The sequence below is a fragment of the Carcharhinus amblyrhynchos genome, chromosome 17 (genome assembly GCF_965287045.1).
Source record: "Carcharhinus amblyrhynchos chromosome 17, sCarAmb.v2.hapA, whole genome shotgun sequence".
NCBI lineage: Eukaryota > Metazoa > Chordata > Chondrichthyes > Carcharhiniformes > Carcharhinidae > Carcharhinus > Carcharhinus amblyrhynchos.
In genome coordinates this window covers 21,212,159-21,500,516 of record NC_137340.1, presented here as the reverse complement: position 1 = coordinate 21,500,516, position 288,358 = coordinate 21,212,159, and the positions used below count along the sequence as shown (strand labels likewise).

The 288,358-nt window shown below is 42.8% G+C and overlaps 1 protein-coding gene across 1 annotated transcript; it reads left to right on the top strand.

Annotated features, from left to right (window-relative positions):
- The first annotated feature begins 75,215 nt into the window (after nucleotides 1-75,215).
- jakmip3 (Janus kinase and microtubule interacting protein 3) lies at nucleotides 75,216-288,015 on the top strand. Its single transcript, XM_080205603.1, has 24 exons — nucleotides 75,216-75,392; nucleotides 88,619-89,116; nucleotides 144,814-145,041; nucleotides 146,590-146,709; nucleotides 151,001-151,147; nucleotides 161,235-161,366; nucleotides 165,099-165,134; nucleotides 173,977-174,036; nucleotides 177,248-177,376; nucleotides 179,481-179,609; nucleotides 184,425-184,508; nucleotides 188,132-188,194; nucleotides 188,353-188,451; nucleotides 191,781-191,879; nucleotides 192,008-192,061; nucleotides 198,039-198,104; nucleotides 201,024-201,092; nucleotides 201,183-201,260; nucleotides 204,964-205,167; nucleotides 208,549-208,614; nucleotides 209,098-209,142; nucleotides 212,605-214,208; nucleotides 253,548-253,608; nucleotides 286,075-288,015. The coding sequence occupies exons 1-22, from the start codon at nucleotides 75,258-75,260 to the stop codon at nucleotides 212,935-212,937; spliced, it is 2,874 nt and encodes a 957-aa protein (XP_080061729.1). The 5' UTR covers nucleotides 75,216-75,257; the 3' UTR covers nucleotides 212,938-214,208; nucleotides 253,548-253,608; nucleotides 286,075-288,015.
- The last annotated feature ends 343 nt before the right edge of the window (nucleotides 288,016-288,358 follow it).

Sequence of the window (288,358 nt, the reverse complement as noted above, 5' to 3'; positions counted from 1 at the left end):
AGTCATCCTTGCTTTTCAATCACATTACAATGACTTCAGATTTATTGAATACAGTGATGCTTTAATGTTACTAAATATTACTGACAATTTTGTTGATCTCGAATGGCACAGAACAGAAGTCTTAATATCTACCAAATAGATAGATCTGCAGGAATTGAAACCCTGACTTATGTGACTTATTAATGCCCCTGAAAACTGACTGAAAAATGACAGTTGCTCATGATAAATGGAGAAAAAGACACAAGCAAGAAGCTAGGTATCCTCACGTACAACTATAGAACAATTACTGCAAATGATGGCAATCTAGACTAAAAACTGAACGTACTAGAAATACACAACATCTGGGAAGAGAAAAGGCAACTTACATTGCTTTGGCATGCACCATTTATCAGAACTCCTAATTTATGAGGTCATGAGCCATAAAGAAATCCCTTTCTCCATAACTGTTTCACCTCACTTAGGGAAACTTCAGTGAAATTTAAGAGAACCTCTGACATGTTAATGCGGTTTCCTAATCATCAACTATTAATGACACAAAACACGCCACAGGTAGGGGAGTGGAGCACACAAGCCAACCTCCTTCCACTGATGCCGTCTACACATCCTGTTGCCTTGAGAAAGCAGCCAGCATAATCAAGTACCCCACGCAGCCCAGACATTCTCTTTTCCACCTTCTTCCATCAGGAAAGAGATACGTACCAACCGACTCAAGAACAGCTTCTTCTCTGTTGCTGTCAGACCTTTGAATGGACCTATCTTGTATTAAGTTGATCTTTCTCTACACCCTAGCTATGACTATAACACTACATTCTGCACTCTCTCCTTTCCTTCTCTATGAAATGTATGCTCTGTCTGTATAGTGCGCAAGAAATAATACTTTTCACTGTATGCTAACACATGTGACAATAATAAATCAAATCAAAAGAACAGCTTCTTCCCTGCTGTCATCAGACTTTCGAATGGTCCTATCATACTGTTAAACTGATCTTTTTCTTCACCCTATATGTAACTGCTGTATTACATTCTATACCCTCTCCTGTTCTTCTCCCCTAAGTTCTCTATGAATGGCATGTTTTGCCTGTATAGCCAAGAAGAATCAATAATTTGCACTGTATCCCAGTACGTGTGACAATAATAAATCAAGTCATATTATCATTCCAAAATGATCCCATGAGTCAAGAGATTTTGCACTTTCAAATAAGCATGGCTTAAAAGAATTCATGTTTAACTTGATGGATCACCTTTGTAATTCTGGTATGGCTCCATTTGCCAAAGGGGTGGGGAGGGGGCCTTAATTATTACAAGCAGTGTAAGCCTAAAAATATATTCAGTTGTTAAGTCTCTCCTCCAAGATTCCTATCAGTGAAAGCTGATTAATTTTATTTGACTGAAATGATAGCTGAAGGAATCCAATGAAAGGACTGTGCTGTAACATCTCACTGAACAGAATCAATCACCTGTGATATGTAATTTGCTTAGATGCAGCTGCTGTCCTTTAAATAGCTTGTTCCCCCCAGGATTTTCTTCCAAACAGTTAAGAATTCTGCCCTCAAAAAACACCTAACCTTAACCACTCTTTTCCGTTCAACTGTCATCCTATATACCAATTTTGCCATTTGCTCTAAGTCGCAAACTCACTGTTGTTTCACATCGTCAGTCTCACCTCTCCCATTACTCCCGACTGAAGGCTTCTCAGCTTCTCAGACTGTACAAAGAACTGAGACTTTTCCAGCCACATCTTCTACAACATTGGAGTTGGAATTAGGCACAGGAATCCTTGTTCTTTGGGTGCCGTCGTTACCCTTAGCATTGAAACTAGCACTGCCAGCACATGCACACACTCTCCATGCAAAGTGCCCTGGATGCCATACTCGTAATGATATTTTTGTGCCCATCTAATTATTGCCAGCAGTTTGCAGGGCAAGCAGATCATGATATCAATCAACACACACTGTACAAGGCATTGGTAAGGCCACGTTTGGAGTACAGTGTACAGTTCTCATTTGCATTGCTATAGGAAGGATGTTATTAAACTGGGAAGGGTGCAAAAAAGATTAATGAGCATGTTACAGAGACAGGAAAGTTTGAATTATAAGGAGAGGCTGGATATGTTGGGACTTCTTTCCCAGGAGCGTCGTGATGCAAACACTTCACTAGCTCTACTTATCAACTTTGTTTGAATCAGTAATATCCACATGGTCTGTGGCCATTTCATTTGTTTAGCCACTTTCTCAAATGAAATGAAAAAAGTTTCTACATCTTTTTCACCAAACATTGGCCATGCTTGGACATATTTAAATAAATCCCCATCAAGCCTTTGAATATGAAACTCTTGCTCCCTCTCACTATCCTCAAGCTGTACTTTTCTCTTTACCTCCAATTTTAACTGACATTCACTTTTTAACTACAAAAAAAATTCAAGCTGTCTCTCTTTTTTTCTTCCATTGGGTTATCCTTTCCTTTTCTTTTTTCCTTGCTTGCAATTCTAGCAGTTTCATTTCTTTATCTCATTGTAATACAAGCTGTTTCAGTTCTTCTGCTTTTTGTTCCTCCCTTTCTCTTGCTTTTTTGGCTGCAATTGGATACCTTTCTTTGGCTTTCGCTATTTTCTCTCTTTCCTTTATTTCGAATTCCAGCTGCTTTAATTCTTTTTCATGTTCAAGCTGTTTCATTTGAGCAGAATTAGGCCACTCGGCCCATCGAGTCTGCCACATCATTGAATCATGGCTGATATTTTTCTCATCCCCATTCTCCTGCCTTTTCCTGTAACCCCTGACCCCTTATTAATCAAGAACCTATCTATCTCTGGTTTAAAGACACTCAATGACCTGGTTGGCATGGTCATGTTAGGCCAAAGGGCCTGTTTCCATGTTGTGTATCTCTATGGGTGGAATTTTCCCATCCTGCCCACCACAACAATTGTAGCAGGCGAGAGGCAGACCATGCAAAGAGCTGTTGACCTTGGGTGGGATTTTCCAGCCTTGGGGCGGCTGGAAAATCCCACCCTATGACTCTGTGACAGTACTGGTAGATTGGAGCTCCACTCTTCACCCTATGCCCTTCCTTAACCTTGTATCGTCAAACATGACATTAAATGGCATAAAGGATCATTCACTAGGACTATTGAAAGGGATTATCAATTAGTTTTGGTTTAATTGTTTCTTTATTTTGTCTGGATCTTGCTGCAGTTCTAGGTATTTTTGGTGTTTTGTACAGTTAAGAAGGCAAATGGAATTTTGCTCTTCATTGATGGAGGGCTGGAATTTAAAAACAGCAAGGTTATGTTCCAGCTGTATAGGGTGCTGGTGAGGCCACATCTGGAGCACTGTTTGCAGTTTTGGTCTCCTTACTTGAGAAAGGATATACTGCCACTGGAGGGGGTGCAGAGGAGATTCACTGGGTTGATGCCGGAGTTGAGGGGGTTGGCTTATGAGGAGAGACTGACTAGACTTGGGCTATACTCATTGGAATTCAAAATGAGGGGAGATCTTATAGACACATAAGATTATGAAGGGAATAGATAAGATGAAAGCAGGGAGTCATAGAAACCCTCCAGTGCAGAGGAGGCCATTCAGCCCATTGTGTCTGCACCGACCATAATCCCCTCCAGGCTGTACCCCCATATCCCTACATATTTACCCGCTAATCCCTCTAACCTACACATCTCATGACTCTAAGGGACATTTTTTAGCATGGCCAATCAACCTAACCCACACATCTTTGGACTGTGGGAGGAAACCAGAGCACCCGGAGGAAACCCACATGGACATGAGGAGAATATGCAAACTCCACACAGACAGTGACCCAAGCCCGGAATCGAAACCACATCCCTGGAGCTGTGAAGCAGCAGTGCTAACCACTGTGCTACCGTGCTGAAGCAAGTGAGGGAAGTTGTTTCCACTGGCAGGTGAAACTAGACCTAGCAGGCATGGCCTCAAAATAAGGGGGAGAAGATTTAGGACTGAGTTGAGAAGGAAATTCTTCACAAAAAGGGTTGTGAATCTGTGGAATTCCCTGCCCAGTGAAACAATTGAGGCTACCTCATTGAATGTTTTTAAGGCAAGGGTAGATACATTTTTGAACAGTAAAGGAATTAAAGGTTATGGTGAGCGGGTGAGTAAATGGAGCTGAGTCCACAAAAAGGTCAGCCATGATCTTACTGAATAGCAGAGCAGGCTCGAGGAGCCAGATGGCCTACTCCTGCTCCTAGTTCTTATGTTCTTTTGTTCTTATGTTTCAGTGGATCCCCAGGCAGGCTCCCCAGGTTTGTTACGATCTGGCTGTGATATCCCCAAAATGGTGAGGAGGGATGAAATGGTTCCTCCTTTTTTATTCACTTGGTCGCAACAAGCTTAATATAAAATAAAATACCTCCTTTTGCAGATGCCTTTCCCCAGCCCAATATTTATATTTTAAAAGCAAGCAATTTAAGCAGGCTTTCTTGTGTTAAAGAAAGAATGAGTTAATTAACTATTACGCGCGGGAAAATTGTAAAACACACGCATATACGTTCAAACAGTTTAGAAATGAGAATTGAGTCGAAAGTATGTAAGTAAGAAGAAGTACACAGAACAGCCCTTGACATGTCTGTGTGGTGTAGATGGTGAAACATTGTGGCTGTTGTGATTTGTGATTCAGGCTGCATTGCCTTCAGCAGATGAATGGTCAGTTTTGAGATTTCAGTTTTCGGCAGCTTGGCAGAGAAGTGAGCCTATTTCCTTTTCAGCTGTGGCTTGGCTGACCTGCCTTGTTTCAACAGTCAGAAACAGAGAGATATCTGCACAATCTGAAATTGAATGAAAACATCATCAATATTTTCCATCTTTCTGGTGTTAGGATGTTCTGACTCTGCCAATGGCAATCTCATGTGACATGCTCCCTGGTGGTGGAGGCCACTGAATGTGCAAAGTCCCATACATAGCTGGTGTACCCAGTACCCTGTGCAAAAAAGATCTGGAGGTGTGGCCCATTCCATAAGGCCAGAAAAGGGCCAAAAAAAGAGCAGTGCCAGTGGAAAGTTCCAGGATGCCAATGGGCAATGTCAAGGTGCCAATGGGCAGTGCCAGGGTGCAGTGTCAGGGGACAGTGCGAGGTTACTGTCCAGGCATGTCCCTTTTCCCCCGGGGCTATACTTACCTTTATACATTCCCTTTGTGTGATTCGCATTTTTAAAAAGCAGTTGTAAACCACAGTGACATGATGTCACATGAGTGAGGGGAGAGTTCCAGATGTAGGGGTATGTTATGGGGAGGTACCCACTAATTGTATTTCAATTTATTGAAATGAGGATGGAAACCTTGTCATGTCAGTGGGGGTGGGGATGGGGGTGGGGAGTGGTGGTGCAGGGAGGATCGGAAAGTGAGATCTCACCAGCAAAATTCTCGTTTTCCGAGCCTTAGGGTTTTTTGTGCCCACGTTGCCATTTGTACTCTTGGGGAACACAGATGCAAAATCATAGCATTTGATTTTTCCGGAGTCTGGGCAGATGGGATGGATTTTCAACACACTAGCTTCTTTCCTCTGGAGTTCTCTCTTTCTCTCTCCCTCTCATTCTTTTTATTTCTCTCTGTGGGCTGGATTTTATGGCCTCGCTCATTCCGAAACCGTAAAATCCCACCCAAGATCAATGGACTTTTCCATTGTCTGCCCCCTGCCCGCTCCGATTCCTGTGGTGGGCAGGGATGGTAAAATTCTGGCCTATATTGCTCTGTCTCTCCTCACTTCAATTGGGCACAGGAATCAGCTGAGTTTGGTTAAAAACCTTTCTTCTGCCACTGGGCAGAAATCCCATTATTGGCCATTTGAAGGTCAGTAACTCTACAGTACTGGCAGCCCCACCAGGGGCTGTGGCCAGTGCCATTATTATACCCGTGCTAGATTGCCAGCTGGCGGTGAGTGTTTGTGGGATGTGAGTTGCAGGGAAGAGATCATAGACAAGTGTCTTAGAAAGGCCAGCTTTCTGTCACCAATCATTCTTTATTTATAGTGTGTTTGAAGTGTTGTTCAGCAGATACAGAATGCAGGTCTCCCTGTGTCTGCATGCATTTCCTCTGTGTGCTCCAGTATCCTCCCACAGTCCAAAGATGTGCAGGTTAGGTGGATTGGCCATGCTAAATTGCCTCTTAGTGTCCCAAGATGTGTAGTTTAGGGGATTAGCAGGGCAAATACATGAGATTACGGGATTAGAGCCTGGGTAGGATGCTCTGTTGGCGATTCGGTGCAGACTCGATGGGACGAATAGCCTCCTTCTGCACTGTAGGGATTCTGTGATTCTATGAGACCCTTAAGAGGCCACTATGTTATTATCAGGGTCCCTAGTCCACCCTGTCCTACCCAATCAAAAGGTCCACTCTTGCCTCCAAACTCACCTATGAAGGGGGCTGAGGAGTTGGGGAGGGGAGGGATGATCTACCCAAATTCTATGTCGAAAGCTATGCCGGATAGCCTACAGCCTTTCTGTCCCACTTGATCCAAAGTTGGCTACCACTTCCAGAAAATTCTCACTCTTTCCAGCACCAGCATCTTTGTTTGTGGCTCCTTCAGATTAAGTTTAGTCCTTTCAATCTTCACAAGAATCAGCACTTGCAAAATTCTTCAGTCTATTCTTATCGACCTACTTTAAAAATTCATAGCTTAATACATCTTAATGCATTTTTCCTTCTTGACCCTAGCCTACCTCTGTTCTCATGTCCTGTTTGCATCCCTCCATCTTCCCAGCTTTGGCTTTGCGTGTATCTCCTGCTCCCCTCTTCTACCCAGACTTGCCATTGTTTCATCATCGGGACCGGAGGTCATTGCTGTCTGTGCTTAATCATTGTAATTCTCTCTCTAACCCTGTCATTTTGCTTCCTCACTCCCTGCTTTTAAGTGTGTTTATAAAATGTACCACAGTTCCCTGAGGCTCCATAGTCTGTGCATGCAAACCCAGCATGAAGTTAAAAAGCTTTGGCATCCTTACTTTACAATATCATCAACCGAGTAGACAAAGTTTACATCCTGAAATTTGGAAAAATTCAAATATAATCTGGTTATATGACGATTTCTTCTGTGCATTTTAAGAGGTAAGATAACGATGGATGCTGGACACTTACAAAACACTTTTATTGAATGATATAATGTAATTAATGCTATGCAGTATTAATGCACGAATGTTTAACGCACTTGTATTAGACGTGTCTGTCCGATATTCTAACATGGCTATTAACTCATTTATTTTAAATGGGTTAATTGCCCTGTTTAAGTAGGGGTTTGATACAAAATATAGTAGTAAAGTGAGTCATTGAACCAAGATCTATTTTCTCTCTCAGCAAAAAAAACCCCACAGACTATTAGAAAAGGAGGAGTGGGGTATCATGGGCAAATTTTAATCCTCAACTACCAATATTCACCAAAGAGAAGGACTTGTGGATGATGAGTCTGGGAAAGGATGTGTAGATAGTTTGAGTCATGTTGGCAAAAAATGGTTCGGCACTGACAAGAAGGGCCAAAAGGCCTGTTTCTGAGCTGTAATTTCCTATGGTTCTAACTAACAACAGTAAAGCAATATTTTGGCCACATATCTCATTGATATTTGGAGTAGTTTGCTGTGCAATAATTGACAGTTGTGTTTCCTGCAATACAACGCTTCAAAGCTACTTTATGAGCCCCAAAGCACTTTGGTACATCCCGAGGTCGTAAAAGTTGCTGTAGGAATGCAAGTTCACCGCTCTTTCATTTTTCACAGCATCATTTTGAGGTGGATAGCTGGGCCTCGAAGATTAAATGGAGAGCGGATAGTGATGTTCACATTTATGAGGGATCTGGACAAGGGAGATAGGGAGAAATTGTTCCAATCGGCGAAAGAATCAAGAACCAGCAGATGCCTATTTAAGGTGATTGACAGAAGAAGCAATGGCAGCAAAAGAGGAAAAACGTATTTCTTTACACAACTAGTGGTTCAGATCTGGAATGCACTGCCTGAAACTGTGGAGGAGGCAACTTTTGTCAAGGCTTTCAAAAGTCAGTCGGATAATTATCTGGAGAGAAAAAAAATTGCAGGTCAATGGGAAAGAAGTGGTTGAGTTGGCCTAGGTGAGTTGTTCTTGCAAAGAACTGGCATGGAGGCAAGGGGCTGAATGGTCTCCTTCTAAACTGTAACCATTCTATGATTCCAAGTCAACCTTTCCTGTAATATCATATGGTATCTTGAGACAAAACCACTTGTGAAGTTTGCAGAACACAATGTTTGGCAATTGTTGAATTTCTGTAAATGGAGTTAAGTGTTGAGAGTACCATTTTCAAATGCAGTCTGAAAATGTAGTGCAACTAAATTTTATTGAACAGAAGGAGCCATTTTCTTTTTCCATATTTATTAGGAGGTTAAATATAGAATATTGGATTCCTCAGAGTAGGAACAAAGCTGTACTTTAATCATTTTGCTCAGATGAGATCATCTCACATTTGGCACTGACTACCATTTACATTTTATGTGGGTTTTTTTTATTGATCTTTGGTTAAGCTTGCATTGACAACAGCTAGCAATCCTTTCCTACTGTTCTTAGTGCAGGGTGATGCTGACAACAGACTATCAACAACGTGATATCCATTACCGCAGATTAATGAATATCTTACTGGCGATTACCAGGAATAACTGCGAGGCATTTATTGTATTTTCAATAATGGGAGGGAGCTTGCAAGCTTAATGATATTGGAGAAATGTGTTTTTGTACTGTGCTGGAAATGTTGTCCACTTAAGCAGTGTTGAAGCTATCTGTCCTCAGTTCATGGACTAACACTCTGCATTCAAGTAACAATACTGTGAAACACAATGAGGCAAGCAGAGGGTGGGGTTGCTGCATCTAGCCAATTATATTGGCAGAATGGCCAATCAGTTTTGGTGGTTGTGATTATTTAAGTACAGCATATGAAGAGGTGAATATTCTTAATTCATTCAGGGAACATGGGCGTTGCTGGTCGGCCAGCAATTACTGTACATATATTGCCCTAGATGTCCGAGGGCAGTTGAGAGTCAACAACATTGCTGTGGCTCTGGAGTCAAATGCAGGCCAGACCAGGTAAGGATGGCAAATTTCCTTCCCCAAAAGACATTAGTGAAGCAGATGGATTCAATTGATAATGGTTTCATGACCGTCAGTAGATTCTTAATTCCAGATATTTTTAATTGAATTCAAATTCCACCATCTGCTGTGGCTGGATTCGAACCTGAGTGTCCAGAATGTTAACTGAGTTTCTGGATTAATAATCTAGCAGTTATGCCACTAGGCCATCCCCATTTAACTAGGCCCCTGCCATTACCAGGGAGAGCACTGGCTGCTTATAATGAGGTCTGTTTGCAAATCAGAGTCGGAAGATCTCCAGCAGGAAATTTATGTTTCTTTTTTCCCTTTACTTTTGTCCTATTACTTTGTTCACAAGTGTACATACGTGGCAGTGAGGTAATGAACAGGCCCTCACACCATAATAACAAAGAACTTTGTACATAACCAAACGTAGTCAAAATGCTTCTTTTCTGTTGACAGGAAGCTGGGTGGGAGGATGAGCTGTGAAGGGGATGCAGAGATAGTTCAGTGTGATTTGGGCAAGTTAGGTGAGCAGTCAAATGAATGGCAGATGAAGCATAATTTGGATAAATGTGAGGTTATCCATTTCAGTAGCAAAAACGGGAAGACAGGTTACTGTTTGAATGGGCATAAAGTAGGAGATGGTACTGAGCAATGAAATATGAATGTCCTCATATACCATCTTTATCTAAGGAAAGATGTTGTTGCTCTAGACAGAGTGCATAGAAGGTTTACCAGACTGATTCCTGGGATGGCAGGACTGTTGTATGAGGAGAAATTGAGTCCGTTAGAATTATATCCACTGGAGTTCAGAAAAATAAGGGGAGATTTCATAGAAACCTATAAAATTTGAAGAGGACTAGATAGGATAGATGCACGAAGGATATTCCCGATGGTGAAAATGTCCAGAACCACGAGTCACAGTCTGAGGATACAGGGTAGATCATTTAGGCCTGAGATGAGGAGACATTTCTTCATCCAGAGAGTGGTCTGTCTGTGAAATTTGCTACCACAGAAAGTAGTCAAAGCCAAAACATTGTATGTTTTCAAGAAGCAGTTAGATATAGCTCTTGAGGCGAAGGAGATCAAAGGATATTGGGGGGAAAGTGGGATCAGGCTACTGAGTTGGGTGATCAGCCGTGATCATACTAAATGCAGAGCAGGCTCGAAGTCCAAATGGTCTCCTCCTGCTCCTATTTTCTATGTTTCAGTGATCATGCAAGACACCTGTTAGGGTCATCACCGTAACAAGACCCAGACAAGCTGGCGGACAATATAAACAACTTCAAATGGATATGATAAGGTCTGAGATACAGCGGGCACATTAATCAAGCTGTTACCTAATGACTAGAATCAGAGTAACAAGCAGAGCAATTTGTCGCTGTAACTTAGATGTCCAAATTGAATTAACATTAGTCAATTAGTCCTTTATATCGATTTGGAGTACATTTTCTATTTGTGTCAGCAATGAAAAGTCATAGTTGGGTAAATTTAAAAAGAAATGCAGATATTGTAAATCTGACACAAAATTTGAAAACATTAAAAAACTCAACAGGCCAGACATCATTTCTGGAGAGAACAGAGGATGGCCTTTAGAAGCCATGTTAGTCATGGCAGCGAATTGTGTGATGGCTGCTCAAGCTCATGGGGGACAAAAAATGGGATTTGCGCCAGCGAGAAGGATGAAATGCGTCCAGAGGCAGGGCACCTGGCTGGGCACAGGTAAGTCCTGGGATCTAGCAGACCTCCAACTGCCTGATCATGCAGCATTCCTGCCTCCACCTGATGTGCCTCAGAAGCTCTGTGGTGCTCCAGAAGCCTGCCTGCTACGACCGCTCACTGAGGCCTGCGTCTCTGTGATAATGGATGGTGCGGGCGATAGTCATGATGCTTCATCCATGTACTCCTCTGAGATCTCCTCCAAGGTGGTGTTCTTCCAAGTGCCTGAAAATTGGAATCTGGATCGCGCCACTGGGGCCAATGGGAATTAGGCTGATTTCCACACCAAAATGACACTTTGCCACTTTTTGGAAAATTCTGCCCAGTTAACATTTCATACACAGAACATTTCACCAAGAAAAAATTGTGAACAAAATATGCAAGAAGGATATAGGGTGTAATTTAAGTTCAGGTCAACACAGATATGAAGTTAATTATGGCGTGCAAAATATTGATGTATTTTTCAGTACCTCTGTATTTGAGTTTCTTTGGGCACAAAATTTGATTTGGTTTTAAATTCTAATTTCTATTAAAGTTAAGTGAATAAATGTTCCTGAATTTAAGCAAGTGGGATTTAAACCATTAAACCAGTGTCCTAATCTCACACGTCCAATGAGATATGTCGGATTTGTTCTCTCGTTTTGGGATTTAATTAAAGTTAGTGTAGTATAATTATCCCATTTGAATCCCGTTCCATTGAGAAACACTTTTTGGAAGATCCTTTATATTTGATTGCTTATTCTCAAAGTCCTTTATCAATCCACTTAGTGATTCAGTACTTGCTAATTTAGGTTGGCTCAATTCTGAAGTACACACAATTGAAAGCTCCGTAATAATGGACACGATGAATTAGTTACGTTTGATGGTAGGGAATTGGAAAATAGAAGCCAGCAGCTGGAAGTGATCCACTTGTAATTTGAAAATGTGAATAATAAAGAATTGAGGTGATTGAATCAATCAAGTGGGTAATGTCTAAAGTGGCCTACTCTTCATACAATCGCAAAACTTCTTCAGTCAAGATTCTGCTATATTATGCAGAGAACTAATAGTTCAAGGAAATGCAAATAGGTGCACAGGTAGCTATTCAGAGTGTTCCAGATTTCAGTGTTGCGAACAGATTTAAAGCAATGTAATTAATATATATCTTCAACAGATAGCAGAATTTTTGATACAAAATGAGTCTGCAAGCTGTTTGTTTTGAACGTAATCAATTTTTTAAATGGAGTTTTAAGCTGCTTTTAAGAGATGTTGATCATCTATTGGGAATTTCTTACTCCATGAACTTTGCTGAATTCATACAGCCACGCAGACAATAACATTTTCAAGCTACAAAATCGGGCAAAACTGGGAGTTGGTATCACTGTGATTGATATGTTGAACGTGATTAGTGTCTGTAGGGGCACAAAAGTGAATGGGAGTGTAGTAATCTGAATGGCTCACAATGCTGTTTGCTTTCTATTTGTATTGCTAGAATGTCGTACAGAGGAGACACTGGGGTCCAGCTGCCCCATGGTTCTTAGATCAGGACCTGCATGCTTTAATCATTTAGATCCTGAGGAGGAAAGTATTCCTGCACCCTGCAGGCCTGCATAATCTGTCAGACGTCACAAAGAAGGCCTGGATTAAATTTTGGCTGTGATGAGTACAAACAGGAGATCATAAAAGATCAAGGATCCAGTGCCGCATCCATTGCCTGCAACATAAGCAGCAGGCAAACATCATGCTGCCTGCTGAGTTGCAGGATGGATGCATGCAGACAGCACCCATGCACGGCCGAGTGGCTGCATCTTTCTGCAGGTGGCCACGGGGCCCAGCTAGGTTTGTGTGATGCCAGAACTACCTCAACTATTCTTCATTACTTAAAGTCAGCTTGCCCCTCTTAAAGTTGGCAGATATGCCAGCTCACCAGAGATATCAGATCATTCTGCTGCAGAAGACACAGGTGAGGATGTGGCTGGGACAAAATAAATAGCTGAAGAGTGTGCGTCACAAAAAGCTTGATGCATTGGCCAACCTTTTTTTTGTTCCTTTGTGAGACATGGTCATCATTGGCTGGCCAGCATTTATTGCCCATCCTCAGGTGCCTTGGGAGGGCGGTCAAGAATTAATCAAGTTGCTGTGGTTTTGGAGTCACATGTAGGCCAGACCAGGTAAGGACAGTAGATCTCCTTCCCTAAAGGACATTAGTGAACCAGATGGGTTTTTTTGACAATTGACAATGGTTATCATTAGAAATTAATTCCAGTTACTTCTAAACTCAAGTTCTACACCTGCCTTGGTGGGATTCGAACCCAGGTCCCCAAAACATTAGCTTGGTTTCTGTGTTAATAGTCCAGTGATAATGCCATTAGGCCATCACCTCGCTAGCAGTCTGCATGAACTGTCAAGGGGCATACAGCAGTCAGCACCAACTTGGCACATGGCATTATGCAAAGCTTAGAGCCCATCTTTGCCAGTGTGGAAGTAATGGCCAATTCCAGCAACACACTTGTGGACCCAACTGTAACGGGGCAGCTGATGGTCAATATCTGAGCCTCTATTGCAACACAAAGAGAAGCCCAGCATCCAGGTGCTGTTGTGGAAGCTCAGACTGTGTCACATAAGCTCAGGTTGCTATCATTACAGCTGTGGATTTGAACATTCAAAGAGGCTTGCAAGGTCTCACAGCAGGCCCTGCCCTCCAGCAGACCACCCGAGTGACTGAGGCACTGCCCTGGGAGAGTGTCAAGTGTCTTTGTGAAGCACAAAACCGGCTGTTCTTTCAGCATGACAGCATCCACCTTCCACCACTGGCACTCTGCCAGTGCCCTTAGGGTTGACTGTCAGCCAGCCAGGCCAGATTGCTGGCCCTGCGCTGACGAGATACAGTCCAAAGCCAGGCCTTCTCGGCCCAGGGCTCCCCGAGGTAATTCTTCGAGACCATCTGCTCTCTCCTCCACTGAGAGTCAGCAGCTTCGAGCAGACATACTGCAGCCACTGGGGTAGCTCTGTGTAGTAAAACGAGGATGGGCAAAGGCATGCAGGAGACAATCAACTTTCTGGTGAGAAACAGATTAAAGTTCAGATTTCCAGCTGGGTGAGCCCTTAATTGGTATGGAAATGAGTTTCCTGTCCAATTAGAGCCCGGGGCCAGGTAATTATCCAGAGGAAGTTAGCGCTTCTGGACAGTTGTTGGGTAAACCCTTACCTGGGCACCTCTGAGAGGGATTCCCCCTGGAATAACTCCCATACCTGATGCTGGAGAGCCAGGAAGTTCTGGGCCAGGACCCTCACCCTCCTCATTGTTCTCCACAGCCCTGGGTTGGCTTTCAGGTGGGGATGATGGGAGTGGATGACAGTTGTCCAATCTAGCAACAACTGTGCGAGCAAAGCCTTTATCCAGTTAAGGATACACAGGTCCTCATGGATGTCAGTGCTCATTCTCTGAGTGACTGATTCAGGCTACAGCAAGAGTCTTACAACTTTTCATGGCTGAGGTATTGCTCTGGCATCCACTCTGAGTCTTGCTGCATGTGTCTGTCCATAAGAATGGCCAGTCTTTCATTGTTGGAGCTCCTTTGGTTGATTCCCAGGATAATGTTGAGCTTGTGACAACAATGGACTCCTGCGTTTGCACTCCGAGAGTCCCCGCTACTTTAGGCAACTTTGCCAGATGTCTACAGGCATGCTGTGCATTGTTCAAACACAGTACCCCATATAATATCTATGTTTAGCTATGAGGTGAGATTGAGTAAACCAGGGTTGTTCTCCCTGGAAAGATGGAGGTTGAGGGGCGACCTAATAGAAGTTTATAAAATTACGAAGGGCATAGATAATGTGAACAGCTGGAAGCTTTTTCCCAGATCGGAAATGACAAACACAAGGGGGCACGAGTTCAAGGTAAGGAGGGCAAGGTTCAATACAGAAATGCGGGGGACATATTTTACACAGCGGGTGGTGGGGGCCTGGAATGCACTACCAACAAGGTGGATGAGGCAGACACGCTGGGATCATTTAAGACTTATCTAGATAGCCACATGAGCAGCCTGGGAATAGAGGGATACAAACGGATGGTCTAGTTAGGCACACATGATCGGTGCAGGCTTGGAGGGCTGAAGGGTCTGTTTGTTCTTGTGCTGTATTGTTTTTTGTTCTTTGTTTGTTCTTTGTAATAACTCCTGAGACTCCATGTTCTTGCCCATTGGAGCATCATTGTGACTTTCCTCCCTCCTCTGAGGGAAACTGTACAGATGTCTGACCCTTACACCTCTTACTGCACTGTGGTGTGGTGAATTCTACCCTCTTGTACCAACTCTCCACGCATACTACAGACTCCAATGAGCTTATATCTGAGTTTGTGGATTGTGAATAGTCAGGTGTGATGCTGCCTCCTCAAACACCTCTTCCTCCTCTTGATGCCCGAGGGGTGATCTGACCCAGGAGAGGTGAGTGAGCAGAGGCTATGAGTCACAGAAGGAGTTATTTAGGTACGGCCTTTCACATTGTGAAAGTATGCACACCACTTACTTTAAGCATGCTCACATGGCCCTTATGAAATACCCAATCCATACACTAAGATAAAGGCAATTTACTGTGGATGCTGGAATCTGAAACAAAAGCAGAAATGCTGGAAAATTTCAGCAGGTCTAACAAATAATGGTGACACAGAGATTAGCACTGCTGTCTCACAGTGCCAGGGTCCCTGGTTCGATTCCTAGCTTGGGTGTCTGTCTGTGCAGAGTCTGCATGCTCCCCCTGTGTCAACATGGGTTTCCTCTGGGTGCTCCGGTTTCCTCCCACAGTCTGAAAGACATGCTTGTTAGGTACATTGGCCATGCTAAATTCTCCCACAGTGTACCCCAAACAAGTGCCGAAGTGTGGCAACTAGGGGATTTTCACAGTAACTTCATTGCAGTGTTAATGTAAGCCTACTTGTGACACTAATAAATACACTTTAAAGAAAAAACATCTTTGGAGAGAAAATAGAGCTAGCATTTTGAGTGTGGTTCAAACAAAGGGTCATCCAGACTTGAAATGATAGCTCAATTCCCTCTCCACAGATGCTGTCAGACCTGCTGAGGTTTTCTAGCATTTTCTGTTTTATCCCAGCCTTACACTCTCTGACAGAATGACCTTTACCCTTACCACCATGTCCCAAAGTACATTTACCCCCACCTTTATCACCTGCTACTGGTGATTCATCATAACCAACAGACAGCTGCATGGGCACCCTGGCTATCTGCTCCACCGAGCCAATTGGTTTTAGCTTAGTTGATCGACCACAGTTCATGTCATCACCTTGGTACTTTCCATCCTCCTTGACTCCAACAACAAGGTGGTCTTGAGTTAGCCTGACATATAGTGAATGCAGAAGATATTTCTCTTTACTGCGCCTATGCATCAGAGTGCTCATTCACATCTATTCTGTGTACACCTAAAGAAGTGGCTTAAAATTACAAGCCTCAATAAGGTAGAAGACATATGTGCCAAGTCTCATAACTCAGCTTTGAGGTAAGCTACTCATCTTGCTGAATCTCAGAAGGTCATTGAATCTTTTGCAACTGTATCCTTGATCACTTGTGATTTCCTGCTGTACTCTCCGCAGCTAAAATTTGAACCTAGGCCAACTTTATGATGGCTGGTGGGTTACGCAGGCCAGCAGGATACAGGAATACTTACCTCCTCAGGATCTCTTTGTTTATAACTTGCAGCTCCTGATCTGAGAAGCATGGGACAGTTGGACCCATCCCTTCCCTAGTATCTCCTCAGTGTGACATTCCAACAATACAAATATAAGTCACAAAGGGTTGTGAGCTATTCAGATTACAATGCTCTCATCCTCTTGAGTGTCCTTACAGGCACTAACCATTTTCAACCAATCAACACTGTTAAGGTGTGGTGGAGAAAATGGCTCTGCACAAATGCATGGTGCCATGGATGTTGTGACTATCATTCCAAGGTAACACACCGTGCTGCGCAATCATTGTCATTTCTACTGGTTTCCTCCCACTTAATCACACTGTTATGCTACGACAGCTATGAGGAACCTGGTAGGCTGAACAGTGTGTGCACAGTTGGGTGGCAAGAGGGCAAGCGGCTATGATGATACGGATATGTTCACCATTCATCCACTGAGGCATGGCAGTTAACTGCACTATTGCAAGGCAGTGCTGGAGAGATGATGACATCCCCATGGCTGTGACTTGTGAATCCACTCCATGAGGGGAACTTTCCCGTCCTACCCACCACGGGAATCTTAGTGGGTGGGGTGGGGGTGGGAGTGGGTGGAGGTTGAGGAGGTGGACCATGCAAAGGTGCGTTGACTTCGGGTGGGATTTTCCGGTCTGGGGTACGTGCAGTCAGAAAACCCCACCTCATGGGTTCAGTCCTTTAGTTCAATACACTGCTAATAAACAGTAACAGTGACAATTTTTTCTTAGGGAAAGCCCGTAAGGAGCCATCTGTTCAAGGTCAGCTAACAGTTGGACAATGTTTACAGAGTTCCCACTCATTTAATACGTCAGTGACATCTCCTCTGAAATATAGAGCAGGGATCTCACCATGGACAACATTCTCAAAAGGGTCTTTTCTAGGCTCGTTTTTTCATATGTGCCTTGAGACATGCCTGGCTTCCGACCCCACACAGCTTCCAGTTTCACCCACTCTGACTCCAATTATAGCTTCCCTCCCGCAAGAATTCTCTCAGCCATCCGCACCCAATACAAGGGCAAAAATCCAGGCCTATTTTCTTGTTTGGCAGTCTGTATGCACAAAATGAGAATGCAGAAAAGCAAGGTGGCAAAAATCAATTATTCAAACTGTCTGCACAATATTACAGGTAAATTGAAGGACTTTATTCCAGCCACATACACTAAGATACGTTTGAGCTACTTAGTCAATTTAACCAGTTTCAAACAGTTTAACCTCATCAGATTTACTGCTCAAGCAGAGATGACAAAAAAATGACCCCAGCATCTCAAGCTTTGTTGTTAAAGACAGAAATATCTGAAGGTAAATTAAAAGGCACAGAGCTGGAAACACAAAGGATTACATCAACAACAACTTGCATTTGAATGCAATAAAGCACCACGAGGTGCTTTACAGGGACACTATGGAACTACATTTGACATTAAGCCATAAGGAGATATTAGGCCAGATGCCCAAATGTTTGATCAAAGGTTTTAATGAGCACCTTGAAGAAAAGAGTGAAGAAGAGAAACGGGCAGAGAATTCTAGAGCGTAGGGCCCAGGTAGTTGAAGACATGGTTGTGAATGGAGGAGTTACAGACATTGGGAATGCTTGAGAAGCCAGAATTGTGAGAGTGCCAGAGATGTTGGGGAGCTGTAGGCTTGAAGGAAAGTTTAGAAATTGGGTGGGGTGTAGCCATGGAGGGATTTGAAAAATAGAGGCAGATAAGCAAAGAAATCAAGACACAAATATTTATTTTCTACTTTCAATGATCAACATCATGGACAGTCAACCAGCTTAAACAAATTAATATTAATATTAAACCATTCATAAGATGTGGATGTCAATGGCTAGGTCAGTATTTATTGCCCATCCCTAATTCCCTTCAGAAGATGGTAGTGAGCTGCCTTTTTAAACTGCTGTGGTTCCTGAGGTGTAAGTACACCCACAGTGCTGTTAGAGAGGGAATTCCAGGATTTTGACCCAACAATAGTGAAGGATCAGAAGTGTATTTCTAAGTCAGGATGATGAGTGACTTGGCGGGGAACTTCCAGGTGGTGGTGTTTCCAGGTATCTGCTACCTTTGTCCTTCTGGATAGAAGTGCCAGAAATGGGTTTGGAAGGTGCTTGCATTAGGGATAGTGGTGAATTAAAAAAAAAATGATGGTTGAAAAATCCACTAAATTTGAACATTTAAAATAACTTATTTATAGAATTTGCATTGAATTGGCTTCCAAATTTGGAAGGACCCATTACAAGTATCTTCAGCAAGGACATACTTTGAAACTAACTGCATATTAGCGACTGCAACAAATTACTGTCACTATGGTCTCTGTGGATTTTCCTGCAGAAAACTTAAGGAATACCTACCTGAATGGCTACAACCCATGTTTGCAAGTGGGCGTTATTGTTTTTTGACTATGACAACGAACAGATTAATTTTTAAAGTTGATTTATCAGTGTCACAAGTCAGCTTACATTAACACTGCAATGAAGTTACTGTGAAAATCCCCTGGTCGCCACGTTCTGGTGCCTGTTCGGGTACACGGAAGGAGAATTTAGCATGGCCCGTGCACCTAACCAGCGTATCTTTTGGACTGTGGAAGGAAACCAGACACCCGGAGAGAACCCATGCAGATCAGGGAACCCATGCACACTCCACACAGACTGTGACCCAAATCAGGAATCAAATCTGGGTCCCTGGTGCTGTAGAGAGATGTCCAGTTATCAATGTTTCCCAATTTTGTATATTTATGTATATTATCCATTTTTAAGTGACACAAGATGGCATAGTGTCATGGATTTTTCAATGTCTTAGTGCCCTTCTTCATGGACAAGATAATTAGGGAAATGAAGGACCCAGCAGCTGCATAGCAACAATTGTTTTCCAGTGTATTTTTAATCGGTATTTTAACTCACACATGCTATTCAACACAAGCACTGTGAAGATCATTTCACAAGTGTTAAATCTGTCGCCCATTGTTAAAAATCACACTGAAAAGCAGATATCTTGGTTTCCAGACAGGAACTGTGAACTTCTCCAGATGTCTCATTGTTAGTTTTGTCATCTTTCGTCCACCACTGATACATTCGTGGGTTCTGAGGGCTAGAAAAGGAAGGACAATTTGTGATAACATAAATATTTTCAGCATTCGGGACCGAATCTCCATGAATTAAGAGTTTTTCAACCATGAAGGGAATCAGTGATTAATTTACTTGGTGGCACAGTGGTTAACACTGCTGCCTCACAGTGCCTGGGATCTGGCTTCAGTTCCTGGCTTTGGTCAGTGCCTGTGTGGAGTCTGCACATTCTCCCATGTCTGCGTGAGTTTCCTCCGGGTACTCTGGTTTCCTCTCACAGTCCGAAAGACGTGCTGGTTAGGTTCATTGACACGAACAGGCACCGGAGTGCGGCAACTAGGACAATTCCACAGTAACTTCATTGCGGTGTTAATGTAAGCCTTACTTGTAACTAATAAATAATCTTTAAAAGAAAATGATTATGGAAAAAAAATGCCCATTGATACTTAGAAGCTAATTATTGGCAGGTTAATTATACTTGATGTTATGGACAGTGGGTTAATATTACATCAAATTTATAGATGTATTTAAAAACAAGACAAATGTTTAATGTACTGGCTCTATAGTCCAGAAAATGAAACGCATTGGGAAACATATCTCTGTGCAAGGAGGGATGTAACAGAGATTTTCCAATGCTAATCACGTTTGTTCACTGCTTTCACAAGCTCCATTTCTTAAAGAAGTAATGAAATTTCTACAGTACACTAGATTTTGAAACAAGAAGCTTCAATGCTTCTTGTCAACTATTAACTACTGCCACTTCTGTAGACATTTTGTGTTGTCCCCGCCAAGAAATGCATCATTTAATTTTCTATAAAGCAGTCTTATAGTCTCATTTATTCCATTTTTTAATATTTATTGTCAGGGTTGCTGTAAGTCATTTTCACTTGTGCAGGACAACAATCTCATTGAATACCTACAGTGCCATTCGGAGGCCATCCAGCCCATCAAGTCTACATTAATTCTCCGACAGAATATTTTACACCGTTACTCCATGAATTTACCCTGCTAATTCCCCCTAACCTGTACATCTTGGGATACTGAGGGACAGTTTAGCATGGACAATTCATCTATCCTGCACATCTTTGGACTGTGGGGGGAAACTGGAATACCCGGAGGAAACCCACGCAGACATGAGGAGAACATGCAAATTCCACACAGACAGTCACCCAAGGCTGGAATTTAACCTGGGCCCCCGGTGCGGTGAGACAGCAGTGCTAAGCATTGAGCCATCATGCCACCCAACTTGTTCGTACAATAAATGTAAATTTTTAATAACATTACTTAGTTTGACTTGCTTCTGACCAACAACATGTTGGTCAATGGTTCAGCATATTTGATGTTAGTACTCTGCTAAGTATGTATCGTTGTCACAAATATTGGGTCTGCACTGTATATTCTCTTGGGTCAATATCACCAATCACTTTTGGAAGTGATTATGTCCCTTATGATTAGAATTTCACCTCTTGCCCCCAATATCTAGTCATTTACTATCATAGTCCATGGGGCCGGCTATCTCCCCATTGCACTAAGTCTGGGAGCCAATGTGAAAAACAGTGTTTTACCTGCTGGCTACCAAAGTGGGTTTTTGTGGCATAAGGTCCACCTCTCACCTTATTAATAATGCACACATCAGTATTGCTGGTGGGTAGCCATCTCATCCCCAATGTGAACTCACTACGCCTTTACTCTGGACACCATATTTAAAAAACACCCCTCCATAGTTTTGTTAATCAGTACAGTCCAGGACAGCTACAGAGGTAGCCCCAAAACCTAAGAAGACAGAATTCAGTGACACCTCAATGGTGTGCCAGTTGGGTGCAGTCGAGGCATGCCTTGATGTCTTTTATCCCCTGCCTGGCAACAGAGGATCCAGCAAGGTCACCAGTCTGGCTTGGAAATCAGTAATAGCAGAAGACAGTGCCAAGACCAGGCAGAAGAGGTCAGCCACCCCTGTGCAGGAAGAGGACAAATGCTGTCAGGATAAGTCCAGAGTCAACATGCTTACACATTCACTGGCATCTCCCTTACCATCAGCTCAAGGGACATCATGGTTGGATCTCTACCACCTCGCCTGCCATGGAATTGGAGCAGGGAAGGGTCCAACAACGAAAATCTCCGTTGACCTAGGGCAGAAATTTCCGCTCGACCGAGACCATAAAATCTCGCCCCACCACTCACTCGCACGCATCCCATTACATCGTCATCTGAACTTCTCTGGAACTCGCATCCTCATTCTGTTCATCCTCCTCTCATCGCCCACGCATGCCTCAGTAATCTTTAATTTCTTTCACAGACACCTCTGCAAAGCTCCTGAGGACATCCACAAACCCTCATCTCTCACCCCAAGGATACCTTGGATGAGGAACCAGAGGATACCATTGCAGTGCACCCATCACAGTACTCACCCTTCACAATAAAGAGGCACAGACCTTGGTGGAATCTAGTTCTTGGTGCATTAGTTCAAGAGCAGGCTCGGGATCAGGATCTGGTGAGCACAGTGCATAATCAGTTCCACAACAGGCGGGGGCACGATGACATCGGAGGTTGCCAGCACCAGAGGACAAGTCAAGTGATGAGGATCTGCACTTGGTCCTTAAAGATGGGGCTGCAGTGACAATGATGGAAACATCAGGAGTGGATGTCAGGTTCATTTCTTGGATTGCAATGGACAAAGGAGGAGCTGACCTTACTGGCATCCCAGTGCACCAAGTCAACACCAGCAGCCTTGCACTGTAGGGAATCTATGATTCTATGATCTGACAACACATCAGTGAAACCAAGCCATCAGTAGACTGACCTATTTTTCATACTATAAGTGAATGGACAGAGTAATATTTTTGTGAATCTCACTTTATTTCAATTCATTTCTTGCATTAGATTGTAAGGAAGTATGGTTTATAGTCCTTGTTAGCAAGTAAAATGCACTCTTTGAATCCAGACAATTATAGCAGGCTAACTGTAAACTTAAAGTAAGTATCTATATTCTGGAGACCTGGCTTCCCTGTATGTTCATAAGAACTGGGAGCAGGAGTAGGCCATCTAGCTCCTTGAGCCTGCTCCGCCATTCAGTAAGATCATGGCTGATCTTTTCATGGACTCATTTCCACTTACCCGCCTGCTTACCATAGCCTTAAAAACATTCAATGAGGTTACCTCAACTGCTTCACTGGGCGGGGAATTCCACAGATTCACAACCGTTTGTGTGAAGAAATTCCTCCTCAACTCAGTCCTGAATCTGCTTCCCCTTATTTTGAGGCCATGCCCCCTAGTTCTAGTTTCACTTGCCAGTGGAAACAACTTCCCTGCTTCTATCTCATCTATGCCCTCCATGATCCTACTTGTTTCTATAAGATCTCCCCTCATTCCTCTGAATTTCAGTGAGTATGGCCCCAGTCTACTCAATCTCTCCACATAAGCCAAACCTCTCAACTCCGGAATCAATCAAGCTGGCGACTCTCCTCTGCGCAACCACCACCCCCCCCACCCCCCGCCCCTCCCAGTATATCCTTTCTCAAGTAGGGAGAACAAACCTGTACACAGTACTCCAGGTTCAAACTGGATGAACTTAGACCAAATACTTTTTTGCTCTTTTGTTGAACATGATGACCAATGCTTGTTTTCCGACTCTCTCCGACTCTCTTTGCTGGAGGATTGGTGAACTGAGCTGTCAGTCAAACTCTGTAGCATTCACATCCAGACAGTTCCTTGCCAAGTTTACGTGACATATATCCAATATGAATGCTCACTGAAATTGTTGGGATGTAACACACATATTTTCCCAAAGTGATGTGATACAAACTGAATCCCACAACACGATCATTGTGTCCACGCAGATTTGTATCAAACTATTTACGATTATGCTAACACAGTTTCTTCAGGGCAGTGATTAGAATGCAGTGAGGATATTGTTCTCCTGTGTGGGAATGGAACTAGTCGCAGGTTGATTTGGCATGCGTTCAGATATCCTAGCCCTGTATAGTTTCAGCAGCTCTAACCTTTTTTTTCAAGTAAGTAAAAAATGCTGGATCGCTGCCCATTGAACCACACAAGCTGGAGGCTGTTAATGTTCTGTTTTAAACCGAAAGTCTCTTCTAGTCCTGAAACATGATGGTCATTAATAATGCATAACTGCCTCAAGGTTTACAAGCATTTTTAAGATTTGAGGTGGAACATTTCAGCGCAGAAATCTCCATTTGCAAAAGAAAAATTGACAAAAGTACAATTAATTGCTATCAATTTATTTTAATAAAGTGCCAGCAATGGGCCCTCCGTCTTTGCAAAATTATTCCCAGGGCAATAATCGGGATGATGGTAAAATTAAAACCTTAAAAGCCATTTTCCTCTTCATGGGTTTAAAGGTCGAGAGCGAACTGGCTTAATTGTGAACGATTTGTGCATGATTAATGTCATTATTAGTGAGAATGTACATGATAGGGAGAAATGAGAGGCTGCTCCAAGGCCTATCCCGTTGCCATTAGACACCCAAGCATACTGCGACCAATTCCATTCCACAAAAGAGTGAATGCTCTTCACTGCATTCTAATCCCTGCCCTGACAAAGCTGTGTTAACATAATTGTAAATCATTTCATGCAAATCTTGTGTGAAAACAATTATGCTGTGGGATTTGTTTTCTATATAGGCATCTCTTGAAGAAGGTTTGCTGCAGGGCCATTTGGTAACTGAAAACCTGTAATGCAATATATTTATGTGGGAATTTACTTCCTGTGATTATGCATGGACTTGAAGGAGGCGCCGAACTTTGCTTGCTTTGAATACAGAGGTAGCATGACTGATTAGTGGGAGGCTCCATTGTAGTCTAAATGAATGTGCTGAGTGTGTCATTACATTATAGCACAAGACTTGCCAAATAGAGCAATCACACTTCACATTCAGAAGGCTTAATTTGATCATAAAATGATTATTCACCAACAGGTTAAAATTGGCTATTTCCAGACAGGGAGGAGAGGATGCAGCTGCTGCATGCCTTCATTCTGTTTTCTTCACTTTTTTTTGTTAACACAATTTCCAGACTTAATGACATCAAATGTAACTGTGATTCCGCAGTCAGAATTTCCCCAGTTAAAAAAAATGACATCTAGAAAACATTGATGCATTGAGTCAGCAAAGACCCTCTGTTTTTCATGAATCTATAACATGGGGGGCGGGGGGGTGGTAGGTTCCACTCCTTTCTGCAGCGGACAGGAATGATGGCGGGGGGGGTGGAAAGTCGATGGGGGAGAAATAAAATGCCTTTCACGCTGGCGGGATTTCCCATCCCCTGCCCCTGCAAATGATGTTATGAGAGCCTTAACTTCAAAGGTCGTAACTTGTGTTGCAAAATTTTCATCTATTCATCAGGCCTTTATGCCTGACAGTCTCCTGGTGATGTGGGTATGCCGGCGTTGGACTGGCGTAAACACAGTAAAAAGTCTGACAACACCAGGTTTTAGTCCAACTAAAACCTGGCGTTGTCAGACTTTTTACTGAGTCGCCTGGTGAACAGAAGTGACTGGAGGCGCACAGGTAAGTACAGCTCCCAGTGGGCAGAGGGCAGTGCCAGAGGGAAGTATCAGGGTAGTTTCAAGGGGGAGTGTCTCATGGGGGTGGGGGCGGAATTCCTTAGAGGGGGGGTTGTGTTTTGATTTTGAATTTTTTAAACTTTTTAAACAATCTTTCAAAAGCCTACATTGCTGGTGTAGGATGATATGGTGGGAACCGCCCCTTCCATTTTCCTCACGAAGAGCGGTATTTTCAGGCGTAAAGTGTGGCGTGAAGTGCTTAGCGCGTTTGGTGCCAGAATTTGTGACCAGCGCCATTTTATGACAGTTGGATATCCTGCGCGGGCAACCTCTTGCTGGAAATGGCTGAGATGCAGATTAATTTATTGAAATAATCATTTCAATGTGATTGCTCAGTTCAGTGCTTAGTTGTCTGGGCTTGCCTGCCTTTGTGGCTTCGCCTGGAAAAGTTCTTGTCAGTGAGAAATAGACATGCTCCCCAGGAACAGGGAGCAGTCGACTTGGCCTCACTGGTGGAACCAGAGGTCATTGAGGCCCCCCAAGGCTGCCGAGGGCAAGAGGGGGTGTCCCCGGAGGAATGCCAGATTGGCACCTGGATAATGCCCACTGGGCAGTGCCCACCGGACAGTGTTGGGATGGGGCCAACAGGGGCAGGGACCACCAGGGTGGGGTCAGTGGGGGAGGAGCCAGTGGAGCGGGGCCAATGGAGGAAGCGGCCCAGTGCCACTCTGCAGCGACCGGTGGGGATAGGGCAGTGGGGTCGCGATCGCAGGGGGAGGGAGGGGGTCCCGCTGCCACTCTGCAGCAATCAGTGGGGGGAGGGGAGGGCACCAGGGCTGCGATTTGTAGGGGAGAGGGGGGTATGTGATTACTCTGGGTGGTGGTGGGGGGGGTGGGTGAATGTGGCAGGGGCTGCATTTTTGCCCACAGACCCCTGCGATTGCAGGGAAAAGAGTTGCTTCCAGCTGCCTGCGGTGGCAAGGGCTTGACAGCTCTCTCTCTGTGTCTGTCAGACCCCTGTTACTGCTAATGCTCATCTGCAGCACCAGAGGTCTGCACATGCGCACTACCTCTGTCTGCAGGCTTTTGGAGAATGTTAATCCCACCCACAGGCTTCTGCAGTGAGCAACAGGATCAGTAAAAATTTTGCAGCCAAAGTGCATATGGTGGGGGCCTAAAAACATGCCCAAAAAACGGATCCGGAAGTCTCCCATTTTCATGCCTGCTTGGCAGTTAGAAAAAAATCTTGTAAAATTCCACGCAGAGTGTTTGAAAATATGACGGGAAAACCCAGCATGGAAGAACATAAGAAATAGGAGCAGGAGTAGGCCATCTAGCCCTTTGAGCCTGCCCCACCATTCAATAAGATCATGGCTGATCTGAAGTGGATCAGTTCCACTTTTCCGCTTTCTCCCCATAACCATTAATTCCCTTGTCTATCAGGAATCTATCTACCCATGTCTTAAATATATTCAACGAGGTAGCCTCCACCACTTCAATGGGCAGAGAATTCCAGAGATTCACCGCCCTTTGAGTGAAGAAGTTCCTCCTCAACTCCGTTCTAAACTGCCCCCTCCACTTATTTTGAGGCTGTGCCCTCTAATTCTGGTTTCCTTTCTAAGTGGGAAGAATCTCTGTACCTCTACCCTATCTAGCCCCTTCATTATTTTGTAAGTCTCTATAAGATCCCCCCCTCAGCCTTCTAAACTCTAATGAGTACAGACCCAGTCTATTCAATCTCTCCTCATAAGCTAACCCCCTCACCTCTGGTATCAGCCTGGCGAACCTTCTTTGTACTCCCTCCAAGGCCAATATAGTTCCTAGTCAGAATGGTGTGTGACTCGGAGAGGGACCTGCAAGTGGTGGTGTGTCTGCTGCCTTTGCCCATGTTGCGAGCTTGGAAAGTACTATTTACCATTATTGGTTCAAAACCTGAACTCCCTTCTGGACAGCACTATGGGTGTACCTACACTAGATGGATTGCACCTGTTCAAGAAGTGGCTTCACACCAAATCTCAGAATTGTTACAGTGCAGAGGAGGTTATTTACCCTATTGCTCCTGCACTGGCTCTCTGAACCCATCCAGTGCCACTCCTTTGCCTTCTCCCTGTAACTTGCACATTCTTCCTTTTCAAATAATGCTTGAATGCTTTTGGATGCTGGAATTGAATTTTCTTCCACAACACTCTCAGGCAGTGCATTCTAAACCCTAATCACTCGCTGAGGAGAAAAGTTTCTCCTCATAACCCTTTCACTTCTTTTACTAATTACTTTAAATCTGAGTCTTCTTGTCCTCAAGCCTTTCACAAATGGGAACAGTCTATCCATAGCTAGGGGTACAGACCCCTCATAATCTTCAAAACCTCAATCAAATCTCCTCTCAACTTCTTTCCAAAAAAGGAAAATAGTCCTAAATTCTCCAAAATATCTTCATCACAGAAGTTCCTCATCGCTGAAATCGTTCTTGTGAATCCTTTCTGCCCCCTCTCTAATGTCTTCACATTTTTCCTGGAGTATGATGTCCAGAACTGAATGCAGTACTTCAGCTGAGGCCGAACTAGTAACTTATAAATATTCAACATTACTTCCTTGCTGTTGTACTCAATGCCCTTATTAGCCCAGGATACCGTAGACTTGGAGATACACTGTATACTAGGAGACTTAGCAAGTTGTTGCAGTGAATCTTGTACATAGTACACACTGATGCTTTAGTAGTGCATTGGTGGTGGAGGCACTGAATGCTTAAGATGGTGGAGGGATATTAAGTAAGTGAGCTGCTTTGCCCTGCGTAGTATGTAGCAAAACGTGGAAGAATAATTCTGGAATTTGGGACACAATTTGTCGAGCTTCTCCAGTGTTGTTGGTGCATGCATGTTCCATCGCACTCCTGAATTGTGCTTTGTGGATGGTGCACAGTTTTTGTGGAGTCGGGGGTGAGTTACTCGCTGCAGAATTTATAGTGTCTGACCTACTCGTGTAGCCGCAGTATTTATATAGCTAGTCCAGTTCAGTTTCTGGTCAATGGTGATCCCCATTTAAACCAAAATGTAGCTCCTAAAGTTTAAATCATCTCTGACTTTTATATTATTAATAGATTGCTACTATTATTTTGTAGAGTTGGCTAACTATTTATGTGACTAAGTGCTTTTGGGAATTTGAATGCATTTAGAAACAAATTGTAGCAGTTTCTCTATAGGCAGCATTCTCTAATTCTTCAGAGAATAAACATCTGTCCTTTTGAATGATTCTGCTTTTCAAATATTAAGCAGCGGAGCATTCATTTAGAAGCATTTCACTAGGGACTAAAATTCCGCACTGTAAATCTTGCCCTGCCGTTGTATCCCAAATTCCAGAATTATTCTTCCATATTTTGCTACTTACTTTGCAGCGCCTCAGACTTTTTGTTCTTATCAGAAAGGTGTCGGAAACTGCTTGCAATGTTCTGGATGTGCCCTCATTACTGATCTATTTAAGGGTGAGAAAGAACTGTGACACCTTAGACAAAAATGCAGGAGATTCATCCTGGTACAAGGTTAGTGCCAATGGTATCAGCCGTGCACTAACTGGATACAGCGCACGGATAACAATCATGCCCAAAAGTTTGGTTTTTGCCGATCATTATCCTTCTGCACTATTTTCCACAAAAATTTCCTGACCTTTTGATTAATTACATTTTGTTGTTGCTTAGATTATGCACTTAACTGGTTGCTATCCCCTTTGTATGCTGTCAGTGTCTTGTACTCCTCACCTAACTATATAGATTAATATCATCAGCAATCGATATAAGTCTCTCATATCTCATTCAACTTTAATGAGTTGTTATTTTCTAGTTCAGTAAGTGAAAGACTGAAGGCCATTGGTCCATGCTGCGAGTGTTTTCATGCAGATGATCAGTCTTGCTCCAATGTATTGGCCATTGAGGTAAATTTGTATTCCTGCCACACTGTGAGTTAGTACTGATGGGAGAAAGTCTCTTTGTTATTCGTAATAAAATCATACACGACAATAAAGAAAATGATTTCATTACCAATACCAAGCAAAGAAAAGTTTCCCCAAGGAGATTTTTTTGGATAGTTCATTTTATTTAATTTTTAAAAATGTTTTTACTGTAATTAACAGACAACTATCCTTCTCAAATTATTTTGAAGAAACTGCAATTCTTTATTTGTTATAAAAGCAAAAGAAAATGCAGAGAAACAGAAAATGTTAAATATAAAAACCAGATCTGTCAGCACCCGAAAGGCCAGAGACTGGTTAATGCTTCAGGCAGATATCTTTTATCGAAATTGCACAGTATGGTGTGCCTCGACTTCTAAATTGGCAAAGTTCCACACAAGAGGCTTTTATTTAAAGCTATGGAGGGAATAAATTAAAAAGTGACGCAGTGAGCACTAGTTAGAAAGTGCTATTTTGAGGTTAGTGGCTAATTGAGTGTGACAACCCAGGGTTCAGTCAGAACCACTACTGTGTCTAATTTCCACAACTAACCTGGATTCAGAAACTCAATGTAATTTTCAGGTGATAGCTGAAGAGGTTTAGCCACAAAAGTGCTCAATTTTGTCTATCTTATCTTTCTGAGGTAGTTTAGAAATAACAAGACGGGATAGACAAAATATGTCCATGAGCAGAACAAAGATAGATGGTATTTAATTGAAACAAATACAAAGTTTTGCACAAATAGATAACACAAGAACTCCCTGAATGTTGTTGAAGTAACTAATGAGGTTAAAAGTAACATAGGAATCTGATAGACTGGATGCTAACCATGTCCAAACACAGATGCAACCAATAAAGTCTCTATACAAAACAAGAGGCTGGCTGTAACTCAGAGGAGGTATTGAGGAGACTGTATTCTATTGCACAGTGTTCTAATCAGACCACATTTTGACAATTATCTGATTGGAACACTGGTCACAAAGAGACAAAGGTGATATTCAAACACTGGAGAAGAAAGTTGATTCTCCTGCTAGGAGTCTGAGCTATAAGGAAAAGTTGGAATGACTTGGCTTTGTAGCCTAGACAGGAGATGACCAAAGAGAATAGTCACGATTCACCCAAATTGGTACAAAGTGCCCACGCCAGCAGGAAAATCAGATGGTTCCCGTTGGCACTAGAAATGCCTGTCAGGTGAGATTCACCCACCTGAAAGATGCACATGAGACCATCTCACGATACCTGCTGATAAGCCCCGCTGATCAGAGATCAGGGCACACTTTTTAAAGGATGGTCTAATCTCCATGATCAGAGACAGGCTGCCCATTCCCCACAAAATGCAATGAGACCCACCCACTAACCACAAACCCCTCGCTACTCAAATAACCTCAGAGGCATGAAGGTGACCTGACACAATCCCTTCCCCTTTCCTTCAGGCCCCTTATTCCCTTTGAAGAAACCACAGTTCTCAATCAGGTTTAGAATCTATTTAAACGTTGCGGTTAGAAACAATGAAGGTATTTGAGATGCATTCAAGCATGAAAGGAAATATGAATAAACACAGCTGTCAGTGGCCTCTCTCAAAACACTGTAGTTTGAAATTGACAGGGGTCAAAGATGTTCAATTCAACAGAGAGGGTTTCAAAGGTTTTAGCTTAATAGGAAAACTTAGAGAATTCAAATCAATGCTTTGTGAATACATTGGGGTTGAGTGCACAGCTGAGGAGAATGCCACACCCCGTCCCCACATGAAATTCACATCTCCTTTCTGTCAGTGGGGTTTGCTCACATCTGCAGGTTCTGACAGAGAGAAAGGGAAATCCTTGCTGCAGAATGGAGTTCTGCAATGATTTAAAAGCCTGCCAGGTGACTGGCGGGGGGCAGGGGGACATGGAGATTAAAGTGACCTGGCCACTTCAGAATTTGCACAGCTGTCAGGCAGGGAAACAGATGTTACTCACAAGGTTGTCTGAAATCACCATGCCAGGGATGATCTTCAGGTCTGCTAGGGCTGAAGGGAGCAGTCCAGCCATGAGACTCCCATGTGAGTGTGGCAAGGTCAACCTTTTGCCCCTAGCCCGAGCCCAACCAACCACCAGAACCCTTGAGGGACCCTTCCTCTGCAGTCTGGCAGTGGAAGAGGGCCACTGGACTTAGGCTTTTGGCCCTCCCTTGGACCCGAGACACCAGGCCAGCATATCAATGCCAGAGCGCCAGAGGACAGTGCACTATTGGCACTGCCAAGGCATACTACCTGAAGAGGAGCCTGAGTGATGGTCTGAGGGGGAGAGCATCTATGTGGGGAGTCTGAGGAAGGAAGAGAATTGAGTGGAGGATCTGTGAGGAAGGGGGCCGAGTGAGGGGTTTGAGGGGGAGGGCCTGAGCGGGAGGGCCTGAGGATTGAAGTACAAGTGGAGGTCTGAGGGGGGAGTGTGCTGATGGGGATGTGAGAGAACACAAGAACATAAGAACTAGGAGCAGGAGTAGGCCATCTGGCCCCTCAAGCCTGCTCTGCCATTCAATAAGACCATGGCTGATCTTTTCATGGACTGAGCTCCACTTACCTACCCGCTCACCATAACCCTTAATTCCTTGACTGTTCAAAAAATCATCTAAACGTGCCTTAAAATTCAATGAGGGAGCCTCAACTACTTCACTGGACCGAGAATTCCACAGATCGACAACCCTTGTGTGTGAAGAAGTTCCTTCTCAACTCAGTCCTAAATCTGCGTCCCTTTATTTTGAGGCCATGCCCCTTAGTTCTATTTTCACCTGCCATTGAACAAACTTCCGTGCCTCTATCTTATTTATTCCCTTCATAATATGTTTCTATAAGATCTCCCATCCTTCTGAATTCCAGTGAGAATGCCCCCAGTCTACTCAGTCTCTCCTCTTAAGCCAACCCACTCAACTTTGGAATCAACGAGTGAATCTCCTCTGGCACCCTGTCTAGTGCCAGTGTATCCTTTCTCAAGTAAGGAGACCAAAATTGTACACAGTACTCCAGTTGTGGCCTCACCAGCACTTTATACAGCTGCAACATAACCTTGCTGTTTTTAAACTCCATCCTTCTAGCAATGAAAGACAGAATTCCATTTGTCTTCTTAATTATTTGCTGTACCTGCAAACCAACTCCTTGTGATTCTTGCACAAGGACACCCAGGTTCCTCTGTACAGCAGCACGCTGCAATTTTTTCCCATTTAAATAATAGTCCATTTTGCTGTTATTCCTACCAAAATGGATGATCTCACATTTACCAATATTGTACACCATCTGCCAGACCCATGCCCACTCACTTAGACTATCTATATTTATTTGCTCAATTTCAGCATCTTCTGCACATTTTGCTCTGCCCACCCATCTTAGTGTCATCTGCAAATTTTGACACCCTACACTTGGTCCCCAACTCCAAATCATCTATGTAAATCATAAACAATTACAGTCCCAACACTGATTCCTGAGGCACACCATTAGTCACTGATCACCAATCAGAAAAACACCCATTTACCCCCACTCTTTGCTTTCCGTTTGTTAACCAATCTTCTATCCATGCCAATATATTACCCGTAACACTGTGCACCTTTTTCTTATACAGCAGCCTTTGGTGTGGCACCTTGTCAAATGCCTTCTGGAAATTCAGATACACCACATCCACGGGTTCTTCATTGTCCACTGCGCGTGTAATGTTCTCAAAGAATTCCATCAAATTAGTCACATATGACCTTCCCTTTATGAACCCATGCAGCATTTTCCCAATGGGACAATTTATATTCAGATGTCTTGCTATTCAAGCATTTTCCCTACTACAGAAGTTAAGCTAACCGGCCTGTGGTTACCCGTCTTTTGTCTACCTCCTTTTTTAAACAGTAACGTCACATTTGCTGTTTTCCAGTCTGCAGGAATCACCCCAGAGTTCAACAAATTTTGGTAAATTACACTAGTGCATTTGCTATTTCCCCCGCCATTTCTCTTAGTGCCCTGGGATACATACCATTAGGGCCAGGAGACTTGTCTACCTTTAGCCCCCATTAACTTGCTCAACACTACCTCTTTCATGATAATGGTAGTTTCTAGGTCCTCACCCGCCATAGCCTTCTTGTCATCAATTTTTGGCATGTTATTTGTATCTTCCACTGTTGAAGACCGACACAAAATACCTGTTCAATGCCTCAGCCATTTCTTCATTTAAAGTTATTACATCCCCCCTGCTTCTCATCCTCTAAAGGACCAATGTTTACTTTAGCCACTCTTTTTAGTTTTATATATTTTGTAGAAACGTTTGCTATCTGTTCTTATTTTCTGAACTAATTAACTCTCATAATCCATCTTACCTTTCTTTATACCTTTCTTCATGGCTTTCTGTTGACCTTTAAAGATTTCCCAATCTTCTAGTTTCTCTGTAATTTTTGCCACTTTGTATGTATTTTCTTTCAATTTGATACCCTCCTCTGTTTTCTTAGATATTCAGTGTTGATTATCTTTTTTTCTACCGTTCTTCCTTATCAGGAGATGGAGAGGGGCTGAAGGATGGGAGTGGGGGTGCGAGGGGTCGCACCAGGTCACGTCATACATGCATGGTGTGGAGTGGTGGTGACCCTTTATTTGAGTGCTAGGCCCTTGGCTCTGGAACATCCTCCCCACCTCTTTACCTCACTTGTCTCCTTTAAGACACCTCTGTGACCAAGCTTTTGTTCATCTGTCCTAATATCTCCTTTCTTAAAATTCATTTATGGGATAAGGGCATTGCTGGCTGGCCAGCATTTATTGCCCATCTTTAGTTGCCCTTGAGAAGGTGGTGGTGAACTGCCTTCTTGAATCACTGCAGTCCATGTTCTGTGGGTTGACTCACAATGCCGTTAAGGAGAGAATTCCAGATTTTGACCCAGCAACTGCGAAGGAATGGCGATATATTTCCAAGTCAGGATGGTGAGTGGCTGAGGGAGAAATTTGCAGGTGGTGGTGTTCCGATGGATCTGCTGCACTTGTCCTTCTAGATGGAAGTGGTCATGGGTTTGAAAGATGCTGTCTAAGGATCTTTGGTGGATTGCTGCAGTCCATCTTGTAAATTGTACACATTACTGTTACTGTGCATTGGTGGTGGAAGGAGTGGATGTTTGTGGATGTGATGCCAATCAAGTGGCCTGCTTTGACCTGGATGGTGTAAAGCTTCTTGAGTGTTGTTGGAGTTGCACCAAGTGGAGAGTATTCCATCACACTCCTGACTTGTGTCTTGTAGATGGTGAATAGGCTTTGGGGATTCAGGAGGTGAGTTATTCGCCGCAGTATTCCTAGCCTCTGACCTGCTCTTGTAACCACTGTGTTTATGTGGTGAGTCCAGTTGAATTTCTGGTCAATGATAACCCAAAGGATGTTGACAGTGTGGCTCAATGTCATACTTGTTCCATAATGCTTCTGCAAAGTGCCATGGGACATTTTATTACATTAAAGACGTTATATATAAATTAAGTTAGTTTTTTTCATTCATTTGTTTTCATTTACGGGATAGACTGGCTAGGCTAGTATTCAAGTTGCCTTCTTGAACTGCTGCAATCCCTGTGGGTGTGGGTACACCCACAGTGCAGTTGGGGAGGGAGTTTCAGGATTATGACCCAGTGACAGTGAAGGAATGGTGATATGTTTCCAAGTCAGGGTGGTGAGTGACTTGGAGGGAACTTCCATGTGATGGTGTTCCCAGGTTTCTGCTGCCCTTGTCCTTCTGGATGATAGTGGCCAGGGGTTTGGAATGTGCTGCCTAAGGAGCCATGGTGAATTCCTGCACTGTTGTTGTATGACTGGATTATGTCACTCTTCTTTATAAAGTGACCCAATGCAGACTCTAACTCATTCGGCTAATATACGTTCAATTCAGAATCAAATCCCTTGAGAAATATAACGACATTGTTTTATCATTATAAGGCTGGTGAAAAGGCACAATACTATCATTTCATTACACCTGATGTAATTTTATATTCTATACCTTTCTTTGGGTCATCTTTGTTTCAGATGAGTAACTCAAGGCTTACAGTCTGCCAGATTGATAATCAATTTGAAATACAACAGTAACTGCATTTAAAATTAAACCTACTCCATACATCTTTTAAAGTTGTCATGTCAAAAGCAAGTAATATTGCTTCTTGCAATATATGAGTAAAATATTTCAGACACTGTAAATAGATTCAATGAGCTGTTAGTCTGGTTTCAATTTATAAAATGCTAACCTATACTTCAGACACTGATTGCATGGTTTTCGACTGAAAATTGATCTCCTTTCTCTCTATCAAATGACCATAGTATTTTAACACGGGAGTGGTAGTATCACTTTAAAAACTAATACTCCATAATATGGAGCATACCAAGCACAATAATGTATTGCAATATGCGTTAATCCATGAGATAGATACTTGAAATTCTTCCCAATGATGATAGTTATAAAGCTTGTATCATGAAAGGTCAGTGTGCTATCTGCGTGCACCAACCCAAAATCTGCTCCCAAATTCTGTGACCTTCCTCGTACCTTTCCATTAAGGTCTAGTATCCTGGCTGGAGATGCAATGGCTATGTTAAATTTATAAAATATATTTGCAAATATGCTGGGCAAATTCTACCACAAATGCACGATGGCACAGTGGTCAGTACTACTGCCTCATAGCACCAGGGACCCGGGTTCAATTCCCGGCGTAGGTCACTGTCTGTGTGGAGATTGGACTTTCTCCCTGTGTCTGCGTGGGTTTCTTCTGGGTGCTCCGGTTTCCTCCTGCGGTCCAAAGATGCATGGGTTAGCTGAATTGGCCATGCTAAATTGCCCCCTAATGTCAGGGAGACTAGCTAGGGTAAATACATGGGGATATGGGGATAGGGCCTGGGTGGGAATGTAGTCGGTGCAGACTCAATGGGCTAAATGGCCTCCTCCTGCACTGTATGATACTATGACTTCTTTTTGAAATACAACAAATGAACAAAGCAGTTAGAGACAAACATTTAAATTATCACCCACCATGAAAACACAACAAATTTAAACAACGTCTATAAAAAATCATTATAAAGATGCTAGTACTACTAGGATGAATTATACATTTATATATGGTTGTGTTTAGTTCAGTAACCATTTATCCAGATACAGTCCTTTGTGTGCATTAAAAAAAGCAAGTACATTTTCCATATTTGTGTTAATCACTGCATTACCAAAGGAAATAAAACAGCACAGCATAAAACGGAACGTGAACTTCAAAGTAAACAGTAATAAAGGGCAAGATTTTCCAACCCTTCCCACTGGCAGGATCCTCCAGTCACACAGTCATGGCGGGTTCCCTGATGGTGGAGTGGGTGAGTCATACAAAACACAATACATATCGGCAGGACTGAAAGATCTTACCGGCAGCCAATGGTGAGCCACCTCCACCACCAGGAAATACACTTTGAGGGGACTAGAAAAATCCTGGTCAAGTCCTTGACAGACTTTTCTGAAACGCTGTTGTTGGTAATGAGGAAACTGCAAGTCACTGTGAACAGTTTTGGAATGTCTGATATAACTTCTTAAGAGCTATTGCTCATTAAACCAACACGGAGGACAGAAACATCTTGATTCACCCCTCCCCCTTGTTCCCATTCTGTCAACCCAAAGATTAGACAACTAATAAAGAACAAGGGAAAATAGTATGGTGGAGTCGCTGCTAGATTTTGTATCGTGTGTGAGTTGTGCAACAGATTATGATGAGGGAGCAAGTTCTTCAGCCTCAAATTCACACAAGCCAACTGTCAGCTCTGGGGCATTTCTGAGGGCAATTTTGGATTGTGTGCAAGCACTGTGGCTTACCCAAATCCCCTGGTATTTCAGCAAATGGACATAAATCTACACAGATGGGAAAGATGTTCTTAGAATCATAGAAACTCTACAATGCTGAAGGAGGCCATTTGGCCCATCGAGTCAGCACCAACTCTTTGACAGAGGATCTCTCTCATGCTCTATCCCCGTAACCCCACACATTTCTCATGGTTAATCCATCTCACCTGCACACCTTTTGACATTAAGAGGCAATTTAACATGGCCAATGCACCTAACCGATACACTTTGGACTTTGGGAGGAAACTGGGGCATACGGAGGAAACCCACACAGTTACGGGGACAAGACAGTCACCTGAGGCCAGAATTGAACCCCACTCTCTGGCACTGTGAGAATGGTGGTAATGGTCACCGCTTCTGCCCATTAAATCCTGGTGCTTGGCTTTAGCAGTTCTACTGCTCAAATAGTTCAAGTGGGTGTCTCCTGTCTGCAGAAATGCAGCAGACTCCCTTGTCATTTGAGGCATGGTCAGTTCCCAGGAACATTAATGGCTTGATGACCCCTCCTGCAATGCTTTTGGCAGACCCCAAATTTTAAGACCTAACATAATTAAAAATACAATTTTTACAAACTTCGCCCTGCCATTGTGTCTCCAGGTGTACTACCTTAAGGGCAGTATACAAATAGTCAAACGTAAAAACTGAAGGTAGGCATATAAAAAGAAATGGGGTTGTTCACATATGAATCACATTTTTTTTTCAAAGACAGGTTTAGCCAAACTTTGGCCTTTAAATTAAATTGCCTGGTGAGCAAGTGTTTAATCCCTTTGGGTAAACTCCCTTTGTCTGCAGTGTAAATGGATGTCCAAAGATGTGCAGGTCAGGTTGTTTGGCCATGTTAAATTGCTCCTTCATGTCCCTAGTATGTATAGGTTAGGGGGATTATCAGGATATAGGGGGTTCCAGCGAGACTGGAAATTCCTGCCCAAGGTTAATGGACATTTCCGTTGTCTGTCCCTTGCTCCCTCTGATTTTGTGGTGGGCAGTGGTGTTCTGGGGATAGGGCTTGGATAAGAGTCAGTGCAGATCCGATGGACCAAATGGTCTTCTTCTGCACTGTCGGGTTTCTATGAAATGTTTGTAAGCCAGCATTCATAAAACACCATTTGGTTGAAGTAGTTCAAGGTAGACCAAAATAGAATCTTTACAAATAGGCTTTTAATGCTCAGTTCACATTCCTTTCAATGAAAGATTTGATTTTCATTCAGAGTTCACTCCAACAGTGTACCAGGATGGAAGTGAATTTCCAATCTTTCACATTAACTTGTAAAATATGTGTGTCTTTTAACTCCATTTGCTAAGTGGTTCACGCGCAATAATGGCTGAAAAACTGCAAGGTATCTCAGCTTAAAAATATTCTGGCAATAAACTAAACTAAATATTGTTCCATTTTGGTGACATATGGTACAGAAACTCCTCCAAGGACTTAGAGAAAATAAACAATAAAATGCCCTTTCTGATTGTCCATTGTTTTAATGTTTGCCGAGTAGTTCTCAAGGGCATCATTTGAAAAGATCTACGGGGTCTGATTGTAAATGTTAAATATTAATTATTGGCACAGTGAAACGTTACAATATCTGTATTAATAAAAACATCTTAAATTACATTACAGTTGCTTTCGGTTTAATCTGTCTTCGTAAAAGCGGCGAGAAACATCAGGTGGAATTTCAAACCTATTGTCTAATTGTCCTTTCATTCCCACTGAAACAGTCAGAGGGGGTTGTTCCCGGGTCTGTATCCAGATATGTCGTACATTACGTTAGCTGGCATGGCTAATATCGGATAACTGAGTAGTTCAGAGGGCCTGGCTGCAAAATAATCTGCCCAGTATCATGAAAAGAAAAATCAGGCAGATTCCTGTGCAGATGTGCTCTCTGACCCTGCCCATTTCTGTCTGCACCCAAGCACTTCCCCTCACCGAGCATCCTCAAAGCTCCTACTTAGTTGCACATCAAAACCATGTCGGCAGAGAGCAGTTGTCAGATTGTCAAGGTTGAACGAGGACACCCGAATAAGTATTGATTTCTTTCCGTTTGCCCACACAAACTAATCTCGATTCAAGCAATCAGAAATGCTCTGGGAGGTCAGAGGGCAGTCTGCACGGGCTGCGTCTCTCTGTTAGTTATATAAACTAGGTACCAAATGGCATTACCCCATTGGACAGCTATTTAAAGAAACTGCTCAGTTAAAGTGATGATGGACATCTGGTGGCGTTTTTAATCATGTTTTTAGGAGATGTAGAGGATATAAATGGGAATTGAGTCACAAGGGATACTAAACACCAGCAAAACTGGTAATTCTTTCATTAATTCAATAATATTACAGCCTTAGGTGTCAGCAACACACAAAAAAATAGCTTTGCATTGTAAATTTCTGGTGATTAGATATGTAAATAGAATGCATTTAAAGTTTTTCACTTATATTAAATATTGGAATTGATATTCTGGCATGAATTGTTCCCATTCAGTCCTGCCAGTATAGAGCTGCTTTTCCACAACTGCTGCGGAATACCAGTTTTTGAGACTAAGAGGGGGATGTTTTCCCCGGCAGCTGATTTGTCTGCTCACTATCAGCTGCTGGGTTCGAAGGTCCCGGCGCTATATTTAAACACCGGTCTAGCATACTCATAGCACTCTCTGTAGCCTACCTGTCTTCATCAGACCATGCACAATGTCAGCAGCCCAGAAGGCAAAAGGCTAACAGCCTCAGGGAAAAGGAGACCCCCCCCCCCCCCCCCCCCCAATACTCCATAACCCCAGTGCTGTACTGATCTGACCCATTGATACAGGTGGATCCAGGGCTCCAGCAGCGCAGTGTTGTCCATGAGGACCAGCTCAGCATGGAGGTGAAGAACAGGAACCAGTCTGCCCCAGCAGAGTGGTGTACAGCACATCAGGATCAGCACTCTGGCAGAAAGGTTTTGTCGCACTCACCCCAAGGTCACTGGAGAACTGAGGAACCCTTATGCATGTCACTCTTTAGCAATCGGGTTTTAGATTAATTCTGGTGTGACACAAGATTGGAAGGCCTGATAGGGTGCTGGTGGGCAGCTTTTTAATAAGCATTCATATGATGCAAATGAATACAATTTGCGCCACCTGCCAGCAGGAAGACATACCTGCCATTAACCCGCCGTTGAGAGAATTGCAATGTGATTTTACGTTGGCGGATTACCAACTTTTTGGCTCCTGCCAGATCCTCCAACTCTGGTCCACCACCAAAGCAACCATGGGCGGGCTGGGAGAATTCCATCCCTTCTGACTAATGGAAGGTTGCATATTACCCAATTCTAAACTGGAGGGCAGAATCTTCAGGCATTTCTTCAGTGTCAGTTACAGTGAGGAAACAGGTGAGTAGCTTACTATGCAGTCTGAGTACAGAGAATCTGGGAGCGTGCTTTCCACTATCACTCTGGTGGGGCACAGCCTGATAGAGCCAGCTTCACAGAAATCAAGGTACAATCCTTAAAGGATACCTCGATCAGAGTTTCTCCCCCAATCTCCCCATGGACATGGGGACTCCTCCACAGGCATTGAGCTAGTCCCAGCTCTCCCCCTTGCCAACATAGTCATTGGGGCAAAGCCCTTTCCCCTGCAAAGGTATTGGGGCAATTGTCCCTTTTCCCGCTCAAGCACCGGGGATCTCCCCTCACCTCAACATTACACAGGCATTGGGTCAACCCTCCCACCCCCACACACGAGAGCAACCCTCCCCAAGAAGGGCTCCCCAGTGGACCTGCCCAGGTACTATGTTATGTTGCAGAGGTTGGCCTCCTAAAAAAAAATGCCAAAGAGGAATATCTGGCCTCGAAATCTGTTAAGAGTGTGGGAAGGTGAACTTCCTTCAGTAGTTAACTAACAAATACCTGGCACTCACGTTCAGATGAAGACTTAACAATTTATTTATTTAATTAACAGGGAACTTTAACTAAACATGTACTGAATAAAGTAAAATTCTACTGGAATGCTGTTCAAATAAATACAATGCCCATTCATTAACAAAAGAAATTGAATTTAGATACTCTCAAAAAAAATTGCAACCAAGTTTTGTGTCTTTCAGAAGCTTGGAGAGTTTCTTAGTTGATTTCTCTCTGTAAGTTCTTTTTGATCTGGTACCTTTCACTGGTTACATGGTGCATTCTCTTAGATATATAAGGCTGGCAGGGTGGAGAGCCGCTCTTTTTTTGAGTCTAGAGAGCTAGCAGTTGCTAATTCCTGTTTTTCCCTCTTGCATTCTCTTTTATACCTATGATGACCTATCAATTTTGCTACAATAGGATTGGTCTGCATCAAATTCAAATCTTATAGGTTCTTGGTAGCTGAGTGCCTGCTTTAAATTGATAGGGCAAAATTCAATCATTCAAATACCTGAAGCCTGTTACCAAGGCAACCCTGTTGTTTGGTCTTGGATGCAAATGTTTTAGCTTGGACTCTGTGTGTATTTTGCACTTTAAACCTCCAAGCACTCAAACCAAAACCAGTCTTTAAAGGGATCACACCATGTTTTTTTACCTCTAGCATCTTTATATTCTTTACATCTTTACAAATTCAACTTTGCAACAACTGCTACCCTGGCACTGCCCAGGTTGGCACAAGGGCACTGTCTGGACATGTCTCTCTGCACCCCCCCACCCCAGGGGCCATATATTTGTGCCACTGGCTTGTTCTCCGTGATTGATTCAAATGTTTAAAAACCTGTTGTAAACCTTATATCAGCAAAGTATGAATATTCACTTGCGGGGGTGGGTGGGGCTGGAGTGGGAACATATTGCAGGGAAGGCTATTAATTATATTTAAAATATATGAAAATTTATTGTAAGGGTGGGAGCAACGTTACAGCAAAGGGTGTGTAAAATTAGAAAGGAAGACCTTGCTGGCATGTTTCTTGTTTTCCGACTCTGGTAAGGTTTTGGGGCCATGTCGCTGATGGCTAACATGGGTGTTTCAACAAACTAGCTGCAGCTTTCTGAGCAGGTTATCTTTAAACTGACGCTGCTCTGAACAGAGACAGGCAAATTTAAAAAGCTGAGAACCGGGGAATTCGAATCCAGAACAGGCAAAGCTAGAGTACAGGAGGAAGTTGCTGTTCCTGACACATTTCAATACATTATATGCTATTGTGTAACATGATTCTATTGATAGCCTATGATGGTGCGGTGGGGAAGATGAACTCCAGTTCCACACATAAAGGATTTTATAAAGCTGCAGAGTCCTCCAGCGTGGACCAATTCATCACTCATGCCACTGGTAAAACTACCACTATCTGTCACATGAAATTTCTTCTTGTGTGCAATGTAGAAAATTAAGTGCTTCAGAATAAGCTTTTTTCTGTTCAGCCAAACTGCCTGTGTTTATTTTTTGTGTGTGTGCATGTGTGCATATATGCGTGTGTATGTGCGTGTGCCCTTGTGTGTGTCTCTGTGAGTGCGTGTGTGCTTGAGTGTGTGCATGTGCACATGTAAGTTTATAATGGCTACTGATGCCAGAGCTTTGGGTACTACTGCAATTTCAGATATCTGAAACTATTTGACATGGCAGAGAAAACACCAGCTTTTGTTTACCTTATTTTGCCACAACGGTGCCACAATAGAGGGTGATTGTCAGTTGGCAAATTGGTACTACCACCATGCCAATCCTCTTCATTTAGCCCTGTTGATAGCTCTCTGCTACTAGTGCCAAATAGTTATTGATTATTATTTGCATGATTGTATTACTGATTTTCTGCAAAGTTTGACTTTCCTCTTAATCGGGTGGAATTTCCATCAGGGCTGTTGTCCACTCAGTAAAATGGGCTGAGGACTGAACAATTTATATAGCTATGCCTTATTACCATTGTGTTAGAAAGCACATTGAGAACAGCTCACAGATCAAAGGGGTGGGGAATTCCAGCAACAACACCATAAAAGCCAGCAAGTAGAATGGTAAATATGTGGGAGTGGGGTTTACGGAATGCTGGCCAGCATTTATTGCCCATCCCCAGTTGCCCTTGAATTGAATGGCTTGCTCGGCCATTTCAGAGAGGTGTTGAGAGTCAACCACTTTGCTGTGGCTCTGTAGGTCAGATCAGGTAAAGATGGCAGACTTACTTCCCTAAAGGACATTAATGAACCAGATGGGCTTTTTCCTGACAATCGACAGTGGTTTCATGATCATCAAAAGATTTTTAATTCCAGATTTTTGTTATTGAATTCAAACTCCACCGCCTGCCATGATGGGATTCAATCCCGGGTCCCCAGAACATTAGCTAAATTTCTGGATTAATAGTCCAGCAGTAATATCACTAGGCCATCGCCTGACCCCACAAAAACTCTTTACTAATTTGCATTTTCAAAACTTGTTTCTGAGTGGCCTGCGGAGTGTCTTTAAGGACCATCCAGGGCCTTCCATCACATAATCTTCCCAGCCACTATCTTGAAATTTCACTGTCTGCTATTTTTCATGAATCTGGTGATCAGGATAAAACCATTTTCCAAATCGCTGTCTGAAGAAAAGTATTTCCCAATGTTTGTTCCTGTGTTGCGGAGACTGATTGGAATTGAGTCAAATGTTGAATCATTTGTGAAATGAGGACTCCTTATAGGCGCCACAGGATGGAAAGAAGTTGTACACTATTACCGTAGATAAGGAAGGACACTAGATAACTGATTGTCTTCTGGTGGAAACCATATCTTGCAGGAAGGAGTATCAGAAAATTGTGGGCAAATGATTTTCAATTCCTTTTAGGCCAAAGATCATGGGAGCAGCAGTTTACTGATATGTCCTTCCAGTGAGCAAGGCTCCCAATTCACATCAGGGACCCTTCCATCTATAGTTACCTTGTGGAGATTTCCCTGGCCTTAATTAAAATGCTGGCTGGATAGAATTCTTACAGTGCAGAAGGCCATTCAGCCCATCGAGACTGCACCAACAACAAAATCACCTATGCCCTATTCTTATAACCACACATATTTACCCCACTAATCCAGCTGACACCATTGAGCATGGTAAATTAATTTAACCCACACATCTTTGGAGTGTGGGAGGAAACCGGAGCACCTGGAGGAAACCCACGCAAAATGGGGAGTACTTGCAAACTCCACACAGATAGTCACCTGAGGCCAGAATTGAACCTGGGTCCCTGCTGTGATGAGGCAGCAGTGCTAACCACAGTGCCACCGTGTTGTCCTAGAATGGAGACAATGGGGCAAATTTATCCTTCAGTGTTTGGCACTAATCCAAGGAAGCAGATTTTCTGCCTATTGCAAAATTCTCCTCATTGTTGTGCAGTGGGTTGAAAATGGAAAGGTTCCTGTGAATACATGAGTTTAATCAGATTGCCCCTAATAGATTAGCAAATAAAATGCAAGTCTTGTAGTGTTTTGACCAGTTCCAGTGAGGTTTATGTTGCATTACACAGGGTGTGAAGCACAATTATAGTTATTAGAATATATACTTTTGTGAATCAGGAGGAGACTCACCATTTAAAATATTAAAAAAACTTTTGCGCTTGTTCACAGTATCTACTGGTCCCAAAACAAAGGAATGCATCAGTTAGATTCAGGACGGTGCTTCTTTAAACATATGTTTTAAACCCAGCCTCGGGAGACCAGTCTGTGCGCTCCCAGTGTGACATTTCCATTTTTCACATCAAGCATATAATGTTTCCTCTTGAGTGGGACTGACAATTTAAGATTGAATTATGAGCAGTTTTGTGCTGTTGATCCATTCCCACTGGGCATATGAGAAGACATTATTCCCCTGAGTCTGCTCAATCTGAACCCAGGTTTTCAGTTTTCTTACCCATCCTGCCACTTAAACCGCATCTTTCCCATCCGTTCTACTCATGTTGTCAAGTGAAAACATGCATCCCACTAGAATAGACACTCGATATAAATCCTGTTTTAATTTAAATGGATAATCCTCAACGATACTTTGGTAAAATACCTCCTTGTTACCTCCTGACGCAGGAAGCAACCCAAGTATAAATTGCAGAGTATCATATCCATGTTGGAAGTGTAACAGAGTGTACGATTGCAGAAACTTGGTATGAGTAATTAGCTGTTGTGTTTGCCTCCATTACAATAAAAACAATTCACAAATAATTGACTTGCTCTCAGCACATCATAGATGCTGTAAATACAAGATCTTTCTATTATTGTATAGAAATTCAGTTCCAGTCTAAATCCCAACATCCCATTTACCGTCTTATCGACCCACTCTCTATAAGGAATAATGCACCAAGATTCCTTTGCACCTCATTGTATTGACAAATGTTTGTTTAGTATTCTTTATTCTTGTTCCAAAAAATTTTGACTGCATATTTTTCTATATTAATTCCAACTGCCATTTTTTTTCTTTAATTAAAGTTTCCATTTGTTTATCAGTGTCACAACTTGGCTTATGTTAACAGTGCAATGAAGTTACTGTGAAAATCCCCTAGTCACCACAATCCAACACCTGTTGGGGACAATTTAACCTGGCCAATGCACCTAACCAGCAAAGCTTTCACACTGTGGGAGGAAACCAGAGCACCCAGAGTAAACCCATGCGGACACAGAGAGAATGCTCAGACAGTGATCCAAGCCGGGAATCAAACCCAAGTCCCTGGTGCTGTGAGGTAGCAGTGCTAACCACTGTGCCATTGTGCCACCTCTCTGTAAATCACAAACAAGTTCCAAAAACACTGACACCTCAGGCAGCCTTTTGTCCCTGACTTCAGGGCAGAAATAGAGGTGCACCTTGATGATAGCTCCCAATGTTGGCAGCCGTGCCAGTTTCCTGTCTCAGGGTCATTCTTTTTCGAGATCTGATCAGGCACAGAACAATATCTTGCACACAAGTTGTTAACAGCTTGTTAAATCATTTAAGAGACCAATTAAGGACATTGATCAGAGGCTAACTGGAATTTTCTGATTGATCTGCGGAACCCCCACGGCAGAGGGTGAGCTGCTGGCAGACTGGAGGGAAGACTGGGAGGGAGTAATGGGATGGTCACTTTGATCTGTCCCCCCCACACCTGATCCCTTCCACCCACAGTGTGGCCACAGGAGGTGTTTCCCTTCCACAATGTCAGTCAGGCCAACCGGTCAGGGCAACTGGCTTTGCCTGAAACAGTAGGCTGCAGCACCTTTAGTATTGCAGGGCCTTTTGTTAGCCCACCTGTCACTCAATTAGACTGTGAGCGCATCCTCTGGCCATTAGTTGTCCAATTGGTTGACCTCTGCAGCTCTCTGGATGCGCGCACAGGCAAGCTTAGAGTCAGAACAGTTTCCCAAGCACCAAGGAGAGAGACTCTAGTCAAGCCAACCACCGACAGCAGATTTTTTACTCTAGGAAGGCCAGGAATCTTGCTTTCAGCTAACAGCAGAATTTCCAAAACCATGGAGAGAATAACCTAACAGAAAATGTTGGAAAATCTCGGCAGGCCTGACAGCATCTGTGGGGAGAGAATAAAGCTGACATTTTGAATCAAGATAACCATTTGTCAGAGCGGAGAGAGAAATGCTGCTTTTCAGTCTGATAGTCATCCCCTTGGAAACTAAACAGCAGCTCAAAACTGAAAACGAAAGAATTCCTGTCATCCGACCTGTCAATCATTCTTGCCGCTAATAATGCAAGGTCATAAAACTAATTCCAGAAAGCACCTGAGGCCCACAGCAAAAAATAAACAAAACCCCGTTTAAGCCATTGAAGCTGCAATAAAAGGACTTCTAGCAGCCAGCCAGCAACATTACGACAAAACTGAAGTTGGGATAGCTGCACAGAACATGATTTTTAAAAACAAATCTTAAAAGCACATTAACATAACTCAAAGGGCCTGTTATTACATTATTCAGTGACTCTAGCAGTGTTATATATTATGAGCAGATGACTCTCATTTTCAGCTATGTCAGTTTAACCATCTGGAATTCGCTCCTTAAACCTTTTGCCATTTCCCTGATTACTTTTCAAAGCCTGCAGATGAATTTTTCAGCCGTGTTTTAAACTTATTCATTAATGTCACAAGTAGGCTTACATTAACACTCCAGTGAAGTTACTGTGAAAATCCTGAGTCGCCACACTCCCGCGACTGTTTTGGTTACCCAGAGGCAGAATTTAACATGGCCAATGCACCTAACCAGCACATTTTTTGGACTGTGGGAAGAAACCGGAGCACTCGGGGAAACCCAAGAAGACAGGGGGAGAATGTGCAGATTCCGCACAGTGACCCAAGCTTGGTGCTGTGAGGCAGCAGTGCTAACCACTGTGCCACCATGCCACTCCTACTTGTAAGAAAATTTGAAGGCATCACTAAACATGGTTGTAACTAAACCATTTATTGTTTCAATAATGGCATAAAAGAAAATGAGTGAGATTTGTCTCAAAGTTTTTAACATTCTGCCTTGCAGCAAGCTAATCATGTATGCGCGAGTGAGTAGCCCACAGCTGCCTGTCTTTTATCTCCATTGTTCCAGACTATGGAATGTGTTGACCTTCTTTATCAATGTCCAGACTCTCTGAGCTTTGTTTCTCAACCTTGAAGCAGATTGTCTGAAACTAAAGTATTATTTGTCAGCTCCATCCACTGCCTCATCACGAGTTTGATTTGGCCATTCCTGTCTTTATAGCTGGGTGATTTCATGCTTAATCTAATTTCCAGAAAGGTGAGCTGATTATGCATTAAGATCCCTAACCTAAACATGTGTGATTTATACGTGTCGTATGTTAAAAACACAGAGGTCGGAATTCTCGGACCTCATCTGCGGCTGGGGTTCTCCAGTCCCGCTGCAGTGAATGGAGTTATGGCTGAGCACCAAATTCTGTGTTGTCACTGGCAGTGGTGGTGGGGCGAACAAGGTTGGGAAATCCTGGCTAGAATCTAATGGGATGCCGATATTGTTAGAGACTGGATGTCCAATCCACAACGTGTGTTGGAATGGTATTGGGTGGCACGATGACACAGTGGATAGCACTGTTGTCTCACAACACCAGGGACCTGGGTTCAATTCCAGCCTTGGGTCACTGTCTGTGTGAAGTTTCTCCTTATGTCTGTGTGGGTTTCCTTTGGGTGTTGCAGTTTCTTCCCACAGTCCAAGGATATATAGGTTAGGTTGATTGGCCAAGCTAAATTGCCCCCTAGTGTCAGGAGGATTAGCGAGGGTAAGTACATAGGGCTGGGTGAGATTGTGGTCAATGCAGACTCGATGGGCCAAATGGCCTCCTTCTGTACTATGGGATTTCGCGATTCTCGGATTCTGTGAGTCTTCCAGAAATCCCGATGTTCTGACTTCCGTGTGAATTGTCCTGGAAGTTTGAATTTCCAATGGGCAGTTCCCCTGCTCCATGGGTCACTGAAAAAGTCTCCAACTCTTGAGTTAGAACCTGAAGCTGGGATTTTCCAGCTGCGCTTGCTGCAAGGCTAGAAAATTCTGCCCGAAGCAGTTGGACCTTTGCATGGTCTGTGTCCTGTCGCTCCGATTCCCGTGTTGGGCGGGACAGGAAAATTCCGCCCAGTGATTTCGGACAGGTAGTTCAATGGTACTTACTGGGATAGTTATGCAGAATATGTCAGACACATTAAAACCTAGTCCTCCTAGTGCTCCTGGATAACCACAAAACTGACCCTCAGTCACTTACACTGAAATTCTCCAACTCCCCAGCTCCCCCTGACCTACCAAATTGTCCTTCAACCTCCCGACCTGACCTCATCCAACTATCTCATGACCCCCAACTATCCCACTTGAACCCCCCACTTTCCAATCACTTGACCAGCCTCCAACCTGGCTGCCTTTCCCAACTGAATCAAATGCTCCCTGATCTACCCTACCCATCTGCCGCCTGCGACCCTATCCCATACCCATTTATCTAATTACCTTACCCACTCTGCCTACTCACTCATTCATTCACCCTTCATTAACATTCATACTAGACTGCCTTCCCCTTCATTAAAGCTACCGTGCTGAAATGGAGTTCTTCAAGGGAGGCCGCACGCCACAATTTTGAAGAAACCAGGCTTTAAATACCAAGGAGTAGGCATAGGAATCATAGAATATCTACAGTGCAGAAGGAGGCCATTCAGCCCATTAAGTCCACACCGACAACAATCCTACCTAGTTCCTAAATTCTGCAAATCCCTCTAACCTACACATCCTGGGCAATTTAGCATGGCCAATGCACGTAACTCGTACATCTTTGGACTGTGGGAGGAAACCAGAGCACCCAGAGGAAACCCACGCACTCATGCGGAGAACGTGCAGACTCCACACAGACAGTGATGCAAGCCAGGAATCGAAGACAGGTCCCTGAAGCTGTGAGGCAGTATTGCCAACCATTGTGCCACTGTGCCACTGTGCCATAATGGAGTGACAATCTGACAATGATTGCTGCTCTGAGGAATATACATGCAGAAATAAAACAGGTAAAAGGCTTAAGATGTGATTTCCCCTGACACTTGAAGAATTAACATGTCTCCATGGTGGCTAGGATGGAATGTTACATGGCAACAGGGATTTAACTTTAGCTTAATGAAAGTAACCATCTTGAGAAAGGAATTGAAGGTCTCGTCAGGAATAACTGTTCAAAGGGTTGTCAGGGGACTAATTGACAATTACAACGCCTGTTAGTGCTCATTAAAGATGCTTCCTGGCATTTTGGTGGATAGCACCACAAGTAATGAGCACTGATGCACTGCAGAAGAAAAAACACGTTGAAGTAGGTAAAGGGTGAGTGCATTTTGTACCTGAAGAAGGGAAAGGGTTTTGTATCTAGAATAAGTCACAAATATAACCTTTCATCGTGATTAATCTTCTCAAGCTTATACTGCTCCTGGCAGTAATATAAGTTATTTGTTCATGCCTTACATGCTTTAACTTTCATTTTTATAAAGACAGTTAGTTTAATGTGGCCGTTATTTTGTAGACTTTACCTATTTGTGTTAGTTGGACATCGTTAGACAGACGGTAGTTTATGATACTGGCTTTTGACAGCTGCTGATGGCAGATCCCGATATTGGCTTTTAACAGGAAGAGCCCTGCTGGGACAGCTGAGATCGCACAAGTAACTTCAAAAACAGGGATGCCGGTACTGCTGCAGAAGGGTTTTGAATCATGACCGGATTGAAGACTGTGTCATGACTGTAGAACTGTGATTCCTGATTGAATCTGGGGCTGTATCACAACCAAGGAAGGAAGACCCAGAGGTCTGGCTGGAATTGGAACTTTGAATTGTGATTACTGCTGGAGCTCATAGTGTATAAATGCCCACTTGTGTTTGTATTTTGTAAGAAGTCTGGTAGTCCTAGTTGGAACCAGTTTCTCCCAAAGCTCTGGAATAAACGCCAGAGCTTTGAAATAAAAACTACTGTATTTTGACTCACTAACAGTCTTCGAGGTAGTATTTTACCTACAACAACATCATTCAAGATTTCAAAAACTACTTAAACCTATGCTCAACCTGCTCAACTGGTGTTACTGGAGATCACCAATACATTTGAACTGCATTTGAACAGGACATCAGGAGACTTTCTGGACTCCAAGATTCCATCAATACTCCACCAATATTTATTCTGCTTATTCTCTCTAGATTTCATCTAAGGAGTGAGTGTTTTGGTACTCTCCAAAGCGGGGCACTCCCTATGGACATTGGCAACTTTCAACAGCTCTAGAAACTAACAAACAATCACAGCAACAGCCAGTAGCAATCAATCAGCAGGACACCATTTGGTTCGAAAGTTGTTGGTAATACTAGTGGCAGGTGCTTCCTGCTACTGAATAGGCAGTCAACTGTGCAAGATGAAGGGAGAACATCAGCTGGAACATTGAGTTCCAAGATGGCAGCACCAGAACGAAATCAGCATTCTCCTCAATTCAATTCAATTCTATTCAATTTTATTGTCTTTGTATAGTGCACAAATACAAATACAGTAAAAAGTCAGCTTGCAGGCTCCCAGGATACAAAGAAAAAAGCAAATGCAAGTAGTCATTATAAAATAGTGCCAATAGTCATTAAGTGTATATCTGCATGTTACACAATACCCATCATCTGGGAATATGCTAAAGGAGGGAATTGAGCTGGGTAACAGCTCTGGGGAAGAAGCAGTTGCTGAGCCTGGTTTTATGGGCTCAAATGCATCTGTAGCGCCTCCCAGATGGCGGGCGAGGGTGCAAACAGTCTGTGGCTGGGGTGGGTGGGATCTCTAGTAATGCTGAGAGATTTCTGCAGACAGCATTTGTGATAATTGTCCTGGATGGCTGGTAGCTGGGTGCCAATGATGTATTGGGCAGTTTTGACTACCTGTTGCAGAGCTTTCCGGTCAGAAATGGAGCAACTGCCGTATCACACCATAATGCAGTTCAATGAGATATTCTGTATTGTGCACTAGTAGAAGTTTGAGAAAAGCTGGGGGGACAGGTTGACATCTGCAGCCTCCTCAGGAAGTATAGATGCTGCTGAACCTTCTTCACGAGAGAGGAGGAGTTAAGGGACCGTGATGCGATGCCCACGAATTTGAAGCTGCAGACCCTTTCCATCTCTGTCCCATTGATGTAAATGGGGGTGCTACCTCTGGACTTCCTGAAGTCCACAATGAGTTCTTTGGTCCTCTTATTGTTGAGGGCCAGCACGCCACATCACCAGATGTTGGACCTCTTCCCTATAGACTGACTCGTTGTTATTAGTGATCAGGCCAAGCACCATAGTGTCACCCGCAAACTTGATGATGATATTGGTGCCATGGACAGCCACATTGTCATAGGTGAAGAGGGAGCAAAGAACAGGCCTCAGCATACATCCTTACTGGCATCTCTGTGTATGAGCTAATGTACTTATCAGATGTACTCACTTGCGCATGCAACTCAGACATGGCAGTATTGGGCACTGAGGAACTGAATTTCGTGGGCTGGTACAAAACTAGTAATAAGTTGTAAAAATAGAACATGCTGGATGAATTCAGCAGATCTGGCAACATCTGTGGAGAGAAACAGAGTTAACATTCTGGATCTAAATGATTCTTACCATTTACCAATTGTTTCTTGTTTGGTAATGTCATTACTGCAACAACGTTATTGTTTTATAGGTTAGGTGTGCTGGAAAGTGGACTTTGTCAATTAAGTTATTCATAAGAATTATACATGTAAGAGGCATATTCAAAACATTTGATGTAAAGTATACTCTTTATTGATCAAGGAACTATTTCTACCAATACTTACAAATATGCTTCAATGTCCAAACCCCAAGATATGTGTTCTTAAGGAAGGAAGTGCTATTATTACCCATAAGATTTGTTACCTGTCCCAATATTTGAGATCTAAAAGTAATGGAAATTTTTACTACTGTGCTGCATAGTGTATATAGTGTAGGGTGGCATGGTGGTACAGTGGTTAGGGTGGCATTGTGGTTCACTGGTTCGCACTGCTGCCTTGCAGCACCAGGGACTGAGGTTCGATTCCCAGCTTGGGTCACTGTCTGTGTGGAGTTTACATGTTCTCCCCATGTCTGTGTGGGTTTCCTCCGGATGCTCCGGTTTCCTCCCACAGTCCAAAAGACGTGCTGGTTAGGTGTATTGGCCATGCTAAATTGCCCCTCAGTGTACCCGAACAGGCACCTGAGTGTGGCAACTAGGGGGTTTTCACAGTAATTTCATTGCATTATTAATGTAAGTCTACATGTGACTAATAAATAAAAATGTACTCGATGAATTGAATTTAATGATGCTTTGATAGAAAGCCAAGGCAACCCAGTTGTGATTATTTCTGGGGCCCCAAAGCAATTACACCTCATTTGATACAAAAAGATCCAATTAAGTGCTCCATGTGAAAGGGGTACCACAAACTCGCAGTAACAGAAACAGAAACTTTAAGGGAAGCTTATCAAATTAAAGTGTCATTCCCAGTGTCAATGATGCACTCCAGCACAACTGGTGCCCACCAATCACAGAAGCCCTCAAGTTTATGGTAGGATTATCACGTTACAATACTGGATACAAGGAACGCCAGCACATTTCTGCATCTGATATTGTTTTTTTAATTCATTCCTGGGACATGGATGTCACTGGCTGGCCAGCATTTATTGCCTATCCCAAGTTGCCCTTGGAGGGTACTTGAGAGTCAGCCACATTGCCATGGATCTGGAGTCACATGTGGGTCAGACTGAGTAAGTATGGCAGATTTTCTTCTGTAAAGGACATCAGTGTACCAGATGGGTTTTTCTGACAATGGACAATAATTTCATGGTCATCAGTAGATTCTTAATTCCAGATTTCTTTTAATTGAATCCAAATTCCACCAGCTGCCTTGTTTGATTTGCCTCGGAAGTCTGAAGTTACCTAACAACTGGTTCCTGTAGCTGTCTCTTTAATTCAGAGTATTTACTCTGCTTCTTACATGGTTCTCCCGTACAGGACCTTATTTAACTTCTTTTCTTTGCCCCTTTAATTTAACTGCCTTCCAGAAACATTATTTTTGTTCCCAATCTGTTTTTTGTTTGAGGAGGGGCTTTCTTTTGTTTTTTTGCTTCCTGCAGCTCTCTTGTCTTAACCAGTTTTTCCTGACTCTAGCTTACAACTTCATCACTGGCAAATGACGTCTGCAGCTACACCTGCCCTGTGCACTGATGGTCACCAGTAACCCTTTCCTCAAAGGGTTATTTTAATTCTGATTTTAATTCATTAGAGTTTGTCAGTCTGGGATACTATGAGCATAGAATGCACAAGAATCAGCTGCAATCTGCTTGAGGCCAGGTTTTCTGCTACAACCAGAACATCAATTGTTAATCCCTATTGGGATTTTGCTGTTCTCCTTGAATTGAATTCAAATTTCACAGAAAATCCATATACTAGAACGAGCTATAAAAAGTGCCTTTAAATCTCCCTTATGGTATACATATTTTTCAATGTTCTGCTAGAAATTCATGCATTCAAGATATGTTTATATATCCTGGGCTATAGATTTCAGATTGGGCAGAGAATGAACCATGTTCAGCCTCTGTTACCCAATGCACACTTTCACTCAGTACTGATTAGCTCCTGGAAACTTTATGAGTTCAATGCATTAGCTTTTGACTAAAAAGCAAAGTTGCACAATGGCCAATGATAGATAACTTAGAAGCACATCTTTTATATTAAAAATCTCATTCTGGCGGCATGGTTTAGTTAGCAGTGCTGCCTCATAGCTCCAGAGACATGGGTTCAATTCTGGCCTTGACTGTCTGTCTGTCTGTGTGTGGTTTGCACATTCTCCCCATGTCTTTGTGGGTTTCCTCCGGGTGCTCCAGTTTCCTCCCACTCTCCAAAGATGTGCAGGTTAGGTGGATTAGCCATGCTAAATTGTCCCTTAGTGTCCTAATATGTATAGGTTAGATGGATTAGCCATGGGAAATGTGTGGGGTTACGGGTGTAGGGTCGTAGAGAAGGTCTGGGTAAGATATCCTGTCAGAGAGTAAGTGCAGGCCCGCTGGACTGAATAGCCTCATCTGCACTGTAGGGATTCTATGATTCAATCATTATAAGAATCATGTTGTTTCAAACAAAAAGAGGTGTTAACAAAGATAATTTACATTTAAGTAATTTATATAAAAGATTTCACATTTTTCCTGTTACGTTTCCACAAACCCCCCAACAAGATTGATATTTACATATTCTCTCGTTGATCGGAAGAACTATGAATACAATTCTATTATTTATAATTCATTTAGCATTGATTTGATGCCAACAATGGCATTCTACTTAACACTGCACCACGGTTGTTCAATGCCATTGTTGTAATAATCCACTTCTTCAAAAGGTCCACTTTTAACCCAACTGTTTTCATCAGCCAATATCCCATCTCCAACAGCCTTTACCACTCTAAGATCCTCAAATGTGTTGTATTTTTCTAGTTAACTCCCAAAAATCCTGCCCAAATCCATCAGTCCAGCTTCCATAATAAGACCAGCCAAGCCAGTCATGCATGACATCCTGTAGGAATAGGACTGAGCCGCATTACCCCTCTAGCATGTGATAGATTAATTATACCATCTTACCCCATCACCTCTTACATTCAGCCCCATAATATCCATCATACCTGTCTGAAAACAGCCAGTGCACCTCAACAATGATTTTGCTTCCCATTACAACATAGTCACTTCTACAACTGATCAAGAACATATCCTTGCCCCTCCTTCTTCCTCATCATCATGCTGCTCCTCAAGTACTTCATCAACAGGCACTGGTCATCACTTCATAATTAGTCAAAGTATCATCTAATTGTGTGTCCAAAATCCAAAGCCATGATTTTTAGATCCTACAATAAAGTCCTTCCCTTTGTCACTGCAGGCCGCACTTAACTGACCACTCAATTCTGGTTGAACCTAACTGTGTGAAATTTTAGCTTCCTGTTCATCTTTGCACTGAATTAAGTGTATGGTGCATTAGTTTCATTGTCCGCCCTGTTGAGCATGTGCAAGTTTTTGCAGCAATGTCCTCTGGTACTGAAGTGAGAGGTTGCCACTTAATACCAGTACCATGTGGTACCCACAGGTTTCTGTTGGTACTCTGATCAGCCTGCTCTGAAGGGTTTGGTGAGTGGGCTGAGTGAATGAAGTTGTGCATTCTTCTTCTCTGGCTTGGTGATTTGTCCTGGGCACAGATGATGCTTGAATGATCATAATTTTGTACAACTGTGATTAGAAAAGATATTGTTAAGACTCGCAGTGGACTTCTTAGTGAAATGCAAGAACCAAGTCTTTGCTCCTCTCCTACCTGTTTGATGCCCCTGCTGAAAGGTGCAGACTGAAGTCTGGGGGTAAATTTCTAAATGTCCAGCCTAACACCAATGACCCAGTTTTGCAGAGTTTTCACCAATGCTACAGTAGGTGAGCAGGAGAATGACTATGGAAATTCACCCTTTTTGGCCTTACAGGCTAGACGGATCTTACAGTTAGTTCAGCTGCTTTTCCCCATTTTATATCAATGCTTGGACCAATGAAAATGGAAACGAGGAGATCTAGGAAATTCACCAATATCTACTCTTGGAGATCACTGGCAGACATAACACTTTCTGAATTCATGCTGAAGTGGCAATTCCATTCAAGGTGGCAATAAAGGTCATTGGCGTAAGGAATATGGAAAATAAATCACGCAATTACATTAGCTTAAAATATGGTGATTGTCAATTCCAGTTTAGATCATCATTCCTTAATAATCATTTATTGTTTATGCTGAGCAATACTTATAATTGGATGGTTCACTGATGTCTTAATATTTAGAAATGTAACCACTGCCTGTTCTTCATCAAAATTTATTTGGCTAACTCTGCCAGACGATAGATTTACAACAGGAAACCCCGGCCTTTAATTACATCTTCATCTTGCACACTATTTTGTTCCAATCATTAGCAAGTAGACACATTACAAACAGGTTCTGAAGGAACAAGAATGTGTAGCCCACACTTCCAATCAGCTTAAGGTTTCTTGTAATTCCAAAATGCTTTACAACCAATTTAAATAATGGGCCATAATGCTGGTCTCCCCAGTGTCAGATTTGGGAGGATTCCCCAAGTAGCACTGAGAAATCCCTCTCAGGATTTCCCAGGTATGTGCCAGGAAACAGAAGTAGTTTTTAATAATGTATATTTGTATTTGTGGGTTGTGAAAAAAAGGCCCAGTTTGAAGTAAGTTAATGTTGTGCTTGAAAGGATTAAAGATTTCAGCTTGGTTTACATGAATGCGTGGGGAGGGGAGCTTCTTCAACTATAATGGGCTACGGGCAGCACGTTGGCACAGTGGTTACCACTGCTGCCTGACAGTGGCAGCGACCTGGGTTTGACTCCCAGCTTGGGTGATCGTGTGGAGTTTGCATGTTCTCCCCTTGTCTGCTTGGGTTTTCTCTGGATGCACAGGTTTCCTCCCACAGTCCAAAGATGTGCAGGTTAGATGGGTCATGCTAATTTGTGCATTGGTATAGGTTAGGGGATAATTACATGGGTTTATGGGGATAGGGTCTGGTTGGGTGCTCTATCGGCGAGTCAGTGCAGATCCAATGGGCCGAGTGGCCTCCTTTTACACAGTAATGATTATGAATAATAATGTAGTCAATACAATAATGTGAAAATCTGTGATTTACAATGGCTTGTAAAATTGTTATCATTTTGAATTTCTTCTATTGATTTTGGTCAAACTCTCTATTATCTAACGACAGAAGATTCAATGAAATGCCTACCCTCTAGTTTTTTGGTCCAGGATGGCTGCATATGCTCCCTGCCGCGTATTATCCCCTATAAACGTGTCAGCCATGCATGCTCCCTGCTGCACATTGCCCCCAGTAATGGGTGGTCGCACATGCCCTTCCAGGGATTTCAGTTTAGCTCCACCTTCTGGCCGATGGCATGAGTGCAGCTGTGTCAATATCATTAGAAATACAGGACATAGTCCCAGGAAGAAACAGTAAGGGACGCGGGACAATGGGTAAAATTATAGGATGATCCTGCAAAAAAGAGGTTACCCTGTTTCAGAACTCAGATTGAATAAAGCAGAAACTGTGATTAAATCATTAGATATACGTCTCATATTTCAGAACCAATTTTCTGCCTCACTCTCATTCCACTTGAACCTAAAAATGGGGTAATAGTGAGAATTAAATCACTGAAGCAAAATGAGCCATTACTTACAATGTGACACCCTTTGATCAGGAAGCAGTAGAGTAAGAGAAGTTTGTAATTTCTTAAAAATGTGTAATTGTTTTAAGAAATGTTTGAAAGGGACATTTAAGAAAATATATCAATTGTGAAGGGATCAATTGCAATTCTTTTGGATAATAAAACAAAAATTGGACCATGTGACTTGATAATCATTGACTTTGAAGCAGTACCAGGAAGGAAGTTAGGATACAAAGGCAGACACAAAAGGAGAGCTGCGGGCACAAAGGAGAGCTACAAGCAACAGAGCTGCAGGCTTACAGCACAGATAGAGCTATAATGAGAAGCAGATAGAGACAGAAAGATGAACACAGAGAATGATTGTGAGGAGAACAAGCAAATCTCTCCCAGGAAGACAGCAGCTCTTCTGTTTGACAGTAAAGAAAACAGAGAGTGGAGGGAATGTTCAAGTTGTTCAAGAATGTTCAAGGCAGCACGGTAACACAACGGTTAGCACTGTTGCTTCACAGTGCCAGGGACCCAGGTTCGGTTCCCGGCTTGAGTCACTGTCTGTGTGGAGTTTGCATCTTCTCCCCATGTCTGCATGAGATTCCTCTGGGTGCCCCGGTTTCCTCTATTCTGAAAGACATGCTGGTTAGATGCGTTGACCTGAACAGGTGCCAGACTGCGGCAACCAGGGGAATTTCACAGTAACTTCATGACAGTAATAATGTAAACCTTACTTGTGACTAATAAATAAACTTTAAACTTCAAGTTGGCTTAAAAAGATCTAAAACCTGTAAAGTTGGATGAATAGCTCTGACACATTAGAGAATTGGGTGAGTTCCCAGAAGTGGCCAAAAAGCTAACCATATTGTTGGTAGTCAGTTGAGGAGCGATTCTGAAATGCTACACCATCTGGACAGCTGTGACCCAAGGGAGAGAAGATTCGTAAAAGTGCATCTTGCTGATAATAATCATACTTGTAAAACTCAAAGGCGAAAGCTGTTGTCAGATAGGACTCCTGACTAAAGAACAGCATATTGTGGAACAGAGCCAGTATGCAGTGCCACATTTGGAAGTGATGCAGGTGATTGTGGTCCTGCAAGACATAGCTGTATTATATTGAATATTTAAAGTGAATTTTACACACAGTCGCTTATAGTACAGAACTTGAATATTGTTGAAAAGTACAACATGTTTCCAAAGCTTTTCATCAATTGCACTCATCAAGACAAACATAAGAATGTCACAGCCCTCCTAATAATTGCTCAGAGCTTCCCCATTCCAATAGTTAGGCAGTCTACAAATTAAGCAGCCAGAGCTCCCAATAAAAATAAGTGTGGATATTACAACACACTTGATGCTGAAACACTCCTCCATGTTTTGTTTTAAATCTAGACTTGATTACTCCAATGCTGTCCTGGCTGGCCTCCCCGCTATCATTTTCCCTAAACATGAGCTCATCTGAAACTCTACTCCTCAAACTCTAACTTGTAGCAAGCTCTGCTCATCATTATCCCTGTCCTTGTATTTGTTCACTAATTTTGCCATTTCCATCCTTGTTTTCAGATTCCTTCATGGTTGCACCTCTCCTGTCCACCACGTTGCCATCTCTGTAACCTTGTCCAGCTTTACAGCTCACCCATCTCTCTCTGTTCTTCAAATCCTGGCCACATTTGTATCCCCGATTTTTATTGTCCATCTTTGTCAACCATTCCTTCAGGTGACTTAAGGTGAGGTTCTAGAATTCCCATCCATAAGCTCTCTGCCTCCATGAATCCTTTTACGCCACTCTACGAAACTTACCTCTTTGACTATTCTTTTGGTCACCTGTCCTAATATTATTTTCATTAACAAATCTTACCTAATAATGCTCCTGTTATTCACCTAGGGAAGATTTACTGTGTCAAAGATGCTCTACAAGTTTATTGTTGTTGCAAGTTGCTATTAAGATTCCACTCCTGTTTTTGTCTCTACCCATATTGCTAGATGGCAGTTCCGCACTGTCTGGAAACAGTAGATGGTATACATCAGAATTCTGTCCTTTTCTATGGTACTTAAAAGGTTTCTTGCTTCCTGTTAGTTGAAACACCAAAACGTCTCGAAGGCATTTTCTGTTAACCAGTGTATTTCTTTTCTGTTTAGATGATTTTAAAATGCTTAAAATAGAGTTTGTATATTTTCCTGAATGTTTACAAAGCTTTTGGCAATGCACCTTTCTTCATGGGAACCCTGGTGGTCATTTCAATCTCTCAGAAGAGAGAGAACAGCAAGGGGAGGAGGGAGAAAGCGGAGCTGGAGCTGCAGGCACAGAATTCAAATAGTGCCACAGTATAGAATTCCTACAGTGCCATTTGGCCCATTGAGTCTGCTCCAACTCTCTGACAGAGTATCTTACGCAAGCACACAGCCCACCCTGTTCCATAGCTAATCCATCATTCCTACACATCTTGGGAAACTACGGGCCAATTTACTATAGCCAATCAACTAAACCTGAACATCTTTGGACTGTGCAAGGAAACCGGGGCACCCAGAGGAAACCCACGCACACACGGGGAGAACGTGCAAACTCCACACAGGCAGTCATCCAAGCCCAGAAGTGAACTTGGATCCCTGGCACTGTGAGGCAGCAGTGCTAAACACTGTGCCACCGTGCCACCCTGTAGGAGATATGTTGGAAGGAATTCTTACTCTCCCAGCGGAAGCCAGGCCCAGGATAAGCTACCTGTTACTCTATGAAGAGCAGTGTATAACAAACACACAAACGTAGAAAATAGAAGCAGGAGTAGACCATTCGGCCCTTCGAGCTTGCTCCACCATTCATTTTGATCATGGCTGATCATCAAATTCAACATCCTGATCCTGCCTTCCCCCCACATATCCCTTGATTCCTTGAATCCCAAGAGCTAAGTCTAATTTCTTCTTGAAATCACACAATGTTTTGGCCTCAACTACTTTCTGTGGTAGTGAATTCCACACATGCACCACTCTCTGGGTGAAGAAATTTCTCCTCAACCTAAAAGCCCTAAAAGTTTTACAACTTATCCTCAAACTATGGCTGAAACAAGGTTTGTTGAGAGAGGCTGTCACAGGGCTCTGTCATCTTCTCAACAGGCATTGAGCTAACTGACACAGCGAGCACTGCACTGCCAATTGCAGTCAAGATCACTGCAGCTTGGAACTTCTTTGCCTTTGGCTACTTCCAGTTTGCTGGAGAGGAACCAGTAAAATATCAGTCTGCAGTTCACGTTTGTTGACTGATATTCTGTTTACTGGAACACTCAGTCTCGTCACGATTCCCTCAGCGATTGCAGCAACAGAAAATTGCTTTAGTGTTTGTACAGATTTCAGTATTTCCCCACATTCAGAACTTCACTGGTGATTGCTCTGTCACCCTAACTTCTTTGCAAGCCTTCATTGCCTCAGTGAATCACAAAGGCCCCTTTCCAATAAAGTGCCACTGCTGTGTGATCTCCGGCAGCGCAGCATGCAGCTCTCTGCCAGCTTTTTTGTCAGCTGCCATGACGATCCTGCACTGTGTCAATCCTCTGTTTCCCCGCTCTGAACCGCTTGACAAGTAGAAGACTGGATGCTCAGGGACAAAGAGTAAGCTCGGCACACTTAGCTCCTCAGGAAGCCACGCTCGGTAGTCAATCTCCAACACCATCAGAACCTCTGGAGCCCTCACTGAGAAGGTCATTGGAGTTCATAAGCAATTGAAGCCGCAATTGTCCAAGGATGAGATGATGGTCGAGCCCAGAACCTATATCCCCCTGTGTGAGCATCCCTCAACAATCTTTTTATGATGCTACAGTTTTCTGGAAGGGTGGCCCGTAGAAGTGTCCACATGCTCTATGGTCCTCAGCAGAGTGTATGCATGAACTTCACACCCACTGGTAGGAGGTCTCTCCACATTCTCCAATATGTTGCACTTGCACTCCGTTCAGCACTTGCTGGTGCACCAAAGTCAATTTCATTTGAAGGTTCAATGTGCATCCTGTTCTCTTCATTGGAGTTCAATTTGTGGACCTGTCTTCTGGTGAGCTATTTCCTGGACTGCCCTTTCCGCTTACATCTGCTGTGACTCACTTGCACACAGCGAATCACTCAATGGAGACTTCTGTAACTTATCTGTGGCACGTGGGGGCCAACATACATGTAGCTGCTTGGCAGGCATTATCTTCAGTAATGTTCTCCGCCTCTGCATGTGTTGCTCTAGGGCTGAAGTTGCCTAGGAAAGAAGAAGAGGGTTAGCACACAATGGCAAAAGTATACAGGAGTGGGTAACTGGCAGTGCATTGCAGCATGAGGTGGTCATGCAGAATATAAGCATGTGCCAGTTAAGTGAGAATAGAAAAGGTAGGGAAGATGCCCCAACAGCCTCCTGAGCCTGGCATCCAGTCTTGTATTCTAATGCAGCAAGTCCTCTCTTTGCCAACAATGGCCACCTTCTCCATTGGTGCAGTATAACAAACCTTCTCTTGCTCCTCAAACCTCCCTTTAGTTACATACCAGCTTCGCTTGCAGGAAGAGTAGTAAAAGGTTAGTTTCATGTCCTTCCTGAAGGGTTTTGAACATATGTGAAGCAGCTTAGCACGGTGCACATGATATGGAAGCATGTGAAGAAGGATAAGAATTTGCAAGGGCAGCAGTAGACAGTGAATGTGGGTGCAAACCAAAGGAAGAGCAGTGAAATGTCCCATTGTGAATGGAGTTACGGGCAGTGAGGGAGGGAACAATGATAGTCCTGGCGTTACTGTAGGATGATACAGGATGTTTCACAGAACAAGAGTGAAGCAGAACAGAATCTTGGCAATCTTCGTGAGGCTGTTTCTTGCATTATCATAGAATCACACAGTGCAGAAAGAGGCTCTTCGGCTCATCGAGTCTGCACCGAACACAATCCCACCCAGGCCCTACCCCCATATCCCTACATATTTTACCCTCTAATCCCTCTAACCTACCCATCTCAGGACACTAAGGGGCAATTTTAGCTTGGCCAATCAACCTAACCCGCACATCTTTGGACTGTGGGAGGAAACTGGAGCACCCGGAGAAAACCCACACAGACACGAGGAGAATGTGCAAACTCCACGCAGACAGTGACCCGAGCCGGGAATCGAAGCCAGGTCCCTGGAGCTGTGAAGCAGCAGTGCTAACCACTGTGCTACCATGCCGCCCAGGTTCATTGTAACCAGATTCATTTAGCAGCATTGTTGGCATTGCCCTCCACAATCTATTCTCGACATTGTTTTTTGGCTTTCCCAAAGGGAGAGGAAAAGGATCTCCTTCCTGTTCCATATATGCTGTATGAACATCTCCACGGCTGCAGCTAATGGGTTCTGGGGAAGGGATTTGGGGGTAAGGTGGATCTTGAAGTTCTACTGCCTGGTGTTTCAAATATTGGTTCTGCTGACCACCTTGGGTGAAACCCATTTTTAAGAAGCTAAAAGCTGCTTGGAAATAGTGCCCACCCAGTCAAATTTCCTTCTTTTCAGTTGATGAATTGCCTACAAGGAGCACGGCCAGTATTGACACTCAGCCGTTTTGTTTGGATGGGAGCTGACTGTGAAAGTTAATTGGACCATCCACCAACATCCTCAGGTGGGTAACGTGGGTGCTTCAGCCGCCAACCACCTCATACGTGCAAAAATCACTCTGGTTGTCAGTTTTCTAGTAATAATTGTACTTCAGATTTATTTTTAATGCATTAGGTATGACTTTACATTTTTCAATGTTTCGTTGATACCTCTGGGCCACATAACTTTCACCACCTTAGTTACCTTAATTATTGTCAGAAATTTGCTGATGAGGAAATACAATGAGACAGCTGTATATACTAGTTAACGGCACCGTGCAGGCAACCTGAAATGCACTACAGTGCCAGCAAACAATAATTACCTTGTCTAGCTTCTTCAATGGAAAATACTCAATCTTTATATCATAGCAACATGAGTCAGCCTTTTTATCATATATACTCTCACTTTTTCTTCCTGAAGCAGCATGGCTGCCTCACAGTGCCAGGGTCCCGGGTTTAATTCCTGGCTTGGGACACTGTCTGTGTGGAGTCTGCATGAGTTTCCTCCGGTTGCTCCGGTTTCCTCTCACAGTCCGAAAGGCGTGCTGTTAGGGGCATTGGCCATGCTGAATTCCCCCTCAGTCTACCCGAACAGGTGTCGGAGTGTGGCGTCTAGGGAATTTTCACAGTGGCTTCATTGCAGTGTAAGCCTACCTGTGACACAAATAAACAAATTCCAATGAATTACATCTTAATTCATCCCAATTTAGTTTTAATTACCTACAGGAAAACTTCAACTCGACGGAAAAAAGGTAAGCTCTTATTGAGTCTTGAGGAGGGATTTTATGAATATAAAAGTAGGGAGGTCTTGCTGCAGCTGTATAGGGCATTTGGTGAGGCCGCAGCTGGAGTACTGTGTGCAGTTTTGGGCGCCGCACCTGCGCAAAGATATTTTGGCCTTGGAGGGAGTGCAGAGGAGGTTTACTAGGCTGATGCCGGAGTTGAGGGGGTTGAGCTATGAGGAGAGGCTGAATAAACTAGGCTTGTACTCGTTAGAGTTTAGAAGAATGAGGGGAGATCTCATTGAGACGTACAAGATGATGAATGGGATGGATAGGATAGAGGTGGAGAGACTCTTCCGGCTCAAAAAAGACAGTAGGACTAGAGGGCACAGCCTCAAGATAAAGGGGGGGCGGTTTAGAACGGAGTTGAGGAGGAACTTCTTCACTCAAAGGGTGGTGAATCTCTGGAATTCTCTGCCCGTTGAAGTGGTGGAGGCTGCCTCGCTAAATATTTTTAAGACGCGGGTTGATGGGTTTTTGATAAGAGAGGGGATTAAGGGTTATGGGGAGAGGGCGGGAAAGTGGAACTGAGCCACGACAGATCAGCCATGATCTTATTGAATGGTGGGGCAGGCTCGAAGGGCTAGATGGCCTACTCCTGCTCCTATTTCTTATGTTCTTATGTTCTTATTCCACCTGTTTTGTGGCGGGAAAATGTCAGGAGCGATGCAACAAGGGCGCATGGTGCCCAATATCCCATCCATTCCCATTTTACTGAGAAAAACATTTCAGCACAATTGGAAGCTCGCTCAAAATGGGCGAGATGCCAATTTTTGCATTCATCACTTTGTAATTAGTGAGCTTCACTCCCAATCATCCCAGCTCACCTGCTCTAACAACCTTATTCGCTACAGCCACATCGGTCCGGGAGGGAAGGGCTGCGATTGTGTGGGAAGGGTGGGAGCTGTTGTTGTGCACGGGGTCCAACCTTGGATTCTTAGCACGTGCCCAGATCAGAGCACTGACCTTGGGCCTTAGAGCTGTCCCTGGGTCCTAGTGCAGGCAGCAACAAGCACTGTTGCAGGTGGGGGATAGTCTGGAAACTCTCTGAAATGGCTGTGCTGCAGCCTTAGGAGTTGTCAAGCAACATTGTCTGTGACCACTACTGCATGGGCTCTGGGTGTTGTTTTGTGAGTTGGGGGAGGGGGGTAGAAATGGGAGGGATTTGTTGCCATTCTGGGATCTGTGAGGTGGGGGGGGCGGGTTGTATGGGGAATGTGTGCTGCCGGGAAGCTATTGGGGGGTGTGGTTATGGAGAGTGTGTGTTGCTAGGCGAATGTGGGGGCTACGGGGAATGTGTGTTGCCGGGAAGCTATTGGAGGAGGGTGGTTATGGGGAGTGTGTGTTGCTGGCCAAACGTGGGGGGTATGGGGAATGTGTGTTACTGGGGGTCTATGGGGGGGGAGAGGGAATGTGTGTTGCTGGGGACCTGTGGGGGGCTGTATGGGGTGTGTGTGCTGCTGGGCTAGAGGTGAACAGAGTTCTTTAACCCTTCCATCTATCTCTCCCCTTCCCCAGATTCCTCCCTCCCATCCTTCAGATTGATGAGATGGCTTTTGCAATGCGACCCATTGATCTTGCTGTTCTTTGGTTGCTGCTGGAGCTGAGGAGGAGGAACTGGAGGATGAAATCTGGGCAGAGGAGGTCCGGGCCTTACCACTTACTGGAGTAGAGGGAGACGGCCCCCGGGGGCAGGAGGTGAGGGGGAGAGGGGGAGGCTGTGTCTGTCAGCAGGGTGAGGGGGGAGGGTGTGGGTTCTGCAGGAGAGCTGTTTTTTTTCTGCTTTCCTACACATGTGCAGTTTGTGGCTCCGACTTGAGCTGCTGGCTGTCTGGTGAATTAGGCCTCGTCCGCTGCCTCTACTGGCTAGAAACAGTCTAGCCCATATTTTCAAAGACTAAGTGCATATGATTGGACGTGAAAACTCACCCAAAAAACAGATCAGGAACCCCCCCCAACCCCCCCCAACCCCCCACCCCCGTTTTCACGCCAGCTGGACCCTTAGAAAAATTCTCGTAAAACTCCACTCATAGAATCAAAGTCATAATAGACCAATGCAGCATGAAAACAGACCCTTCGGCCTAACTTGTCCATGCCGACCATGGTGTCCTCCCAGCTAAGAATTGCTCACCTTTGGCCAATATCCTCTAATCCTTTCCTTTCCCATCCTATGCAGTAGGAAATGAAATGTTGCTTACAATGAGTTCATTGCACCTTCAACGTATAAGATGCATGGGGCGATGGAGGCTTCTTATACTAGTCCTGTATATAATTCAATACTGAGAAAATGGCTTTTATATTTTTAGGAAAAGATAATTATTATGACAGCTAGGATGAGGTTAGAGGAAATCTGTTCCCCTGATTAGTGTAATATTAATAGAACTGTTATTGGTGTATATCAACGCAGTTTTAGGCTTTTGGTGTCAAACTTTCTATTACCTGTTAAAAATGCACTGCCTTTTTTTGCTTGTCTAGCAATAGAACCTCCTTTAGTTAGACACTACCCTGCCTAATAAAGCCACAGAGTCTGTGTCGTAGGCTGCAGTTGCTATTTTATGTCCACTTTCATTATCAGGTAGGTTTCATCTTGTTTCACAGAAAGTTAACTTTTTGGAAGTTGTGAAAGCAGTCACTGCAAATATTAGTTCAAACATGGGCAAAGTAATCTCCTGTTGATTACCAATAGGGCCACTCAGCTCCTTACAGCCTTGATCCAAACTTGGAGAAAAGAGCTGAACTCCAGAGGTGAAGTGAGAGTGCCTTCCCTTGACATTAAGGCAGTTGTTGACCCAGTGTGGCATAAAGAGCAAAACTGGAGTCGATGGGAATTAGGGGGAAATCTCTCCACTGGTTGGAGTCATACCTGGCATGAAGGAAGAGGTTTGTGGTTATTGGAGGTCAGTCAACCCAGTCCCAGGACATTGCTGCAGGAGTGCCTCAGGGTCCTAGACCCAAATATTTTCAGCAGTTTCATGAATGACCTTCTCTTCATTATAAAACTAGAAAGATGGAAGTTTGTTGACAATTGCACAATGTTCACCAGAATTTGCAAATTCTCTGATACCGAAGCCATCCGTGTGTATTTGTAGCAAGACCTGGACAGCTTGGGCTGATAAGTAGCAACTAACATTAGGGATGAATAGGTGTCAGGCAGTGACCGTGGCTAAAGAGAGACAATCTAACCATTGCGCCTTAACATTCAATGGTATTACCATCGCTGATTTCCCCTCTATTTACATCCTAGAGATTACCATTGACCAGAAATTGTACTGGACCAGGTACATAAAAGGGCAAGTGGTAGTGTTGTGATATTATTACTGGACTAGTAACGCAGAGACCCATGGTAATGCTTTGGAGTCTGGCTTTGAATCCCACCATGGCAGATGGTGAAATTTGAATTCAGTAATTGAAACACGTTGGCAGGTGTCTCTGCTGCCCAGAATGGCAGGATGCTGTGCCAGATTCATCACTTGGATCCTAATTAATTACGCACAAGCAAGTTCACCTCCAAATCTCCTTGTAGGCCATTTGCTGGTTTGTCTGCCCACCCTCAGCTGACGAGTATGAAGGTCCCGCTGCTATATTTAAACACCAGTCCAGCACACTCAGATCATTCTGCTTCATATCCTCCAACATGTCCAGAACCCCGAGGGAAAAGACTAGCAGCCTCACAGAAAAGGCAGCACCAGTTTTCACCACTAGGGCTTTCGGGGACCTTATTCTGGGAATCAAAGCTCAACAGCATGTCTGCAAGCCCAGGTACGGCTCAAAGAAGCAGACTGACCTCCCCTCTCCAGCCCAGGAGGTCAGTATGACTGCTGCCTGCCCACAAAGTGCCATCCAGTGCAGGAAGAGAATGAATGATCTCACTCATTCTGATATGGTAAGCCCAGTCTCAGCATCCTCCACCATCAAATTCTCAGCATGGCATCATGTATTCAAACAGCTATGCTCTTCATGAATTTCACACATCCATTAGCAGGGACACATATCAACACTCATTCTTTTAACTAGGCTTGCACAACACCACCATCCCATCTGTCTTGTTGTTTGAGCTGCAACATTTGTCCATTTGAGTAAGGCACACCACACACAGGGACCATGCAATCTGTCTGCTCTGTGCTGTCTGATCAAGTACACAAAGTGAGATTGATCCCAGACACGGGGAAGGATGGCAGAAATCATCAGCCTCATTGAGTTCAAGGAGGCTGCTGCAGAGTTCACAGGAGAGGACCGGGATTACTGATGTGGTGACGTACAGCTTGACTTCTCTCAACAACCTGGTACAGATCACAACTTCACCACTTCACCCAATCCTGCAATTCAAAGTGAGCGCTGTGAGCCCTGAATCAGTCTCAGCACAGTCACTAAAACTCTCCTTTTATCGTCTTCAGGTACAAGCAGCCTGCAACCAGCTAGCCAGCCCAGCAGCCCCTCCGAGCCTCAAGAGCACCTTTGAGATTGAGAGGGTTCAGGAAGAACTGTCACAGTGTTCACCCATACCCCCCACCAGTGCGGAGACACACATCTCAATGGGGCATAGTCTCCAGTTAGACTCAAGGTCAATTTCTGGAGAACACCACACGGACACATCCCCTAGGCAGTCAGAGGCAGGGACAGCCCAGCTCTCTGCCTGCCGATGTTCTGCTGCCTGCTGAGTCCATATCAGATGATGGGCCTCTGGAAGAGGCTGTCAGCTCACTGTTAGAGATACAAAAGCAGGCAGCAGAACATCGGGGCAGAGAATTGACTGTCACTCATCAGAGTAGAATGCATGATGGAAGAGTCCCTCCACATTCTGCCTGATCTCATGGCTCCAACATGCGAGCACCTCAAAATCAACATGGGGAGGTTGGCTATCACCATGGAGACCTTGGTCCAGCGAGTCTTCCAGGCTTGCACTTGGCCAGTCACTCCGTGGCCACACACTCTAATAGGCACCATCACAATGTAGGCTACATGACCTCCCTCCAGGTGCCCCATCTCCACCAGGAGTCAAGCTGGCACCAACAGGGAGGATGAACACAGCCAAACACCTTGGAGGCACCCACTCAGGACATCCCAAGGGTGTGCAGCTGCTCAGAGTCCAGCAAGAACATGATGGATGCTCCTCAGGAGAAAGACAGAAATTAAAGACTTCAAAAGAAACCAGGAACCACTGAACATAAAGAGGAATCCGCAAAAAAGATGAAATGACTGACAACAAACTTGAACAAAAAGAATTGCAAAAACTTGATAAAATTAAGTTAAGAAGGAGATTTTAATGAAATAGTGGAGAATAAGCTGAACTCCGTGAAAAATAACTAGACAATAAGAGCAAGTCCAGTGAAGAATTGAATCAGGAGAATAAGAGCTTGATGAGGGGAGGCTTGGCAATAAGAAATTAACTGAAAAGATAAAAGCATTGAAATTGATAGCAGAACCAGCAAGTCAGACAGAAAGAAACTGCAATTATATGCCAGGGCAAGACTGTTGAAATTTTCACGCAAGTGGAAAAGCAGCAAGTTTGTATGGAAGAGTTCCACCCAAGATCATATTTGGAACAGTACATAGTTAAAATTCACCAGTAAAAGTGTTTATGTTTGGACACACTAGCCTTAAGATTTCATCAATGAGCATCAAGAAATGAGTCCAAAAATGTATGGGTTAGGTGGAATGGCCATGCTAAATTGCCTGTTAGTGTCAGAGGGACGAGGTAGGGTAAATACATGGGATTGTGGGGATAGGGCCTTGGTGGGATTGTGGTCAGTGCAGCATCGATGGGCTAAATGCCTCCTTCTGCATTTAGGATTCGATGATTCTAAGAAATGTTTTTAAACCAATAAGCACCAAAGTATCTGATTGACCTGTTGTAGACATAACTGATGTCTATGTGGAAGCAAGTAGTTATGAACTGCCTGTACCGAAAGAGATTCCTGTTACTGCAGTTCCTGTTAATGTCAATCTTATGGAAGTATTTCAGACTGCAGAATTTCACTTCTCTACAAGAAACAGAAAAAGCCCTCAAAGACTCGATTTATAATTGTGCAACTCATCTGGATAATATTTAGTTAGAATTTGGGCTTGAGTAACTTGACTTTGAAGATTGTATAAAAGAGATAAAGGGGAAGGATGTGGTGATTGTCCCTTTAAGGACAATTAAGGACCTGGCTTGACAGAGAAATTTGGGCTGAGAGAGGATAATCATCTCAGAGGGTGGAATCTTCTCTTCAACAGAAGATATCTAGAAGCTATGTAGAACACATATAGGGACTGAGTGCAGTCAATGGGCTGCTCTAGGGCAGCTGCAGGAAGCAGCAGGCCTTTGTACAGTTTTTCCTTGTTAATAAATACCTTTATTGTTCCTGACAAATTCTGAAGTGTGCAAAATCACATATCCTTAACTCCTTTGTTCAGTTGGGAAGATTTTACCAATTGGTACAGTTTGCAGCCTACAAGCACATCCAAAAATTTTGAAAACTCAAAAAAATTATTACAGTGTTCTGCAACTACGCAACAGGAAAATGACTCTTACTTACATGGACAGATAATGCCAACCCCTTTTGAATTTCAGCTGCAAGTGCAACGAATTTGTCACTAATTATTGTTGTTAACTTGTCTATGACAGGTTACAGGTAAAATCATTGCAATAATAACGTGAGCAATCTGTTATGAGTAATGCCAACAAGTTGCACTTTTCCTGTTATATGAATGTAGACAAAAAAAAGTTATTTGTTCAGTGCCAATAAAAGTGAAGCCCCTGGAATTGGGCACAGGATTTCAAGTAGATGATTATCCCAGTGGTCAGAGTGAAGCACACAATGCAAGTTGCCTCCTTTGTCATGCAGCCTGCACAATCCATGGTTACTGAGTGGCTGGGTCCCTCAGCAGAGGCCCAAAATCATGATAGAATGACATGATTTAAATCTAGCCTGCACTGATTGAAGCCAGTTTGCACCTTTTAAAGTGAGGTGCATTGCGGCAGAGACAGTTACCAGAAGTTCTTGTACTAGCCTCGGTGTCAAAAATGTGCAGAACATGGGAGAAAATGTTCTCCAAGGCTATCAGACATTGCACTGAAGGTTTTGGTGGAAGAGATGCAAAGAATTCTGTTTAAAGTTTATTTATTAGTGTCACAAGTAGGTTTACATTAACACTGCAATGAAGTTAGTGTGAAAATCCCTTAGTCGTCACAGTCCAGCACCTGTTCGGGTACATTGAGGGAGTATTTAGCATGGCCAATGCACCCAATCAGCATGTCTTTTGGACTGTGGGAGGAAACTGGAGCACCAGGAGGAAACACATACTGACACGGGGAGAATGTGCAGACTCCACAAAAACAATGACCCAAACCAGATATCGAACCTGGGTCCCTGGCACTTTGAGGCAGCAGTGTTAACTAACTTGTGCCACCATGCTGTCCATAAATGTTCTATATCTACAGGGGGGACAGGAGGCCCTCCAGATATCATGTGGAATGAAGCAGGAGCACATAACTGTGGAGGTCAGTGCTAAGTGTCAAACATTGACAACCTGGACACAGTGCTGAAAAAGTTCAATGACTGTGCATAAGTAGTCAAGATCTGTGAATTCATCTACTACCAATTGTCGCTCTAGCTTCACGCACTGCTCAATGACCCACACCTAATCATTCACCTATCAATCACAACTAACCCATAATATTCAAAGCTGTACTTTATCCATGTGCAAGCCTCACACTCACATCTCAAATTGCACACATTGCCAGCTATTTAATGACAGTCATGACACACAAATAATTGCATCACACTCATTGGCACACCTTTCCACAACATTTCACAGAGAAAGGACAGCTGTTGTTCGAGATGCCAGGAGCTAAAGAAGTTACTTATATGGTGAAGCAAGTGGACTGTTTTGTGCTCATGAGCAAGCATAGTGCTAATGAAAAGGAACAGAACAGATGCGCTCTTGAAGATTTAAGAAATGGAAGTGTGTAGCTTGATGGTGGTAAATGTGTCTGGGAAAATTCAAGTTGAGTGGAACGATTGTTAAAGGACAGTGTAAGTTATGACCTGACATACTGGGGAGAACTGAACCTACTGGGATGCTGGGAGTGACTATGGAACTGTTCCTGTAATTCTACGTATCAGCTAGAAACATGGTGCTAGGCAAAAGGGTTTCTTAAGACATGTTTTGGCTGTATTAGTTAAGGCAAAACATACCTCTTCTGTTAGTTTGATGTTTAGTTCCCTGTTAATTAATGTTATTATGTTGATTTTAACTTCTTTGTTATAGTAAATGTCTTAAAATGCGAAATCTTGTCCTTTGATTCTTCGTCCTTTGGTTGCTAAGAATTAATCTCTTTTTAAAAGTTATCAGTCAGGCGAAATAAATAGCTTGAGTCAGAGGCTGCCTGATTTTCTGCCACTGCCTGCAGCATAATTGAATGTCAGTGGATTTGAATCTGATATCACCTAATGAATGCATTGCTTTGGGAAAGCAGGTGCTCTGTAAACACTGAATGTGTCAAATTGAATATGCATCAATAGAGTAAAGTGTAACTTTTAATATTATTCACAGGACTCATTTGAAATGTTGCATAAGAGTCAGCAGTAAACCTGTCAACATTGTATATTTCTGTCGGCTGTGGAGGCCTTGTCCAGGAAAACACTGTTTTGAAGACAATATTAATAAAACCAAGCTCAATATGTGTTAAATTTGAAAATAATGTTGTCAAAAACTGGCAGAGAACTATTAAACCACAGTCTAATTGGTAGTATTAAAGCTTAATCTATGTGGCAGTTGAAAATGTTGTATCTAAAATTTGCTATCGCTCTAAACAGTATGGGATGAATTCCCTCAGGGATCATGGCTATCATGGTTAGAACCTTAATTTGGCAGCTTTAAAAGTGGATAAGTCTCCAGGACTGGATAAATTGTGCTCTTCCCCCTGGCATGTTTGGTGGCAGGGGACATTCAGTCGGGTGGGAGGATGGCAAGTAGGGACTCTGCCATCTTTCCACCTCCACTGACTGCAAGGCCCATAGACAGCCTTCCTGCCCAGCTCCATCCTACAGCACCACCAATTGAAGCCCTTAAGTGGGCAATTAATGCCACTGCTGATATGAATTCAGCAGCAGGCAGAGCCTCACCAAGTGAGCAGCACAAAATAAATCTATGCGAGGTTATTTTGTGGCCTCCCAGGGGGTCCCCTATTCAAAGGCACTCGGAGCCTGATCGAGGGTCCTGGCATTGGGAACGTGCACGGGGAAGGGGGTGATAGTGGGGAGGATGGGGGGAGATTGGAGGTGTTTCACTTACCCTGGTTGGGCGAAGAAGATCATTCATCTTCTTCCAACACTACTGCCCCATCCTCTTCAGCAGCGCTCTAGCACTGACCAGGGCTGCCGCTGCATCCCAGGCAGGAGTGGTTATCCTGCTGGAAGGCCATCTCCTTGACCGGGGAGAGAGGATGTTCCACCTCTGCTCCACTCTATCCAGCATCCTGGTGAGGGTCCCTCTGCAAAGCACGGTGCTGACCTCTTGGCTGCCATCCCCTGCAGTTGTTGTGGGATAAGTGTTGGGAAGGTGCTGGGAAGCTGTTTATAGCAGCTCCCCATTAAATGTGACTTTAATTTATTCACTTCCCTTTTGAAATGGTGTACCAGGGCAAAACCTGTCCTCATTTGGTTCAGTAGTTACATTGTTGCGGGTTGGGTGAATCAGAGAGACACCCATGGGCTTAAAAATCATTATCAATAAGGCATAAGATTTGGTCCATGCTGGTGTCATCGTTGGGAAACAATCCGGGCACGATCTTACCAGCCGTTCATGTCACGCCCCCGATGCAGTGAGGTTGAAGAATTTGGCACCCAGCCAAATTTCCGTTCACCGCAGTGGGATGGGAAAATTCCGTCGATGTGAACAGCTGTAACATTCCGGCCTCCGTTTTTTGCACCAACCCTCTGCCATTTTTTGATAAGATTTCATCTCTTGACTACATGCTTAAAAGGGGGTTTCCAAGAAATGTGGGTATGAATTTTAAAGTGCCTAATGAATATACCACTTTGGGAAAGGTGCTGCATAAACATTGAAGGGGCCAAATTCAATCGATCGTTTTAAATGTGACTTTAATTTATTCATTCCCCATTTGAAATGGTGTACCAGGGCAAAACCTGTCGTCATTTGGTTCAGACACTAGAATAAAAGCAGACCACAGGTTATTTATCTCCAGTATCATTATTAGATTAAAATTATACTTGCATGACTGAATCTGACATCCTTTCCATTTCAAATGGAGTAGACATCTTATCCAGGGAGATTCTCCGATTAAACTCACTGAAGAGCTGCAGAAACCCTAGAAACGGACAATTTATCCAGACTTTCTGTGGCTTCCCCACCAAAGTTGCAAGCGGTGAGCAGAGAGGAACCTCTGACAAAGTTCGCCCTCTGTGATTGTTACCATGTTGACAATGGTTCATTGTTTGTGCACAATACAAAGTTTCTATGCCATGTTTTAATGATACTGGCACCAAGCCTAAGGAGGCTAACTGCAAACTGAACATGATATATCATATGAAGTGAGAGCATTGTTGTTTCAAGTTGTATCCGCTGAGCTCTGGGAAGCTAAAGGTAGTAATCTCAAAGACACTTCTGATGTTTAGAGAATTTCCATTATTAGGAAAGATCTCACATTTGTTATTGTTATAACCTAACCAATGACAACATGCTGTGAGGGTCAGCTGACCTGATAGACAAGGTAACCAATGGCAAAGTAGTGTGGTGGTCAGCTGACTCGGTTATAAATAGAATGCAGATGGGTTTTGTGGGCAGCATCGTGGCCCAGGTTATGGCTTCAGTGCTGATGCAATCATTAAAGTCTTATTATTAAACCTTTCCTTTGATTAACTTTCGTGAAGTTAGTTCTTGCTATGGCACAGTGGCACATTGGTTGGCACTGCTGCCTCACAGTGCAAGGGACCTGTGTCCAATTCCGGCCTCGGGTCACTGTCTGTGTGGAGTTTGCGCATTCTCTTCATGTCTGCGTGGGTTTCCTCTGGGTGCTCCAGTTTTCTCCCACAGTCCAAAGATGTGCGGGTTAAGTTGATTGGCCTTGCTAAGTTAACCCAAGTGTCAGGGAGATTAGCAGGGTAAATATTAGGAGTTACGGGAATAGTGGCTGGGTGGGATTGTGGTTGGTGCAGACTCAATGGGCTGAATGGCCTCCTTCTGGACGGTTAGAATTCTATGATTCTACTAGAATATCCTTAGTGTTGGATGAGCAACATTATATCATGCCTCAGCATTGCTGTCTGGAATACTGATGTTGTGGTTACATTTGCCAGTAAGAATTGCTGATACATCCAAATTTTACTTTGCAGCTGAGGGCTACGTTGAATGCGGGAAAATATAATGTGCCGTGCTTTATCTTTCTTTTCAAAGGTGGAAGTGAAAATGTAGATGAAAGGCGAGGGGGAAGAGAAGTCTCCAGCTTTGGAACGGAGAGTTCTCTGTCAGGGTTTTTGCCCTCTGGAACACAGCAGCACACAATGTCAAAGAAGGGTGCGGGCGGTCGAGCGAAGGGAGACAAGCCTGATGCCTCAGCTGCTTTGCAAGCTGCCAATGAGGACCTCAGGGCCAAACTGACTGACATTCAAATCGAGCTTCAACAAGAAAAGAGTAAGGTGTGCATTGTCCTTTTCCTAATCATTGTTAATTCAAATAAATTATTGCCAAATCAGGGAGCAACATAGCCCGTTATAAGTGATCTGATATGGGAATTGCTGCAAATGTAGTAGATACTTGGTATGAATCAAATAAGTTCTGTACTTTACGCTGGAAATAACAATGTAAATGCTTGAAAATACATTGGAGATTTGCTCCGAGATGGTGTTACAATCTGCTTTTAACTCCAAATACCTGCAATCTATAGAAAATTCCATGGCTCTTAATTCATTGGATGATTGGTTGCTCATTGCAGTCCATTAAACTAAAATTCCAATACCATCAAGAACTGCAAAAGCATTTAAATAAAATATTAATAGGCTACAATTCTGGGAAATTTCAGGAGTCAAAGGTCTTGATGAAATTCATACACACATGCTGAGGCCATCAGTTTCATACTCAGATGGTCACCGAAGTGCACGTGTGTCTCTGGTGGAGGGGTGGGGGTAAAAGACCTGACAGATCTGCCTTGGGGGATAGGGCCTTGGTAGGATCGTTATTGGTGCAGGCTTGATGAGCTGAATGGCCTTCTTCTGCACTGTAGGAATTCTCTGCTTCTAATTGCCCTTGGGAAGATGGTAGTGAGATTCCTTCTCAAATTGCTACAGTCCATATGGTATAGGTACACCCACAGTGCTGTTAGGGAGGGATTTCCAGGATTTTGACCCAGAGACAGTGAAGGAACTACAATATATTTTCCAAGTCAGGATGGTGAGTGACTTGTAGGGGGAACATGCTGATTAACATTATGATGGGTGTATTCTAATTAATTTATTTGCTCTCCATACTACAACATAAAAATCTTCAGGGGAGTGAGGTGACACACAATATGTGCCCCAAGGCTGGCAAAAACAGGAAATCCCCCTGACCCAAGTCGTTGGTGTAGTAATTCAAAGGCCTAGATTAATGATCTGCAGGTATGAGTTGAAATACCCCTATGGCAGCTGGGGAATTTAAATTCAGTGAATTCATTTTTAACAGTGACTGTGAAACTTTTGTAAATCCCATCTGATTCAGTCGTGTCCTCTATGGAAGGAAATCTGCCCACCTGACCCGTTCTGGCTGACACATAAGACTATAAGATAGAGATGCAGAATGAGGCCATTCAATTCTTCGAGTCTGTTCCACGTTTCAATCATGATTGATAAGTTTCTCAACCCCATTCTCCTGCCGTTTCCCTGTAACCTTTGGTCCCCTTACCAATCAAGACCTTATCTATCTCAGTTTTAATGACTCAATGACATGTAATTCCAATTACCTTCTGAAATACCATGGCAAGCCATTCAGCTGAATCAGTCCACTTCAAAAAAGTTCCAAAATGAAACATAGACTGATGGACTGTTCGGAATTAACCAGACATAGACAGTTCAATCAGTCTGCAACCTCCTTCTGTCAAAACTGGGAGAGTCATCAGAGGCTACACAAGCAACAGCCCGTCATAGTGGTACTCACAGAATTCTATCTTTTAGCCAGTGTATCAGACTCCCCCATCACCATCCTTTGGTATATCCTGATCCATTGGCAGGATAGACCCATGAGAGGTGATAACACATGCTACACAGTCCTGGGAGCCCTCAATATTGACTCTGGATACCATGAAGTCTCACTGCATCAGATCAAACACACACAAGAAAACTTCCTGCTGATTACCACCGACCATCCTCCCTCAGCTGATGAATGACTATTCTTCCATTTTGCACATTCACACCGCTTGAAAGAAATAGTTTAGGCATAGAATGTATTCCAGATCAACTTGCTGCATGACAAAATTTCCATCTTCCCTCCAGTCCCTTTGCCAATTCTCTTAAATCTGTTTTTTTGTTGTTACCATCTTTCCTGCCAACCAGAGACTATTTTTTCTTATTTACTCTAACAATGTCCCTCCTGATTTTGCACAGCTCTATTTAATCTCCCCATAACCGAGAACAAACCGAGACTCACTGGGGGCAATTTTACTGTCTGTTCATGCCACAATTCCACTGCAGCGAAGATGAAGAATTTGGCAACAAGCCAAATCTCTGTTCATTGTAACGGGATAAGAAAACCCCACTGGTGTGAATAGTCAGAAAATTCCAGCCATTATCTCTCCATTTGATCCCCTTTGTGATTGGGATGTGACCACCTCATTTTGCAGCTCCAACTCACCTTGGCAATATCTCAGAGATGATCAAATTGAGGGTGATATTTTAAATCCGTGGCACTTAAGTAAATGCCAATCTTGCTTAGGCTGAATGTATAAACACAGTGTACCCAAATAAAATATGCATGCATGTGAAATATATGACAGTTTCTCAAAGATAAAACATTCAGGGTGGTGTTGATGTTGATATGTGTAAAATACTGTGAGTTATCCAATAACGATACTGTTTACTTAACCTGATTTGAACTAAAAATGTAATTGCGCCTGTTCTATTTACTTCTTTTCTTGAAAAAAAGACACATTGGTCGATTCTCAATTAGATATGTTTGCTTTTACAGATGACAAATTTAGTTCTCACCACTTACTGTTTGTATTGTACACACTTATATGAATGGGAGGATATACTGCATTGCCCACCAAACATGTGGCACGGTGGCACATTTGTTAGCACTGCTGCCTCACCAGGGATCCAGGTTTGATTGCCGGCTGGGTCGCTGTCTGTGCGGTGTTTGCACGTTCTCCAGTTTCAGCGTGGGTTTCCACTGGATACTCTGGTTTTCTCCCACAGTCCAAAAGACATGCTGATTACGTGCTTTGGCCATGCTAAATTCTCCCTCAGTGTGCCCAAACAGGTGCCGCAGTGTGGCAACTAGGGGATTTTCACAGTAACTTCATTGCAGTGTCAATGTAAGCCTACTTATGACACTAAATAAACTTAAACTTTTACATACATGTTCTGCACCATAAGTGTTAATTTTCTGAATGCAGCTCCTGGCATGCAGAAAATAAGTCCTGGAGTTTTCTTGCTTTCATTTTATCAGGTTACCGTGATCAATATTTTATTATGTTCCCTCTGAAAGAGGAAAATAAGGTTGGTATGTCAGTTTAGAGAGTGACCAATTACATAGGAACAGGGAGCAGCCATTTAGCCCATCGATCCTGTTCCTTTTTTCAGTTAGATCATGACTAATTTGTACTTTAATCTTAATTAACTGACATTGTTCCATATTCCTTTGCATCTTTACGTAACAACATTTATAACTCCTCGGGGAACTATTGACAGCTCAGTACAAATTAACAAGTTCCTTGGCAAATAGCAAGTAAATGATAAATTAGTTTCTTTCATGGTGCAACATAAAAGATGGCATGTCAAAAGTTGGAACCTAGCTCTCCTATTGACCAGAAATGTAACTGGACTCGGCATAGTTACATAGAAATGTAATGGACTGTGGCCAGAATTTACCACAGTTCTCGCTGCAGTGAACGGAGATTTGGCTCAACGCCAAATTCTCCAACTTCGGTGCAGCGGGAGCGTGACATGAGTGGCAGGTAAGATTGTGCCCTGTGATTACAAGAGCAGATCAGAGGATTGGAATTCTGTGGTGAGCAACTTACCTCCTGATTCCCAAATGCCTCTTCCAGATATCTGTAAGGCACAAGTCAAGCGTGTGATTGGATACTCTCCACTTACCTGGATGATTGCAGCTCCAACAGCACTCAAGATATTTTACACCTTCCAGGACAAAGCAACCTGCTTGCTTAGCACCCCTTCCACCATCTCCATGACCATCAGTTCCAGGGATCAGGGTTCAATTCCGGCCTGTTTTGGGTGCTCCGGCTTCCTCCCATAGTTCAAATATGGGCAGGTTAAGTGGATTGCCCAAGCTAAATTTCCCTTCAGTGTCCAAAAGTGTGTAGGTTGAATGGATAAGCAGTGGTGAATGTGTGGAGTAATAGAGATAGTGCAGCGCAGAGGGCCTGATTAAGATACTCAGAGAGTCAGTGCAGATGTGATGGTCTGAATGGACTCTTCTGCCTTGTAGGGATTTTATTCTATGACCAACACACAATAGCAGCCCTGTGTCCAATTATAAGATTTACAGCAGCAAATTGCAAAGACTCCTGACAATACCGTCAAACCTGCAATCTTTGCCGCCTAGAAGGACAAAGGCAGCAGACACATGGGAACATCACTACCTATATGTTTCCCTCCATGTCATTCACCATCCTGGCATAGAACTACATTATGTGGGTATGCCGGCGTTGGACTGGCGTAAACACAGTAAAAAGTCTGACAACACCAGGTTTTAGTCCAACCTATTTATTTGATAATATTCTCACAAGCTTTCGAGGGGTTACCCTCTTCGTCAGGTCTGTCTGAGTATGCTCTGTCTGAGGCCAGAACTCTCCATTCACCTGACGAAGAGGGTAACCCCTCGAAAGCTTGTGAGAATATTATCAAATAAATAGATAGAACTACATTGCCATCCCTTCTCTGTTGCTCAGTCAAAATCCTGGAACTCCCTTCCTAACAACACTGTGGTGTACTTACACTGCATGGACTGTGTCAGTTCAAGGAGATGGCACACCACCATCTTCTCAAGGGCAATTAGGAACGGGCAGCAAATGCTGGCCTAGCCAGCAACATTCGTGAAATGAAAAAAATAAAAATAATATTAATGAAATCAGAAGGTATTGGATGACATTGGGCTTTAATATACCTACCTGCCTAATTCTGGGTGACAATAATTTCTGTATTCCACAAGGAGTCAGTTATAGAAGTTAGTAAGGGAGCTAGCCTCTATCATAGACTTGACTCCACGAGGTCTTTATCTTTTTGTCTCCAGTTTATTCCAGGCTTGCTTTGCTGCATTAGTGAATGTACTGGCCACATGTATATTCAACAGTTAACCAAAGAGGTGCGAAATGTGGAGAGCTATGGTGTTTGGGGACTGTAAACCAGAACAGGGTAGCGGGAGTATTGCTTCTTGGAGTTAGCTTGGTGCTTCACGTGGCATTGTCCCTCTTATGCAAAGTATCCAAAAAACTCTTTTCCAAACTCATCTGTATTCCTTTTCTCAATGCGAATCGTTGTCCTTGAATTATGTGCCACCTTTTCAGAGGCAAAAAAATCTTGAAAAGTTGCAATTGAAGGGGCGTAAATGCAGGGACAGAATGTGCCCAATCTCAAGCTCATCTTGGGTATCAGTAAGTGTTCTTACATTTAAAGAGAAGTAAAATAATGCTGATACAAAAACAAGAAGCAAAAACTGAAATTGCGGCAGTAGCTAATTAGTGTTGTAATGATTTGATGTGTAAATCTGTGAAAGGTGTGGTGACAACAGCAAGACGGAGCTCAAACATGTGTCTTGCTTAAGTGTAGGTGTCTATGAAATGCTATGGAAAAACTAGATTGTGTGAATCCTTGGCATGGATAAGCTGTAAATGTTGGCTCATCTTACAGACGTTTTGTGGCAAGCAATCTTAAGCCATAAACATGGCACATGATATGATTGGATAGTCTTACTTCGCCAGATTCCTGAAACGGTTCGTGTTCCCAACCTCTGCCACCTCTGGGCAGAATGGTTCAATGCACATTCTGAATAAAGCCCACATTAATAGTACCCAGTGACTGCAGAAATTCCTTTGCCATTTCATGACTCCGTCTGCCATTAGCTACCACACGGTTTTATAAGCCATGTTTTACTCCTCTCTTTGTTGTAACTTCTAATGGAGTGGCAATTGAACTGGATTGTTGTCTGTTTGAAAGTTTTTACCCTGGAATCCTATCTTGCCCAACATTCTGACTTAGGGCCTTGTGGGGTGGGGGCAAGGAGGAAATGTTGGAGGTTCCAGATTGGGTCCAACCTTCTGGGGAGTTGAGCTGGGCCTGGTGACGGCAGGTATGAGGGGTTCGGGACATAGCATTCAGGCTTGGTAGTCTGGGGAGTTCCATGGGAGGGTAGCTGGGTGGGGTTGGGTGTCCCTTGGGGATGTGAGGAGGCTTGTAAGGGAGATGTGGGAGGGTGTTCCCGTGGGGACAGGGAATCCCCTGGAAGTTCAGGAGTATAAGGGGAGCCCTGTGGTGGGGGTAGTTAGCTGGGATGCAGGGACAGTCCCCTGGGAGTTCAGGGATGGGAGGGGAGTTCCTTGGGGGGGTGGGGTCAGTGTGGGACTGTGCAATAGTTAACCAGAAGTTAGAAGAGGTTTTAATCCTTCTAACTTCTGCTGGGTAACAATTTGTGTATCACAGTCAGAACCATCTGAAATTTGAAATTTAAATTGCATTTTCAGATGATTCTGAGTGCAGGGCAATTAACCTTGGGAAATGTGCACTTCCCAGGCCATTGCCATACAAACCTCACCTGGGAGTGTTTGGGAAGTGGGGTGTCCCTCCTGCATGTTTAGGGTACCCACAATACGATGCCTGAAACTCGGAGGTTACGATCCATTATTTTTAAAACAGTTATAGCCGATTGGAAGGCTAATGAAATATTTTCCCCTGTTCGTGATTGCTTTCTTTTTAGTGGATACCTCCCATTAATTTTCCGAGCAGCGTCAAATGGCTGCGGCATTGTATCTTGGCACTCCTTTGCCTGCATGAATTCGGCCGGAAGCTTGTGTCTTTTAGAAATGCTAATTGTGATGTACGATAGTTTGTCAATACACTTAATGCTTCTATGGATGGCTAGCAAGAAATATGCTGACGCACTACTACCAGAAGCCTGGGTATGCATTTTTATATGGTGAGACATAAACTGATGCATAGGAAATATTATGAGCAAAAGTAGCAGGAGAAATTATTCCTATCTATACATTGGAAAGGGACGGATCATATATTGATGGAAAATATATTTAAATTGAAACAATAATGAATAACACTTAGTTTACCAGGTCCATAAAAAAATCTGCGCCTGCACTGCACCAGACTGTAATTGAAGGAGCGTTCTTCATTCATAGACTATCTCAGCCTTAGAGAGGGCACTGCTTACAGTATTTAGTTAATTTTGAGGTGAATTGAACCAATGATAGCCGGAATTGTCCGACCTCACCCATGGCTGCAGTGAATGGAGCTTTTGCTGAGTGTCAAATTCCCCATTCTCACTGGCACTGGTGGTGGGTGAACGAGACCAGAAGATCCTGGCCAATGTGTCCACTCCAGAGTGGTGTGATGTTTATGCGCACCAGCACAATGAGTTACAAGCACAACCTTCCATTTACACTCTTAAGGAAAGAGGGATGTCTACATGCAGAAAAGAAGTCCTAAGACTGAAGTACCTCCTTGTGCCTATAAACACTACAAACCATCGCACAATGCCAGAATCCTTCTAAGAAACAAATTTAATTGAAGTTCTAGACTATAAACAGGAATAATGGATATAATTTGATTGTTATTTTAGGATTATAACATTACATCAAAAAATATTTATGTGGATGTTACTGGGACTGAATTGTAAGGAGAGGCTGGATAGGATGGGACTTTTTCCCTGGAGCGTAGGAGGCTGAGGGATGTCCATATAGAGGATTATAAAGTCATGAGAGGCATAGGTAAGGTGAATAGCCAATGTCTTTTCCCCAGGGTAGGGGAGTCCAAAACTAGAGGTCATAGATTTAACATGAGAGGGGAAAGATTTAAAAGGGACCTGAGGGGTAACTTTTTCACACAAAAGATGGTGCGTATGTGAAATGAGCTGCCAGAGGAGATGGTAGAGGCAGGTACAATTACAACATTTAAAGACATTTGGACAGGCACATGGATAGGAAAGATTTAGAGTGATATAGACCAAATGCAGGCACGTGGGACGAGTTAAGTTGAGGAAACCTAGACAGCATGGATGAGTTGGGCAGCAGGGCCTGTTTCCATGTTGTATATCTCTATGACTCTAGCAGATTTATGTATGTTCATTCAGTCTTCCCATTCTCTTACAATAATTTTTTAAATCCAAACTTGATCTAACCTAGTCGATAATTCACAATTTTATGCAGTAATGTTTTTCCTTGATGTTACACTGTACAGGAGAGGCTGGCCTTTCACCGGGATTATTCAATGATAAAAGTGACTGTGTGTTGCTGTGTGAGGATGGAACGTTCGGCTCCCACCAATAGCGGGAGTCGTGGTAGCAGTGGAGCAAGATGTAGTGGGAGGCTAAAAACAGCTTCCCAATGTCAAGAAATCAGCTCGGAATCATATTCTCACGACTTTCATGATGGCTTAAAGACGGATTGAGTGTTTTATGTATCTATATCCGGAACTTCATTTGCATCTCATGAATGCTCATTAAAAGCCCAACACACTAGAATCTTGACTCCCTCCCTCCTCCAAAGTTAGCTAGTGAAAATTTAGAATATTATCTTTCATGACTATACATAAATGACATGCACTTGGCGAGGTACCTTTCTTCCTGGTATCTCATTCTAAATTCTTCAAAATGCAGCTAATCAAAATACAACAAAACTTATTCCAACTTATAAATCAAGGAACGTGTTTAATAAAGAAACATTGTTACTCCAAACTTGGGGCCTCACTCTGGGCCACCCCAAGCTTCCCACAGTTCTATTTAGTTCCTTATTTATAGTGAATCAGTTGGTCTGCTGACTATTACATCACTCTGTGATTAGTTCCATGTTTTACTGTGTCAGCTGACCCTTACATCTTGTTCCCATTGGTCACATTACATCCAATACAAAGTTGTCACTGGTTACTTCTCAGGACAGTAAATGCTGCTTTCCCCTTCCTTTCTGAGTGTTGCTGAAAGACATCATAAAAGCAAAATACTGAGGATGCTGGAAATCTACAGAGCTCTGAAAGAGAGTTGTATGGATGCAAAGCATTCCTCTCCACAGACGCTGCCAGACCTGCTGGGTTTTTCCAGCATTTTCTCTTTTCATTATGGAGACATATCAGCCGCCTGTCACGCAAGCTGAGCCGAGGCTAAGCACAGGGGAGGGTGAGAACGAACCAGGACTGGAGCGGGGAGTCAGGGAGCAGAGTGGAAAGTGAATGGCTGTCCAGCTGCCATTTAAATATTGTGCCTAGATGTTGAAGCCTCTGAAGTGACAGCGTGGTGGGTCACTTCCTGGCCTCCCCACCACGAGAACCAGTCCTGGTTCGTTCTCACCCTCCCCTGTGCTTAGCCTCGGCTCAGCTTGCGTGACAGGCGGCTGATATCTCTCCATAATAAAAAGAGAAAATGCTGGAAAAACCCAGCAGGTCTGGCAGCGTCTGTGGAGAGGAATGCTTTGCATCCATACAACTCTCTTTCAGAGCTCTGTAGATTTCCAGCATCCTCAGTATTTTGCTTTTATGATGTCTTTCAGCAACACTCAGAAAGGAAGGGGAAAGCAGAATTTACTGTCCTGAGAAGTAACCAGTGACAACTTTGTATTGGATGTAATGTGACCAATGGGAACAAGATGTAAGGGTCAGCTGATGCAGTAAAACATGGAACCAATCACAGAGTGATTTAATAGTCAGCAGACCAACTGATTCACTATAAATAAGGAACTATGTAGAATTGTGGGAAGCTTGGGGTGCATTTTTTGCAGCAGTATGATTTTCTTGGTTGAACAGCACAAGATTTCATGGTAGTCAGGATGAATTTCGCTTTCACCTCTTGTCTTAGTCTCTGGAATGAAAAGTTCTGCCTATAGTTTGTAAAAGTGTGAAATGAAGGCATAATATACACTGTGTAGAATTATGTAGACTGAAAACAGACATTTGGTGCCATGGATCCTTTGCCTTATTTGATCAGGCAATGTGAGCATCAGTGGTAAAGCAAGGATTTCTTGCCCGTTCCGAATTGCCCTTGAGAAGGAAATGGTGGGTTATCTTCATGAACTGCTGTAGTCCATGTGGTATATGTACATTTGTAGTGTTGTTAGGAAGGGAATTCCTGGATTTTGACCCAGCAACAATGATGGGAAAGATGATGTATTTCCAAGTCAGGATGGTGTGTGGCTAGAAGGGGAACTTGCAAGTAATGGTGTTCCTCTGAGTCTGCTGTCTTTGTTCTTCTAGGATGTAGAGGTCACAGGTTTGGGATGTTGCAGGAGCCTTGGCAAGTTGGTGTGGTGCATCTTGTAGATTATATACATTGCAGTTACAGTGTGCCAGTGGTGACGGGTGGGAGTTTAAAGTGATGGATGGGGTCCCAACCTAGTGGACTGTCTTATTTTGGATGGTGTCAAGCTTTTTGAGTATCATTAAAGCTGCTCTCCTCTAGGCAAATGGAGAATTTTCCATCACAGTTCTGATTTGTGCCTTGGTAGATGATAGACATGCTTCGAGACTCAGGAATTGAGTTAGTAGTCTCAGAATTCTCAGCCCCTGACCTACTCTTTAAGTGACAGTATTGATTGGATTAGTGCAGTTCAGTTTCTTGTCAACTGTAACTCTTAGGATGTTGATAGTGTGAGTTTGCAGTGAAGAAAATGCCATTAATTGTAAAGGGGATATGATTTAGTTCTCGCTTGTTGGAGATTTTGATTTGAGTTGATTTGATTTATTATTATCACATGTACTAGTATACAGTGAAAAGTATTATTTCTTGTGCACTATACAAACAAAGCATACTGTTCATAGAGAAGGAAAGAAGAGGGTGCAGAATGTAATGTGACAGTCATAGCTAGGGTGTGGAGAAAGATCAATTTAATGTGAAGGAGGTCTATTCAAAAATCTGATGGCAGCAAGGAAGAAGTTGTTCTTGAGTTAGTTGGTACGTTACTTCAGACTTTTGTATCTTTTTCCCAATGGAAGAAGGTGGGAGAGAGAATGTCTGGAGTGTATGGCGTCCTTGATTATGCTGGCTGCTTTTCTGAGGCAGCAAGAAGTGTAGACAAAGTCAGTGGATGGGAGGCTGGTTTGCGTAATGGACTGGGCTTTGTTCATGACTTTTTGTAGTTTCTTGTGGTCTTGGACAGAGCAGGAGTCATACCAAGCTGTGATACAACTAGAAAGAATGTTTTCTATGGTGCACCTGTAAAAGTTGGTGAGAGTTGTAGCGGATATGGCAAATTTTCTTAGTATCCTGAGAAGGTAGAGGCATTGGTGGGCTTTCTTAACAATAGTGTCGATGTGGAGGGGCCAGGACAGGTTGGTGATCTAGCTACCTAGAAACTTGAAGTTCTCGACCATTTCCACTTCATCCTTGTTGATGGAGACAGGGGCATGTCCTCCACTACACTTCCTGAAGTCGATGACTATCTTCATCGTTTTACTGACATTGAGGGAGAGATTATTGTTATTGCACTAGTTCACCAAATTCTCTCTCTTTCTTGTATTATGTCTAATCATTGTTTGAGACCCAACCCACTGGGGTGGTGTTATCAGCAAACTTGGAAATGGAGTTGGAGGGGAATTTGGCCACACAGTCATAGGTGTATGGGGTGTATAGTAAGAGGCTGAGGACACAGCCTTGTGAGGCACTGGTGTTGAGGACGATTGTGGAGGAGGTGTCGCTGCTTATCATCACTGATATCTGCTGGTTGGATGCATTGGCCACGCTAAGCTCTCCCTCAGTGTACCCGAACAGGCATCAGCATACAGCAACTTGGGATTTTCATAGTAACTTCATTGCAGTGTTAAAGTAAAGTTTACTTATTAGTAACAAGTGAGGCTTACATTAACATTGCAATGAAGTTACTGTGAAATTCCTCCAGTCGCCACAGACTGAAGCTGGTTCGGGTCAATGCACCTAACCAGCACATCTTTCAGACTGTGGGAGGAAACTGGAGCACCTGGAGAAAACCCATGCAGACATGGGGAGAATGTGCAAGCTCCATACAGACAATGACCCAAGCTGGGAATCAAACCCAGATCCCTGGCGCTGTGAAGCAGCAGTGTTAACCACTGTGCTACCGTGCTGTCCACAATGTAAACCTACTTGTGACACTAATAAATAAACTAAAACTGAATTAAACAAAATGCTATTCATTGTGTTATGAAAGACCTTAGGAAATAGTTGTTACAATCGGGTTCAAGGTTATGAAGGTGAAATGGTGAAGGTGACCAAATACTGCATTACAGTTTCAGCAGCTTAAAGAAATTGTATGCCTGATCTTGCCCATGTGTTACCTATCTATCTACATTAGCTCTCTTCCCAAAGGCAGGTCTGACTCACAGCGAAATAATCTCCACCACAGGTAGGTCATGGAGGCAGATCCCAAATCCACCCCAATCGGAATGGGTGCCAACCACTAGGGTGGTTGGCACTAACCTGAGGCACACTGGTCTTTCCAGCCGATTGAGCCAGTTGGCTCCTTAAAGGGTCTGGCTTTCTGTGGCAACATACACTTCTACAAGCATGTTGTAGCCTGGATAGTGAGAGTAGAGCCTTTAAGGATTATATCATTGTACCATTGTTAATGTGCTAATTGACCAACAAGTTCAGGAATTTAAGAGACTAAGTCATGAGTTGCAAATATCTGGGACTTGCTGGTTGATTCAAACACCAGTTAGCCTTTCTGTTCCTATAGCTTCCAGATGCCACATTGCCCTTGCCACACAAGTATCAGATTACACTCGCAGATAGTCAGGGCACAAAGGTTTTTGAATTTGAAGGGTGCAAAGTAATGCCTAATTAAATGCTTGTGCTGCCAGATGCTCCAATTTAACAAGAACCGATTTTACATTTCTTGAATATATCTGAGAAGGGTTCAACGTGTTGTCATCTAACAGGTTTGTAAATCTGACCTTAAGAAATTTGAGGAAATAGTAAAAATGCTTTATTTTCTTAGAGATTAAAAAATGGGTAGATTCCCTGATTGGAAAAATAATGGGCCTAATAAAAGCAAAATACTGTGGATGCTGGAAATCTGAAGTAGAGTTATATGGACATGAAACATTCCTCTCCACAGTCGCTGCCAGACCTGCTGGGTTTTTCCAGCATTTTCTGTTTTTATTATGGATAATACCATTAACTGGGACCACTCAAAATTTCAGAAAAATTTCAACATAAGTGTTATTGTGCAATAGAAAATGCTGCCATTTACATATCTGTTTCAAAAAAATGAAGCAAGATGCCTTCATTATGATAAGTGTTGCAAAATCGTAAACATATCTATGAAGCATTTCCTTGGCTGTATTTACTTTGTCTTACTTCCCTTCTATATGTAATGCACAGTTCAAACAAATGGAAATACCACAGCTAGATCTTTCCGAAACCAAATGATTGTTACTAAAGGACATAAAGTAATTTAGTTTTGTGTTTGAAGATACAAGGACTCATTCTAAAAAAAAATCTGGGTTCATTGTGTTATGTTCTTCAGGTTGCCAAATTGGAACGAGAGAAAAATCAAGAAGGAAGGCTGATCAGAGAGCAAGAGCAACACAAGCACATTGTGCTGGTAACTGAACTCAAAGCCAAACTCCACGAAGAGAAAATGAAGGAGCTTCAGTCTGTACGAGAGACTTTGTTAAGGCAACATGAAGGTGAGCTTCTCCGAATCATCAAAATAAAAGATAATGAGAACCAGAGACTTCAGGCACTTGTTAATGCTCTGCGTGATGGAGCGGCTGACAAAGTTAAAACGATGCTTTATAATGAAGCTAAAGAAGAGGCCAAGAAGACGTTTGAGTTTGAGAAAACCAAACTACAACAAGAGATCTCCGATTTGAAGGGGGCTAAGAAACACGTGGAAGAAGCGTTGAGTCAGGCTATTCATGCTGACAAGATGAAGGCTGCAGAGATACGGAGTGTGTACCACCTGCACCAAGAAGAAATCTCCAGGATAAAGAGAGATTGTGAAAGGGAGATTCGTAGGCTGGTACGTATCGATTTCTTAACATATTGTGGGCAAATGTATGTTTGATCAGCCAGTTAGGTATAAAGATTGTTTCAGATGATGGGAATATTGAGATTAACTATTTGAGGGCTGCAATAGCATTTAACCCCTCAACAATAAATACCGTATTATTGAGTTCGGTGACAATCACCCCGCGACAAATAACCTTGTGATTTCCTCAAAACAAGAAATCCTTTGAATTTCCTTCTATGAAAATGTTGCAATCTTTAGAAATTATATCACAAAGGATTGCAGTACATTTTGGACAGTAGCATGATTCAGTTAACAATGATCTGTGTGCACTACGGCACGTTGCTTAGCAACAGCTGACAGTGCAATAAGAAAGAACACTAACTGTGAAATATAAGCCTAGAAATGACTTGGGGTTTCAGAAAATGAGTGCTTAATGCATTTTTATGATTTTTCTATGTCAGGTATTTTAATACAGATGTTAACCTGTTGACAGTGAAATGAGTTAATATCTCCAACAAAATAGTAGGCCAGCTAAGTATGTGTGTGCTAATGTTGCCAACAGTAATGCCTAGGTAATAATCTCCAGCAACAGATAACTGGGTAAAAGGTAAAGGGCGGAATGTTCCGGTCATTCGTGCTCCGTTGCCACAGCAAGTGAGGGCGGAGAATTTGGCACTCAGCCAAATCTCTGTTCAGTGCAGCGGGACCAGAAAATTTCACTGGCGTGAACGGCTGGAGGTCTGTAATCCTAAATCACTTCGACTCTGTTTTCACAGTACACATTTCAACTCTTCTGTCTTTGGTTGTTTTTATTTAAATATATGTTATGTGGTTCAATACACTACTTCAATTCTAACTTTCTAAATATATATATTAATTTTCTTTGATTATTATATATTGATAACATGAACATTAAAAACTCAATATATTAATGGTTAAGGTTAATTTAAACTTTAAATAATATAATGCATTTAGTTTTTGATCTATTTGACATTGCAACATGTTTTCTATTGATTATTGCCAATAGTAAAATGTACGTAGTCCACCTCCAGTGCAGGCTCTATTGAAAATATCCTGAGATTGCTTTTATCATAATGTAAATTACTTTGCAGCCACTAATATAATATGAACATAAAGCAATGAAAGCTGCTGGCAATCAGATCACTAATATAGCCTATTTATTTTCTTCTTTTCTGGAATTTAGGAGATAAGTTGTGGGAAAGATTGAGGATTACACTTTATTTTTCGATTGAACTTTTCAATTACAAATGAATTTTGAAAAATTTACCTGGAAAAATTGGTCATGATGGCAAATAATCCAAATACCAGATACACAAGATAAAACTGAAGAAATTGGGAATAAATAGGAAAGACTAGCTGAACTGTTATTAGAATCATAGAACCCTACAGTACAGAAAGAGACCCTTCAGCCTATCGAGTCTGCACCAAACACAATTCCACCCAGGTCCTACCCCCATATCCCTACATATTATACCCACTAATCCCTCTAACCTACGCATCCCAGGACACTATGGGGCAATTTCGTAGCATGGCCAATCAACCTAACCAGCACATCTTTGGACTGTGGGAGGAAACCCACGCAGACACGAGGAGAATGTGCAAACTCTACACAGACAGTGACCCAAGCCAGGAAATAAACCCAGGTCCCTGGAGCTGTGAAGCAGCAGTGCCAACCACTGTGCTACTGTGCCACCCGGTAGAACTCCTACAGTGCAGAGGAGGCCATTCGGCCCATCAAGCCTGCACTGACAACAATCCCACCCAGACCCTACTCCCGTAACTCCAAGTATTTACTCTGCTAATCCCCCTGACGCAATTTAGCATGACCAATCCACTTAACCCACACATCTTTGGAGCGTGGAAGAAAACTGGAGCACCCAGAGGGAATCCACACAGACATGGGGAGAATGTTCAAAGTCCACACAGGCAGACACCAGAGGCTGGAATTGAACCTGGGTCCCTGGCATTGTTAAGCAGCAGTGCTAACCATTATGCCATCATGCTGCCCTATTGTTACAGACTTGAAATTTTACCAGGGAATACCCCTATGCTAAACTATTTCTGTGAATCGAGAGTGGGGTTGGAGGGGAGAGGGTCACTGGTTAGCACTGCTGCCTCGCAGTGCCAGAGATCTGGATTTGATTCTGCGTGGAGTTTGCACCTTCTCCCCGTGTCTGCATGGGTTTCCTCCGGGTGGTCCGGTTTCCTCCCACACTCCAAAGATGTGCAGGTCAGGTGGATTGGAAATGCTAAATTGCCTCTTGGTGTCCAAAGATGTGTAGCATAGGTGGATTAGCCATGGTAAATGTGCGGGTATAGGGTGGAGGGGAAGGCCTTGGTTGAATGCTCTTTCAGAGAGTTGGTGCAGACTCGATGGGCTGGGTGGCCTCCATCTGTGCTGTAGGATTCCTATGATCCTATGCAGAATGTTCTGTGAAGAGTAAGTGAGAGCTTGGTTGGTCTGTTGAGTTTGGGAAAATAAGAACATAAGAACATAAGAAATAGGAGTAGGCCAACTAGCCCTTCGAGCCTGCCCCGCCATTCAATAAGATCATGGCTGATCTGTCGTGGCTCAGTTCCACATTCCCGCCCTCTCCCCATAACCCTTAATCCCCTCTCTTATCAAAAACCCATCAACCCGCGTCTTAAAAATATTTAGCGAGGCAGCCTCCACCACTTCAACGGGCAGAGAATTCCAGAGATTCACCACCCTTTGAGTGAAGAAGTTCCTCCTCAACTCTGTTCTAAACCGCCCCCCCTTTATCTTGAGGCTGTGCCCCCTAGTCCTGCTATCCTTTCTGAGCAGGAAGAGTCTCTCCACTTCTATCCTATCCATCCCATTCATCATCTTATGCGTCTCAATGAGATCTCCCCTCATTCTTCTAAACTCTAACGTGTACAAACCTAATTTATTCAGCCTCTCCTCATAGCTCAACCCCCTCAACTCCGGCATCAGCCTAGTAAACCTCCTCTGCACTCCCTCCAAGCATTTCCCTTTTAATAGGCTCAAAAATCAATCGTTTGTGGGGTTATGTTTAAAGTTGACCAATAATTTAGCAGTACAAACTCAAACTGTCTAGATCCCTGTTGGAAATGATGGTTACAAGGATGGTGGAGGAAGAGCTTTGAAGGAAAGTACAATTTTCCTTTACAGGCCTATCAAGAAGGATTTAGTTTAACAACAGCTTTGTACTAATACATAGGAATCATCCAGCTTTCTTGACAACTTACTTAGCAGTTTCTCATCACTTTATTATTAAATAAGAATTAGGAGTTAGGAACAAACTTTCCAGGAGGAAAGAAGTTATTAATTACATGAGGATAATCCAGATAAAAATATGTTATGGAGGAATTGGAAATGACATTACTAAAGCTGAAAGTGTCTCGAAATATGAGTTCAAACACAAGTAAATGATACAATATCCATAAACTAAAGATATAATTTGGGTTGTATCCTTGAGCTCGCAGCTAGCAGAGGAAGGGAAACAAAAATAGAAAATGCTGGAGAAACTCAGCCTGTGGAGCATCTGTGGAGGAAGAATAGATGACGAAGGGTCATCTGACTTGAAACATTGGCTCTAAACCCTCTCCACAGATGCCGTCAGACCTGCTGGGCGGGATTTTCTGGCCGCACTCACCCCGAAACCGGAAAATCCCACCCGAGATCAATGGACCTTTCCATGGTCCGTCCTGCTGAATTTCTCCAGCATTTTCTGTTTTTGTTTCAGACTCCAGCATCCGCAGTATTTTGCCTTTAGCAAGAGAAGGGAGTTAGTTAACTCTGCTGGCTGGAAGGCTGGTTTGAGGTGGAGAATAACCCCAACAGCTGTGGGTTCAGTTCCCACGCCGGCTGTGGTTATTCATGAAGGCCCCACCTTCTCAACCTTGCCCCCTCGCCTGAGGCGTGATGATCCTCACATTAATTCGCCACCAGTCAGCTCTCCCCCTCAAAGAGGAGAGCAGCCTATGGTCAACTGGGACTATAGGACCTTTATCTCATGGCAGATGAAGCCTGGATTTTGTGTAAACCCTACACTGGCATCCTCACTGGCAGAGGAAGAGCACCTTTAACTCACACTGATGAATTCAAATTTAAGTTGTACCTTTTTTAAAAGCTAATTAAAATGGCTGAATCTTATTTGAAAAATTGCAAGACAGTTAAGCTTATTACACATGAGCTTTCTCCTGGAATATTAACTGGGTAGAATTTGTTGCTCTTTTCCCTGTGTTTTCTAATTCTGTTCACCAGCTTCATTGCAAGTTGGTGTAGCTCTGTTCCCCTGACCTCTCATAAAGTTATATGTCATGCAATTAAATGCTGCTGCAACAGGCACTTAGACAGAGTAATGATTAGATACGTGAATCAGGGAAGATTAGTGAAGAGATGCACCATTAAACTGAAACACATTAATGGGTAAGGATAGATTGCAGCTTCAACAAAGGCATCACATTATGGAGTAAATCAGGTTAAAATAGCATATTTGAAAGTTAATGACATAAATATGTTGAAATTATTTTTCTTTCTATGGGCTGCATCCAGAAATGATTGGTGTCGGAATAGCTGTATGAGAATGTTACACTCTTCACCACAATACTTCAATAACCTGCATAAAAACAAAGAGACAAACATTTGAAAACTACGTATTTCTGCACTTAGATTATAATTATAAATGCATAATTATAAATTATGGTTATTAATTATAATTATGCATTTATAATAAACTAAGTGCAGAAATACGTTGTTTTCAAATGTCAGCCTCTTTGTATAGTTATAAATTATAATTATAAATGCACTAGCAAATTTCCAATCTGTTGGAGCTGATATTATTTTACGACAACAGGGGAATTTATGTAATGTAGGGAGAGATATGGATCAGAATTTAATGCCCTTCCCCTTGGTGTGTTTGGTGGTATTTAATCAGGCATTAGGGTGGCAGCTGGGGACCCATTCAGGTGATGGGTGTCCCACTGCCAATTGACATACAAATCCCCACCCACATTAACTGGGCAATTAATGTGGGTGGGGATTTCACCATGATCCAAGCATGACAAGCAGCCTTGTGAGAGGTTGCTTGCAGGCTCCTGGAGTTGAGCGGTGGTCCTTCAAAGCTGATCGAGAGCCTGAAGGGGAGAGCTGCTACTAAGATCCACCCCCTTGCCTTCCCCATGAACTGCACTCCGCGATGTTACAAATGGGCTAACTGCAACCTTCTACTTAAAACTTAATTTGTATGTTAATTGTTTAATAATACTCAATGGGATATATAAAGAGGTTACAGGTGGCACTGGGTGTTGAGTGTGTGTATGGGGAGTTGTAATAGAGAATGAAGTGAGCTTGTGATGACTAGGATCATCTTTTATTACTGGACTGCAACTGAGAGGTTTAACATGCAACCGCTCTCCCACCATCGCCCACTTTTGCGTTGGGGTCCAGCGACCTCCAAAGCCTCCGTTAGATGTTGCACCAGCTGCAGTCACTGCCTCTGTCCAGTAGAGCTGCCAGACTCTGGTTGGCAGCTCTCAGCGGGTGGACCCAGGGGGAAGGCTGCTGCTGGCCTGTCAAATGCCTGAAATGAACAAGATGTGGCAGGTATTCTCTGAAAGAGAAGATGTGGAGTTTTCGCCAGCTCTCCAGAAAAGGGATCACTGATGGCTGAGTAATTTACTGCAGATCTGGCAGAGTGAAATGAGGTGTTTGGCTCATTGTGCTTGACTTCGTATCAGACAGGTTAGGAGGGCAATTGGGGTGAGGGTGTTATCTCCAAAGGTTTGGCAGCCTTGATTTCAAATTTCCTCAGTGATTTTTTTACAATCTGGTGTTTGGCAACTGGAGGCCTGGACTTTCCATTCCAGATCTGGTTTGGTGATGGGAGTGGAAAATATCGTGAGAACTGCAGTCACGTTTTACATCGGTCTAAATGCATGACGTGATTGCCCACCACCCCTCTCGTGTCAGTGACGAGGTGGAACATCAGGAACATCATTTGAATATGTTAACACATTATTATCAGACCCTTACACCTGAGTCATCCTGCCCATCAGACAATCCATCCATGATGGCAGAGCCGCATGGTTTACGACTGGTGTGCCCCGGCACCCTCCCAGAGGAGTTCAGGCGAGTGCAGAATTCGGGGGGAAATGGTCGTGTCTGGGCACTACCCAGGCATTTCTCCCGGGCACTGTCCTGGTACTGCCCCCTGACAATGCCTAATGGCAGTGCTGGGGAAGGTGCGGGGGTGTTCCAGGGTGAACTACTTTAAAAAAGACACCCTGATGATCGGCTGACTCAGTTGTTGGAGGCAATAAAAACAGCAAAATGCTGGAAAATCTCAGCAGGTCTGACAGCATCTCTGGAGAGAGAGTAAAGCCAACGTTTCAAGTATAGATGACCCTTCATCAGAGCTGAGCTTTGGACTGTGGGAGGAAACTGGAGCACTGGAGGAAACCCACACCGCCACGCGGATAATGTGTAAACAGATGGTGATCCAAGCCGGAAATTGAACCCTGGTCCCTGGAACTGTGAGGCAGCTGAGATCTGACGAAGGGTCATCTAGACTCGCAACGTTGGCTCTACCCTCTACAGATGCTGTCAGACCTGCTGTGATTTTCCAGCATTTTTCTGTTTTTGTTTCAGATTCCAGCATCCGCAATTTTTTGTGTTTATCTGATTTGTTGGTGGGTTGGGTGAATCAGCGGCTGCCCTGCCAGTGAAACTACCCCTTGAATATTTATTTCAAAGTCCTGGACTATATGTCGGAGAAAGTCATTGTTTTCAAAGGCTTCAACATTGCTTTTCCTGACCGACAAGGACCTTTGCTTATTTCCAGGAAAATCCCATCCTATCTCTCTGTGCCCGACTGTCTCTCAGTTCTTTTTTTTACCCATTTATGGATCGGGGAGTCAGAGTCACAAAGGTTTACAGCATGGAAACGGTCCCTTTGACCCAACTTGATAATGTTGCCCCTTTTGTTTTAAACCCCTACGCTAGTCCCAATTGCCCGCATTTGGCCCATATCCCTGTATACTCATCTTAACCATGTAACTGTTTAAATGCTTTTTAAAAGGCAAAATTCTACCTGCCTCTACTACTACCTCTGGCAGCTTGTTCCAGACACTCACCACCCTGTGTATGAAAAAATTGCCCCTCTGGACCCTTTTGTATCTCTCCCCTGTCACCTTAAACCTATGCCCTCTAATTTTGGCCTCCCCTGCCTTTGGGAAAAGATATTAACTATCTAGCTCATCTATACCCTTCATTATTTTATAGACCTCTATAAGATCACTCCTCAGCCTCGTATGCTGCAGAGAAAAAAGTCCCAGTCTATCCAGCCTCTCCTTGTAACTCAATCCATCAAGTTCCGGTAGCATCCTAGTAAATCTCTTCTGCAGTCTTTCTAGTTTAATAATATCCTTTCTATAATAGGGTGACCAGAACTGTACACAGTATTCCAAGTGTAGCCTTACCAATGTCCTGTACAACTTCAACGAGACATCCCAACTCCTGTATTCAATGTTCTGACTAATGAAACCAAGCGTGCTGAATGCTTTCTTCACCACTCTGTCCACCTGTGACTCCACTTTCAAGGAGCTATGAACATGTACCCCTAGATCTCTGTAATTCTCCCCAGCGGCCTACCATTAACTGAGTAAGTTCTGCCCTGGTTCAATCTACCAAAATGCATCACCTCACGTTTATCTAACTTAAACTCCATTTGCCATTCGTCAGCCCACTGGCCCAATTGATCAAGATCCCATTGCAATCTGAGATAACCTTCTTCATTGTCTACTATACTACCAATCTTGGTGTCATCTGCAAACTTATTAACTATGCCACCTATATTCTCATCCAAATCATTAATATAAATGACAATAACAAAAAGGTAATTGTCCTTGTTTTTGTTTTCAAAGCTTGATTCACACATTGCTTGATATTAAAAAAAAACTTAAAGCTCATTCCTGCTCTATCCCCATTCATCACCATTTACTTGGTGCCGTCTGTAAGGAGGTTCTACATGTTTTTGTCTGCCTAGCTATGCTCCACTCATCCCCACAATTGCCTGTCCTCATTGCAGATAAAACCTCCTGTTAAGTTTTAGGTTTTAAGTTAACTTTAATTATTAGTGTCACAAGTAGGCTTACATTAACACTGCAGTGAAGATACTGTGACAATCCCCTCGTCGCCACACTCTGGCGCCTGTTCAGGCACACTGAGAGGGAATTTAGCATGGTTGATGCACCTAACCAGCACATCTTGCAGAATGTGGGAGCAAACCAGAGCACCCGGATGAAACCAATGCAGACATGTGATCCAAGCCAGGAATCAAACCCGGGTCTCCGGTGCTGTGAGGCAGCAGTGCTAACCATTGTGCCACCATGCTGCTCTTCAGTCCTCACACATTGCAAAGTTGCCATGGTTCTGTGGAGAATTCCATCCTCCATCAATTTGAGAATACTTAGTCACAACTTAGAATTGTAGAATTCCTACAGTGCAGAAGCGGCCATTTGGCCCATCATGTTGGCACTGACTCTCTGCCAGAGTATCTTACCCAAGCTCTCTCCCTGTAACCCCACACACATGGCTCATCTATTTAACCTATACATCTTGGGACACTAAGGCGCAACTTAACATAGCCAATCCACTTAACCCGCACGTCTTTCGATTGCGAGAGGAAACCGGAGCATCCAGAGGAAACCCATGCAGACATGGGGAGAATGTGTAAACTCCACAACAGTGACCCAAGGCCAGAATTGAACCCTGGTCCCTGGCGCTGCGAGGTAGCTGTGCCAACCACTGTGCCACCGTGCTGCCCTTCAGTCCTCACACGTTGCAAAGTTATTCTCAGCCCCAATTGCCATGGTTACTCAGGCATTTTACAAGATTATGGGCTAGAGACATTTGGGAATAGACACTTCCAACTCTGTTCTTTTGTGAGATTGCTACCAATCACCAAACTTCACAACCTGTTACCCGCTGTCAAATCTCTCAACGGTTACCAGCCGCGGAATTCAAAACAGCTACCTGAATTAAGATATAAAACAAGATTGAAAAATAGACCGATTCCTTCATCTGCTCAATGAACAAATTCTAATGACTGTTAAACCTAATCCAATAGCGTAAAGACACTAATCTGCCAATTGCTACATTATTCAACCATTGTTTCCATTTGGCATTTTGTTTGGATTGATGGATTGTAAAACAGCAACAGAAAATTGATTTTTAAATAATTAGTATTTGAAAAATAATGTTTAGACAGAGCAGCCTGTCAGCTGTTTGATGTGTGTCTGGGGTTAAGTTAACCACAGGAAGTTTCCAACAGAAATGCTGATTTAACGAGTGTTGTAGGGAGGAACATTACTTTACTGGGATTGCATGTCCATATACCAGCTTTTAAAATAAATGCATAGACACCCAAAAATGAACAAAATAGTAATTTAAGTGTGCTATATGTTGGACTGTAATTAAAATGCTGAAAGACTTCATAAAGACTGCATTTCCTTCTTCCTCAATTAAATCATTACCCGATCAAAACATTCAGCCACCTGATGCGACTAGATTGCCAAGGACCTCAAACGACTTAATTATTGCAACATCAAAGGGACAAAACACAGCTCTGCCATTATGAGAAGCTGTTATCTGTTGTCCTTTCCTTCAGCTCGGATCAGCCACTCAGTTCATTTTTCCAGACTCTCGGATAAAATTGAGAAGATATGTTATTTTCATCGAAGGCAGAAAAAGTTGTTAATTATCCCTCTGTGACGTGGAATTTTTTTTAGACTGGCGATGAAACACCTGAATGATCAAAATTTAATGTTCTTTCCCTGCACCAAGATACATTTTGTTTTGAACCCTGATAATTAAATTGTCAAATGTTACATGCTCACGTAATCATATTCCCCAAACAAGAATGATTTGTGTTTTCAACCATGCTTAGATACAAAACAAATGTAGTTTTAAATTAGAATTTCTTAAATATAGTAATTGATTATTTTCGATTTGGCAATTCTAACAGAATATAGTAAAAATAGAAGAGAACCCTATTTTATTTTTAATTATTCATTATCTACTTATAATACTAGCTGATAACCCCATGGTCTTGACTCCTCTGATGCAATACTAGGTGTGGTCTTCACTATGAAAATTAAAGGAGCCGATGAGTAATTTAATGCAGATCTGGCAGAGTGGAATGAGGGGTTTGGCTCGTCACTGAGAGGGGTGACTGCACTGTCCTTGTGGAGGTAACATTCCTTCTTCACTCTGAGGACACTTTCCACCATGTTGTATCCTGCAATAAATGTGCTAAATAAGGCTCAAAACTGGCCACCTATGAGGCGCTGTGGGCCATCAGCAGTAGCAGAACTAATCCAAAATAATCTGTAATACCACGGTCTATCATACCCTTCACTTTACCATTAGCCTCAAACCAGGGATCAATCCTGATTCAGTGAGTTTGGAAGAGCATGCCAGGAGCAACATCAACAGATCTATAAATGAGGTCCCAACTTAATGAAGCTACAATACAAGGTTACGTGTATCTACATGCAGGTAAAGTCGGTTTGTTACAAACAAAACTAAGCAATCACACAACAAACAGATCAAATCTCTGCAGTCCTGCTACATCCTGTCATGAGTATTTGGCAATTCATCAGCTAACAGGAGGAGGAGGCTCTGTGAACATTCCCATCCTCAGTGAAGATGGAAACCAGCACGTGAGTGCATAAGACAAGGCTGAACCATTTGCAACCACCTTCAGCGAGATGGATAAAACATCTGTCTCTTTGTGATCCTCACCATTACAGAAGGCAGACTTCACTCCATTTGATGTCAAGAAACAGCTGAGTGCACCAAATACAGCAAAGACTGTGAATCCCAACAACATCTTGGCTGTAGTGCTGAGAACGCTTGCCAGAACTGGAAACAACCAAGCAGTTGCAGTAGAGCTACAGCACTGACATCTACTCAACAAAATGGAAAATTGATCATGTACATCCTACACATAAAAAACTGGGCAAATCCAATCCAGCCAATTACCAGCTTATCCCCTTCCTGTCAATCATCATTGATGAAGGAGGTCATTGACAAGCGCTATCGAGTGGCAGTTACTCACTGATAACCTACCTACCGATGCCCAGTTTTAGATTCTATCAGGACCACTTGGCTCCAGAACTCACTACATCCAATTGTTCAAATGTGGCCAAAACAGCTGAAGTGAAGTGAGAATGGGAATTCGTTCCTTGATAATAAGGCAACATTTGTCCGATTGTGATATTGAAGGAGCCCCAGATCTAAGCATCTCAGGTGTCAGAGTTCTTAGGACAGTTTGCTAAGCATTACCACAGTTGCTTCTCTTTCTACCAGCTGGAAAGATAGGGACAGCAAGTGCATGGGAACATCAACACTGCCAACTTTTCCTCTGAGTTGCGCACCATCCTGATTTGGAAATGTGTTACCTTAATTTCAATGTCTCTGGGTTGAACTTCTCGGATAGCATGAATGCACTGTGCTTAGCGCTACTGCCTCACTGTGCCAGGGACCCAGGTTCAATTCCAGCTTTGGGTGATTGTGTGGAGTTTGCACATTGTCCCCTTATCTCAGTGGGTTTCCTCTGGATGCTCTGGTTTCCTCCAACACAGTAAGAAGTGTCACAACGCCAGGTTCAAGTCTATCAGATTTATTTGGTAGCAAAAGCCGCTAGCTTTCAGAGCGCTGCTCCTTCATCAGGTAAGTGGGAGTTCTATTCACAAACAGGGCATATAAAGACACAAACTCAATTTACAAAATAATGGTTGGAATGCAAGTCTTTACAGGTACAGACAGTGTGAGTGGAGAGAGCATTGTCTCCAGACAGGACAGTTAGTGAGATTTTGCAAACCCAGGCAAGTCGTGGGAACTACAGATAGTTTGACATGAACCCAAGATCCCAGATGAGGCCATCTTGGGGAAAGCTTACCCGAAGATCAGAGGCCGATTGCCTGTGACCACTGAAGTGTTCCCCAGAGGAAGAGAACAGTCTTGCCTGGTGATTGTCGAGCAGTATTCATTCATCCATTGTCATAGCGCCTGCACATGAACCTCTGCAAGACATGCCAGATCATCGACACGGATGCCATCATCTCACATGAGAACACCATCCACCAGGTACACAGTCCATACTCTTGCAACTCGGCCAACGTTGTCTACCTGATACTCTGCAGGAAAGGCTGTCCCGAGGCATGGTACATTGGGGAGACCATGCAGATGCTACGACAACGGATGAATGAACACCGCTCGACAATCACCAGGCAAGACTGTTGTCTTCCTGTTGGGGAACACTTCAGCGGTCATGGGCATTCAGCCTCTGATCTTCAGGTAAGTGTTCTCCAAGGCGGCCTTCACGACACGTGACAACGCAGAGACGCAGAGTCGCTGAGCAGAGACTGATAGCCAAGTTCCGCACACGTGAGGAAGACCTCAACCGGGATCTTGGTTTCAAGTCACACTATCTGTAACCCCCCCCGACTTGCCTGGGCTTGCAAAATCTCACTAACTGCCGTGTCTGATGACAGCACGCATCTCCTTAACCTGTGCTTAATGCTCTCTCCACTCACATTGCCTGTACCTTTAAAATTTGATTACCTGCATTCCAACCATTATTTTGTAAATTGAGTTTGTGTCTTTATATGCCCTGTTTGTGAACAGAACTCCCATTTATCTGATGAAGGAACAGCGATGTGAAAGCTAGTGGCTTTTGCTATCAAATAAACCTGTTGGACTTTAACCTGGTGTTGTAAGACTTCTTACTGTGTTTACCCCAGTCCAGCACCAGCATCTCCACATCATTCCTCCCACAAGATGTGCATGTTAGGTGGATTGGTCATGCTAAATTGCCCCATAGTGTCCAAAGATGTGTAGGGTAGGGGATTAGCAGGGTAAATATGTGGGATAAATATGATAGGGTGGGTATGGTTCTAGGTAAGATGCTGTGTTGGAGAGTTGGTGCAGAGTTAATGGACCGAATGGCCTCCTTCTGGACTGCAGAGATTCTCTGATTCAAACTCCCTTTCCTAACAGTACTGCAGTGTGCCTACAGTACACACACTGCAGAGGTTTAAGAAGGCACAGTTCACCACCAGCTTCTCAAGGGAAATTACACAAGGAGTACATGCTACCCTTGCCATTGAACCCACGTTCCATGAATGAATAAAGTACAATTGTGTATGTCGATATAATTCACTCTCAATGCTAAACTCTTGTATTGCTATTCTAATCTCATATTGGATTCTAGTACAGGTTGAGACACTGGGAGACACAAAGCTGAAATTGTGCAGTGTTACCCCAGTGTGTAACTATAATGTGACAAGTTTACACAAGCAGTTGACATTATAAATGTGGACATAAGAATTCATAATGAAAATAGCTGACACCATCGTGTGACCATAGGAAATGGGATTTTATGGACAGGAAATCCACTCAGACTTCAAAATTTTAATAGTTTATGGATTTGCTTTCTGTCTATCACATTCTTAGGTCACATTTGCCAATTTTGGGGCAATTTTCCAGTAAGAAGATCAGTGCTATTCTTTGTGACCATGGATTTGATAGCTATGAGTATTCCAGAAAGCAAGCTGAGTACCATTATAATGAGCTCCATCCATGGAATGGGGAAGATTAAAGAGCCAAGCAGCAACAACTTTCAAGTCAAATAACTTTGGACACCAAGGCAGATGCAATATCAAATCTCACCATCTCAGGAGCTAAAATGTATACAGATTTATGTGCAGTGCATATGCCTGGCTAAGCATTACTGAGTGGCATTACTGTTGTTGGAGAAGACAGCGTTGGTGATACTGCTTAAATGGTGTTTTCATTCAATACTTTTATTACATTTAATTAAAATAACTGCCTTCATTTTATTATTTGTCAAATAGAGATGATTTGTAACTGTGCTGGTTATTAACTTCAAATGCCGCAGGTGTCCCAGAATTTCCTGCTGACTGCCAGAATTGACCTTTCATAATTCATAAAACAAAGTGTGAAGGGAATCTAAAATCCTGTGGAATAATGGGACTTAAAGTGACAACTGGAGATTATTCTAACATTGTCTAGCCAAATATACTGAGCAGCCGCTGAGCTAAGCCAATTTTGTGGTGTTATTAACATGCTGACATAAAGTAATTGGTGGATTTGCAAAGCACAAGCTGTCTCGATCCTATAAATCTATCCTACCCTAAGCAGTGTCACACTCCTGGTCTGCGGTTATATTTACTAACCTTCCACATCCTTGGAACCCACTGTGTGTTTGACAATCAAACAGCCCACATTACAGGTAGCCCTCCCATCGACCATTGTTCAGTCTTGTGGCTGCATATTGCCATTGTGTTGCCAAGCATGACAGCATATCACTGAATGGCTCAGAGAGATGTTATTCGGTTCAAAGCTGCTGAGCCTTTGGATCATTTAATTTATTCTCATTTCCTATAGTGGGTGATGCAGATTTACTTCCTAACTTATGGCAACGTACCAGTCTTTTGCAAGGCTATGACTGTGTTTGTCTTGTGGCTTTTTGGAGGTTGCCCATTTTTCAGTAAGATAAAGGTAAAATACTGCAGTTGTTGGAATTTGAAACAAAAACAGAAAATGCTGGAGAAACTCAGCAGGTCTGACAGCATCTGCAGACAGAGAATAGAGGCAATGTTTCAAGTCAGGATGCTCTGACAAAGGGCCATCCAGAAATGTTGGCTGTATTCGCTCTCCACAGATGCTGTCAGACCTGCTGAGATTTTTCAGGATGAATGAGATTTCAGAATCCTTACCTGTGCCATTTTTCCAAGGGGATTTGCTGACCTATTGCTAGACGGATGGTTGCAGAATTCAAACCCTTTTAATCTATATTAATCTATATTAATTTATATTATAGATCATTAAGCTAGGAAAGATATATCTAGAAGTTCCTGAATTTTGTTTCATTTTAAAGGTTTGACAGCACCAGGTTTCCAGCCATAAAACTACAAGGAATAAATGCATTTCATTGACTCGGATGTCTGTACCAACAATTGTATCGTTGAAATTAATGCCCTTTCAAATAACTGGCCATAAATAGAATAAAACTATAATTGTTGAGAATTGCTGGATCAAATGGGCATTGCAGTACGTGAGTTAAATTTGTTGCTTATCAAATAGTGTTGTCGAAAGGCACTGATCTAAAATAAACATACCCCATGGAAGCAAATTTCATTGGAAATTGCCTCTGGGGTATTCTTAGTGTTGATTTCCAACAAGGGATGCTGCACAGCTTCTTTTTAATTTATTCCTTCACAGGATGTGGGCATCACTGACTAGGCCAGAATTTGCAACTCTTACTGAGCCAATAATGCTATCACACTAACTCTGCTGCTAAATCTGTGAGCTTCTATTCAATTTTAACTTTTCCAGCTATAAATGGATTGCACCAAAATCACATGATCTCCCTCAGGGTAGGGAGGAGACACTGTAAGGACAAGCCGTGTCCCTAGTAATCTTAGCTGTTTTTTTCAGTAGTCGTAGAGAATTTTGGGGCTCAGCTCATTGCTACCCTCATAAAATAAAAAAAAACATACTCCAGGAGGCAAATGGCAGCCCATTGGCAAATTGTCCAAAGAGAGATGGTCAAGCAGGTGGCAACAGCAAAAAAAGGAATAAAAATTAAACAACAATAGGAAGGATTTTACAGCCTTGCTTGAGTGAGATTGCCATTGTCGGACCCTCGCCCACTCCAATTCCACAGCAGGTAAGATGGTAGAGTTCCGGCCAATATGTTATGAACAGTGCCAGTAAATGTACAGTTTAGACACTTTAAACTCACTTGGGTGTATATCTATTTTCCTTCATTGCTACTGGATCAAAATCCTGGAATGTCTTCACGCCAGCATCACAAACACTTCAATGGTTCAGAAAAAACACCTTTGTCAGATGACAATCTTACCAGCATCACCTACATCTGTCAACAAATAACAAAAGGAAATTTTGCCTCCAAGTTAGTACCTAGAACCAGGAGTATCAGTTTTATACCTGGGTGATTATGAAATGTCAATGAGGCATAATGACAGATTATGGAATGTTTGATGCCACCATGTGATCACCCCCTCATCCTTTATCGGACTGTGAAAAGAGGACAAGTGCAAATATGAGGAGGGATCCAACATAACTGATTACCCACTACATTTCCTTCTGTTGCCCATCTAATTTGCTCAATAAAACCAAACAGATGGCAGGCATGGGTGGACAATCAGAGGATAAACAATACATTCTCCATGATACCTCCATATCATGGACTCACCTGATGAAGGAGCAGTGCTCCGAAAGCTTGTGCTATCAAATAAAGCTGTTGGACTTTAACCTGGTGTTGTGAGACTTCTTGCAATACATTCTCCTGAATGATAAGTCTCACTTCTAATTGGTCAGTCAATGATGTTGAGTCGTTTCAACTTCTATTGAACATTACTGTCCATTGACACCAGTTATAGTGTAAATACAGTCTAAATCTGGAGTCAGAACTTGATGAAACAAGTTTTGCTTTGGAGTCAAATTAGGTTTCAGAGAAGACTTATCCACTTGGTGGGGAAACCAGTCTAATGGCACGAATAAATCCAAAAAGGAATTCAGGAGGAATACCTTTACCCAAAGCGTGATAAGAATATGGAACCTGTTAACCCAAGGAATGATTGGGGTGAATCCATAGATTCATTTATGCAGAAAAGATGAGGGAGAAAGATGGAGAAGGTTAGGCTGTTAGAGGTAAATGATAAAACATGGACGGAGACTTGTGTGATCTATAAACCACTGTATGGAGCAATTGTACTAAATGGTCTATTTCTGCACTAAATTCAATGTATCCTTTGTAATTCTTCATATGTGCTATGCAAGTTAAATGTTGGTAATCTGCATTGCACTAATGCTAATCTTGTGGGACAGAGGTTTCCACCCCTGCACTTATCCGTCAATGATCTTGGTCCGCTGAAGACAATATAAGTGAACAACTGTAGCTAAGGTGTTAATGACCCCTTGCTGCGTACCTGAAGTTACAGCATTATGAAAAGGAAGTAAATTAAGGCACCTACTGTTGCCTAACTGTCTAAAGTGTCTTAAAGCTTGCAAGTAGGAACTCAACATAAATTACACAGAAGAGTATTTAAACAGGCTGTTAATGGCTGTAGGAACTGTTAACGGAATGACTTCCCAGAGAGCAATCTGCAGTTAAATATCATTTTCGTACAATTCCATTATTTAAATGAGATAGCTGGAAGAGATGAAATAATTTTTTTCCTTTTCACATGGAAAGTGTTTCCTCAGTGATGTGATGTTCAGTGTCAGGGACAATCAGCTGGCAACCATATCTGAACTGCACCTGACCTCAGCTCACTGCTGTGTGTCTAATTTCATCCATCATTCGAAATGTTTACAAAAAAGAAAGGAAGAATTATATTCAACGATAGTAATTTTAAAAAAAATGCAAAAACTGCACAATTACTGACTTAAATGAAATATAATTTCATCTTAATTCCAAGCATTCCTGGCAAATGTAACAACTCGGTTCATGATGGAGGAGGGAGATAGAAAGCAGGATGCTACAAGCCAGGGCCAGATTTTTGCAGATGGATTTCCACAGATCTTTAAAACTGGAGGGCAGGACCTGGATTCAGAAGTCTCACCTCCATTTCCAACTGATCCCATTTTGACTGGTGGATGAAAGGTGGCAGGGCATGACTCACACATGAGGGAAACCTCAATTCAGCAGAGCCACTTGAATTCAGTGGTTCAAACAGAACCTATTTTCACTGTAGCAAGGATGTGATCCTGCACTGTGGGAGCCACAAATTTATGGGAGAAAAGTAAAAGCTTGTGAAGGGTAGGTAAGTTCTGCCGAACTGTTAGGCTGTGAAGTTATTTAAATCCCCCAGCCCATTAAAAGAAACACCTGCTTGTTTCAGTGATGGTTGAAAATATCTGTACAAGCGATTACAATAGCTATTTGTTAACATTACCCCAAATATGTCATTATAAATGCTTGGCTGCTTTACACAACCTGTAATTATCCCAGCAGGGTGATGTAATGTGCATGTTTGATTGACAGCTCAAAAAAGTTATTAAAAGATTATCAATGTTTGATGTGGGGTTATGAGTACAAATCTGACTATTTTTACAAGGGGTTAAGTACTTAAGGGATTTTTACAGTTTTGAATGGGCTTTCATGAATGTTTTCATGCTTTTTCCCTATAGGAAAAACTAGATTTGATGTTTAGACCTTCAATTTATTCAATCTCAACAGGACTCCTGAGCATTCTCCGTGGTAGATATTGATGAGTTGGCATGGAAGGTGTAAGGGCAAATGGTTTGGAGCATAAGTTGCAAGTTGGCAGAGGATTTTGTGGGGTTTCTCTCATATGTAAGTCATGCCCGCCACCTTTCCCTCACCAATCAAATGGGATCAGTCGGAACAGGGGGTGAGACTTTTGAATCCAGATCCAGCCCTCCATTTTTAAAGGCCTGTGGAGATCCATATATCTGTGAAAATCTGGCCCTGGCCTTATAGTAGCCTGCTTTCTATCTCCCTCCTCCCATCATGAATAGAGTTGTTATATTTGCCAGGAATGTTTGGAATTAAGATAAAATTATATCTTAATTTTATCTTAAAATTGAGATATAATTATCTTATTTCTTATAAGATGTGTAAGATATATTGTGCAGTTTTTGCATTCTTTTTAAAAAAGTTATTATCGTTGAATACAGTTCTTCCTTTCTTTTTTGGAAACATTTCGAATGATGGATGAAATTAGACATACAGCAGGGAGCTGAGGTCAGGCTCAGTTTAAAGGAGTGTTGGGGGTGGGTAGGTCATTGGTCAGCAGTAAGTTGGTATGGCAGACTTGGGGTCAGTTATATCATTAGCCAGGTGTTGGGCTGGTCTTTTCCCCTGCCTGACATCTCTTGGTTAACAATGTAGATCAGTAAGCTGAAACTATCCAGTTGCTGACTCTTACTCAGAATTGGAGCCTTATTTTGGAGGGTCCTGGAGAGCAGGGGAATTGCCCATTAGAAGTTTAAACTTCCCAGGCAATCCCCAAGGATCTCTTGGATCTGGGAAGTACCTGACCCACAGGGAATTTGATAAAACACCACATAAAAGTTGTTAAAAGACAGAAGTTAAGAGCTGATGGTGTTGGGGGTGATATATGTGTGTGGATTGAGGATTGGCTAACTAACAACAATCAGGGAGTCAGGATAAACGGGTCATTTTCAGATTGACAAACTGTTGGAATGCCACAGTAGTCAGTGCTTGAGTTTCAACTATTTAAAATCCATAAATTAATAAATATTAATGTCTAGGATGAAGGAAGCAATTGTATTGTAGCCTAAATTGGATAGAAAGTAAATTGCAATGAGAATACAAACAGGATTCAGGGAGATGAAGTGAGTGGGCAAAGGTTTGGCAAATGAAGTATAATGTGCAAAAAGATGAGATGGCAAGAGGAATAGAAAAGCAGATAGAAGCCAAAGTGATGTGATGAAAAACAAAAATCACGAAGTGAGTGGTTAAGGTTTGGAATGTACTGCCTGAGAGTATGGTGGGGGCAAGTTCAATCCAAGCATTGAAAAGGGAATTAAACTGTTATTTGAAAAAGAAAACTGTGCACGGTTACAGGGAGCCAATGCAGACATGATAGGTCAAACACCCTGTAACATTTTTATGTATCTGAATATTATTTAAATAGCAAGAGACTATGGAATGCTGTGGTGCGGAGGGATCTGGGTGTTCTTGTACATGAATCATAAAATGGTAGTGTGCAGGGGCGGCAAGTAATTAGGAAGGCAAACCGTCATCTGAAGGGATATAGTGGAAGGATTCTCAGGCTTATAATCAGACTGTTAAACTGCATCATGAGAGTTTCTTCTAATTCCTGGGATGGGATATGAAACTAGATCTTCTGGTCCTGATGTAGGGACACCAACAGTGCACCAGGAGCCCTGCTTACTACGTGCTATGGTCTTATTGTTGTCATATTTTACTGAAAGGACAGTACCAGCGGGATTAGTTATGTATGAGACTAGGTAAAGATCAGTTTCTGAAATAAGTGCCTTATCACAAATGCTTAACCTAGATCAGCAGCGTTCAATGACTAACATGTCTTTTCAGGCATTTCTAAATTGACCATTGGATTATTTATGAAAGTAAATAAAGACACAGGAGAAATAAACTGCCTTCAAACCACTACAAACCTCAGAGGAACAGCTCCCAGGGCAAATTAAAGCATCTACGTCAGGTCTTCACAAAGGGAAATGACTCCTGAAATCACTGATTTTATGTATCTTTTTAAATTAGAGTATTTTTTATTTAAATTAATCCTCTGGATTTTTCTTTAAATTTAAGTGAGTTTGACAGAGTCTTTCAGCCCGCCAGTTCTTGGGCATTCCTGGGTTGATAAAATGGAGCTGAGGATGTCTTTTTCCTCTTGTGCCAACCTTGCAGTTTCTGAGCACAATCCAATAGTTGACCTGGGATCTGCAGAGGGAGTTTGGTCCAGACTACCAAATAGATAAATAGAGATCAAGAAGACAGATTCAAAGATCATTCCACCATAAATACATTCATGTACTACATTTAGAATTGGCAAAATTTATTAATTAGCACATCTAAAATTTACACTCAGAGTAGAGATAGACTTGGCTTTTCTTTTCAAAATCTCTGCTGATTGCTTTTCTCTGACGAAATTTAGTTTGCTGAACACTCCACCCTCCCCCCCACTCAATACACACAATCTTCATTGTTTGAGCCATCGTTTGGTTTACAGAAATATATAGCAGAGAGAAGATACCCTCCCTCATGTTTGGGCAGCGTCACTGCATAAGACCCATGTGTGACATTTGGAAAATATCCATTGCACTGGCGAAGTAAGGATTAACTGTACGCATGGTTACCGAAACCATTGGCTGCCCATATCTGGTAGAAGTGCACGGTAGGGTAACTATATGGGTAATGGGGATCTGGCCTGGGTGGGATTGTTGTCGGTGCAGGCTCGATGGGCTGAATGGTCTCCTTCTGCATTGTAGGAGTTCTATGATTCTAGATATGGAGGCATTCAGGAAAATGGCTTGAAACTTGTATTTCAACATTTCTGCAATTTCCCAATGTCCAAGCTGCCCCATGGGCTGGAAAAATTATGGATTTTGTTCTTAACAATGCATTAGGATTTTTCTAGTATACTCTGTGCAAGTTGACCTTTATGAAGAGCAAGCTTTTGAGTTCGGTGCAGCTTTGGAGATGGCTGGTCTTCACACTGCTTGAAACTTTATTTGGTACTAATGTGCTACAATCCATGTATTCCGGCAATGGCCCTGCAAGACAGATGGGCAGGTTGACAGCAGAAAATTTATTCCTGAGTAAAATAAATCAGTACAAGTTACCAGTTAATTGCTATACTTGAATTATTTGGGAATCAGAGACAGCAGCTCCTGTGAAGTGACAGAGTCTGATTATTGCTACAGTCCAGGTAACTGCACTATAATTTTATAATTGTACAAATAATTTAACTTCGGTTGTCAGGGAGTAAAACTAGAATGTATTGTCATTCCATAACCAATTGCATGTAAAAGGTATGAAATCATGACCGCAACTTGCGGTCTTTAGAAGGACCCCAGCTCAAGTTCCAGTCACCAGCTTTGTGAGGTGCCCTCTAATCCTCATGCTCAGGAGTGGCACTCCTTCCCTCCTTACCATAGACAGGCTCCAGGAATGCCACAATGATATAAAGGAATGGACATCCAGCATGATGGTCTCTGAATTGTTTTTTCCAGAGTTTTGCATCCCAGAGGTGAATGCTCCCTGGAGTCCCCTAACATCTCAAACTTCAGTGAGGGGGAGATGACTCTTGCAGTGAGAGAGGTAGCGAGTTTGATTAGTGGCGATGTAGGGTTGAATAGGAATTAATTTCTCTTGGTAATATTGATGAATGAATTGTCCAATCTGTAGTAGTGTAGAGGTGAATATTCATCCCTTTTACTTAAACTGTATAGGGATGTATCAGGAGTGAATAAGGATACTTACACACTAGCTACTGCCATTGGAATTCACAGCTTCTTAAAAAGTTATGGACTTTAAAATGAAACTCCATATGTCCATTCTGCTTAAAAAGTCACAGAAAACATATTCTCGGCTGCCAATACTTTACATAATTGCTTTTTACCAACGAAGGTGTTTTTTTCTGAACTGTTTTTCCATCGGTATACACATCATATCAAAATTACAAAGGCTACCCTGACCCCAAGATTGCATTTATTTAACTATTCAAGAAATACAATGTTACTCCCAAAATGTAGGTTTATTAGCTCAAAGGTTTGGGGAAGCTGCCATTCTTCTTTCCAATCTTTGTGCTTTATTAACATATCTTGACAAGGTGGTACTGGAGCGAGTTGACTTCTTGCGTGTGGTCCCCAGCATACCCACTAATTCCATCTTTTACTCTCATTCTACGCTCTTAAAACTTAACTTCAACTCTTTTAAACTTTCTAATAATGCTGTTTTTAAATCTCTCACATATTTGGTGAAGCTGATCTTTCTCTACATCGTAGCTGTGACTGTAACACTATATTCTATGCCTTCTCCTTTCCTTCTCCCCCATGCATTCTGTGAATGGTATGTTTTGTTTGAGAAACAATACTTTTCACTTTATCCCAATACATGTGACAATAATAAATCAAGTATCTATTAATATTTGCACATATAGAAGACAAACTAAGGGCTAAGTTTTGCCATCTGCTTAGTGACATGCTGGGAAGAAGGAAGATTGGCAAAATGGCACTGGCCATTGGTGCACCCTTATCCTCCAGGTCATTGAACCAGCAGCTCTTGGGTGGACCATTGTCGCTAAAAGGGATGGCAGACCTAATGGCAGCCACATAATTGGCTGCCACTGTTAAAATGTAGCCCTGGGTTCCATCTACTCATCACATGCCAAAGTGGGTTTGACCCTTCCCTGTTTTCAGCTGTGGTGACACTATTTCCGCCACCTCCACAAAATGCAACCCTAATTTATGATTCTGCTGATGATTGTATCTAGATTTTAATTATAACATTCCACAATTAGAATTTATTATCCTCTTTGTTCAGCTTGCTGCAGAACAAATAGGATTGCAGTTTTGATTTGAATGATTCCTTGGCCTGGGATGCAGAACAGATTTTTACATTCAATCAAGAAAGTAAAATTTCGCCTCATCATAACTTTGAATCATGGAGTCATAGAGGTTTCAGCATGGAAACAGGCCCCTCGGCCCAACTTGTCCATGCCACCCTTATTTTTTTTAAAATCCCTAAGCTAATCCCAGTTGCCCGCATTTGGCCCATATCCCTCTCTACCCATCGTATCCATGTAACTATCTAAATGCTTTTTAAAAGATAAACTTGTACCCGCCTCTACTACTACCTCTGGCAGCTTGTTGCAGACATTCACCACTGATCACTTTTGTATCTCTCCCTTCTCACGTTAAACCTATGCCCTCTAGTTTTAGACTCCCCTACCTTTGGGAAAAGATATTGGCTGTCTATCTTGTCTATGCCCCTCATTATTTTATAGACCTCTATAAGGTCACCCCTCAGCCTCCTATGCTTCAGAGAAAAAAGTCCCAGTCTATCTAGCCTCTCCTTATACCTCAATCCAACAAGTTCCAGTAGCATCCTAGTAAATCTCTTCTGTACTTTTTCTAGTTTAACAATATCCTTTCTATAATAGGGTGACCAGAATTGCGCACAGTATTCCAAGTATGGTCTTACCAATGTCTTGTACAACTTCAGCAAGACATCCCAACTCATGTATTCAATGTTCTGACCGATGAAACCAAGCATGCCAAATGCTTTCTTCACCACTCTGTCCACCACTTTCAAGGAGCTATGAATATGTACCCCAAGATCTCTTCGTTCTGAACTCTCCCCAACGGCTTACCATTAACTGAATAAGTCCTGCCCTCGTTCAATCTACCAAAATGCATTACCTTGCACTTGTCTAAATTAAACTCCATCTGCCATTCATCAGCCCACTGGCCCAATTAATCAAGATCCCGCTGCAATTGGAGATAACCTTCTTCACTGTCCAATATGCCACCAATCTTGGTGTCATTTGCAAACTTACTAACCATGCCCCCCTATATTCTCATCCAAATCATTAATATAAATGACAAATAACAGTGGGCCCAGCAGTGATCCTTGAGGCACACCGCTGATCACAGGCCTCCAGTTTGAAAAATAACTCTCTACAACCACCCTCTGGCTTCTGTTAAGAAGCCAATTTTGTACCCATTTAGATACCTCACCCTGGATCCCGCGAGATTTAAGTGTATTCAACAACGTGGATTGGGTGGCATGCCTTATGAGGATAGGTTGAGAGAGCTCGGTCTTTTCTCCTCAGAGAGATGAAGGATGAGAGGTGACCTGATAGAGGTGTATAAGACGTTGAGGGGTATTGATCGAGTGAATTCTCAGAGGCTTTTTCCCAGTGCTGAAATGGCTGCCACAAGAGGAGACAGATTTAGGGTGCTGGGGAGTAAGCACAGAGGAGATGTTGGGGGTAAGTTTTTCACTCAGAGGATGGTGGGTGCGTGGAATCGGCTGCCGGTGGTGGTAGTGGAGGCGGATTTGATTGGGTCTTTTAAGAGACATTTGGATAAGTACATGGGACTTAGTAAGATAGAGGGTTATAGGTAAGCCTAGTAGATAGAGATATGTTCGGCACAACTTGTGGGCCGAAGGGCCTGTTTGTGCTGTAGTTTTTCTATGTTCTATGTTCTAACTTACCATGTGTTACCTTGTCAAAGACTTGCTACAGTCCATGTAGACAACATCAGCTATCTACCTTCTTGGTTACCCCTTCAAAAAACTCAATCAAATTTGTGAGACATGATTTTCCATTCACAAAGCCACGCTGACTATTCCTAATCATCCTTACATTTCTAAACACCTGCAGACCCTGTCTCTCAAAATACCTTCCAACAATTTACCCACTACAGATGTGAGGCTCACTGGCCTGTAGTTTCCAGGCTTTTCCCTGCAGCCCTTTTTAAACAAAGGCACAACATTTGCCACTCTCCAATATTCAGGCAGCTCACTCATGACTATCGAAGATTCAAATATCTCGGCTAGGGGACCCACAATTTCCTCCCTAGTCTCCCACAAAATCCTGGGATATATCTCATCAATTTATCTACCTTGATGCACTTTAAGATTTCCGGCACCTCCTTCTGCCTAATATGTACACTCCTCAAGACATCAATATTTAATTCCCCAAGTTCCCTAACTTCTAACTGAAACATTTGTCGTAAAGTTATCGTTGCTCTAACCTTGACAAAACGCATTCCGCCCATCACAGATTTTACAAATAATGTAGTGAGACAAAATGCCACCATATAGTGAAAGGGTTGTCGTTGACGTTTGTGTCATTCCAATGCCAGCCACATGCCCATGGCTATATTAATGTATAAGTCATTCAAACAGAATAAAGCAACTTACTTTTAAATCATGTTGTTTACCAAATATGTAATTTATCTCTGAGAACATATCTTAATTAGGTGAAAGAGTCCTGCCTTTGGAAAGACGTAAGTAACATGTATTCTCAAATTTAACTTCCCAGTGACTTTCCATTATTCACTCAAACTGTAACCACTCCACTATTCAATTCGCAGTGCGTCACTGATTTGTACTCTTAACACATTTAGTTCTTCAGATATGGCTTTCACTGTAGTATAAATATTTTAACATCGTAAATAACATTTTCCTAGGCTGGTAGTTGCAGCTTGCGATATCTCCATCTTCAGAGAAAGCAGCTGAAATTCCTGCTGGGTTTCTAACTGCCAGTACTGACAAAGGACACGGACATGTTCATAGTCATAAAAAAGCAAAATACTATGGATACTGGAAGTCTGAAATAAAAGCAGAAAATGAGGGATAAACTCAGCATCCGTGGAGAGAGAAAAATACAGTTAATGTTTCCAGCCCTCATTTGAACTCAAAGCATTAACTTGGCCATGATCTTATGACCTCATCTCACCCATCGTTACGCGAGGCAAGGTGGTACAATCAAAAATATCAGAGAAGCTTCTGATTTCTTACCTCTCCTGATTGTACTGGCCCTGTTTTCCTGATTTCAATATTAATGATATGATTTGCATGTTGTTAGTGATTTCCGAATGCTATCGTCTGGGCTCACTTGCACTTACCTACTCGCTGGTCTAGCTTCTCCCTGGCAAAAATTACAGCTGGTCTCCACCAGCCGAGACTGGATGTGATGACCTCACTGGAGGGATCGGAGGACACTGTAGCACCCTGGTAGCTGGGAGCAGGGCCAGGCTGTTCTCTTAGGACAGTTCCAGCCTGGCAGTGCCTGTCTAGCTCCCTGCTTACCTTCAGAGACTGATGCACAAGGGCATCCAGATCCCGCTGCACACCCCTCTCCAAATTTACAGCCGTTCAGGTTGTAATCTGCCTTCTTGTTTTTGCTTCCAATGTGAATAACCTCACATTTATCCAAATTATTCTGCATGTGCCATTGATTTGCCCACTCACACAACCTGCCCAGATCATTCTGAAGAATCTCTGCATTCTCATCACAGTTCACCCTCCCACCCAATTTGGTATCATCTGCAAACTTTGAGATGTTACATTTTGTTCTCTCATCCAAATCACTAATATATATTGTGAATAGCTGGGGTTGCAGCACCGGTCACTGTGGCACCCCACTAGTTACTGCCTGCCAAATTGAAAAGTACCCATTAATTCCTATTCTTTGTTTCTTCTCTGCCAACCAGTTTTCTATCCATCTCAATACATTTCCCCTAATTCCATGCGCTTTAATCATGCACGATAATCTCTTGTGCAGGACTTTCTCAAATGCTTTCTCAAAGTCCAAATATACCACATTCACTGGTTCCCCCTTGTCAACTTTACTAGTTACATCTTTAAAGATTTTCAACAGATTTGTCAAGCATGATTTCCCCTTCATAAATCCATGCTGACTCTGTCTGTTCCTGTCGCTGCTTACTTAGTATTCAACTATAAAGTCCTTGATAATGGATTCGAGAATTTTCCCCACTACCAATGTTAAGCTTACTGGTCACTGGCTGGTCAACATTATTGCCCATCTCTAGTTGCCCTTGAACTGAATGGCTTACTCGTCCATTTCAGAGGGTACTTGAGAGCCAAACATTGCTATGGGTCTGGAGTCACATGTAGGCCAGACCAGGTAACGACGGCACATTTTCTTGCCTAAGGACATTATGAATCAAGTGGGTTTTTCCGACAATTTTGCCTCATCATAACTTTCCGACAATTGACAATGGTTCATGGTCATCATTAGACTTTTAATTCCAGATATTTTTTATTGAATTCAAATTCCACCATCTGCCGTGGTGGGATTCAAAGCCAGGTCCCCAGAGCATTAGCTAAGTTTCTGGATTGATAGTCTAGCGATAATACCACTGGGCCATTACCTTCTCAATTAATGTTGTCTCATGCATCTTCACATTTTAAATTGTTCACAATTAAAAATTCCCATTATATACAGAGATGCAGAATTCAACATTACAAGAAATAATTTCTTTTTCAGCCTCATTAAACCAACCAAGTTTAGACAGAATATTGCAAATTCTGCAATTCTAAATGAATGCTGCAAAACTCTTGCAGGTCTGGCAGCATCGATGGAGAGAGAGAGAAACATAGTCAATATTTCAGATTGATGAACATCAGTCAAAGGGTTATCAGCCTGAAATGTTTGCATCGTTTTAGCAGATTTTTGGCATTCGATCCTCCCTTTCAACCTTATGTACTAGTATCCACAGAAAAGATGAAAGCACTACTGCCTCACAGTGCCAGGGACCAGGGTTCAATTCTGGTCTCAGATGACTGTGTGGAGTTTCCACATTCTCCCCGTGTCTGCATAGGTTTCCTCCACGTGTTCTGGTTTCCTCCCACAGTCCAAAAATGTGTGGGTTAGGTGCATTGTTCCTTGATGCCAGGTGGATTAGCAAGGTAAATATGCGAGATTACAGGGAAAGGGCCTGGTTGGGAATTGTTGTCGGTGCAGGGTCAATGGGCTGAATGGCAACATTTGGCTGCACTGTAGGGATTCTATTCTATTTTGTTCTATTCTATTCATATATGTCTGGGGCCTAGTTAGTTGCAGGAGGTGTCGGAAGTTGCTTGCTTTTTCTGTTGTAATGAAAATAGCCAACTAATGGGACTCCAGTCAGATTTTGAGTTGAGTTTACTTCCATAGCCTTTAACTTACTCGATGTTCTTGTCACCAAAGACATGAATAAAAAGATATCCAGTACCAATAGAATGCTGCTTCTTCATGCAGTTCCAGCAGTGGATCTCGTTGACCAAGTGGGCCAAGCCATGGCTCCTCCCATAGTGACTTCAACACCCACCCACCTAAATCTTGATGACAACAGGTAAAACCCCAGCTCAGCCCTAAACCACCTCAATAAACCCCCCCAACTCAACACCAACCTAAAATTGCTTGTATTCAAACATTCTTTGAAGTGTAAGAATTTGTCTTTCCCTCCCTTCCCTGGAACTCAAGCTTTTCCTCACCCTGATCCCACATTAGGCCTCTAGGCTCTCTCTCCTCCTGGAAACCAGGGCCACTTCTCTCTATCCCCACCACCTAATTAATTGTTGGCCCCTCCCTCTCCCCTGATCATTAGCTCCTTCGCACATACTCTTACACAGTTGGAGCCAGCACCCACTCCCACCCGCAGTCCTCTGTCCACTCTTGGCCACCACTACATCTAAATGAATGCCCCACATCTTCCAGGAGGCTACCACTAGGGCCCACCCTTTGGCACAGGTAGGCCCTGCCAAGTTGGCATGATGTCAATCTGCCCATGTCAACCTGTGTTGAGGGCAGTGCCAAGTCACTGCCTCTTAATGTCCACCTCCCCTGGGGACTTTACTTATCCTCAGACCCTTGGGGAAATCTCCATCTAGGTGAACCTATTGTAAACCATGTCGACATGACATCATGTCAGTGTGGTGTCACTGCATTGCAGGGGGGGTCAATATCTGGTGAAGTGAAGGGTAATAACTGGAAACAACATTCATTCATTTGCATGCACCCTACTAACAAAAGGAAAATGTTCAGGCCTTGTGTGTTTTGTGAATTAGTCAGAACTATGGTGGGTGAGCCTATCGTTCCCCTTACCTACTCTATCATAAGGCCTTGTCCAAATGGAATTGACTTACTGACCACCCAGCATCCCTTTTTCTTTGTGGTACAAATTGTTGCAATTGTCTGAAATTTGACATTCCTGATGAGTACAAAATGGAAAGTTTTGGCACCATGACTCAGCGCTGCTTCAAGCAGCACCGGGCAGATTTTCCTTGATTCACAAAGGCAGGTGTGACTGGAGGTCACCGCCTACATGTTCTGTATACCCGTGTGCGGAATTCTTCAACGATAACAAAGAATGCTGCGCAGGCTGAGAAGGTAGCCGTCTGAAACACTGCCCTGGTCAACTGAGGTAAGACTGTGTTGTACTGCTTTGCAAAAGACTGCTCCCACTATTACTTCCTTTCATTTAACATAAATGGTTTTATGCAAAGGAATATCATATTAATGTTTTAACTGTTCACCAATTAACATTATCAACAGTAAATTCTGGCCTTATATATTTTATTTAGACAATGTTTACCAGTCTGAGCTCAGGTTCCATTATAGCTTGTTAGATATTTCTCCATGCGAGAAATAGTTTCCTTGATATTCTGGAATAAAACTACCTGAGAATTTGAAGAACATATAAGTAATGTGTGCAAACTGGGAGGAATTCATTTGGAACACTTGACTGTTCAAAAGCAGTAGGCTCTTCTTTATCACAGATCACATTCACAACATTTCTCACCAATGCCATCATAATAACAAAGGTATAACACTGAACTATGTCTGGAAATCTGGAACTATTAATAAGACTTGTGGGTGTCCAAGCCAAATATGTGTGTTTTGTGTGTGCGCATGTGCACACGCGTGGTGCCTTTACTAATGTTGGACTTAATTCTCACTTCTAAGCTGTAAGGCTATACATGTACATGTTTTATAATTTTCTTGCCTTTAGGAATCAATGAACTCATTTTATCTTTAACTCAACAAGGTCTGGTTAAGCTGGCTCCTTTTATTGCAGTAGCACAGTAGTTAACACTGCTGCCTCACTACACCAGAGACCTGGGTTCAATTCTGGCCTCAGATGATTGTGTGGAGTTTGCATGTTCTCCCCATGTCTGCGTGGGTTTCCTCTGGGTGCTCCGGTTTCCTCCCACATTCCAAAAATGTGCGGTTAGATTGATTGGCCATGCTAAATTGACCTTTTGTGTCAGGTGGTTAGCATAGATGGAATTACGGGGATAGGGCCTGCGTGGCATTGTTGTCGGTATAGTTGTCAGTGCAGGCTCGATGGGCCGAATGGCCTCCTGCACTGTAGAGATTCTATGATTTTATAAAACGTTGGGGCTAGGAAAAAATATCCGCAAAATGCAGAATCTGCTTTATAATTAATCTTAAAGTGACCAACAGATGAGGTTGGATAAACAAAGGGAGTCAGTTCACCCCTCCTCATTTGGGGCACAACAATTTGGGAGGGGTATCCCTGCTAGACATTAACAAATTGTGGGATCTTATCCAGGTTAACAAATTTGGGAAACATCACCTATGGACCAGTCATAACAATACACTGAACATTGTGCTTGTAGTTCATGACACTCTGATAATAACAATGATCGCAATACAATAAAATGAATGGTCTAATGGGCCACCGTCAATGTTACAAGAGGAAACTTTTTCAATGTAGACCTGCCGCTGAGCCACTATATGAGCATAAGCACCAGAAGTGTAATGGTTAGTTGATGACTAGAGTTCAGCAGCTAATTTGAGGAGCAAATGCTGGTCACCCCTTCCACCATGTGAGGAAACTAGCAGCTCTAAGAAGGAGGCCTCCATGCGTCATCCCAAGAAGGAGAAGGGAGGGATGGGCAAATGGAGTCAGAAGCTCCACAGCCCAAAGAGGGGACATCCAACGACAAAGGTTGCCCCGTGGACCCAACAATGCCACTGGAGCTGAGTTGTAAAGTAAAGTTTATTTTATTAGTCACAAGTAAGGCTTACATTAACATTGCAATTAAGTTACTGTGAAATTCCCCTAGTCGGACCAGTGCACCTAACCAGCATGTCTTTCAGACTATGGGAGGAAGCTGGAGCACCCGGAGGAAATCCATGCAGACACGGGGAGAACATGCAAACTCCACACAGACAGTGACCCAAGCCAGGAATCGAATCCAGGTCCCTGGTGCTGTGAAGCAGCGGTGCTAACCACTGTGCTACTGTGCCACCCATGCGATCACCAAGGCCTCCCTCTCTTGCCTCAGCAGAGGAAAAAAATTCTAGCTCCTTGCAAGATAGTCTCAAAGTAAGGTATCAGCAGCGACCACCCCTCTTGGTGGCACTGCCAAGGTTATAATGGTGCTCCCCCCCTCTCTTTGCGCTGGCAGAATGGAGGATCACTCGGCTACCTTTAATTGGATGGTGGACTCAGTGGCAACCAATTATGAGGTCACTTTTGGAAAGATTGACAGTGCGGTTCTATTGCTCCCTCATGTGAACAGAGACCCAGATATGTTTCTGACTTTACATTGACCCCCTTCTGTGAAAATTCTGGACCTGGGCCCTTGCTGTGAAACAAAATGGTGAAATATGGGATTGTGTGCTTTAACAGGACGTTGCAATTCTTTATCAAGGGCAATAGTGAATATAGAAAGAAAGACTTACAATTGAATTGCACCTTATTACATTTCTTAGAGCACTTTGCACTCACTGAAACGTTTTGAAGAGCAGTGCAGATAAATTCCACAAACAACAATGAGACATGGAGTCAGTGAATCGACTTTGGCCATGTTGACCCAGTCTGGGAAGATAGCCACAACATTGAGAGAATTCCTTTCTCTTGTTCCAATACAGGCATGAGATTTTTAATATCCACCTGAACAGGCCCTCTGTTTACTGTCCCATCGAAAAGCTATTACATTCAATAACTCATCACAAGTTCAATAACTCATCAATAACTTCAGCGTAATAACACGTTACGCTGAAGTCCATATAAACCAGCTGAAAAGTACATTGGTTACATTTAAAATGCAGTCAAATAAGCTACAAATAACTAAATTCCAACCTCCCATACATTAGATAAGGCAAATAGTAAATTGAAAGTTTGGATTAAATCTCCACATGGAATCATTAATTGATCTCCCTGGGAGGCTCTTTGACTACAAGTTCCCTCAGTAACAGACAAGGGCCTGTCTGCTGGAACTCATTACTTGAGCCCTTTATAAGGCTGACATCAGGAAGACACCAGAACTGTGTCCCTGTTGGGACCTGTGTATGTACGCAATGGAGTAGTGATTTACTCCTGTGATTATTATTTATCAGATAGCAAATAAAAATATTATTTGGAACAGTTTGTTTACTTAATAATTGCCTATAAAATCAATAGTAGCAAGGCAACACTAAATAATTAAGGTCACCTCCCAGTGATTATCTGAAATTTCATTGTACAGAAAGCATTTGGTAATTGGAACCAGGTTGTATTTACGTTTAAAACATCTAAGATTCAATCACAAGTCTGATAAGTATTTTCAAGTTGAATACCTTTCCTGAAAATCTTTGTGGGAAGAGGAGCATAGTATTGTACAGGAATGTGTAATCCAAAGGCATATTAATCCTCTTGGAACACTAATCCGGGGAACAGCAGTTCAAACCAACCATGGTAGTTTCAGAATTGTAATTGAGTTTAAGAAAATCTGGAACATTTTCCAGTAAAATTAAACATAAGTCTATCAAAACATTGTAAACATCCAACTGGTTCACTCATGTCTTTTCAGGATGGAAGCCTGATATCCTTATTGTGTCTGGCTGAGTTCTGATTTCAGTCCCACTCCAACATATTTGACTATTGATGCTCAGGGAGGTGGCATTGCAAGCCATTCAGTTGTATCATATTGTCGCTGCACAGAGGTGGGGACTGTATTGGCAGTGATGGACTCACCTAGCAGTCTGAGAACTGGCTTTCCTTGCAATTGAGGTCTCAGCGGTGGAGGACCCACCTCATGTCACCAGTGGGAACATTGGCTGTTAGTGGCAATGCACCCAACAGAGCATCAAGATTGCCAAAGTGTCCAGACCAAAGGTGAGTGCAATTTGGATGAGGATCGCAGGGCAGGGGTCTCAGGAGTGGGGCCAAGGGGATCAAAAATAAGGACAGAGATGTGGCTTTAAGTACAATCCTGTAACCCTCACCCCTACCCCCACGTTCCCAATGGCTCAGGCACAGGAACTCTCCAGCAAACCTCTGACTAGCTAAACAGTTACCTGGGCAACCTTACAGCATAGGAAAGCCACACCTTAATCAGTAAGTTGTACTTGGCTCAGGGATAACCTCGTTGACATCCCACCACCGGCAGCAATGAGTCCCATTTCAGCCCCTTCGGCCCTCCAAACTTGAGGTTTTGCCTCTGACAGGAGACAGATATGGGCCTTCTCCACCAGTTAAGTTAGTCATGTTCCCATGGTTCCCACCATGATGGGCTGCATTAAATTCAGCCTAGAACTCCTACAGCACTATTGGAACATCTTCACAGCAAGCAGTTCAAAGAGAAGGACCATCACCACCTGCTCAAGGATCAATATTGTCCTTGCCAGGAATGTTAATATCCCAATGTAATAGCCCCCATGACTCCCATGGGGAATCACTAATTGATCTCCCGGTTGGGGGGGTGGCAGGGGGGAGGCTCTTTGAGTACAAGTTCCCTCAGTAACAAGCAAGGGCCTGCCTGCTGGAACTCATCACTTGAGCCCTTTATAAGGCAGACACCAGGAAGGGTCTGTTTAACTGTGTCCCTGTTGGGACCTGTGTATGTACGTGACGGAGCAGTGGCTTCATTTTGTGTTTAACAATAAATACTTCTCCCTTCCAGTTGGGCTTCCTGAGCTATTACACTCAAGAATGAATGAAAAAATGTTGCCTAATTTGTATGTTTAATATTTTACGATAATAATTTAGATTTTTTTAGTTGACCTGAAATAAAAGCTAAACACAATAAGCCATAAATAATTCAGGGAGTAAATGCTGGGTTTTATTATACCACATGCTTTGTTCCTTTCTTTAAGGATAGGTAATCACCTGATACATTTGCAATAGCTGTGTACAGTGTTCACAGTTCAGAGGGGGCATCATCACATATGGCTGACAATGTTTTGTATTATAACTGCTAGCACTATAAATTAAAATTGCCTCAAGATTCTGATGCACACACAATTTCAGATGTATCTGCCATAACTGAGTACATCAAAAGAGAGTACAAAAAAGGAATAGTTGAAATGTTCTGTCTTTCTTTAATCTGAAGCCAGATAATTACACGCACCTTTCCATCTGTGAGCTTCAATTCACCAAACAGCACTTAAGATTTTATTGAGCTTAGTTTGTGTTTTACTTACAACAATTTGACTATAGCTTGTAAAGGTCAACTTAGTTTAAACAAAGCTCCACTTCAGCAGCTGAATAAACATTATGCAATAACGATATAAGATTGGCCCAGATTTGTGTGATTATAGTGACGGTGAAACTTTCAGCATGCGCTGATATTACTTTTGACAGTAACTCCTGGAGTCTGTCCAGGCGCAGTTAAACACAGCAATCCAGAAGTTGCTATCAGTGATTTCCTGCTCTTCCACAGAGTACACTATTGGAGTCATCACAAGTGGAAACCAATTAAAAGCATTGAGTTGACGTGAGCTTCCATGTTTTATGCTGTTCGTCGTCTTAAAATGCCTTGGAAAAGTTAGACCTTGTCAAGTGAGTTTTTAATGGTGTAGGAAGTAATGTGGTAGGAACTGCCAGGCCAGAGTGGAGCTCCTCAATCAACACAGAGTATAGCATAAGCCATCATCTTACTAGATAGTACACATCTTGCAATTTACATCTTATAATTTACATCTTACAATTTTACTGCACAATAGTCTCTCTGGCCATGAAAACTCATTTTATATTTGTGGGATGTTAAATGCCTGTAGATTTTTAAAATAAGATTTAAATTTTTCACATTTCAGCTTCAGACTTAATCCAATATATATGCCCCAATACTTACTTCACTTGCAATAAAATTCTGAAAGGTGAAGGATAAAATGTACCTTGCTTCCTGGTTTGCTGTCAGTGAAATTCTTCAAAGTGATTAGCTGCTTAGTTTTGATGGTGTACCCATTAGTAGATACCAGAGATCTCCTATAGCTGGCATTGGAATGATAGTAATATCAGGTAGATTAAACCCATAACACTAGATCCCTGAGCAGTTTCTTTTGAGGACAATAACAAGCACCATCACTTTCCCCCCACCTGTCAAATCCAGGACTTTTTTTAATATGATAAAACAGTGCAAGCATTGCATGGGAGATCTGGTATTATTATTCTAAAAAGACATGGAAAACTGTATGTGGAAGTAATTCTAAGACAGTCATCCCATTTTAGAGTTTTAAATGGTTATTGGTTAATGATTAATGGCTTGTTCTATCAAATAAGATTGCAGCTTTGTAATCACTCCCCGCTACCTAATCACTACTTAGTACTCAATGCGATGACATTATTTACAGTAGGGATAGGTTAAAGGCTTTGTCTTCCTGAGTGTTTGTTGGAAGATGTTACTGAACTTTACAATGTATTTTAAATGAGAAAATTGCAAAGAAGTATATAAGAACATAAGAACATAAGAAATAGGAGCAGGAGTAGGCCATCTGGCCCTTCGAGCCTGCCCCGCCATTCAATAAGATCATGGCTGATCTGTCGTGGCTCAGTTCCACTTTCCCGCCCTCTCCCCATAACCCTTAATCCCCTCTCTTATCAAAAACCCATCAACCCGCTTCTTAAAAATATTTAGCGAGGCAGCCTCCACCACTTCAACGGGCAGAGAATTCCAGAGATTCACCACCCTTTGAGTGAAGAAGTTCCTCCTCAACTCCGTTCTGAACCGCCCCCCCTTTATCTTGAGGCTGTGCCCCCTAGTCCTACTGTCTTTTTTGAGCGGGAAGAGTCTTTCCACCTCTATCCTATCCATCCCATTCATCATCTTATACGTCTCAATGAGATCTCCCCTCATTCTTCTAAACTCTAACGAGTACAAGCCTAGTTTATTCAGCCTCTCCTCATAGCTCAACCCCCTCAACTCCGGTATCAGCCTAGTAAACCTCCTCTGCACTCCCTCCAAGGCCAAAATATCCTTGCGCAGGTGCGGCGCCCAAAACTGCACACAGTACTCCAGCTGCGGCCTCACCAATGCCCTATACAGCTGCAGCAAGACCTCCCTACTTTTATATTCAATCCCCCTCGCTATGAAGGCCAGCATCCCATTCGCCTTCCTGACCACCTGCTGCACCTGCAGGCTGGGTTTTTGCGACTCATGCACAAGGACCCCGAGGTCCCTCTGCACCGTCGCCTGCTGCAGTTTTTCGCCCCGTAAGTAATAGTCCTTCCTACCATTCTTCCTACCAAAGTGGACCACCTCACACTTGCCAACATTAAATTCCATTTGCCATTTCCTGGCCCATTCGCCCAGCCTATCTAGATCCTTCTGCAGACTCTCCACACCCTCCGCACAATTTGCCTTTCCCCCAATCTTGGTGTCATCAGCAAATTTCGACACCCTACACTCGGTTCCCTCCTCCAGATCATCTATATAAATGGTAAATAGCTGAGGCCCCAGCACCGACCCCTGGGGCACCCCACTAGTCACCAACCGCCAATCCGAATAGCACCCATTGACCCCCACTCTCTGCCTCCTATATGGGATCTTGGCCTTGAGAAACAAGCATAAATAATAGGCATCAGCTGTTGTGTTGTGGTCTTTGAGAGGGTGCAGAGGAAATTTACTGGAATGGTACCTGGGATGAGGGGTTGCAGTTGTGTGGAGGAATGACAGAAGTGGGAATAGTGCTCTTTAGAGCAGAGATTAAGGGGGAATTTAACAGTGGTGCTAAAAATGAAGAAGGGTTTTGAAACTAACTGGGGAGAAATTGTTTGCACAAGCAGGAAGGTTAGGGACCATTTAAAATCATTGCCAAAGAAAACAGTAGATGAAGAAATATTTTTATGCAGAAAGATGCTTTGATCTGGAATGCATTGCCTGAAAGGATCTTGGAAGCAGATTCAGTAATCATTGTCAAAAGGAAACTGGACAAATAAATAAAAAGTATTACTGGATTATGGATCAGAAACTAATTGGTTTGCTCTTTTAAAGAAATGGCATCAACACAATGCACTGAATGATCTCCTGCTGTGCCATAAATGAAGGTGATTGGTCAGGATCCAAGGGGGAAGATGTTCTGGCACTGTTGCAAAAATAAGGAGCAGGCAGTAGTTCATCGGCACCATTCCTGAGCTTTGAAAGCCTGTTGCTTCAGTCAAAATGAGAACGTTTTTTAAAAACAAAAATGAAAAGAGGCTGAAGTATAAAGTTTTTCTTTAAACCTTTGAAACTTGTGTGTAGCTCATGTCTACAGCTTAGTTCGAAGCATGACCTCAACACAAAATTATTGAGATGCTTCCAGGCTGCTTTGTCAAACCAGTAGTGTGTCTATTCCATACTGGTCCAGACAATGAAAGACGACACAAATTTCTTATAGATAATTTGAATGGTTTTAGAAAATGCTTGGATTCATGCTTGACCTTCAATTGCAAATGTGTTTCGGAAATATCCTGATTTTTGATTATAAGGATGGGCACAATGTTGACATTATTGCCAACTGAATGGCAAATCACAAAGAGATCACGCTGAGATATACTGTCCACACACATAAGTATAGAGGAAAACACTGTTTTGCTGAGTAGGAATCAGCAGGTGGGATAACCTTCCAGCAGCATTCACCATGAAGTGGAAAACTATGCATTAGATTCATAGTTACAGCTAAATAGTTGAATGGACATATTAATTTTTTTATCAAATTGTATTGTGGAGTACAAGGCTGTTGAAGGTTCATAGCCTTTAAGTGAGGAGATGCATTTGTTTTAATCCTAAAAGAGATTAACAAACTTCTAAGTATTGAAGAAAGATTTTCCACAACCTAGTGAGTGAGAAAGTGTTTATATATAGGCAAACATGGAGAGGAGTTTGAGGGTGATGCAGGGGTGGCATCTGTGGTGGTGGTGCCAGATTCAGTTTTGGCACAATGGCAAGCCAAGCGCAAATTGCCCTCACTCAAAATTGCGGGAGTTCTGAGAAGTGTGCTCTTTTCCAAGTTTCCATACAAAGTATTTGCATATTGTCAGATGTAAAAGCTGCCAGCACAATTTTACAGCATTTTAGAAGGTAATTATTTGTAAAGATGCGTACTTTAAAAATATTCCTTAATATATTTAAAAATGGTTACCAGTTGCAACTTTATTAACACAGTTGAAAAATGAGATTAATCACAAGAAAATAAGCATTTTCAGTCTGGGTTTAGCTGTGAGCTGCATGATTCTAACTAACTCATAGTGATTTTAAAAACAACTATGTAAAATCAATTGATAGGTATAGAGCAAGAAGATGTTGGAAATATTCAACAGGTCTGGTAGTATATGTAGAGAAAGAAACAGAGTTTCGGGGGGCCCACCTTGCCCACCCCGGGAGCGCCCCCCCCCCCCCCCCAACACTTTGGATTGTCCATTCATGTCAGTGTGCATCATGTCAGGTACCCTACGGGGTGCACCTGACAAGCAGAACTGCCAGAGGAGTGAAGGTGAGTACAGCCCCCTGGCACTGGCCTAGTGCTACCCATCATGGGGCCTGCCCCACAATGTTTTTGTACTGTGTGGCTAAAAATACGGTGGAGGAAGCTGTTCTTGGGCTGGTGGTGTCCCCACCATTCCAAGCCCCAATCACCACCCACACCCCCCACCCCCCTGCCACTCCTACCCCTACCACCATTCCCACTACACCACTCTGCAGAAAATATCAGGAAATTCCACCCAGTGCTTCAGGTCTGTGAGCTTTCAACAACTATGGAAAATGTCAAATGCTTATAGAATCATAGCAACAGTCCGAAGAAATCAGCATTTAACCTGGAAATACTTGATGATTAATTTAAATAGCAACTGGTGGGGTCTCCTTCCTAGTGCTCAACACACAAAAGGGGGGACATCAGCTGGTGTGTTGAGTTCTAAAATGGCAGCACTGATGTCAAATCAGCATTGTATGCTGAGTGAAGTTATGATCTGCCCGCTGGCATTAGCTGTAACAACACTAACAGCTTTAGTAACATGGCATCCAAAGTCACTTGTGGCAGAAGCATGCCAGTGTGTATTGGATGCCATTTTCATCCTCAAGGCCAAACCATAGCCTCCCAAACAATGAACACCGGTGAGCCCAATCTTGTTCTCTACACATATTGTCTTCACCCTTGTTTCTGTTAATAATATCTCATGACCATGTGGCCAAATTCCGCTCCAACTCGATCTTCAAGTTTGCTGATAATACCACTATAGTGAGTAGGATCTCAAACAATGACGAGATGATAGATAATCTGGTGAAATAGCGCGATGACAATAATCTCTCCCCCCGTGTTAGTGAAACAAAGGAGATAGTCATCGACCTCAGGAAACATAGTGGAAGACATGCCCCTGTCTATATCAACGGTGATGAAGTGGAAATGGCCAAGAGCTTCAGATGTCTAGCTGTCCAGATCACCAACAACCTGTCCTGATCCCTCCATGCTGATGCTGCAGTTAAGAAGACCCACTAATGCCTTTACTTTCTCAGGAGGGTAAGGAAATTTGGCATGTCCACTATGACTCTCACTTATTTTTATAGACGCACCGTAGAAAGCATCCTTTCCAGATGTGTTACAGCTTAGTGTGGCTCCTGCTCTGACCAAGACCACAAGAAAAGACAAAGGGCTATGAATGTAGCCCAGTCCATCATGCAAACCAATCTCCCATCCATTGATTTTGACTATACTTCCCACTGCCTCAGCAAAGCAACCAACATAATTAGGAACCCCACCCACCCCAGACATACTCCCTTCCACCTTCTTCCATTGGAAAAAAGATACAAACATATGAGATCACGTACCAACTGATTCAAGAATAGCTTCTTCCCTGCTGCCGTTAGACTTTTGAATGGACCTACCACTTATTAAACTGATCTTTCTCTGTACCCTAGCTATGTCTGCGCCACTACATTCTGCACCCTCTTCTCTCTTTCTCCCTTTCTCCCCTATGTGCTCTGTAAATGGTATGCTTTGTCTGTATAGACCACAAGAAACAATACTTTTCACTGTATACCAATACATCTGACAGTCATAAATCAAATCAAATATTAGAGCAATCTCAGCAAAATTGTCCAAGTGCTAAAGATTAGGAAATTTTGAATGAAAGAGAATTCCACGGGAACCATTGACACCTTTTCTGTTTAGGATTCAATTCACCTGAATCAAGCCCTGCCCACAAATCTGCCCATTTTGAGATTTTGCCCCTGGTGCTAGTTCTGACAGCATCCACAAAATTGCACTCATTTTCTTAGCTGCACAGGCACAAGTAGGCTTGTTTAAAGAGTAATTTCATATCAAAACAATTTACTCAGAACCTGACTAGCATATGCCAACAAAACTATTAAATGGTTCAGTTTATCTTTTTTGAGTCATTTTTAGTGATTGTAAATGAGGTGCTCTCAGATGGAGGACTGGATACTTATTAAAATGTTCATTTTTGACGACAAATCCATTTTTAGCTTGACTGATAAAACTGCACTGGGTCACCACTCTTAATTACCTGCTAATGGAAAGACAAGAAAAACAATCTATGACGATCTATTCTGCTGCCTAATTGCACTAGTTCATGGAAGATTTTCCATTTGTGATTATTCATGTGGGTTTTAGAGGACACTTGAACATGTGCAATTTTAAGCACATTTTTATCACGCTTTCATGATTGCAACCAAGGCAGAAACCTACCCCTAAGTGATTTTTTTAGGTTTACCACTTTGCATTTTTAAATTTTTTGGATAATTCTTTGACTGTATCTTCTCATGCCTACTGTTGTTTCTCTGTAGTTTGTGGCTTAAGACACATGGTTGATTGAAGTATTCTCCTGCTGCTGAAGTCCCCCTGACCCTGACAGGCTTTTAGTCTTTGCCAGCCAAGCACGTTTATGGTACCCAATGGAGATGGAATAAAAGGAAGTAAATCCGTCAAAAATACAAAGGAAAGAAAACATAATATAGGAAAGCTGTTTCTCATCTGAATGAACATTGTTACAGTCAGGCTTTCTTGACACTTCCCCTTGTCTCCCCTGTTAAATGACAATATTCATGCAGAGATTGTAAATAGAGGCAGCAAATTGTTTTAACCTGTGTACCCTGGTCTTTTAATGTAATAGCCAAATCTTCTAAGGATTGCCACTCCATTCCTATTTATTTACTGGAGCTCTACTCTTCTCACCCAGCCCTCTGTACTGGGCCCCCTAATAATTATAGAGCGTGCTGGGGAGTAGGTACAGAGGAGATATCAGGGGCAAGTTTTTCACTCAGAGGGTGGTGGGTGAATGAAATCGACTGCTGTCGGTGGTGGTGGAGGCAAGTTCGATAGGGTATTTTAAGAGACTTCTGGATGAGTACATGGAACTTAATAGGATTGAGGTTTATAGGTAAGCCTAGTAGGCAGCGATGTGATCGGCTCAACTTGTGGGCCAAAGGGCCTGTTTGTACTGTAATTTTTCTATCTGCTACTGGAGTCCTTCCATCGTTGTGCAGGAGTAATAACGGAAGCCAAGAAATCTCAAAGAAAAGCCTGTTTGTGGCAAGATCTACACAATTCCACTAAGTCCAAATGTCCCAAAGCCCCTTCTATCATCTATGATGTGTAAAGTAAGTGTATGATGGCAGGTAAGAGCGTGAGAGGGCAGGTGGAGGGGGGGGGGTGTGAGATTATAGGATGGGTCAGTAGGGTGGGGAGGGTAGTCAGATGGTCAGAGGTAGTCCAATGGTGGAAAGGGCAATTGAGGGATGGGGTAGGGTAGTCAGGTGTTTGGGGGTATAGTTAGGGTGTCCAGTGTGGAGTTGGGGACCAGGAGTTAGAACTGCTTTTAATCCTACCATCTTTTCCTGATTAATTACTCAGGTAGGTGAATTGGAACCATCCGACAACTCCGACTGTAACTCAGAGTTTCGGAGGGTTCCAGATGCAAGGTAATTTCCTAATGGAAGTTGAAACTTCCTGGGCATTTCCCACAAGGTTCTTGTTTTGGGACTTCTGAGGGTCCTCCTCTGGTATACCTCTAGGATATAACCACCTGGAGACCAGAAAATCTGGGTCAGTCTCTTTCACCTTTGATGGAATTGTGTGTCCAACTTTAATATTCTGACACAGAGAAATCCAGGCTTCAAACGTTGGCCCTTGTGTCTCTCTACAGATGCTCTCAGATCTGCTGAGATATGTCAGCATTTTCTGCTTTGTTTAATAATTAACCCCATTTGTGATAGATCATTTCTTCAAGAATGGATGGGATACCAACATGTGCACAGGCTAAAACTATTTCATGAGAGTTACTTACAGATGAAATAATAGTTAAGTGTAAGCTTATTTATTAGTGTCACAAGTAGGCTTACATTAATACCTCAATGAAGTTACTGTGAAAATCCCCTAGTTACCACACTCCAGTGCTTGTTCGAATATACTGAGGGAGTGTTTAGCTTGGCCAATGTCTTTCAGAAGAAAACCGAAGCACCCAAGGGAAACCCACAAAGCCACAGGGAGAACGTGCAGACTGCACACCTAAGCCGGGAATCGAACCTGAATCCCTGGCACTGTGAGGCAGCAGCGCTAACCACTGATAATCAGTAGCACTCGGCTGCAGGTTATTTTCTTTTCATTTTGTTGCCCTTTTTGTTTGGCTACAAATGACTATCTGGAGTGTGAGTCAATCATGATGAGCCTCTCCTCTTCATTTTCCACCAACACAAAACTCTTAATGAATTTCCCATATCAAAACCCTACTCTCTGCGCTCTTCAGTGACTTGACCTGATTCCACCTTGTGAATCAAGAAAAACTCTGGAATGGTTTTCCCGATGAGATTGCAATAGGCTTCATAAAGCACAAGAAGGAAAGCACTGCCATCAATTTAAATACAAAATACAACATGTTGCAGCTTCTGAAATCAATTGCTTGGGGATGATATAAACCCAATGGGTGAGCAGTTGCAAGCAACCATGTTACTCATTTGCCAGGAGGTGGTGGTTTGGGATTTTAGCCTCCTTTTGCTTCAGCTTAGTTAGCGTCAGCATCAGAGTTTGACATCTATAGTTCACCAACAGCTATGTTTCTAGCACCATCTAAAGCAGACATGATATGGTAATCATGAAAAAAACAAACTGATAAATGGAAATAATTAAAAGACAGATTTGAAGATTTCAGGCAATGTGGCTGCAACTTTTGTTCCACTGTAGGATTGTTATTGGAAGGAAAGTTTGTTGATACACTGCCTTGGAAACTAATGTTTGTGTGGATGGTTACCTCATGTTTTGGCATTGCCAGAGGATACCAGGGCCAGGAATGATATGTCATTCTTTCAACTGTTAATTGGAAGTCCATCTTCATTCTTTGAAGTTATCAATCTGTATGGAGATGATAACAAATGGGATTAAATGATCCTTGAATGTTAAAATAATTTGGGATTCATTTCTGGAACACTGGGTGCATTTCTAATTCACACAACTGGACAAAAGGCACAGAATGTAATTCGAATTCTGTAAAAAAAAATCTGGAATTAAAATCTAAGGATGACCATGAAACCTTGACAATTACTGTAAAAAACCCATCTGGTTCACTAATGGCCTTTAGGGAAGGAAATCTGTGTCCTTACCTGGTTTGGTCTACATGTGATTCCAGAGCCACAGCAATGTGGTTGACTCTTAAATGCCCTCAGGATTGGGCAATAAATGCTGGCCAGCCAGCGATGTCCACATCCCATGAACAAATTTTTTAAAAGTTAAAATCAAGACTTAATTAATTATAACTTGAATCTGCGGTGGGCGGCATGGTGGCACAGTGGTTAGCACTACTGCCTCACAGAGCCAGGGACCCAGGTTCAATTCAGGCCTCGGTGACTGTCTGTGTGGAGTTTGCACATTCTCCCCATGTCTGCTCCCTGTTTGCTCTGGTTTCCTCCCACAGTCCAAAGATGTGTGAGTTAGGTTGCTTGGCCATGCTAAATTGACCCTAGTGTCAGCAGGATTAGCAGGGTAAATATGTGGGGTTGCGGGAGTAAGGCATGGGTGCGATTGTGATCGGTGCAGACTTGATGGGTCAAATGGGCTCTTGCATTGAAATTCTATGACTCTAACACTAAGAAAGATTTTTTACTGACCATAGTGGGTAACCAGGGATGGAGACTGGCACTTTCATGTGATTGGGTATTCATGGGCGTGATTTTTCAGCCAAGACTGGAAATTCTCCCTGAGGTCAACAGGTCTTTTCTGTCATGTCTGCTATAAATACAAAATACAACATGTTGCAGCATCTGAATTGCTGGGGGATGATATAAACCCAATGGTTTATAATGGTGGATGGGACAGGAAAGTTCAACCTCAATTCTTTGCATCAGTATCATTAATATTAAAGCAATTTTCTTTCGTGCGGGTTCTGCTGTTTAAGACATTTGAGCTTGATTTACTGGATCACAAATGAATTCTTTTTAAATCCATTACTTTTACTAACTAGCTGCTATTGCCATTTTAAATTAACTAAATAATTTGTGGCACTTACCTGGAAATAAACGGGCTAAAAAATAACTTCCATTCTGGTCATAGAAGTAAGCATGGCAAGGGTTGCACAGAGCTAAGGTTGTGAGATTTATTACTGAATACAAATCGGTCTGAAAAGATTTAGAAAATACATGATTACAGTCCTACATGCTTCAATATCCAACCAATTCAATAAACATAACTCTCAAAAGTAATACCAAAGAAGATTCACTCAACACTGAATAGTGCTATAAAATGCAGTGTAATTTAAGTAAACTGAGTTCTATGGATAGAAAATTTCCTTTTATTCTTTTTTTACCTCTTACTGAATAACCTACTTATTTTGTCTTCTTTATTTATTCATGTGAAATAAAATGAATGACAGATGCTTGAAAGAGGAAGTCAGAATATAACATGTCTGACAGGAGACAATTTGACTGAAAGCGATTGGTGCCTCTTTATTTTGTATGATCTTTGGCATTTTATTGAAGAGGTTTCCTGAGTGTTTACTCGAACAGACATTTTATATTAAGTGCAATGTTTCTATAGAATCCAGGTCACCTATCCGTGAGCATTGTTAACTCCTCAAGCGATTGATTTTATAGTTATTGCCCATTTATGGAAACTGTTGAGTTTTAATATAAAATACAAATTTTAAATATTTCCTACAACATAAAAATATTATATCTGAAAACATTAATATCATGTTAGATCTTTTCTAGACATGGTCCTTATGTCGTGCACCTAATTACGAAGAGAATAATGGAAAAGAGAAGCTTTCTGTTCAACATGTATTATGTTATCATTATTTTAAAAGAACATGTGACACAGTCGTACAGTGGTTAGCACTGCTGCCTCACAGTGCCAGAAACCCAGGTTTGATTCCCGCCTTGCGTGGAGTTTGCATGTTCTCCTTATGTCTGCATGGGTTTCCTCTAGGTGCTCTGGTTTCCTCCCATAGTCCAAAGAAGTACAGGTTAGGAGCATTGGCCATGCTAAATTTCCCCTTAGGGCCCTATTCTACCATTTTGATTCTAAGTGTTAGGCGGACTAGAAACTGGAAGAGTTTCAGATCTAACTTTTAGACCCATTCTGTGGTGTCCCCCGCCACACCATCCCGGGCCAAATAATGCCTCCTCCCGGCCCCGACAGGCATTGCCCCATCCCCACAACATTACTCATTACTGACCCCCTTATCCCCCCACTTCCCTGCCACCCACACCAATTGCAAGCCCCTTCCCCTCCATTGGTCTTAGGCAGAGTGGCAGTGGACCCCCTTTCCTCCCCACTGATCTCAGGCAGAGTGGCAGCAGACCCCCCTTTCCCTCCACTGATCTCAGGCAGCGGACCCCCTCCTTTCCTCCCCACTGATCTCAGGCAGAGTGGCAGCGGACCCCCCTTTCCCTCCACTGATCTCAGGCAGAGTGACAGATCACACTACTTACCTCATGCCTGATTTTACCAAAATTTCGCGCCCAAAGATGAATGCAAGGCGATGGTAAGATCAGGCCCTTTATGTCCCAAGGTGTTAGGGGAATTAGTGGGGTAAATATGTGGAGCTAAGGGGATAGGGCCTGGGTGGGATGCTGTGTCGGAGAGTCGGTGCAGACTCAATGGGCTAAATTCTGCACTGTAAGGATTCTATGATAATGATAGATTCGAGGAATTTCCCTGTGACAGAGGTTATGCTAGTTCCACTTCGTAGGATGAATGTAGTAGTTTCAAATCATATTTAGCTAGTACACAAGTTCCTAACTTGGATATTGAATATGAAACTTGGAGATATTACAAGGTGAGAATGATACCAATCAGTTGCACAGGACATAGATAGGCTAAGTGGAATGGGCAGACAAAATGTCATATGGAATTCAGTATTCTACAGAGAGGCGTGAGATGATGTCTTTTCACAGAAGGGATTGGGAGAGACAATTATTTCTGAAGAGTATGACGGGACAGAGGTATTTGATTCTTAGAAAATGGCCAGATATACATATTGAGAGAGCAGTTAGAAAAGAATACAGATATAGAGTACAAACAACAGGGGAGTTATTCTGAACCTTTTTAGAGCTTTGGCAGCTATAGCTAGAGTATTTCATCCAGTTCTTCACTCTTTAGGAAGGATTTAAGTTTTAGTTTATTTATTGGTGTCACAAGTAGGCTTATATTAACACTGCAATGAAGTTACAGTGAAAATCCCCTGGTCGCCACAGTTCGGCTGAGGATGTGAGGGCCCATGAGAGGGGGAAGAGGAGATTTACCGGAATGGTTCCACGGATTAGGGATTTGAGCTACATGGTCAGGTTGAAGAATCTGGGCTTGTTCTGCTTGGAGCAAAGGAGATTAAGAGGAAAATTGATAGATCTCTACATGATTAGGGCAGGTTTAGATAGTGTAGGCAGAAAGATGACTTTTTCATTGGCTGAAAGTGAGAAGCGATAGCAGTGGTGTGGTATTGTCACTAGACTAGTAATCCAGAGACCCAATGTAATTTTCTGATGAGTGGGTTTGAGTTCAAATCCCACCATGAAAGATGGTGATGTTTAAATTCAATAAAAAAAGTCTGGAATTAAAAGGCTAATGGCCATGAAATGATTATTAATGGTCAGGCATTGCCATTTTATTTTGTTTTTTTTGCAAAATTAATTTTTTTTTGCAAGAATCAGCAGTTTTTCCAATGTATTTTGTTTCTAAATGTAGAGTAATACTTGACTTCTACAAACATATTAGATGTCTGTACTGAATGGAGCAAGAATCCTGGACAAATACAGGGCTTTATTTGGTCTGACCTGTTGAGCCACTATAAGCTGCTAGATAAGAAATTATTACATCCACCTGTGATTTAGCAAAGTTGTTTCAAATAACATTTTTATATAATGAGAAGAAACCTATCTGGTTCACTAATATCCTGTAGGTGAGGAAATCTGCCATCCTTACCTAGTCTTGTCTCGCCAACATGTGTCTCCAGATTCTCGCAATATGGTTGATACGTAAATTTGCTCTGAAATGATCTAGAAAACTGATCATTTCAAGGGCAATCAGGGATAGGCAATTCATGCTGGCCCAGCCAGTGACATCCACATCCCATGACTAAATATCTAGGGACACAATTCCAGGTTTCTGGCAATGAAGGCGGAATGGAAGGAAGAACTCCTTTACAATGGTAATAATCTGGAACTCGCTGTCCACAAGTGTGGTGGAAGCGGAGAACATCAATGAATTTGAAAAGAATGGTCATGGGCAGACAGGTGGCACAGTGGTTAGCACTACTGCCTCACAGCGCCAGGGATCTGAGTTCAATTCTGGCCTTGGGTGACTGTCTGTGTGGAGTTTGCACTTTCTTCTGAGTGAATTTCCTCCAGGTACTCTGGTTTCCTCCCACACTCCAAAGATATGTGGGTCAGGTTGATTGTTCATGCTAAATTATCCTTTAGTGTCAGGCGGGACTAGCAGAGTGAATACATGGGGTTATGGGGATAGGGCCTAGGTGGAATTGTGGTTGGTGTCAGTGCAGGCTTGATGGGCCACATGGCCTCCTTGTGTACTTAAGGAATCTATGAAAATAAATTTGCACAGTTAGAAGGATAAAGCGGGTAAATGGGAGTGACTGGATTACTCCACAGGGAGCTGGCATGGATTCAATGGGCTGAAGGTCCTCTTTCTGTGTCTGTATGTAAATGTAGGCTAAAATCTTTGTTAGCCTGAACGGTTCTGCAGTTAGAAGAAAATGCAAATAGGGAACACAAACATGCTAGTATTGGGATCCAGAGGGTAATTTCTGAGGAGGCAGTTAATCAAGTAGCCCCAAGCCTGCCTTTACAAACATGGACACATCAACAAATCCACACGGCATTCTTTGGCTCTCCCACCTCTGCTCCCATCTCTTAACATGATTTGGAAACTCTGCCCCATGACTATTTGACTTTGAAATTTTTAGATATAATTGCTGTTGTAAATTCTGTTCCTTTTTTTAAAAACATTCATCTAATTATAATAAGATACTATTGTTATTTTAGAAAACGATCTATAATCCCCTTTAAGGATATCCAAAATGGTTGACATATCAAAAAGATTATGTCCAATCAATCATGTCATAACATAGTTATCTGGGGAAACTATTTTGCAGGCAGGTTTCTATCCAAAACATTGTAAAATAATTTGTGACTATGACCAGACCATTGGACTACTCTAAACAATGCTTTCACTGCCTGGACAGACCTGGGGTTGTTCTGCAGCTCAACCCATGGAGACTGTCTGAGATTGTGGCCCCCAATGGCCTTTGTAAACTTGCTGTTGCAAAGGAGATAGCAACATCATGATATGCAACACGAGTGAGTTCCTCCATCTGATGAGTAACACCTTGATTAGAGCAATAATGGAGCAGACGAAGGAAGGTGGCAGCAGCAGACTGCAGCCAGAGAGAGCTTCAGCAACAGATGGTGAATCGGTGTTTTAGCTAATCTACTCTGTTCCCCATCCCCTCCAACATTCACATATAATCTGTTCTGAACACTATCTCCACCAGTTCTTCTGTGTGTCTTCAATAAAGATCTTCAAATTTCTGACCGACATTGACGCACGTAACACTTGACAATGCAGGGTCAGTAGTTACAATGTAACAATACTACAAAGTTATAAATTCCAATGTTGCTTTTTATTTTTAAATAAAGCCAATTGAAATGCCATTAAATGATATTCTCATACGTGTGTTAACCCAAAGCACTTTGATTTCTCCCCTACTCTGGTGCTCCTGAAGGAACTCTCCATTAGCTTCAGCATGAATGTTGGAAAGATACTATTGCTCAATAAAGGTCCTTTACAAAGCTCAAGGCTGGCAGCCTCTGGGTACATTGTTCCGGGAAGCCCAGGCTACAGACTGTAGCATCTTGATTGCAGTCAGGGCAGTCAGGCCCAGATGGCTTTCTTGGCAGCATGTCATGTTGGAGGATACAGTGGTGAGCACTGCTGCCTCACAGCACCAGGGACTGAGTTCAATTCTGGCCTTGGGTGACTACGCACAGTTTGCACATTCTCTCCGTGTCTATGTGAGTTTCCCCTGGGTGGTCTGGCTTCCTCCCACTGTTCAAAGATGTTCAGGTTAGATGGATTGGCCATTCTAAATTCCCCTTATTGTCAGGAGGACTAACAGGGTTAAAATGTGTGGATAGGGCTTGGTTGGATTGTTGTCAGTGCAGGCTTGATGGGCCAAAAGGCCTCCTTCTGCACTATAGGGATTCTATGATTCTATGCTGCTGTTTAAAAGAAGCCCGGCAGCGAATCAAATGGCACTTTGTTTCTAAAAAAAAAATTCACATTTATATAATACCATTCATGACCTCAGGACAACCCAAAGTACTTGATAGTCAGTGGGGTGTTTTGAATGTGTAGTCAGTGTTGTAATGACTACAACATTACAGGAAAAGTGTTGTATTGATCTGTGAATGGGCTCCGTTATCCAGCTAGGCATGTTGCTCACCTTAGCTGCAAAGCCAAGTGTAACCTACCAATGAAAATTGGTAAATGAAGCCTGACTGTCAAAATAGTTCAGACAAAAGTAAAATACTGCGGATGCTGGAATCTGAAACAAAAACAGAAAATACTGGGAAATCTCAGCAGCTCTGACAGCATCTGTGGACAGAGAGTAGAGTCAATGTTTCAAGTCTGGATGACCTTCAGTCAGAGCTGAAGACAAAGAAAATAGGGCGAGATTTACACTGTAAGGGTAGTGGGATTTAATCAAGAAAGATCATAGACAAACAAAGGCTGTAGTAAAGGCTGAGAATGGTGCTAATAGCGACCCATGAAGAGATAGAAAAGTGTAAATGACAGCACAATGGTGCAATGTCAGTGGGCAACCTGAGGCACGTGGCACTTGGCCCTAGTGGGATGAGGTGAGGGGAGGGGAAACAAGATGAAAAGAGAGATTTTTAAGAAGCGGATGCATGGAATGATGGAAGAGCTGAAAATTAAAATAATAAGAATATAAAGTAATAAAAATAGATTATTAAGACAAAAAGAAATGAAATAAAATAAAGTAAATGGATATAATTCAGACATTCTGCCGTTGACCTTGGGTAGGCAGCATGTACCGCCCATTCGTAAACCTAGCCCAGTTACTCAGTTTGTAACAGGAAAGTATGACAAACCCTCTATTTTTCATGAAACATCTGAAGAATAGGATGAGGAAATACCCAGTGCAAACCCAAGGCCAGGCCACTCTCTAGAATATATATTTTCAGTTCTTGCCGCCTGCATTGCATAAAAAGTGACTATTAATTATACTAGCTAAACTGTTTGATTCTCAGAACCGCATCTTGAACTCTGAACCTGAGAAAAGAATGATGTTGAGCAGAAGTCTTTGGAGGATAAATACCAATGGGCAATGGCAGGACCTATTCCCATAACCCCACATATTTACCTTGCTAATCCCATGACACTAGGGTCAATTTTGCATGACCAATCAACCTAACCCGCACATCTTTGGAATGTGGGAGCAAAGTGGGGCAACCGGAGGAAACTCACGCAGAGGGAGAAACATGCAATCTTCAGACAGACAGTGACCCCAGTCCGGAATTGAACACAGGTCCCTGGCTCTGTGAGACAGCAGTGCCAAACACTGTGAAACTGTACCATCCTTCCCTAAGTGTAAATGTATTAAACTTCCGTTGGTTTATGGCAGCAGCAGTCATTCTTGACTTGTTTCTGTGTGGTGGCAGTGAATTTGAGTTTGTCATTGGACTATTTGTCAATGATAAATAGACATTTTATCATTGATAAAATGACCATTTTGACTGTCCCTTGCATCTGAAAGTGTTTAGATGCCCTGCGGCCCAAAAATCTTGTGGTATTTCTAAAGTCAAAAGTCCGTCTATATCTGCTGATGAAACTCCAAGGATAATTATGATAGCTATTGAAAGTTATTACCTGAAGGGTGAGTCATAAGCATATAACTTTGCCCATGACTTCCATTGTATTCAGGTCTGATATGATTTTACTTGAAATCAACTTTAATAGCTACTATGCAATAAACAATTGGCAGGATGATCTGAGGATACTGAAACGTTGCTCTGAATTGGGCCTAAATCAACCAAACTGGTGAAATTCCAGCTTCGGATCTTCCTTTGGGAGCGGGTTCATATTTCTGAGAAGTTCGAGCAACCTCTGTTTCTGTTACAAATGCTGATAAGTAATCAACTCATTAGGCATGGTCAATTTAATTCCACTGATTAAGGCACCTTCCCCACATTAAACTAAAGTGTTCCAAGAGACTGTGCAGGAGTTCATTATGTTATTCTTTTAAGTGTTGTGCAAAAATTATGGGGGGCAAATTTTCCCGTCCCACTCGCCATGAATATTGGAGCAGGCGAGGGGCGGGCCATGGAAAGGTCCATTGACTTCAGGTGGGATTTTCCAGTTTCAGGGTGAGCAGGTCTGGAAAATTAGTTGTTCAGTTGTATGCTGTGTATTTTCACCTGAGATACCAAAAAGTAGCAAGAATATATTTAGCTTAATGAGGAAAACACAATGCTAATTTAGTAAACAGGATTTAACTGGTAAATGATCCCATGGGAACAGCTTCTTGTGTCAGTGATGAAGAAAAATCTTGTTTCTCTTTCAAGTTTGATTTGTGTCAACACCTCACAAGTAGTATTCTGCAATATAGATGAGTACCTATTACATTTACATTTAACCTTGTATGTTATGTTAAATGCAACTCAGCAAAGAACTAGTATATTGATTGAGTTGCCAGCTCCCTTTGAAGGCTAACAAGAAGAAGGAACAGCACAGTGGCGCAGTGGTTAACATGCTGCCTCACAGTGTCAAAGATCCAAGTTCAATTCCGGCCTTGGGTGACTTTCTGTGTGCAGTTTGCATGTTCTCCCCGTATTACATGGGTTTCCTCCAGGTGCTCTGGTTTCCTGTCATAGAACAAAGAGGTCAAGGTTAGGTGGATTGGCCATTCTAAATTGCCCCCTAGCATCCCAAGATGTGTTAGATAGGTGGATTAGCTATGGCAAATGTGTAGGGAGATGGGGATAGGGTGGGAAAGAGGGCCTTGGTAAGATATACTGTCAGAGAGTCAATGCAGACTTGATGGGCTGAATAGCCCCCTTCTGCACTATAGTGATTCTATGAATTACTTGCAAGTATATGAGGACTTGTCATTACTTTGGAGTGGAATGATTGTTATATAACCAAATAAAAGGGAGTATGGTTAGCTCAGTTGGCTGAATAACTAGCATGTGGTTATGAATAATATCGACAGCCTGGATTTCGATTCCTGTTCTACCTGAGGAAGACGTAGGGCCTACCTCATTGTCTGCCCTACAGTAAACTTACAGCATAAGCCATGGTGGGCAATCTTTGAATAATCAAGGATGCTACCTGGGGAAGAAAGTGGCCCAAACACCTTTGTCAAAAAGACATGGATTAAGGACATAATTGCGTGGTACAGGATTTGTCTGCCATGGTGGTTATCATACCTGTTCTGTATCGGACCTTCCACTACATTGAAAAGCGCTAACCATGTATAGCTGATCAGAAAACTACGGTTTAGTGCGACGGTTTCTGGAAGTAAATAGCTGAGGATGAGTTAGCCACAAATTACTCAATTGTTCAGGGAGTGACAATTAACACGAGACAAGCAGCTTTCTGAAGCTCAGCCCTGCAATGCGTGGAACATCTTTTCAAAGAGGAATAATGTGTTTTCATAGTGTCATTGCAATGATGGCGGGAATTCACTTACCGATATATGCTGGATTCCTTATCATGACATTTGTGTGGAGTTTTTCATATCCACAGCCCAGCAAGGACTCCAACCAGCTTTCATCAGTTATCTAACAACTTTCGAGTGAGCATATCTCTTATTAGTTGGCCAAACTGCAGGAAGCAAATCAGTCCTTTGTGACAAGCTTACCATTGTACTGAGCCAGTTGGGACTGGAGTATTCCAATACATTCTTGATGATTGACCAGCTAGTTTTCATTGTTACTGGGATTTCAAGTCATAGATCCGCCAATGGAATTTGAGATTCTTCATGTTAGCTAATGATAACCTGCAATTTGATGTCCCATAGTACAGATTTAACAATAGCATAAAAGAAATATTAGGCAAACTGGGCCGGTATTCTCCAGAGTTTCAAAGAATAAGAGGTGATCTTATTGAAACCTACAAAATACTTAAAATCATAGAATCACAGAATCCTACAATGAGAAGGAGGCCTTTTGGCTCATCGAGTCTACATTGACACAATCCCACCCAGGGCCCTATCTCCATAATCCATGCATTTGCCCGAGCTCGTCCCCCAGATATTAAGGGGCAATTTAGCACGGCCAATCCACCTAACCTGCACATCTTTGGACACGAAGGATTAGACTGGGTAGATGCTGGTTAGATATTTCCCTTGTTTGTGGAGTTTAGAACCAGGAGGTGTAATTTCAAAATAAGGAGCATGCCACTTAGGACCGAGATGAGGAGAAATTTATTTGCACAGAGGGTTGTGAATCTTTGGAATTCACAAAGGACTGTGGAGGCTCAGTCATTGCTAAATGAGATTGACAGATTTCTGATTAACAGTAATGCAAAAGGGTAATGGGGATAGTGCGTGTAAAAGGCATTGAAGTGTCTGATCGACCCTGGTCTTGTTGAATGGTGAAGCAGCCTCGACAGGCTGAACTAGTCCTGTTCCAATGTTCCTAGATGGGCAAGGAATGGGAAGTTGCATTCTTTCGGTTGACTAAACTCCAGCAACATCCCTGTACACAAGGTGGAATTCCGAAGCCCTGGCTTTTGCCAACCCTACCCGAATATTGTACTAAGTTGAAGTGGGGTGTGAGATTCGCAGCGAATGAGCATCCCAGCTAAATAGGAAATCAGTAACCAAACTGATGAGCTTCCACGGGAATCTGACACCTAAAGTAGCTCAGCTTCACTGATGAGTGCTGAAGATCTACATATGAGGACTTGGAATAAAGTGATGAGTAACTGATTCAGAGCAGCGGATTTGAAAATTAAAATGACACTGAGGAAACTTAGCAACTGCTAAAAGGTTTTATGTAAGGGTGGGTAAAGGACCAGCTAGCTTTACATCCAGAATGTCAAGCATACCACAACTAAGTAAAAACAATCATTGATTTTGAAAATGAAATCAAGTTCAATTCTTCAATCTCTTTGCTTATTTTCAGTGTAATGCCATATAACTAAATAATGCCATAACTATATAATGCCATATAACTAAACCCTTCGGTTGTTTTGAACTGATTGTACAAAAAGGCAAACAGTCAAAGATAAATGCTTTTCATGCATTGCCATTTTCCTTTGCAGATTAAAAACATTTCCTGCTCTGAAATGTAAAGGATCTGGTCAAATCTGATTGCCTTTGCCTTTGTAATAAAGTTCGTGGGTAGGAATTTTTTTGCCTAGGGTTAATGACAACAGTTGTCCATGAAATTACCTTCAAAGATTGTGATGTAACTGGGATTTATGAGCAAATTATCAAGTTTAGCTATGAATGCATAAAACATACGAGGTGATGATAGAAATGAATTTTTAAAGCTTTATTTTATTAGCTTATGGGGTTATTGTTTTGGATGGATGAGATCAGTCGGGCTAAAGGGCTTTTTTTTCATCTAAACCTATCTTGTGATTTATGGGCTTACCAAGCAAAATTGCCAAATAGCAACAAGGGACGGCTAAAATGACTCACAAGCAGTGAATGAATAGTACAGTCAGAATTTTTGAATACAAAATGACATTACTGGGACTTGTATACTCTGTAAGTACCAGTCACCGCTCCTCTCCCTTGACTTTTAGCCTTACAGAGAAAAAGAAATGTCTAGTGGCAACAGATGAAATAAAATGCATGCATGTGTGATTGTGTTTTGTTCTCATTGTAGATGGATGAGATAAAATTAAAAGACAGAGCAGTCTACGTGCTGGAAAAAGAGCTGGGGGCTCAGGCTGGGCATGCTCAGAGACTCCAGCTCCAAAAAGAGGCTTTAGATGAACAACTTACCCAGGTCAAAGAGGCTGAAGCATGGGAAAAACGACATCTGAGTAGCCCGAAAAGGGAACTTCCTTGCGCAAGTGGTGCAGGAGACGCCTCAGATCATTCAGGAAGCCCTGTAAGCACTTTCACATATGTGGTCTATAACTACCCTATTCAACAAATTCTGTAACAAAATCTTGATGAGGGGCATATTAAGACCTGCTGCTTTCTGATTAATACTTAAGCAATGCTATCACATTACATCATTATTCTAAAGCTTTTTAAATTCTTTACACTGTAGCCAAATATTTGGCACTTTTGAAATAGAATTAGTGCTAGCCTTCTTGTCACTGTTGAGGACATTGGGATTTCATTGTATTGCAGTTTGCTTGTTCTTCTATAATCAACTAATAATGTTGAAATGTTACCTCATAAATCATTTTTCAAAATCAAAATATGATCAGCAATTATTTTATGAGTTTAATTTGCGTTTAGACGTATGTAAAAGGCAGACATTGCGTGTAGTACACTAGATTTGACACTAATCAGGCATCTTCAAGGCCTTTTCTTGCTTGAATGTTTCTCACTTTCTAATCTCTTGCAATGGTTAGGGATATTTAATCCTACATAGCACAGACACATTTTCAGGATTCTGTAGTTCGTAACGTTGTAATGAAAAAGGCAGTGCTTTTAATTACCACCCTATGTAACTATGCCACTCCGATGCTTTGACCTTAATTTGCTAATGACACAAACTGCTGCTTAATTTTAAGACAAACACGCATGTCTGTAAACGTATTTTAACTTTTTTTCCCATTGTTGACTCTCATCAAGATTCTTTTATCCTCTGGCTCTTGATTTCCTTCGCACGTTGAATGGAAATGATTCTAAGCGCAGTTGTACGATGCAAAGGCTCTCCTGCACCCGTTGAGTGAGGAATCACTGCACCTATTAAATAGGGGTCGAGGATCACTAAAATCATCCATCAGCATGCTTTTAATGGCTTTCCTTTCTTAGTGTGCTGCAGTGTATCACCAATGTGGAAGATAATTGGCAAAGAAGCACCCATTCAAACTGCCGCTCATTATTACTGTGAATTTTGATTCCACGAAATAAACAGAAAAAAAGGACTAACTGGGGTGCCCGAGGTAAATAATTTATTCCAGCATTTGCTCAAATGCCCCCCCATCCATGAAGTATTACTTCATCAATTATAGCATTTTCTCAACCCACCCACTGTTGTTACCTGCAGCGACTATCAACCACATTGTCCCTTTCTGTAATAGTACAATTCTTTGTTCCAACTGTCGTAGCATCACATTGTAAAGCATTGTATTTGTGCATTTCACTGAAAGAAACAGAAGTGTCTCGAGGTAGGGTTATATTTTTGGAAATCACTCAAAAAAATAGAGTGCCAACATTAAGTGTATGATTTCACTGTACTTTCTGCATTGCTTTTCTGTATCTCATTTATTATTTCCTTCATATATCCAAAGCTGGTGTGCTTGAATGTTCATCTTACCACACAAGGGCATAGTCTACATTTTATTGCATTGGCAAAATAAAACAAATTCTGCCTCTAATTGAATAGCTATGACAAATTCTTCAGTCTCTTTGGTTATGGTCATTCAGACACGCGTAGTTATGCTGATGTCCAGTTATTTGCAGTTGATCTATGTTTCAGGAACAGCAGCTGGACGAAAGGGATACTCGGCGATTCCAACTGAAAATTGCTGAATTAAGTGCAATCATCAGAAAACTAGAAGACCGGAACGCACTGCTGTCTGAAGAAAGAAATGAACTTGTAAGTGCTTCTGATCATGCTGACTGTTCAATAGTCTGCCCAGATACTTGCATTTTCATTAGCCCCTAGAAATCACATGGTTGCATCAGTGAAATATCTTTTCTCCCTGACAATTTTTTGTGTGGAAATAATGGAACCTAAGGTCAAATGAGATGTAGGGGACGATTCTCCCAAAAAAGTTCTAAGTGGGAAAAATGGTGTAGACACGATTACTTTTTCAGTGGAAGTTCAGACTCGAATCTTCCACATTCTGTGCAATGCAGAGATCACAATTGTGAATATCATTAAAAGCTCAGGGAGCGGGGTTTATTCGTGCTGGAGTCTGACAATTCTGGGTCTCTGCGCATGCGCAGTGGCTCCAATCTGTCAGCCTGCATTTTGCTGGCCAGCCTGGGACCCCCCCCCGCAGTGCTGCCCCTCCATCTCTTTACCTCGACCTAATTGCAGCCTCTATGACCATTCCTGGGCCAGCCCTGACCCCCCTCCCATCCCAGAGTGCCCCGATCTCCAGCCCCTCCCTCCCATTAGTGATGATCCGCTCAAGCCCCCCACCACACCAGCAGACCCTTCCCATGGGAGGCAAATCTCCCCCCAGCAGACCACCACCCCTACCTGCCCCGATTTCTGGTCTCCCTATACACAGTGGCAGTGGGACTCCCACCCACTCCGATCTCTCCCTTGGCACTGCCTCTAAGCCCTGCCCCCTAGGCCCCAACCCTTTGGCACTGCCTGATGCCCAGTTCGCAGTGCCAAGATGCCCTGTGGGCAAGGGCACTTTGCCCCTTGGGCAGTGCCAGGGAGCTCAGGATGATACTGCCAGGGTGCCCATGTCCAGGGTGCACCATCCCCTACCTCCTGACCCCCTGGGGAGGCCCAAATTGCCCCCTTCACTCCAGCAGGGTCTCCTGGTAATTCCCTGAAAGTGGGAGGATACTCTAAATCCTGCCAGAGTGAAATACACCTGGTGGTGTGGGAGATGGTATCGGGCCCAGAGAATCTAATCCTGGGCCTGATTATCACATTTAAATAACATTAGAAATAGATTCAAGTTAGTTCCCTGGTGTTCCCACCAGATTCCTGCGTGGTCCTGAGCATGCCAGATATCCAGCATTGGAAGATGCGCACGCATTGGGAACGCACACACGCGAATCCCACAAATCGGTGCATGTGTACATCTCCTGGCCCGACCCACCAAAAAATTAGCAGGTCAGAATGGGAGAATCGCCCCCATAATTTGGCAAGTCAATATTAGGCGCTCACGGTGGAACAGTGGTTCTCACAGTGCCAGGAACCCCGGTTCAGTTCTGGCCTTGGGTGACTGTGTGGAGGTTACATGTCCTTCCTGTATCTGCATGGGTTTTTTCCCACAGTCCAAGCATGCTCAGGTTATGTGGATAAAGAACAAAGAATAAGGGAAAATTACAGCACAGGAACAGGCCCTTCAGCCCTCCATGCCAGCGCCAACCATACTGTCCGACTGAACTAAAACTCTCTATCCTTCTGGGGACCATATTCGTCTATTCCCATTCTATTCATGTATTTATCAAGACGCTTTTTAAATGTCCTATTGTATCCGCTTCCACTATCTCCCCTGTTAACGAGTTCCAGGCACCCACCATCCTCTGTGTTAAAAAAACTTGCCTCGTACATCTAAGGCCATGCTAAATTGCCCCTTAGTGTCCAAAGATGTGTAGGTTAGATAGGTTAGCCATGGCAAATGCTCAGGGTTACAGGGCTGGGCTGAGGGGATGAGGTGGGGGTGATGGTGGGGAGGTTGGACCTGCGTAAGATGATCTTTCTGAGAGTTGGTGCAGACTGGATAGTTTGAATGGCCTCTTTCTGCATTGTAGGGATTCTAATAGTGAGACAATTCTCTTTATGAGACAATACACCAATAGGTTGGAGGGTTGACATTCTCCTCTTGTTGTAATTTTATCAATCATCTTAGTCAGCACTAAATGAGGGATAGGAAAGATTGTATTCATGTCAGCATTTTCATTAAAATTATTGGCAGGTGGAATTTGACTCCTTATGAGCCAAACATGCATGGTAAAAGGGTATGTTGCCATGATAACTCTGGGAGACTGGTTGGCTCACTTGGCTGGATGGCTGGTGAGAATCAAATTGGTGCCAACAACATGAGATTTGATCTTCATTCCAGCCTCGGTCGATTCGGGACCTTTACCCTTGCCCTACCTGTAGTGGAGATTGCGGCACTTTGGGTCAGACCTGCCTTTGGACAGAGAACTCAAAATGAAGCAAGTGAAATCTATTGCAGATCTGGATATTTAATTTGAATGTTTGCCAACATTACACATTTGAACCAAAAAAGCTTGCATGAAGAAAAGGTTATTCAGACTATTAAGTATATTAACATGGCTAGATTCAGAGAGATGGATGCCCCAAACAAATGCTGCACTACAACCAATCAACAATGCATTCAGAATTTAGCCACAGAATTGTACACAATTCACCTATAAGCTGATAAATATTCATGGCTACAGCGCATCTAGGGTGGTATTTTCCAGTTGTGCTGGCCTCGAAACCGGAAAATCCTGCCTGAGCTCAGGGGACATCTCCATGGTCTGCCCTTACCCACTATGATTCCTGTCGTGGGCGAAATGGGAAAGTTCGCCCTCTAGTGTCTGCAATACACTTTAACCAAGCACATTTTTACTTTCCAGATTAATCCTTTAATTTTTGTTTCACCTTTTCTACTTCTGTTTGTCATTGAAATCCTTATCTTATTCCTGAGACCATTTTCGAGATCATTTGGACAATCTAACCTAATAATAACTGGTAAAACACCAGAAATGCAGTTTTGTACAAAAAGCTTGCATCATTTTCTTCCTGTAGAGTCACTGCAACAATGAACTTTGCTAACCATGCACAGTGGTTGGCACTGCTGCCTCACAGCGCCAGGGGTCCGGGTTCAATTCCTGGCTTGGGTCACTGTCTGTATGTTCTCGCCTGTGTCTGTGTGAGTTTCCTCCAGATGCTCCAGTTTCCTCCCACAGTCTGAAAAATGTGCTGGTTAGGTGCATTGACCATGCTAAATTCTCCCTCAGTGTAGCCGAGCAGGTATTGGAATGTGGCAACTAGGGGATTTTCACAGTGACTTTGTTGCAGTGTTGATGGTGACCCATTTGTGACAATAATAAAACAAACTAAATCAGGATAAGTAATTTTCATTAGATAAGTTTATAGAAACATATGCCAATTACATAGGCTCTTTGATTTTTTTCTGACTTAATAAACCAGAAACTCAACTGGCGTTGGGTCACATAAACTCTCTGATCAGAGGGTGGTTCACTTCCCGACTTTCCCCAAGTCTCGCAATATATAAAAGTATAGTTGAGGAGTGTGATGAAACACTCTTTACCTGACTGGGGAGGTGCATCTGCAAAGACATTCAAGGTGCTCCAAACCACCCTGGTCAAAGCAGTCCACTGGAATGACTTTGGGGTACAGAGTTCTGCAGGAAGAGACTTGAGATCTGATCTGTTGAGTCGGAGACACAGGGGCTATTTGAAGTGGGATGAAAGTATGCCCTGTGGGATGGATTTCTGTCCACACATAAACATTGCTTCTCATTTAGGATGTACCGAGGATTCAAGTGACTGCATATTAAATTCCAAGAGGGTGAAAAGTGACAAAAAAAGGGTTTTGAAATGGAACTGTTCAGTTACATGTAATCCTGATTCTAAGCATGCAGATACTATTCCAGTGCTGAGTTAGGGGTTAACATTCCATGACAAACCTCTTTACATTACAGATGTAAATCACAGTACAGGTACGGTAGGTACATGTTTACAATTTAAAATGGGTTCTCATTTACAAAGCCTGATGTGGGAGGTTTTAATGTATGTGAGACAGAATATTGCAATCTACTCAGTACTTTTAATATATAATAGATCTGTAATATTATTTCTTATTCCTTATGTATGGGTAATGTAAATATTGTACGTATTTAGAACAATGTTACATCAAAGTATGTTAGTAATTTAAATAAGAATAGGTCCAGAACATGAAGAGAAATGATGATATTAGATACAGAAGATACCATACTTATTTATGTTGTGCTTTAGTTTATAGATACATTTTCTAATTAGGGGTTTCAATATTTAAATTTAATTTTGGATCAACAAGGATTCTATTTATGTTTTTGTCAATCAAACAGGAAATTTACATATAACACTACATCTGCCAGTATTTCCATTGCGAAAGCTCAGGCCCTTGTAAGTTTATGACCATTCAGTTCGACCTCTCTCATTCCCTTCTTTTACTTCAGCTCAAGCGTTTGCGCGAAGCGGAAAGTCAGTATAAGCCCCTCCTGGACAAAAAGAGACGTCTCAGTCGGAAGAATGAAGAAATGAGCCATGCCCTACGGCGTATGGAAAATAAGCTGAAATTTCTTACGCAAGAAAACTTAAGGATGGTAGGTTGTCTAGCAAATTCCCTTCTTTATCATGTGGCAAGTTGCCATTATGGGAACTGTATCATGCTTTTTTTATATGTTACTTAAAGGTACTGTAAACATTCAAACTACAAATGCTGGGATTGTCCCATGCATGGTCATTTGGTCTTCTCTTTAATTTGTTCCTGTTAGTAGTGCTGATCACCAGATAACGCTTCCAATAGTACCCAACATAAACTGCAGCAGAATAAAATAATGAGAGGTTTGTCAGCAGAATCAAAGAACAAAGAAAATTACGGCACAGGAACAGGCCCTTCATCCCTCCAAGCCTGCACCGAACATGCTGCCCATGTGAACTAAATCCCCTTACCCGTCCAGGGACCATATCCCTCTATTCCCATCCTATTCATGTATTTGTGTAGATGCCCCTTAAAAGTCATTATACCTCAATACTCTTTTCCTAATAATAAGGTTGCTACAGCAGGAAGAACCTATTTTGTGAACCCACAGTTATCTAACTAATTTGCTTTCTGTGAATCAATTGAAATTTGTTTTCTTGACATTGAGATTCACCTTTTTCATATATTAAAATGTCTCCATCTATCTAGTCTGTATTTCAACACTGCCCTCTGCCTGCATTCGACCAGCACTCTTTACTATGAGTGTTAAAGAGTAAGTATAATGATACCAGAAAAAAAAACCTTTGTTACTCTTAGACTGCCAGTGCTGCCAATGAACTGCAGATACTCTCAGCTAGCTACACTCTCCTCAGTTTCAATAAAGGTATGCTGGGGTTGGGGTTGCCAACTCTTGTAGTGTTCCATACTCTCCAGAAACTAAAGATTAAATTTCTGACATGGGAGGAAAATCATAGGGTAATTTGGTTTTCATTCTCTGTGAACACTTCTGTTTAATCAGTTACTAAAATATTGGAGATGAGGATTGAAAGCTATTTAACCATGTAGTTGGTTGCTGGAGATTAATATGGTAAAACCTGCAGTCAAATGTATGACCAACGTTGGCAACCCTACATGGGGTTAAATAACTGTCTGACCAGTGGGGTGTGTTGGCCAGCTACCTATCCGATAAGGATGATGTGGCCCTTGTGTTTTTGATGCCCCTAGTCATTTCATATTGGGCAGATGAGCTTCCCAAGCCAGATGTGACTCAATAGACTGAGGCCTGAGAATTGGGCTGGACCTGTTGCCTGCGAGGATAGTCACAGTTGCGATTATGAACGTTGGGGGAGTGTTGGGAATAATGGCCGGAATTCTCCCGTCCCACTGGAATTGTAGCAGACGGGCAGCGGACTGTGCAAAGGTCCATTGAGTGGGATTGGGTGGGATTCTCTGGTTTTGAGGCGAGCGTGGCCAGAGAATCCTGCCCAACATTTTTGATGTGAGCCTAAGATTGGACACCTACTCCTCCGGTACCACAAAAATACTAAAACATTTATCATAGGACAGATTCGGGGTCATATTCATACAATTGGATGCGATAATTCCCATATCAAAAAGGGTCTATTGCCTGAACTCCATTTTGAAGCCACTAATGGGAATCAGGGGCATTAAAAGTGGAGCTCCCATCATGCTAAAACAACTCATGGGGCCATAGAAGGGATTACAATAAGGAATGTGAGTGCAGCTGAGCACAAGCATGGCAACATCTGAACATGAGATTAAAGTCTGTGGAGCTAGTGGTAAGGAGCCATAAGGATCACTATTCTCAACAATGAATAGTATCAGAAGTAGGCTTACATTAACTTTGCAATAAAGTTACTGTGAAAATCCCTGGGCTTGAGGAGAGGAAGGCATTGAGGACGATATCTTCAGCATTGAATGCACTTCTGGATATGTCAAAGAGTTGGATTTTAGTCCTCGCTGGATCCAGCGATGGAGGCGTGCAGGTGGTGTGGAATCCTGTTTTCCTCCACGTGTGGACCACTTACGTGGAGGCAGGACTATTTATGTACAAGCAATGGGTAGCCAACAGTCCCAACTATAGGAGCATAGAAACAGGAGCAGGCCATTCAGTCCATCAAGCCTGCTTCGCCATTCAATACGATCAATACTGATACTAAGGACGGCACGGTAGCACAGTGATTAGCGCTGCTACCTCACAGCACCAGGGATCCTGGTTCAATTCCTGGCCTTGGGTCACTGTCTGTGTGGAGTTTGCACATTCTCCCCGTGTCTGCATGGGTTTCCTCTGAGTGCTCCGGTTTCCTCCCACACTACGAAAGATGTGCTAGTTATATGCATTGGCCATCATAAATTCTCCCTCAGTGTACCTGAACAGGTGCCAGAGTGTGGCAACTAGGGAATTTTCACAGTAACTTTATTGCCATGTTAATGTAAACCTACTTCTGATACTAATAAATAAACTTTAAACTATACTTAAATGCCTGGACTATTAAGATTTATTAATGTCGACTTCCAGGTTCCCGGAGGTGGCAGGGATACCCTACCTGCCAGGACTCAACCTCTCAGTTGGAGACTAAGTTGGGGGACGGGGGCCAGCATTTAATGAAAGCTGAATGGCCCTCCCTCCCTAGGTGCAGCAGGAGCCGTGGAGTGTTTTACTCCCAGTCCCTTCCCCAGCACCATAGCATTGAGTCAGGATTCGAGAGCCTCCCCACAGTAATGTGTAGCAAACCCTGCTGCCTGGTCATTCATTGGTGGCATTCAGACAAGACTCTCGAGTTCAATGCCAGCCCTCCCTGCCTCACTGTGAAGCCCGGTTACCCCTGTATTCTTTTACAGGAGACCTTTCTGAAGACTGCAAAAGGGAGTTTACATTTTTAGTTTATTATTTCTGATTTGCTGCAACTATTTGTGGCAGCTGGCATTTTTGCTCCAACCTCATCCAAAAACGGCCCAATCAACTCTCAACCAGGAACCGCACTTGTGTTTTTTTGGAGAAAAGAATGGATATGTGGATGTGGGTACTTGCTCCCATCAGGTTGCATTAGAGATGCTCTGTGCTCATCCAGTTAATAGCCTTGCACATACAGGATTGAAAAATCTTTCAATCGGTGAATGTTTATGCAGGCTGCAGTCCACATTGCGAGGCTGTGACTGATTTGTGTTGCATAATGAAGAATGACCTACAGCCAGAGCTGCCCGCATACATTGGATTGCCAATAGCTGGCAACAGCTTTTGAACTTCTATGCTCCTGAATCATTCTAAAGTGACATTGGCAGCACAGTGACATTAACCAATCTGCAGTAAATAACTGTGTGAAGCAAGTGATAGATGTCTTGCTTGGTCAAGGAAGTAATTTAATCTTTCCCTATGAGCAAGCAGCAGCAATGTGAGGGAACTGTGGAATTTTACAGAGTGTTAGCTTTGCCAAAGGTCCAACACATAGATTGCACTCATGATGTCTTACACCCAGAATAAAGCTGCCCACTCGATTGGGACCCCCATCACCACCACCTCCATCACTCACACACAGTGGCAGCAGTATGTACCTTCTACAGTTTGCATTATTACTACTTGCCTTGGCTTCTTCAACAGCACCTTACAAACTTGCGACCTCTATCACCTCGAAGGACAAGGGCAGTAGGTGCATGGGAACACAGCCATTTGCAAGTTCCCCTCCAAGCATGGGACAGGATTTTACGGCCCAAAGTCAAAGGATATTTCCATATTCCGTCCCTCACCCACTCCCATTCCTGTGGTGGGCAGGGTGGTAAAATTCCGGCTGTGTGACTTGGGCAAAATCCTGGCATCCCTTCTTAACAGCACTGTGGGTCACAGAACTGCAGTGGTGCAACAGGGGAGCTCACCACAACTTTCTCAAGGAAAGTTATTGGCAGCAATGCTCCCATCCCATAACTGAATAAAAATGGACTGTACAATGCAATTTATACAGCTCCACTTCCAATATCTCGCATGTTTGCAATCCTTAAATTTGTGTTCACTTATTACAGATTCCTTACTCAGTCTGGACTACATGTGACTCCAGAGCCACAACAATGTGGTTGACTCTGAACTGCCCCTCAAGACATGACTTATAAATGCTGGTCCAGCTGGCAACACCCATGTCGCAAAAGAATTTTAAAAAATGAGTAAGAGAACTTGAAGAACCACCAATATATGAGTGCATTATCCAAGCAAAGATGATGAATATGTTCCTGTAGTTTAATTCAGAAAGAAAAAGTATTTGTCTTTCTTTTATGACTAGAATTTGCCGCCTCTTTCGCAATCTTCCATCCTGCCTCTGTGACTCTCTAACATACAAAATACTCTTTCTCCTCACTCCTGTTCCTCCACTCTTGTCTTCCAATGCTAGTGGATTGTGCATGAATCTTGTATTGTGCTATCCAAAGGGAAATATTTATAGCCCAGTGGTACTGATGCTAAATCCTTCTTTGAGCAATGACCAGGCAGCAATGCCAGCTCCGGCAATCTGCTCAGCTTGAGTGATACGGACTGCAAATCAGCACACTGCGACAGGGAAAATGCTTTTAAACCAACATTGTTAAATCAGAAGTATTTTTCATCTTCAACACTACCATAATAATTCAGCAGCGCTGAGTTTTTGTTTTATGTGCAGAAAGCTAAATTTGACAGTAATGGATTTGTGGAATTAAGGCTGACCTGAGCCATATGCCCTTACTGAAGGAGCTCTCTTTATCACAAAGGTGAGGTCAAAGTTTCTAATTGATGCCTCAGTCACAGGTTAGATACAGCACTGAAACCACATCTTCAATGTTTATCAGTTGCAGGAATCCAGAAAAATCTGACATTTAAGAGAATCAGCATTCATTTAAAGTTTACCTGTGTAAAAATATGACGATATTTTGAACTGAAACACTACCTGCATTGTAATTGTAGTCTTCCTGTTGGGCTGATAGATGTTCAAATAGAATATTACATTTTAGACAAGATTCTGTTTGCACAGTGTTACAGATGGGATTGAAGAGAAGCCAAAACCCTTGATTCTTTTCCCTTACTGTCTGTAATTAGTAAGCTTTTGAAAATGGTGTTTGTGTTTCTCAACCCCTGAATGTGTGGTCACTCAGCAGCAAGATTTCATGAGTTAAAATTAAAAGGATTATTTATTCATAAATTCATCCCAAAGTGTTAATGCTGCACCATTCTCTTGGCAAACAGATACACACTTGAGAAAGATACCATTCAAGAAGATAATCCACCTTTCTTAATGGTAAACAACAAAACTAAAGGGACAGTTCATAGGTCATGCGGTTCACACATCTGAGGAAGAAGTAGTATTGCAAGCTCATTGAAGAAGGCATTTTCACTCCAAAAGGATCTTAATGGCTAGAGGTGTGTTATTGCATTCCCTTAAAGGGATCATCTTTTCAGCATATCATGAAATTGGTACTTATGGAGCCCTTCTTGTCTCCATTGGGTGGTGGGCAAATCACACCCTGACTCCACAATTTTAGAAGATCCAAGCTCCTTCAGTAAGGACATGTACCTCATGACACTTGAGAGGAGTTGTGACCCATGGGGGAGCCCCAATCCCAAATGGAGAACCAAAACAAACCAGTCACTTGCTCCTGAAAATCTTTCATTAACAGGTTTGAGCTACACATAAAACATCTGGGCTGTGATTCTCCAGTTGTTCACGCTGGCAGCGCAATGGGTTTCTCACTGGTGTCGGGTGACATCAAAGGGAATTCTCATTGACAGTGACGGGACCAGAGAATCCTGTCGCTAGCCAACGATGTGCCACTTCCTGCTGGCGGGAAACATGCAGTTGGGAGGATGGAGAATCCCACTTGTATCCAAGAGTTAGGTACTGTATTGTGAAGTATACATGTTTGAAACATAATGATTGATTATAGGACTCCGGCCTGCGAAGGTAAGTTGAACATTATGTTCACACACATTGTGGAGGTGTTGAAGAGCATTAGAATACTTGTCCCCTTTGTAGAAGTGTTATTATGTGTTCAAAACTGAACAAAGCATGCTTGGTACCTCTAAGTGTCATGAAGAGATTTAATCCGCAGCCCCTTATAATTGCATAAATATTGTGGGGATGATCTAACCATCTCGCCCCACTGGCTCTTGGACGGAAGAGCTGATTTCTCACCACTTGCGATTTTACTGGCACAGATATCCAGCGAGATCAGCCTCACGCCCAAAAAAGGCGGGAGGCTGATCTCAATATTTAAAATCTGTTTTAAATAGAATTTAAATATTATTGGCAAGCCCGGGACGGAATCGCCGAGGCTTACTTGCCTCTGTGTCCTCACTGGTAAAGACATTCACCGGTGAGGATCACATATGGTTTCCATCCATGGGGACCTGTTGTGATGGCTTTGTCGGTGGGACCGGAGGCTAACGAGGTCCCCCTGGAGGTCGGGGGCAGAAGGGGGTGCCCTTGGGCAGTGCCAGCCTGGCATCCTGAATGTTCTTCTGTCTCACAATCCCACGACTCGAACCCCCAGGACCAAATTCTTTATCTGACTGGCCAGGCTGTACGCACCTTACTGTGCACGGCTGCCAGTGGCGGCAAAGCCTCCCCACTCAAGACCAGGACCAAGACAGGGATTCATGTAGAGCCTTCTAACGTGGCCAGTACAACCCCAGAACAGTCTCTTCAATATGCCCCCTGACAGCAAGTACTCGGCCCTGGGAGAGTCTCTTCAATTTGGCTCCTTACAATGTGGCCTCAGCCCCATTTTACCCTTTGAAATGGCCCAGACAGTGTGGCCTGAGTCACAGGAAAGTCTGACTCTTCTTTGGACAGTCTTATTATTCTTCATTTAGAACAGTCTTCCACGACTCCACTCTGTTCCTTACCCACCTTCAGCTTTGCCTCCATCTCATCCCTTCCCACTGGTCCTGCCAGAGTGCAACCCGATATCTCACTGTAAAGCTCTAGAAGGAAGGCAGAAGCAGCATCTACTGACCTGCATGCCGTGGGTGAAGTGAAGCTAAGTCAGTGCATGTCACTCATGTATAACGGTAAAACAGACCATTCAAAATGCTCATTGGTAGGGCAATGAATTTGGAGGGTGAATGTCACTTCAACAGGTTGCCCTTTTAATGACATCTATGAGAAGCAAGTAATGTGAATGTGGTTCCTGAAGTAGCTCAGCCTTTAACCCACCTTTAAGGTTGGGGGAACAAATTCCAAACTAATTTCTCGCCAGCAGAAACTCACATTTTCCATCACACCAAATTTAGTAACCCCGCCCACCATGACTCCCATCACTGGCAGGAGCTAAAAATTCTGCCTCCAGTTTCCCTTGGGATCAAAAATTAAAAGCACAAGACATTTTTTATTTAGAGCACAGAAATTTTGGTTGTGGCAATTTATAGCTGTTCTATTTGAAGTTTTTCTAAAAAAAAATGATATGGGACAATATGTATGATTGAAGACAGCCAAGGCAAGCACAACTATCTGATGAATTGACTCCCCATGGTGTGTACTGGGGCCACAGAAAATTGCCTGGGGTATCAATTATAAAAGGACCAATCCTCCATGGCCTGTCACATACTTCAGTGATTATTTAACCAAGTGATGAACAAGTATGTATTTAATTTATTGACCAGTATTTTTGGTTTTGCAAAGGATATATTTATGATCTAACATGTTCTTATGGAGTTTTGTGCAACTCAGCATTCTCTTAGGAATTCAATTGATTTTTCACCCATTAACTACCAAAGAAAGAATGTGCTTGGATGAAACTTTGCTCACTGTGCTTCTTCGGGTATGTTATTAACATTACATTTTGTCTGTGATGCTCAGAGACTAGGGAGCCTTTTTCCATGGTAAATATATGTTTAATACACATATTAAATAAATTTCAATGCAAAATAAAGAAGCTAAAATGCAGTGGTTATAATTAACTAGTTAAACAGTGGATAATCTATTGGTATACAATCTGACAAACATCACAAGATTCCATGGTCAATCTCACAGTTTTGAGCATGTAGTGTTCCACTCCATGGATATCTAACATCTCACCTCCAAGTCTAGTCTTCTATTAGTAAAGCACATCCTTGAAAACAACTTCCCATTAATAATGGTCTTGTCTCTCAGCAGCAGCCATCTGTTGAGCTCTTTTGGCCCTGTTAACACTTGAACTGCACCACCTAGGCTTCCCTAAAGCCATCCCATAAAACATCAAGGATGACTGTAACTGCTTCATCCAACATGGACAGCCTTGACTGAGCAAAGTTGCAAAGCTATTTAGTTAAGCTATAGTGTTTATATGGAAAACTTCTCTTTTAACAGCAAAGCTATATTCTTTCACTTAGAAACTTTATTCTATACAAGTTTCTTCATATGTGAAAGCTGTCAAAGCATTTCACTTACGTTATGGGTGGAATTTTGCAGCCACGCTTGCCCCAAAACCAGAAAATCCCATACGAGGTCAATGGATCTTTGCATGTCGGTCCATGTAATCCATTGCAAATCAATCAGGGAAGTTTAAGGTGGGACAGCAGCAGTCTGACTCCAAAAGCTACAAATCTTATGGTGTTTTTTTAACTGGTAACCTCGTGAAGGATTGCCATCCTTGTCACAATTCTCTGATATGCAAAATGCACTCTGATAATGGAGTAGGCCATCAGCATGAAGTCCACGCGCAGGATTTTCCAGCCTCGCTGACCCCAAGGCCGGGAAATCCTGCTCAAGGTCAGTGGACCTTTGCATGATCTTTTCCCGATTCTTGTGGCGGGCAGGACTGGAAATGTCTGCATGGTTTGGGATTATACTCAACACGTTGGCAAGAGATTGATTTGTTCCACTAAACATGTTTGCTGTGTTCTACTATTAGATAGACATAGAATTGGAACCAACAATGAGAAGTGAGCTTCCTCTAAATTCTCTTTGGTGATGTTATTGCTGATATACTACCATTCACGGTTCCCCAAAGGGATTGGAGTTATTCAAATGGTCTCAGATAATTTGGAATGAGCATTTTTAAATGAACCCTGAACACATTTTCCACTTGGCACCACACCAACCCTCTAAAGGGACATTAGGAAGGTAATCACTTTCCGCAATGTAGCACAAATAGCACATTTTTTTTTTCTGTCCAAAATAAAGCATTTCTTTTTCTTTTTAAATCGTATTAATTAATTCCTTTAAATAAGGTTTATTCTTTATTCTTATTCCCAATTTTTTTTTTACTTCCTGCACTACAGTAATTTCATTGCAGTGTTAATGTGAGCCTACTTGTAACACTAATAAACTTAAACTTAGTGCTCTAAAGAAGTGAAGCAGATCAGTAGTCACAATCACAGTGGATACATTACCATACCCATTTCACATTACGTCAGTGCATGGGTCAAGTGTTCCTTTGAAAAATCTTGCATGGACATTACTTTGGAAATTCTCATGGTAAAATGGCTGACATTGGAAGATATTCTAGTCCTCAGCACTGACATCTTGCCTCTGTACATTGATTGGAGCACAGTTCATTTTCTGCTTACTCCAAGATAAGCTTACTGAACAGGATATTCACTAATGCTGCAATTAATTACCTCCCTAAAAATTCTACAAAACTATCACCATCTTATCAAGTGCATTTAAAATCCTTTTGAATTCCACTTGCGATCAGTATTTGAAATAGGAAGGAATACTTTAGTGCTGTTATAGTAACAACAAGTAATTTATTTACTGTCTTTATTAAAATTCCATCCACTGATTTTCAGCATCGGGTTGTGGCTCTGCTGATGCTACCAGTCTACACACATCTACAACTCATTTAGTACCACAGTGAAGGGTCAAAATGAGGCATTTTCAGCCTTCTAAAGGAGAGGACCAGAACATGAAAAAATATATCATCTTGCCCCACTTCTTTATGAAACTGGAAAAATATAATAATCCCCTTATCTGTGCAGCTTAGAAAAGTACACAGTTGTAGGGATGATTCCTTCTTTTGAGGTACCCCAAGTTGGATGACATCATTATAGTTGACTGGTGGCATTTTCAACTTGTTCTTTAATGTTCCCAGCACGCTTGTGAATAATCAAACCATTTATTATTATACTTAAAAAGGGAGGCAAAAGTCATGACAAAACAGGCTGGGCATTTGTGTAAAATGTTTTACTGTAATACCTTTTGACTTTTTCCAAATATGTTTCTGTTTTGCGTTGCTTCTCATTCTCCATGTAGAAAGAAAGGGTAGGGACTATACGCCGGCCAAGCTCTCTGAATGATCTAGACCAGAGTCACGAAGAAAAAGAAATTGAATTTCTTCGAATGCAGGTTGTTGAACAACAGAACATCATTGATGACCTCAGCAAGGTAAGAGATTAAATATTTCAGTAAAGAGGAACAATATACCATTGTCAGTGTTACTTCCAGATTAAATTACCTTCTTTACATGGGTTTGGCTTTCGTGATTTTTTTTTCAAAAAATTAATAAATTAGCAATCACCAGCTTCTAAATGGCAAATGCATTTTAACCCATTTTTTTTAATCCATGATTAAACATTTATTCTCCTTTACTGGCTGTTACTGAGTTGTACAGGTCAGAAAAGCCCAGGTTTGGATTCAGGTCTGTGCTGAATTTTCTGATCTCAGGCAGTATTGGTTGCATTACATTTGTGCTCTGTCTTCGGGCTAGAGGTGGGAAGAAACATCAGTTGCTATTGCAAAAGCTCCATTGGAAGATATGCATCTTTGGATATTAGGACAGGATACAATGAGGTTTAGCTGTGAAGTTATTCCCTTTAGACCAAATAGCTGGCCATTTTTTTTACTGCTTTACAACTGCAATACTCAAGTTATTAAGCCTAAGAAAATTACAGAATTCCAATTAATTCCTTGTCATTAATATTTAATGGGAAGAAATTGAATTTTTAATCTACTGCAGTCAAGAGTAAAAACACAGAACGCCCATTTGTGACTTTGTCACACCATATTAAATCAGGGAACATCACTATTTTGTGAATATTTTATACATCTGGAGGTGGTTTTCCCCTACAAAGGGCCTAACACTTCAGGAGGGAGCTGCCTTTGTTTTTCATCTTTGCTGCAATTGTTAGACCCGTGGTGATCTCAGCAGAAGCCTGTCCCTGCAGTTGGACAAAGAAATGTGACAGAAATCTGAATGCTGCTTCAAGTCTTCCAGTAAGAAGTCTCACAACACCAGGTTAAAGTCCAACCAATTTATTTGACAGTAAACTCACAAGCTTTCGAGGTTTGCCTCTTCGTCAGGTGAATGAAGAGTTCTGGCCTCAGACAGAGCATATAACAGCACACACAGTTTACAGATTACTGATTTGAATGCGAGTGATTACAACTAACCTGCTATTCAAGTCTTAAAGATGCAGACAATGTGAATGGAAAGAGCATTAGGCACAGGTTAAAGAGATGTGTATTATCTCCAGACAGTACAGTAAGTGAGGTTTTGCAAACCCAGGCAAGTCACGGGGGTTACAGATAGTGCGACATGAACCCAAGATCCCTGTTGAGACCGTCCTCGTGTGTGGAACTTGGCTATCAGTGTCTGCTCAGTAACTCTGCGCTGTCGTGTGTCGTGAAGGCCGCCTTGGAGAACGCTTACCCGAAGGTCAGAGGCCAAATGCCCGTGACCACTGAAGTGTTCGCCAACAGGAAGGGAACAGTCTTGCATAATGTATAAAATATCCCACTGTTCCCTCTTGGCAGCCTGGCATGAAGACATAGAGATAACCAGGGGGCAATTCTCTCAGCCCGCTGTGATACTCAAGCCGCGCAGCAGGCCGGGGGACATCAGCGGAGGCCGTTTTGCAGGTCTCCTGCTGGGTGCCGTGGCCTCTGTGAGTCTCCACGGTTAAGATTTCCAGTGTAATCAGCTCCACGCTGGAAATCGGCATAAAGCTGGTTACAATATGGAAATCACGATTTCCATTTCCTAGGACTGAAGCCTCTGGGCCCATTAACATCTTCCATCCCGCCAGGAGTAGTTCATTCCAGTGGAATTTACTCCTGCTCCCCATGAACGGGGAACAGGCACCCTGGCACTGCCCAAGGAGCAAACTGGCACTGCCCACCAGAGAGGGCAGGGCCTACTGGGGACAGGGCATCTGAGGAAGGGGGAAAATCGAGGAGGATGGGGGGAACCTGCTGCCACTCTGCAATGGGATCACTGGGAAAGGGAGGGAGGGAGAGCAATGGGGTTAGCCATTGGGGTGGGGTGGGGAGCGGGGCCGCCGGGGGGAGCAGGGCTATCAAGGGGTCAGGGCTGTGGGGGGAGAAAGGTGGGATCGAGAGATCAGGGCTGGCCAGATGAGACATCAGGGTTGGCCAGAGTGTGGGGTACATAGGGGCAGGCATGGGGAGGTCCGGGAGGTGAGCGATCAGGGGGTGTTGGCGGGGGGGGGGGCGGTGCAGTGCGGTGGGTGGTGTGAGTGGGGGTGTCGGTAGGCCAGTGAGTGGAGGGAGGTTGTGGGACTGGTCAGCGATCTGGAGGCTGGGAATAATGCGGGGCCATTCCACATGCACTCTTCCCTGCGCTGACAGATCAGTGTATGTGCAGTGTCCTGCTCAGCTCTATGCTTCTGGGAATAGGCCCCACCCACAGATTTCCAGAGTGAATCATGCGAGGGCACACTGTGATGTACAGTGTCTGAGATTCATTCTGGAAATCACGCTAAAAAAAGTGGGATTGAGTCCCATTTCCCCGCGCATTGGGGACTTTGAATTTTTCCCAAAAATGAATCTGATTTATTAGCATTGAAATTGATCGTTTGAAATTGGAGTTAAAGGAAGTCCAAATACAATGCATTTTATTTCAGTAATTATGTTTAAATATTTAAGTAAAGCACCAGTCTCTTTTGGATAAATGTTCGCTGGCTTTCATTTTATTGCATGTTTAATAGGACATTCAGACTTGGCACTAATTGCTGTCATGTATTGTAACATTTGTTTTATTATTTTCCTTCCTTCATTATTATAATGCTGTCTTGTACTTCCAACAAGAGGCTGTGACATTGCTGTCTCACTTCCAGCAATTTCCTCACTGTTCCCTCACGTCCCTCTCTGCTCCCACACTCCCAATACTTTCCTCACTGCTCCCTCACTTACAGGCCTGCGTGATCAGGTCACGAATAGCCCTTCCAATTTGTTCCCTTGTAAATGCTGAAGCCTTTTCTCAGTTTCTCTCACAATGATGTAATAATTAAGATCAGAAACGGAAAAAATCCTGGTGTGACATCTCCTTGCACCTTCCAGCTTTCTCAGTGCTCCCCTCACTGACCACCTGTGCTACACTACGCTCCCCTCAGTCATACTGAACTTTAGCTCCATCCTATACAAGATTATGTTCTACACAACTATCAGTCCTATCCTAGCTGTCTCCATTGGCTCCCCTTTACTCTGGGCATTGATTTCACAATCCTTGTTCTCATTTACAAATTGCTGCAATCTACCTATTTATATTCCTCTAGCCCTACGTCCAAGCTAGCAACCTCTGCTCTTCTAAGTCTTGCCTGTGGTGTGCACTCCCTTACTCCTGTTCCACCATTGCTGAGAGGGTCTTCATGCACACCCCTTCACCTGCGAATCCATTTCCTAAACACTCGTATCTTGCTACAATTTTTTCCGATCTTCAAAGTCTCGTCAAAGTTTACCTCTTCAAACATGCCTTTGCTCTCCCTCGCTAACCCGTCTCCCAGCTGCTGCTTGGTATGATTATTGATTCCTTTATGAAGTGCCTAGTATGGGCCTGTCTCATTAAGGCTGCTGTATAAATTCCACTGTTATTAAACCAATCTGTCAGTCTGGCGATCACTTTTATTAAATCTGCTGCATCGGCGCAAGTGGTTATCATAGTGTCAATTTTAAATCGATTCCAGACATAGGGACGAAACCTTTTAAATATTGACATTTGGAAAATGCAGTTTTTAGTTGTGTTGTGAGAAAGGATGAAGTTAGAAGAAACAAAACGGTAAAAGTAGTACATTTATAATTATGAGACTTTCACCCTGCCTGTTGCCTTATTGCCAGGGTTGTTTTTCTGATTCTGAACTGCAATCTTTATCTTTTTCTTAGGCATTGGAGACAGCTGGCTATGTCAAGAGTGTCATAGTAAGTAACACAATCCCGCGTTTTCATCTCTAACGTGTTAGACTAAATGCATTGATATCACAGGTTCAAACAATTCTCATTGAAGTCCATAACAATCTACAAAGTCCAGCACAATCCGGATAGAAGTCTATAAAATAATGAGAGGCCTAGATAGAATCGACAGTCAGAATCTTTTCCTCCAGAGTTAAAAAGTCTAATACGAGGAGCATGCACTTAAGGTGAGAGGGGAAAGTTCAAAGGAGACATAAGTTTTTTTACACTGTGAGCGGTCTGGAACGCGCTGCCAGGGGTGGTGGTGCAGGCAGATATCGTAGGGGTGTTCAATGGGCTTTTAGATAAGCACAGGAATGTATAACGAATAGAGGGATATGGACCAAGGGCAGGCAAAAGGGATTAGTTTAATTTGGTGTCATGTTCAGCACAACATCATGGGCCGAAGGTCTGTTCCTGCGCGGCACTGTTCTGTGTTCTATGTTCTAGTGCTGGCATCCTATGGGATACATTCTTAAAGATATAGTTAGCAAGTGAGGTTCAATCTATCCCTGGCTATGTTCTTTCAGCAGGACTAAGATGCCCATAGCTGGAGGAGTTTCTTTATATTCAGACAGGCAAGGTATGGGATTGTGTACTTCCGAATCTCAGCAGGTTATCAAAAAGGCAGAAATACTGTGGTAGCTGAGGAGAAATCAGCAAAGCAGCCTGTTCACCAAATGTACCAATCTAAGGTCAGTCCCCAAACTATACAGTTCTCTAACCGGCTTCAAAGGCTGGTGGAGAATAATTATATCCATTTCCAATGAAGTTTTTCCGGCACCTGTTTGGGTACACTGAGGGAGAATTTAATGTGGACAATGCACCTAACCAGCACGGCTTTCAGATTGTGGGAGGAAACCAGAGCACACAGAGGAAACCCACACAGACACGGGGAGAACATACAGACTCCACATAAACAGTGATCCAAACTGGGAATCAAACCCGGGTCCCTGGCACTGTGAGGCAGCAGCGTTAACCATTGTGTCACCGTGCCACCTTTATCTTCCCCTTGCACCATCTGACCCCCCATCCTTCACACACACACACACACACACACACACACACACACACACACACACACACACACACACACACACACACACACACACAATGTTCTCCTTTGTGATCACAGGCCAAGGAAGAAGAGTAGGAGATGATTTGATTGATACCTTTAAGATCCTGAGAGATTATTGACAGGGTGGATATGGAGAGGATGTTTTCTCTCGTCAGAGAATCTAGAACTGGGGTCACTGTCTAAAGCTAAATGGTTGCTCATTTAAGACAGAGGTAAGGAGAGTATGTTTTCTCAGAGGGTCATGAGTCTCTGGAACTCTCTTCCTCAAAAGACAGTGGAAACAGTCTTTGAATGTTTTTAAGCCAGAGGGAGATAGTTTCTTGATTATTGGTCAGTATAAATGTGGGGTTAAATTTACAATCATATCAGCCATGATCTTATTGATGGTGAAGCAGGCTTGTTGGGCCGAGTGGCCTGCTCCTGCTCCTAGTTCATATTAATGTATCTGTACGTAGGTCTGAATATTTAATTATGGACATTTCTGTGGAAACCAATGTGTTCCAATTAGACACTAAAGATATGAAACATAATGAATCTGATGAGAAACCTCTGCTTTAAACACAGTAGAGCAAGAGAAGGAGGTTGACAATCAATTCTCTACAACCTTATGATCAAAGCGTAGTAAGACCCCCTGTGGCTAATCCAGATTTTCATGTTTGTGCCAAAAACAGAACTCAAGCTTAATATTTCACATCAATCCAAAAACTCTACACAACAAATATAGCAATGAGGTTTCATGCATTATTATCTCTGCACGTGAAACTCTCTTGGCGATTTTATTTGTTTTGTAGTCTGTCCTTTGTCTTTAGAAGCTACCTTCACCCATTAAATAAAGCTGCTGGAACATGCATTCACCTGTGAAAAATCTTTAACTTTTCCATTGGTATCCCAGTATGTTTCTGGGTGCTTTGTAGTATGAGGTGCTACCGTAACTAAATTAGTAAAACGTTTGTGTGCATCAAAAGATCATTCCGCCACACTCTCTGTGTTAAAGCCAGCTTTTAAGAGGTTGTTGAAAGTTAATGTTAAACAAGCCATGCCTGTTGCAGGCTGTCAACTAATATTCAATGGCAAACAAACTCTGTGCAAAACAATCTTAAGTGAAAAATGGATAGGAATCAATTCATCTGTAACAGCTCAGTGGTTATAAATTTTGTGCTCCATATCTGGCTTTCAGATTCATTGGGTATAATTTTTCATGAGCAGTGCCAGGGAGCAATGCCCCGGGAGCACACTCCCCACCCATCCCACCCCCCCTTACCCCCAACCTCCTGTGGGGCCTCCATCGCCTCCTTCCGTTGCAGTAGGATTGGGCCACCAGCTCCCCATTAGTGGGAGCTATCGTAAACTCCGTTGGAGTGAACAATTCCTTGGAGGGCGGGGACGGATGCTGGTAGGCTGGAGACTTCAGTCCAAGGCTCCAGGCTGATTTCCGATGTAGAGCTAACAATGCTAGAAATCCAGCAGCCGGAGATGCATAAAGGCTATGGCGCCCAGTGGAGGCCACTAAACAGCCTCCGCTTATATCTCCCAGCCCACTGTGCTGCTAGAGCACCGCAGTGGGCTGGGAGAATCACCCTCAAATACTTCAAGACAATTACCTCTGCCTTCCCAAAAAAAATGATAAAATGAATGTTGATTTCTCAATAATCGCTTCTCTTTCTCAAAAAACCTCTTCAATAATTACCCCCACACCCTTCCTACTTCACCCAGAGCTATCATTTCTTTTTTTGGCTTTGTCTTATTCAATAATCATCTTCCTCTGCGATCATAACTTTGAGCATTCAGCACGACAATCTTAATATATTCTACAGAGTCCAATGAATGCGAATCCCATTCTGGTCCAGGTTTTTGTCAAGATAGAGAGCTTTCCATTGTGGTCAAAAATGCTGTAATTAATGCCGCCTTAATTTTCCTGCAGATTTGCCATCTCAGTCACAGCTATGCCTTTGCCCAGTGAACCGGCTGCCCTCAGGTACAGGGTGTTACTGGTTGCACCATGTTTCCATAAAGGCCCCAACTCAACACGTTGACCTTTGTCAAACAGAGTTCCTTCCAAACAATCAATGTACGGGTGGATTGTGACCACCGCAATGTTCCCTGGCAGTTGCCATGACTCCTTCATACTAAAAAGCTTCCATCTCCCGCAATTGTTTCAGTCACCAACACAGATCTGTAGTTGGCTTCTAGGAAACATGGTCTACCCCAGAAAAAATACAGTTCAGACCAATATCCTTATTTCCCCATTTTATTGTTTTCCCTTCTGGGCCCTTCAAGAATTTGCATCCTGGCACCTTTAATATTTCACAAATAGAGACTGAGCACAAGTACAACAGCAGCCATGTCATCTTTGGGAGTAAACACAGTAAAAAGTCTGACAACACCAGGTTTTAGTCCAACCTATTTATTTGATAATATTCTCACTAGCTTTCGAGGGGACAGCCTCTTCGTCAGGTGAATGGAGAGTTCTGGCCTCGGACAGAGCATATAAAGCACAGACAGTTTAGAGATTACTGATTAAAATGCGAATCCTTACACCTAACCTGCTGTTCAAGACCTGAAGTGGCTGACAATGTGAGTGGTAGGAGCACTGATCACAGTTTAAAGAGATGTGTATTGTCTCCAGACAGTACAGTAAGTGAGGTTTTGCAAACCCAGGCAAGTCACGGGGGTTACAGATAGTGCGACATGAACCCAAGATCCCTGTTGAGACCGTCCTCATGTGTGCGGAACTTGGCTATCAGTCTCTGCTCAGCGACTCTGTGCTGTCGTGTGTCGTGAAGGCCGCCTTGGAGAATGCTTACCCGAAGGTCAGAGGCTGAATGCCCGTGACCACTGAAGTGTTCACCAACAGGAAGGGAACAGTCTTGCCTGGTGACTGTCGAGCGATGTTCATTCATCCGTTGTCGTAGCGTCTGCATGGTCTCCCCAATGTACCATGCTTCGGGACATTGGGGAGACCACCCAGACGCTACAACAACGGATGAATGAACATCGCTCGACAATCACCAGGCAAGACTGTTCCCTTCCTGTTGGCGAACACTTCAGTGGTCACGGGCATTCAGCCTCTGACCTTCGGGTAAGCATTCTCCAAGGCGGCCTTCACGACACACGACAGCGCAGAGTCGCTGAGCAGAGACTGATAGCCAAGTTCCGCACACATGAGGACGGTCTCAACAGGGATCTTGGGTTCATGTCGCACTATCTGTAACCCCCGTGACTTGCCTGGGTTTGCAAAACCTCACTTACTGTACTGTCTGGAGACAATACACATCTCTTTAAACTGTGATCAGTGCTCCTTCCACTCACATTATCAGCCTCTTCAGGTCTTGAACAGCAGGTTAGGTGTAAAGATTCGCATTCTAATCAGTAATCTCTAAACTGTCTGTGCTTTATATGCTCTGTCTGAGGCCAGAACTCTCCATTCACCTGACGAAGAGGCTGTCCCCTCGAAAGCTAGTGAGAATATTATCAAATAAATAGGTTGGACTAAAACCTGGTGTTGTCAGACTTTTTACTGTGTTTACGCCAGTCCAATGCCGGCATACCCACATCTTTGGGAGTACCAGAGAGTGGGCAATTGGTATTTTAACAATGTACTTCAGGTGCCTCAATCATTCAGATGGAGCGCCGCAATATACCCCAGCAAGGGTATCAAGAACAGTAATGCATGCTGCACAACATTGAGCCTCAGTGGAGCCTCCGATTCATTGAGAATGATGCCATAGGCAGAGATCCAACCTCGGAGGAGGAACATGAGGAGGAGGCAGCCCCTATCCATTTAGAAGATTCCAAAATGGATGAGGATGAAGATGCTACCTCTAGCTGGGAGGTGAGGTCATGTAGCGAAGGTGACTCTGTGCAGGAGAGGGGTCATCATCAGAAGAGTCCTTGTCTTTCTCATAAACTCATCCCATATCACATTTGCCATCTGCCAGTCCCTGTGACATAGAGCCATCTAAAGTAATTTGTACACTGACTCCAAAATTACTCGAAGGACTGTCCATCTTGCACAGGGGAGATAGTAAAATCAATAGGTTGGCCTCTGTCACATTCATATGGCTGAAGCCCTCACTGTCGTAACCATGGATCTTGTCATATTACAAACGCACATGGTAATAAATCATTCACAACCTGACCCCCTCACAGGAATGCCAGTGACTGTAAATGATGCCAAATTGTCCGTAATCAAACCTGCTCACAAAGATGAGAGTGGCACAATGTCAGAATCTGAGTGCTATACTTACTGATAGGATCATATGTTGTAGCATGCAGACAGATAAAGCATCTCACACATAAGGAGTCCATAACCTTCTCTCTGAAAGAGCAGCATCCATTCTGATCATTGATCCAGTTCCTGACAGGCAACATTTCTGGATTACAAATACCCCTGCAAATGAGGCCTAAGTAGTGGGCACAGCAGACAGTCAATGATAGGTGCACAATAGACGGCTCTTGAGCTGCGATGCCTACATCTAGGCCAATGTGTAACACCGCAATGCAGCTGAATAACTTGCATCCAGCAGTCTTGTGCGAGATACACCTGCTATCCAGCATCTGTTCGTGGAGTTTGATAATTAAGCCTCCCTTAATGTCAGTCTTGGATGGACAATAAAATATAGAAGGAGCACCACAGTTCTTGAGCCTTTGAACACTTTAATGTTAAGTAGTAAAGCAGAAAAGAGAAAAGCTCTCCGAAGCATCACGAATCAGCTGACAACCTTGATCCTGTTGTTGACATGTCAAGATGGATCTCAACAAATAGCACACATTATAACTGGTAAGAATCATTTTCATAATGTTACCACTGGTGTACAAACACACACCAAGTATGTAAGTGAGTATATTAAAGACACACTCTAATGTAGCATATACAATGTGAAAAGTGTAACCATGGTGAACCCATTGGTGCTCTAGACAAAACAGCACTTTCTGTTCTTGTACATTGGCAACATGTGTTGCTTGGGAGAGGGTGGAGGCAGGCTGTTTACTTCTCTGTCTAAACGGTACTAAAGGAGTATGATGCTTCACAGAGTGGGCACCCATTAGGGTCCTTTTTCAGATTGCTGCATCTGATTCTCTGCATGGCACATGTTCTGTGCACACTACATAAATAAGCTGTGTACATATACAAGCCTCAGGGCTGAAGCAGAAGTATGTGCCATATCTAGCACCTTGGCTGCAGGATGCAGGTTCGACCCTCCCCTTGAACCTCTGTTTGGATGAGCCAAGCTATTCATCTTGCCAGAACACAGCAGGTCATTGAACCTTTTCTTGCACTGAATCCATGACTGTTGATGCACTCCTGCCTTGCTTACTACAGTTGCAATTTAATCCAGGCCTTCCTGGTTGCTGTAGGGGCATTACAGTGATCAGCAGGACAGAGGACTGGTCTCCTGAACCTCTTCCATCACAATGTGAAAGACCTGGTCTAAAAAGCGGGAGCTGTTGGTCCCATCCCTTCCCCTCCCCATCTTCTCGGTGTGAAATTCTAGAAATAAAAATGTAAGGTGAAAAGGATCGTGAGCCATTCAGATTACAGCTCTCATTCATTTACACGCACTAAACACTTCCACCATATCATCCATGATTACTGGGAAGATATGATGGAGAAAATGACTCTGCTTAAATGCTTGGTGCCATCTATGTTGGGGCTGTGAGTCCAAGCTAGCAGGCTGTGCTCCACAGCCACTGACAGCCCTACTAGTTTCTTCGCTCTCCTAGTCACATTGCTATACCATAACAGTGTGCAGCTGTGAGAGACCTGGTCAAGGCTCAACAGCTTGGGCTTGCTGAAGACTTGCAAGAGAGTGAGTGGGTGGAATGATGAGCATGACAGTGTTGTTCAATCATCTGTCCACTGAGTTTTGGCAGCTGACAACAAGACTGCCTCACATCTGTGCCAGGTAATGGTGGCAAGACAATGTCATCACCATGGCTTTGTCTTGAGAATCCACTCCATGTTTTCATTGGTTCAGTAGAGTACACTTTGATTAAGCAGTGACTAAAATAATTCCCCCATAGGCAAAGTCCATGATGAACCATCCATCCATTCCTGGGTCAGCTAACAGCTGGACAGCAGTTACAGCTCAAACACTTGCCTGACAAAGTAATAGACAACCTGCCTCTCAAATGGACCTTTCTGAAGGCCTGGTCTTTATCTGCACCCCCGCCATCCAACCTGCATTCAGCACACCTCTGGTAACTTACTGTGTCATAGCATCCTACAGTGGAGAAGGAGGCCATTTGGTCCATCAAGTCTGCACCGACCACAATCCCACTCAGGCCCTATTCCCGTAACCCCATGCATTTACCGTAGCTAATCACCCTGACACTAAGGGGCAATTTAGCATGGCCAATCCACCTAACCTGCACATCTTTGGACTGTGGGAGGAAACCGGAGCACCTGGCGGGAACGCATGCAGACATGGAAAGAACATGCAAACTCCACACAGACAGTAACCCAAGCCGGAATCGAACCCAGGTCCCTGGTACTATGAGGCAGCAGTGCTAACTGCTGTGCCACTGCCGCCTGACCCAACTGCTATTCTAGCCCACACTTGCCTCCGCCTTCTCCCAACCTCCACCCTCCATACCTGACCTGGGAGTGAAAATCTGGGCCCCAATATACATAACCCAACTGCGAGTAAATAATCATACAAAAACTGATAGCCCTGCCATAAATCTGCACGGCAATCAGGCAAGTGCCTTGGAATCAATGAAAGGTTCCAAGTACATATATTTGGATTCAAAAGCCTAACATGTTGGATATTTATTTGATTGGGTCCAGCTATACAAATGTACCAACAAGGCTCCCAACTTTCTGTTCTCAGTGAAATAACCAAGTGAGTGAAACGCTGTTCTTGTGTTTCTACTGTTCCAGCTAATACTTTATAATGGCAAGAACTGAAACTAAAAAAAAATTATAATGGGGAAACATTGCAGGGAAAATGAGGCAGATAGGATGAAAATCTAAATGAATTTAAGAAAAGGGATGCACGGTAATATAAATGAATGATATTCAGCTGACATTTTATGGAATTTTATGTTATCTGACAAGGTATTGAATTTTTTTTGTAGATTTTTTAAAAAAAACATTGGTATTAATATTATGTACAAACAAATTACCAATATTGAACTTCATGAATCCCCAGAGCGCAGAGGAGGCTATTCGGCCCATTGAGTCCGCATCGACCCTCTGACAGAGCAACCCACCCAAGCTCTCTCCCCCACCCTATCTCCCTAGCCACACACAGTTAGCTTGGCTAATCCATCTCGCCTACAGATCTTGGGACACCAAGGGGCAATTTAGCATGGTCAGTCCACGTAACTTGCACATCTTTGGGGTGTGGGAGGAAACCAGAGCATCAGAGGAAACACACACAGACACGGGGAGAACTTGCAAACTCCACACCGAGTTGGAATTGAACCCAGGTCCCTGGAGTTGTGAGGCAGCAGTTCTAACCACTGTGCCGCCATGCTGCCCAAATCCAGAGTGCCTTGTTGTAATTTTAATGTATATTTATGGCTGGCCAGGATTCTCTGGCCCCACCATGGTCAGAACCAGCATGAGGGATGCAGCAGGTCAAACAAAGGTCCACTGACATTCAGGGAGACTGAATGACCACGGGGCAGTCAGGGCCTCGATAATCCTGCCCATTGTAAATTTGACAGTAGGAGGTGACATCTTGGAAGTACCTTAATTCTGAATGAACTCATCTGTTTTGGTAACAGGATCGGGATAAGCTTCTACATTACAGAAAACAGAGGAAGAAAGTTACAAAGTCGAGCAAGGTAAGGTCTGCAGTTGTCACCATCGCATAGGCTGGGAATTTCCACCCCAGCCAGTGGCAGGAATCGGCGCGGGTGGGAACAGAAAATTTGGAGAGCAACTAAATCTGTTGGGTGGGAATTTTTAGTTCCACTATGAATAGTTATTTCATGGAATCATAGAATAAGTGATCTTAGAATCCGTACGGTACAGAAGAAGGCCGTTTGCCCCATTGAGTCTGTACCGACCATAGTCCCACCCAGGCTCTCTTCCTGTAACCCCACACATCTACCATGTTAATCTCTCTAACACTAGGGTCAATTTAGCATGGCCAATCTATCTAACCTGCACATCTTTGAACTATTGGAGGAAATCCACACAGACACAGGGAGAACGTGCAGACTCCGCATAGACAGTAACCGGAGGCTAGAATTGAACCTGGGTCTCTGGCGCTGTGAGGCAGCAGTGCTAACCACTGTGTTCACCGTGTTGCCCCCATTTCAATGGAAAACAATACAATTGAAAACTAACAAGGGAAAATACTATATTTCAGGCTATTTTAAAGAAACTGCCCTATCCTCCTGTCTGATTCATTGCATAAAATCCCGATGACACAATAGCCCGCAGATATTTTCATGAATGCACTTACAAAGTTCAACCCTGGCTTCGGCGTACCAGAACCCACATTTTGTTGAATTACCTCCAGCGAAAGGCCTGATAGAGAGTCATGTTATCTGTATCGTGGAATTTTATATAGGTTAAAGGCAATTAGGCAGATAAGGAAGTGTGCAGTTGTCATTGTGAGCGTAAGCCTTAAATACAACATCCTGTATTTTATGTCAGCGGCATTAAGATCTACCAGAAAGCGGTCACTGTGGTGCATGCTTTACGTAGGTATCTGTCCAGGCTTTAGCTGAATCTGGCTGTCTTCCTAAGTTCTGCTTGTGTTAACATTTAGGGCAAGTGCCAGACAGGGCTGCTCTCTGAGAATTGGCGCTGGTTCCACTTGGAGCCAGGGGATTTGTGTATTCCTGTCAGCCTGAAGCAGCGCACACAGAGACAGTGAAAAGGAAGCCTGACCCTCCATGCTGTAAATGGCAGCCAGATAGCTGCCGGGCCTGTCGTGAAATCCATCTGTTCTGGAAAATTCAGCCCTTAACCTTCATGAACATTCCAGGAGGGGCAGCAGGGAGGAATAGCTGTCCCTTAATTTACATATCATCTGATTTGATCTGGGTGGTGAGCTTCACCGGAAGACTATCAATCCCACGTTATTGATGTAAAATGCAAATATCCCAGCAGCAGCTTCCTACCCACACTGGGTATGCTGCAGGAAATGTGTGCCAAGTGCAAAGGGATCGCAGACAGAGGGTGGGTTTTCCAGCCGCGCTCACCCCGAAACCGGAAAATGCCGCTTGAGGTCAACGACCTTTCCATGGTCCGCCCCTCACCCACTCTGATTCCTGTGGCTGACGGAATGGGAAAATTTGCCCAAGAATGTCACAAGCTACTGCCTCTTTTCCTTCATCATAATATCAATAAACGTACATCACCTGTGAAGTATCAACATTAGCCCAGGATGAGGTGCAATGCCCCATCTTGTCGGCTTGGATCTTGTTTGTCTCTCTCATGGAGACCATGAATTGGATTCATTTTGAATTTGGTTTTTGGATCAAATAAAATTTTATTAATTTTTTTTAAAGTAGCCCATTAGGATGAGGAAATTCTGTCTCACAATGTCAGGTATACCGATAAGAGCAAAATACTGGTTATGAATTGAAAACCAACCAACTTGTAGTAACGTTGTGGGTTTCCTTTCATAGAATAAATAAAACTGGAATTTTTCCTCACTATAAATTGGACAAGGTTGCAGGTGTTTTAGATATTTGTCTTTGAACCAGATGCATTTGACCTTAATGTCTGACCCACTGGTAAATAACAGGACTAACTCGAGATTAAAAACAGGGAAACTCACAGAGCGCAAATTAGTTAAATGTTCACTTTTAAATACTCTTTGATCTGCAATGTATTTCCAATTTTTGTCGAGCTAATGGGAGTTGTTTCAAGTAGTTACGAAGAATTGGTCATGTCTGATTCATTGCGTAAAACTCTGAGTGACAGAATGGCCTGTAGGCATTTTCATAAGTGCACTTACAAAGTTCAGCCCAGGCTCCAGCATACCAGAACCCACATTTGCTTTTTGGATTACTTCCAGTGAACGATCTGAGAGAGATTTTTCTGGGAGTTTTATATAGATTAACGGTAATTAGGAAGATAAGGAAATGTGAAGTTGCCATTGTGAATATCAGCCTTAAATAAAATGTAAATGTTTGTGTTTTATGACAGCAGCACCGAGAGATATCACAAAATGTTTTAAAACTTCAGTGTCCACAAACTATTCATGTAACTTTTTTATAGAAAATCTATTTCACTGTATCAGTTGAAAGATCATTTGAACACAGCCTGCTGAACCATTTTAGATTCCTAACTTTATAGGAAATTAGTCCAGATTCATGGCCAGGGATGAAAAGTTAGGAATGCTCAGTGCTGCCTCCCTATGGGAAGAAATAAAAGTACAAAACATCTATTTTGTTCTAAAATTGTTCCGTTCCTTATATTCCTGCATTTTAGCTACAGGTATCAGGGCAGCACGGTGGCACAATGGTTAGCCTCACAGCACCAGTGACTCTGGTTTGATTCCCAGTTTGGGTTACTGGCTGTGCAGAGTTTGCACATTCTCCCCATGCCTGCATGGGTTTCCTCCGGGTACTCCAGTTTCTTTCCACATTCCAAAGATGTGTGGGTTAGATGGATTGACCATGTTAAATTGCCACTTAGTATCAGGGGGATTAGCACCCCATTAGCATGGGGTGGTGGGGATGGGGTCTGGGTGGGATTGTGGTCGGTGCTGACTCAATGGGCTGAATGGCCTCCTTCTGCTCTGTATGATTCTAAATCATTGCTACAAGAGCTCCTAAGCAGCATGTATTCAGTCGAGCCCCAACAGAGAGGCAAAATCCATCTCCGTTTCCAAGGAAGCACCAAAGGAAAATGTTCTTCCAAACATTAGTTTGGAGTAGGAATCAACAGAAATTTCAGGGCAATGAGATGCAAATAATTCCCGGCTCTTGAGATTTGTTGAAAAAGATGATAATTAAAATTGGTTGCATTTGATTTTGTAATTCTCTGAAAAATGTTCCACACGTTATTAACTTTTAATTTTGCCACCTGCAGAAGCCAGTTGTGGAGACCTTTTTTGGATATGATGACGAAGCCTCACTTGATTCTGATGGTTCGTCGATCTCATACCAAACGGACAAGACAGATCGAACCCCCTGCACGCCTGAAGATGATTTAGATGAGGTGACAGAAATCAAATTAATTCCTTCATCAAATTAAAACACTTTAATAGTGATTAAGATTGAGTGCTTCAAATTAACATTTTTATTTCCAACCTCATGCATAACTTATTTTTTATATGAAATTTGTTTGTAAATTAGAATTGAATCAATAACACGGGCATATGGTTTCCTGTCAACCATCACTGATGTATTTTTTCATATGTTATTTATCATTGTATTTTGCACTTACAAAAAATGTATACGCATTGGCAGTTACTAAATTTGAAAATGCTGTCTAGCAGATTGCAGTTAACCTCCTCCCTCCCAATCACTTTCCGGTCATTCCTGGTTATTCTCCTCGCTTCCTGATTGATTATCCCACCCTCCAAGGACTTCCCTGAAGGCAACTGAATCACTCATTGTATTTAAATCCTCTTTGCTGGCTGGGGAAGTCCAGTAATCATCTGCAGCTTCCTATTCTCACATATATCAGGCCAGAGGCCCCACATTTAATGTGCCGCAGATTTACCCATTCTGGCACAATGGCCATTACTAGTTCACGCTGGCATGCTCACATAAACCAATTCCCCGGCTGAGCTTTTTGTACCAATTCTAACTGTCATACTCAGAATGTGCCACAGAGTGGCACTGTTGCAGTGCACTCCCTAAACAATGGCAACTACCTGAGTGAAGGCAAGTTGCCCTCAGTTGAGGCCTATTGTTGGCGTTCTACAACCTCCTGCTCCAAAACCCCACCCTTCAGTTTTTACCAAGTATATCATGGATTGGGCATTAAAGCCCACCTAATTTGCTGACCCCTTCTGTTTAGCGGCAGCACTTTTCATGCCCTGCACAGAGGTAGGACCATCTCATGTTCAACTGCAGACAGCCTTAGTTGAACAAATTTTACTAACACATCCCAACCGGAAACAGGGCAGCAGAGAGGCAGATGTTATATACTACACCCACCTCCATTTAAAAAAGAGTGACGCATTAAAATATAAAATGGTACGTGTACATAATTCAGCAGGTTATAATAAACCAATATCAACAATACCTGAAATTTGAGGTTGGGTTTTATGCTTGGTTTTATTATATTCACAACCAAAATACACGACTGACCCAAGCAGAGTGATTTATCAGTGGATTCTGTAATACTGACAAGCTTACATTTTCTTTGTGACTTCCATTTTCTTTCTGACATTGATTCTGGGCTGTAGGAGGAATTTGGACTACAGAAGAGTAATCATAGTGTTCCTTTTGCCGGATTTCCTCTTTCAACAATGATCTACGTGATGGAGTCTTTCTCCAGCTTTCACCAGATACATGAATGCACTGAGACTCTTCAGACAATTCCAGGCATCTACTAATATAAAAACAATGTACTGCGGGTGCTGGAATATGAAACAAAAAGAGAAGATCCTGGAAAATCTCAATAGATCTGACAGCATCTGTGGAGAGAGAATAGAGCCAATGTTTCAAGTCAGGATGACTCTTCATAATAATACAAATCTGGAGTAAAAGTCAATAGTGACCGTATCATTGTCATAAAAACCTATCTGTTTCACTAGTGTCTTTTAGGGAGTGGCCTAATGAGCCATTCAGTTGAAATGCTGGCCTAGCCACTGACATTCACATCCCATGAATACATTTTTTAAAAACCACCTGAATCATGGAGGTTTACAGCATGGAAATAGGTCCTTCGGCCCAACTTGTCCATGCCGCCCCTTTTTTTTAAAGCACTAAGCTAGCCCCAATTTCCCGCATTTGGCCCGTATCCTTCTATACCCATTTTACCCATGTAACTGTCTAAATGCTTTTTAAAATTGTACCCGCCTCTACTACTACCTCTGGCAGCTCGTTCCAGACACTCACCACTTTCTGAGTGTAAAAATTGCCCCACTGGATCCTTTTGTATCTCTCCCATCTCATCTTAAACCTATAACCTCTCGTTTTAGACTCCCCTACCTTTAGGAAAAGATGTTGGTTATCTAGCTGATCTATGCCTTCCTGGATGTTATTGCTTCAAACATAACAATGTACCATTCACAGGATGCATCCATTTTGACCATTAATGACTGGGGTAAACTCAACTTCAGAATGTGTTGGTTATTTTTTGTTTCTAGGGAATGGCAAAAGAAGAGACAGAACTCCGCTTTCGCCAGTTAACCATGGAGTATCAGGCTTTGCAGAGGGCATATGCTTTACTACAAGAGCAAGTTGGTGGAACTTTGGATGCTGAACGAGAAGTTAAGGTATTGCTGGAAACATTCTGGCTTTATTATTGGACATGGGGAGAATCATGACATTAGAGTGGGGTTATATTCCTCTGCATGTCAATTCTTCTTCTTCATTTAGTCTCTGCCTGAAGGCAAGTCCAATGCACAGCACCTTGGCATCCACTAGGATAGGGCAAGGAGGCAGATCCTAAATCTATCCCAGTAGGTACAGGGATCGAATCCTGTGCTGTTGGCAGCAAACCGATCCCGATAGGCCACCAGCCAACTGGCATTTTGTGTGTTAAGGTCTTGTGGCTCAGTACCTTATGTGCTTTTCTCTGAGCCAGAAACTCCGGGTTCAAGTCCCACTCCAGGACCTGAAGGCTAGGCAAGGTACATTCACAAGATGGTCAAACAGGGCATCCTTCCAACACATGCCAATGGCAAAGTGTAAGAGCAGGAGGGATTCTTGTTCAGCCATGTGATGGGAAGAAATTGGAGCCTTTACCATCACCATCCATAAACTCTAAGCTACAACTTGCATCAAAAGCGTATGCTGCAACTTGGACTCTGTAAGGGGCTGGTTCGCTCAGTTGGCTGGACAGCTGACGTGCATCAGATTGGTGACAACAGCACGGGTTCCATAGGAAGGTGATGACCTAGTGGTAGTATCACTAGAATATTAATCCAGAAATTCAGCTAATGTTCTGGGAACCTGGGTTCAATTGCCACCTATGGAGATAGTGGAATTTAAATTCAATAAAAAAAACAATCTGGAATTAAGAATCTACTGATGATCATGAAACCATTGTCAATTGTCGGAAAAACCTTTCTGGTTCACAAGTGTCCTTTAGGGAAGGAAATCTGCCGTCCTTACCCAGTCTGGCCCACATGTGACTATGACACATAGCAATGTGATTGACTCTCAAGTGCCCTCAGGAATGGGCAATAAATGCTGGCCAGCCAGTGATGCCATTGTCCCATGAATGGATTTTTTTCTTAAATCCTCAATTTTATAGGGGTGGATTCTGGACCTCCTGGGCCCAGTTGTGGTGGAGACCATGGCACTGTGGATCAGACCTCTCTTCAGACAGAGAACTGAAGAAGAAATAGACAAGCAAGCCTTTAAATATGCAGAGCCTGTTACTGTCAGACTATGAGATAATGACAAATGACTGATTGGAAAATAACCATGTGGTGGAGATGCTGGCATTGGACTGAAGTGGGCAAGGTAAGAAGTCTCACAACATCGGGTTAAAATCTGACAGGTTTATTTGGAATCACGAGCTTTCGGAGTGCTGCTCTCCTTCATCACCCTGAAGGGGCAACTCTCAAAAGCTCGTGATTCAAATAAACCTGTTGACTTTAGCCTGGTATTGTGAGACTTCTTATTAGAAAAATAACTTCTCTGGAGTTATAAACCATTAAATTTAACTCCCTTGTGCCTGGGGTGCTATGGGTATCATTTTAGTTGCAAAATGATGTTTACAACACACACACACAGTTCTGGTGTAAGCTGTGTCAGATGACACTCAGCAAACACAGAAGCAATAGATGTGCTAGATGTGCAAATTAAGATATAAATCAAAGTGTGACACTGATCTGGCACACACTCCCATTTTGGAGCTCAAAGCTTCAGCTAACACATTTCATAAACATACATCACTCAATGTCATTCAAAAGCAGGAATAAGTTCCTGCTGCATCACCCTCCCCCTCCCCACCCCTCCACCCCCAATCCCCCAAACATTGATATTTATAGAGACCTTCAAGAACCTACAGGTTACTTACTGCTGGATTTCTTACCGGCTGTTCCTATGATTATTAAAGTGTTTGATGGTTTCTGGAGAGACAGAAGTCTACAGACAATGGGATAGTATCAGCTGAAGGACTTTGTCCTGATTTCAAAGTGTCTGCATCAACTTACTCCCAGACATGGGTGCACCAGTTTTCATTCCCCTTGGAATACCGCCTGACCGGGATAATGAGCAGGGTTCGCGCAGAGCAGGTCAAACTGTGGAAAGGAAGAGGGGTCGGGTGGGAGGGAGGGGTGGGTGGCCTCTGAGGAGACCAGTTGCAGAGAATAGTTGTCCTGCCTCAACCTCAGAAATAGAATCATAGAATATCTACAGTTCAGAAGAAGGCCATTCAGCCCATAGAATCTATGTATACTGTCCGAAAGAGCACCTCATCCAGGCCTACCTCCTTCTGCCGTAGCCCTGTACTCCCACACATTTCCCATGGCTAATCCATCTAACCCGCACATCTTTGGAGTGTGGGAGGAAACCCGAGCACCTGGAGGAAACTCACGCAGACACGGGGAGAACGTGCAAACTCCACACAGTCACTTAAGGCCGGAATTGAACCCGGGTTGCTGGCGCCATGAGGCAGCAATGCTAACCACTGTGCCACTGTGCTGCCAGTGAACAGTGTGAGTGACATTTGCACCTCAGGAAGGACATCCTTAATGAATTCTGCTACAGCCACAGCTGCAACCTCAGAGCAAGGTGAGGATGGCATTGACAACGGCTGTGAAATTGAGTGTGGCCATGGATCTTTGTGTGTTGGTCTTCTTCCTGACTGAAGCTTATGATTGGTGGGGGGGGGGGGGAACCATGTAAAAATATTTTGACCTTGGGCAGGATTTTGCAGTTTTGGGGTGAGCGTGGCAGGGAAGTCCCGTCCTCTGTGTGCTGAATACATTTCATTCTCTCTTAGAAAGAAGCAGGTGAAAAAAGCACATGGCCTCATAAGGATTACGGACTTCCCCATGATGTCAGATGCTGTTGACTGCACACATATTGCTTCGTGGGTGGGGAGTGTGTGAGCGGGGGCATTGGGGAGGGGGTGGGGGGAGGTGACAAAGGCAAGTGTGGATGGGGATTATGCATGTGGAGGGAGGGGTTGTGTGCAGGTGTGGCTGAGTATGTGTGGGTGGGAATTTGTGGGTGTGGAGGAAGTACTGTGGGTGTCCAGTGTCCCGATTCCGAATGCAGCTCTGGTGATACTAGAGAAAATGGGCCTTTCACTAAACACTGAGAAAACTGAGGTACTCTTCCAACTAGCTCCGACAGAACAACGCCAGTTCAGATCAGCTGTGAAATCTTGGACAATGTGGATCATTTTCCATTTCTTGGGAGCTTCCTCTCAATTAAGGCAGACACAGAAAACAAAATTCATCATCGCCCCCAGTGTGTCAGCCACCTGAGGAAAAGTGGGTTTGAGGCCAAGGATCTCAGACTCAAGGCTAAGGCCATGGTTTACCAGGGAGCAATGATTCCCCCCATTCCTATATGCTCTGGAGAAACAACTTACAGCAGGCCTCCAAGTACTGGAGAAGGACCACCACTGCAGCCTTTGCACTTCAACCTCTCTGAAGCCAACATGCTCAGCATCGAGGTGCTTACCATTGAAAATCAGCTGTGCTGTATGGGACATGTTTCTTAGAATCCCTACAGTGCAGAAGGAGGCCATTCAGCCCATCGAGTCTGCACTGACTCTCCAAGGCCATCCCACCTTATCCCCATAATCCCATGTATTTACTCCACTAATCCCTTTAACCTACACATCCTGGGACACTAAAGGGCAATTTAGTATGGCCAGTCCACCTAATCTGCATATCTTTGGACAGTGGGAGGAAACCCGCGCAGAGATAGGAAGAACTTCACAAGGCCAGAATTGAACCCAGGTACCTGGCACTGTGAGGTAGCAATGCTACTAACCACTGTGCCATTGTACCACCTGACATCAGTCTTTCAAATGAATTGTTCTATTCGGAACGCAGTCTCAGCAGGAGGTTCCCAGGTGGGCAGTGTAAATGCTTTAGTGATGTCCTCAAAGAGACCAAAAATCTCTGCTAACCCATGGGAGACCATTGGGTTGAGGCTGACTGAAATGGAGAAGGTTCATTCTGGAAGGCACCAAAAACATCAAGAAATTCCGTCAACATCATGAGGAGAGTGCATTTGAGAAAATACACAAATCTCCAAACACTTTGGGTGAGATTATCTGGTCTCCCCACAGCGTGTTTCTCACAACAGGAGGTGGCGCGCTGTTCGCAGCTGGTGGGATCTTCTGGTCTTGCCTATCAATGGGATTTCCAATGATTTCACCCCACATCACCAGGAAACCCGCAGTGGGGGTGTGCCATCAGCGGGACTGGAAGATCCTGCTGATGTGAACAGTCAGAAAGTTCCGGTCTTTATCTGCCTGACTCTTCAAGCATGTGGCAGAGTCTGCAGATTGCACATTGGACTTAACAGCCATCCCAGAACCCAGCGAAGCTGAGAGCGAGTAAGTCACCTTCAATCCCAATGGATTGTATGTCCAGTTAGTGCAGCATTTATTTACCTGATTAGACAGCAGTTTATTTCATAAAATTGACAGATTCTCTTCATTAATTGAGATTTCTAAAGTCAATCCCATCCCTTTTGTTTTCACATTTTTGAAAACAGCTTGGATATTCTGCAATTTACATTTCTCACTCAGTAACACATTGATTTTTTTTCAAATCTCTCATTCATTTCATTTCTTGTTCAGCTGTCCTCTGTAACTCACTGGTACCGCCACTACGTCTGAGTTATGGGGTTAGCAGCACTGGGCTAAATTTACAAGAGCCACTAGACATTCTTTAGTTGAAAGCATCAAAGTAAAAAGCAAAAGTTGGTTTGAGAGCTGGAGGAATCTAGAGGAGAGCACCATTGGGCCCTAGGTGCACAATAGACATTGAGGCATATTGGCAGAACAAATGTTTTATCTTCCAGATGGAGATATTTGTACCTGAGAAGTTTGATACCAACATTCTGGGAAAATTGACTGTGGCAAAACACTTTTTTTTTAATCTCCCTTTTAGACTCGTGAACAACTACAAGCAGAAAACAGCAGATATCAAACTAAAATCGAAGACTTGGAGAAGGCACTTGCACAACAGGGCCAGGTAATAATTAACTGCATGATAGTGAGCCCTGCTGGGTGATAATGAGTTATCTTATCTGAGTACAATGAGGCTGTCTGTTAAGATTGTGTCCAGTGCCAATGATTTCTGTGTCATTATCTCAGCAATTCGCCAGTCACATTGATGGTATTATCATGCCAACTTGTCAAATTCCTGGCATTGTTTATCTTCACAACTGTTTTGGATCCACTATTTTCAGCAATCAATTTTTCCCCTTAAGAGATAAGCATTTAAAATTTATTTTTAATCTAAACATTATGGAATAGATAAACTTGTTCGCTAGAATTATGTAAAATAATTGACAATGAGGAAAAGATAATAAAAGTCTTATGTTAGTCATATATTTGCACTAAGAACATTTCAGTAGCTCAGTTGCTATATCAGTAGGTTCTGTTTCATAATGCTATGCTGGGTTGTTTTTAAAATCATATTTTCAGTGTAAGAGTTGCAATCCCACTTTACTGCCACACAGTAATTTAAGGCCTTATGGATCAGACAGTCTCATTCTGAAAGGCACAAACAAAAAATCAAGACTGGGTGTGGGATTTTCCATCTATGCTCGCCCAAGACCGGAAAATCCTGCTCAAGGTCAACAAAGTGGGTCTAAGATTAGTATTTTAAACTTAAATAAGGGAAACTATGTGGGCATGAAAACAGAGCTAGCTGAAATGAACTGGCATACCAGGTTAGGGGATAGAGCAACAGGGAAGCAGTGGCACACATTTAAGGGGATATTTCAGGATACTCAGAATAAGTATGTTAATGCTATAAAGAAAAATTCTAAAGGGAGGGGCCATCATCCATGGTTAACTAAAGAAGTTAAGAAAAGCATCAAACTTAAGTAAAAAGCATATAACTGCGCAAAGATGAGTGATAGGTCAGATGATTTGTTAGAATATAAAGAACAGCAGTGCATGACGAATGGTTAATCGGGAGAAAGAAATTAATGTATGAGAGGAAGCTAACTAGGAATGTAAAACAGATAGCAAGAGTTCCTACAGGTATTTAAACAGGAAAAGAGTAAGCGTGAGTCCTCTAAAGAGTGAGAATGGGTAGTTAACAGTAGATAACAAAGAAATGGCAGAAGTCAAGAACAAATGTTTTGCTTCTGTCTTTATTGTAGAGGATACAAAAACATTCCAGTAATAGCTGTAAATCAAGGGGTGGATGGGAGAGAAGAATATGATGAAATTACAATCACTAGCAAAGTGACACTGAGCAAACTGATGGAGTTGCAGGCTGAAAAGTCTCCAGGTCCTAATGGACTTCTTCCTATTAGAGGTGGCCAATCAGACAGTAGATGCATGGTTACTTTCCCAGAATTCATTAGATTCTGGAAAGGTTCTATCAGACCGGAAATTAGCAGATGTAATTCAAGAAAGAAGATAGAAAATGGAAAAATATATATACCAGTTAGCTTTACGTCTGTTATGGGGAGAATGTTAGAATCATCATTAAAAAGTTATCACTGGGCGCTAAGATAATGGAGAAGAATCAACATGGTTTTTGAAAGGAAAATATGGAATATTTTGAAGGCATAACATGTGCTGTAGATGTACTGTACTTAGATTTTCAGAAGGAATTTGATAAGGCACCACATCAAAGATTATTGCAAAAGATAAAAAGCTCATTGTGTAATGGTAACATATTAGCCTGGGTTGAAGATTGGCTGGCTAGCAGAAAATGGTGAGTATGCCTAAATGGGTCTTTGTCTGATTGGCAAGATGTGATGGGTGGAGTCCCGCAGGGGTCTGTGCTGGGGCCTCAGCATTTTATGATTTATATCAATGATTTAGATGAGAAGAGAAAAGGCATGGTAGCTAAATTTGCAAGTGACACAAAGATAGGTAGGAAGCTAGGTTGTGAAGAAGTTATATGGAGGTTGCTGGTGGATATAGATAGTTTGAGTGAATGGACAAAAAATTGGCAGATGGAGTATAATGTGGGAAAATGTGAAGTTGTTCACTTTGGCAGGAGGAGTGAAAAAGTAGAGGATTAGATAAATGGAGAACAACTGCAGAATGCCGAGGTGCAGAGGGATCTAAGTTTTCTCCTGCTTGATTCACAAAAGGTTAGCATGCAGATACAGCATACAATCAAGAAGGCTAATGAAATGCTAGCCTTTATTATGAGAGGAGTTGAATGTAAAAATAAATATGTTCTGCTTCAGTTATACAGAGCATTGATGAGATTGCATCTCAGATACTAGGTGCAGTTTTGCTCTCCTTATTTAAGGAAAGATGTAAACATGCTGGAGGCAGTTCAGAGGAGGTTGATACCTGGAATGAGTAGATTGTCTTATCAGGAAAGGTTAGACAGACTGGATTTGTTTACACTAGAACTTATAAGAGTGAGGGGTGATTTCATTGAAGTATATAAAATCCTGAACGGTATTGACAAGGTGGATGTGGAAAAGATGTTCTTGCTTGTGGGTCTATTCAGAACTCGGGGCTACTGTTTTAAAATTAAGGGTTACCCTTTCAGGGTAGAGATGAGGAGAAATATTTTCTCTCAAAGGGTTGTGTGACTTTGAAACTCAAAAGATGGTGCAAGAGGCATCATTGAATATTTTTAAGGCAGATGTAGATGGATTCTTGTTGGGCAAGGGAATTGGGGATAGATGGGATTGTGGAACTCAACACAAATAGATCGGCCATGATTTTAGTGAATGGAGGAGCAGGCAGAATGATCTACTGCTCCTATTTTGTATGTTCGCAGGTTCATATGAAATAATTCTGTGCAAATTCAGAATATTAACATTGTTTTCATGATAGACTAATATCCATGCAATTGAAAGACTTGTATCTTGTGTGTCTGTCATACTGGACTTTTCAGAACTTATCAGACCTAAATGTGTAGCCTCAGAGCCATCCGTAGAACAAACCAATTGTGCTTAAATAAAATATACACTTAACTATTAGGTTACCAATTAAATATACGATTCCCAAAATGTGAATAATCAAAAGGAGACTTACACAGAGGTATTTCTGGGTTAAGATTTGGAGCTAGAAAGTTACAGCTGGGCATCACCTACATATATGTGAAAATTGATCCTATCTGAGGATGATGTTGTGGAAGGGTAGCACGTAAATGAGAAGGAGGAAGAGAAGAGGAGGGACAAGAACAGAGAAGCATCAGAAAACCCAGAGTAGAAAGAGCAGGCAGTGGCGTAGTGGTATTATTGCTGGACTAGTAATCCAGAGGCTCAGGGGGTTCGAATCCCACCACAGCAGATGGTGAAATCTGAATTCAGTAAAAATCTGGAATTAAAAGTCTGATGATGACCATGAAATCATTGTTGTAAAAACCCACTAATGGGTTTTTAGGGAAGGGAAAACTGCCATCTTTACCTGGTCTGGCCTATATGTCACTCCAGAGCCACAGCAATGTGGTTGACACTTAACCGCCCTCTGGGATGGGCAATAAATGCTGGTCCACATCCCATGAACGAATAAAACAAAATAGTAATTTTGCATTTTGATATTTAAAAGCAACATACAAACCAGATACATTGTTGTTTGGGTTAGGGTCAGTGTGCATGTTGGAAGCTGTTTCAAATCAGAATGAGAATTTCAAAAACACATATTATCCTTTCTATTCCCAAGGATATGAAATGGATCGAGGAGAAACAAGCACTTTACCGCTGGAACCAAGAACTTCTCGAAAAGGTAATTTATTTTTTCCAAATGCAAGTAGAACAATAAAGCGTCACTTCACCATCTCAATTCCCTCCTTATTTCTTACAGCATGCTTCAGGATCAAAGCACCCTCATTGCATTAACAGGGAACAAAGGTTAAAATTATCATTGTGTTTTTATTCTCACAGATCCGTCAAATGGAAATTGAAGAAAACCGCCTTAGACATGATGTACAGGATGTGAAAGATCAGAATGAGCTTTTAGAATTTCGTATTCTGGAACTTGAAGTAAGATAAGATTGAGGCTTTTTCACCATTTCACTTTTCATACATTAGAATTATTCTTCCGGTATATAGAGAGAGGAAAATAATTATTCTGCTTATGATATGTAGCAACATTGTGAATTAGTTTCTGGAAGTTTCCTCAGGTGTGTCCTGCTAGTAAAATTATTTGCACCTTTTAAAGCTCAGTTTCATAAGAATTATCAAATAGAGGCAATCCTCACAAATTCATGTGTATCAATGTGCACAGGGAGGAGAATTCTTCTCTGTTAACTCAAATGTGGCACATTATGGGGGCGATTCTCCCAAAAGTGCTGAATTGGTGAGATAACTGGTCTGCGCATGCGCAGTGTCCCTGATTGGTCAGTCTCTCCATTTGCTGCCTACCCCGATCACTGGCCAGCCCAGGATCCCCGCTGTGTTGCCCCTCCAGCTCCCCCCACATGGCCCAATCGCGGCCCCTACAAGCATTCCTGGGCCAGCCCCGAACACCACCAACCCCACCCCACCCCTGTCCAACAGCACCCCAATGTCTAGCCCCCCTCCCCCCCCCCACACAGCAGTGGCGACCCCCCCAACCCCATTCATCCCAGAAGACACCCCTCCCCCGGCCTACTGACCCCGACCCAGAGGCAGACCTCCCCCAATGGGAGCAGACACCCCCCTGCCCCTCCTGGCAGACCACTGTCCCTCAGCCCACCCTAATCACTGGCATCCTTCCAGCCCCGACTGAGCGCTATGCAGAGTGGCAGTGGGACCCCCCCACAACCAACACTGATCGCTTACTAGGCCCGCCCATTTCCCCAGGCCCCACCCACTATAGACCCCACCTCCGTGGCACTGCCTGGTGCCTGGTGGGCCGTACCAAGGTGCCCCCTGGGCATGGACATTTTGTCCCTTGGCACAGGCTGGCATTACCAGTTTACCCATGCCTAGGAGGCACCACCCCCTCCACCGCCCAACCCCCGGGAGGCCCTGATTGCCCTCTCCCCTTTCACTCTGGCAGGTTCTCCTGCTCGTTCCCCGAATGTGGGGAGCTACCCTAAATCCTGCTGGAGTGAAATACTCTTGTCGGGGTGGGAGATGCTATTGAGCCCAGCACAGACATTTAAAATACATTAAAAAAAGATGTAAATCACTTACCTCTCTTCCTGCCGGTTTCCAGTGTGTCTGTGCCTGTTCTCTGGCTATGGGAGACGTGCGTGCGTCAATAATTCATGCGCAAATCCCGCCAAATGGCTGACACACGCATCCCCCATGTGGACGCGCCAAAAAAGTGTCTGCGTCGGGATGGGAGAATCGCTGCCTACATTAGTGAACATTGCATTATGATTGACTGATACCTCCCTGAAACTGCAAATGAAATCATATTGTCCTGGATTTTGTGATCAGTGCTAAAGAGAAGGGACCCCATGCCATCCTATCCTTGAAAAAAGCTACTCCCAAAGATTTAGCAAGATGTTAGCAGGCTCCAGAATGTTAATCCTTGATACACTGATATGGTGTGTATTCAGCACCATCTACAGGGGTCAATGGTGTCCAGCAATACTAAAATTAGCAAGGCTAAACTAATCAACCAATCGGATTGAAGAATTCTCACAGGCAGCAATTGAGAAGTAAAAAATCATAAAATATAATTCATATTTTAATCATTTTACACAAAAACATAAAAGATAGGAGTAGGAGGAGGCCATTTGAGGCCTTTGAGCCTGCACCGCCATTCATTACGATCATGGCTGATCGTCCAACTCAAAAGCCTAATCCTGCTTTCTCCCCATGACCTTTGACCCCATTCGCCCCAACAGAAGAGTTGGTGGAAGGGGGAGCTGAGTCAGATAGATGAGGAGGTTTTCTTTTAAAAGGAAACAAAGTAACGATTATGATAATTGCATACAATTAAGCTGGAAGCTTATGTATCATAAACATGTTTTAAAAATAAAAATGATTTTTAATATTTAAATATAAAAATATCATGGAAATTTTACATCTTTTTCTGAGGGACTGAAACTCCACATTTGTAAAATTAGTTTTTCAGGCTCAGAGAGGTTGTTGATCAACATTATGAATTAAGGCACTATGAAATCTCAAGTTATCTCAGTCAATAATTGCCATTTTCAATGTTTCTTGAACATGAATAGTGTGTAAAAAGTTGACATTCACACAAAATCCCATTGATTCTATGCTGATGGCATCTGTGAAGACTGTAACATGGCACTGTGTAAACGAATAGGGTATTAGTGACAGCACCATCCAAATTTCAACATTTCTGGTGCAAACACAAGGGTCGGAATTCTCTGGCCGTTCATGCCCTGTTACCGCTGCCAGCAAGGACAGAGAATGTGGCGCTCAGCCAAATCTCCATTCACTGCAATGGGACCAGAGAATCCCGCTGACGTGAAAGACTGGAGAAGCACATCCTAGAGGTTTTATACAGTAGTGATGCAGGTGCTAATAGTTTCACTGCCACTATAACTGCAAGTTCCAGGTCAGTGTTACAATTGTGATATATACCATTCATCAAAAACTTCATCAAACGTGTTTTCTCCTAACTTATTCAAAGGAGTACTGTTGACCCCTCTCAATGTTCACCTGGTGGTTAGACGTTAGATGTGATGGTGCAGCAATTGCCCCAAATCAAATGCATTAGCTGTACCAATATTTATTGAGCTGGATCTTCTAATTGATGAAGCAGTGAACTTGGAGATGTTTGTCACTGTTGTGTGTCGGAACCCAAAGGAAGTCCCATGCGTGCATACACATGGCATTTATGCATAAGCTTCAAACATGTGATGGGTAGAAATACCCTACCCAGAACCCTGATGGGATGTCTCCAGTATTGGCCCCGTCATTGGAGATGAAAGCAAAATACTGTGAATGCTGGAATCTGAAACAGAAACAGAAAATGCTGGAAAATCTCATCTGACGGCATCTGTGGAGAGAGAATAGAGGTAATATTTCAATTCTGGATGACCCTTCATCCAAATTCAAAGCATTAGCTCTATTCTCTCTCCCGTCAATGGAGACTTGGGCTTTAGCTGAGTTCCCCAGAAATTTACATTAATCTGCTGAAAGCTTAGAACTGGTGTGGGACCAGGCGCTGGCCCTCTCCCAACTCCTTACCACCCACCCCCTTCCCCATTCACTCCTCTCTCCACCCATCTCCTCATCTACCTGACCACTTTAACTCACCTCCCCCTGGCACCAACCCTCCTGAATAGAGCCCCCCCCTAGCCACAGCCCCAAGGAGTTCTGGGCCATAGCTTGATCAAAATCTCTGAAACTTCCTTTCCCTCACTGGGATTTTATTTTCCTCAAAGTAATTTTTTTTCTTTCAGGAGCGAGAGCGACGATCACCTGCCATTAACTTTCATCACATTCCCTTTCCAGAGGAAACAAGTCCTCTCCAAGTCTACTGCGAGGCAGAAGGTGTAACAGTAGGTGCCACCCCTGATTGCTTTTCCCAAATAGACACAGTTTAAAGTTACTGTAATTATGCGATGGATTGATGTGTTTACAGCACATGTTTGACATATCTTTTCAAACCTTTCTCCTGTTTTGTCAGGACATTACAATAACAGACCTCATGAAACAGCTGGATATTTTAGGAGATAACGCCGTAAGTGTATGTTGCTTTTCTGATCATGCATGCTTTCTATTTTATAAGCCTGTCAGTGGAGGATGCCGGGGTGAATTTTAGAATCCAGTTATAATCAACCTTGCATGTCCTACAGCAGCAAAACCCTTAGGTCATAAAACCCAGTTACCAAGTGTGGCATTTTTGGTGCCATGGGTGCCATAGTTTCAGTTCCAAAATGGCATCCACTGTGCACGCATGTACTTCTAGTCTGCATGAGCCACCGTTCTGGTGAGTGTGTCAACGCTGGCACAAGGAGCGTGCTTGAGAAAGTAAATTGTGATATCAGTCAGTAGTTGGCTAGTTTGATGCCAACTGTGCATTTCCACTCAGTGCGCCAATTGACACCATTGCTTAACTTTGCACAGTTGAACGTGTTCAGCAACAGGAAGGACCCCTACCTGTGATATTTAAAAACTTCATCAACTACTTAAAATAAAAAAAAGTTTATTTATTAGTCACAAATAAGTTTACGTTAACACTGCAATGAAGTTATTATGAAAATCCCCTGGTTGCCACACTCCAGCACTTGTTTGGGCACAAGGAGGCAGAATTTAGCATGGCAAATCCACCTAACCTGCACATCTTTGGACAGTGGGAGGAAACCAGAGCACCCCGAGGAAACCTACGCAGACAGGGGGAGAACGTGCAAACTCCACACAGACAGTGAACCAAGCTGGGAATCAAACCCAAGTCCCTGGTGCTGTGAGGCATCAGTGCTAACCACTGTGCCGACTCGCTTAGTTCTGGTTTCCAGCTTAGTTGGTGACTGATTTCTGCTGCTTGCTGCTGAGTTTGTAGAAGAGTTTGGTGAAGTGTGTACTGTTACTTAAAGTTGCTAACGTCTGAAGGGAGTGTTGTGATACGTGCTGACTTCAGGGATTCTGCTTTCAGATATAGGTGAAGAAATTTGCTTGCCTTGCAGCATGACAGGAAAACGAGCAGAGGTGTTTCAGAGGAGGGAAAGCTGCTGAAAGGGGCAAAGGAGGAGGGAGGAAGTGCTCTCAGCAGAAGCCATATTACCTGAGGTCTTCAGGGACTGATTGTCCTACCTCAACATCAGTACAAAACTGCAGGCAGAATCTTGAGTCTTCCCCCATGAGGAGTTTGGTGGTGTTGTGGGTGGGTACCATCGTGTGTGCCTTTGGTTGTGTGCAGCATGTGGAAGGGACATTGCAGGGAAAGAAAGTTCCAGAGACTTTGATAAAGGCATGGCATTGGGGGGACAATCTCAAGCAGCTCCAGCCCAAGATGACACAGCTTCAGACTGCATCATCTGGGCCTAGGCGGTGGCTAACTGACTGACAGGCAACATCAAGGATATGGTGACTGTGGTTGGGAGGATGATCCTTTATTCCTGACAACAGGCAGGGATTCATGCCTCATGGTACCATTGCGAGTCCCAAAGGGGGAGATGATGGGTGTGTGTTTGGGTACGGTGAAGGAGCTGTGAAACCCTAACAATCTGTTGGAGGGCAGGTTGCTGGACAGCCGTGACACTCTATAGATTATGGAAAACTGCTATCTGCAACTATGAGGGCAGCTGTGTGAGACTTCGTGACAAGAGATTGAATTTGCATGAGGGCAGTCTGACCCTCCACTGGAGCACTCAAAATATAGGTTGCTTCTGCTTGTGTTGTCAGACTATATATCCTGATGGATGTGCAAGTGTTCTCATGGTGTTAGCCATCATTTCCATAATGGAAAGGATGGAGTGCAAGCTCTATGCAAATGGAGACACTCATAGACTTTAACAGCACAGAAAGAGTCCCATTGGTCCATCGTGTCTGTGCTATCCATCAAGCACCTATCCTAATCCCATTCTTATGGTTGACTGCTGACCTCTTGCCAGGCCTGCCAATATACCAAACACTTCACCGTGCACCACCACCAGTCTTCTGAAGGCCACCCCATCAATGTGCTCACCTGAGTCCTCTAACTCAGAGTTCAGGTTAGACCTCAGTCTCCAGCAACTTGACACCTGCTTGATCCTTATTCCCTCCTCCAGCTGCAGGTTCCTCAATGCCCAGTGTCTCACCCCATGCAAACCCTAGCTCTAATTTATTTATTGTAATAAGCACAGGGTCGGTATCTGAGCTGGCAGCTGTGAGGGTGAGTGCAAGTGATGACATTTCTTCTCCCTCACTGTCTCCTTGCTCATTCACCTCTTGCTCTTCCACTGCTACTTGGCCAGCTGGTATACTTGGGTATTTGAAGGGAGAATGGTATAAGGATAGGATTATGCTGAGAGAACGTAGGGGAAAGGCAGTTGCTTACACTGTCTGCAGCTTGCAAAATCAGAAAAGGTTGTGCGGGGGAGGTGCAAATGGGATCTGAGAAGGTGGATCGGGTATGAGCACATTGCCATCTTCTATATTTTCAGCCCCACCACTAGCCACAGCTACCGTCACGCTGCTTGAAGGATGGTGAGATTTTAGGTGCTGCAGCCTCTGGTAATGCACCACATTGCCCTGCAAGAGAGTAAGAAGTGTGTGAATAAGCATGGCGAAAGGTTGGCTTTGTGACTCTCAAGGTTGAAAAGCTGGTCCTGTGTGCAAACTGAGATGTGGATGTGAAGCCTGCAACAGTGCTGAATGTGGGAAAGTGAGTTAAAGTTAGGCATATAAAGCATGAGTAACGATTGATGGAAACTGTTGGTAGTTAAGTGAAAGGCATATGGTGCATTGAGCAGTGTTCAAGGCCAGTGGTAGAATATTAACTGAGCTGTGAAGTCATTGAACTTTTTGTAGGACTGCATACAATTCCTTGGAGCTACACTGCCAGCACCGACTGTAAAGATTTTCTGGTCCCAATGTCTGTCTGGCTGCCTGTAAATATCTCCTTCCTCTGCCTCCTGCACTAAGGCCTCAAGCACAACTTCTGAGAACTTTGGAGCACTCTCTCCCCGTTGCATCATAATCACTCTTTTGCAGGTCAGGCTCTGTCCCCCAGCTATTTCCAAATACTTTTCCAACCAGAATGCATGCCTGCTTTCTGAGGTTCAGGCTATATTTAGTGATGCTAGCCTCACACCGACTAGGGCCCCTTGCTGAGGTGTAAAACCATTCAACATCATTTTTACTGCTGGGCTACATGCGACTAGCATGCAATTCATAGGCCACCCAAAGTTTATGCGCTGTCTGCATTGTAAGCAATTGGCAAGGATTAATTGTTCATTGTCGTTCCTACATCTATTTCCAGGATCTATCATATTTTGCTCCCTTACAATCTATCAATATAAATAAAATGTCTTACGTCCAGCAAGCGATCATCACAATTCATTGCAACGTTTAGCCTGGCCTAGTCGAAAAGGTGTGAGTTGGTATTTGTAAGGAATTGCAAATCTACAGAAAACAATTTCAACAATTGGCCTATAGATCACCACAAAGTAACTATTTAAATTATTTCCCACATCCCAGGGTATCTATATGTAGAGATAGAGAGATATCTATATAAGTGCCATGTTTCCTCAGCTGGTAGATTTATATATTAGAAACTTACAGATGGTTCTCCATGTTTTTATGTCTGTTCATTTTAATAGATAGAAAATCATTGATAGTACATCACTGGTTTTCCCGTATGAGCTTTGATATGCAAGGCTCCTCATCAGCCATCTGAGCTTCCTGTAATTTGCTATTAAAACAAATTACAACCCCCAAATACAGGTGGGTTTGGGCTGGATGGGAAGTAAATATTTCTAGAATCTCAAACCTGAACCCAAGTCCAATTTTAACAGCGGTTGGACTGTGGAAGGAAGAGCTGAAAAGCCACTCCTGAAAGTAGTGGTACAATCCAGAAAGCTTGGTGGTGAAGAATAGAACGGGAGCCAATATTTACACACCTTTATCGGCTTTTATTTACAGAGCTGCATATTGCAAACTTGTGGCTCCTAACCCAACAACCACAGTTTCAGTCGATTCCTGTTTATAGAAGCACAAGTGGATCACCAGTTCATTCCCACAAGCAGTATACAATTAAACACAGTTAATATAAATATAACAAGGATGCTGCTTACAGAAATATTTTAATTAAGCTTCATGCCCTAAACTTTAGCTCTATTTTAGAGCTACCCCGGCCTCAGGAAACCCAGCAGCTAAAGGGAAGCAAAGACTGTTGTACAGAAGAGTTAAATGCTTTTCCGCACTGTTTATAGATGGTGGGTTCTTCCTTCAAATCTACTTCCTTCCCTCCCCATGACCAGAGATTCCTCATCCTGCAATCAGACCCAGCCTTCCCACAATGTCACTGATCCCTACCCATGTCTCTGCTCCAGGATGTCTCCGACATCTCGCAGTCATCACCAGACTTCCAAATGATCCTGTAGCCCCTCAGCTCTCTATCCAAGAAGCCAAAACCTGCTTTGCCCTTGGCTGTGGCTTCTGCTACAGAGTTCCTGACCCATCAGCAAATCAAATCCATCAATCAGGCTGACTTCGAAAGCATGTCCTGGTGTCTAAACTCCAGTGTTCTGGGAAACCTGGCCTGCAACAGGAACTCCTGACTCACAATCGCCTGCTTGGATCTCCTGCTGCAGTGAAGACGGGATCTCTATCTCAACTGGTGTGAACCTCCAGTGTGTCCTTACTATTGTTCAATCATCTATTTCATCCTTAATAATCATGGTTGACTGTTTACGACCTGAGCAATTGTCTTTGTTCTGATCCTTGTAGAGACTGATAACTTCTGATAAGATATTTGAATCTCCAGTGACTGACTGGATCACATGTCAAAATTTCAAGTTTTGAGAGCTTTACGGTTATAAACAAACTAAGATCAACAGTCCAAACACTATTCAGTTGGTAATTTATACCTAAACTCCACAAGATAAACCACTTTTAATTTTTATATTGACCAAAAATCTCCCTCCATTGTTAGAGTTCATTCGGTCCCTTAAGTGGACATTTCTTTCCCCCGGAAACGCTATTACAGTGCAGAAGAGGCCCTTTGGCCCAACGAGTCTGCATCAATGTATGAAAGGCCCTGATCTGCCCACCTAATCCCACTTGCCAGCACTTGGCCCCAGCTGTTGTCAACTCGCGATTGTTTACTTCGTTTTTCCCTGCTGCATCACAGTAACTTATAACCTCTGTATCAGGTTCATGAGGATTTTATCGAGGCTAGTTTTAGCTAGAGGGAGCAATCTCCAGGGTGAAAGTGCCTTACAGTTGAAGTCATCTCAATGCATTACCCGCAATCCCACACACTTTAAGTTTACGTTGTGGTCTGCTGTGTGAGACCTTGTCAAAAGCCTTCTGGTAGACACACTGAGGGGTTAATGTGGAGGAACTTTGCCCCCTACATGTAACCAAATTCTTTAATAAGCGATTTAGGGTGCCATCTTGGTGACAGGAAATGAGGTATAGGCACAAGCATTAGGGACGTCCATGTCTGCCATTGGTCAGCAGTTGCCTGGAGATACCAGTAGAGTGAGCCAATCTCCTCAAATTGTCACGGCCAACTGACTTTAAACACAGGCAGATGATATTTTATTCCAAACAACTAAACTGTCTTCCAAATTAATGCAAAAGCTTTGCTCTGACCACCTGTTATTTAAACATAATTATAAGGGGCTACTGGCCATACAGACAGAAGTTCAATTTTTTTGTCCCATTACAAGAGACAAGTGCTTTTGTTACATTTGCACTAATTGAAATGGGACATGTTAAACATCTACACTTTGTACAGAGCTGTGGATCCACCATATCTATTCCTGCTGGATTTCCCACACTACCTGCAATAATTTCAGTGGATGCTGAGTATAATGGTGGTGTGCATGTACTTGTCCCAGATCAAGCTGGGTCAAATTGATGCTCTGTTTGGCTGCATGACTAACTTGCCCTTCGGAGACACGAAAGAGATCGCTGACACGGAGAGAGGAAAGAAGCATGTTTAGTGGGGAAAGAAAATACAGAAATATTTTCTTTTTAACTTGTTCCTTATTTACTTACCTGTTAATTAGAATTTGACCAATGAGGAGCAAGTGGTTGTGATTCAGGCCCGAACCGTTTTGACGTTGGCAGAAAAGGTAATCTTTTCTCTATTGTTTATATATTAACCTGAAACAATTCTTCTCAACAGCAAAGAGTTGAACACTTAGAGTGGGACAAAGATTCACCAGTATGAAGCACGTGTAGTGAGCTTATGTTTAAAAAAAGCTGAAAGAAATTAGGCTAACATTTAGCAAGCTGAGAAGGAGTTTGAAGTGTGGGTCTTTGTTGTTGAACTATGACGATCGAGCTGGTAAAATTATTGCTCTACAGTTAAATTCACAGACCGTAAACAGCAGTCACAGCCAAATGAAACTAAACTGAGGCTTTCCCTGAAGCAATTTTTGAAGTCATCTTGGCCTCTTAGCTAAGATGATGGGTTAGATCAAGCCCAGGATGAGATGTAGTGCCTCATCCTGTCAGCTTGGATCTTGTTTGATTGAGCCCAAGATGGGGGTGAAATGTCTCACCCTGTCAGCTTGGATTTAGTCTGTCCCTTACATGGGACCATGTATTGGATATAATTTGAATTTTTTGGAAGAAAAATACTGAAAGTTACCAATAAAAATTTTTAAAAAGTTATCATATGGGCAACTGGACTCTGCAAATAACACTTACACCATTTTGTGTGCTGGCCTTGCCTGATTCTTCAGAATTAGCTTTATTTATTTTAACCCCCAATTCATGCTGGCCCTGAAAGGAACGTAAACAAGACGACTAGAGGGTGAACTTGACTGTTGCACATTAGAAGATGTTACTTCATCTGTCAGCAGGTTGAGCCACCCCTGCTATTGCTGGTTAGATAGGCCTCTGACTGTGAACATAGATGAGAGATATGGTGGGTGATTAGAATCGTAGAACCCTACGGTGCAGAAAGAGGCCCTTCAGCCCATCGAGTCTGCACCGAACACAATCCCATCCAGGCCCTATCCCCATATCCCTACATATTATACCCACTAATCCCTAACCTACGCATCCCTAGACACTAAGGGGCAATTTTTTAGCATAGCCAATCAACCTAACCTGCACATCTTTGGACTGTGGGAGGAAACTGGAGTACCCAGAGGAAACCCACACAGACACGAGGAGAATGCACAAACTCCACACAGACAATTACCTGAACCAGGAATTGAACCCAGCACCCTGGAGCTGTGAAGCAGCAGTGCTAACCACTGTGCTACCGTGCCGCCCAGGGTTTACCTCAAGTGCTGGCTAATGTCCTTAGCATTTTATGACACAAACTCCTCCTCATCGTCTTCCTGAAAACCGAGGGGAAACCTGTTGTTCCAATATTATGCAGCAAAATGGCAGAGCCAAAACATCAAACAACATAGAATCCCTACAGTGCAGGATGAGGTCATTTGGCCCATCGAGTCTGCACTGACCACAATCCCACTCAGGCCCTACCCCCTTATCCCTACATATTTACCCACTAATCCACACATCTCAGAACACTAAGGGGCAATTTTTAGCATGGGCAATCAACCTAACCCATACATCATGGGAATGTGGGAGGAAACCAGAGCACACTCATACAGACGCAAGGAGAATGTGCAAACTCCACCCAAGCCGGGAATTGAACCCGGGTCCCAGGAACTGTGAAGCAGCAGTGCTAACCACTGTGCTACCATGCCACCTCATCTCCTAAGTGGAAAGAAACAATGGGAATCAGGAGAAAAAGTCAGAAATGGCTAAAGATGCTGTTACAGATTCTAATATGGAATCATGAAGCATAGAAGAATATCTCTTCCATTTCAAGTGTATTCAAGTATATATAATTTTTAGATTAACTATCTTATCACCAAATCCTTTGTGCCCATTTTATTTGGACCAGAGATAAGCATTAATAAAAATGTCAGGAAATTATGTGATTGTCTAAATAACATAATCGAGGTTAATTTTACTGTGATTAACTGTACATCACCGGACACTTCCAGTGTCAATGCAAACCCAGTTATAAAGTTGTTTAGGTGCTAACTGGGAAACTAAATCAGATGTAACAGATCCTATCCTATTTTTCCAATTGGTACAATACCAAAATTTAATATCTAATTCACTTTGGGACATCAGAAGTAAGTGAGGAAAATACAAGGGGAATTGTAAAGATATGACAGTGGGATCAAAGAATTAGTTTGAAGGAGAAAATTAATTTTAATCAAATTTTCTCTTTTTTTCTCAAAGTAATTTTCAAACTTCAGATGTTAACTCCTGATATAGTGTCACCTATGGGTGCATACACCATATTTCTCAAAGACTGAGGGCAAAATTTAATGCAAAACCCACCACGTGTTGCCATTGATCGGCAATGGGGTCTTCTTGTCCCTCCATTGTCAATGGGATTTCCTGTTGAATGTACCCCTCACCTGCTGTGAAACCCACAGTGGAACGTGCCGTCAGCAGGACTGGAAGATGCAGCCAAAGATCCCGCCAGTTGGCAGTGAATGGATGGGAAGTTCTGGCCCTAAAGCATTCAAACTTGAACCCATTTATGTTCACAATGGGGGGAGAAAATTAGACTTAGGCCATAATTTCCTGGCTGTTGCCCCTGGCAGGATCTTTCGTTTCCCCCCCCCCACAACAGATTGATCTACCACAGCAGGTGCGGGGCACACATCTCACAAGACATTGGTGGGATGGGAAGATCCCACCGCCAGCCAATGGCAGGCCACCTCTGGCACTGGAAGACATACTGCAGCAGGGCTGGAAAACCCTGCCGTCAAGTTGAAACATAGCTGGCTTAGCTTTGTGTTGCATATACATTTAAACCAGAGCTCACTCCAAGCTGGAAATGTAACTTGTCATTGATTGATATCGATGATATTGATCCATGATTAGTGAAGATAAGAACCAAAGTTCTAACCCATAAATAGTCCTGTGTGAATGTACTTAAAGATATGTAGAAATAAATGTCACTGCTTGTTAAATTCTGTTTGAGGATGTTTGATTTTTCATTCCAGTGGCTGCGGCAGATCGAGGTGACAGAATCCGCGCTGCAGCAAAAGATGAACGACATTGAAAATGAAAAGGTATGCCGTAAGCAAAGCAGTATCAAGAAAATCAAAGCTTTCGCACAAGAGATGTCACAATGCTTTAATATTTTCTCCCTCTGGTCACAGGAGCTTTTCAGTAAACAGAAGGGCTACTTGGACGAGGAACTGGACTATAGGAAACAGGCCATGGATCAAGCACATAAGGTGTGATTCCTTATTTTCTTGAAATATTCTTTATTGAAAAGGTATTAACATATTTTGGATTATTAAAGGAATGTCCACTGAAAACCCACTGATAGCTTTGCAAACTGTTAACTGGAAAGGAAATGTGCCTTCAAATAAACAATGAGACTGTCTCTCCAGACTCTCCGATGAGGGGTGCCAGTAGTTCTGGTGGCAATCAAATGAATGGGGTGAATGTACTATATGGTGGTCAGTCCTTAGACTTGTTTCTAACCCAATGTACTCAGGAGAGAGATCCCCAGAAACTAAAAAATTTGTGAAACAGAGGATACCCAACCCATCTTACTCAGAGTTCTTGACCAATTCTGACCAATTAGGTGTTTAAACTCGTAAATAAACTCAGAGTTTATTTAATATCACAGCCTGCGACTGGGAGGCTCCCTCCAGGCCACCTGCTGGGCTTGACCTCAGTGAGAGGATCCATCTCCCATCGGGAAGACCCTGGTGGCAAGACCAATTTAACCCAAAATGGGCACTTCATTGCTGCTTATTGACTGGTCGCTGCTGCTGGAAAAATTATCCCATGATACTTATCTATAAGCATTTATCAAATCTCCTCTCAGCCTTTCCGGTTCTAGCGGAAAAAATCCTTGTATAATCAAATCTCACTTCATATTGTCACTTATCAAGAACATCAGATAGAAAGGGGGTACAGAGATGAAGAGGACAACAGATTTTAGGTTTGGTTTTTTTAAGGAACAAATTGATAATGACAATTTTGCCTCAGCAAAGGAAGCCAGCAATTAATCTTAGCAAGCTCTCTGGCATTGGAGTCTTTTTTAATTTACTATCTTTCTCAAAACCAAGGTTTTTTTTTCCTCTTAGCCTTCCAAGCCAGGGGCAGACTTTTCAGCTTCTAGCTATCTAATAGACAAAGCTACTCTTTAAAGGTCCTCCTTTCTCTCACAGGAGAGTAGCTTTCCTTCCACTCCCAGGTTTTACAAATTACATTGCTATGCACAGTGGCACGATGGTCAGCACTGCTGCCTCACAGCGCCAGGGACCCGGGTTTAATTTCAGTCTTGGATGACTGGAGTTTGCACCTTCTCCCCATGTCTGTGTGGGTTTCCTCCAGGTTCTCTGGTTTCCTCCCACAGTCCAAAGATGTGCAGGTTAGGTGGATTGACCATGATAAAATTGCCCTTAGTTTCCCAAGACGTGTAGGTTAAATGGATTAGCTATGGTACATGTGTGGAGTTATGGAGATAGGGCGGGTGGTGGGCCTGGATAAGACACTCTGTCAGAGGGTCAGTGCAGACCCGATGGGCCAAATGGCCACCTTCTGCACTGTCGGGATTCTATAATTCTATTGTGTGACATCTGTATAGTACCTTGTAGTGTTTGCAATTACTTTTTCTCGTACCTCATTATGTTGAACTCATGGTAATAGTAATAGTAACATTTGTAATTTTCATTGTCTCTGTAAGCGCTTGGACGGCATGGTTGCACAGTGGTTAGCACTGCTGCTTCACAGCTCCAGGGACCTGGGCTCGATTCCCGGCTCGGGTCACTGTCTGTGTGGAGTTTGCACATTCTCCTCATAAGAACATAAGAAATAGGAGCAGGAGTAGGCCATCTAGCCCTTCGAGCCTGCCCCGCCATTCAATAAGATCATGGCTGATCTGTCGTGGCTCAGTTCCACATTCCCGCCCTCTCCCCATAACCCTTAATCCCCTTGCCTATCAAAAACCTATCAACCCGCGTCTTAAAAATATTTAGCGAGGTAGCCTCCACCACTTCAACGGGCAGAGAATTCCAGAGATTCACCACCCTTTGAGTGAAGAAGTTCTTCCTCAACTCCATTCTAAACCGCCACCCCCCCCTTTATCTTGAGGCTGTGCCCCCTAGTCCTACTGTCCTGTCTGAGCGGGAAGAGTCTCTCCACCTCTATCCTATCCATCCCATTCATCATCTTATATGTCTCAATGAGATCTCCCCTCATTCTTCTAAACTCTAACGAGTACAAGCCTAGTTTATTCAGCCTCTCCTCATAGCTCAACCCCTTCAACTCCGGCATCAGCCTAGTAAACCTCCTCTGCACTCCCTCCAAGGCCAAAATATCCTTGCGTAAGTACGGTGCCCAAAACTGCACACAGTACTCCAGCTGCGGCCTCACCAATGCCCTATAAAGCTGCAGCAAGACCTCCCTACTTTTATATTCAATCCCCCTCGCTATGAAGGCCAGCATCCCATTCGCCTTCCTGACCACCTGCTGCACCTGCAAGCTGGGTTTTTGCGACTCATGCACAAGGACCCCAAGGTCCCTCTGCATCGTCGCCTGCTGCAGTTTTTCGCCACTCATGTCTGCGTGGGTTTCCTCCAGGTGCTCCGGTTTCCTCCCACAGTCCAAAGATGTGCGGGTTAGGTTGATTGGCCAAGCTAAAATTACCCCTTAGTGCCCTGAGATGCGTAGGTTTGAGGGATTAGAGGGTAAAATATGTAAGGATATGGGGTGCGGCCTGGGTGGGATTGTGGTCGGTGTGGGCTCGATGGGCCGAATGGCCTCTTTCTGTACTGTAGGTTTTCTATGATTCTAAACCTGAATGATCCTTACAGTTGAAAAAGATACACAAAAGAGGCAAAAAAGACAATTGTTTCTTCAAGCAAAATTTCAGGGAAAGTGGCAAAATGAGTTGAACTATCTAGTAATAGATTTTTTAAAAAGTGAACAATCGAATACATGAAGTAATACACTGTCTTACACTGTTTTGTTTTACCCTTAAGAACCTAATTTTAGCTGTATGGATTCAATGTAATCAGTGGTGCTAAATTGAACTGTTCATTCAACACATATGCGTGGTTATCCTGGGTTCAAATCCCACCATGGCTGATAGTGAAATATATATTCAATAAAAATCCGGAAACCATTGTCATAAAAAAACCCATCTTGTTCACCAATGTCCCTTTAGGGAAAGGAAATCTGCTTCCCTTACCTGGTCTGACTTACTTGCGACTCCAGAACTACAGCACAGTGGTTAATTCTTAAATGCTTCAGGTCCAGCACCATTAGGGACAGGCAATAAATGCTGGCCCAGCCAGTGATGTGCACATCCCAGGAATGAATATTTTAAGAGATAGCTGGTATTCTCCCAAAACAAAACTAAGTGCCCAACAGGCGGGAAAACGGGAGTACTTTCAGCCCACTTTTTGGCTGCACTTGCCTGAATGAATCTCTGACAGCCAGCAATGCAGAGTGCCCTAGCATGATTCTGTCTGGAGGGCAGGGAGTGGGGCCTACTCTTGTCCAAGAGGCCAGCACCATAGCACTGAGCAGGCACCGATCTGACAGCGCCGAGAACGGTGCATGCACACTGCACCGCCCCCCACTCCATTGCTGGCCTCCAATCACTGGCCTCCCCTTTCACTGCCGGTCTCCAATCGCTCGCTTCCGATTGCTAGTCTTCCTCTCGATCACTGGCCTACCGGACCACCAACACCACCACCCCCACCCCCACCCCCTCCCCCCTCCTCTCAGCCCAATCGACAAACACAGTGGGCTGGGAGAATCCTGGCTGATATGTTTAACCATAAGTTAATCTCAAAACCCTGTGTGTTCCAGAGCGAAATTTTTATTTAAGAAATGCTTGATTTTCAAAAATGTAAATCTATTTGAAGGTAACTGTGGTACTGTGTGGGCAATGAGTGAATGTTAATTTGACAACAGCGGATCCTGGAGCTGGAAGCCATGTTATACGACGCACTGCAGCAAGAAGCTGGCGCCAAGATGACTGAGCTTTTATCTGAAGAGGAGCAAGAGAAGCTGAAAGGGGCAGTGGAGCAATGGAAGCGGCAGGTCATGAGCGAGCTCCGAGAGCGCGATGCACAGATACTGCGGGAAAGAATGGAACTTGTCCACCATGCGCAACAGGTAGATTTTTATTACTTATTCAACATGCATTGTCACTTCATTGAGAAATGGCTGGACATGCACTGGGGAGGATTTTTCAGTCACGCCCTCCCCAAGTCTGGAAAATCCTGCTCGAGATCAATGGACCTTTAAATTATCTGTCAAAATTTTTGTCCCATCCATGACAATTCCCTTGGTGGGCAGGATCAGAAAATGTACCCCGATTGTTTGTCCCGTTCTTCGTTTAGGTTCCAGATGTCCGGGCATACAATTCAAACAAGTTACAATGCAAAGGAATTGCCGGCTGAAATGGTGCAGGAGAAAGTCTAACTGACAGCAGACGCTGCAAATGCCCTGTTCCAGTTTGCAAAAATCCACTGGTAAAGGGGCAATTATGAGGAAGTACTACTGACCTCCTATAAGGATCACTTCTATAATTTGATCTGTAAATGACTTTGATTCATTTAGGAGGTACTAGTTTTACAGCATCTCTCAAATTAAATGGTCATGTTACAAATCTCCGTGAGATTGTAGACTAAATTCGGTAATCTCACAGGAAATTGCACTCAAATGGACTGTGAGTCAGATAATCCAACATAGAGGGACAACACAGTGGCACAGTGGTTAGACTGCTACCTTACAACTTCAGAGACCTGAGTTTGATTCTGGCTTGGGTCATTATCTGTGTGGAGTTTGCACGTCCTCCCTGTTTCTATGTGGCTTTCCTCCAGGTGCTCCGATTTCCTCCCACAGTCCGAAGGTGTGCGGGTAAGATGCATTGGCTATGCTAAATTGACACTTAGTGCCCGAGATGTGAAGGTTAGAGGGATTAGCAGGTTAAATGTGTGGGGTTATGGGGGGTAGGATGTAGGTGGGATTGTGGTTAGTGCAGACTTGATGGGACGAATAGCCTCCTTTGCACTGTAGGATTTCTATGATCCTATGAAAGAAAATTAATTCTCCTCACAGGGCAGGAGTGTAGGGGGCTAAGCAGCTCCATCAATGCTGCGCTGCTTGAGCAAAGCAGCAGGTCGGGAGATATTTGCGGAGACCGTTTCACGGGCTTCGTAACGGGCCCCATGGCCTTCACGTATCTCCCAACCGAAGATTTCCAGCATCATCAGCTCTGAGCCGGAAATGCCCAAGAGCAAGCAGGCTGCCTGAAAGCTGCTCCGCTCACCATGAAATGGGAGATTGGTCGGGGAAGGAAAGGGCAATCAGAAAGCCACATGATGCATCTTACGAGGCCCCCAGCCTTCAAACACGCGTACAGGGGACTAGAAAATCCAACCCAACGTTTTTGGTTGTTCTTTTAAATGTTTAAGTAGAACTTGAATGTGCCCTCACTGTTTGCCATCTAATGTATACAGTGATGATTCTGAGTCTGGTCTCAGCTACAGAAATATCCTGTAGATTCATCATATTTGCACTTTAATTAGTTAAATCATTTTTATCCATTATTGTAGCCATGGTCTCAAGGTAGAGGTGGCAAGTCTGTAATTTAGTTACTAATTACTAGCGGACCTTATTTACCTGCCAAAGCTGATAGGAAACAAAGGTGTCTATTGAGCAAGGTTTATATTATGCATCCTTTAAATTAATAAAATGTGTAAATAGACTAATTGCACTCCATCTCAAGTGTGTTTGCTTGCTATGAAAACTGGATTCGCCGCAGCTGTTGTATTCTGTCGCTCTTGTCTGTGGTCGCTGAGCCATATACTGGAACAACTCACTGTCCTTCAAATAAATTTCTTTAATTTCATAATAGGGTTGAATATACTCACTTTAGTAACAAGCAAGAATGTTATACCAGCCGTGGAAAAAGGATAGTAACAATTACATAGATGCATAGGGTTAGAAAGAATTTCCACTGTCATTTTAGCCTTGATCTGCATTAGATTCAGGATCTTATTAGATTTAAGAAACCTATTAATTATCATTTATGGAAATGTATTTCAGAATGAGGCTAGTGTGACTCAATGCTAGAAGGATGTGTTTTCTAAAGTGAAGCATCACTACAAGCTAGAAATTACTTCAGGGGAAATGAACATTAACATTCTTACGTTCTTTGTTTTTTAACACCAGTTTTAACCTTGTATTTTTAAATGAATTAGCTAAATTAGACGGACGAATTCCATTTTTGGGCAAAACCTGAATCTAATGCAGATCACAGTTAAAGTGGCTAGCACTGTTGCCTCACAGCACCACGGACCCGACCTGGGTCACTGTGGGCCCGTTATTACCAGTGCGTTGCACCCATTTTTGGGTGCGAAAACTTGGTAAAGTGGGGCATGAGGTGAGTAGTGTGGTCCGCGCCTGCCTCTGCGCCGGTTCCCCCTTTACCAAGGCCCAAAAATGGCCGCAATCGGGACCCCACCCAAAATGAGCTTGACAGCCATTCAAATGCATTTGCATGCATTTCAACTGAGTTAATGGGCTGCATGCCCAAACTTACCAGCACTTCCCCCTTTACCACCGTGTTCACCCATCCAGAATCGACGCAAAACAGACATACTCCACAGAAGTCCAATTTTCAGGCACACTAGTTAGTGAGAGGATAAGTGCCAAATGTCCAAAAGCTCTGTTTAAGATCAGCGAGGAGGAAGAGGGGGTCTGCTGGCACTCTGCTTGAGATCAGTGGGGGGAAGAGGGGGTTCGCTGCCACTTTGCCTGAGATCAGTAGCGGGGGTGGGGGGGCGGGGGGTAAGGGTGGAAGGGGGATCTGTTGCCACTCTACCTGAGATCAGTGGGGGGGGTGAGGAGGATTCACTGCCACCCTGCCTGAGATCAGTGAGGTGGAAAGGGGGGGAGGTGGCCCACGAACGTTCTGAGTGGCAGTGGGTGGGGGGATAAGAGGGTCAGTAATGTTGGGGGATGTGGGGAAATGTCTGTGGGGGCCAGGTGGAGGCATTATCTGGCCCGGGAACAATGTGGCAGGGGTGCCACGTTCTATCATTTTGTTTCTGTGCATGTGCAGTTGGAGGCTCCGATCGGAGCTGCAGGATTTTAGGCGCGTTAAGTCCCACCCACAGGTTTCTACAGCAAGATTCAGAATCGCTGATATCTTTTCAGACAAAGTGCGTATGGGGGCACCTGAGAATGGGTCTAAAAGTCGGAACTGAAACACTATGAGTTTCAAATCTGCCCAGCATTTAGAATCAAAATGGTAAAATAGGACCCTCTATATACATTTTTTTGTCACCGTAGTATTATTTTTAATGGTATTTATTGCATTGGGATTATTTCAGTATCTGTTCACTAACCTACACCAAAATATTGATTATTCAAACAAACCTACATCAATTGCTGGTATTCCTTCCTGTAGTTTACTTAACTCTTAAAATAGACAGCATGTTAAAGAATAGATGTACAGTGTGCTAAATTAATCATTCTATTTTACAGAGAATCAAAGAGCTAGAAGAAAGGATTGAGGCTCAGAAAAGACTGATAAAAGAACTGGAAGAAAAGGTAAGAATAAATTATTCAAAATGTGCATAATGCAGTAATGCAATGGATTAAAAATTAAACTTCTTATTGAGTTGGATAGAATATCTGCTGGAAAATGTTGTATTCAAGGCAATATATTTTAGTAATTCCAGATTTAGAAGAGGAAGCATTAACTTAAATTTAACAATTAATTTACAAGAATTTTATATCTAATGCCCCCTTGCCAGTTGAAATGTTTCTTTGCAATGACTAGTGTAAAAATCGTATGACGTGCTTTTTGTAAACTATTATAGAAATTTAAAACCAAACAGAAATAAGTTAACTTTTTCCAATGTGCTTTGCTGTTTTTTTCTTCTATGCTTGATATGGCAGGTGGCTTTTGTTTCAATTATTTTACATCTATCACACTTCACACTGCTTAAATTCTTGTTTTCTGTCTGTTCTTCCCTATTTCCTTTCCTGTTCATTTTCAGTTTTTGTTTTTGTTTTTATTTTTTTCTTTAGCTTTCATTCTTTGGTCGTAGTTCTTCCAGGCAGCCAGCGAGGCAGGTAAGATGTCTACTTCAGTAGAATATGTTTCATAGATGGAGCAAGAAGTGGGAAGTGCATGCACAATAGAAATTCTAATCAAGTGAACACGATCGATTACTTTGCTCCTTCCATGGCGTTGAGTCATGGTCAATTTTGCTATTACATGTCTAGAGGCCATCAAGTTAGCCTGAAAAGCTAGGTTTGCCAATTCATCAGTACTTCCTTTCTAGAAAATATTTTGACATGAAGACCCCCTTTGATTTTAGTGTGTTACATGATTATGAACATAGGAACAAACCAACTAATGTTCATGCTACGTGTTAAACATTGCCACACGCAATAATCACTGCTAACTCCCAATAAAGCCAATAAGACAAGATCATAGAATCATAAAATTTTAGAATTTATGCAGTGCAGAGGGAGGACAGTTGACCCATCAAGCCTGCACTGACAACAATCCCACCCTATCCCTTCAACCCCATATATTTACCCTGCTAATTCCCTCTGACACTAAGGGACAACTTAACATCAACCTATCCCACACGTAAATAAAGTTAATACCTCTCTGATTCTAGACTCCAATTGACTAATATTACTATTGTTACTAGACATATTGAACTTAGCCCTGACTAAATGTTCTAATTTCCTTAGAACACAAGTCTGTACAGACTGGAAAAGGCCAGTTTTAACCACAGTCAGACTCCCTGCCCCATTCTATAATACCAGACATTCAATAGCTTGGATGGTCAAAGATTTATCCACCCCCCTCTTTGAATTTTAGAATACCCTTCACTTGCACTTGCTGCAAATTCTGCAATTCAGCATCCTTTAGCTGAAGGGTTTAAGGGCTCATCAATCTTATACTGTAATTGGGGAGCTAAGCCCAAATGTGCTATACATCAGAGATAATGATACAGTACTGTAGCCAAATTCTTCAATCCATGCTTCCTAAGATTTTTGACTCCCCACAGGGAGTAAAAGTAGTTTATTCTTATATTTTGCACATACTGGTTCTTTGACCAAACTTAACCCAATTTTGACTCACGTCTCCTTGTCCTAGAACTAGTTTTAATGTTGAACATCATTGTAAGATCCAATTTATTTACTCCCTTTAGAATCTTAAGTACCTCAAAACAATTCACACTTCCCGCTGCCTCGGCAAAGCAGCCAGCATAGTTAAGAACCCCGTGCACCCTGGACATACTGTCTTCCATCTTCTTCCGTCAGGAAAAAGGTACAAAAGTCTGAGGTCACATACCAACCAACTCAAGAACAGCTTCTTCCCTGCTGCCATCAGATTTTTGAATCGACTTATCTCGCACTAAGTTGATCTTTCCCTGCTCCCTAGCTATGACTGTAACACTACATTCTGCACTCTCTCCTTTCCTTCTCTATGTCTGTATAGCACGCAAGAAACAATACCTTTCACTCTATACTAATATACGTGACAATAATAAATCAAGTCAAATCAAAGCAGTCACCTCCATGATTCCATTTTCTTCTGAAGAAATGATTCTTGTCAACTTTGTATTTTCTCATGAATCAAAGAATCCTACAGTGCAGAAGGAGGCCATTCAGCCCATTGTGTCTCCACCAACCACAATCCCACCAAGGCCCTATCCCATAACCCCATGTATTTACTCTAGCTAGTCTCCCTTACACTGTGGGGCAATCTAGCATTGCCAATTCACCTAATCCACACATCTTTGGACTGTGGAAGGAAACAAGAGCACCTGGAGGAAACCCACTGCAGACATGGGGAGAATGTGCAGATTCTGCACAGGCAGTGACTCAAGCCAGCAATCAAACCCAGGTCCCTGGTGCTCTGAGGCAGCAGTGCTAAACACTGTGCCACCGTGTCGCCCCAGATCAAGTGCCCTGTCCCAGTAACAAGTTATTAAAATTCATGTGCTCCTTGAAAAGTTAGACATGACTTTCTGTAGCACGATGATCAAAAATATATACAGTTTCCAAAGTAAAATCCGATTAACGCTTATACAAATGAATTGCTTCCAGGGACTTGTGCTCTATCCCTTGAGTTTACATCTTGCACCATGCCACATATTTGTGCTAAAGGAATTTTTAATACTCCCTCTCCTTATAATTTCTTATTGACTGTTCTTTTGTCACTTTGTACTTTTGCTGATGGATTTTATTCCGGAGTTGCTTTTCTTTGCATTAAAAGATATTCCCCATATTTTGGTCCAATTTGCCAAAATGCATTTGCAAATAATCAGTTTGTTCCCTTCTTTTACCCCCATCCAACTGATATGAGTGGCAAACATGGAGAGTTCATCCCCCAAACCACCCATATACATTGAAAATAAAAATGTATGCAGCACTGATTCCTGCAGTGTTCTGCTGCTCACTTCTTTCCAACTTTAGGGCAATCTTACCAAAAAATGGCAGCGTGTGTTTCGAGTGGAAATCTGGCACGTTTCTCTCCAGAGAAAGATACTGGTTTTCTTGCCAGATCTTACTCTCTCAAAAAAAATCAAGGGGGCATGTTTCATAATGTCATATGGGGTGCGGGGCCTTAATACATAGTCTGCACAGAGATTGGAGCACCATCTTTAATGGGTGCCCCAATCACAACCTTTGTAAATTCCCCCTCAGCTCGCCATGGAGGTCTCAGGGGCTCCACCCCCAACCACCGATCGGAGTCGGCACTTCCCTACCCCTTTCCACACTCCCCCAATAATTGGCCTCTTCCCCCCTACCCGATTATTGGCTCCTCCCCCCCACCCGATCATTGGCTCCATCTGCTTCCCCCCCCCGCCCCCGGATCATCGTTCCCCCCCACCCCGCTTCCACCACCACAGTCTGAACGGCACCCACCTCCAACCGCTCCCCACCAACAGTCACCATCAGCATCCCCAGCTCTTCTGTCTACTGCTGGCCACCACACTGAATGCTTCCCACATTATACATCAAAAGTAAAACACTGCGGGTGCAGAAATCTGAAATAAAGTCAGAAAATACTGGAAATGCCCCGCAATCCTGCAGAGCAAAAACAGAGTTGGTGTTTCAGTGACCTTCTTTACCATTGAAAATGCTAAATAAATACAATCTGTTGTTCTTCTTGCAGATGTTCTTGGCTTCAATTCCTCTTTACTGAAGTTGTAGATAGGAGCTCTGTAACTCTGTTTATTTTTTATAAATTACCAAAGTATCCAGTTGATGAAAGTAAATATACAAGTTCTTCATTATGAGCAAATCTAAGTTTACACCTAATTTTCCATGATGTTCCAGAATTGAACGATGTTCAATACCATTCTTTGGTAATGTTTAAGTTATTTTTAAAATCTGTGTACAAAGCTTGCACTGTTTTATATGGGAGTAACTACATTTTGGCGACAAGATGTTTACAAAATTATTTCACCTCAAAAAATGGCAGCAAGGTAATACCACATAAGGCTCTATAAAGATTGCTGATTTTTTTTTATGCAATGTACTTGATCTTGAAGTTGTTCTTCACAGGCTGCAATGAAGGAAAGAAAACTAGATACTGTAATAAATGATCAAATTACAGTGTTGTCCCAAGGAAGACCAACACTATACCAAGACAATAAGTATTTGAAAGAACACCTCACAATTCTCTTTGAGGAGAACAGAAAATGCATAAAGAATGTTTGGGGTTCTAAGAGCATCGTGCCAGAAGGAATCCAGAACTCAAAGGAGAACCATGCTCTTGACTTGAAAGACAAGTTCTGTAAAAATGTAACAAAACCATTCAAAGAAATGGAAAATGTAAATGGACTGAAAGTAAGCGTTTGCAACGTTACACCAACAATGAAAAATGATCGAATTTAGAAAATCGATTTCCGTCAGAGGAAATGAGTACAGAAGAATGCACAGCAAGGCTGATAGAATAGTTTTGATATTTAGTGGATGAAAGGATGACCTTAACCTTCCCTGCTGTGCAGGAGACTGAGAAAACTGCTTCAGTATAGAAGCATGACTTCCACTCAACATTCATTTCTACTTCATACGCTTTGCTGCATTAGGAACATGTTGTAGCTCCAGAGGTTGCAAAACCTTGGTAGCAACACTTATCAGTGAAGTCAACTCATTGAACATGAAGCTTAACTTAAGTAAAGCCGTACAGATGTCACTTCAGAGATGTGGATGGTGTGTGTATACATGTGTAAACCAGTTGCCCTGTAAACTTTAAAATAAACTACTAGACAGATAGAGCAAATGCAACATAATGCTACATTGTAAGTCTTGCATCTGACACAAAGATTCCAAGATGGCACAAGATGTTAAAGCAACTTTTGAATGTTGGAGATTAACGTAAACTTATTGATAATGTTTACAAAAATCAGCACCAGCAGGTATAACTTTAAGGCTTGGCTGGACTGATTCCCTAACAAATATTGAGCTCCTACATTTCCAAAGAAAGGGAACTATGTGATTCCAAGAACTCAAAAAGAAACCCAAAATATATCCCGCAGATAAATCCAGAAACAAATGATTGTATTCTGGATGTGGAGAAGATACCGCAAACCAGATAAACTGAAAAAGCATCACTGGGCAAAAAATAGTCCAGTTGTGAAGAATAATAATCAAGAAAAATAGGCAGTAATTTTCATATAAACTGTGGAATGAGTGTAATTGGGAAAAATAATCCTGCTGATAGCACAATGATAAATTGAAAATTGTTCGTATTTTCTAAGAGGACGAAACAACGCAAGAGAATGGAATTGGAAAATTGTATTTTTTTAAGAAGTTGTATTTGCTCAACCTGAAAAAAATTGGGATTTTTCCCTCAAGGACAATCAAAAGAAGCAAAATTCTATTAGAAGGAAAAGACTAATATATGAGGCTACTGAAAAACATCACTGGGCGCAGACATGGAGTTTGACTTTTTGAATAACGGACACAAGGAGGCAAAGAAAACCCCTGAGTAAAAATACTGGAGTCACAAACAGATACATCTCCCCAGCTATATAAATAAGGAGCTGAATGTGAACCACACATTCATTTAAGGAATTGCGAGAAATAAGGTGAAGCAGAGTGAAGGACATCCTTGGTATTCATACCTGATGGATCTGGAGAAGGTTCATTCAGAAGTAGGACAGGTAAGAAATATATTGTTCCTCATGTTTGTTAAAGGAGCTGCATTTGTTACTTTAAGAGCAATGGTTGCCCTGGCTGGTTTACTGCTCAACCAACCTTTGGTCAACATTACATTATTTCCTACATTACATTGCATAAAATGTACTTTGCTGGTTGTAAAGTCATGCGGTCGTGAACAGTTTACTATAAGTCCAGTTTCTTTTTGTAATCATTGTTAGGAGAATTTTTCACTGTAAAATGGGACTTTGCCATTCAAAATGCACTGCAAGTAGCATTTCCAGTGTACGTTTGCTGTGTGTTTGCATTGTTCTATAAACTGATCCAATTTGCCAGGCAGTTGACAAATGGAACTGGTGTCCTTGTATCTACCACTCACCCTGAGCTGCAGATGGAGCACAGAGTGGTGGTACCAGCTGTTCTGTAAACCTCATACCTGGTCAATGCAAGTGTCTTAAACCAGGAAATAGAGATGGTTCAGGTCATTGCAGAAGGGTTACACGTCAAGTAGGTTGTGGATGCTTTATTTCCCTGGCACCAGAAAAAAATACAGTCAACCTTATTGCCTTTCAATGGTACATGCAAGGGGATGAAGCTAGGATCTCTAGTGTCCCCTCAGCCATTGCCGTTCCACCAACAGTTATTGGGTGGAATATTCCTGTTTCCGTGGTGGGGGCATGAAGATGGAGGGTTTGGCAAAGTCGGGGAATCTGCTTTAGGATGTCTGCCCCATGCATTTCCTCTGTTGGGGAGGTTTCCTGGGGTACCTGGGAAGTAAGTCAGCTGCCTGCTCCATGGAGGAGGGCAGTTGATTATGCAGGCTTGCTGGTATTTTGCCAATGGAGTGCCCACCATCATGTGCAGTGGTTGCCAGTTCAATGGAGGTAACCACTGCAATGAGTGACTTACATTCATTCACAATCACAGCTGGCACCAATCCAGCAGAGGAGTTTCCCCTCCATCCCTATTTATCTACTGGCCTCCATCCTGCTTATTTCCTTATTGCTGTTTAGACCACTGAGGGAGCCTCCATGTCAGGAAAGCCTGTTGCGAAATCTTAACATGAAGGCGTGAAAAAAAATTAAACGCAACAAATAGCCTTTCTTTTTAAGCGGCAAGTGATGAAAATCGACTCAAAACAAGAGACAACAAAACTGTATGAGTCTAGATGCTGAAATATATCTTTATGTATTCGGTGAGTGTTATCTCTGACTCAACATTCTGTGAGTGCCTTCAGATAATAGATGATTTAGGGCATTTGATTGCTTACTGCTAAGGCTTTCACCCTGATTAATTTTGCTAGATAATAAAGATAGGAGTCACCACACAGACAGTGCACTCAATCCTGTATCATCACATGGTAAGTGTATTTAATCCAGTAATGTGTCAGTCCGCTGAATTGCATACTGCAATCTCATTTGTCTCGTTGTGGACACTCCGTGGGCGCAATCTTACTGGCCGTTCACGCTCTGCTGCCACTGCAAGCAAGGATGGCGAGCTTGGCACCCAGCTCAATCCCCGTTCACTGCAGTGGGACCAGGAGATCTAGCTGGCATGAACAGCCGTAAGATTCCTCCCTAAGGGTGTTATTGCTTCCAATAGTCACCCTGTGATCTTTTAATTAATCACAAAAATTTACAACAACTTATGGACAGGAGCTCAGAGCTCATGTTTTCTCTCTATGCAAATACTAATAATTAACAAGCTGTGAAAGCAGACTGATTGCTACTCTTCCTTCCACATTTTGACTGATCTTGGGATGAAATCTTGCTAATTTGACCTGCTAATCACCAGACTATTTTTACCCCACTACTTTTCGCAGTTTATAATATGAATTTTACAGAAAATCACTCAAATTGAAGATGTTAGCAGAATTGCTAAGCTGTTTCAATAATTACTTATCAGTTGGTGGCACGGTGGCGCAATGGTTAGCATTGCTGCCTCAAAGCACCAGGGACTGGGTTCGATTCCAGCCTCGGATCACTGTGTGCACATTCTCCCTATATGTCTGCATGGGTTTCCTCCCAATGCTCCAATTTCCTCCAACACTCCAAAGATGTGTGGGCTAGGTGGATTGGCCATGCTAAATTGCCCTTTAGTGTTAGGGGGACTAGCAGGGTAAATAAGTGGGGTTATGGGGATAGGGCGTGGGTGGGATTGTTGTCAGTGCAAACTCGTTGGGCTGAATGGCCCTCCTTCTGCACCATAGGGATTCTATGAACCAGTGTGTTTTGTTCATTGAGCAGGAATATGCACCTTACATCAGAGGTCAGGGTATCAAGTTCATGTCCGAAGCAACTGCATACATCTTTCATTCAATTTTGAAAAGACTGCCTATTCTCATGGCTAGAAGACTGTACTCCATCTTTGGTTTGGAAAAAGCATCATCTGGATGTGAGCACATCTTAGAAGCAGCAGTCAGATAGCTGATTACTAAACATATCAGAACAAAGCAGAGGTGAAAGGTGTCTTAGCTGATAACAAATTGACAGCTTGTTTACACTCCACATAAATGAAAACCAAATTCAGGCGGAATTTAAAACAAGCTCCTAGTTTGCACAAGTGTCCTAAAACAAATTTCATTCCCAATGTGTCTGATAGTAAATATCATACTACTTGCTTTTCTTTCTCCAGAGCTTGCACAGATGCAATAAGTCCTCCTGAATAAAGAAGAGCAACTAGTATTTTTCATAAAGCTAGATTTACATGCTTACGATGTGTTTTCTCAATGACAATTTGTAACTGAACTGGCCCAGTGGATATTGTCAGCTGCTGCAGGCATAATGTATGCTCTGGACCATGAACCTGAACCTACTTTTAGTTATTGTATTGCCAATAAGGTATCAGGTACCTCAGATACCTGGGTGGCATATTGGCACAGTGGTTAGCACTGTTGCCTCACAGTGTCATGGACCGGGGTTCGATTCATGGCTTGGGTCACTGTCTGTGCAGAGTCTGCACATTCTCCCTGTAACTGCGTGGGTTTCCTCCAGGTGCTTCAGTTTCCTCCCACAGTCTGAAAGACAAGCTGGTTAGGCGCATTGACCATGCTAAATTCTCCCTCAGCGTACCCAAACAGGTACCGGAGTGGGTGATTTTCACAGTAACATCATTGCAGTGTGAATGTAAATCTACTTGTGACACTAATAAACGAATTTAGTTCATAATCTATAGAGTTTAGCATAGTCATCATTAATAATAACTGTTTCCATAACTGTAATTGTATCATTCCTCCTCCTTTCTCTATCCCACCTGAAAATGTTCAAATAAAGATTTAATTTTTAGCCCCAGCCTGGTATATTTCAATTTCTGCCCCTACACCATGCCCTGTTAGCTAAGAGAAGCAAACATGAATATCCTGGCATGCCAGACTCCCCCCAACATCAAAATTACTACTAAGGTTTTCACTCTGATTAATTTGCCTGATAATAAAGTCACTTCAAGGACAGTGCACTCAATCCTGTATCAGCACATGGTAAGTGTATTCAGTCTGCTGATATGCCTGCTCATTGAAGTATCATTTATCTCAGTGTGGACATTTTGGGTGTTGTAGCTTCCTGCAGTCACCCTGTGGTCCTTTAATTAATGATTAAAATAACAAAACTAACAAAGATCCCAGGAGCAGATACACCCCAGGTCTACGATCAGGTTCTTTATTGAAATTGGATTGTTCCCTCAAGTTTCAAGTCATAGAAATATAGAAAAATAGAAGATAGGAGCAGGAGGAGGCCATTTCTCCTTTCAAGCCTGCTCCGCCATTCATCACGATTATGGCTGACCGTCCAACTTGGTAGCCCAATCCTGCTTTCTCCCCATAACCTTTGATCCCATTCACCCCAAGTGCAATATCTAGCTGCCTTTTGAATACGCTCAATAGTTTGGCATCAACTACTTGGTGTAATGAATTCCACAGACTCACCACTTTTTGTGTGAAGAAGTGTCTCCTCACCGCCATCATAATCGTCTACCCTGAATCCTCAAACTATGACCCTTGGTTCTGGACTCCCCCAACATTGAGAACATCCTCCCTGCGTCTGTGCTGTCTAGTCCTGTTAGAATTTTATAAGTCTCTATGAGATCCCCCCTCATTTGCCTGAACTCCAGCAAAAACAATCCTAACCTAGTCAATCTCTCCTCATACATCAGTCCCACCATCCCCAGAAACTACCTGGTAAATCTTCGCTGCACTCCCTTGAGAGCAAGAACATCCTTCCTCAGAAAAGGAGACCAAAACTGCGCACAATATTTTAAGTGTAGCCTCACCAAGGCCCTGTACAATTGTACCAACACATCCCTGCTCTTTTACTCAAAATCTCTTACAACAAAGGCCAACATATCATTTGCCTTCTTTACCACCTGCTGCAACTGCATGCTTACCTTCAGCGACTGGTGCACAAGGATACCCAGGTCTCACTGCACACTCTCCTCTCCCAATATACAGCCATTCGGGTAGTAATCTTCCTTCTTGTTTTTGTTTCCAAAGTGATTGAATTCCTCTACCTTGCCAGGGTGGAGGAATTGGATCTGCCTTGTCCTCCAGCCTCCTCAGGAGTATTGCCTGCCAGACTGCAAGCCAAACCCATCAATCAGGCTGACTTCCATAGAACAATACAGCACAAGACCCCTTCGGCTCACAGTGTTTGAAAACCTGTCAGGAACTGTAGATGGAGTTTCCTCTCGAGGCTATGTATAGTTACTAAAGCTAATACAAAGACTCAAAATGCAGTGTACTGATTTTGAAGACTTGACTTTATTTAACCAAACGATTGAGTGGGAGAATGATATGAGGAAGCCTTGCACTCAAGGTTTGGAATGCGGGCAGCCGGATATCAGTCTGAAGAACAATGTTCCTGTGAAGGCCATTATACATTCCCAAAATCATTTTGCCCACCTTTCCGGTGGGCATTATCTAGTAAACATTAATACAAATCAGTCAATAATCATCGTGTCATTAACTCCAGCCAATAACAATATACACCCTGACCTCATGAGATTTCATTTGTTATTAAATTGTGGACGTTACTCCCATGGGACACTGGACAGTAAGATGGGAGAATGATTCCCACCAAATTGAACCCATGTGATTCTCATCCAACCCTGAGAAATTCTTCATGTCTGCTCGCCACCTGCATCATCTCTCGGAGTTGTATGACCTTATTCACAAGGCTAGCATTGGTAGTCATCTTGTTCCCGACCACTGCTGATAGCATTCCTGCTTTCAGTGAATCTATTGTTCCTTCCTTCTCCCTGCATTTTATCACTGACTGAAGTTTCACTAAATGTAACCAAAAGCAAAACAATCTATCTTGTAAATTCAAAATACATGTTTTAAATGAGAAATATTTGTTAATCATACAGAGCTGTCTTCAATAGCAACAGCCCTGGCTGGCTTACATTCCCATAGCCCACGATCACTCATTCTAAAGTTAGTATTGAGTTAGTGTTCCTAAATCTATGGTTATGTGTTTGTTAGCTTAATTAGTCCCCCTACATCAGGAACAAATGCCCTTGCTGTGGGCACAAAATGCCACCGCGTCCAAGGAAATGGAGGCTTCCAGATTTCCCAAATGCTACTGGTACAGCCCCAACCCAACTCTTTCCCTCCCACTCCCATTACAGCCACGTGAAAAGACCCCCACTCCCTTTTTGTCCATTTGTCTATCTGCCCATGCCTCTGCTAACCTCTTCCTTCATTCAATTTGCGCTCACCACAGGAAAGTCACAGGAACATTTTGTTAATCATTTGCACCAGTCAGGTGAGAGTTTCCTGCTACACAATGTTCTTCCAATTCTGTGCCAACAAGCAGAAACTCGAAATAGAATTGGCAAAATTGTTTGTATTTAAATTCCCTTTGGCTGCAAACTTAAAAAAGCAATTATTTACTGAAATCTAATGAAGGTATGAGTGGCTATTTTCAATAAAATAAGTTCCAGAACAGAGAACCTTTGCAAAGCAATAAATTTAATTCCACTGTCTTGCAATTACTGTTACTATTACAATGAGTACCTGAGTTATTATCAGGTAGCAGTAATATGAGGAACTGAGAAGGTGCACAGTTACGTCTAGTTTTAATGAATTGCCAAAATGCAGCTTGGAAGAAGTGGTTCAGCATCATAAATTCTGGAGTGTTAATAACATCTGAAGGAAATCTCAATGTGGCATCATAAATATTTACCTCAAACATGTCCAATTTTCCAAGACTTACACAAGTATATGCAGGTGCTCTGTTGTGGTCTGTCATTTATGAAACTAAAATTGTAACACAAACTACTCTTTTCCCATGCTGGCATGAGTTGCTGTAATTCTGAGCTAAAACCTGCATTAATATTTTCTTTTATTCATTCATGGGACATGGGTGTCGCTGGCTGGCCAGCATTTATTGCCCATCCCTAGTTGCCCTTGAGAAGGAAATGGTGAGCTGCCTTCTTGAATCGCTGCAGTCAATGTTCTGTGGGTTGACCCACAATGCTGTTAGGGAGGGAATTCCAGGATTTTGACCCATCACCTGCAAAGGAACAGTGATATATTTCCAAGTCAGGATGGTGAATGGCTTGAAGGGGAACTTGCAGGTGGTGGTGTTCCCATGTATCTGCTGCCCTTGTCCTTCTAGATGGAAGTGTTCATGGGTTTGGAAGGTGCTGTCTAAGGATCTTTGGGGAATTGCTGCAATGCATCTTGTAGATAGTATACACTGCTGCTACTGAGCGTCGGTGGTGGAGAGATTGAATGTTTGTAGATGTGGTGCTAATCAAGTGGGCTGCTTTGTCTTGGATGGTGTCAAGCTTCTTGAGTGTTGTTGGAACTTCACCCATCCAGGCAACGTGTCCAATGTGAAGACAGGATTCAGCACTGCAATGAACTGGGGCACAAGTGAACAATCTATCATGTCTGTCATATTGTTCAGATCCACTGAAATGCAACCAACTAACTCTACAGATCCAGGCACAGATATCAGGGATTAATTGAAAAACATTTGTCTTAACAGACAGAAACTGAACAGGGCAATCTATGCCAGAGTTGTCCCATCTCAATAATGCATCCATTCCAGAAACTCAACAACCCAGAGGTCATTGTTGATAACCATCAAAGTGATCTCAACTCTCAATTTGTATGTGGGAAGCTCCTTCTGACTGACTTACATGTAAGAAGTCTCACACCACCAGGTTAAAGTCCAACAGGTTTATTTGGTAGCAAACACCACTAGCTTTTGGAGCGCTGCTTCTTCATCAGGTGAGTGGGAGAACTGCCACAGACCTCCCCCCACGATCTGAATTGCGCCCAACTTTACCAGCATTTCCCATTTTATCATCGCATTCACGCGTCCAGATACAGTGCAAAATAGGCATGCACGGCAAAGGTCTGTTTCGGGCGCTCCAGCTTCTGAAGAAGTAAGTTCAGAGCTTCCAATGGCCCTCTGACTTAGATCACTGGTTGGGAGGGATAGGAGCGGGGGATGGTGGAGGCCTGATCATTCTCTGGTTGGGGATGGAGGAGGGAGGCCAATTATTTTCTGGAGGGTGGGAAGGGAGGCGGGCAAGGTGTATCTCTGGTGTCGGGGGGGAGGCCCGATCGCTCACTGGTGAGGGTTGGGGGAAGTTGTGGGGCAGGGAGAGAGGCCAGATGGTCGGGGGGCAGGAGGGCAAGGGGGTCCACTGTCACTCTGTGGGCGATCGGTGGGGAGGAAAGGAGGCAGAGGGTCATGACTGGTCTGGGTAGCAGGGTAGATGGATGGATAAGGGGGACAGTTATGTTGTGGGGGTGGGGCGATATCTGTGGGGGCCATTGCTCCCGCTTTTTGCTCCCGGGTCACTTTACCCGCTTTTTGTGGTCCAGGAGCAATGTGACAAGGGCGCATTTTTCAGATTTCTTTTCTCACTGTGCATGTGCAGATCGGAGCAGCAGCATTTCAGGCGCAATAAGCCCTGCCCACAGTGCAATTCAGATTCACGATTTCTTTTCAGGCCAAGTGTGTATGGGGGTGCCTGAGAGCAGTTTTCCAAGTCAGATCTGAATTGCGCCCAGATTCAGCACTTAGAATCAGAATGGTAAAATCGGGCCCCCTGTGGCTCTCAAAAGGAGGGGGGAGGGAGGCGGGGTTCACCTTCGGCAGGACTGGAAGATCATGCCAGTGGGGAAGGATGGAAAATCCAGCTCTCCAACTCCTACAGAGAGAAACTAGTTCCAACTTTGTTTACAAACAGTGGCTTTTTGACCACTTTTTAAAAATTATCCCCAACCTGCTTGGCATAATTTTCTTGAAAGGTGGCAACTAAGAAACAACAAACAGCTCTGGATTCATCCTGGATGATGTGACCCTCTGGTGTTAGAGAAAAGCACTTTGAGAAATCTAAATCGCTTTCTAATGGAAAATAGAATCCCTGAAATATTCATAAGTAGATGCCATTTAACTTAAATCATGGTCCATTTACTTGTCCCTCAGTGGAACTGTCTTGAAGCTGGAATTCTCTGGCGATATTATTATACCAGAACAAGATTATGAACACAATATTAAAAGAGAATTAGCTCCGAAGTTTTATTTTGTTGGTGGTAATGGTCCATTCAAACTGGAGCGCCTGACTGCTCTTTGAATCCATCACATTATTGTTTCTTTAACAAAGCTTCATGGAGTATTGTGGAAGAGTTCAAAATTCTTCCAAAAAGATCTTTGTATCAATTTTGACTTTGACGTAAGTCTCACCAGATAGTCCACATTCATGGGCAATGATGTTTATTGGAAATGTAACTTTGACAGAATAATGTGTCCACATATTTTACCCCCTTTCTCAAAATTGGGGCTTTTTTTTGTGTTCTGGTAATGAAAACTGATAAATCTGGAATGCACTGTCTGGAACCAATTCGACTCTATTTTTATCCAGGGGACAAGCACCAGTCACCACCCCTTTGCAGTTCCTCCGGGATTTCCTGGGCTTCTTCTCAGGGGTAGAACGATGGATGGTGGAGAGTCAGGGCAATCATATGACTGAGGTGGGTGAGGATGTTCCTAACCCTCTTTCCTCATTTTCTTCTTTAAGAAGTTCCATGCAGAAGTGTTCCTCAAGGCTCTGCACCCTTCCTCACTCTGATCATAGAATCAGCAAGAGGCAGTAGCATGTTCACGTAGGCAGCAAAAAGATATGTGATGGTTTTTGCACAGTGAGTGACTCACCTGATGAAGGAGCAGTGCTTTGAAAGCTCACGACTCCAAATAAACCTGTTGGACTTTAACCTGGTGTTGTGAGACTTCTTATTGTGCCCACCCCAGTCCAATGTTGGCATCTCCACATCACTGTTTTTGCAAACATCGCAAAGTGGTCATTGGACTTCAAACCTTCTGGCTCCTGTTTCTAGACACCAGTTGTAAAGCCTGTAAGATGTTGAAGGGAAGAGAGACTCAGAGGTAAAGGTGCATCAATATTTAAAAGCGAGATGGTGTTTTGATAAAAATTGAAAAGAAACATGTAATCTACAGTGGCAGATGGAGTTTAATTTAGACAAATATGAGGTGATGCTTCTTGGTAGGTAGAACCAGGGCAGGACTCACTCAGTTAATGGTAGGGCACTGAGGAGAGTTACAGAACAAAGAGATTTAAGGGTGCATATTCATAGCTCCTTGAAAATGGAATCACTGGTGGACAGAGTGGTGAAGAAGGCATTCGGCATGCTTGATTTAATTGGTCAGAACATTGAATACAGGAGCTGGAACATCTTATTGAAGTTGTACAAGACATTGGTAAGACCACACTTGGAATACTGTGTGCAATTCTGGTCACTATTATAGAAAAGATATTATTAAACTAGAAAGAGTGCAAAAACGATTTACTAGGATGTTACCGGGACTTGGTGGATTGAGTTATAAGGAGAGGCTGAATAGTTTGGGACTTTTTTCTCTGGAGCATAGGAGGCTGAGGGGTGATCTTATAAAGCTCTGTAAAATAATGAGGGCACAGATCAGCTTGATAGTCAATATCTTTTCCCAAAGTTTTAGGAGTCTAAAACTAGAGGGCATAGGTTTATGGTGAGGGGGGGAGAGATACAAAATTGTCCAGAGGGATAAGTTTTCACGCAGAGGATGATGAGTGTCTGGAACAAGCTGCCAGAGGTAGTAGTAGAGGCGGGTACAATTTTGTCTTTTAAAAAACATTTAGATAGTTACATGGGTACGTTGAGTATAGAGGGATATGGGCCAAATGCAGGCAATTGGGATTAGCTTAGGGGTTTTAAAAAAGAAAGGGCAGCATGGACAAGTTGGGCTGAAGCTCCTGTTTCCATGCTGTAAACGTCTATGACTCTATAAATAAAGATATGGAGTACACAATCAGTGGTTCGGCTGCAGTGAGAAAGTTGTGCCCAATTTTGGTCATTCTATTTTTGGAAACATGACAAAGCCAGAAACTGAGTTAAGAAAAGATTCACTGGGAATGAGAGACATTGGGTAAAATTCACCCATGCCTTCGAGGGGTTGGTCCAATAGTGGGCAGGGGGGAAGAGGTCGGTGGAAGGCCCAGATATTGGGTTTACACCTGCATGAATGTCCCATGGGATTTTGTGCTGATACCCACCATGCTGGATCAGTAAATCTAGTGGAGGCCAGCATGAAACTGATCTCCATCTCACTAATAGCATGCAGATGAAGGCCCAACCACCAACACCTGATTCTCCACAGCATCAGTGGGTTATGAGAGTACACAAGAAGGTGGCCGAGGTAATCCTGAGTGGTCATCTCTATAAGAACACTTTTCTCACCTGGGCCAATCCTTATTGTGGAATGGAGTGTGACATTAATTTTGAAGGTTTCCAGGTGTCCAAGGGGCGTGGAAATCAAAGTGAGCCGGACACTTCAAAAGTTTCAGATGATAGAGGCAATAATGAATGTCTGAATTCACCATCCTGAAACTGAACGTCACCTTTCCCAGGGAACAAGTGCAGCCGCTGGACCCCTTTCCAGAGGAGATACTGAGGTCAGACCCTTTCCCTTCAGTCTGAGCCCATCCAACCACCAGTCCCTTTGGTGGAGTTTTCATCTGTATCCTGGCAGTAACAGAGAGGTACATGGGCACAGCACTTACCTCCCTGCACCCCCCTTGGAGTACGAGGCATCAGGTCTATGTTTGTCCAATTCTGCACCAAAATCTATCTGGTGGACTTCCTTCTGGAGGGGGATGCATCATGGGAGGGGATTGAATCAAGCTTCCATTCCGCTAATTAAATGTATAGTAAGAGGTTTGCACATTTCTTAGTTTCCTGCCCAGTCTAAGCCATCAGGATTCCTGCAGGGGCTAGTAAGCCTGGTCAATCCCAACCCAAAATTCATTTCCGTTGGTGGACAATTTATTAACTAAATAGCGCTAACATGAAATCATTCCCAAGCGAGGTAATTCAAAGATTTGGAGAATTTTTTTTACACAGAGGATTATTGAAACATGCAGATGCCACATTTGCTTTAAAAGGCAAGTATTTGAAAGTAGAATAAATGGAAGGGGTGTGAAGGAACAGCGCGGAAATTAACATTATGTTCCAAGTCCTTTTTGAGCGCTGGTGCAGAAATCATTGGCTGGATGTCCTCCATCAGCGCTGCAAAATTGAATTATTCTAGGAATCAGATGTTCAGATAACAAAAGAACTGCTCACAAATCAGCACTTAATAAGGATAATTTTTTTATTGCCAGTTCCATTACACACAATATAGCAGCACTGCATGGTTGTACTGCCAATCTGTTTGAAGTCATCAATGGTTGACAGATGGTGGAGTCAGTTGACAAGACATGCAGTAGGAAGATCATTTGGCCACTACGCATATCTGTGTTGACAACATGCGCATTTTTTTCTGATAGGGGCGGCTGGGTCACACTAACAAAATCCTAAATAACTGTGAACAGGTGATGCACATGAATGCTGTAGTTTTTACAAGCCCCCTGAGGAATTTGTTCTATTCCCATGAATAAATTGAGTATTCTGCAGAAAGGGGGTGGAAGGTTATCAAAACCAAAGTAACAAAACAAGTTATTAGCCAAAATAAGAAAAAAGTCTACGACACTTTGTGTGGCTCTCAAAAGTGGAGGGGGAGTCATCTTTGGTGGCACTGGGAAATCCTGCCAGTGGGAAGGGATGGAAAATCTGGCCCTCCAACTGGGAGAAAATACTTAAAGAGAATTCAGGCATATTTACATTGAATTAGGATCAGTAGTAACAATAAAGGACTTTTTGCAGTTTTAAAAATTGCATGATTTCATTCAATGTCATCATATGTGCATTATCCATTAAATCTTCACAATCACTTTGGCACCATGCTGTTGTCCAATCAGACAACCACTTTTAGCATTGGGAAGTCACGTTAGATATTTAGGGTTGCACCAGAATAACCATATTGCCATTTCTTTGACTATACTGGAGCATGACAAGAAAGGATTGAGTTGTGCTGTAAGTTGGAATAATTTACATTCAGACCAGATTTTGAAACCTGATTAAAATCTAGCCCCAACTAATGGGATGCAATTAACCCCTCTCTGCTGGCTTTGGTGGCACTGAGAGTGAAATGAGTTTAGACAGTCTCGGTTCAGTTCCTGGTTAATTGTGTAAATGTGTCCATAATTCAACATTAATCAGTGCCAAATTGTCAGTCATACTGAGAGAAACAGCTGGCAGTGGCTGAGAGGGTGATGGCAGCAATAGGCACCTTACTGTGCTTTCTTTTAAGTGATACCTGATTCACAGGGCAGTAGAACAATGTGGAATGATGGAACCCCGCTGTTTCTGCCTCAATCATGTACCACCAGGTTGTTCAGACTTAATCAAAAAAAGCTTAGGCAGAAATAAGTTTGCCCAATAGTTTTATTACTCTCTTCCTCAGGCCATGCGTGCAACATCATCTCCACTCCTTTTCCAGTTGATTTTCAGAGTTACATGATGGACAACCTCAGCCCAGTAAAGGTTCCAAGACATACTTTAGGTGCGATCTTATTGGCCATTCCCACCACGCTCCTGCTGCAGCGAGGCTGGAGAATTTGGTGCCCAGCCAAATCCCCATTCTCCGCAGCAGGATGGGAAAATCCTGCCGGCATGAACGGCCATAACATTCCAGCCTTCATTTTAAACACCACAGGGCAAATTTTCACATTCTGCCCACCATGGGAATTGTGGTGGACAAGGGGTGGATCATGGAAAGTTCCTGTTGACCTCGGACAGGATTTTCTAGTTTCAGGACAAGCACAGCTAGAAAATCCCACCCCGTGTGCCAGTCTCTTACGAATTTAGACACAAGCAGCTCTGAGACAAACTACTCAGATCTCAGCTTTATGGTGCGGGAACTACTGCTGCCATCTTCTGTCCCAATTATTTTACTGTTCCTCGAATTTTAATATGACTTAGTTCAGGAGTCAGTAAGGAGAATTGTTTAAAATTCATCACTTAGAAATTGCACCAAATCATGACAAAAATAGTCTGATGCTTTGCCTACATTTCAGGACTTAATCTTACTCTCGTTTTGGACCAGTGTAATAATACCTGAGGACAGAGCCATTATAATAACTAAAATATATTTCACCGCAGGGATCAATAGTCAGAGAATTCAGGCATAGTTACATGCATTGCATACTTCATTCTTTCATGGTATGTGGGCATTGCTGGCTTGGCAAGCATTTTTGCGCAACCCTAATGACCCTTGACAAGGTGGTGTGAGCTGCCTTCTTGAACAGCTGCAGTGTAGGTACACCCCCAGTGCTGTCAGGGAAGAAGTCTCAGAATTTTGACCCAGTGACAGTTAAAGAGTAATGATACAGTTCCATGTCAGAATGGTGTGTGGCTTAGAGGAGAACTTGCAGTCAGTGGTGTCCCCATGCATCTGCTTTCCCTATCTTTCTAGTACAGATTGCGAGTTTGAAAGGTGCTTTCGAAGGATCCTCAGTGAATTGCTGCTGTAAACATTGCAGATAAGACACACTGCGGCCACTGCACCTAGGTTGCCTCAATCGTTCATGCAGATCTGCTTTGTTCCCAATGTCTCTGGAACTGCGGAAGTTCTACCTTTAATTGCTGTTTTGTTTAGCGACCTTACAGATTGACATGTGTCTGTCAGTTACAAGTTTCAGCTAAGAAGCACCCAGTATTATAGGATTATTTGGATCTGCAACAAATAATGATGGTTGAAGTTTGATTTCTACACATACTCTTTTATATGTAGCAGGAGAAAAATCAAAGTGACTGATGGGAATGTGGATCTTTTGTGGCATTGCTTAGATTAAGCAGAAGTATGTTTTGTTTCCTAGAACATTAGACATGCAAACAATTGAGAAGTAGCGCAGTACCTGTAGTTATGGAGCTGTGAGTAATTTTGCGATAGAATACTGAGAGTGTGGGGGGGCAAAGAAGAAAGAATTTACATGGTAATGAGAACTTAGAATGCAGGAGTCAGAAGTAAAAGATCAAGCAAGTAGCTAACGATGAAGGAAGCATTGGGAAATGTGAGTATTTGGGGAGGAATTGGGTAGCAAGTACCTGGGGTTGGATGATTGAGTTAAGAGAATTCAAGTTTATGGCAATAGTAATCCAACATTTGGGTGCTGTGAATAAATTAGGGAGTGATTAGGTTTCAGGGGAGTAATAAGTGTTGGAATAATGAGCGGTTAAGGAGTGAGTAAGCATGTGAAGGGTGGGCAGCTGGCACTCGGTGGAAGTGAGATCAGTGGGAAGTAGTGTACCTGAGTAACACCTGAAAACTGTGCCTCCACTCATTCCACTCAGATTTCATTTCATGTAGAGTATTGTGTACAGCTTTGGTCACCTAGTTACAGGAAGGATGTAAATAAGGTTGAAAGAGTGCAGAGGAGGTTCACGAGGATGTTGCTGGGACTTGAGAAGCTGAGTTACAGAGAGAGATTGAATAGGTTAGGACTTTATTCCCTGCAGCATAGAAGAATGAGGGGAGATTTGATAGAGGTGTATAAGATTTTGATGGGTATGGATAGAGTGAATGCAAGCAGGCTTTTTCCACTGAGGCTAGGGGAGAAAAAAAAACCAGAGGGCAGGGGTTAAGGGTGAAAGGAGAAAAGTTTAAAGGGAATATTAGAGGGGGGGCTTCTTCACGCAGAGAGTGGTGAGAGTGTGGAATGAGCTGCCGGATAAAGTGGTAAATGCGGGGTCACTTTTAACATTTAAGAAAAACTTGGATGGGTTCATGGATGAGAGGTGTGTGGAGGGATATGGTCCAAGAGCAGGTCAGTGGGACTAGGCGGAAAAATGGTTCGGCACAGACAAGAAGGGCCAAAAGGCCTGTTTCTGAGCTGTAATTTTCTATGGTTCTATGTGGAATCTCAGCTCCAAAGTGGAAAGCTATGGGAAGGTATCCATGGCTGTAATACTATGGTACTTTTATTGTGTTGAAAACTGTGCTATGATGCTATTGCAGACACTTTGGCCAGACATATCGCTTAAAGTTGAGTTCTGTGCCTGAAAGGCTGTTGGGAGACAGGAAAGGCAGAAAACTGTTGCCCCAGATGTCTTGCAGAATTGAATTGCAGTGCTTCTTTAAGCGGGGTTCCTGCCTGCACCTGCTTGAAACCCTGCTTAACAACATTGAAGACTGTGCTGGCAGACAGGTATACTCAAGGAGAGAGTTCCTGGAAATAGGTGAGTCATGATCGCTTGGTGGGGAATGGGGATGGGATCTGATAGTGGTCCGGACAGTCTTCACTGTGAAGAATAGATTGGATGTGGAGGTCTGCTGGTGGTCTCGGATGGGTCGTCCTATGGTGATTGGGCAGGGGAGGTTGCCCGATGGTGGTCAGGAGGGAGCAGTTAGACTATTAGAAACTTTACAAGGTAGTTTGTTGGGCCTGGAGGAAATACCAAATACTCCTTCTAACCTACAAGCAGCATTGTAAAGACATTTTCCTCAGGGATTTGTACCTCTCTCCTACTTCAAGCTAATGGGTATCCATTAGCCAGGGAAACCCATAAAATAGAATGTCTGTTAAAATTAATGCAACATTTAAATGACCAATTCAGTTGCACAGGTCACCCTGCCTGTATTAATATTGAGCACAGTTGAATATAAGGTGAGCTCAATTCTTCTTCTGAAGTTTTTGCATTTTCACCTCTGAAGTTTTTGGGAGTTAAGATTCAGTTCTTCCTTTCAGTAGTAATTGACAGTTTTGTGAAGGTAATATCTATTCCCAAAATTACCTTCACGTGTCTCAGGCTTTTGTAAGTTACAGTCCTGTTTTATATTGCACTTCAGATTGGATTCTGAGAGACTTTGATCCATGAGCCAGTTCCCATCAATGTTCTGATAAAGGAGAACTGGTGGGCGTGGTGTATTTGGATTTTGATAAGGCCCCACATAATTGAAAGCGCATGGAATTGGAAAACATATATAGTATTAGTATAGCAAGAATTGGTTTGCAGGCAAAAAGCAGAGAGTAGAAATAAACAGATCATTCTTAAGAAGGCAGGCTGTCACTCATGGCAATGTTCCATGCTAGATCCACAGCCATTCACAATCTGTATAAATGATTTGGATATGGGACCAATTGTAATATTTTCAAATTTGCTGATGACATCAAACTGGCAGAACATGTAATTTATGAGGAGGCATCGAGAGGATTTGGACATGCTAAGTGAATGGGCTAGAAGATGGTAAATGGAGATAAGTTTGAAGTTATTGAATTTGGCTTAAAAACAAAACAGAAATGCAGGATATGTCTTAAATGGTGAGAGGTTGGGAAGTGCAGATGTCCAAAGGGACCTGGGTCAAGAGTCACTCAAAGTCAGCATGCCGATGCGGCAAGAAATAAAGATGGCAAATGTTAAGTTGGCCTTCATCTCAAGGGGATTTGAGTGTAGGAGTAAAGATGTCTTGCTGCAGTTACATAAAGCCTTAGTGAGAACTCACCTTGAGTATGGTGCACAGTTTTGGCTTCCTTATTTAAGGAGAGAATGCAATGGAGGTTTATCAGATTAATGCCTGGGATGGCAGGATTGTTTTATGAGGAGAGATTGGGAAAATTGTGTCTGTATTCCATAGAATGAGGGGTGACCTCATTGAAACTTACAACATTTTTATAGGGTATGACAGGATGGATGGAGACGAGGGCCAGAATTCTCTGATCTCAAAACCCCGCCCCCACGGCCAGCGAGAACGGAGAATTTGGAGCTCAACCAAATCTCCATTTGCTGCAGTGGGACTGGAGAATCCAGATGTGAGTAATGTCAGAGAATTCCGGCCAAGATGTTTCCCCAGCTTGGTAAAAGCAGGGGATATAGGGCAGGATTTTACAGCTGCGTTCACTCCAAAACCAGAAAATACTGTCCAAGGTCAAAGGACCTTTGCATGGTCTCCCCTCTGCCCCCCACCTCCGCCCCCCCCCAACCCACTACGATTCCCATGGTGGGCAGAACAGGAAAACTACGCCCCGCCCCATGATCTCAGGATATGACCATTTAAGGCTGAGACAAGGAGGAATTTCTTCACTCAATGAACCTTTGGAATTCTCCACCCCTGAGGGTTGTAAACACTCAATGAATAATAATGTTCAAGACAGAAATCAATAGATTTCTAATGACATTAAAAACTGTGGGGATAGTGCAGAAAAATGGTGTTGAGGTAAAAGATCACCCATGATCTAATTGAATGGCCGAGGAGCAGGCATGATGGGCCAAATGGCCTCCTCCTGGTCTTGTGTTCCTACTTACTCATTACAGCGTGCTTGTAGGCACACAGGACATTGTCTAAAAGTCACCTCTGCTTGTTGAATTCAACAGCAGGAATGGCAAGAGTCAGCTCATGGGTACTGGTAACCTAGAGTACAAATTAAAACAAGACCCAAATAGAAGCAGCATTCATTAGTTTCCCTATGAGAGCAGCCCAGTATAGTCTTACTTCAATTCAGGTTGCAAGCATCTGGTAGCAAAATTAGAAATGAGCTAGGATCAAGAGCAGAAAGCGTGGGATTAAAAATATTTGATTCTAACGGTTAGAAATCTCACCTTTTGCTTGGGGTTGATCCCAACATGAAAAGGCTCTCAAAGACACTGAAAGCCCTTTTTTATACGACATTCCAATGTGATACTGGAGCAAATATTTGATTAGCTGGCTACATGGCCATATCCAGGGAAGGAAGAAGTGTCCCTAAATCCATGAGTCCCTGTGGGGAACGGGCTCAGTATATCAGACGAAGAATTATCCCACTTGAGCACATACTTCTGAGCCATTCGGGAATAGAAAATGCTATTATTTCAAAACAGGGCACACAAAAAGGATTTGGCTCTCTGGGAGGATTGCTTATAGCCTATTTATATTTTAATATTGCCTCCAAAGGCAACCCATGCCCAGGATTTGCACATACACAGTTACTCAGACACTAATCTTCACCACATCCCACAGTGAAATAATTTTAAAGTCACAGACAGAGCATATTGCAAAACCACTTCAATCATCGTGAATGCAGTGCCAGCTAGGTAGGTTCCAGAGAAATATGGAAAACTACTTTCTATAGCCAAATAAATTCAATAGCAAAGTCAGCCCTGGCCATTGTCTCAAACTTCCAAACCACCCATTCAGCAATGAAGGCTGAGACCACACTACTTGTCTGCCATTCACTCAGTATGTTGATGGAACTCAGGGCAAGGAAGAACACAAGATAATACCTAACCTTGTATCAGCCAGATGTTAATAAATGAAGTCTACAGTCAGTGTTCTCTTTTACTGCATAGAGGCCATATCTTTAGTTTTAAGTATTTGGCCTGTTAAAGATTAGAGAGGGATTTAAACTGATTAAAATACTTTTCAACATTTAAGTAAACTAGTAAAGTTCAAGACAATGTTGCTTAATTTAAACGAAACATTAATATATGCCTTTCAAGGCAGCTTGGTGGCACAGTGGTTCGCACTGCTACCTCACAGCACGAGGGACCCAGGTTCAATTCTGATCTCGGGTAACTGACTGTGCAGAGTTTGCACATTCTCCCTGTGTCTGCTTGGGTTTCCTCCCAGTGCTCCAGTTTCCACCCACAATCCAAAGATGTGCAGGTTAGGTGGATTGACCATGCTAAATTGCCCCCTTAGTGTCAGAAGGACTAACAGGGTAAATGTGTAGGATGGTAAGATGAGACCTGGGTGGGATTGTTGTTGGTGCAGGCTCGATGGACTGAGTGGCCTCCTTCTGCACAGAAGGGATTGTGTGAAATTCAAATTGCAGAGTAAACTGAACACATTCTGCTCCATCGAGTAAATATATTGGGACTGACTCTCCAGAGCCGCTCAGCCCAGCTGGGATTCACAATCGCCCAGAGCGAACGAGAACCAGACAACAACTGATTTGAATCCCTTGCATCCATTGAGGCTGGATCTAATCTCCCGTTATGCTCCTGCCTCCCCCCACCCCCCACCCCACCCCCCATCCCCTGTTCCCCGTCCCCCACCCTCAGTGCGAAGTCCAGCAAGCACCAGTCTCTCTTGGTCCTGACAAGCAAACACCTGACACCGTGGACTCTGAGTGGGAGATAAGTATGCCGCCAACTGTACTCATGGGCTCCTCTGCTGCTGCCAGGCTATGGGCTGTGGGAGGGGGTCTTACAGGCTTGGGGGTTGGAGCTCAAGGCTCTTCCTCATAAAGGGCTCTCATGGCTGACTTCTCTTTGTTGCCCTGCAAACATGGAAATCACTCTTAGGATGATGATTTTAGGCACCTTTCTAATAAAAATCTTCCTTGTCTGTGTTCTGTTAAATATTTGAAGTGATCTGGTCTGATTAAAATCCATGCTCACTGAACACCAGGCAACCTTCAAAATCACAGCACTTCTCTATTCTACAGTAGGGATTGCCCTAGGTTGATTTCAGAAGCCCTATGTGCTATCAGACCACTTTAAAGTGCTTTGAGTGACAAGAGCTGTCAATTTCACAAGGGAGATCTCTTTGCTTTCTCTTATGTTTCTGCTTTAAAGCATCTTTGAAGTGCTTTGATTAACAGGAGCATTCCATTTCATAAAGGCGTCTTTCTTTCCAGCTGCTCTGAAAGCCCTTAGAATTGTTTTGATTGACAGCTCCAGAGCAGATCAAAGAGGGGGTTAGCCGAGGTTTGTTTACACAAGAAACTGGTGGTCCGTTAGCTGCTAAGCACTTTTCTGATTGCTAGGCCTAGGGTAGATCAAATAGTTAATTGTTGGTATAATCAGGTTACATCTATTGAGCCTGAAGTGCTTCCTCTTTTCACCACACTTGTTCTGCCTGGCCCCATTTTTTAACTGCATTTTTTAAAGTCTATGATCCTTACTGGAAAGCAGATATTTTTTATGACACCCTTTTGTGTCTATTAGCTTTTTTTTTTATCATGCCTGCAAAGCTTCTCACTGAACTCATATAACCACATTTTTCTTTTAGTGTTTCTCTTCTATCTCTGCCAAGCTTCAAGACTGGATGGGCTGAGTTTTTTATTTTTTAGATTGAGGAGACTGTGCAAAGATTTAATTGAAGTACCTAAAAGAATGAGGAGACCTTGACAAAGTGGAAATAGAAGGACGTTTTTGTAAAAGCAGAGAAGTCACCAGTGGGTGTAGATTAAAAGTGATAGGCTGAAGGATTAAAGGGGAGTTGAGGGGAAATTATTTTTTACCAGGGCGAGGGGAAGGGGGGGAGGCTAGAGGCGGAAAGCTTCTAAACGTGGTTATCCATTAGAAGTACCATGATCTATGGGGCTATTGCCTAGGCTGAAAAATGGATTTCTTGGGGAGAGAAAACTATGTGGAATGGTGCATTTGAAGATTACTAGGTTGAAAGAGGTAAAAACAGAAAATGCTGGAAATCTCAGCAGTTCTGACAGCATCTATGGAGAGAGAACAGAGTCAACGTTTCAAGTCAGGATGACCTTTCATCAGAGCTGAAGACAAGGAAAAAGGAGAGAGATACTGACCACAGTAAATCAATAACATAGAGAGAAACTAGATAAATAGTGATGAACGGAGAGAGAGGTTGGAAGCTAGTGGTGGATGATGGAGCGGGTTACCTGTTAAATAAGAGGAGCTCCAGATATGGATGGAAGCATGTGCCAGTCTTGGATGTAGAAACATTTAAACATTTTTGAGGGGAAAACATCTTGAAATAATTTGAATATATTTAAGTTGAATATATTTAAGTCACGGGTAGATAGATTTCTGATAGACAAGGGAATTAAGGGTTATGGGGAGAAGGTAGGAAAGTGGAACTGATCCACCTCAGATCAGCTATAATCTTATTGAATGGCGGGGCAGGCTCGAAGGGCTAAATGGCCTACTCCTCCTCCTAGTTCTTATGTTCTTAACTTTAGCAATAGAATTGTTTTCTTATTCCTTGAATGTGGGGATCACTGTTGCTGGTTGGGACAACATTTATTGCCCATTGCCTAAAAGCCCTTGAACTGAGTGGCTTGCACTTAAGAGTCAACCACATTGCTGTGGATCTGGCCTCACATGTAGACCAGTCTAGACATGGCAGATTTCCTTCCCTAAAGGACATTAATGAACCAGTTTTTTTTATGACAATCAACAATGGTTTAATGGTCACCATTGGACTTTCAATTCCGTCTTTTTAATAAATTCATATTTCACCATCTGCCCTGTGATTTGAGCATTAACCTGGGTCTCTGGATTACTAGTCCAGCAACAACGTCACTACTCCACTGCCTTACATAATTGCAGCAATTGTACCACACTTGCAAAATTTCCCTCCTCAACTGCAGTTTTGGTCACTTCCTGTCAAATCTCCTCCCAAATTCTTCCTCTCTATAAAGCCAATCGAAACAATTTGCTACACAAAGGCGCTTGATGAATATTAGATGTCATTATATTTTACCTGCTAGCACTGATCCCAACACAGAACATCTGAAATGAAAATAATCCCTTGCCCAGAATGTCATCAGGAATAATTTAGGAATTATTAGAATGGGGCTGATAGATAATGACATGTTCAAGGACCTCACTAAGATATTTCCAGTTACAAGCTCAGTGAAAAGGCAGTGGAAAACTTATGGGCTTGTTTGGTTTAATAGTCTTTTCTTATTCCTGAAATTTCATATATTTCTGTAGAAATGTCTATGTGCAATGGTACAAAGCCATTTCAACAAATTACAATATAATATCCTTGACGTATGTGGTATTGAGCTGTAAACACTTCATGGTCGATCCAATTATGCACTGAAAATATACAATCACATGTCTCATTCAATATCCATTATCTATCCCTTACATTACTCCCAACCACTCACCAAATTCCTGTCAAGAATATCAAAAATCAGCTGTTCCTAAACCTCTGTCAACGGTGCTGTTGAATCAGCCAAACTGGGAATAATGAGAACTGTGCGGATTATTTCATTAACTTGTGTTTCCTTCCTCTGGACGTTATTCTGCCCTCCAAATAGTACTGCTTCCTGATTGCAATGGCTAAGCCTGGAGCTTGCTGTACTGTGAGCCTTTAAGATAGACAGCCTACCCCACGACACATACCAGTACAAATTTTGTGCGATTCCTGGTGACTCTCAGCATTTTTCAAATCGCAATTTTATGAAGAAAATATTCTGAGATTTGTTAAGTTTATATGTCAGTATGTTTGAGTTTAGAATTAGCACTGTGCAAAAATGTTAAGTTTTAATAATGGTTTCTGCACTTCAGCATCGCAGTCCATTTAATCACTGCTTTCAGTAACTGATGGTTGTGTCAGACTGTTTTTTTAGCAGAGCTTTCTGTGACGAATAGAGTAACTGTGTAATTATGAAGGCCGGCCGTGTTAGAGAGCTGTAATCATTGCGTGAAGGCCTCGGTGAATATGCAGCGCTACTATTTCCATTTACATTGAAAAAGCCCTTTCTCCATTTAGTTCGCCCTCCCAGCTGCTGCGTTGGAGACGCCATAATTTTTTATTGATACAGAATTGATTGCTCCCATCTGCCAGCAGTTCTCAATATCCTTCATGCTGTGACTTTTAAAAGAGCATTCCCTCCAGCCCTGTTAAAAGTGCTCAACAGCTCAATAAATGCTGCATGTAATTTCCAGACAATGTACACCATACAAATGCTGCGAACCAACAGTCCTGTGAAGGACCCAGAAGATCCCCATTTACTTAATGCCCTCCTTCAACTGAAAACAAATGTCAAGATAAAACATCCTTTATTAATAATTCATGAGCCTTTTTTTGTCACTTGCTCCAAGCAGCAAGTGAGCATGGCAGCTGAACTGGCCAGTTCAGTGTATATAATCTCATCGGCATCTCAGGACATCGGCCTCCCCTCGCCACACAGAGGAACCTTAAGACGAATGTGAGAGTCACTGCAATTGGAAGAGTTATGTGTAAGATTTACTTCTGAATAACAATAAAAAACATAAGAACTAGGAGCAGGCATAGGCCATCTGGCCCCTCGAACCTGTTCCGCCATTCAATAAGATCATAGGTGATCCTTTCATGGACTCATCTCCACTAACCCGCCTGCTCATCGTAACTCTTAATTCCTTTACTGTTTGAAAATCCATCTATCTTTGCCTTACAAATATTCAATGTGGTACCCTCAACTGCTTCATCAGGCAGGGAATTCCACAGATTCACAACCCTTTGGGTGAAGAAATTCTTCCTCAACTCAGTCCTAAATCTGCTCCCCCTTATTTTGAGGCTATGCCCACCTGTGGAAACAACCTCCCGGCTTCTATCTTATCTATTCCCTTCATAATCTCTGCCTTGAGATCTTGGATCTGGAATGTCTCACTTGCTGAGACTTTGAATTGGACTTTGGATTGAATTGGATATAAACAAAAAATAATTGTTTCTAGAAGATCTCCCCACATTCTTCTAAATTCCAATGAGTATAGCCCCAAGATGCTCAGTCTCTCCTCATAAGCCAACCCTCTCAACTCCGGAATTGCAACACCAATATCTGAGAGAGACTGATCTTTAACGTTCAATCTGATATTTTATTTATGATCTACTTTTATCACAATGGGGTGAATTTTCAGGCCTCCTACATGGTGGAAATGAAATGGTAATCATCCCAAAATGATGAGCAATGGCCATTCATCCATTACTCCTTTTACTCTTCCCTGTCCTGGCTCTACAATTGGATAACCAAAGTGGCCCCTTGAGTCAGGCATTAGGCCTATTTAAAATGCTAATCAGGGTTGCATGACATACAAAGGAGGCTGATTACTATTTTCTTGATTAGGCTCAGCAGACTGTGTAACCTGTATCAGCAGCAACCCCACCAAAGATGATCTCCAAAGGTAAGTCACTCTTCATGTTTCTGGGACCAACAAATCAACCTGGGCCTCAATTATTCCAGCTCTGCCTCCCACCCTTCAAATCACTGGGGCCCACTGCTGTGGACCTAATTACTGCAGCCAATATTGTGCAAATGGCTAGAGAAAACACAATCTAAACTCTAACTATTTTGATCCTAAAATGGCAATCAAGATCCTGTAAGCAACAGAGGGCACTGATCTGCATATTTAAGGGGATCTACTGCCTGAAACAGGCCAGTTCTGTGACAGCAGAACAGAAGGTCCATCTGTAAGTGGCAATGGGCACTGTTAGCAGGGTAGTTAGTTGACTGAGCCCATTTTGAACCCTGGCCTTTATATCTACTGGAATAGGACTCACTGGTGTGGAAGTCATGCTTCTGTTTTACAAAGCCATGCTTAGATAACACCTGGAGCAGTGTGAGCACAGTTTTGAGCACCATATCTTAGGAAAAAGATATTAGCCTTGAGAGAATGCAGCAATGATTTCCCAGAACGATAATGGATTTGCAAGGGGTGAAGAAAGGAAAAGTTGTTAATTAAGGATGACATTAGTATCACAATGAGAGATGACTTCAGTTTTAAAGGTCAAGATATAGAATCAGTTTTGGTAAAATTAAGAAATAGCCAATCTGGTAGGAGTTGATTTTAGGCTCTTTAACAGTTACTACGTGGAGTATCTAGGAAGAAATAATGAAAAGCATGGCCATAATCTGGGTGATATTAATCCCCATTTGGATTGACTAATTCCAAACTCCCAGTAATTAACAGACAGATCTGTGCATCAAGATTACATGTTTTCAAGCAAAAACAAACTTTAATATACATTTAAAAAGAAATTAAATAAAGCAAGCACCACCATAATTTATAGTGTTGTGCTATAAACTTTTTCTTCCCCTCTCCCAAAAAAGTTCCCATATTTCACAAAACTTGAAGGTTCATTTAGCTTTCCTGCAGCCAGCTCAAAATTATGCCATAGCCCTCCAGAATTATCCAGAATTTTCCTTTGTGTTCCAGCAGTCCTCTGAGATAAAATTCTACCGGGTTCTTCTGTTAACTTGTTGGTTACATGACCCTCTCATTTTCTTTGTAGGCCTCACAATCAGCAGATGCTTTTTGTTCCTTATGTTTGATTGCTGGCAGATACCCAACTGTCTTCTCCCATCTTTCTAAGTTCACTCTCCTGAATGCTTTCTGCCACAAGTTTCTGTGAGGACTACTGTCTATTTCTTCCATTAGCTACGAGCTAGAGCAAAACTTCCAGCAGCTTTTCACTCATGATATCCAAACTTCGAGAGAGCCCATCCGTATTTCATACAGTGAATGATGTTAGTATTCTCCCTCTGCTTGAAGTGCAGGCCTAATTGACTAACATTTATTTTCTTTGAATCTCCAGACTCAGTGAGTTAAAGACTGCAGCTACACCAAAACTGCAACTGCACCGGTCTGGTCCCAAATACACACAGATAAATTAAAGAAAATAACAATGCTCTACTCTAGAGAACTATGTCTATGGCAATGTGACTTGCTTTGGAATGATTCAAACAAATATAAACAAATTACTTTACCTTCAACACAACTCTTTGAGCCTACAAATCTGTATGAATAATTTCTCTGTAATTGATTTTTAAGATTCTCTTTCCTAGAATTGCTAGTTTTTAGCTTTATTTTTTACAGAGATAGCAATAAATACTACGGTTGGAATTTGCCCCAAAAATTTCTGAGTGGAATAACAGAAAGAATAATGGAGTGATCCGTGTCGCCCTGTCAGTCTTGCAAGCAATTCTCCCGCACTCAGTCTTTTTTTTTGGAGAATTGGGAGTTCCATAACAGTAGTGGGGACCAGACCCTAAATTCGCCGGTGAGACCGGCGCTTCAGAGCGCTTGGGTACATTTTGCAAGGATGCACAGTGTACTAGGAGACCACCCCCCTCCCCCACAGACATTGGCCCCCACCCCCTCATCATTGATGTGTTCCCTTACTCCCTCCACGACAACAGTCGCCGGCACTGGAGTCCTCCCAATGGTTGCCCCGTCTGACATGCTCCCGCATCATGACTCCCGACATGGTCCCTCAATCAAGACTGATTATATAACTCACTCCTACATGATACCCCAACAGAAACCCTCCCCAGCCTCACATATCCACCCCCTCATGGCCTCCACTCAGGCCCTACCCTCTCAGCATTGCCCTGGCACACGGTGTCCACCTGACACACTGGCAGTGTCCAACTACCACTGGGCCAGCCGGTGGCTACTGCCAGACACAACCGATATGAGAGTTAAGCACTGCCAGTGTGCCAGCTGGGCACTGGCAGGGTGTCCAGTGGACAGTGCCAGGGTGCCAACCAGGAGATTCCCAGGTGCCAGGCAGTGCCAGGATGCCTGATAGAGAGTGCCCTGTCTGTCAGTTCCAGGGTGTCATGTGAGTAGTGCCAGCGTATGAGGTGGACACTGCCAAGCTGGCACTGCCCAACATGCACTGCCCAGTACTTTCCTGACCACTCAGGGGGCTCCAGTGGCCTTCAGTTGCACCGTGAGGCCTTCACATCTCCTCATAATCCTCACCGGTGAGGTCCTTGACTGGTGAGGGGTAAATACAAGTGAGCCTGGATGATAACATCCAGCAGTCATTAATGCTATTTAAATAATGAATATTGAGATTGGGCAGAATGCTGATTTTGCCAGCAAATCAGTGCCGGTAAGATCACGAGAAGCGAAAACCGGGCACGATCCTGATTTTTCACATCTCACCCTATCTTACCAGCGCATAATGCCAATCGACCGCCGGGACAAGCCAGTGAGATTGCAGCCTTTAGTGTCTAATGGCCCTTTAAATAGTATTGCAGAAGTTCTTACCCACTGCTACTGCATGTTGAGTTGTGCATGAGTTGTGTATGGTGTTAGCGAAGTGCTGAGTTCCAAGTTGGCAATGCTGGCATCTTATCAATGTTGCACGTTGATTGACATTATGATCTGCCATGTGCTGCATACTCTGCGGTGGTTAGCACTGCTGCCTCACAGTGCCAGGGACCCAATATCGGGTCACTGTCTGTGTAGAATTTGCACATTCTCCCCATGTTTGCATGGGTTTCCTCCAGGTTCTCTAGTTTCCTCCCACTGTCCAAAGATGTGCAGGTTAGGTGGATTGGCCATGGTAAATGCGCAGGATTACAGGGATTAGGGAGGGGGGTGGTGGTGGGATGGGCCTGGGTAAGATACCGAGTCTGTGCAGGTTCGATGGGCCCACTGGCTTCCATCTGCACTGCAGGGATTGATTCCAAGGGAGGCTCGCTGCTAATGCCATTGTCAGTATGGCATCCACCACAACTCGCAGTAGAAGTCTAAGCATAGCTCAAATGTCATTGCCCATCTCTACTGGCTACATGATCTGAAATTTTAAAAATTATACAGGTGTTTCATACCTATTGTGGAATATTTACCCAGCAAGTATACCCAAAGCTTTAATACGCTCACAATTTAATTTCTATGTGGTTATCAAATTGTTGTATTTGACACATACGATAAATACCCATTAGATTTCTAGTACGAATGTGCTAACATTTTGCTCTACATTGTCTTTTTTTTGTTTTACCATCAAAAGATTTAGTGGAGCCGTCAAAGATAATGCATAATCTGTTTTGGGCTACTTTGATGGGTTTGAGTATTATGCACTGTGGGTGAATTTTACTGCCCTACCCACCACGGGAGTCGGAGTGCACAAGAGGCTAACCATGGAAAGGTCCATTGACCTCGAGCGGGATTTTCCAGTTTCATGGCAAGCAAAACTGAAAAATATCACCCTATTTCTCAATGACTGGTGCCCTGCTTAGTTTGCAACCCAAGTTGCATTGAGCTAAAGTAAAGTTAATGTTTATTTATTAGTCACAAGTAGGCTTCCATTAACATTGCAATGAAGTTAGCATGAGAATCCCCTAGTTGCCACATTCTAATGCCTGTTTGGATATGCTGAGGGAGAATTTAGCATGGCCATTCACCTAACCTGCACGTCTTTTGGACTGTGGGAGGAAACCCATGGAGACACAGGGAGAATGTGCAAACTCCACACAGACTGTGACCCAAGCCAGGAATCAAACCTGGGTCCCTGACAGTGTGAGGCAGCAGTGCTAACCACTGTGCCACTCAGAAATAGTGCATGAAGTTGCTGACTCTCAGGCAAAAGAGAGGCAAAAATCAAAGAGGCAAATCACAGAAAGGTAGTCCTCAGCATGGACTGCCAGGTAACCACTTGTTGCATGTATAGGACTAGCTATACAGAAAGAACATTTTAAAAGGGGGAATTCATTCAGAGATTTCCCATAAGAACGGCACAGGGAAAAATGTTTATCTGCTATTGGTGTGAATTGCAATAACGTGTCCTGGCTAACATTTCATGAAAATTGCTTTTACTACTATAAGCTAGAACCTTCTTGCGCACTTTACAAGTGTCCTGTTCCACTAATGGAGCTGAACTGCAATAATATATTTATTGTTTGAAGGATAAGAGGGAGCAATCACATATCTTGAGGTATTCATCTCTGTCAGCTGAGTACTTCATGTATTTTTTTAATGTTCATTACACTAAGGCCTAGTAAATGGATCGGAACTGGACATACAAACTGAGATGGCTGATGGCCCCCTGAGGAGAGGAGGCCATTGCTGACTTGAAAGTTTGTATATGCAAATATATACGTGTATCCCTTTTAAAAGGTGGCACTTCCTCTCCTATCCACATGACATCTGAATAATCAATCAAATCTCATCCACGCATCGCCACTATTATATTTGCAGTCAGTCAATTGAACTCCTTTAGGATAAGCATGATGGAATGAGCAATAACATTGAAATAGATTTCTCGCATCAAGTCACCCATTATTTGCCAGGGTGATTTTACTCTATCTAACCCCAATCACTGTCTAAATATTCCATTAAGCACCTTTCATTTAAATCAGAAGATAGGCCGAACATAAATGTTCACACTTGATTTAGCCTGAATAATAGCACATCTTAAACTCAGCTAATTTTTCTTTTGCTGTATTGGTCGGGGAATTATGTCAGAGATTACAGGGATACAACCATAGCACTCAGAGCACATCACAATCTGCGCAATGGAAAATTGAGCGGTTTACAATTGAAGCTTGAGACTGCGCTTATTTCAAATCTACAAAGCCCATGACCAGTTATTATTTATCCTTCTGAAAACTTGTGAAGTATATAATTTGTAGACACATTAAAAGAAAATGATTGAACAAACTGTTGAATGAAGGAGGTAATTTGTGAAATGCTATTGTTTGTTCTTGTTGAGAAGACAATTTCGTGACAGAGGATCTTAAAAAATATACTTTTCAATTACATGATCTATAGGATTGGTTTTAACTTTGACAGCAAAATTTTCCTGTCCCGCCCGCCATGGGATCTGTAGTGGGCAGGGTAGGACCATGCAAAGGTCTTGGGGTGAGTGTGGTCAGAAAATCCTGTAATGGTTGTTTATATTTAATTCCCGTTGTGCTGCTGATGCATTTGTGGGCATCACCATTTTAACCACAATGTTCCTGGTAGCAGAAAGATACCTGCCACAGACAGGCAGGGATCTCATTAATGTTCAAGAGTCAGAGTCTCTCAACAACATTCGGACCCCAAAGCAACCCCTGGGTTGCAAAAACTACAGGCAGCTCTGCCAGTGAAACCCAAAGCCCGATTTTAACTTGGTAAGTGGATGGGTTTTGAATGACGTAAAATGTGGTTGACTCTTAACTGCCCTCAGGCAACTAGGGATGGGCAGTAAATACTGGCCAGCCAGCAATGGCCATGTCCCATTAGTGAATATGAATTTAAATCTCAACCCGGTATCCTGTACTTATTGCATTACAAAAAACTTTAATTACACTAAGGACTTACAAATGGATCGGAAAGGGACACACAAACTGAGGTGGCTGACACCCCTCCCCAAAAGGGGAGGCCATTAAGTACATATACACGCATAAGGAACAATTGTGGCAAGCAGGTTCAGTTAAGTTTCAGCTGATACATTTTCAGATTTACTTGCGAGCCAGGAGATGAAGGGTCCCTTTGGGACCCGCAGGGAAAACCCTACTACGTCAACTCTCCCCAGACAGTTCCCACCCACCAGCCACTTTCAGCTGGAACATGCTAATAGTCCCCAAGATTTAAAATGATCCAGGCATCAGTCTGGCACAGTAATGGGCACCTTTCCCTTCACGCTCGCCAGTGCCAACCTGTGTTAAAATCAGGGCTTATGAATTTGAATGGAGTATTAATGCATTTTTGCCAGGTTATTTTGCCTGATAATTGATACTGACTATGTAGTGCACTGCACTGAGTAAAATAGTTATTTAGAAAATACCAATTGCAACCAGTTCTTGGTTACTTCAGGAGGGATGTGAGGGCATTGGAGAGAGTGCAGAAAAGATTCAGAAGAATGTTTCCTGGGCTGAGAAACTTCAGCTATCAAGATAGATTGGAGAAGTTAGGAATGTTTTCCCTGAAGAGCAAAGGTCTGAGAGGGGGTCTGGACAGAATGGACAGGAAGAAACTGCTCTCACTTATGAAAAGATCGAGAAGAAGGCCCAGATTGAAAGTAATTAGTAAACGAAGCAGTAGCAATATGAGGAAAAGCTTTTGCATGCATCAAGCAGTGAGGGTTTGGAATGCCCCTGAATGAGAGTGTGGCGGAGGCAGAATCAATGTAAGCATTCAGATGAGAATGGGGCAGCATGGTGGCACAGGGTTTAGTGCTGCTGCCTCACAGTGCCAGGGAGGTGGGTTCGATTCCCAGCTTAGATTAGTCTGTGCAGAGTCTGCATGTTCTCCCTGTGTCTGTGTTGCTTTCCTCTGGGTGCTCTGGTTTTCTCCCACAGTCTGAAATATGTGCTGGTTAGGTGCATTGGCCATGCTAAATTCTCCCTTAGTGTACCCGAACAGGTGCTGGAGTGTGGCACCTAGGGGATTTTCACAGTAACTTAATTGCAGTGTTAATGTAAGCCTACTTGTGACACTAATAAATAAACTTTAAAACTAGGTGAGCTGACTCTAAGTGTTCCAGTACCAGATCCAGCTGTGGGTAGCGGGGCCTTGCCATTTCTTGTGGCCCAATGCCTAGGTACGGTGTGTTTTATTGTAAATCCTCCCTGGCCTGGGCCTCTGGATAACCTGCTTATTACATTCTACTTTTGCTTTCAAGAAGCCCAGAAAATCCCTGGGCCAGATGTTAAATGCAAAGGATTGTGTGAGTGTTACTCACAATGAGCAATTAACATATAGTTAACCCCGTCTCCCACTCATGATAGGATTACATGCATGTAGCCTAATCTGCCTGGATGAAATGCAGAATTTAATGGGTTGGAGTTGGCTTCACATCTAGCTCTGATTTTCTGAAGTTTTAACCACCTGCCCCCCCCCCGCAAAAACAGCAACCTCCCCAATCCACCATATTAAAATTCCCCACTCTGTGCCACAGTGAGAATTCTTCATTTTGATAGGTTACACTGTTTCTCACCTTACTGACAACAAATCACAGGTGCCCCCACAGGATGCCACCCTCGATTGGTGCTACTGCTGGTAACAAGTCTCTAGACAAAAGCCTGCTAAAACCCTGGCCAGCTGTCAGCATAGTGAACAGTGGACATCAGTCTCTAATCACTGAACACAAAATCCAAGACAATGATGGGGGGACGTAATTTTACTCCTCTCTCCTCACTTTGGCATCAAATCAAACACTTCGTCCTGTTCCCGTAACATTAACTCCGGGCAACCTGTCTAGGTGGAGGTGGGCTGGCCAGGAGAACGGGAGCACAATCTTCATGTTGAATTTCCCCAAATACCTTTATTAAATATACAATTACAACTTATGCTCACATTCATTTATCTCTTCACTTCCTTTCTTTCTTTATCTTGCATGCTCACACACACAATTAGGCATTGAATTCAATGGAATATAGTAAAAAGAACAAATTTCATTCAGAATCATAGAATCACTGTAGAGCAGAAGGAGGCCATTCAGCCCATCAAGCCTGCACTGACTGCTGACAAAATCCCATCCAAGCCCTATCCTGTAACCCCACATATATACCCCACTAATCCCTCTAACCTATACGTTTTGGGACATTGCGCATGCTAAATTGCTCCTCAATCAACCTAACCACATCTGCCGAGACAGAGTACAGGAATGAGATAGAGAATCTGATGAACTGGTGCCACAACAATAATCTCCCCCTCAATGTCAACAAAATGAAGGAGATTGTCATCGACTTCAGGAAGCGTAAAGGAGAACATGCCCTGTCTACATCAATGGGGAAGAAGTAAAAAGAGCTTCAAGTTTTTAGGTGTTCAGATCACCAACAAACTGTCCTGGTCCCCCCATGCCAACAATATACTTGAGAAGGCCCACCAACACCTCTGCTTTCTCAGAAGACTAAGGAAATTTGACATATCAGCTATTCTTTTTACAATTTACATAGATGATTTGGAGTTGGGTACCAAGTGTAGTGTATCAAAATTCACAAATGACACTAAGATGAATGGCAGAGCAAAGTGTGCAGAGGATGTGCAAAGGGATATAAATAGTCTGAGTGGGCAAGGGTCTGGCGGATGCAGTACAATGTTGGTAAATGCGAGGTCATCCATTTTGGTAGGAATAACAGCAAAATGGCCTATTATTTAAATGGTAAAAAATTGCAGCATGCTGTTGTGCAGAGGGACCTGGGTGTCCTTGTGCAAGAATTTTAAGGAGTTAGTTTGCAGATGCAGCAGATAATTAAGAAGGCAAATAGAATTTGCTGGACAGATGGAGTTTAAAAACAGCGAGGTTATGTTGCAGCTGTATAAACTGCTAGTGAGGCCACACCTGGACTACTGTGTACAGTTTTGGTTTCATTACTTGAGAAAGGATATACTGGCACTAGAGGCAGTGCAGAGGAGATTGACTCGGTTGATTCTGGAGTTGAGAGGGTTGGCTTATGAGGAGACACTGAGTAGACTGGGGCTATACTCATTGGAATTCAGAAGAATGAGGGGAGATCTTATGGAAACATGTAATATTATGAAGGAATCAGATAAGATAGAAGCAGGGAAGTTGTTTCCACTGGCAGATGAAACTCGAACTACGGGGCATAGCCTCAAAATAAGGGGAAGCAGATTTAGGACTGAGTTGAGGAGGAACTTCTTCACACAAAGAGTTATGAACCTGTGGAATTCCCTGCCCAGTGAAGCAGTTGAGGCTACCTCATCAAACATTTTTAAGGCAAAGATAGATAAATTTTTGAACAGTAAAGGAATTCAAGATTATGGTGAGCGGGTGGGTAAGTGGAGCTGAGTCCACAAAAAGATCAGCTATGATCTTATTGAATGGCGGAGCAGGCTTGAGGAGCCAGATGGCTTACTCCTCTTAGTTCTTGTGTTCTTACGACTCTCACCAACTTTTACAGATGCCCCATAGAAAGCATTCTTTCTGGTCGTATCACAGCTTGGTATGGCTCCTGCTCTGCCCAAGACCGCAAGTAACTACAAAAGGTCATGAATGTAACCCAATCCATCACGCAAACCAGGCTCCCATCCATTGACTCCATCTATACTTCCTGCTGCCTCAGCAAAGCAGCCAGCATAATTAAGGACCCCATGCACCCTGACCATTTTCTCTTCCATCTTCCTCCTTTGTGAAAAAGATACAAAAGTCTGAGGGTCACGTACCAACCGACACAAGAACAGCTTCTTCCCTGCTGCTGTCAGACTTTTGAATGGACTTGCCTTGCACTGAGGTGATCTTTTTTGAGAAAGGATATACTGGCAGTGGAGGGGCAGTGATCATATTTAATTCTACACCCTAGTTATGTCTGTAACACTACATTCTGCACTCTCTCATTTCCTTCGCTATGAACGGTATGCTTTGTCTATGTAAGAAACAGTACTTTTCACTGTGTTAATACATGTGACAACAATAAATCAAATCAAAATCAAAATCTTTACACTATGGGAGGAAACTGGAGCACGCAGGGGGAAACCCATACAGACATCCTCCTCACTGGAGCATTTCAGCCTGATGACAAAGTATCCTCCTTATTCACCTTGGCGTGTGGCTCCGGTTAGAATCATAGACTCATAGAATCCCTACAGTGCCCAAGGAGGCCAATCAGACCTTCAAGTCTGTACCGACTCTCTGACAGAGCATCTTACCCAGGCGCTAACTCTGTAACCTCACATATTTAATCCTCTAATCCCCCACCCTACACATCTTGGGACACTTAGGGGGCAATTAAACATGGCCAATCCACACAATTTTGGAGTGTGGGAGGATACCAGAGCACTCAGAGGAATCTCATGCTGACATGGGAGAAGGTGCAGATAATCACCCAAGGCTGAAATTGAAACCAGGTTCCTGGCACTGTGAGGCAGCAGTGTTAACCATCGTTCCACCGTGTCCCCCTCCATTTGGGACTGCTTGTAATCCCAGTGATGACCACTACTCCTGTCTGGCGTTGTTGGGACTACAGTCCTCTCAGCTATTTGATGAGTTGGCAGCTTTCCGACAGAAATCCCAGCCTATTAACTGACAGCAGGGTAGCCGTACTTGTGACGGGCGGGTTTTCAGCCAAGAGGTGGGGGGGGAAATCCAGGCCAATGTTTTCCCAGTATTTAGTTGGAATAAATTAAGTACCAGACGTTGGAGAAGCAGTCTGACAATTAAGGGGTCAAGAAAAGTAAGGTGAGGTAGAGCTGAGTATCGTCAGCGTACATGTGGATGCTGGATTTGCAGATAATGTTGACAAAGGGCGGTGTGCGAAGGAGAAATAGGAGGGAAGCCAAGCATAGCTGCTTAGGGGACACCAGAGGTAATGGCATCGGAGTGACAAGGAAAACTGATGCTGGTAATAGTGTGCGATTAGATAGGTAAGAATGGAACCAGCTGAACCTGCAATCCTGCTCAACCCAATGGCATTAAGAGGTGTTGGAAGAGGATGGTGTGATTAAGTATGTCAAAATCTTCAGACAGGTCAAGAAGGATAAGGAGGGATAATTTACCTTTGCCGCATCACAGAGGACATTATTTGTTACTTTGGTAGGAGCCATTTAGACACTGTAGGAGGGGTGGAATCTTGTTTGGAAGGATTTAGGAGTTAGGGTCATGGGGTGGGATTTTACAGCCTCGTTTGAGCGAGACCGGAAATTCTGACCTGAAGTCAATGGACATTTCCATTGTCTGCCTCTTGCCTGCTCTGATTCCGTGGTGGACAGAGCAGTAGAATTTGAGCGGTAGAGTCATAGAGATATACGGCATGAAAACAGACCCTTCGGCCCAAGTCGTCCATGCTGACTAGGTTTCCGAAACTGAACTAGTCCCAGTTGCCTGCATTTGGCCCATATCCCTCTAAATCTTTCCCATTCATGTACCTGTCCAAATGTCTTTTAAATGTAATTATACTTGCCCCAACCACCACCTCTGGCAGTTCATTCCATATACGCACCAACCTTTGTGGGGAAAAAAGTTGCCTCTCAGGTCCCTTTTTACTTCTCCTGCCTTAAACCTATGTCTTCTAGGTGGACTGGGGAAAACACCTTGTCTATTCACCTTATCTATGCCCCTCATGATTTTATAGACCTCTATAAGGTCACCCCCTCATCCTCCTACGCTCCAGGGAAAAAAGTCCCAGCCTATCCAGCCTCTCCTTATAATTCAACCTTCCAGTCCTGGTAACATCCTTGTTCTGGGAAAGACGGGCACAGATTTGGGGGCGGCAACATATTCAAGGATTTGTTGAATTACTGTAAAATGATTCTTATTCATGAGCAAAGGTAAAGGTTCTTTTAAATGCAAACAATTACCAAGAAAAGTAAATTATTCATGAGATGTCAAAAATGGTTGAGGTTTGCATGCAATGCGACAGCATTTAATTACAATCTCAATCAAGATGACTGTTCAAAAGAGTTTGTCTATCCTTTATAAAAATTACAATTGCAAATACCTGAAATATATCAAAAGTCATAGCCATTAAAAACTATAGAATTAAAGGTAATGAATCAAATTCCACCACTTAGTTTAAGCATCAGTAAATCACTACAATTGGAGTTGATCAATTAGTTTGTAATCAGTGATATATTCTTGAGATATCCCACCTCAATAGCATTATCTTCTGATTCTTGTTGATATTTATCTCTAGCTCGACTTCGTTACAACCACTTTAGCAGCAGCCGCCAAAATTATAGTCATTTTTCAGTCATTTAATGCATTCTAGGGAGTTCCTGTATGCGCATTAACTGGCATCAAATTCTTTATGCATTCTGAATAACTGAGGCATCAGCTGTGCTTTGTCTAAGGCTAATTGTGCGACCATGCTAAAGAATTCTAGACAGTAAATTACAGGTACGTGATTCACTCAGCGGTCTAATGGCTTTCTTCCACATATGAGAGCTACTTTAGTCAAATTGAATACGGAATAAATATGAATCCTAGGATTCCCTACAGTGCAGAAAAAGGCCATTCAGCCCATCGAAAGAGCATCCCAACCAGGTCTGCACGTCTGTCTCATCGCCGTAACCCTACAGCATGGCTAGTGCACTCGTCTCTCACGTTTTTGGACGCTCATGAGCAATTGAGCATGGCCATTCCATCTAACCTGCATATCATTGGACAGTGGGAGGAAACCGGAGCACCTGGATGAAACCCAGGCAGACATGGGGAGAATGTGCAAAAAGCAGACAGGCAGTCACCCAAGTCTAGAATCAAATCTAGGTGTCTGGCACTAGAGGCTGCAATGCTAAACACTGCGTCACCTTGCCACCCATCGAATGCATTGGACATATGGATCCAACTCCAGTGAGCTTACAATATGAGAGTGCCCAATATACTTTGCAAGAACTATATACATGCAAATAGCCATTCACAATGGCCGATCGCAATTCAAAATGGCACTGCAGTATTTTTTACAAAGGCGCACTATTCTTTTGAAATAGCATCTAGAAAAACATATATTTTCCACTTGTTTACTAGCAGTGAATATGAAGTCATTGTAAATACTGTACTTTTATTATTTTCTTTCCATGCTGAGTTTTTTAAGTTTATTTATTAGTGTCACAAGTAGGTTGATATTAACACTGCAATGAAGTTACGGTGAAAATCCCACAGTCGCCACACTCTGGTGCCTGTTCGGGTACACTGAGAAAGAATTTAGCATGGACAATGCATCTAGCCAGCATGTGTCTCAGAGTTTGAGTGGTCCCATCCAATCCATCGTCAGGGTGTCTATATGTAAACTGCATGTATTTTCTCACCCTCACAATTTAAAATAAATTCTAGCAGCAGGCTTTTTGGTGTTTTTAAGCAATAAATTTACTTACTGTCACACACTTGTCTCAGATATTTAAACTGCTTAGTCCCTCAGCTCGCTCTCACTATTACACATGCAGTGATTATACACAGATAAAGTTAAAGCCATAATTACAAAATTTGAATGTATGATTCAGGCTCTGTATCAATGCAGGCCTGATGACTACTTAGTTGAGTTAACCCTTTAGTTGCAGTGAAGGTCTCATAAAGCTGCAGAGCATCTAATAGACAAATAGCTAGGAGATTGATTCTCGATGGACTTGGAAGCTGGAATAAGTACAATACTTTGGCTGCATTGAAGATGTTTTTGGTGTTTCAGATATTTCTCTGCTGCATTTGCTTTGTTTAAGATATTTTAAGGTTTTGTGGCCTCTTTTTAAAAAGCACAATCTTGCAAAATATCCAATATCTTCATGCTTGTCCTGATCTTGACAGGCCATTCAGCCCATTTGCCTTTGCCAGCTTTCTGAAAAGACCGTCCATTTAATCACACTCCCTGATTCCTTTCAAATATATGGATCAAGTAAGGGCAGAAGGTTTTTTTAAGTTTAGTTAGGGCATCATGATCGGCACAGACTCGGAGGGCCGAAGGGCCTGCTCCTGTGTTGTACTTTGTTGTTCTTTTTATATTTCAAATATATATCCGTTTCATGTTCAACAAAAATGTTTATTTGTTTCCATCACTATTTTTGAGATGTTTTATATTTCACCAGTCTCCTGTAGGGAGAAAGAAAATGCTTCTCATGCTTCTAATCCTTCATCATTCAGATGTTAATGTTATATTTACACCATCTGGTTACTGACTGATTGACCAGTAGAAATAGCTTTATCTGGTCAAACACTTGAACACATCTGAGTGATTTCTTCTGAACTCTTCTTTGCACAAATGAACAGTCCCAGTTTCTTCTCATAATTAGATCCTTTCATCCCTGGTATCTCTTTTGTGTCTTCTCCATGGCCTTGATGTCATTCTGAGGGTAAGACACACATTCAACCATTATCTTGCAATTCTGTCTTTGCCTGTATATGCTGTGTTTGTGAATCTACCTCCCCACTCACCTAATGAAGGAGCAGCGCTCTGAAAGCTCGTAATTGCAAATAAACCTGTTGGATTTTAATGTGGTATTGTGAAACTTCTTACTGTATCTTTAGTAATACCTCTTTGATGTTGTACCTTGTGGAGCCGCTTCTAAAATCAATCAGGTATGGCCAAGCCCTCAGCAAATCCATGCTAACTCTCTTTGACCAGCTGATATTGACTTAATTGCTCAGCTGCCCCAGCTTTCATGATACATTCCAGAATGGTAGCATAGTTATTATCGTAGACTAGCAATGCAGAGGCCTCAACTAATGATCCAGAATCATTGGTATTATTATTCCAATTGAACTCAAGAAATTTAAATTTTGTTCATTAAATGAATCTGGAATTTAAAAAAATAGCAATTGTGACCAGGAAATTACCAGTTTTTGTAAAGAAAAACCATTTAGTTAATGAGGTGATGACATAGTGGTATTATTGCTAGACTATTAATCCAGAAACTCAGCTAATGTTCTGGGACGCGGCAGATGTTGGAATTGTAATTCACTAAAAATATCTGGAATTAAGAATGTACAAACGATCCATCCCTCCACATCTACTGGGTACAATTGGACTCAGGTCACAGAGACAATAATTCCAGGAACCTAACTTGATTCTGCTACCTAGGTTTCTTATTACTGCACCATGTCATATTATGTACTTAACATGGTTTTTTTTTGTTGCAGTGGCGATGGCTCATTGATGAGACCTTGAAGCTTGTGTGTCTGAACATAAGCACTTTTACAGGTAAGCTTTAACTATGTATTGTTCCAAATGTGGTCTTGCATGGAGCTGTTCAAAGGAGGTATGCTGCTTACCGAGTTCTTTCCTAGACTGTTCTCTGACAATGTGACGACATACAAAACTCTGTAAGCAGTGTCTTTCTCCAATCCTACATTGACCCTTGTACTGCTGAGCACCTTACATTATAATGCATGCAGGAACATATCATCACTATACAACACAATCTTACATCTTCACAGTTCTTTCACAATCTCGGACTGTCATTACTACGTGCCTTCTTGATGTCTTCTGTCTAAGAGAGGACTCTACCCCACTGGGGTGATTACCCACTCTTAGTCCCATTTGGCCCCTCAAGCCAGGCGAACCTCTTCCGCTGCATTGCCCTGAAAGAGACAGACACCACACCTAACCAAGCTATGAAACACTTGCAACATGAGAGAGGTTCTTCTTCCTAAATTGTTGCAAATCCCATGCAATGAATTTCCACCAGTGAACCTAAAACTGGCGCCAGAAACCCATTCTGCACTGGGCCGCAGAATTTACACAAGCATAGACAAGAGCAAAGACTGATCCAGACATCAGAGATTAAAGTCACAATCCTTTCCGAATGGTGCAATTTACAAAACCACAAACGGCACTGAAGCAGAAAGAGTTATGGAACGCAGCATTCTGAGTCTCAAACGTACATTATTGAAGAATTTGGCCTTTAGTAAATTGGCTTATCTTTGCAAAACATAACATTAAATTGTTAAGGAGAATGGCTGCAATAAACTCGGGAACTAAAGAGAATTAGAATCTGCCTGATTGTATGTCTGCTTCAGCCTTTCCCTGGGTGGTATTAAAAGAAAACAGAGCCAGGAGGTGCCATAAAACCTTGAATATAGGATTACTTTATTGTCGTTCAGTATTGAATTAGAAAATGGACTTTCACTGGCCTCATTTATCTGCCGGCAGAATGTGCCAAGTGTAAATGTCAAATTATCTCAGCAAATTTCATTCATCGCCCAAAACATACTGATATTCATGATGGTTCTGTTTCGAAGATGATTAGAACCTTCCCAGAAATTGACTTGTAAAATTTGAAATGTTCAATCGGCCTTATGAACGATCTGATTTAAATACCAATGCCAATTTTAAAGCAAACATTTCTGAACAAGAAGTGAATCCAGGTTGGAGATGCCTAGATGGAGAGTCAGTTGGAACTTTGTCACCTTGCTGCTTGAACAGTTTAAAAAACACATCTGTTGCTCTGTTTACCTACAGGAATGTTTCTTCCTCCAAATGAAATTCCTGGCACCAGATGGTGCTGTGGCACAGTAGAGTGCTGCTCCAACTTGTTATGTTACAAATGATGGTGTAAAACTTGGGGTCACGCACTTAGCCTTGCAAGTTAGCCAATTGTTCACGTGACACTTTCTAGTGGTCAGGACAAGAATGGCATTTGCTCAAAGCTCAGGAGGTTATCTTCTTGATAGGGAATATCTCATACCGAGTGCAGCCTGAGAACACTAGGAAACAAAATAAATTTTAATAAATAGAAAATTCCTGATAACTGTGCACTCTGTCTAATTTATTCAGTGGCCAGCAGGGTTTCAGAAGCACTATTGTATTAGTTATGAGCATGGAGAGTGTCAGTCTCCCAAATTCATTAGGGTCATGATGGCTATACTTTCACCCTTTTATATTACTCAGTCAGAAGTCACTACAAAATAATTAAGGGTAAGGATTCCGACCTTTTTCTCACCCTAATAAAAGGCTCTGAGGATGATGGGGTTAAGAAGGGTGAAGGGGGATGTCATTGAAACTTACAGAATATTGAAAGGCCTGGTTAGAATGGGCGTAGGGAAGATGTTTCCAACAGTGGGAGAGACTAGGATACAAGAGCACAACTTCAGAATAAAGAGAACTGAAATGAGGGGGAATTTCTTCAGCCAGAAGGTGAATTCATTGCCTCGAAGGCTGTTGGAGGCCAGGTCAATGAGTATACTTAAGACAGGGAGAGAGGTTCTTGAGTGGTAAAAGGATCAATGGATATGGGGAGAAGGCGGAGAATGAGATTGAGAAATTTATCAGTCATGATCGAATGGCAAGCAGACTCGATGGGCCGAATGGCCTAATTCTGCTCCTATATCTTATGATCTTATGATGCAAGAATATTGATTTAGCTTCATCCTTAGCTAAGTCCCCTATGTATGTGATTCATAACGGAGGAACATAGGGGCAGCAATTGTCTATTTAGCTTCCCAGGCCTGATCTGCAACTCAACGAGATTGTAGCTAACCTGTTACTTAGATCCATATGTCCAACTCTGTCTCATATGCCTTAGTATCTTTAATTAACAATCAGGAGTGTGATGGAATACTCCTGACTCGCCAGGTTGAGTGCAGCTCCAACAACACTTAAGAAGGATAAAGCAGCCTGTTTGATCACCACCCCATCCATCACTTTAAAAAGTCACTCCCTCCACTGCCAACACACAGTGGCAGCAGTATGTTTCAAAATGTACTGCAGCTACTCACCAAGCTCCTTCAACAACACCTTCCAAACTACAACCTTAATCACCTAGAAGTTCAAGGACAGTAAATGTATAGAAACACTTCCACTTGCAAATTCCCTCCAAGCGTCACACCATCCCAACTTGGAATTATTTAATCATTCCTTCAGTTGGACCAAAATCCTGAGACTTCCTTCCTAACAGCAATGTGGATACATTACACCACTACCTTCCCAAGGGCAATGCTGGATGGGTAACAAATGCTGGCCTTGCCAGTGACATTCATTTCTCGTGAAAAAATAATATATATTAGGCAGACAATCAAAATATAGTTGCCTTCAACTATTTCTTTTGCTTCTTTTGTTTGGCTGGGACATTTTTTATTGACAAATCTGTGGTCATTTGCTAATGTTTGTGTGTGTAGCCTAACAAGTAAGATAGCATTCTGTTCAATTATTAGATAGGTCTCAAGACAATAAGCCCTCATTTTAACTAGCCCTATTTTAAGTTGTTTAATTTAAAGTTGTTTTTGTTTTGGGTCCATTTTCCCCAATTAAAGTCATGATTTCTGCTTTAGAATCATTTTGTATGCTTATTGCCACACATTTTTGTCACCATCCTTCATTCATTGGCTCATGCATCATCACCAGCCATGTTCATAATGCAGCGAGCATCACTGTGGATCAGCTCTCTTCCTGTGACCCGATCAGTGCCATTGTTAGGGTGACTCTTTGTACTATACTTAAGGCAACAGCGATTTGAAAATTAACACAAAGGTATCAAAAGCCAGAGTTTTCAAGCAAAAAGTGGGATGTAAATTTGATTTAAATGTTGAAGTTTCAGAAGTGCCCTGCTGTGGGTGAGACTTTTAATTTGCTGTTAAATATCAGACAGAAATGCCCAGTAAGTGCTGATAAGAGACTGCCTGCTCCTGCAAAGAAATCATAAGACTCCATCATAGCAGTGAAATTAGATATTTTAAAACATCACGAGGTTAGTGAGTGTTATCTAATTCAAATTTCACTTAAAAATGCACAGTGCTGCACCCGTCAGGTACAGTGTTTCAACCTGTACATTGTTTATCTCTGGCTATGAATTGTCCGATGGAGCCTAGCTCCAGCTTTAACACTGATTCCTATGGGAACTCATGATTCACAGAAAGTTGTTTCACTTGAAGTGGTGATTTCCAGGAATGCAACCATAACTTAAACCGAGGACTTACTGTATATGAGTCAAGGAAATAGGGGATGGTGTTTAATTGATTACAAGTTCCTGTCCTTTGTGTTTGGAGAGCACACACACTCACACGTTTTGTCGTTTATACATATGAGAAAAAAGTGTTTAATTGTACAGTTGTGTCATTGAAGTATGGACAATTTTTGTATAATAAACTAGCATATAGTTTGCTGTTCTATTTATTTCCAATCATTAAGAAATGACCATAGGCCAAGATTTTATGACTTCGCTTGGGCGAGGTTCATAAAATCCTGCCTGAAGCCAACAGAGATTCTGTTCTGTGAACCTCGCCCACCCCGATACCTACTGCGAAAGATCAAATACAGTGCAGTGTCAGGTTGCTAAGTTACTGTAGAGTAATATTTGATCTATGTCAGCCATCAAATCAAGTTTGCTTTTTCACATTGGTAAAGTTACCCATCCACTAAACTTTCAGATCAAAACTGCTCTGATCACCTTCCTAATAATTGAAACAATACTGAATACCAAAAGATTGGAAAAACTCAAAGCTTTCATTCACTAAGAAAAAAAGTGCTCATTCTTATAATGGTTAACTATGAAAGGATATTGACACATTCTCAGAGGAAGTCCAGAGCTTTCAAAAACAAATAGCTAGCCTCTAATTGCGTACTTAAAAAACTTGAAACAGGGCACAAAAGGGGTGAAATGCTTGTATGAATTATTCAAGCACAAAGACACTGACACCTGGTGTTTGGGATCCACAATTTTTTGAATGAAGCTTTTCCATGTACATATTTAAACTATTTTATCAAGGTGATATTGCATGTTTGTACTGATTTATAAATTACTGTACCTGAATACTATTGGTGGCGACGGTAATGCAATTGTACTGTCAGTCACAAGCTCACTTTTAATTCATTAGAAAATAAAACACTTCCTCTAATAAAAAATTACCCTTGTAATTTTTTATTAGATGATCAACTGAATAATAGGAGGAAGAGTAATATTAGACTCCTTTGGGTGAAATTGAGCTATGCACCATGCATTAATATAGTCATCATTCAACTCACTACCACCACCTCCTCCTCCACTGTCTCTCTCATTTCCTTTTGTGTAAAATGATTTTCATTATATGTAAAGTTTATGGAACCAGCCAACAAAATCTATAAGCTGTGTGAAAAGTTCAAAATATTCACTGTCTTGGACACCTCAACCAGTTAAAAGCAGTTGAGTGTCCCTATGCATATTTTCTGTTGTTCTCATTTTTCAGTGTTTTGTACAGCTAATTAGAAGGAATAGCTTGGAGGAGTCATTGGTCCCAAGTTAATTCAAGAGATGACACACATGACTGTCTGAGGTAATGGTTTTATTGGCTGATGCAAAATCAACTTGCTTATACTATCAAAGTCAGAACATCATCTAAGTCAGAATTTCAATAATGTTAGCAGGACTCAAACAATTGAAATGGCAGAACTGGAGAAAACTGGGAATTTACAGCAAAGAATGAGGCCATTCAGCCCTTTATCTCTTTACTCTGCTCCCTTCCCATAGTTTCTGCTCGAAATGTTTATCCACACTTCCATTAAAGATGTAACTGTCTCTCACTCAATTACCCCCTATGGCAGTACATTCCGTGTTCTAAAACTTCTATGTGATGACACGGGTGGAATTTTCTAAGTGTTGTCTCAGGTGTGAAAAGAAAGGACAGCCTGCAAGCTACCTTGCTGGGTTTTCCCACCATCTTTTTTTTACAAGGGGCGGCCCGATGATATCAGGCTGATGAGAAAGGCTCTGAATGTGAAGACAATCTGCAGCATCTGCCAGCGTGTGTATCACTCATAATTATTGCCTCCTATGCTCTGCATAATCATAGAATCCCTGCAGTGCAGAAGGAGGCCATTCAGCCTATCGAGCCTGCACCAAAAACAATCCCACATAGGCCCTATCCCTGTAACCCCATGTGTTGACCCTGCTAATCCTAATGGACAATTTTGCATGGCCAATCCACTCAACTCGCACATCTTTTGAGTGTGGGACGAAACTGGAGCACCGGAAGGAAAACCATGCAGACATGGAGAGAAAGTGCAGACTCCACACAGACAGCGACCCAAGCTGGGAATCAAATCTGGGTCCCTGGCGCTGTGAAGCAGCAGTGCCAACCATTGTGCCACCATGCCACCTTCATCTTGCTCTTTCAAGGGGGAACCACTGGACCAGGAGGATACTGAGGCAGGTTCACTCACCACAGAGGAAGAATCCAATGATGAGTCTGATGGGAAACCCAAGCAAGCACCCGGTGAGGACAAGGAGCCAGACATCAGGAACCTTCAGGTAGGCAAGAACACCAGGGAGGTCTTTAGTCAGTGTTCCTTGAGCTAAGCTGTCAAGACCTGCCATACATCCATGTCAAAGCCAAAGGACACCACCTTTGCAAACATTTCAGACAAAACCAGGCCATGAATCCAATGTCACCTCACTGCCTCTGTAATAAAGGTTGCTGCTTCTACTGTCTATCACAAAGCACTGACAAGACTAAAACCATAGAAAACAAAGAGTACAGGGTATTTGAACAAAATAGTAATGAGTCTTTATAGCATTGAACAAGTGAAACATAAATACAAAAACCATTGGGTTGACTTAGTTAAATGAGAACTAAACATTTCATAATTGAAAAAAAATAAAATCACCCATGCCCCTTCTAGTACACACCATGCTTTAATCTAATGTTTGCAAGTGTTACCTCTTGGTGCCAACTACCACTGCCAACCCCCTCAATCCATTGGCGAACAGCGGCATTGGAGGCAGGTTGCAGACTTTGATCCCATGTTGGCCCTCATGGCTTTGGCAGTCGTCCTCTGGCCATCGGTTTTGTCTGAGAGGGAGCGCTCAGCCGCATGGCTGGGCACTCCTCAGTCATCATGGCCTCAGAAGATGTCACAGTGACTGCCAGAGGGGCAGAGGAGCTGCTGCCCTCAACTGGTGTGTCATGAGGGACCTACTGACACAACAGGCAGCTCATCTGCCAGCGCGGTGTATGTCTGTACCTCCCTATTCACCATTGATGAATGGTCATTTAGCTGAGAGACTGGATGTTGCATCCATCTCACATACAAGCAGTGACCTCATTGCCCATGTGAGGGCTTGTGGGTCCAACCCAGGAACCACTGAATCTGCTTCCAGATTCGCTTTGACATGAAAGACACCACAGCAAGGAGGCTGTTTGCTCAGTGCTCAAGGTCAACACAGTGCTCAAGCTCCCCATGATCTCCTCCATAACAGACACAATGGCACAAAGGCCCATATGGATCGCTGCCAGATTTCCTGTACATTCCACTGGGCATCCAGTGTCTGCCACCTGACGGAGGATTCCAGAGGTTCACTATCTCCCTGAGACTCAGCATGATCCTGATCTCCAGCAATCTGCTGACAGCTGGCATCCTGGGCACGCTCTGCCTCCACCAGCCTTCATGTGAATATGACATGCCCTCACCATTGTCCATTACCAACTGAGCTGGTGCATTAATGCTTGCTGACATGCCTGTATTTGTGCTGGTGCTTGGTGTGGGGGTAGGGTGTGTCATGGGTGGATCCATCGATTGTGCTTCCTCAGATGGCAATCTTGTGGTCTTGGGGGTCCCAGCTGTCTCTGGAGTTGACTTATCTGAGGGATGAAAACAATGTCAATGTCCATAGCAGGAGGCCAGGTGCAATTGCTGTTAACAGTATTACTGTGGCTGTGTGATTGCTGATTCACTGGGCACTCTTTCTCAGGAGTCATTATGAGGGATGAGACAACCCAACATTCTTTTCACTCTCCACTTTTCCCACTTCTGCTCACTGGACTCTTACCTTCCTCAGACACCCCTATCTCTCCATGACCTAATTTCCAGGACTCCTAACTCATGGTGAATCGGTATGACCAGGTTGGTCTCCTCACCAACAGTTTCAGATACGCGTTGGTGTGGATTCTATTCTGTAAGTGGAAAGCTCCATTCAGTATTCAACCTTCCATCTCCAACATCATGCTACGCTGTTCCCCACCCACCTTCATCCCTGCAAAGCAGGTGGACATTCCGACACCTATGACCATCTGACCCTAGATGTACCCTGGCCTTCCAATCTTCTCTCCAGCTACAACACACACAGGCTGATGTGTCTTCTGAAGCTCTGGGTGGGCTTTTCCCACTGCGCTCACCCCAAAACCGGAAAATCCCACCCGAGGTTAACAGACCTTTACATAGTTCACGCCTCAGTCCGTTACAATTCTGGGTGGAATGGGAAAGCTCCCCCCTCTGATTCATTGACAACTAAGGATGGCCATCATGTCATACTTCCTCACACTGTGCTACCTCAGCACTTATCTTTGCTGCATGCAGAATGTCATTCTCTTTTATGACACTTAATCCATGTGCAGCAGACCAAGTCGTGCCCACGGACCTCAGCTGCCACCTCTTCCCAGGATTTCTTAGTTAGGGGGGTTGGCCTCTTGCCATTCACAGGTGTCACAGGTGAAATTCTCACCTACCTATAACTTAATTAAAACATAAGTGGGAAAGGAATGTTAAATTAAATAGTCTGTTTGAGTTCTAGACAAACTTTGTTCTCAGCAAGCTTATAAATGCATAAGCTTTTACAATCAATATAACTTGGGATTTGAGGTCAATGTATTCATTAAAATGTCAGAACACCTTAATGACAAGTCATGACTGGAAGATCCTCCCTTGTCTTATAGGGACTTCAGTTTAATTACTTACAAGTAATTAAGTTTAATAATCAGATTTGATAAATTGACCTTTCCTCTCAATTTGTGAAGAAGAATTCTGCCTGAAAGTGATTATATTCACGCATTCAGTAAACTAAAACAAGTACTCAGATTCAAAAGTGACTCTTACTGATACTTTGAGGTCGAGCTCAAATTATATAATTTTACTTATGATAAAATAATCCAGTGTATTAGTTGTTATTGTGGATTAATTACTTAGAGGCTTTGAAAGCTGGATATCTTACCATGTATGAGTTTTATCTGGATGTTGCCAGGACTAGTGAGCCTGAGTTATAGTAAGAGTTGGCCAGGCTGGAACTTTATTCCTTGGAATATAGGAGAATAAGGGGGTGATCTTATTAAGCGTATAAAATCATGAGGGGCATAGATAGGATGAACGCACTTGGTCTTTTTTCCAGGAAGGGGAATTGAAAACTAGAAGGCTTAAGATGAGAGGGAAAGATGTGAAAGGGACTTGAAGGGCAACGTCTTCATGCAGGGAGTACTGTGCATATGCTGTCGGAGAAAGTGGTTGAGGCAGGTACAATAGCAACATTTAAAAAGCATTTGGATAAGTACATGGGTGGGAAAAGGATTAGAGGGATATGGACCAAGCGCGGATGGCACAGTGGTTAGCACTGCTGCCTCACAGCACCAGGAACCCAGGCTCAATTTCGGCCTCGGGTCACTGTCTGCTTGGTGTTTGAACATTCTCCCTATGTTTGCGTGAGTTTCCTTTGGGGCCTCCAAAGATGTGCAGGTTAGGTGGATTAGCCATGCTAAATTGCTCCTTAGTGTCTGAAGATGTGTAGGTTAGATGGATTAGCAGGGTAAATGCATGGGGTTACAGGGAAAGGGCTGGGGGTAATGGGCCTTAGTAAGATGCTCTGTTGGAGAGTCGTTGAAGACTCAATGGGCCAAATGGCCACCTTCTGCACTGTAGGGAGTCTATCAATTAAACTAGCTGAGAGGGCACTATGATTGACATGGACCGGTTGGGCCAATGGGCCTGTTTCTGTGCTGTGTTACTCTATGACTCTATGTAGATTCATTGCTATATTCTGATGATCATTGTGTGTATGAGGGCTATTGAATCAGTGTAGATCAGTGTGTGGTAATGCCATTATGAGTGATAGCTTAAGCTGATGTATGTTAAGCCTGAGTTGTGCTGATCAAAGCCAAACAAGGCTGTCTGCTGCAAGGATTTACCAGGCAATGAAGGATATAACACTTTCTTTATAATAATTCATTGTTATAAGCAACTTCATCAGAGTTAAGTATCAGTGGCAGTTGCAGCCCAGCTGTATCTGAGTATGTACAACCTCATGCCGGTTTGAGAGCTCTGTTACAGAGGGACTGTGCTGCAGATATCAGGATATAGTCAAAAATGATGACTTCATTTTGCTTGAGCCTTAAAATCTGTTGCCATAAACAACTGTTCAAAATAATAAGCCAACTTAGCCCAAGTTAAATTTTTCCAAATGCTTGATCTAACGTCCCATTAGACATATATATCTCAATTCTTAGCTGTTTAAGTGTTGATAGATTATTCAAGAGAGAACTGTAAAGATGGAAGGAAATTCAGAAATAGAAGGTCAGTCTCGAAATATGTTAAGTATCACACCAACGTGCTTTAATGAGCTGTTGATAGGTCATTGTAAATGCTAAATTTGTGCATTATTGTATTAATACATTTCTTCCATCTACTTAGTTACTTTTGCATCATTGCTTTTTCTATATTTTATATTGCTTCCTGATTGACTAGGGAGCCAACCCGACACTAAACCTTAGCCAGCATGAATCCTAAATCTAACACGGGACATATTTGCAAAGTGTTCCAGTGCACATTGTCTGGATAGTCTGACTGAAACAATGGGTACAATCTTGTATATGATATATAAAATAATTTTACTCTTTTACACGCTATTATGCTTTCCCCTTTCGAGCCCAACATGCTAAATACCAGTCCTCAAATATTCTTTGTAAGAAGCCTCATAACACCGGGTTAAAGTCCAGCAGGTTTGTTTGGAATCACGAGCTTTCAGAGCGCTGCTCCTTTCTCAGGTGAGTGAAGTCTGATGAAGGACCAGTGCTCAGAAAGCTCGTGATTCCAAATAAACCTTTTGGACTTTAACCTGGTGTTGTGAGACTTCTTACTGAGCCCATCCCAGTCCAAGGCCAGCATCTCCACATCACAACTATTAATTGACTTGATTTCTTAAGGTGGCTCCAAGTAACTTGACTTCAGTTTTCTTCCAGTGTTAATCTTTGTTTAGTGGTGTCTCTTTTGCCTCTGAGCCAGAGGTTGTTGATTTGAGCCCTACACCAGCACCTGACTATATAATCTAGGCTGACACCTCAGTGTAGTGCAGAGAGAGTGATGCATCTTTGGAGGTGCCATTGTTTAAATAAGACATGAAGCCAAAGCCTTGTTTGCTCTCTCGGGTAACATAAAAGACCCTATGTACTATACTGTGAAGAAGGGCATGGGTTTTCTCCCAGTGTCCCTTCAGCCATCATCACTGAGGATAAATTATGTGGTCATTTATCGTACTGCTGCGCATGCGACCTTTCCGTGGTGCAAACTGGCCACTGCATAAGCCTACATAACAATAGACACTTCAAAATTAGTTATTTGGCTGTGAAAATCTTTTTGAAAAGTGATGAGGATGTTAAAGGGATAAGAACATAGGAACACTGAATTGCTAGACAAAAACAGACTGCCGTCCATTTGTTTGTGAAGTACTATCCTCATGGTTGCCTGATAATGGAGCTGTTAATTAATTGTTGTAATCTGTATTAATTAATTTCCAGCAGTGGTATTTTAATTAGTGTAATTCAGTAGTCAGTGAAATTGCTCATCTTTGCACCATCCAGCTTCGAATGATTGCAGGTTTGTTTCTCCTCCCCCACCCCCCCACCACCCTGGCCCCCACAGAAGGAGAGCAGCTGGCCAACATTCACTATCTCCAATCACCAACATCAAAAGCAAGCCTGTGTCTTTCCACTCCAATGTTGGTGAATTCATGGGCTTCCTCACTGTTGGTGATATGTATTCCCAGTGGCTAACTCTGTCAGTACTCCAATGCCTCATCATTAGTGTGATTTGGAGATGTCAGCGTTGGACTGGGGGTGAGCGCAGTAAGAAGTCTCACAACGCCAGGTAAAAATCCAACAGGGTTATTTGGTATCACGAGCTTTTAGAGTGCTGCTCCATCAGGTAAGTGGGTGTGTAATGTGTGATTCAGTGTGAACATTACTTGAATCAATGAAAATCATTCAAACTTAAATTTTTTTAATGCCCAGTTAACTTGAGCCATGACCCAGTCACAGCATTGTTGTTTCAGTTATTGTTACAGCCGCTGAAATTGCTGCAATTTGTTTTCTGTCTTCTCTGTATTCTCCTCCCATTTGTCTCCGCTTATCTGATGGCAGTGTTGAAATGTGATTCTACAGCAGCCCATTAACACCTCACCTGAGTGCACTTTCTTCGTGTCTGAGCTTAAACAGTGAAGGTGTAATCAGTCAAGGGTGACTCAATGTGGTTTTAACAATAAAAGGCTTTACTGCCAACTGATGAAATACCCATATACATCAAGGTCTGACTGGATTACAAATGTGACTGCTCTGTTTGACTCACTAGCTCCAATTCCGACTCCCCCCTCAAACCATAAACCGCACTTTCCTGCTGATTGACTCAGCTTCTCACTGGGCTGATCCATAGGGTCACGGAATTCTTACAACGCTGAAGCAGGCCATTCAGCCCTTCGAGTCTGCACTGACTCTCCAACACAGCATCCCACCCAGACCTATCCCCATAACCCCACATATTTACTCCACCAATCCTCTAACCTACACATCTTGGCACACAATTTTAGCATAGCCAATCCACCTAATTTGCACATCTTTGGAGTGAGGAGGAAACTGGAGCACCCAGAGGAAATCCATGCAGACACGGAGAGAAAGTATAAACGCCACACAGACAGTAACCCAAGACCAGAATTGAACCTGGGTCCCTGGCGCTGTGAGAGAACGAAAAAGTTCCACCTTCTGTAGTAGCATAGGCTCTTTAACTGGGGGGTGTTTCCTGAGGGCCACATGATCAGCGAGGAGGTCCCTGCTGATCATGTGGCCCTCAGGAAACACCCACCACCCACACTTTAAGGGCCGTGCTACTACAGAAGGTGGAATTATTTTTTGTTCTCGCACAGTGCCAGGGACCCAGGTTCAATTCCGGTCTTGGGTTACTGTCTGTGTGGCGTTTGTATGTTCTCCCCGTGTCTGTGTGGGTTTCCTCCAGGTGCTCCGGTTTTTTTCCCACGCTCCAAAGATGTGCAGGTTAGGTTGATTGGCCATGCTAAATTGCCCCTTAGTGTCAGAGGGATTAGCAGGGTGAATATGTGGGGTTACGGGATAGGGCCTGGGTGAGATTGTTGTCAGTGCAGTCTTGGTGGGCAAAATACCCTCTTTCTGCACTGTAGGATTCTGAGTCTATGAAAAGTACAGGTGGGGGGATATACTTTGTAGAAAAGCTATTTCACATTTGCTGTAGGAGGATTGAAAATTAATTGCACACTTGTAAATATATATACTAACTGAAACAACTTGTCATGCTATAAATTAGGTTGCAATACATGGCAGAAAATGCACATATTTCAGCTTACAGTGAATTCTTATTTTGACCAGGCTGTATATCAAGGAAAAGCCACTCCCAGCTGTATTCATGTGTCAGCCACCAGTTTGTGATGTAGTGCCTTTGAGAGAGGCTTAATGATAGATTGCCAGCCAGCCCAGCCAGGTTGGATTAGGAATTAAAAAGCATATGGCTATATAATTTAAAGCCCTGCATCTGTGGGGTGTCACATGTCACATTTTAAAATCTCTGTTACACCTAAAAAGTCAATGTTGTCTTAAATAATCTCAATATAATAAACTAACAATGGTGATTTGCTCAACTATCAGCACTTAAGCCGTGACCTGCATGAATCTAATGCAAGGAAGTCAGATTAGGCAGGGATGCTTGCTCTTCTTTGGCTGGCATGGACACAATGGGCTGAATGGCCTCCTTCTGCATTGTAAATTTCCCATGATTCTACATTTGAGACAGACTATCATCAATTAGAAACCAGCAATCTTTAACATCAACATTAAGACTCATTCTGTTATGAGATTGTTTTTTAGCCCGTGATAAACTAGCAGTTGTCCCTCAACTAACCAATCATGTTGCTTGCTTGTTTGCACAGCATTTCAGTGGCCACATGTTGCTTGTCTTCAAACAACAAACATAATGGCCGGAACTTTCCGGTCATTCACACCGGCGGGATTTTCTGGTCCTGTGGCAGCGAATGGAGATTTGGCTGAGCACCACATTCCCTGTCCTCGCTTGCAAAGGCAGCGGGACATGAATGGGTGAAAAATCCCGGCCAGCGTTTATAAAAATCGAAACAATTGAACAAATAATTGAAATATCACTAAAATTATTCGTGGACTGTTATCAATCTCTTGCACAATTTTCTTTTCTAAAGACTTGACCTTATTTTTACAAGTTAGTTTTCTTTGTGAAGCCTGAGTTGCTCAGGTTAATCTTGCATCCCTAGCTTTCCTCGGGGTTTCAGGTATGCACAATGTGTTTTCCCTTGCTGCCTCTTTCGGAACCTCTGTGCAACACTTCCCCATCCATGCTGTTCTGTAAATTGGCATCTCAGCGTGTGCCCACCTCAGGGCCCAGGTTTACTGCCACCTTCACACTCACATCCGTTCACAGGCAGAGACCATATTGGACTTGCTTCCAGACCTGGATTCAGTTGTGACGAATAACAAAGATCTGCACTTCTGTAGTACACACAATTCCCCAGAATGTATCAGTAGCATTAATGTTCCATCTCTGGTTACCCTGAGCTACCTGTTGACCTTTTCCTCAAATTGCTGCAGCTCTGATGGTGATGGAGTTTCCACGACAACAGGTTGGCTTGCTAAACCATTTTGGAAAGAATTAAGAATCAACTACGTAATGCGGTCACGTGCAGACTGAAACACACAAGGGGAGTCGGTACCCTTCCCTGAGGCACATTGTGAAACTACTGGGATTTTACTCCAGACGTTCATGATTGTTTTATGCTGCTCGCTATAAATTACCATATTTATTGAAAACAGACAGATGGACAGATGCAAAAATATATTTCTAGGAATCGGAAACAAAAGCAGTTAATATGTTGTTTGCAGTTAGCGATTCTAAGTGCAGGTCCTGTCTCTCCTTTCTCTATTGGCTAATACCCAGTGGAGGAAATTTGACCAAAAAGTGGCAGTTTTAGGTTGGCTGAGGGGCTCAAAGCTGTACGAATCAGATTCCCTCCCCAAACCCAACTCCAACCATTCACTTCCAGCTTTAACAATGGCAGGAAGGTAACCAGTCACCGTTGGGGAAAAAATAATAATGTTACTTATCCTTTCACCATTTGGAGTTTAATTATGGATGATTGGCTCCCCAGGTCACCACTCCCTCCTCGAGACTTGTAAACCCCCTCTGACCTCCCTGTCCAGAGTACAGGATCAGCAAAACCTCTTCCCCCAATAAGATCACTCTCCCCCTCTAGCCAGCTCCCCAATTTCTGATTGATCTGCTTCCCCCAATTTTGGTCCAAGCTCCCTCCCTCCCCCAGTATCAATTCGGTCCCCCAACTCTATCCAGTCAGACCCACCTTCTCTCTCTGACCTGAGATTGTACCTTCCTACTCCTGCCCTGGAGATACTTTATCCTGCTGCCTCCACCAGCCTGCTACCCATCTCGCTGCATGCTTTTACCATTCAGACAGTCTGGTTTCCAGCCAGAGAAGCCATTGGTGATATCACGTGCCTGCTGCACACTCCACAGTTTGCAGAGGATTCCTGACCTTCACTTCCCCAACACTGAGCCCACACCAACCCTGCTCCCAGCAGTCAGGGCAGTAAAAATCCAGGTCCAGAGATTCACTAGTGAACTAAACAACATTCTACTCTTTCCCCCCCCAGTGTTGCCAACCCTCAAGTTCCCCTTCCATATTCTCTCAAGTTTCTGCTTTCCATTCTAGACCAGTATCAGACGAAACATCCTCTATGCTATGAGAAATACCCAGCACAGTTAAAATTAAGTGCAGGATACTCAGTTCCTCGATTGTGTCGATCACTCTTAAATCATTCTCTTGTAGGAGGAATAATTGTGCTGATTAGTGACAAGGTTTGATTAACTAGAAACATCCCCACCTACATCCAGGTCTATAATGACTGACAGTTGCTACCCTCTTTCAACCGTTTCCTCCCAGGCTTGACCTACTTCTTTTAGGTTTGGGGAGAGTCATAAATCGTTTAAACCATCTATCTGTTCTCCTTGAGTCTATACTTCGATGTAAGCCCCTGCCTTAATTGTTAACATTTCTTTCCTCACTCTATAATGCCAAATCTTACATCACTTTTGATGGGTATTTGTTTGCTGATGATTTGCCCAGAGCTGTGTGCACTAGGGCAATTGTGAGATGTATGCGAGGGCCTTTTGATATGGAGATTAAAGCTGGAATCAGTCAGGTTTGGAACAGGGCAAATGGCAATTGATCAAAGCACTGGACCTTGGGTGAATGTGGAGAAAATGTAACAGGACGGTCAAGGTAACTTCATTAAAATGGGTGGCATGGTGGCATGGTGGTTAGCACTGTTGCTTCACAGTGCGAGGAACCTGGGTTCGATTCCTGGCTTGGGTCACTTTCTATGTAGAGTTTGCACATTCTCCCCATGTCTACGTGGATGTCCTCCAGGTGCTCCAGTTTCCTCCCACAGTCCAAAGATGTGCGGGCTAGGTTGATTGGCCACACTAAATTGACCCTCAGTGTCAGTGGGACTAGTTAGGGTAAATGATTAGAATTATAGAGATAGGGCTTGGGTGAGATTGAGGTCAGTGCAGACTCAATGGCCTCCTTCTGCACTGTAGGGATTCTATGAAAATCTGGAAGTGAACTGTAAATGTGAAAGAGGAGAAAAAGTGATTGTCTATAATCATAATTTACAAGAAGAAGATCCGAGGAAGAGTGACATAAAGAACCAACAAATAAAAACACGTATCTTTGCAATCAGTAACTCGGGAAAAGGTTTAATGAGGGAAGAAAAAGCAAAGTTTCTTTTTTTCATTTGTTTTTGGGATGTGGGTGTCACTGGATAAGCCAATATTTATTGCCTATCCCTAATTGCCTTTGAGAAGGTGATGGTGAGCTGCCTTCCTAAACTTGCAGTCTGTGAGATATGGATACACCCACAGTGCTCTTAGGGAGGGAATTCCAGAATTTTGACCCAGTGACTGAAGAAATGGTGAAAAACCTTACCAAACACAAATGGAACTCAGGCTTCAGCATTTAATCATGAACTGCAAAGGCGACAAAACCGTGTTTACTCAGTTTTTTGGTTCAGACCTCCATTCTACAAGTGTGATTTAGGAGAACTTTCAAATCATGGCCATCTACATGAAAATAATGCAAGTCCTCAACTACCCACTTCTTAAATGACACCATTAGCTTGTAAAAAGGAGCATGTCAGGTTCACATGCCCCCTTTCCCACGCTGCTAAAAATAATTGGAGGTGGAATCAGAGGCAGGACTCCCACTTCCACCACTCAGCAACCTTTTTTGTCCCAATCCTGACTCAGTTACAAGGTCGAAGACTCGAAGGAGGCACCTTGAAATGGCAGAGACCTGGTAAAAATGGTCTCAACCATTTCTGTGGAGGTTGCGTGGTCTCCAGCTGGTGTTAAGCTGGGAGACCAGCCTTACTCTGAGCAACATTCAGGCAAAAAGGGTTGGGTGGCACGGTGGCACAGTTGCTAGCACTGCAGCCTCACAGTGTCAGGGACCCAACTTCAATTTCAGCTTTGGGTGACTGTCGTGTAGAGTTTGCAAGTTCTTCCTCCGGTTTTCTCCCCCAATCCAAAGATTTGCAGGTTAGGTTGGTTGGCCATCATAAATTGCCCCTTAGTGTTGGGGGATTTGCAAAGTTAATACATAATTTAATGACAATCGTCTGGTGGCTTTGTCATCCATCATTAAGAAGTGCTCCAAAAAGTTAATGATAACACAAATCAATTCTAGCCTCCCAGACTCCCTGGACCCACTACACTTTGTCTACTGCAGCAACAAGTCCACAGCAGACGCTATCTCCCCAGTCCTGCGCTCAACTCTGAGACACCTAGATAACAAAGACCTATGTCAAATTCCCATTTATTGACTACAGCTCAGCCTTCAACACCATTATTCCCACAAAACTCATCTCCAAACTCTGTGGCCTGGACCTCAGTCCTCCCTGTGCAACTGGATCTGAACTTCCTAACTCACAGACCACAATCAGTAAGGAGAGGCAACCTCCTATACGATCATCCTCAACACCGGTGCTCCACAAGGCTGTGTTCTCAGCCCCCTACTATACTACTTATACACTTATGACTGGCCAAATTCCCCTCCAATTCGATTTTCAAGTTTGCTGATGACACCAGGGTCGGATCTCAAACAATGATGAAACAGAGTACAGGAATGAGATTGAGAATCTGATGAACTGTGCAGCGGCAATAATCTCTCCCTCAATGTCAACAAAACGAAGGAGATTGTCATTGACTTCAGGAAGTGAAGTAGACTATATGCCCCTGTCTACATCAACAGGGACAAAGTAGGAATAGTCGGGAGCTTCACGTCTTTAAGTGTCCAGTTCACCAATAACCTGCCCTGGTCCCCCCATGTCAATACTATAGTTAAGAAAGCCCATTAATCCTCTATTTTCTCAGAAGAGTAAGGAAATTTGGCACATCAGCTATGACTTTCACCAACGTTTATAGATGCAACATAGAAAGCATTCTTTCTGGCGGTATCACAGCTTGGTTCGGCTCCTGCTCTGACCAAGACCACAAGAAACTACAAAAGGTTGTGAATGTAGCCCATTCCATCACGCAAACCAGCCTCCAATTCATTGGCTTTGTCTACACTTCTCACTGCCTTGGCAAGGCAGCCAGCATATTTAAGGACCCTACACACCTTGGGCATTCTCTCTTTCACCTTCTTCCATCAGGAAAAAGATACAAAAGTCTGAGGTCACGTACCAATCGACTCAAGAACAGCTTTTCCATCAGCCATCAGACTTTTGAATGGACTTATCTTGTATGAAGTTGACCTTAGCTATGGCTGTAACACTATATTCTGCATTGTCTCCTTTCCTTCTCTATGAATAGTATGCTTTGTCTGTATAGCATGCAAGAAGCAATGCTTTTCATTGTATACTAATACATGTGGCAATAATAAATCAAATCATAGGGTTACGGGGCATAGGTGGGCTGTTGTCGATAGGCCGAATGGCATTCTGCTCTGTAGGGATTCTATGATTCTACTGATTACATAAAAATACACATTTAAATACCACTAATTTTAAATTAAATGCTATTTTTGGCCACACTTTTGACTGTCAGCCTGTCATTTGCCTACTAATTCAAATATCAGATCACAATTATTCCACTCTACTTTGGAATCAGTAGTTGCAGTCAAACTTCAGCCTTCATGATGTCCTTTCCCATTGTGTAGATGTAGAATTAATGATGCGCAGCATAAATAACTCTGCGAATCAAATATTTCAAGCAAAAAGAGTATCACCTCTACAATTAGACCAGTCATCCCTGTCACAGTTGTTAAGACAACGATGTCTTAATAGACTATTATATGTTGCTAGGCAAGTAATATCATAAGGTCACTTTGAGGTCATGCTTGGTTGCTAAGCAAATTGGACCATAAAAATGGATCTCTCTGAAATAGATGGGCCAAGTTCCAGAAGCGAATTCCAGGAAACGCAAAGCCAAAGTGGGCAAATTACGGTATCTGACAACTTATTTTGTGACCTAAAGCTTTCAGAGCTCCAGTGATTCATTAAACTGTGTTTTGCAATAAAATTGTGGAATTGTGGATTTTCTTTTCTAACCCAGCACAGAAAATACTTGGTCACCTGGGAGTGAAGCAGACAGTAACCTAATTGATTGTTCGTGTGATGCCATAAAACATGAGAGTAAAGCTCAAGATTTGATTACAACCCGAGGTCCTTACTGGCTGCTATTATTTATAACCTAGATCAATTTTATACAGGACTTTTATTAAATCCTTGCCTTAGCATGTGCTGTAGGTGCAGACACCAGCTGTGTCCTCAATATGTGGTGAGGCTCACACAAAAACTCTGGCAATTGTTGTGCAATTATTGAGAAATAATCAGGCATTATTCACAGGAACAGGGTAATCTGCACAGTTGTATGTTGGGAAGACATCAAAGTCATTTTTGCACAGAGGATGGAGAATCAGACACAGAGGTTAACACACCCAGTTCACGGTGTTCCAGATTTTCATCAATCGTAATTAAATTGTCCGGCAAAGCTTTCTAGACATATTTGGCCTTGACATTATGTGATGCAAATATTAGTGTTATAACAACTTCCTTTACAAATCTGAGTAATATAGAAATATAGAAGATAGGAGCAGCAGGAGTCCATTTGGCCCTTCGAGCCTGCTCCACCATTCATTACAACCATGGCTGATCGTCCAACTCAATAGCCTAAAATTGCTTTCTCCCCATAACTTTTGACCCCATTCGTCCAAAGTGCTATGTCTAGCCGCCTCTTGTATACATTCAATGTTTTGGCATCAACTACTTCCTGTGGTAATGAATTCCACGGGCTCACCACTCTTTGGGTGAAGAAATGTCTCCTTATCTCTGTCCTAAATGGTCTACCCCAAATCCTCAGACTCTGAACCCTGGTTCTAGATTCACCCACCATCAGGAATATCCCCCCTGTCTACTCCTGTTAGAATTCTGTAAGTATGAGATCCCCCCTCATTCGTCTGAACGCCAGTGAAAATAATCCTAACCTAGTCAATCTCTCCTCATACATCAGTCCTGCCATCCCTGGAATCAACCTGGTAAACCTTCATTGCACTCCCTCGAGAGCAAGAACATCCTTCCTCACAAAAGGAGACCAAACTGTACACAGTATCCTAGGTATGGCCTTACCAAGGCCCTGTATAATTGCAACAACACATCCCTGCTTCTGTACTCAACTTGAAGTAATTGGACAAATCCAATTTTAGACATGTTAACACTTCAGCTCAAATAGTTAATAAATGACCAGCTTGAGAATGCACTGGACATTATTGTGCTCATGTCGGAAGAGACTTGTTTAGAAGACTTGAGGCGGAATTTCCCCGTCCAGCCCGCCACAGGAATCATAGCAAGCGGGACACTTGACCATGCAAAAGTTCGTTGACTTCGGGCGGGATTTTACAGCTTTGGGCCGGAAAATCCCAACCATTTGCTTTTACACATCAAAACAGTTTTGCCTTTTCTTTGAATCTCTGGTTATCTTAAGAGGGCAAATTTCACAAGAGTTCAAAACTCTTGAGTACTGATATCATTATCAGGCAATACAGATCCAGACAACTCACTGAACATTAAAGAACACAGCAGGAGAAGAAAAAGATTGGAAAACAGTGAATAACACATTTCCTGTGGCGATTTTTATTTTGCCAATATCCTTGTACTGGGCAAAGTAAAACAGTTTCATAAAGCAGCTTTTCACAAATACACTATCTCTTTAAGCCTTTATTTTATTCATTATGGTAATTATATGTGCCTAAGGCTAGCCCAGCACATTTATTTTGTTTATGTGGGTCAGGTCATTCAGCGAACTCCGTCTGTGTGGATGAGAGGTTTGTCATCAATGTCCAGTAAAGGCGTAGATTCGCAAACACAAACTGACAGCTGGACGGGTGTTGAAATAAAGGAACCGCTAATAAAACATGATTTTAGTTCAGTCGTAAAATCTGGCAACATAAGACATCATAAGCTGAATTTTGCAGCAAGCCTCGGATATCTGACATCTGGTACATATGGGGGTTGTGAGCCCGGCAATGATTTCCCTTCCTTCACCAAAGCAATCTTCCCGGTGGCAGCCTCCCCATTGGCGGCCTTCGTGCAGGCCACCCTAATAATGATGGTGGTCGAGTACCCCAACCTGGAGACCTAACCATGGCAATGTCAAACTGGTAGCCCCCACCAGTAAAAGAAAGTGCTGATGAGGCAGGGAAGCAAGTGAGAGCGCATCTCAACCTGGAGGGTTTACAGGGTGGAGGGTAAACCCCTCCTACCAGAGTAGTTACAACCTTTCAACCCCGTGGGCCAGTCATTATATTAGGGAGCCTCTGGCTCGCGATTGCATCTGTGCCTGTCACTGGGAAGCCACCTCCATTAAGCTAATGGAGATTCCCACACCACTGAATGTAAATGCTGGCACAAATGGCCGCTAAGTCATATGCCCTGGATACCCCGTTGGCTGTCTCGTGCATAGTCAACCAGATCCCTGCCTGTCCCTGGGAAAGTTCCACAAGAGGCGGGAATGCATCAGAGGGCCATCCCAAACACAATCCCGCTATCTTCCCGCCCCTTCCAGCAACTCCAGCCCACTGTCTGGCCATTTAGAGTTCTATAATTGTACATTAACATTTTCAGTGAGCTAAATTAACAAACAATCTGGCAGATGAGACAAAAAAAATGAGTGTAATATTGTAAAAGCTATCAAAAGGCAACTAGTACTTAAAAAGGTATAATACAGCAATTATTCCAAGATTTTTTTCTGTGCTCCTCAGGGTACTTGGCTGGAATTCTCCGGCCGTTCACACCAGCAGGGTTCTCTGGTCGTTGCTGGTGGCGGAAATGGGGTGCGAATGGCTGAAAATTTCAGGCCTTCATATTTCAAGTAAGCCCAATGCTGGCATCACAAATCATTGGCAACATCCAGGAAAGGGGCGGAAAAAAATGTGCTAAGATTTAATAAAATACAAAAATTAGTGTTTTAAAATGACACCAGGTAAATGATTTTAACCAGTTGATTGAGATGCAGAGTTTAAAAGTTGACTATCCAATTTGTGGTCCTATGAAAAATGGCGCCACTTCTGTTTTCACTTATTCTGAGAATGAGAACAAAAAGCAAAATAGCTACATTTCTGTTTTTTTTAAGATGGTAGCATGAGAAAAGGTCATTAGGTCTATTGAACATCTAACCCTGGATAGTTAAATCACTTCTTAGCTCTGTGTGTACAAAACTGCTTTGCATAGTAATAGTCAGCTGGTTTACCATTGCTTTGGATTAGATTACACAGTTTTCCATCACTTTCTGTGTCTTCTGATATCTACTAACAAGCACAAAGAAGTAAAAGGCACAAATATACTATAAGGTGAAAACAGCCATAATATGGCATATTAGGACAGGAGAGATTTAGTGTTCTCATATTATGTAGACCAGCATGGATAAAAGGAAAATTGACAATTCAATTTCAAGTGAAAGATATTAAAATGAACCAAAGGTCATTGAACGTCATTTTAGGAAAAACGTAAAATGATCTATTTATGATGGTGGTTTCAAATTCCCTCAGCCATATGGTGCCAGGACCTGCCTGAACCCTCAAGAGGATTTGTTGAGTGGACAGATGGACCTTGAGAGAGACAGCCCCTCTAAAGCCATCTGCTGAATCTAGATTGGGATTGCACTGACAATGCCTGATGCATTGGTCATTAACCCCATTCGAACATCATGGCAAAGCAATGAGTAATGGGAAATCTAATCTCTTGGACACTAATCAGTTTATCAATCTACTATTATAGGTCTTCCAGAGACAGTAGACGCAGTATGTATCTGTTGCAGCATGCAAAGCCCTGGTAGGGATAGGAGGAGAAAGAAAAGCAATAGGTACCCATCTATTTTTTTTTAATTATATGGAAAGACACTGATTATAAGATTGGATATGAAGATAGTTTAATATGTTCAGAATATCAGTTGAAAAATTACAAATGCTCTTACCTGTTCACAAAGTGGTATCTATTAGCTTCTCATGGGGCTATAAAGAGCACCCTATTGATTAATGCTGATTGATAGATTGATTATACCTGTCTGGAAATGATAAACTAGTTGCGTCTCTTTCCCTTGAAAAGAAAAGACTGAGCAGTCACCTAACTGACATCTTTAAAATGTTCCAATGCTCTGTTAGGATATAGGCAGGGGACTGAATTTTCCTGGTGCCATGGAGACGGAGTTGGAGAGTTGAGGCGGGATGGGAGGGGTGGGGTGGTCAAAAGAAGAATTGAGGAAACTATGTTGGGTCAGATCCCCAACACATTCCCACCTCCAGGGGGCTTCCTCAGCAGCAGGATGGGTGGGGGAATCTGGATCACATGTCCACACGTCATCCTGAGGCTGGCAACCAATTAAGGCAACTGAATCCCCACTTGGGGCCGTTTTGCAACAAGTCGATATTTTGAAGGGGCCGGAAGGGCTTCCCCGTCATCTACAGAGGCCACGAGCTGAATGAAGGTAGCTTCCCAGCGATGGGCTGAGTGGCTGTTGGAACTAGTGGTCTCATGCCCCAGTGACAAAGCCTTGACAATCAATGGTCTCAACTTCATCCCTTACTTCTCCAACTGATGGATTTCCCCCTCCACCCCAGCGAGCCTGCCTGCTTCAAACCACTTTATTTGTTGACTTTACTTCAAACAACCAATGGCGCCTCTATGTTGAGGCACCCTCACACTAGCACCCTGACCTCTCCTGGTGGGCCTACCAGCCTGGCATTGCTGTGAGCCCTCTAAGTGAGCCTCTGTTTCCATGGTCCATCCAGTGTCCAGAATTGAATAGGGCTCCCGGAGGTGGTTTCATAAATGGCAGAAGATTGTGACCAGCATCCCTCCGCAGCCACTTCTGGGTTCCCGACTTGAAATTGAACCACTTGTAATATTACAGCAACTCCAATTGAAATGAGTTCTTATTGAGCGTATACAAACTCGCAATCTAAATTCATTCTGCAGTGGATAATATTTTGCCTGCAGTAGTGATGTTCACAAATGAGACTCAGGTGAGCAGGCGTATAAGGCACATATGGCATTTTCCTTGACAATGCGTGGGGACTGATTGAGAGAAACCCCCATGTGAATGATATCAACATTAGGTGTATGTCATCTGGCTGGTGCAGCTGAGGAAAGTTTAAAATGTCTGGTGTCACAGTTTAAACACTAAGTAGCTGTGACAAATAGGGGATCAACAGAACTGTAACTGATTAGATTTTTCAGGGCTGTGTAAGAGCAGTTGGTTTATAGACCTTTGCGCCAAAGCTGCCAATTAGAAGCAAGTGTCCTGGAGTTAAATTCAGAAAACCTCGCTCTTTTCAACATTCATATGCAAAGCTAGGAGCATGGACGTGCTCTGAGTTCCACTTGTGAAAATTACCACTTTTGCTTTGTTAAGCCAAAGCAATGAGAATAAGTCAGTGCCCGTGTGCATTAGAAATTATCAACAACGATTGAAAAGCAACTGCATGCTCTGATGGGCTAAGGTTACAGATTTAATACTCCTGAGAGGTTACCACGTCACTTCACCTTCCCATCATATATAGCTGGACATCAGTGCAGTTCCAAACCAGGTTCAACTGCGCATGAGCTTCATAATGAGCAGAGACTTATTCAGATATTTTGAGAAAGCAGTGGCTCGTTGCTGCACATCCCACAGCCTGAAGCATTTATTCATTAGGCCGTGCAAGCTCTCATGTGACAACTTGAGTGTTATTTTTGGGTCACAGTTTAACAAGGTGCTCCATGCTACAAATCCACTCTTTGCAGATACTTTCTCAGGTCAGTAACTCGGTATAGCCCTCAGCTGAAACAGGCATCCTCTCGGAAGTGAGGAAAAACATTATTTACAATTCCTGATCCTGTTTACTCTTCAGTGGGAAAGAACACCCATGGGAGCCAAGCCTTTGGGGGGGTGTGCCCAATGTGGAACGAAGGCTATTGAAGGAGACTGTTGTAGGTGTTGGATACCTTTCATTAGGTCTTAATTAAGTCTCCACCGCCATAAGTATGCTAACTGTATGTATGAGCAGCACAGTGACAGAGTGATTAGCACTCTCAGCACCAGGCACTGAGTTCGATTCCCGATGTGGGTCATTGTCCGTGCGATTTGCACATTCTCCCCATGTCTGTGTGAGTTTCCTCCGGGTGCTCCAGTTTCCTCCCACAGTCCAAAAGATGTACTGGCCATGCTAAATTCTCCCTCAGTATACCCGAACAGATGCCGGAGTATGGCGACTAGGAGATTTTCACAATAACTTAATTGCAGTGTTAATGCAACCCGACTTGTGACACTAATAAATAAACTTTTATTTATTAACTATAAGAATGATATGCATATATTCACTAAAGGGAACAAGGTAGGAGCTGTCTCCATGCTTGCTTTGCACACAGCTCTGTCCAACATTAGACTGACCTCTAGGAGTGGGTGATACTGTGCGCGGTCCTGTGTTAGCCCTATTGGAGATGACCATCTCAAACATAATTCCAAGATGTTTCATGTCTTTGTGCTGATATCCACCTCTATGGAGAGCATTGACAATCAGATACATCAGGCAATCAAGTGCATTCCAGCCCTGACCACTGTCCTGCACACTCAGTTTTCCAATTTAAACAGGAGGAGGGAAGCCTTGCCTTTGCCATTCAGCCCCTTGCTAAAGTGCAGTCCTGTGCTGTCCAGATCTTGAATAGCAGGGATGTGCAAGTAGGTCACAGAGGGCAGATGAAGACAAAGCACAGTAAGTGGGGGGCTCTGCTCAAAGTGCTGCCAATTCCTCCCCCCTTGTTCACTGCAGTGCTCCAGCTACAGACCCACAGGTTACCTCCTGCCCTGATGGCTGAGTTTGCCCCTGAACGGGTGCAAGTGAAACAGTCTTTAGCAGTCTCTTCATGGACGGTTTGGAAAATGTCTGTCATAGGCATTCCATCTGTCAGAGCATAAGATTGAATGGTCTTCCTCTAGATTTGACAAAGGCATCACACAGAAGTACTAGGAAAAAAGAACTAAATCATTTTTAGTTGCACAAGGGTGTTTATAACAATGGTGCTGTCTTTCTGCGTTTGAAAATCTGAATGAATCACACGCTTTATTTCAAGTCTCCATTGCCCAGTCATTTTCATTGTTGCCACTCATCTTCCAAATGGATATTCAGGAGAATGGAATGATCATGGCAGAAGAAGAGAAAAGCATGTGAATGAGGGGTTATTTCTGACTGTGGGGATGATATGTGTAGGTGGTGGGGACCATTGGGTTCCATATTGTTGTGCCACCTGACTTTACATACTCAGTTTATCTGAACCATGTCTGCATGAGTCGGTCACAGACTCTGTGGCAGTGAGGTGAGGTGAGTAGCTGTAGGCACAGGGGACACATTGGGCTCCATCTCATCCCGCTTTTTTTGCTCCTCTGAAGGTGCAGAGCAGTCCTCAACTTTCTTTTCCGCAGCTCCAGTCCCCTCTGCAGTGCTGTATTGAGCAAGGCCAGCATATCGTTACCATTCTGGACACACTTGCTGGTACATACTGAATCACATCTTGTTGAATAGCAGCTGTTCAGTTCATGTGGTTCTGGTTACACCTATTCTTTGCATCAGGCTTCTCAAAGGTGTTAGGGACATGCCCTTATAAGATACCCTTTGTCTCCAATAAATTATCCACTGACTTAGTTTAGAGGTGTGAAGACCCATGAAAGATGTGATTGTCTCATTATGAAAGCATCATGATAAGATCCAGAATATCCTACACAAACATACAGACTACGATTTTCTGGCTGTATCATGCAGGAGACATTGGGATGGTGCAAAGTCAGAGAATCACGGGTGAGGGGTCTACTGCGTTTAGCGCAAGTGTGAATCCCCATTGGAATCTGCCAAGGCAGTGCGCCTGAACGTAATCTGGTTCCCGCCCAGTGAAGGCAAGAAAAGCGCAAAAGGGCAAAAAGCTGCAGCACGCTACAGTGCAGAGGGACCTGGGGGTAGCTGCAGCATTCTACGGTGCAGAGGGACCTGGGGGTAGCTGCAGCATTCTACGGTGCAGAGGGACCTGGGGGTAGCTGCAGTATGCTACGGTGCAGAGGGACCTGGGGGTAGCTGCAGCATTCTACGGTGCAGAGGGACCTGGGGGTAGCTGCAGCACGCTACGGTGCAGAGGGACCTGGGGGTAGCTGCAGCATGCTACGGTGCAGAGGGACCTGGGGGTAGCTGCAGCATTCTACGGTGCAGAGGGACCTGGGGGTAGCTGCAGCATGCTACGGTGCAGAGGGACCTGGGGGTAGCTGCAGCATGCTACGGTGCAGAGGGACCTGGGGGTAGCTGCAGCATGCTACGTTGCAGAGGCACCTGGGGGTAGCTGCAGCATGCTACAATGCAGAGGGACCTGGGGGTAGCTGCAGCACGCTACAATGCAGAGGGACCTGGGGGTAGCTGCAGTATGCTACGGTGCAGAGGGACCTGGGGGTCCTTGTGCATGAGTCACAAAAACCCAGTCTGCAGGTTCAGCAGGTGATCAAGAAGGCGAATGGCCTTCATAGCGAGAGGGATAGAATATAAAAGCAGGGAGGTCTTGCTGCAACTGTACAGGGCACTGGTGAGGCCGCAGCTGGAGTACTGTGTGCAGTTTTGATCGCCGCACTTGCGCAAGGATATTTTGGCCTTGGGGGGAGTGCAGAGGAGGTTCACTAGGCTGATACCGGAGATGAGGGGGTTGGACTATGAAGAGAGACTAAATAGACTGGGTCTGTACTCGTTGGAGTTTAGAAGGATGAGGGGGGATCTTATAGAGACGTATAAGATAATGAAAGGGATGGATAGGGTAGAGGTAGAGAGATTCTTCCCGCTCAGAAAGGATAGCAGGACTAGAGGGCACAGCCTCAAGATAAGGGGGGGGCAGTTTAGAACGTTGAGGAGAAACTTCTTCACTCAAAGGGTGGTGAATCTCTGAAATTCTCTGCCCGTTGAAGTGTTGGAGGCTACCTCGCTAGATATATTTAAGACACGGGTAGATAGGTTTTTGACAGACAAGGGGATTAAGGGTTATGGGGAGAAAGCGGGAAAGTGGAACTGATCCACTTCAGATCAGCCATGATCTTATTGAATGGCGGGGCAGGCTCGAAGGGCTAGATGGCCTACTCCTGCTCCTATTTCTTATGTTCTTATGTTCTTATGAAATAGATTAGCATATTTAATTAAACAGTTAAATATGCCCAGTGTGTTGCAAGCCGGTTCTCCCTGAGGCTGGGCGTCAGGCACAGCAGGAACCCGATGAGAGTCACTAATGGGTCTCTACAAGCAGAGACTAGGCATGATGGCCACTTTGGGGGTACTAGAAACTCAGAGGCCATTTAAGTGCCCAGGTTGTTGGGGACATGCCTGGGCAGAGTCCACTTGGCACCCTGGCTGTGTCAATCTGGCAGTACTAATCTGACAGTATCACCTGGAACTGAGGCAGTGCCAGGTGGGCACTGCCAGGGTGCCAGATAGCAGTGCCATGGGGAAAGGCCTGAGTGGGTGAGGCCGATAGGGGTGGTGCTTGAAGGGGTGGAATTAAAGGTGAGACATGAAGGGGGATCCAATGGGAGAGCCCCTATGCTCTGCTGCCAGTACCTGTGTTGGGGAAGGGTGTGGGGAAACATGCCTTCAGTGAGGGGTGGGGGTGGGGTCCCGATGTCCATGAGGGGAAGGAGGTGGGGTCTTCAATTTTACTTTGAGATTTCTCTTGAAAAATGGCGGCTGGTCTCTGTGAAGCCAGGCTTGATGGCGTATAGACCCCACCCCTCTGAGAACCGGTGCAAAACTCAGCCCACTCCCAAGCTAAATGTGGGAGAATTGCAGTCTGATTTGCAATTCTGAATGTTTTTTTCACACAAAATGACACTGAAGGAATCCTGATCGCTGGACAGAGGCTCTGACTGGTGGGTGTCCTGAAATGACCTCATTAGCATATTTCAAATGGGTGCGTTCCTGTTCCTCATCAGAGGACTAAAGCAGAGCCTCACAAGATATTCCCATGCTGCAGTGAATACTGGCATCAGGGCACTGCGCATCAAGGTGAGTGAAGTCCAAGAAACCCCTTCATGTCAGCAGGATCTTCCAATTGGAGCGATGTGAACGGAGCTTTCAACTGCTTGCCAATCCTGCCACAGGGGACTGAAAAATTCTGGCCATGGTGTCAACATCAATGGCACTGAAATGCTAACAAGATTGACAATATTCCACCAAGTGAGAATTTAATCATCGCTCCATTGCTGAATCTCCCACTATCAACATCCTGGAGTTTACCATTGAGCAGAAACTGAACGGGACTAGCCATGTAAATACAAGTTGGAAGTGTGATGGAATACTATTCCCTTGCTTGGATGAGTGCAGCTCCAACACTCCAGAAGTTTGACACCATCCAAGTCAAAGCAGCCCACTTTATTGGCACCCCATCCACAAACATTCACTTCCTCAACCACCAACACACAGTGGCAACAGTGTGTACTATCTAGACGATTCAATGCAGCAACTTACCAATGCTTCTTAGGCAGCATCTTCCAAATACACAACTACTACTATTTAGAAGGGCAGGGGCAGTAAATACACAGGAACACCACCACTCACCATCCTGACTTGGAAATATATCTTGGTTCCTTCACTGTTGCCAGGTCAAAATCCTGGAACTTCGTAACAGCACTGTGGGTGTACCTACACCATATGGACTGCAGTGGTTCAAGAAGGCAGGTCATCACCACCTTTTCAAGGGCAATTAGAGATGGGCAGTAAATGCTGGCCGAGCCAACAACAGCCACATCAAAGGAATGATTTGAAAAAAAGTGCATTCATGTTTTGCCTTTTTCACCTTAGCAAGTGTTCTTTCATTGCAAGTATGACTTTTGAATAAAGATCTTGAAGTCTGTGAATATTCTAACAAGTAGCTGCCCCTAATAGCTGGTATGGCCCTGCATTTAATATGTTAATCAAGTCTTCTCTGTGAATACTTGAAGGAAACAATCATTCCAGATACTTACTATTTTGTGTTCGTCCTTTGTTCCAGGTTGTTGTGGGTTTCCATCACTTCTCACTTATTGTTGTAGCGCTGAAAGAATTATTTTTAGTCTCTGCTGCTGTATATTTTCTTGATTGTTAATGGATGATTAATGGTGGTAACTACAAACCAAAATATGCAAGGTCATGTTTAGATAATAAATTCAGAAATTTATCTTAAGAATCAACATAGAAATGTTTAATCAAACATACTCCTCATAGCAATTGATCTTAGGCTCACATTTGGAGCATGCTGCTTTAAAGTTGTAGACACAATAAAATTCAAATTTATTAGATGTTTTTCCTGCTGTTAATAAAACGACAGTGGAAGCTGCTTGTTATGATCACAAAGAGCTTCCATTTTATTTATTCTGACTAAATACTCTCACCAAACAAGGAGGCCATTTTGGGGCACCTATCATTTGGAATCCTGTTCCGTTAAAATTTAGAATATTTAAAAGATATGAATACATTTTGGCTTTTCATTGAGTATTACTAAAATCAAAATGTCCCATTGATCATGGAGCGCAAATCACAATTTGACTTCTTGTGGTAAAAGATACATACACGGTATATAGTTTTGAGATGTTCGACAAGAATGACTGGATTCACGTGACGAGATAGGTAGCATTCATCTTGCTTCAAGCACTTGAAATCATGTTATTTGCAGAGAGTTCACTATGAAATCGTTTAGCAGTTTCCTATGCAAATTGTTTAATTCAATATCTTCCAGACAAATTTCCTAATTTATCATTCAAACCTGACCTTGTATATTTTGGCTTGTAGTTACCACTGTGAATACTTTTAGACAATATAGTTTTGCACCAAATTTATTTATGCATTTTCTATTAACAAGTCATCAAAACGAGTTTCAATCGTTTAGTGAATTTCAGCAGAAAGAAGATTGGGCGCAGCGAAGACTCCCCCCACCCCCCCCCCCCAGTCTCTACAGTTATGGGATTGTGACGGACTACCCTCCCCACCCCGTCCCTATAGTTATGAGATTGTGAGGGATAGCCACCTCTAGGGAAAGGCAGCTAAGGAGACAGGAAGAAGGAATATGGATCTTTTGTATAGATCTTATCCTGGGACTATTACTGGTAGATTGTCTTGGCAGCCAGTTTCGATCGGTGCCTCCGACTGCGCAGATGCGAAAAAAGGATAGAATGCGGCTTTCCTGCCACATCGCTCCCAGGTTGGACAATCCCTCCCCTTGGCCCCCACAGACATTGCCTCACCCCCACAATATTACTTACTCCCTTATCTCCCCGCTCCCTCTGCCACCCAGACCAATCACGGGTCCTTCCCCCTGACTGATCACAGGCAAAGCAGCAGCGGTACCCCCCCAATTTCAAGCAGAGAGCCATCGGACCCACCTTGCCCCCCCCACCCCCCCAGGTCTCAAGCAGAGATCTGCCGGATGCTAGGCACTTACCACCTCACTAACTGGAGCGCCCAAATCAGACTTTTGTAGAGCATGTCCACTTTGTACCAAATCTCAATTGGTGAAAGCAGTGGTAAATGGGGAAGTGCCAATAAAGTTGGGCATGCAGCCCATTAAGTCAAATTAAATGCATGCAAATGGCCATCATGCCTGTTTTGGACATGGTCCTGATCGTGGCCATTTTTGAGCCTTATAAAGGGGGAACTGGCATGGAGGTGGGCACAGATAGCACTACTCACCTCATGCCTGACTTCACCAAGTTCTTGTGCCCAAAAATGGGTGCAACTTTTTGATAGTAAAATTGGACCCTCAGTGTTAAATTGTTTGATATTGCTTCCATGAAGCAAGCATCTTGGGATATTACATCATGTTAAATGTGCAAGATAAGTACAAGTTGTTATTATTATGGCATTTATTCATGCTGATTATAATGAAAAAGTGTTATCATCAAAGTACAACAGAAAATGTTATTGAACCATTGATAATGACAGGAATTGTGTGCTACATGTAAGAACCTACACACATATTCGCAATAACCAGGTTTGTAATAATAATTTTACTTCAGTTCTGGTCACAATGTCCTTTACATATTTTTTAATTGATTTATTTAATTTTTGTTCTTTTTCAGTGGCAGCCGCATATATCTCTGCTTTCAGCCTTATTTCTGAAGACAGCCAAACTTTGTCAAACAATATGAACCAGCTCTATGACTGCCAGAACCCAGAAAGTGCTGAGGTCCCGCTCATTACCTCTCATGTGGCACTGGACCATCATGCCCCATGCAATTTTTCTGTTTATTTCAAAATCCCATTTATTGCCTTAGAGTTGCCTCTACTGCTCCAGGGTCTGGTACATTCATCAAGATATCTGTAAACATACACACATGCATTCCTCCCATCAGATATTGGAACAATTCAAGTTTGTGTATTTCTTTATAATCAAATCAAGGAACCAGAAGAAATACATTTGCAAAGCACATAATGAGAAAGGATTATAAACCGGAGTGCACACACAAGAACTGCAGGCAAAAAAAAAACATTATATTGTTAAAAGGCACAAGTAAAATCATCATGCAGTGAAGAAATGTTGTGCCATAATTAGTAGAGAATAACAACCCTAAAATAGTGGAAAACTCCATTTATAATCAATTTGGAAAGTTGGCACAGTTTTTAATGAAATACTGACAGCAGTGTCGTCATGTTTATTATTTATATTTATGTGTAAATTAAATAACGATATCAACTTTGTAGTGTCAAAATGGATTTCAAATTGTGTCATCATTTACAGATATATGGAAATATATTGATATAAGATAGCAAGCAAACAATGTGTTGAAAGAAAAAAATGAACCATTTGTGCTCTGCGATGAGATTTGGAAAGTACTAAGCTGACATATTGTTTAAATGCCTTGCTTTAGAATGAGCCCACAGGCTGAGTATATGCAGGAAAGCACTCCTACTCTTGGAATCACATAGTTCATGAAGGCTTTCTGTGACGCCAATGAAAATTGGACAATATTGGGATTATGTCAACAAACTATTGCGGATAAATTTGTTCGATGCTGGCTTGATAAGAATAATTAGTCAGGCCATGCTTGTGCATGTTGTAAATATGTGAGTGGCAGTTGATCAAAATTGTGACAACGCACAAAAAAGACTGCTAAATGCAAAAGAAAGGAAAGTTTTTGATAAATGTACAGGAAGAACAAATGAAGCATGAGATACATCCAGTGATAGATGGATTAGAATGCTTTTTATTATTTATATGTACAAATTTGAAATGTACTGTGTACAGAAAAGCTGTGATGGGATTATTTTGATCACAATTAGTGAAGAATTGTACGTTCTCATTATTCAGTTCAACTTTGGCCATTTGAATTGTCTAAACTAAACTCCATTTAGACTCTGACCCCATTTGCTGATTTTGACTGATACCCACTAAATGTTTTCCATTCAAGGTTTGTTTGTTGTATCGTTTAAACTGTCAACGAACAGTGGTTTATTCAAAATGCGGTAATATAGCAAGTAGTATAATGCCTTCAGAGAACTCCAGAGTGCCTTACATGGCTTGTTAACAAGAAAATTAACAACTTTTAAAGAGGTGCATTTTTAATTAAGCTTTTGCTGTAAGCCAGCAAAGCCGGGCAAATGTAGCATACATTAGCATGGGTATTCAAAAGTGAAATAACTCCAACACATTATGACGTCAGCATTAAAATATTGTTTTATTAAAACAGTAAAATAATTTCATGGTGAATGGATTTAGTTTAGACTCAGGAAATCATGCTGTGAATATGTGTAATGAATCATAAATCCTTGATTTCTTGTACATTTTTATAAGTATACTGTAAATTTATGCAGAAATATAAATTATTAAGATAGTGCCACTTGTGGCCAAAAGGTCATGGGTTTCCAATTTACATGATCTGTAAGGTAATCCCTGTATACCCATATCTTAAATATTTATTCCTTTGTTTCAGAACTAAAACAAAATTGCTGTCCTGAAAATAAGGATTGTATGTTGATCAGCTACAAATTTTACACATATTTTTGTATTGTGATTCATGTATATTAGCAGATATTTCTATCCATTTGTAAAATACATATATTATTGTAACTTTTTTAATAAAAGTATCACTGTTCTAAATCTTCATGACTGGAAAAAAATTCAGTTCTTGTTTGATGGTTTCTCATTATTCTCAGAAAATCTGTTCACATGTCTTTTTGTGTCATTGTCCCATAGGGCGATCAGGGCTGGCTATCAGGATGATGGGCCTACTTCCCAGGGGAGTGGGGGGGGCGGGGGGAGAGTGGGAGGTGGGGGGAGTCGGGACTGTGGGGCGAGGTCGTGACTTGGGGGGGTGGTCATGGCTGCCAGTTGGGAGGGAGTGATTGGGAAATTTTGACTGCCGG

Excerpts from the sequence above, each read along its gene's own strand:
- jakmip3 (XM_080205603.1), top strand. The coding sequence starts at position 75,258 with ATGTCAAAGAAGGGTGCGGGCGGTCGAGCGAAGGGAGACAAGCCTGAT. Across the intron at positions 191,880-192,007 it reads GCGAGGCAGAAGGTGTAACA|GACATTACAATAACAGACCT; the intron begins GTAGGTGCCACC and ends CTGTTTTGTCAG. Across the intron at positions 201,093-201,182 it reads ACGACATTGAAAATGAAAAG|GAGCTTTTCAGTAAACAGAA; the intron begins GTATGCCGTAAG and ends CTCTGGTCACAG.